Here is a 222,869-nt window from a genome sequence, read left to right as displayed (position 1 = left end):
GTGAGCAATGGTCTGATGTAGGAGGAGAACCTGGTGACAGTGGTGGCATGGGCTGGGATAGAGTTTCCGGGAAGAGGGAGTCGGCCTGAGGGTCAAGTGTGGCAGCTAAATCAAGACTGAAGACAGACCATCGGATTTGGCAACATGGAGGTTGTTGGTGACTTCTATGATATGTGAAGGAAGCCAGGTGGGCAGGGTATTACAGGAGTTCAGTACTGATGGGAGGGAGGGGTAAAAGGGTGGAAACTGAAGAGGAGGACAGGTCCAAGAGGTGTTTTTTTAAAAATCTTGGCTAAGGGGCTTCCCTGGTGGCGCAGTGGTTGAGAGTCCGCCTGCCGATGCAGGGGACGCGGGTTCATGCCCCGGTCTGAGAAGATCCCACATGCCACGGAGCGGCTGGGCCCGTGAGCCATGGCCACTGAGCCTGCGCGTCCAGAGCCTGTGCTCCGCAATGGGAGAGGCCACAGCGGTGAGAGGCCCGCGTACCGAAAAAAAAAAAAAAACTTGGCTAAGACTAAGCAGGTGTATAGGCAGGGAAAGGAGACAGAGGAAGAGAAACCAGGCTAAAGAGGAGTAATTGGTATATCCTGGCCCAGAGAGGAGTGGGGTCCAAGGTCCAGATGGAGGGCCTAGCCTTGGAAGGTGGCCATTCCTTCTGAGAGAGAGTGCAACTGATGAAACAGGGAAGAGGTCGAGGTTCCGGGAGAAGGGGTGGTCGGCTGAGCTAGTTCAAGTTGCTTCTGTTTCCAGAGTGAGCAGTGAGGAAAGGTAAGTGGCTTGGGAAGAACTCACCAGCCCGCTAGAGAGGAATGAAAAGACTGTTTAGTTTTAACTCACATATTTAGGATCTACTCTGTATCAAGTATTTTGATTGAAATTACTTTATTCTTCCAACAATATGTGAAATAGAAAGTATACCCATTTGCAGGTTCTAATGTTTTCCTTGCTTCATCTAAGCACGGAAAGAGCATGTCTGTGAGGAAAAGAGGGACGTGCTTGTTCCAAGTCCGTCCTGGAGCTCAGAGAATGGACCCTCGTCTTAAGCCTTTTATGGTCTCCTCTTTCCTTGATTTTCCTCCTTTTTTTTTTGCTCCTCACTCTTTACTCTCCAGGTTGCTTTCAGGAACTTCAAAGTCTTCCCTCAGTAGTTTGAAGACCAATGTACTTACTGAGAGCATCCTTGATAATAAAATAACTAACGACTGTAGAATACTTTATAGCTATTACTGTATATGTACATGTGGGGTGTGTGTGTATGTGTGTGTGTGTGTGTGTGTGTGTGTGTGTGTTGGGGGGAGATTTTGGTGGCCTCTCTTATATGATCCAGGAACACCAAGCTCAGGTGCAGCTCAGCTCTTCCTTGCCTTACTCAGGGCAAACAGCTGAAATAGGTTTGTGGGCCAATGAATATAAGCCTGTAGATTTCCCTGTGTGTAAGAAGGACCCAACCAACCCTAGGGCCAAGGGGATAGGGACATGAAATAGAGGACCACTTAGTGATTTCTGCTTTGCTTACCCCAATCAATGGGCCTCTGCTTTAGGAAGCAGGGTGCTAAGTGCTTAGTGGGACTGCCTGGGCCCTAGGTTGGCAGTGGCTGCCTCTCTCTACTGAAGGCCATGCTCTGTTGAATAGTTCTCTTTCATAGCTGTGGGTCTCTCTGGGTTACAGTGACCTTTCCCTACTTGTCCCCTCCAGGTCTAGAGATAGTAACAGCTCCCCAGATTGCTCGCCTGGGGCACAGTGCAGGATTGTTGATTTTCCTTAATCCTGTCCTCATTCACTGTAATTGATCTCTTTATCTCACTCTCCTCAATTAGCTGACTGCTAGGCATACCCTCTCTTTTCAACTCACACTTCCTTTGAGTCCTTTGTGTCCTGGTCCTTGTCTTGCCCAGCTTGAGGAGTCCCACTGGGCCTTTCAGGTGTTGCTTCCCCGAGGCCCTTCCTGGCCCTGGGGTTGTGAGGGTAGAATAAGGTTTTGTAAGCAATCGTGCAGCCCCTTCATTCCCCCCTCCCTCCCCTTCAGTTCCCCCAGAGGCCCTAAAATGCTCAAGAAGCCCAGGGGTATGCTCTGGAATGAAAAGGTGATAAATAGGTTTTCTAGACTGTTTGGAGGGCCCAAGTGCCTTTAGAACAAGAATCAGAATAGGACAATGCCTGGGACCTGTTATTTTGTTACCAAGGCTGTTGCCCCCGAATCATACCCCAGCCCCTCTCTCGAAAAAAACCCAGTTACTCTTGGGGACTTCCCTGGTGGTCCGGTGGGTAAGACTCCCCGCTCCCAATTCAGGGGGCCCGGCTTCGATCCCTGATCGGGGAACTAGATCCCACATGCATGCCGCAACTAAGAGTTCACATGCTGCAACTAAGAAGTCCGCATGCCACAACTAAGAAGTCTGCATACTGCCACTAAGAAGCCCACATGCTGCAACGAAGACCTAGCACAGCCAAAAAAACCCCCAAAACAAAACAAAACCAATTACTCTTATCTAGGTTTCAGGAGGAAGCTGCAAAGAGCAAAAACACCAAGAACTGGTTAGAACCAATTAGACCCAAGGTGGCAGAAAATTTGACTTCAGCTGGACCTTGAGCTTCATTATACGCTCATTGTAATACATTAGCATGCTAAATGACACACCCACCAGTGCCATGACAGTTGACGATTGCCATGACAACAACTGGAAAAGCCCATATAAGGACTGAAAAAGAGAGTTGCATTAGTTCCAGGATCAAACCACACCCCTGTTCTCGGATAACCCATAATTCATTCCTCTCAGTCTTTCCAAATCTCTCCCTTTTATCTTGACCCTTCTATATATTTGGTGTCTCCACCCGAATTGGGTTGAGAAGTTGATTTGTGAACTAGGTTCCCAATTCTCCATTCTTTGGCCATTGAATAAAGCTTGTGTTATTCCAGTCATTGGTTTCGTTATTGGCTGCGAATCCGACGGGGAAAAAGAACTTCCCTGACTGAGACAAGGGGTCTCAGCCCAGGCTCAGAACCCTGGTTGACCAATTTGGTGATACTTTTACCCACTGCCCACACCCCCCTGCTCTCTCCTCCAGAATTCTTATACCACAGGGTATAGGGGCAGTGATCTAGTTGGAAGAGGGTTGAGAAGATTTAGGAAACTTGTCTTGAAACTGCAATTGCAGGGTTTTGCTGGAGATGCAGTATTTTATGAGGAGGCTTGTGGGGAGTGGTAGTGAGGAGAAGGTGTTGATGAAGGTCTGAGCCTTGCCCACTCACTCCTTAGCATGGCCACTGGCTCCCCCTTTTGTTAGAAACTGGCCATGCCAGTTCCCAAATAAAAAAATTATAAACTAATGTAATTCAAGTTGTAGGGGAACCAAACTTGCCACCCCAAAATGTCTCTTTGGCATGCAGACTATTTCAAACTGGAAAACATCAAGGCCCAAAAGATTCAGGAAAAAGCTTTGACCTTCCTCCTAACTGCCTAAAAGAATGTAGATAGAGGATGTGTTCCAGGAAAGAAGTTATCACCGTAGATAACTGTAGAGTAGTGAATTAGATGTGTAGACAGGGAGGAGCCTAGCAAAGTCTCTTTGTTAAAATTCCGCTCTGTAACCCTCCTTTTCTTGGCGGGGATTGGTGTGCGGTCCTGGTCCGCGTAATGTACGGAGGGAAAGGGCTTCAGCCCCCTCGGTGTCATGTCTTTGGTCCCGGCGGCTTCCATTCCGCGGGTTCTATCCTCAAGCGCCAGGACACAGGAAAAAAAAAAAAAATTCCGCTCTGTGTCCCATTGTCTCTGCATGGCCCAGCAATATTTATTTACCAAATATTTGCTTTTCCATCTCCATGTCAACTGCCTTCCTCCCCTTTGAAGTCCCAAACCACTACCTTCAGTTCTCTTTTGTCTTTAACTGAAGATGGCACTTAAAGTGAGAGTTTCAGCCATTTTGGCTTGTTACTCAGTTTTTCTGGGTTTCTTCCATGTATACATGTTATTAAATTTTTATGTGATTTTCTCCTGTTAATCTGTCTCATGTCAATTTAATTCTTAGACCAGCCAGAATAACCTAGAAAGGTAGAGAAAAGTGTTTTCCTCCCTGACAAAGTCAAATTTTGAGAAGGATTTTCATGAAATTTGACAAAACTAATATTAAAGAGTAAAGGATAAAAGAAAATAAAGTGTAAAGGATCAAGAATTGCTAGACAACTTTGAAGAAGAATGTGGTGAAGATATTCTTCTTTAAGTTATTAAGACATCATAGGGAATTCCCTGGGAGTCCAGTGTTGAGATTCAGTGCTTTCACTGCCGAGGGCCTGGGCTTGATCCCTGGTTGGAGAGCTAAGATCCCACAGGCTGCATGGCATGGCCAAAAAAAAAAAAAAAAGACATCATAAAATGTGGAACTTAAAACTGAATTTTAAGGGATGAATTTCTGAGGTATCCAATGTATATGGGAACTTGAATTTAATGGCAGAGGAACTTGAATTTAATGGCAGAAGTGCTACGGAGTATAGGGAATAATGAACTATTCAATAAATGTTCTGGAACCAGTGGCTCTCTATGGAGAATATAAAAATAAATCCCTACCTCACATCACACACAAAATAAATATCACACGGATTAAAGCCCAAATGTGGAAGAAAAGCATAAAACTTTAAAAGGAAGAGTATTTTTATGGGGTAGAGATAGATTTCTCAAATAAAACAAAAAACTCCCATGAACTATAAAGGAAAATTTGACAACATTAAAATTAAAACACTGCAAATACTAAAACACATCATAACCAAAGGCACAACCTTTGAAAGAATGACATAACCCGAGGACATGACATAAACTGATTAGAACCAAATGGGTCCAAGATGGCAGACAAGTCAACTTCCACTAGACCTTGAGCCTCACTCACATCAGCAAGCTAAATGACACACTCACAGGCGCCATGACAGTTCCAAGACCAACCATAAGGATCAAAAAATGGGCGGTGGCCCAGTTCCTGGAAATCCCCGCCCCTTCCTAAAATATCTGGAATAGTCCTCCCACTCATTAGCCTATGAAATTACCCACTCCTATGAAAACTGACAACCCCATACCCTGGTGCCTTTCTCACCTTCTGAGATGGCCCACACTCTGCCTGTGGAGTGTGTTTCTCCCAAGGCCACTCTCGCCTTCTGAGGTGGCCCACACTCTGTGGAGTGTGTTTCTCTCTAAATAAATCCACTTCTTACCTATCACTTTGTCTCTCACTGAATTCTTTCTGTGATGAGACATCAAGAACCTGAGCTTCATTAAGTCCTGAAACCAGGTGTGTGATCTCAGTTGGAAGACTGCCGGTTTTGTCTGGGTTTGAGTTCCAGCTGCATGGGTTCAAGTCCCAATCTGGGTTTAGGTTGGGTTTGAGTCCCGGCACATGGATTCAAGTCCCAATCTGAGGTGCACAGTTTCAAAACGACAAGCTGTAGACTGAGTGAAGATATCTGCCATATATATAACTGACAAATAATTAGTACCCAGAATACACATCAAGAAATAAAAGACAAATAACCCAGTGAAAATTGTTGTTTGGGTAGGAATGGGTGATTAGTAGAGAAAGAACCTGAATATTCATAAACTAACGGACAGATGCTCAACTTCACTGGTCAGAGAAATGCCCACTAAAACAGCATTTTATAATAATCATGCTGAAAAAGAATCAAGTCTGCTATGTCAAGGGTTGGTGAGGAGCTGGTAAATGGGAATGCTGGTAGGAAGTAAATTATTTCAACTGTTTTGAAGAATAATTTGTCAATGTCTAGGGAAGTTGAATATATACGTTATGACCCAAGAATTCCACTCTAGCCTATCCCCTAGAGAAACTCTCACACTAGTGCACAATTCAGCGTGAGTAAGAATGGCCACTGTGGTTCCTTTGCTGAGGTGAAAAGTGGAAACAACCTAAATGTCCTTCAGTAGGTCCATGCTGTGTTTTTTTGTCTTGTTTTTAATCTCTCTCTCTCTGCCTGGAACTGGTGGGGCGAGTGTTGTCGGGGCCCCAGGACTGGGATCAACGTGAGCAAGAAGCACAAGTAGGGCAAATGTCTCTATGAGAAACGTGTACAGAAGCCTCTGAAGCTGGTGCTAAAAGGGGGAGGAAACAAGGCCACTGGCAGGGCAGGACACAATTTGTTTTTAACATCTTTATTGGAGTATAATTGCTTTACAATGGTGTATTAGTTTCTGCTTTATAACAAAGTGAATCAGCTATACATATACTTATATCCCCATATCTCCTCCCTCTTGTGTCTCCCTCCCACCCTTCCTATCCCACCCCTCTAGGTGGTCACAAAGCATGGAGCTGATCCCCCTGTGCTATGCGGCTGCTTCCTACTATCTATTTTACATTTGGTAGTATATATAAGTCCATACCACTCTCTCACTTCATCCCAGCTTACCCTTCCCCCTCCCCATGTCCTCAGGTCCATTCTCTATAGGACACAATTAAAAAAAAATAACAGCTTTCGAGTTCCCTGGTGATCCAATGGTTAAGACTCTGTGCTTCCAATGCAGGTGGCATGGGTTCAATCCCTGGTTGGGGAAGTTCCGCATGCTGTGTGGTGAGGACAAAACAACAACAACAAAACAAACAAACAAAAACCCCAGCATTATTGAGATATAATTCACATACCATACAATTCACCCAATCTGAAGTATACAATTCGATATTTTTTAGTATGTTTGAATAATTGTACAACCATCACCATCATCAATCACTGTTGACTCTATTTTATTTTTTGGCTTAACACAAAGAAATTAATTCTCTTATGGAGAGGCTAGAAGTCAAAAAACATCATGACAGGGTTGGTTCCCTCTGGAACCCCTGAGGAAGAATCTGTTCCATGCCTCTCTCCTAGCTTCTGCTAGCTGCTGGCAATCCTTAGCATTCCTTGGCTTATGGCTGCAACATGCCAACCCTTGCCTCCATCTTCACATGGTCTCCTCCTCTGTATGTCTTTGTGTGTCTTCTCTTCTTATAAGGACACTAGTCATTGGATTTAGGGTCCTCTCTAATTCAGTATGCAGGTCAAGGCACAATGTAAATCTCTTTGAGGATGGAAATGATCATTGCAAACAAGAACAGAAAAAGAAAAAAGAGAAAGAAAGTAGAAAAGCAGGTTCTGGGTGAGGAAAGAGGGGTGGGGAGTGGGGAAATGAAAAGAGTACAGGAGGATAAAAAGAAGCAAGATGAAGACCCATGAAGAATGAAACAGAACACCTCTGGAGTCAGGCTCCCAGAAGTTTGGAATTTCTACCTGTGAGCAGCCTCCTGAAAGAAAGTTCTATAGCTAAGCAAGAAGGACAATAGGGTTTGTCCCTTCCAGGTTTTTTAAATTTCTTTTTTAAGACTATTTTTTAAAGAGTATTTTTAGGTTTACAATAACATTGAGAGGAAGGGAGTCTTCTGAGGAGATTGGTTCAAGATGGTGGAGTAGAAGGACGTGTGCTCACTCCCTCTTGTGAGAACACTGGAATCATAACTGACTGCTGAGCAATCATGGACAGGAAGACACTGGAACTCACCAAAAAAGATACCCCACATCCAAAGACAAAGGAGAAGCCTCAGTGAGACGGTAGGAGGGGCGCAATCACAATAAAATCAAATCCCATAACCGCTGGGTGGGTGACTCACAAAGTGGAGAACACTTATACCACAGAAGTCCACCCACTGGAGTGAAGGTTCTGAGCTCCGTGTCAGGGTTCACAATCTGGGGGTCTGGCAACAGGAGGAGGAATTCCCAGAGAATCAGACTTTAAAGGCTAGCGTGATTTGATTGCATGACTTTGACAGGACTGGGGGAAACAGAGACTCCACTCTTGGAGGGCACACACAAAGTAGTGTGTGCATCAGGACCCAGGGGGAAGAAGCAGTGACCCCACAGGAGACTGAACCAGACCTACCTGCTAGCGTTGGAGGGTCTCCTGCAGAGGCAGGAGGTGGCTGTGGCTCACGTGAGGACAAGGACGTTGGCAGCAGAAGTTCTGGGAAGTACTCCTTGGTGTGAGCCTTCCCAGAGTTGTCATTAGCGCCACCAAAGGGCCTGTAGCCTCCAGTGCTGGGTCACCTCAGGTCAAACAACCAACAGGGAGGGAACTCAGCCCCACCCATCAGCAGACAAGCGGATTAAAGTTTTACTGAGCTCTGCCCACCAGAGCAACACCCAGCTCTACCCACCACTAGTCCTTCCCATCAGGAAGCTTGCACAAGCCTCTTAGATAGCCTCATCCACCAGAGGGCAGACAGCAGAAGCAAGAAGAACTACAGTCCTACAGCCTGTGGGACGAAAACCACATTCACAGAAAGATAAACAAGATGAAAAGGCAGAGGACTATGTACCAGATGAAGGAACAAGATAAAACCCTAGAAAAACAACTAAATGAAGTGGAGATAGGCAACCTTCCAGAAAAAGAATTCAGAATAATGTTAGTAAAGATGATCCAGGACCTCGGAAAAAGAATGGAGGCAAAGGTTGAGAAGATGCAAGAAATGTTTAACAAAGACCTAGAAGAATTAAAGAACAAACAAACAGAGATGAACAATACAATAACTGAAATGAAGAATACACTAGAAGGAATCAACAGCAGAATAACTGAGGCAGAAGAATGGATAAGTGACCTGGAAGACAGAATGGTGGAATTCACTGCCGTGGAACAGAATAAAGAAAAAAGAATGACATATATACACTAATATGCATAAAATGGATAACTAATAAGAACCTGCTGTATAAAAAATAAATAAAATAAAACTCAAAAATTCAAAAAAAAAAGAAAAAAGAATAAAAAGAAATGAAGACAGCTTAAGAGACCTCTGGGGCAACATTAAACACACCAACATTCACATTATAGGGGTCCCAGAAGGAGAAGAGAGAGAGAAAGGACCCAAGAAAATACTTGAAGAGATTATAGTTGAAAACTTCCCTAACATGGGAAAGGAAATGGCCACCCAAGTCCAGGAAGCGCAGAGAGTTCCAGGCAGGATAAACCCAAGGACAAACATGGTGAGACACATAGTAATCAAATTGACAAAAATTAAAGATGAAGAAAAATTATTAAAAGCAACAAGGCAAAAACGACAAATAACATAAAAGGGAACCCCCATTAGGTTAACAGCTGATTTCTCAGCAGAAACTCTACAAGCCAGAAGGGAGGGGCACGATATATTTAAAGTGATGAAAGGGAAGAACCTACAACCAAGATTACCCTACCTGGCAAGGAACTCATTCAGATTCGACGGAGAAATCAAAAGCTTTACAGACAAGCAAAAGCTAAGAGAATTCAGCACCACCAGACCAGCTCTACAGCAAATGCTAAAGGAACTTCTCTAAGTGGGAAACACAAGAGTAGAAAAGGACCTACAAATAAAATTGAGAGGAAGGTAGAGATTTTCCATACACCCCCTATCCTCACTCATGCATAGCCTCCCTCATTATCCATATCACTCACCAGGGAATTCCCTGGCTGTTCAGTGGTTAGGACTGCCTGCTCTCACTGCTGAGGGACTGGGTTCAGTCCCTGGTTGGGAAACTAAGATCCCACAAGCTGCACGGTGTGGCAAAAAAAAAAAAAAAAAGAAAAAATCACTTACCAAAATGGTACATTTTTTACTAAGGATGAGCCTACTTTGACACATCATAATCATTCAAAGTCCATAGTTTACTTTAGGGTCTTCTATTGATGTCCATTCTGTGGGTTTGGACAAATGTACAATGACACATACCCATCATCATCATATCATACATGGTATTGTCACTGCCCTAAAAATCCTCTGTGCTCTGCCTATTCCTCTCTCCCCCTTCCTCTGCTCTAGCAACCATGGATCTTTTCATTGTTTCCATAATTTTGCCTTTCCTTCCAGAAGTTTTGAATCAATGATGAGGCAATCACAGAGAAAGGACCCCAAAGCTTACTTTTCATTTCCTGGGACTCCTGACTACTCTAAAAATTTTCAACATTAGTGATTTTAGTACCACAAAAGAGGAGATCTAGAATAACCACCAGCCCATAAAAGCACTACAGGATAGTTTAGAACTAATGTGTAACAATGCCATGCTTTACAATAACAGAGACCATTTATCACAAAGCTGCGAAGAGGCTGTTGCACTCAGGTGTGCAAACTCTAAGGCTGGACCAAACTCAGATTCTGAATCAGTGCCTAATCTTCACAGCAGACTCATGAGAGGCCGGAGAGTAAAAAGTGCATCAGATATCCTGCAGAGAGGGGAGGACCATGGCTGCTGGCCAAGGGAGAAAGAAGATCTTGTAGACACTGATGCTGAAGTCTTCAAAATTCCCACCAAGGAAAGTAAAAAGAAAGAGATATGCTTAAAGATAAATGTAAAGCAGTAGTTCAGAAACAGAACAAGGGCGGACTGGCCCCAAAGTTAGGAGATGTGGAGGAAAGCTGACTGGCAAGTCAACTGAGTTTGAAAGACCAGATGGCTAACGACACAGAGACCTCTCTGTTCTGCGGAGCCTGTGGTAGTAGAACCAGGCCATTATCTTGTAAGGCTGGGGATGACAAGTCAATGGCTTTGGTCTGGAGTGAATATGGATGAGGGGGAAAATCAAATTCCACAGCATCACTGTTTTGAGATGGTGAATAATGCCCAGGTGCATATTGCCCAAGGATCACAATGCAAAAAGATAGGAATTAGTGTTTCCAGTTTGCAGGTTGAGAAATTGAAACTAAGGTTAAGTGACTTGCTCCTGGTAAAACTGTCCCAAGTGTTGAAGTTGGGAGGGGCTCCCAGACATGTGTGACTTCAGCCACAGGAAGCCTGAAAAAAAAGTCGTGACCTTGGAAGGTATATAGAAATCAAAGGAATCGAGTGGCTGGTGTGAAGGGTTTGTTTCACTAAAAAATGTCTGTCTTCGTTGAATTAGTTAACTCATTCTAGGGAGGAGGCCTCAGTCTAACCCTCCTCTTTATAGAAAGGTCAGCTGGGTGGGTCAGGCAGCCGGGGAATGTGTGCTTTTCATGAGTTCAGGCTTCCTGATTCATGGGGTGAAATTTAGCTTTCTTATTGCCTCTCTGAGAAGGATGAGCTCATTGGTGGTGACAAGAGCAGCCCTCTGTCCTTCCTTCTTTTCTAAATGCTGGAAGAAGTGGGTTGTGAGCTCTCAAATGTCACAGAAGCCTACACATCGCTGACTCCCGGATGCCAGGCATAGCTGGGGTTGGCTCAGAACTCGGAGACAGGGCAATACCATCATCTGCTAAGAATTCATTGTTCTGCAGCTCGCCTGGGACACAATGGCAAGACTGAAACAGGAGGCACAGATATGGGGCGGCGGGGCCGGGGGCAGGCAACCTGGGTGTGTCTCTGCAAACACAGCCTTCTGGGGGTGGGGAGAGGAGCAGTGCAGGAATAGTCAACAGGCAGATTGCATGTGGGTTTAGGGCACTAAGAAGCAGGGACGCAAAAAACCCTGATGGAACAAAGCAAAACAAAACATATACCCAAACAAAGAAAGGGAGGGAGGAACATTTGTTTGAAAAGATTTTGATATTCACTGCTTAAAAAAGGCATTGAGGGCTTCCCTGGTGGCGCAGTGGTTGAGAGTCCGCCTGCCGATGCAGGGGACGCGGGTTTGTGCCCCGGTCCGGGAAGATCCCACATGCCTCGGAGCGGCTGGGCCCGTGAGCCATGGCCGCTGATCCTGCGCGTCTGGAGCCTGTGCTCCGCAACGGGAGAGGCCACAACAGTGAGAGGCCCGCGTACCGCAAAAAACAAAACAAAAAAGGCATTGAAGTAGTAATGGGAAAATTTAGAACTTTGTTTAGTGTTATGTATTTTGAATCACAAATGGTGGGTGGGCACTATGACGTTTGCAGAGTCTAGGGTACTATTTATATTAGGAGGTCTCCTGGGTTGAATGGTGTCAGACTCCCTTGTAGGCAGAAGGGCAGCTGATAGCCTGAGGGACATGCTTTGAGCCCCTGAGTAGACCCCTGACTCTTTCTCAAAGGGCTCTAGAGGGTTAGCTGTTGAGATGGGATTAGAGATTATTTTAATGTTCTTTGTGTATTCTCCAAATTTTCTTTTGTGTATATGTATATGCATATATATATAATATATTTAAAACAATTTTATTAAAATAAAGTCAAAATAAATCAAAATAAATCAAATCAAAATAAATCAAATCAAATAAAATTAAATTAAAATAAAATGTTATTGAGTTCTTCCTGAGCAAAATCACGATTTATGATAAGAGTAAACTAAGTCCTTTTTGGTCATCACTGCTTTTTGGGGTTTTTTTCTCTGCATTCACACACATATATAGAAACACACAGATGATAATCAGATTATTTTGTGTGGCTTTTTAAAAACTTAAATGACATTGGACTGTACATTTCTTTCTTCACCTTGCATGTTTCACTCAACAACACACGTCGATCTTTTTCACTCTTCTAACGGTAGCATGAAAGTCCAAATTTAGTTCGAGGTGTACCTTTCTACCAGTTCTCAAGAGAGATGGCTTCACCAACTGAGAGCTGATATCCAGCAGCTGCTATGAGAAAGAGATTTCCTTGTTGTTAGAGCTCGTTGCTAGGAATGAAGGCACCGGTGCTGTCAGGCAAGGTGAAATCCTGCCCAGGCACGGCGGGGTATTCACCACTGCCACTGCCCAGCAGAGTCACCTTGCCCAGGCAGGAGCTAGTGCCTGGAGGTCTTCGGAGAGCTATTTACATCAACCAGGAGTCACTTTGTCCAGACTGTACGTTCTGGGATAGTCCTCCCAAACTCTGGGTGTTTAAAGTCTAAATGTCCCCAGGCCATAGATGCTTCTTCATATGTTCTTTCTGATAAGCCCCCAGCAGCGCCCCTCGGCAGCTGAGCTACTGAGTGCCTAGGGCAACCACAGATGTGGATGATGACCTCCTGACAGAATTTCATTTTCATATCAAAATAATTTTACTTATAAACAACTTTATTTTTGTCAAAAACAAGTGGATTTGAAATCATATCAAACCACCGAACAACAGCTGGTGTAGGAACTGGAATGCTGGCAGCAACAAAGGCCACTCTCTTCCTTTCTGCTTTCTAGGCACACCTCCCCCTTTTCTCCCTTTTCATCCTGACCAGGTGTTTCTGCTACATATCTTGTGTGTAGCCTAGGCTGTCCATCTCAACTTATTTAATGTCTTTTCTCCCTAAGTGCCCACCATCTATTTCCTATGATCTCTGGGTTTCTTAGTTTATTTATTTATTTATTTTTTTGGCCACGCTGCAAGGCTTGCAAGATCTTAGTTCCTCGGACCAGGGATGGAACCCTGCCCTGGCGGTGAAAGCACAGAGTCCTAACTACTGGACCTCCAGAGAATTCCCCTAGTTCAATTTTTAAGAAGATAAAAATATGATTGGTTTCTAGCGAGCCAACTGACTGGCGATTTGGGGTCATGTGTACGGACCTAATCCAATGAACTTGTCTGCCTGAGGTGGAGGCTGGCCTGCCCCTCCCAAGTGTCTGTGGGTGTGGCAGTTCCTCCAGGAACTCCAGCGCAAGTCAGGCAGCGGAATGTGCCTCCTACACAGGTGTGGTCTTCCAAAATCTGGGGAATTTTGCTTTGTTCTAGAGTATGTCAGCATGAATAAGAATAACATGTTTCCTTTCCCTTCCTCCTACTCTGAGCCCAAAACCTAAGTTCTGGAAATCTAAACTAAGTGTTTTTTTGCATAAAGATATTCTATAAGTCCTATATATATATATATAAAATAGTGATAACATGAAATAGACATAGTGCGTTGTACTCAAAGGATGGCTAAGTAAAATATGTCCATTCTATGACATATTGTGTGTCATTAAAGTGATGTTCATTAATATTAAAAAAAACAAGGGAAATGCATATTATAAAATATAATAATAGTAAGTGAAAAAATAGACTATTGGTTTGGCCAAAAAGTTCCTTTGGTTTATTTATTTATTTATTTTTTGCTGCATTGGGTCTTTGTTGCTGCCCACGGGCTTTCTCTAGTTGCGGCGAGCAGGGGCTCCTCTTCGTTGCGGTGCGCAGCTTCTCACTGCAGTGGCTTCTCTTGTTTCGGAGCACAGGCTCTAGGTGCACAGGTTTCAGTAGTCGTGGCTCGCGGGCTCTAGAGCGCAGGCTCAGTAGTTGTGGAGCACGGACTTAATTGCTCCGCGGCATGTGGGATCTTCCTGGACCAGGGCTCGAACCCATGTTGCCTGCATTGGTAGGCGGATTCTTAACCACTGCACCACCAGGGAAGTCCTCCTTTGGTTTTTAAGTAAAAATAAAAGACACATTTCTCATTTTCACCAAGAACTTTATTGAACAACGTTTTCACCCTTTTGTTCCACTACCTTCTGCCATTTTTCAGGCAACTTCCTAATTCCATCTTCCCAAAACTTTTTATCTTTTTGAGCAGAGAACTGTTCTACGTGCCTTTTACAGGGTTCTAGGAAATTGAAATTTTTTTCCATTAAGAGAATTTTGTAAAGACCGAAATAAATGGAAATCCAAAGGTGCAATGTCTGGTGAATACGGTGGATGAATCAGAATTTCCCAGCCAAGCTGTAACAGTTTTTGCTTGGTCATCAAAGAAACATGCGGTCTTGGGTTATTCTGATGGAAGGTTAAACGTTTTCTGTTGACTAATTCCAGACACTTTTCATTGAGTGCTGCTTTCAGTTGGTCTAACTGGAAGCAGTACTTGTTGGAAATAATTGTTTGGTTTTCCAGAAGGAACTTATAGTCTTCCATCCGTGCTGAGAGCAGCTGCATGCCCCGTTCCAGTTCTTCACTATAGAGAACTGTCTTCCCTGTCTCAGGGCAGTGTGTTTCTGCAGTTGGACTGAGGTTTTGCTAAAGTCAGAACTTTTTCTTCTGAGAGAGATGAGGACCCTGGACTCAGTGTGGGAGGATGTGTGTGTGTGTGTGTGTTTGTGTGTGTGTGTGTGTGTGAGAGAGAGAGAGAGAGAGAGAGAGAATAAAATTCTGAGATTAATAAATCCACCGAGGGCTTCCCTCGTGGCGCAGTGGTTGGGAATCCGCTTGCCGATGCAGGGGACGCGGGTTCGTGCCCCGGTCCGGGAAGATCCCACATACCGCGGAGCAGCTGGGCCCGTGAGCCATGGCCGCCGAACCTGCGCGTCCGGAGCCTGTGCTCCGCAATGGGAGAGGCCACAACAGTGAGAGGCCTACATACCGCAAAAAAAAAAAAAAAAAAAAAAAAAAAAATCTACCGAGAAGGGCAGTCCAACATGCTTAACATCTCCTGGTACCTGTCTGTGTTGCGACCTCTTTTGATCGTTGAACACCCCTGAACCTTCACCATTCTAGATTTCATCTCTTTTCTCCTTTACCCAGTTCTATCCTGCCCTCATCTAAATGGTACATTATATCCCTTATGGCGCGCGCATTTTTCATGCTCTGGCACCAACCTGTTTATCACTGAGATCTTCAATCTCCAGGGGCTGCCAAGCAGCTTCTCACATTCCCAGAACACCTCTACACAGCAAGTAAGCTTTCCCCCGGTTACCTCTTCACCTCCTTCTTCAGTGCCATAGATGTCCACATAGCGGGCAGTACTTGGGAGAGCTCTGGGCCACCCAGAAGTCACTTCAAGATTTAACAAATATTGGGAATTCCCTGATGGTCCAGTGGTTGGGACTCCGCACTTCCATTGCAAGGGGCACGGGTTTGATCCCTGGTTGGGGAATTAAGATCCAGCAAGCCGTGTGGCATGGCAAAAAAAAAAAAAAAAATTTAACAAATATTTACTAACGATCTACTATGTGTCAGGCATGTTTCTCAGTGCTGGGGCACAATAATAGACAAGGCAGAACTGATTCCTGCCTTTTTTTGTTTGTTTGTTTTTGGTTGCACTGGGGCTTCATTACTGCGCGCTGGCTTTCTCTAGTTGCGGCTAGCGGGGGCTACTGTTTGTTGTGGTGCGCGGGCTTCTCACTGAGGTGGCTTCTCTTGTGGCGGAGCACGGGCTCTAGGCATGCGGGCTTCAGTAGTTGCAGTGCGTGGGCTCAGTAGTTGTGGTGCTCAGGCTCTAGAGCACAGGCTCAGTAGTTGTGGCGCATGGGCTTAGTTGCTCTGTGGCATGTGGGTACTTCCTGGACCAGGCATCGAGCCCATGTCCTCTGCATTGGCAGGTGGATTCTTAACCACTGTGCCACCAGGGAAGCTCTCCTGCCTTTTGTTTAAAAAAATTATTTTATATTGGACTGTAGTTGGTTTACAATGTTGTGTTAGTTTCAGGTGTACAGCAAAGTGATTCAATTATACATATACATATATCTATTCTTTTTCAAATTCTTTTCCTATTTAGGTTATTACGGAGTATTGAGCAGAGCTCCCTGTACTATACAGTAGGTCCTTGTTGGTTATCTATTTTATGATTCCTGCCTTAATGGAACTCATCTTTTACCAGGGGACTCAGACATCAGCAGATTCAATACTTAATGATTGAAGCTCAGTGGTGATAAAAGCCAGGAAGAAGTACAGGGTGCCATGAAAGCATTCTGGGACTTGATGAGTCAGGGTGGGTCTGTTAAGGAAGGTTTCAGTGAGAAAGTAAGAGTGATGAGTATGAGTTGGGTAGCTGACATGAGGTGGGTGCAGCGGTCAGGGCTCTGGGCCAGCACTTTAATGTGTGTTCTAATCTCTTGGACATCTTGCTTTGGAGTGGGGTCCAAGATTTCACATTTCTAACAAGCTTCCACATGATACCAGAGTTGCTGGTCTCAGAACCTCATTTTGAGTAGCAAGGTTCTATGCCAGTGGTTCTCAACCTTGGCTGCATATTGAAATCGTCTGGGAGGTTTGAAAAATACTGATGCCTGGTGCCAGCTCCAGAGATTCAGATTTGCTTGGTCTTGGTTGTGGCCTGGGCATCGAGATTAAACAAAGCAAAACAAAACAAAACAAAGAAACAACTCCCTTGGGAGATTCTAATGTACAGCCAGGGTTGAAAACCCTTGATCTAGGCAGGCTAATAGCATGAATATTGCTATTACCACCAAGGAATGGCTCACACTGACTTATAAGAGCCTAAATTTTCAGGAATTTTGTGAACTGGTTGTTAAACATAGCCATTATTAAAAATTAATTTATATAAATTTACAATTAAATTATATTTTATAAGGATAATAAGTACAAAAATATTACTTAATTATTTTCTTACATTTTTACAACTATCTATGTTTTTACTTTTGCTCTCTGTATGGTGGAAATACTACATGAAGGTATACTATTGAAAACCTATCCAACTCGACTTTATGTTGGTAACTTGAAAACTGGCCATGGTGTTAGTATTTATATCACAGAAATAAGCAAGGTCTACAGATCAGGGCTTGCTTTATTTTTTGTTGACTATCTAGACTATTAATAATGAAGATAAAACTTACGTGTGTATCATATCTATGGCTGTTACATTGTGAATAGCACAAAAATAAGGAAATATTCTTCTAGTAGTATAATGAGCAAGTCAACTGTAAATGAAATATCAACCAACACTCATGTCAGAACTATACTCATTTGGCAATTGCAACCTTAGGTTGGCTATCTGTGCAACAGGTTGCCAAAAATCAGTGAAAGCCTTCTTTGACTTACTGATTAATTGGCTATATGGAATTTACAATAAAGAGTATTGTATATTTTATTACTATTTGTAATGGTAAATTGTATTTGTAAATTGTATACTACACATCCTTTATATCAGTAAAATGTATATGCAAACAGGCCACCTCATTCAAGCTGGTTGTTAAACGTTTACCAGCACAACATTTAATTGGAGAAAGATGGGGAAGAGAGCCAGGTCTTGGTGGTACCTTTATGGATTCCTGGCCACAGGTAACATGAGGCCTCCAGCACCCAATAAAACAAAGCTGCAGCCTTCCTTTTGGATTCTTGAATTTCCTTAATCTCCTCCCACTTCCCATTTAGAACCTTTGAGTTCATCTGGTTCCCATGGTATCCATCTAGCTGCCTCAAACTCAGTCTCCCCTCTCTGCTCAGTGTCTTTGGGTTGCTGAATCTCTCTGCGAGGCTGCCTGGCAGTGGATTCCTCGGGGAACCCAAAGCTGCAAATTTGTTCAGCACCCCCAGCCCCCAGCTTGTCTGGGTGAAAGGATTAAGCATCTTATTTTCCTCAAGAGAGTTTAACTTCCTTGTGTGTAATAGACTGTGATTAGTAGTAGCTAATATTTATTATGTTTTTATTATTAATGGTAGCTGATGTTTTTGAGCAGTTACTCTGGGCCAGGTGCTCTGCTAGGAACTTCGCATGTGTTATCTCTGATGCTTACCACCTCTGTGAAGTCATTTTACAGATGAGGAAATTAAAGTTCATGGAAATTAAGTAGCTTAGGGTCCTAAGACTAGTTAAGGTAGAGCCTGGACTTGAACCCAAGGTCTGTGTGACTTCAAAGACAGTTACATAAAACTACTATTCTATACTGTGCATGGACTCTAGTCTTGTCTATAATGTAAAATAAAAATTATAGTTAACATTGTTTAAAAAATTTATTTATTTAATTTATTTATTTTTAGCTGCATTGGGTCTTCGTTGTTGTGCGCAGGCTTTCTCTAGTTGCGGCAAGCAGGGGCTACTCTTCGTTGCGGTGCATGGGCTTGTCATTGCAGTGGCTTCTCTTGTTGCAGAGCACGGGCTCTAGGCGCGCGGGCTTCAGTAATTGTAGCATGAGGGCTCAGTAGTTGTGGCTCCCGGGCTCTAGAGTGCAGGCTCAGTAGCTGTGGTGCACAGGTTTAGTTGCTCCGCAGCATGTGGGATCTTCCTGGACCAGGGCTTGAACCTGTGTCCCTTGCGTTGGCAGGCAGATTCTTAACCACGGCACCACCAGGGAAACCCAAATTAGCTAACCTTTTTATAGAGCATTACAATCGGACAAATCTTCCCCAAGACAGAAGGCAAATCAGGCTGCTGGAACAGGTCTTAGAAGGTTCACTGAAAATGTAATTAGACTGTTTTCTGTGAGATAGTCTCTTTTGACTGAACAGCTTGTTTGATGAAACAGCCAACTTCACTGATCTTTTCCTGTCAGCCTGATTCCCAGGTGCAAACTGACTGTGGTGAGGTCTGTCAGCTTCCTGAGGTCTCCCTCTGAATCTCCCGCTGTCAGTTCTCCTCCACCCCCCACCTTACCTTGTATTATTTCCAAATAGTTTGTACTTTAGCCAAGTTACTTTGCACCCAACTTTGCACGTATGTCCCAGGGCATTGTGAAACCAGGAATGGATAGAGGATGCCTAAACTCTTAATCTATTTTAATATAAAAGTCTTTGGGGAAGTGGATGGGGATGAAGATAATGGAAGGTCATTGCCCTACTATACCCTCCCTCCCTTCCTTCCTTCCTCCCTCCCTCCCCCCCTCCCTTCTTCTCTCCTTTCCTTTCATCCATCCATCCATCTTGCCTTCCTGCTTTCATACCTTCCTTCTCCCATACACAAGGAGGCATTGAAGATTCAAAGATAAGTAAGACCTGGTCCCTGCCCTTGAAAAACTCACAGCTTGGGAGAGGGACAATCTATAATTGCATTTTAAGTACTTTATCTTCAGGCTCCAGACCAAACCCATCTAGACAGGAAGGAATGACACTGAAAGAAGTTGGGGCTATGGCCTGACCAAGGCCTGCTTGGATGGGGCAGGCACTGGAGGCCTATCAGCGAGGCTGATGTGTAAATATAGACATCAGGTAAGGTTCCTTGACTGAAGTGGGTGGTGGGCTCCAAGGTGGTTCAGGCAGAAGCTAGCCACTCACAGCAGGGAATCTGGGATGGGTGATCTTGCCACTCCTGGTGATTAATGAATAACAGTGGGCATGTCAAGGGATAGTTTAGTGAGTCTGGTTTCAGGGCCCAAGGAAGGGTCCATGAGACCAAGGCAGGGTCAGTGGAATGGGGATAGCAAGCCAGGCTTGGGGAGTGGGGCTCACTGGGGCAACAAGAAGACTAGGGATGGGCAATTGGGCCTAGCATCTGGGCTCCAGGTGACAGACAGCAGAGGCTTGGGGTGATAAACCACCCTAAGACTGAGTATCTTAAGATAACAGTTTATTATTTCTGATGATTTTGTTGCCAGGCAGTTCTGTTGTGATCTTGCCTGGGCTCGCTAATGCTATGAACAGTCACAGGGCAGCTAGAACAGCAGCTAGAAGGGCCAAGCCAGTCTCATTCACACATCTGACAGTGGGTGCTGGCTGTCGGCTGGGGTGCCTCGGTTCTCCATGTAGCCTCTCATGCAGGAGTAAACTCCACTGACTGGAGGGCATCATTTCATGAGAGCAAAGGTGGAAGCTGCAAGGCCACTTAAGGCCTAGGCTCTAGAACTTACATAGCATCATGTCCTCCATATTCTGTTGACCAAAGCTTGTCACAAGGACTGCCCAGGTTCAAGGGATGGAGACATAGACTCCACCTCTTAATGGGGGGAGAGGTAACACCACCTTGCAGAGAAGGTTTGGGCCTTTAGTGAAAAGGTTGAACACAGAGATCAAAGCAGGTAATGTGGGAGCCCTGTGGTCAGAAAATGGAGTCTCTGGGCTGGTGACCTCATCTCTGTTTAATTCCTATAGACTTGGAACCTGACAGTGGTCTCAGATTGCCTGCTTGAAATCCAAATTCCCTGATTTCAGCTTTGTGCCTGGTGAGAAGTAGACCAGATGAAAGGACTGATTTTTCCCCAAGATGGTGGGGCTTCCTGCCGGCCTGTCCCGAAGGTGGCAGGCTTAACCTCACTGCGCTCCAGCCTCGAGGCCCTTCCTACACAGAGCTGCTCTCTGGCCAAGCTTAGAACCCAGAAGCAGTGCAAGCTCCACAGATGAGACGTGTCCCTTTAGCAGTAGGCAGCTGGAAGGAAAGAGGGGAGGCCCTCCTGTGCCCCAGTGCCCACTGGAAAGCCTACCATTGTTAGCGGGTGTCTGAGCTTTCCATCCTTCAGCGGGAATTCAGGTCTGCTGGAGTTAGAGGAAGGGAGAGTAGGATTGGGGACATGCTGGCCACAGAGCAGCCTGGAATTTCACAAGTGACCTTGGACTGCTCTCATACCACAGGGTGGGGAAACTGGGCAGAGCCTTCTCCAGTCAGGACTGTACTTTTGGCGACTGAGCAGTGACTGGGATGAGGGAAGAGTCTCTACCAGCTGCTGCTGATACAGGTCTGTAAACTCCCACTGTCACCAAGGCAAAGAGAGATGGATCCCTTCTGCCCCTCCCCGCTCGGAGCTTACTTCTCCCAGGCCGACAGCACTGGCCATGAGCCCATGGCCACTTTTTCAGTTTGTTTTGCAGAGGACATTAAATCTATTTTAAACTAGAGATGATAGAGACCAGGACCTGGTCTTTCCCCAGAAATCATGACCCAGTTCTCTCTGTTCTAGCTGCAGAGAAGCTTTAAGTAAACATTACTCCCCTGGCCCGACCCCCTGCTTCCTCGGGGTAATGCCAGATCCCACCCTACAGTCTCTTCAGCCCAAAGAGGGGACAGAGAGAGGCACCAGCGCCAATCCCGGGTGGCTCTCCTCCAGGGGACTAGAAGGACTACGCCTTTCAGGCTGGGCCAAATGGCACTTCCTGTTTCAAGAAGAGAGGCTTATTGTGGAGAGGTCTACAGCAGCTTGGCACCAGCCAGTGGAAGAGGTAAATATAAAGTCAGTCACGGAATGCAACTTCACTTTCTCTTGAAATGAAAACTAGGTTTAAAAATCCTAGGGGTGTGTTTCTGGGCACAGCTAGTTTCTTGAGATGGGCTGAACCAGAAGATGCTGGGTGGCTGAGAAGGGCGTGGGTTTGGTGTGGATGGGCCTGCGCGTGTGCAGGGGCACAGGGACGCAGGGAGAATGGATACGTAAGAAGCAAAAAGGTTTTCTACATCTTTGACGGCCACCCACTGCTCTTTCTTCTGTTTCTGTACTTCTCATCTTTCAAACCTGCCAGTGGAGGCTTACAGGGCTGCCCTGACCTTTTAGGAGCAGAATGATTAGGAATTGAATTCCAAACTTTTCTAAATCAACGTACGGTTTGGTAAGCTCTTGCTCCCCAGACTTTGGCTGGGCCAACCCAAGATTCAAGTGTTAGCCCCTACTTGCGAAGACTGGTCCTCCTGGCCCTCGTTCAAGGCTCGTCTTGGTTCCTTCTAGCGTATCTGCTCGTGTGATCTCCTGCTTTCAGCAACACTCATTTAAATTTGTCCCTTCAAGCAGGGGCAGCTGCAGTGCCTACAGCCTGGGTTTCCCTTTGCTGCGGGATGAAGGATGACTGGGTGAAAGAGAGAGGCTGACAATGCCGGTGAGGACTGGGGATTGAGATCAAGGGTCTGCTCAGGCTCAGAATGACTTGGCCTCTAGAAGGGACCTTGAGGGAGAAGGGTGGGCAAGGTAGTCGGAGATGGTGAAGAGCAGTCAAAGGAGCACAGGGCTGTCAGCCTCAAATCTCTCTGATGTGAGAATGAGGATATCCACGGGAGAGGAAGGCAGTGTGAGGCCGGGCTGGGGGGAGGTGGAGATGATTGGGGAAAACCTTCACTGAGACGCAAGATGGTGTCAAGCCCACAGCTGGGATGGAGCCCCTGAATCTTTGTTGGCAGCAGTCCCAGTGATTATGTGATTCTCCCCAGCAGTGCTTGGGAGCCCAGGTCAGGGGTACCACCTCCCAGAGCAGAAGAGTAGGGCAGCTGACTGGCCACTGTTTCTGAGAGGTTGCTGACCCTGTGAGAACCTCAGTCCAGAGTTTGCAGGGTCTAAAAAAATTTTTTGGCGTAAACAGACCAACTTGTAATACTACCTGGATGTAGCAGTCAGGCTTCTCCAGAGAAACAGAACCATTACACACACACACGTGCACACACACACACAGATTTATTATGAGCAATTGGCTCACTCAATTATAGAGACTGAGAAGTCCCATGATCTGCCATCTGCAAGTGGGAGACCCAGGGAAGCTGATGGTGTGAAGCCCAGTCCGAGGGCCACAGAAGATGAGATGAGGTACTTAAGCAAGAGGCAGGAAAAAGGGGGTAAATTCTTCTTTCCTCTGCATTTTGTTCTTTTGGGCTCTCAATGGATTGGATGATGCATACCCACTTTCGGGAGTGCGATCTCCTTCACTGAGATCACCAGTTAAATTGCTAATCACATCGAGACACCCTTACAGAAATAATGTTTAATCTGGGTACCCCATGGCCAATTTGACACATAAAATTAACCATCACACTGGAAATGCTGGTAAATTTTACAGGTTTATACATTAACAAATCAAAATGACACTTGCCAAATGGTTGAACAGTGCCGTCCCATGACTCTTGTTGACAAGATACTGTAGTTGGCAGTGTGATACAGGGCACTGGCGGGCCTGCTGTGCTTCTCCCTCCTAGACTTCACCCTGGCCGTGACCTGGTGATCTGGCTCCTGCCTTTCTTTCCAGCCACACTTCTGGTTATTTGGTCATTCACCTCTTACACTTCAGCCATATAGAGCTGCCGGGTCCACAGTGTTGGTCTTTTTCTCCCATGCAAGTGCTCAAGCTATATCCTTGTCCTGGAAAGTTCTTTTCCTTTTCTCTGAGTGGAAGAACTTTTCGTCTTGATTCAATTTAATTGTCTGCAATTCCAGAAAGGCTTTTGCCAGGTAAAGTCAGGAGTTTCTTCCTCTGCACGCCCCAGCCCCTCCAATAACTCTCAGTCAAGTCATGCCATTTATCGTTTTGTTGTGTAATTCTGTGCCTGTGCAGATTTCTCACTAGACTATAAGCTCCCTGAGTCAGATGAATTCATTTGATTACCCTGTTTGAGCATTAAACTTCATCTTTATGGGGCATGTCTTTTTGGGTCAGTGACTGACATCTGTTAAGCCCAAGGTTTTGGAATGTTGTTCTGATTTGTGTAATTCTGGAAAGTTCCGGAATGTGGTTCTGGCAGGTTTCTCAGTTAAAAAAAGGCCCTGGTACTATATCTGACAGGGACAGGTAATAAGCATTCACTAAACTACCTAATGAGCATCTTGGTGGAGATTAAGGGCTGGGTAGGTGTTTTTCTAGGCTATACATATAATTTAATTTCAAATCTTTATTTATTTTACACCGATTTGCCTAGAAGTTATTTTCTTAGGAGCAAACACTGAGCGATGCATATTTCCATTGTAAAAAGGAAAAATAAAATACCCAAGAAATGCAAGAGGCCCTTCAGCTTCCTGGCAAGCTGCCAGTCCCGTGTACCCTGAGGAGGTCTTTGGTCACTTATTGTCTTGCAGGTGCTGTTTGTTTCCAAATCCTTGCTCTACCTGTTTCTCCATGTCTTAGGTCTTGTTTTGAGGATAGAACATATTTTATTCTTTCCTCTTCAAAGATTTTTTTTTGGACTATAAAAGCAATTCATGTTCACTGTAAATACGTGCCAAGTGCAGAATGATATAAAGAAGCAGGAACCAAAAAACCCTGCTCATACTCAGTACCTGTCGGCAGTCACTATTTTGTCTTATTTCTTTCCATTTGATTTTCTTCATATTTTTGACATAGTTGAATCACACTGCATTTTTCAATATTGTATCTTTTCTCACCTGACACTATTTCTTAAGAAGTTTTATTGTCATTTAAGCAAACAACTCTGTAAACATAATTCTTTTTCTGTCTTTTGTTGAGGTATAGTTGATGTATATTATATAAATTACAGGTGTACAACATAATGATTTACAATTTTTAAAGGTTATATTCCATTTATAGTTATTATAAAGTATTGGCTATATTTCCTTGTAGTTTGTTAATTTTATACATAATAGTTTGTACTTCTTAATCCTCTACCTCATCTTGCCCCTCCCCTCTTCCCTCTCTCCACTGGTAACTACCAGTTTGTTCTCTGTATCTGTAAGTCTGCTTCTTTTTTGTTATATTCACTAGTTTGGTTTATTTTTTAGATTCCACATATAAGTGATATCATACAGTATTTTCTTTCTCTGTCTGACTTATTTCACTTAGAAAAATACCCTGAGAGTCCATCTATGTTGCTGCAAATGGCAAAATTTTATTCTTCTTTATGGCTGAGTAATATTCCATTGCGTGTGTGTATATCACATCTTCTTTTTTTTTTTTTTTTTTTTTTTTTTAAGTTTATTTATTCATTTTTTTAATTAGTTTCTGCTTTATAACAAAGTGAATCAGTCATACATATACATCTGTTCCCACATCCCTTCCCTCATGCATCTCCCTCCCTCCCACCCTCCCCATCCCACCCCTCCAGGCGGTCACAAAGCACCGAGCTGATCTCCCTGTGCTCTGCGGCTGCTTCCCACTATCTATCTACCTGACGTTTGGTAGTGTATACACGTCCATGCCTCTCTTTCGCCTTGTCACAGCCCACCCTTCCCCCTCCCCATATCCTCAAGTCCATTCTCAAGTAGGTCTGCGTCTTCATTCCCGTTTTGCCCCTAGGTTCTTCATGACATTTTTTTTTTAAATTCCGTATATATGTGTTAGCATACGGTATTTGTCTTTCTCTTTCTGACTAACTTCACTCTGTATGACAGACTCTAGGTCTATCCACCTCATTACAAATAGCTCAGTTTCGTTTCTTTTTATGGCTGAGTAATATTCCATTGTATATATGTGCCACATCTTCTTTATCCATTCATCCGATGATGGACACTTAGGTTGTTTCCAGCTCCGGGCTATTGTGAATAGAGCTGCAATGAACATTTTGGTACATGTCTCTTTTTGAATTATGGTTTTCTCAGGGTATATGCCCAGTAGTGGGATTGCTGGGTCATATGGTAGTTCTATTTGTAGTTTTTTAAGGAACCTCCATACCGTTCTCCATAGTGGCTGTACCAATTCACATTCCCACCAGCAGTGCAAGAGTATCACATCTTCTTTATCCATTCATCTGTTGATGGACACTTAGGTTGCTTCTATATCTTGGCAATTGTAAATAGGTTGCTTCTATATCTTGGCAATTGTAAATAATGCTGTTATGAATATTGGAGGGTGTGTATCTTTCCAAATTAGTGTTTTTGCTTTTCTTGAATATATACTCAGGAGTGGAATTGCTGGGTCATATAGTAGTTCTATATTTAGATCTTTGAGAATAAACCTGGTTTTTAATGACTGACTGACATTCTATTTTGCAGATAGTTAATGGATAATTTTTCAAAGGTAAACTTAAGACTTTACTACAAATATAAAATGAATATATGTCAAAGATTTTGTTTAAATCACTAATGAATGAGGGAACCAGTAAGAAGCTGCACTTGGTTCAAAGGGGAATTTGAAGAACTATATATATATGTAGATAATAGCGAATGCTGAAACAAATTTACAAATAGATGTAAAACTGGACTATCTAGAGGGGAATAATCAGTTGCATTCCACTGGATTCAATTTGTTTGCATTTCTGTGGATACAATGAATTTTCATTATTATCGGTTTCTACAATTTACATAGTTGTAGAATAGCTTAAAGACAATGAAAGGCTATTATAATCGAGTAGTCCTTTCTGGCCATTTGAAAGTCTTTTACGATTTCCCCTGGCAAGGTGTGATATGATTTTACTTAGCTGTTAGGACTATGTGTGTAGTGCACCTGCATGAACACGCGTGCCACAGGACTCCTGGATTTCTATTCAGTTGAGAGAGATGCAGCAAGTCGCTAAACATCTGGGGCCCACGGGTCCTCATCTGTAGGGCAAGGATAGCTTAGATGGTTTCTTAAAACCTTTCCTGAAGCTCTGATGTCCACAACTCCTCTAATTACCTAAAGGGAAAGGTCCACACAGGACACATAGCTGTTTCTTTGTCTATCTCTACTCATCATTCCTTTTAGCAAGATCATATACTCAACATTGTAAAGCAATTATACTCCAATAAAGATGTTAAAAAAAGATCATATAGGCAAAATATTTGATTCTAAGTTCTCATAGGTTTAAGATCACATTTCATTGATTCTAAGATTTAAAAAAATATTTTATCAACTCTGAAATTGGTGGGCAGAAAAGCACTGTCATAGTTGAATTGCTGTTGTTTTTGTTTTCTTAGTGGTACATAAAATAATAGTGCATTGACGGTGTTTTCAAATTGATGAAATGTAGTACTAGCTTTACAGAAAGGAAAAAGAAGCACCCCTGTAAAAGTAAACAGATCACAAGATGAATTCACGTTTCAGAAACATTAACATAAAAATCTAAACCAAGACAACAAACAAAACCCAGAGGCCTTAGAATTGAGAAAATAGGACATTTGCCTTTGGTCAGTGGGTGAAGAAAGAACTAGAACATGAACTTCCATCTGCCTTCTGGGTACCCCAAATAAAACAAAACAAACAACAATCCAAAACTTTATTATTTTTTTCCTGATTGCAAAAGTAATACTCATTGGAAACAACCTAAAATGTCCCTCAACTGATGAATGGATAAGCAAAATAGGGTACATTCATAAAATGAAATATTATTCAGCTGTAAAAAAGGATCAAGTATTGATATATGCCACAACGTGGATGAACCTAGAAAACATGCCAAGTGACAGAAGCCAGACAGAAAAGGTCACATATTGTATGATTCTGTTTATATATAATTTAAATCCAGAATAGGCAAAATCACAGAGACAGAAAACAGATGAGTGATTGCCAAGGGCTGGGAGGAATGGTGAATGAGAAGTGCCTGCTTAACAAATATGAGGTTCCCTTTAGGGATAATGAAAATGTTTTAGAACTAGATAGTGGTGATGCCCAACACTGTGAATATATTAAATGCCACTAAGTTGTATGATGTGAAATGGTTAAAATCATAAATTTTATGCTATGTGTATTTTACCACAATAAAAATTAAAAAATCACCGCCTTCAAAGTAGTACTTGTTGGGCTTCCCTGGTGGTGCAGTGGTTGAGAGTCCACCTGCCGATGCAGGGGACATGGGTTCGTGCCCCGGTTTCGGAAGATCCTACATGCCGCAGAGCGGCTAGGCCTGTGAGCCATGGCCGCTGAACCTGCGCGTCCGAAGCCTGTGCTCCGCAACGGGAGAGGCCACGACAGTGAGAGGCCCACGTACCACACACACAAAAAAAAACGTAATACTTGTTGAAAATTTTTAAAAAATCTGAATTGTAAAAAAGAGAAAATGGAAATAATATTAGCAAATTTTTTTTTTGAGTATTGAGTTCCTTAATGATTGGAGCCTGCCACTAACTGTCTATTGCTTTTTGTCTCACTGAATCCCAGGGCTTCATAGTGAGGCCCACAGTGAACCAGACACCCAAAGGTCCTTCCCCCTGCCTTTATGGGGCCACTCCCATCCTTGGAACTGCTTCTGTGGATCCATTCAATGAGATGGGCAATCGGTCTTGGGGCCTTTACCAGTGATTCTGATGCAGGCCCCAGAAGTCTCTGAGGTGGATGACTCTATCTGCCTGAGCCTGAGCCATCACTCCAAGTCCTTTTCCCATGCCTTATATCTCCTTACATGTATATTAGAGAACAGAGGTATTCACAATTCAGGGAGGAAGACAAGAGCCCATACAACTTCCCCATGAAGGGCTAAGGTGCAGTGAAAGGAGATCCTTTCCTTGCATGATGAGAAGTTGCCGGGAGATACCTCAGAGAAGGTGCTCTGAGGGGTGAGGGAAAGAAGACAGAGTTCCTCAGTGGCTGAGACCTGAAATGTGGTAGAAATTAGACACACAAAGTTCTATTTTCTGAGACCCACTGCTTAAACTGTCTCTGCAGAAGCCACAGTTCGTCTTTGTTTCTGGACCATTTTGAACAAGTAGGAAGTGGGGATGGAGAGAGAGTTCCAGAGACAGAGAAGAGTGGGCTGAAGGCCAGGAGCAGGAGGGAGCTTGGTGTGTGGGAAGAGCTGAAAGGATTTCAGCTTGGTCGGTGTTGGAGTCTGTGAGGGTCCTGGGGTGAGAGGTGGGCTGAAGGGTCAGAGCATGGAAGGGCTTTGAGGTTTGAGTACTTTATCCTGAGATCACAGTGAACCATTCTGATGCCACATTTTCCTTCCTGGACACAGGAATATTCAAGAAGGTGTTTTCTTCCCTAAAGGCCACTTGTGTCTATATTGACAGTTGTCCCAACAGATAAAATCTCTCCTCAATAAGTCTGTTGGAGGTTCCGTCTCCCAGCAACCTCTCGTCATGCAAGGAAAGGAGTTTGTCCTACCGCACCTAAGCCTTCGTGGGGAAAGTTGTACAGATGCTTGTCTTTCTCCTGAATTACTTTTCCAGCAAAGAGCATGTTCTCCTCACACTTCAGTGCCCCAAGTTAGACACTGTGCCAAGCAGTCAGTCCCTGCCTTGGGTTATAAATCAGGCTGTAGCCCTCTGGCAGTTGGGCAAGGGCAAGGGGCCAAGTTTCTCATTATGGTTCAATGTGCAGACTCTGGTTTAGCCCCTGGTTTGGGGTCTGCATTTCATCCACCACTTCCTGGGGGTTCCGGGGGTTTGTAGTTTATCTGGTTCCCTTTCTCTAGAGACTACACTTCCTGGAGGTGGGAAAGAGCTGTCTGTTTGCCTGCCCAAGGAAGGGGTCAGTTCAGGTTTAAAGGGTTCCATTTATGGACTTTCCATCAATCTCTCTGATTTAGCTCCCTAGTTTATTCCTCATTCTGTGGTACCAGGTGCCTCCAGTTTCTGAGCGTTTGAAGAGTTCTGCTTAGAAAATATCTTGCTTCTAATTGGAACTCTTTCTTCAGGTACTTACGTTTCTCCTCTGCCTCATCAGTTTTCTACTTCTACCTGCCCTATTATTGTTTAAGTTACAGATGGCTCTTAATTTCATCAGAAGTGGAGTTTATCTTTCATTCTCATTGTTTTCATGTGCTTTCTGAGAGGATCAGGAGGAAGGAATACCTTTAGTCCACTATCTTTTTTTTTTTTTTTTTTTTTTCGGTACACGGGCCTCTCACTGTTGTGGCCTCTCCCGTTGCAGAGCACAGGCTCCGGACGCGCAGGCTCAGCGGCCATGGCTCACGGGCCCAGCCGCTCCGTGGCATGTGGGATCTTCCCAGACCGGGGCATGAACCCGTGTCCCCTGCATCGGCAGGCGGACCCTCAACCACTGCGCCACCAGGGAAGCCCTAGTCCACTATCTTAAACCTCAAAGTCTTCTAAGCATTACGTTTGATGTAGTTAAAGATGTTCATCTTTTTCTTTACTGCAGTGATTCTCAACCTAGCTGTGTATGAGAATCACTGAGAAGCTTTAAAAAAATAACCAGTGCCTTAGCATTGTCATAGATTAATTCAGACCCCTGGGAGTGGGCCAGGGCCCCAGATAATTCTGAGGCACAGATTGGGGTGAGGTTTGAGATTTCTGCCATAAGGTTCCTCACAACATCATTTTTTAAGGCTGGAAAGTCTTTTCTAAACCTGAGGTTTATAAATCTCCTCTATCTTTTTTCCCTCAGGTGTATTCTTTTGTATCCAGGCTCTCCAGAGAAAAAGAGTGAATAGAATGACTAGAGTAGAATGAGAGAGAGAGAGAGAGAGAGAGAAGTGGGTTTATTATAAGGAATTGGCTCACATGATTATGGAGGCTGGTAAGTCCAAAATCTTCAGCCCTGGTGTTCCAGTTTGAGTCTGAAGGCCGCCAGACTTCTGTAAACGAGGGAGAGCCAAAGTTCCAGTTCAAAGATCTGTCAGGCAGGAGAATTCCTTCTTGTTTGGGGGAGGGTCAATCTTTCGTTTTATTCAGGCCTTCACCTGATTGGATGAGGCCCCTCCACATTAGGGAGGGCAATTAGCTTTACTCAGTCTACCAACTTAAATGTTAATCTTACTCCAAAACACCCTCACAGTAACATCAAGAATAATATTTGCCCAAATATCTGGTCAGCTCATGGCCTAGTCAAGTTGACACATAAAATTAACCATCACGCTAGGTATGATTTTATCTTTTTTCCATTGAGCTCTTTAGTCATTCTGAAATTGATTTTGATATATGGTATAAGGTCCTTACCAAAATCTAAATTGATTTATTTTACAAATAGGGAACCAATTATCCCGACACTTTATATTGATCATTCTTTTCCATTTCCATTGATTTGGGTTTCAGTTTGTGTATATTGATCATTCTTATCCATTTCCATTAATTTGGGTTTCAGTTTTGTTTAGTTTTTAGCTTGACAGATGCTCTTCCTTTATCTTAAAAATCTTATATGTTTCTTTTATATAAAATGTTTCTAGGCTATTTTACCTGACATCATGGCCCATACCTTGAAGAAGGAGATAAATTCTCCCTCTACAGAAAAGAAAAGAAAACAAAACAAATTTAATCTCTGGCAGGGCACCACTCTGCTAGGGCACTCCATCCACATAATACAATATCATTAGTAACTTGCCTTTGTGTGTTCCAGAGAAGCAAGTATCCGGATGGACTGGGTTTTGGTAGTCACATCATGGAAGAAGGGTGTTTGAGTGGTAGTAGGGTTTGGCTTGGAAAAGCAAGTAGTGGGAGTCTAGGAGGAATGTTCAAAAAATGTGGGACAGGGACTTCCCTGGTGGTCCAGTAGTAAAGAATCTGCCTTCCAATGCAGGGGATTCGGGTTCAATCCCTGGTTGGGGAACTAAGATCCCACATGCCGCAGGACAACTAAGCCCACGCACCACAACTATTGAGCTTGCGTGCCTCAACGGGAGAGCCGCGTGCTGCAAACTCCAGAGACCTTGTGCCCAAGAGCCCACGTACCAAAACTAGAGAGAGAAAACCCGCACACCGCAAGTAGAGAGAAGCCCACACACAGCAACTAGAGAGAAGCCGGTGCGCTGTAACAAAAGATCCCGCACGCCTCACTGAAGATCCTCTGTGCCAAAACTAAGACCCAGTGCAGCCAAAAAAATAAGGAAAATAAGTAGATAAAATAAATAAATATTTTAAAAAATACTTTATTTAAAAAAAGTAGGACATAAATTTGATGGTGAAAGGAGTAGCCTAAGAAGTTGTTTGGGGATCAAGAAAGTTATCAGGTTACTTGCTGCCTTTATTTCTGGATCTGTGAAATGGGTTTTACTTCTCCAACTCCTTCCTGGTGGCTTGTGGAAGATTGAGAGAGCATTTGCAATGTGTTCGGAATTCTTTAAAGAGGAGCCAAAGAGGACTACAAGGCATTTATTCATTAAATACAAAAGCTTTTCATGTCTCACTCTACCCCCAACCTGGAGACCTTGGTGATAAAGAAATAATGTAATAACTGTGTTGCAACATGTTTTTCCTCTGGTCTGTTTCTCATTCCTCTGGAGTAAGAGGCTTGGACATTTAGAACTCAACTGAAGGCATTGACTGGGAGGGTTTCTTCCAGAGTTGGCTCACTTGGAAACCAGGTAATCTGAGCTGGAGGAAAAAGGCAAACCCTCCCAGCTTGTTAGCAGACACAACACAAAACTTTTAACTCGGATCAGAGAGTTTGGTTGTTGGCCCTTATGTGTGAGCCGAGAGGCTGGAGGCAGTTGAATCCAGTTGGGAAGGGGATGGCGGGAACGTGCTCACTTTTCCTAGAGTGAAGAGTTTGTTGGGGGTGGGGTGTGGGGAGGGAAGGAAATTGGTGAAAATGGGAAAGGAGGAGCTAGGGCAGGGTGGAGTGAGCTGAGAATGTGCCTGAAAGTTATCAGAAGCTGAGGCCTCTTTCATGGAAACCTGGCTGTTGGGTTGGTTGATGCGTTTTTTTCCAAACTCTAAGCTCCCATGATTCAGGACTGTGGCTTTAGTAATTATCCAAGTACTACTTTGCCCTTGTGAGTAAATGGCCAGTTACCTCAAACTGTCAAAAGGGCCCAGAAGTCTCAAATAAAGATCAGTTCACCAAAGTCAGGGAATGAGCTGACCCAATTTTTAAAAGTTCCAGGCATAGAGCTGGAGAAAGCATGGCTTTGTGTGGGTATATGAAGTGTGTGGGGAGGAATGGAGTCTTTTATTTTATTAAAAGCAGATATATTGAGATATGATTCACACACCATATAATATACCTATTTACCGGTGTACCTTCACTCTGTACAGCTCTGTCTTTATGTGCACAGAGCTGTACAACCATCAACACAGTGAATTTTAGGAGATTTTATCACCTCAAAAAGAAACCCGTGGGGCTTCCCTGGTGGCGCAGTGGTTGAGAGTCCGCCTGCCGATGCAGGGGACATGGGTTCGTGCCCCGGTCCGGGAAGATCCCACATGCCGCGGAGCGGCTGGGCCCGTGAGCCATGGCCGCTGAGCCTGCGCGTCCGGAGCCTGTGCTCCGCAACGGGAGAGGCCACAACAGTGAGAGGCCCGCATACCGCAAAAACAAAAAAAAAAAAAAAAAAGAAACCCGTGTCCTTTAGCAACCACGTCTTCTCCCCACCCCACCCCAGCCCTAAACAACCACTAACGTACTTTCTGACTCTATAGATTTCCCTATTCTGGACTTTCATATTAATGGAATCTTGTAATACATGGTCTTTATGATGGGCTTCTTTATTGCGCTTAATGTTTTCAGGGTTCATCGGTGTTGTAGCATGTATCAATATTTAATTCTTTTTTATGGTTGAATAATATTCTATTGTATGTATATGCTACCTTTTGCTTATCCATTTATCAGTTTATGGACATTTGGGTTGTTTCTACCTTTTGACTATTATGAATAATGCTGTCATAAACATCTGTGTATAAATTTCTATCTGGACATACATTTTTAATTGTCTTGAGTATATATCCAGGAGTGGAATTGATAAATCATATGGTAATTCTACATTTATCTTTTTGAGGAGCTACCAAATTGTTTTCCACATAGGCTGCATCATTTTATATTCCCATGAGCAATGCACAAGAATTCCAATTTCTCTACAGCCCCACCAACACTTGTTATTTTCCATTTGTTTGGATTATAGTCGTCCTGTGTGTATTAAGTGGTATCTCATCGTGATTTTGATTTGCATTTCCTTAATGACAAATTGAGTTAATTTTCTCAGATGGTGTGGGGTAAGAGTCCCTCTTCATTCTTTTGCATGTAACTATCCAGCATCATTTGTTGAAAAGATTGTTCTTTCCCCATTGAATGGTCTTGGTACCTTTGTTGAAAATCAATTGATCATAAATGACCATATATGTATGAGTTTTTTTCTGAACTCTTAATTGTTATTCCATCAATCTGTATGTCTGTCTTTGTGCCAGTATCACATTGTCTTGGTTACACTGTTTCATAGTAAATTTTGAAATTGGGAAGTATGAATCCTTCTTTGTTCTTTTTCAGGATTGTTTTGGCTATTCTTGTCCTTTAAAAATCCGTAGGAGGGCTTCCCTGGTGGCGCAGCGGTTGAGAGTCTGCCTGCCGATGCAGGGGACACAGGTTCGTGCCCCGGTCCGGGAAGATCCCACATGCCGCAGAGCAGCTGGGTCCGTGAGCCATGGCCGCTGAGCCTGCACACCTGGAGCCTGTGCTCCACAATGGGAGAGGCCAAAACAGTGAGAGGTCCACATACCGCAAAAAAAAAAATCCATAAGAATTTTACAATTATCTGGTCAATTTCTTTATAGAAGCCAGTTGGGATTCTGATAGCTTTTTTGTTGAATCTGTAGATCAGTTTGGGGAGTTTTGCCATCTTACCAAAGTTAAGTCTTCTGATCCATAAACATGGGATTTTTCCCATTTATTTAGATTTTCTTTAATTTATTCCAACACCAAAATTTTGTAGTTTTCAGAGTAGAGTATAAGTTTTGCATTTCTTTTGTTAAATTTATTCTTAAGTTTTATTCTCTACATGCTTTTGTGAATGGGATTGTTTTCTTTAATTTTCAGAGTATTTATTGCAAGTGTGTAGAAATACAATTGATTTTTGTACATTTTGTATCTTGCAGCCTTGCTGAACTTGTTATTAGTTCTAACAGTTTTTAGTGAATTTCTTAGAATTTTCCATACAAGAGATCATGTCATCTGGGAATAGAGATAGTTTACTTCTTCCTGTCCAATCTGGATGCCTTTTATTTCTTTTTCTTACCCAATTGTCCTGAGGAATGAAGTCTTAAAAGTCTAGAAAGATCAAAATGTACTGGAACAACTCCTGGAAAAAAGCTCAAAAGTGAACCCACTGTGTGCTCAGATTCATACTGGGTGATCATGCGTGCATCCATTTATCTAAAAGAAATATAATAGTGAAGAAAGAAAGGAAAAATATGTAGAGAGAGCATTCACTATGTCCAAAGTCCAATGAAAATGCCCTTCTCCTTCTCTTGAACATTTCTTTTTCGATGGACACATATTGAGGACTTCCTTTTTTTTGCGGTACGCGGTCTTCTCCCTGTTGTGGCCTTTCCCGTTGAGGAGCACAGGCTCCAGACGTGCAGGCTCAGCGGCCATGGCTCATGGGCCCAGCTGCTCCGCAGCATGTGGGATCTTCCCGGACCGGGGCACGAACCCATGTCCCCTGCATCGGCAGGCAGACTCTCAACCACTGCGCCACCAGGGAAGCCCGAGGACTTCCTTTTAACATGTTCTTTTCTAGGTGCCCAGGACATGGTGCTGAACAGGAGTGGTCAGTACTGAGCTCAAGGTTTGTAGGGAGAAAGACAAGGCAAATCGATAACTATATGCTCATGAAAACAACATGGTCTATGGAAGCGATGTACAGAGAGATATGGGAGCATAGGAGAGGGGAAACTGGGGGAGGAAAAAGGGGAACAAATTCCAGTCCAGGAAGCAGACTGGATCGGGGTATCTTGAAAAGCAGACAGGGAGCCCAAATGTGTTTCAGGCACATGTCAAAGCCCCAACTGGCCCTCTACCACAGACCAATTCCCTAGTGGTTTCTCCTTCCCTATTTGGCTAGTGAGCAAATTAGAGTGTGTAGACCCCTCAGCAGGAGTCCTCAGAAGACCCTGGATAACTGATTCAAAGTCTGGAAACTGAAACTGGCAAAGCTAAAAGTCTATCTTAGGTCTTAAAACTTCACTCCAATGTCTTATCTAGTCAACTGTAGACCATAGTATCTCCCATATGTATTAAAACCTTTGGTTTTAGATGTTTAATGAGACCCCTTTGAAGAGTGCTCCTGTTTAGGGTATACTGGGCAGGTGATAAACCATTCCAGTTTGCTTGGGACTGAGGGTTTCTCCAGGAGGCAGAAATTTCCATGCTAAAATTGGGATAGTCTCAGACAAACCGGGATGGTTGGTCACCCAACAATCTGACATTTTGATGGTACATTTGGGGCCTGTTCAACTGAATGAAGTAAAGTAGGCTTTACCTATGGCTTCCTAAGGCAGCATTTGAACTGAGGTCCCTTGTCCTGAGTCGGGCAGAGCTCCAGAGACCAAAGTCACATGACAGATAGCCCCAGGGAAGAAGGCTGCTGGGAAGAGAAGGATGACAAGGATGAGTGATTTCTCTCAAGAGGCCAAGAGGAAGTCATATTTCTGCTTTCTGGTTGACCCCAGCTATTCTTTCTCTGTTTCTCCTCTCTTCAGTCTGATAGGCATTAGCTCTGTGACCTTGGGCAGATCACTCACCTCCTCAGGATTTATCCTCAGGTGCGGCCAATCTTCTGGGACCTACATTTTGAAACTATGAGACACTTAGGGAAAGAAGTTCTGTGGAAGGTGGGTGAAGGGTGCAGTGGATTCTGGCTTTGATGCCTCATCCTCAAATTCCCAGAGTTGATGAGGCACTCTGTTCCTGAGCTGCACCCTTTACAGTAAGTCCCAGCAGCCTTTAGGAGAGGGCGGGCTGAGAAAGCTCGTCAAACCCACCAGAAAGTCTTGGTCAATGGCTCTGGAGAAGTCAGGGACTGTGTCCTACCTGGCCAGGGAGCCTGGTTTCTGGTGTGAGGAAGAATGAATCATGATCCCCTCCTACCTGATCTACCTGCCTTTGAAGAGTTGTGGAGAGTCACCCTTATTGACTAATGATAATTTTTTTTTTTTTTTTTTTTTTTTTTTGCGGTATGCAGGCCTCTCACTGTTGTGGCCTCTCCCGTTGCAGAGCACAGGCTCCGGACACGCAGGCTCAGTGGCTATGGCTTACGGGCCCAGCCGCTCCGCAGCACATGGGATCTTCCAGGACCGGGGCACAAACCCGTGTCCCCTGCATCGGCAGGCGGACTCTCAACCACTGCGCCACCAGGGAAGCCCTAATGATCATTTTTAAATGACTCTGAGCCCCCTCAAAGGTCTGTCTCTATGCTCCTGAAAGTGCTGATTACAGAATGATGCCTTCTGGTTTCATAACTGGATAAAATCCACGTCAACACGAGAGAGAGAGAGAGAGAGAGAGAGGTAGAGAGAGAGAGAGCCAGGCCTGCATGAGATTTCTATAGTTAATAACCCATGGCATAGAAAACTCCCACCAACTCTTTAGAAGTGACTCCATTTTCTGAAAAAAATCTTTTTCTCCCCATTTTTTCCCCTTCCCCCATTCCAGATGCTCTTACTTGCTGCAGGAAGTCCTTATCTGATCCCTTAAGCATCAAGCTTAAGTCCTCCCCATCCTCTGGCTCCCTTGGGCCACCCCATTCCTCCCTTTTCTGCATTTCCGGCATGGGATACATGGGCCTCTACTCAGTACTTCCTTTTGCACAATCTGAATTGTTTTCTGATAGTTCCATGGATATTAGTCTCCTCTTCCCAGAAGGACTGTCATTTCCACAAGGGCAGGGCTGGGGCTGTGCTGTCTACCTCATCTGTATATCCTGGGAACCTGGGCTGGGTGCAGCAGGAAGTGCGGCCCTGGTAGAATGTTCTCCTCACCTGTCTCTGGCCAGTTCCTGTACAGGGCTGGGACTTCCCCTCCTCATCTAGGCTGTGGAGGTTACACTGAAACCTCTCCCACATCCTGATCTCTTCTTTGGTTTGTTATCCTGGCAGGTTGGGTTGATTCATCCTGCCCTGTTCATTCCTTAAGGCTACAGAGTGTCAAGGGTTGGACCTTTTCCCTAATTAGGATAATAAATCAGAGTTTGGCCGGTGAATGGCCTTTCCTTAAGGAATTAAAAAGGAGCCGTAAAGTCACACCAAAGATGTTTATCTGCCTTGTTCTCTTTCTGCAGAACAATTAGCATTCTGTTGCTAGGAAAGCTGCCAGTGGCATGGGGATGTCTAATTGCATTTATATATTAGAGCTCCTTTGATTCTCTATTCTGGCGCCAAATTTCATTTTGATTATGTGTTTGTGGGTGAACTAACCTTTTTTATTAAACCAATGTGTATATTAATTATTATCATTGACATTCCAGCAGAAAAAAACCTCACATTCAAGAAATAGGGAGTTCACTTCCTACCATGCACCTGAGCAGCCTGTGGAGTGGCCTCTGGTAACCCAGCTGCAAGGGGAGGAAGGCCCCATGGGCATCCCTCCTTCCCATGGAGGATGGGGACCAGTGTGGGACTAACTAGTCAGGAATATTCATTCACTCACTTTTTACTGTGCATCTGCTGAGTCCTTACAAATAAGAGCACAATATTTTTTATTTCTGTATTCCGTTTATGGTTTGTTTTCCACATATGAACTTTGGCTTTTCTAATTTATAAATTCCTATATACTGTGCACTGGTTAATCAGCCCTCTTTGGGGTTTATGTGTAGTTGGACATTGAGAGGAGAGTTTCACCTTCTACAAAGCAAAGCACACCTGAAGTGCCAGGCATGGGGAACCATTTGCTATTCCCTGAACATGTCATGATTTCCATGAAGGCAGTGCTTGGTTCCAGCCCCATAAAAAGTCCCAGAGAGGACTTCGCGCAGTGGTTAAGAATCTGCCTGCCAATGCAGGGGACACAGCTCCGAGCCCTGGCCTGGGAAGATCCTACGTGCTGTGGAGCAACTAAGCCTGTGCCCCACAAATTCTGAGCTCTAGAGCCCACGTGCCTCAATTACTGAAGCCCGTGTTACACAACTATTGAAGCCTGCTCGCCTAGAGCCCGTGCTCCACAACAAGAGAAGCCACCGCAATGAGAATCCCGCACACTGCAACGAAGAGTAGCCCCCGCTCACCGCAACTAAAGAAAGCCCGTGCGCAACAACGAAGACCCAACGAAGCCCCCCCCCCCAAAAAAAAACCCAAAAGTCCCGGGGACTGGCTACTGCTGACTCATCAATGGGAAGCAGGGGGGGCATCAGGCTCTGAAGAGACACCTTAACTAATGTGAGGGCATCTTGTGTGATTGGCCTGCCCTACCAACTTTGTTAAGGAAAGCCCTCTAATGGAAAGGTGGTGTGAATATGAAAGATGTGGGTGGGTTTTGGCATTTTGCTTTGTGTCCAATATTATCTAGTCCCTCTGACAAATGTGGGCCAAGGTACAACAAGTAACCAAAGTTCCATCTTAGTCATAGAGACTTGCACATTTATAGGTAGACAAGGCTCATTTGCAAATGGTCAGGTGTATCCAGGCAAGGTTAGAGGAGTGATTTTTTTTGTGTGTGTGTGTTACACGGGCCTCTCACTGTTGTGGCCTCTCCCATTGCAGAGCACAGGCTCCGGACGTGCAGGCTCAGTGGTCACGGCCCACGGGCCCAGCCGCTCCACCGCATGCGGGATCCTCCTGGACCGGGGCACGAACCCGTGCCCCCTGCATCGGCAGGCGGACTCCCAACCACCGCGCCACCAGGGAAGCCCTAGAGGAGTGTTTTTGATCTTACTTTGAACTTTGTAGTCCCTGTGCCCGACATATGGGGCAAGATTCATAGCATAGCCCCCGCGGCCTGCATTAAAAAAAAAATCACTACACACTTCTCTCTGAGTGATACAGTTTCTGTGCTATCTTTATGGCCAGTTTCTTATAGAATCCGAAGACCAACTATTTTCAAGACTTCAGACGGCATTCCCTACCAATCTGGATGCTGTTTTGATCTTTGCTTTAGTGGCTTTCCAACCATAGGCAACAGATTTGCCTGCAGGAAACGGCTGCAGATGTGGGGAGAATGTGAAGTCAGAGGAGGGAGATGTGGCCCCGCCCCTGGCATGCCCGCTTCTTGTAGGCTGGCTGGGCTGGCAGCAGCCTGACTAATCGCAGGGCACTGCTCGTTTGGGCCCAGGCCAGGGCCACAACAGAACATTCACCTCATTTGTATTTGCCTCTCACTCTTTAACCCCAAAGTTCTGTTCCACATGAATGGAGTGGAGGCAGGACCCCATTGTTTTTAGAATCTTCCATTTATTCTATATTTGTGTGTGGACATCTGTGGAGATGGGTGAGGAGTATCTGACAACAGTGTATGGAACGATTCAGAGGAGTAGCTCCTGAAGGGTTGGCTGACTCTTCAGGGAGTCCCTCCGTCCTCTGGTGGCTGGACTGAGGGGCCCCAGCCTCAGTGTAGCTTCTAGGTCAAGGTCCTACCACACTAGTTCAAATCTAGTCTGCAGGAGGAGGAGAATTTGGACAACTGTCCATGAGTATCTTCAGAATAAAATGTTAGTGGGCGTTATGGATTTGTGTCCATATTATGGAGTTGTGTCCCTCTCAAATTCACATGTTGAAGTCCTGACCCCCAGCACCTCAGAATGAGACTATATTTGGAGAAAGGACCTTTAAAGAGGAGATTACATTTAAATAAGATCATATGGGTGGGCTCTAATCCAATATGACTGGTGTCCTTATAAGAAGAGATTAGGACAGATGTGCAGAGGAAAGACCACGTGAAGACATAGGCGGAAGGCGGCTATCCACAAGCCAAGGAGAGAGGCCTCAGAAGAAACCAACCCTGCTGACAACTCAATATCAGACTTCTAGCCTCCAGAACTGGGAGGAAATACATTTCTATTGTTTCAGCCACCCAGTTGGTGGTATTTGTTACACGCCCTAGCAAATGAATACACTGGGTCTGGCGCTCCTTATTCTTCTGGCAACTATGAACTGCTCGACCAACTCTAGGTGTTCTGTGGACATTTTTTTCTTTTTCTTTTTTTTTGCAGTTCTTAATGAGCACTCAAAGGACATTGTCCCTCTCCCCCATCAAGTTTTACCACAAACTTTGTACCTCACTTTTTTATTCCTTGCAATCTTTTCTTCTTGGTATACTGAGGAAACCTGGACTGGGAGTTAGGAGACTGAAGCACCAGCTCCAGGAAAACGGTGATCAAGTTATGTGACCTTGGGGTGGTCATGCTGTCTCCTGGGGCCTTGCACTCCTGGCCCATGAAACTGAAGTTGCTCCCAGCTCTGACGGACACTACAGAGAGTCCACCGTTGACCTCACGCTGGCCATTCTGGTGAGTTCTACCTTTTCTCAGGTTGCTTATTTCTCCCATTTGTAAAGTGGCTAGAAAATTAATTCTTGCTAATATCTGTTGGGGAAGCCATCGGAAAAAAATGTCTTCACAGAGTTCACATGTGGTAGTGAGTGAACATGGAAGCATAGTTCCAATTCTAGGGATTAGACCTGAAATTAGAGAGCTATAAGTTAAATTCCCAGGGCTACCTCTGACTTACTTTGTTCAATTAGGCAAGTTGATGAATTACCTTTGTTTCAACATAAGTAGTGGTTGAGGTAAAAGCAGATGTTCCTTGAAAATGGGGTGACCACGGAGATGTACAATAGTACAAAATTGGACTAATGGGCTACAAGTCCCGTGAACCTGGCACCTATTCTAGGGAAGCTTTTACCATTTTGGTAGCCTGGCTTGGCTTATGGTTTGGTTTTGAGTCCTGGTCCAAATGAAGTATGGATCTTCCTCCTTTTTCCCCCTCCACGTGCAGGAGCTCAATCCAACCTTGGAACGCTTTGTCAACTTACCTGTTTTTACAGGTACTGGACCCTGTGTGTGTCATTCTGGCACACACCTTGGGCCCATCCTAGGCATTTCTCACCTGCAACTGGAGACCACTAGCCATTTTCCTCATGAGTGCCCAGTGGCTTCATGTTTTCCTGTGTGCCTTCCTTTAATTCTCTTTAGCTCATACAGCTTCATAAATTAAATACTCCTATGTATTCAGAACCATGAGAGTACACAGTGGAACATACAAAAGGATTACACGACCCAGTCTGAGACTCCAAGGTGCTTGCAGTTTTCCCGGGAAGATAAGATACTTACATGAAACAATCTGAGAATAGTCAAGGTGTGAGAGCTATAGTCTTTCTTGGGCTAAATAGAGGCTCAAATGCTCAAATGGATGATCCAGTCAGTAAGTTCCAAGACTGGTGAGGATGGAGGGAAACTAGAGGTGGCTGCAATGTTCAGGAAAGACTTCAAAGAGAAGATGTGGGACTTGACCTGTTCTTGACACTTTTAAATGGGACAGGTGATACTAGGTTTATGTGGGCCTTTCAAGCCCTGGAGGATCAGGAAGAATTCCCTAGACCCTGATAGAAGTGAGACATTGGGTTGAGGGAGAGAGCTCTCAGAAGAGGTAAGAATTAATAGAGAGATGGGGCAGAGATGGAAAGTGGACTTGAAAGAACAGCTTGTTTAATTTGGACCTTGTGAGATGGTTTCCAAGCATCCCTCCCCTTTCTCCATCTCATGCCTTTTTCCGTTTCCAGACCCTGATGTCATGCTTCAGTGCAGCTGCAGTTATGTATCTTTTCCTTTCTGTTTGACCTCCCTCAGCTAAAGTACCACTTTCTTGGCACCCAAAATGGAATGCTGTGCCAGTGGAGCAGATGAGAGATCGATTTTGGACTGTCAGCCCTGATGGAAAGCTGAGGGCTACTGCATGCCTCAGGGGACTGTGGCAGCCACTAGAAAATGGCGTGGGGAGGCTCTTCTGAGGGGGTGGAATTTGGGATGCGTATAAAACCCTTCACTAGAAAATGGACCCTGAAAGACCTTGTTCCTTTCTGAATCAGTTGGGACCATGGCCCTCCTAATATGGAGTCCCAGGCTCATTCCCCTCCAGTGGGACGAGGATGGTGTGGTCTTGGGAGTTTGTGTGATGGTTGACCTGGTGAGGTCTGAGGATCAAAGAGAGGGATGCTGGGTGGAGCAACACCCCCTGCAAGCTAATATAAGAAAGCAGAGGGCTTCCCTGGTGGTGCAGTGGTTAAGAGTCCACCTGCCAATGCAGGGGACACGGGTTTGTGCCCCGGTCCGGGAGGATCCTACATGCCACGGAGCGGCTGGGCCCGTGAGCCATGGCCACTGAGCCTGCGCGTCCAGAGCCTGTGCTCTGCAACGGGAGAGACCACAACAGTGAGAGGCCCGCGTACCGCAAAAAAAAAAAAAAAAAAAGAAAGCAGATATCTAACAGGAGAGAGCAGCTTTTCTTTTTCATCCTGACAGGAGAACCACTTCTTTGAAGGATGCCAGGAGCCACAGTACAGTTGTAATTTAAAATATCATCAGGAAGAAATCTGGGTGGGCCTTGGTCCTTCCTGGGTAGAGTAAGGGACACATAACCTAATAAGAGTTTCATTAAGATGATTAATGATTATCTCAGGGGACTTAGAAATGGCACCTTCCCAGAGCTCTGGAACACTCTTGTAAATTATTTCACCTATGCTCATGTCTTCCCAAGACAGGTGAGAGAAGGGAGGGCAGGCCCATAGAGGGAAGAGCACAAGTTGATGAAAAACAGTCTCCTTTCATTGTGCTGCTTCCACGTGTATTATTCTCGGGTGGTTAAGGGTTGCCGTGGCTGGTCACCACTTCAGTTGTTCTGATCTCATTCTGACAGTACACCAGGAAGAAATGACCTCAGCGACCCCGTCAACTCAGAAAGTCAATTTTGCTGTTTACTAACAAATCACTGAATAATTCAGGTCTGACAGGAGAATTTGGGTTGGATGTCTTTCCTGGCAGAGTTTTGACATAGAGAAAAAAAAACCAGTTCACTTATTTTGTGGCCTTGTGGAGGCAGGGTGGCGTGGAGGTCAAGAACAGGGGCTTTTGATTCACTTGATTCACATCTGCATCCTTTGCTTAACAGCTGTATGCCCTAGGCCATACAGCTTCTTCAAGCCTAAGTTTCTTCATCAAGAAAATAAGGATAACAATACAAATCTAATACTTGCTTTAAAAACTTGATGAGGCAATAAATGCATGGCATACGCATGGTGGTCAATCAATAAATGATATGGCCAATAGTAACAGTTATTACTTATAGCTAAGATTTGGATAAAAATATATTTGGTAGATTTAATGAGATGGGCCATTTGGCAAAGAAATTCATTATAATACTTGTTATTAAAAGCAAACAACTAAATATCAAAAACACTGGGTAGAGATATGAGTAGGGTAGATGCCCTTGACCACCCCCTCCCCATGCTGGCCATACCTGGCAATAACCTCTGACCACTGGGCAGCTGACTGAGGCTGGCCACCTGGCTTTCCCCACCCCATGAACAATAAGAGCACAGTGCCCTTTGTCTTGCTGGTAGCTAATACACAAGGTCCGAACTAGAGACTATAATCATAGGTACTCAAAGAATATTTACTGATTACCTGCCATATGCCAGACACTACTGTAGGAGCTGGGGATCCAGCAGTGAACAATCAATGTCCTTGACCCCATGGAACATACCTGGAAGTACCTACATGCAAACACTTAAATTAACAAGGTCATTTCTAGTGGTGATGAGGGCTAGGGGGACATCTCTTCCTCCAGACTCATGTGTTGGAGACTTTGTCATAGCAAAGACTCCTGACAATGTTGAAAGTGGCTTTTAAGGCCACTGGGGCTAATTCCATTGTGCCTACATATGCACATACGGGACTCCAGGGCAAAACTTCCGACTTCTGAGACACAAAGCCCCCCAGGTCCTCTGAAATACAGAGCACCACTGAGCTGGGAGCGCCTTGGTAAAGCCCTTTCCCCTCCTCTGGGGATCATGTTAACAGCACTTATATCCTAAAGGGCCCCTTTGCAATAAAATGTATATGTTTCCACCAAACTCAGTACTTCCCTGTCTCTCCCAGTTGCTCAGGTCTCTGTGCTATTTGAAGTCTGAAAAATGTGTGGAGTCCTTGGGATTACATGTTTCTTAGTCAAACAGAAACATGTTCCCTCTTTTTTTCCTCCAGGCAGAAAAATATCTCTGGAAACATACACCAACCAATGCCAAATGCCTGGGAGTCAGGAAGAGTGATGCCTGCCAAGACTTTAAAGTTGGGTTTTCATCCAAAGTGAAAATTAGGGAGCTGGCTCTCCTGAGATTTGGATCTGTGACACAGGAAGCTGAGCAGGCCCTGAGCTAGAGGTCAGGGGAGCTCAAGTTCTTTGCAAGTTATTAGTCACATGACATTGGGCAAATTTCTGAGTATCTCTGGGGCTCCTGATCTGTGAAATAAGACAATTCAAGAGTTGCTATGGGGGTAAAATGAGGTAATGGCTAGCCTCCAGTGCCTCAGCTGTGAATCAAGCAGCCTAGCAGCAGAGAAGGGGTCAGCTAGAGGGGTGGGCTAGGGCTAGAGGGTTGGACAGGTGGGTGGTATTTGGGATGTCAGAATCTTAGAGGGCACCTTAGAGTGACCTTCAGAGTGAGCCAGTCTGTGCCAGTATCCACGGGAGGTGACGGAGGTGAAGGCACTGGGGGGTTCTGAGCAGGGCTCTAGCTCCAGGGCCTAGTTCTAATGTGGGACGCAAAGCAGGGCGTTAGCCAGTGGGTGAGGGTGAAGGTAGAATGTGCCAGGCTCCCAAGGTAGGGGGTGTGGCTAGTGCATGATAGGCAATGAGTCAGGGCCCAAGTGATATGCGTTGGGGGTCCATTTTAGCCTCCCCAAGGGTATACTCAGAAACCCAAGGCAGAAGGTGGGTTGTTGGCCTGAGGGCTCCTGTTTGGACTTACAGGGGAGTTTACAGATTGCAACTTGTGGCTATGATATTTAAGGCAGTGAGAACAATTTGTCAGCCCACCCTCCTACCTCCTTCAGCTACTGCACAGGTGGGTTCCCAAATTGTTCTCACTGCCTTAAATTATTGGGCCACTAATATACTGCCAGGTCTGGTTAAATCAGCTCAGGACCTGGGGCTGTGCTTGCAGGCCCTTAGGAACGGTGGCCAAAGTGGGACCAATGCACATTGATAGGTATGATGTAGAGTACATGACACTAATATGATAATAATAGTTCACATTATTGAGTTCACTCAATGTGCTGAGCACCCTGTTCAGTGCCTTATATGCATCTTCTAATTTAATTGTATTTAATTTTAATCTTCCTCATAATCCTATGGGATATTCCCCATTTTACAGATGGAGAAATTGAGGCAGAGAAAAGTTAAATAACTTGCCCCAGGGTTATGGTGGTGGAGCTGGGATTTGAAACCAACTTTCTCTGACTCCAGAGCCTGTGCTATTCTTATGATTTTACTAAATAATAATAAGAAATAATAACAAAATCACCACAATAATAATAGCAGTGGTGGTTGTAGAGCTCTGCCATGTTCTGTGTAATCACTGATCCCATCTGGTCCTCACATGACCTGTGACATCGACGTGGTCTCTACTTTACAGATGAGAGGAATGGGACTCAGGGAGTTAACTTGCCAAACGTCACATGGCGGTAAGAGGTACAGCCCAAACTAAAACCCGGGGTAGTCCTACACCACAGGCTGTCTCCTTAACCCCTGGAGACTGGACCATGATCTCCTCCTTCCTTGAGAAGCGTTTTCTTGACTTAACAAGCTTGTTTCCAGCAAACTAACAGCACTGGAAGGAAACTAAAGGCCTGTGTGTCTAGTCCCGAGACAAGGGACCTTTTACTCACCCTTCCCTCAAGGACCACTGCCTTTGCAACTCTCGTTGCCCCCAACCCAATTAGGGCATTGAAAAACTTTTTGAAAACACACCTGCTCTCTCTCTCTCTCAGGCTGAAAGTTGGAATAAAAGCAGAGGAGCCTTCTGCTGAGAACAAGGAAACCCTTGTCTGTAAGGAGCATAAAATTCTCTGAGTGAGAACTAAGTAAGGATGTGAAGTGGCTTCCTTGAGGTGTTTGTGAAGAAAGCAGCCTGCAGCTGCTGTGCTTGCTTAGGCCAGGGTGACGACAAACCATCAGCGACATCAACCAAGACCTGAGTTCATTTTTCTTCTTAAATATCAAGTTCCTTGATATATTATTGAAAAGGATTAACAAATATCTGACAGATATCACCTATCCATTTATTCATTTCTGTGCAAAATCTAGTTTGTATGTGCATGAGTCAATTTGTCTCTCACATTATTGCTTTAATGGTGAGTTTATTACTTTGTATCTGTTTCAAAGTTTGCCCGCCCAGCCCTCAGGCCACAGTCACAAGGCTGGACAAACTCACCTTCCAAATCCCCATCTAGTCAATAGAATCTACTCATGTGGCACCTGTAGATGGGCTGGGTTACACAGAGAAGGACATTCTGTCTTTTTAAAAAATTAATTAATTAATTAAATTTTGGCCACATTGGGTCTTTGTTGCTGTGCGCGGGCTTTTTCTAGTCGCAGTGAGTGGGGGCTACTCTTCGTTGTGGAGCACGGGCTCTAGGCACACGGGCTTCAGTAGCTGTGGCGCACGGGCTTAGTTGCTCCATGGCATGTGGGATCTTCCCGGACCAGGGCTCGAGCTGGTGTCTCCTGCATTGGCAGGCGGATTCTTAACCACTGCGCTACCAGGGAAGTCCCCATTCCGTCTTTAAAAAGAATGTGGAACAACTTTAGATTGTAACCCAAAGTATAAAATAAATATCTATGAGGCCATCGTAACATAAATAATCAATTAAATAAATAAATGGGGGTAAACAGATAAAACTCCTGTGCAGAATTCCAAGTAATTTATGTAGATACTCTGCCCTCAGGGACATAGCTAACAAACATAACTCTTTGTATTAGTTTCCTGTGTCTGTGGTAAAAAAATTACCATAAACTCGATAACTTAAAAGAACAGAAATCTCTTCTCTTCCAGTTGTGGAAGCCAGAAGTCCAAAATCGGGATCACTGGACCAAAATCGAAGTGTCTGTAGTCTGTGCTTCTTCTGGAGGCTCTAGAGGATAATCCATTCTTTGCGTCTTGCAGCTGCTGGTAAACTGCTGGTCGAGTTACTCCAGGCTCTGCTTCTATGGTCACATTGCTTTCTCCGCTTCCGTGTCAATCGCCCTCTGCCCCCCTCTTATAAGGACACTTATGATGGCAATTAGGATCTATTCAGATAATCCAAGATCATTTCCCCATGTCAATATCTTTAATCACAATTGCAAAATCACTTTTGCAATATAAGGTAATAGTCACAAGTTCCGGGGATTAGGATGTGAATATCTTGGGTTGGCCAAAAAGTTCGTTCGGGTTTTTGTATTATGGAAAAACCCGAACGAACTTTTTGGCCACCCAAATATTTGAGGCAATTATTCAGTCTACCACACTCCCTACTCCTTAAGTGTGAGCCATGTATAGGGACTTTCATCCAAAGAGTACAGTATGAAAAGAGGGGAAAAGTATAACTTTACATTGGAGAAAACTGACAAACACTACCTCGGCCAGGTGATCCAGTTCAACATCAACAGTGATAGTTATGTTGATAGTTTGTACCCTTGATAAGATGTGATGAGAATGGCACTTTATCTCTGTGATCTTCCTTCGCAAATTACATAACCCCAGTCTAATCAAGAGAAAAACATCAGACAAATTCTAACTGAGGCATATTCTATGAGATACCTGGCCTGTATTCTTCAAAACTGTCTAGATCTCCAAACACCAGGGGAATCTGAGAAACCGTCACAGCTTGGAGCAGCCTAAGGAGACATGACTTATAAATGTAATGTGGTATCCTGGAGGGGGTCCTGGAGCAGAAAAATGACATTCAGTAAAAGCTAAGGACATTTAAATAGAATATGGACTTTAGTTAGTAATAAAATATCAATATTGGTTCTTTAATTGTAACAAATGAACCTTACTGATGTAAGATGTTAATTACAGGGAAAACTGGGCCGGGGGTGTAGGAGAGCTCTGAACCATCATTGCAATTTTTCTGTAAGCCTAAAACTATTCTAAGAAATAAGGTTTATCTAGGAAAAATTAGAATGTGGAAGCACAGTATCTGAAAACATGCACAGCCACTGCACAAAAGAGGAAATACACATATAACTAATAAATACATGAACGGAAGCTCGGCATCACCAGCATTGGGGGAAATGCAAAGCCACTACACCGTGGATTTGCACATCCACTGGATGGGCAAAAATTAGGAAATCTGACAATACCCAGTATTGGAAGACAATTATTTGGCATTCTCTTGTAAAGCTGAATATTTGCATTTCACACCACCAATTCTGCTCCCAGACATACATCTGAGAGAAACTCTCATACATGGTCACCAGGAGGTACAAGATTGTTCACAGCAGCACTAGGTGTAACAGCAAAAAACTGGAAACAACCTGGGCAACCATCATGGAGAAAACGGACAGATAAATTGTGCTGTGTTCACGCAATGGGCTGTCACACAGCAGTGAAAACAGATGGACCTGCATCTATCCCCATGGATACTTATTAGTAAAATATGTCAGGTTAAAAAGCAAGTCCTAGAAGACTTTATATACAATATGATACATTTTTCTAAAGGTGAAGAGTAAGCAAACTTAGACAATATATTGTTTTGGCCTAAATAGCTATATGATAAAGTATATATATGTAAATAAAGGGATGATAGAACAAATTGAGGCTTGTGCTCACTCTTGGGAGCGGGGTAGGGGAGGAAGGGCATTGGGATGAGAAAGAGCACGTAGGTATATGCAAGTTATTGGTAATGCTTCAGATCTTGGGGTTGGATGGTGTACTCTGGGTGTTCATTATATAATGTAGTAAATAAAAGAGGGACATCCACGAACCAATGATAAAAGTTATAAACCAATGCTGGACACCACAGATAAACCCCCTCCAAAAAAAAAGAATAGAAGATAAATTCTTAATTTTTTTTAATATAATAAAACATAATAAAAGGGGTAAATACAAATTAAATTTTACAAAGTGATAAAAATGAATCAGGGCATTACTGGTGGAAACACCAGTAAATCAGTAAATGGAGTAGAAAGCCCCTAAACCTACAAATGTATAATGTATTCACTTTTCATTGACGACAGACATGGAAAGTCAAATCAGTGGGGATCAGTTGCACTGACGATGCTAGTGTGGCTATGGTCCCCTGCGCTGTGAGAGGGCAAGGTGCCCGTCTCGCCGGATTAATGTCAGCCATGAGGGCGAGCTCTGCACGTCAGGGCCGCCAGTGTTCCTGCTCTTTAGTGGCATAGATGCCCAGACCATAAACACTCACTCAGACACAAAGCTGTCTTCCCAGTGCAAGCTCTCAGTACCAGGCTAGCTGCGGAAGGATGCTAATATCCGCCCGTGTTATTCTCAGCACTTGCCCTCTTCTCGGATCACTAGGAGCCTTGAGCCCAGGTAACCACTGCACACACCTCTCTCCCTTATGGGGTAGGTGACCATGTTGGTCTTTCTTAGCAGTTGGGACCCTCCAATCAATTAAACTGTTGTAATAGCTTTGAATGTTAAAGGAAAATGGTCAAGGTATTGATACCCCCTTTCCAGAAAGCTCCTTGAACTTTTGTCAAATTTGCCCGCTTAATCTCTCGTAACTTTTAAGTTCCTTTTATTAATGAATGTAGGGGATGGTCAGCCTAATTCTAACTGCTTATAAAACTGAGCCCAGGACTTTGCCAAGCAAAAAATAAAAGTAATCAGATGTACAAATAGATTAAAATCTTCGTCCTTTGTCTCTCCAGAACCATGTGTACCTTCTTGCTTTACAGCTACATAACGGAAAGGGGTCATTCAAGTGATTCTTTCCCAAGTGAAAGTCTGCTTAAAGATTTCTTTTTTTTTTTTTTTTTTTTTTTTTTTTTTTTTCGGTACGTGGGCCTCTCACTGTTGTGGCCTCTCCCCTTGCGGAGCACAGGCTCCGGACGCGCAGGCTCAGCGGCCGTGGCGGGCCCCAGCCGCTCCGCGGCATATGGGATCTTCCCGGACCGGGGCATGAACCCGTGTCCCCTGCATCGGCAGGCGGACTCTGAACCACTGCGCCACCAGGGAAGCCCCAAGATTTCTTGTTATTTCCATTGCTATAAACAGGGAAGATTTTAATAACTTTTAAGTGATCAAGCTTCTGGTTAAAAGCAGATACATTAAAGTTTGAAATCCCTGGGCACCATCTTACTACAAGGTGAAAGAAGAAAGAAAATAGTCACTATGATAGACTGTATTTTCCAAAGACAGCACCACTTTTTTCCACTTCACCTTGTAAGCTCCTATTATCATGTGAACTTGAGGGACTTCCCTGGTGGCGCAGTGGTTAAGAATCTGCCTGCCACACTGCAGGGATTGAACACGGGTTCGATCCCTGGTCTGGGAAGATCCCACAAGCCACGGAGCAACTAAGCCCGTGTGCCACAACTACTGAAGCCCACGCGCCTAGAGCCTGAGCTCCGCAACAAGAGAAGCCCCCGCTTGCAGCAACTAGAGAAAGCCCACGCACAGCAATGAAGACCCAACACAGCCATAAATAAATAAATAAATCCACTAATTAAAAAAAATATAATGTGAACTTGACACTTCTCCATTGAAAAGTGGGGTCTCTGCTCCATCCCCTTGAGTCTGGGTTGGCCTGTGACTAGGGTGAAAGTGAGACTGTGCGATGAGCAAGACTAAGTCATAAAAACGGACATAGCTTTGGCTGGCTTTCTTCGGGACACTTACCCTGGGAAGCCAGTCACCATGTTGTAAGGAAACTAAGCTGCCACAAGAAGAGGCCATGGTCATAAGGTGCTCTGGTCACAGTCCCAGCTAATGATCCAGCTGGCAACAATAGCCCGACACGTGAGTGAACAAGCCTTCAGATTATGCCAGCCTCCAGCCTTTGAACCATCCCAGCTGACACTGAGTGGAACAGAGAATTGTCCCTGCTGAACTCTGCCCAAATTGCAGACTTGTGAGCAAAATAAAAGTTTTCAAAAAAATTTTTTTATTGAAGTGTAGTTGATTTACAGTGTTGTATTTTCTGGTGTACAGCAAAGTGATTCAGATATATGTGTATATATATATTTTATATTCTTTTCCATTATGGTTTATTATAGCATACTGATTATAGTTCCCTGTGCTATAGAGTAGGACCTTGTTGTTTATCTATTTTAAAATAAATATTGTTTTAAGCCACTGAGTTTTAGGGTGGTTAGTTATGCATCAACAGATCATCAGAACATGTATCCTTACACAACCATGCTAACATTTTGGACCATTTCCTAGCAGTTTTCCAGGAAAACTTTTCAAGAGGATGGCTTATATTTTGATAAGCAAGGAGCTAGGGCAAGTGTCCTCCTTACACTAAGTTACTTCCCGCTCCTCCCTAAAATAAACAAAAATCAATCAGCCAACTAATAAACAACCAAAACAAATCACCTGCTTGACAGTTGGTGCCATCTTGCCACCCCACCTGTTGTCCCTCCTCATAGCTGAGATTCCCTTCCTTTACTGATGACCTCAGCAGCATTTTCCTCTCCATCTCTACCTTTGTCATCATTGGTGGCTTTAACATCTACTTGCATGATCCAACCAACACCCTGGCTTCTTTGTTCCTTGACCTCATCTCCAGAGACTTCTTCCTGCAACCCATCTCAGCCTTCCACTCTCTTGTTTACACCCTAGATCACACTGTCACTGGTCATTTCTCGCGTCTCTAAAGTTTGGTTTCGAGGATCCCCTCCTCTGAGAACACTCTACTCTTCCTGGCTCCCTTACTTTGGTACCCACACTGCAGAATTCCCTGATCTCTTTGGGACTGCACATCCATTGACCCTATGCCTCTGTCATTACTCCTATCTCTCCCTTTGGCCGCACTTACTTTCTTATCTAGTCCAGAACCCATAGTTTATCATAATCACTTCCTCTTTCCCCTGTTACATTTTTTTGGAACAATCACAGCTATAGTTGAACCCAATCATTCACATTGTTGCAGCTGAATGTAGCTGGGAAAAATCACACAACGGGGCTATTTTCTCCCATTTAAATGGCATGACCCCCTATCTTAAATGGGCATTCACCACAGCCTAGATGTTTCCCTAGTAAGTTTGCTTTTCAACTCACCAAAGTTGTTATTTCAGACTATCTTTTCTTAAAGCTACTATATGTCTTCCTCTGCCCCCCTCAGCTGATAAACCTTACCTCATAATTCAAAGAGAATTGAAGGATTTGTGCAGACATACCTACATATTCCCACCATCTGGTCTACAAGCCTCTCCACACCTGTACCACATTTTCCATCTTCCCTCTTAATAGAGAGGGAAATCTGTCCATTTTTGCCCAGATCCCTTCCCTTCTCAACAACTTCATTCCTGTGGTTAACTCATCTTCCTTCGAGCATCCATCTTCTCTCTCCTGATCCATTTCCTTACATACAAACATGCTGTAATAGCTCCGATCTTAAAACAAAACAGAATAAATTCATTTTTGACCCTTCCTCCTCCTGCCATCCCGATTCTTTGCTCCCTCTCACTGAAAACCTTCTGGAGAGTTGTCTTCGCCCTGTGCTGTCACTTGGTCACCTTGCATTTGCTCCTGAGCCTGCTCCTCTGTGGATTCTGCCTCTACTGCTCCACTGAAGTAGCTTTGCCCAGGTCACTGGTGACTTCCATGCTGCCAATGCAATGGCCACTTCCCTCTCCTTCTATAACTGGACTGCTTATCAGCATCCAACAGGTTTATTCTCCGTACTCCTGCTACAAACAGTCGCCCCTTTTAGCTTCCTCAGATCTGCCCTTTTCTGGTTTGCTTTCAGCCGTCCTGGCAACCCCTTCCCAGGCCCCTTGGTCTCATCCGCATATTTACCCAGTGTCACCAATAGGCTGATGACTCCCTAATTTATATCTTCAGCTTTGACCTCATCACTGAACTCCAGATTCAAATATACAAACACATACAAGATGTCTTCACCAAGATACCTATAAGCCATTGCAAACGTTAACTTTCCGAAACAGAACTAAGGACTTCTCCCCAAACTGATTCTTCTGCAGTGTTTCCTACTTTGGTAAATAGTATCACCATCCCACGGAGTTGCTCAGGTCGAAAATCTAGGTGTCATTCTGGATTCATCCCTTTCCCCTCATCCCTCTGTCTCTAAACAATCAGTAAACCCTGTCAGCGTTAACTTCATGGCACATTTCAGATATGGCGCTGAGCTCTACCTCTACTGTATCATCCTTGTCTAGCCATCATCTCTTATCTGGCCATCTGCTATGGATTTCTAGCAGGATCTTCCAATTTCACTCTTATTTTCCTTCAATCTTTTTTACAATCGTCAGAGTGTTTTAAAAAAAAGGTAAATCATCACGTCATTCCACTGCCTGAAATCCTTTAATGCTTTCCCATTGACTTAGAAAAAAGATACAAAGTCCAGTAGGGGCTGTAAGGCCTGATACCAACTGGTCCCCGCCTATGAAGCCACTCCCATCCTGTACTAACGCCCCTACCCATGCTGCTGCTACTTCCATCTTTTCTTCTCTTAGTTTCTTGAATATTTCATTCCATTGTCATCATGTCAGGGTCTCATCACATTGCTGATGTCTTCCCGTTTACTTATTTTCACCTTTCCCAAACTGTAATTATCACATTTATTGCTTTATTTACTTGTTTTTGGTTTATTTCTCTCCTCTGAATATAGATGCTCCAAGTGGGTAGGGATCTTTACGTTTTGCTCACTTCTGTATTCCCAACGTCCAGGACTATGACCAGAACATGGAGGTCTCTCAATAAATATTCATTAAGATTCATTTGAGGGCTTCCCTGGTGGCGCAGTGGTTCAGAGTCCGCCTGCCGATGCAGGGGACACGAGTTCGTGCCCCGGTCCGGGAAGATCCCACGTGCCGCGGAGCAGCTGGGCCCGTGAGCCATGGCCGCTGAGCCTTCGCGTCCGGAGCCTGTGCTCCGCAACGGGAGATGCCACAGCAGTGAGAGGCCCGCGTACCGCAAAAAAAAAAAAAAAAAAAAGAGATTCATTTGAATGAGTGAATAAACGAATGTGCACTGGGGTCTCAAATATAGCTAATAATAATATCAACTCAAATCTATCAATCCCTTTTGTATGCCAGGCTCTGTGCATTCTATCTTGCTGTCACATTTAATCCTCACTGCAACCCTATGAGGTGGGAACTGCTATCATATGCATTTGACAGGTGAGGAGATTGACTTAGAGAAGTTATGTGATGTGACCAAGCTTTGTAGCTGTTAAGTGGTAGGTCCTGGGTTCAAACTCAGACCCTTCTGACTCCAGAGCTCACAGGTACTGCCTCTCAGCAGCAACCCTGAGGTTCACACTCTGATCGTGGCTGGTACGGGAAGCACATTGGAGCCATTTTCAGAAAATCCACTTCAAAGAGTAGCCAGGGGAACTTCTGGGGGAGCTTAACAACAATGACGGGTATGAAAAAGAACACAAATAAACAAAAACAGACCCTCCACGGCAACAACAATTTTTATTTCCCTTTCTGGTGTTCTCTGCTGCTGGTCTGGCTGGGAATGGGAGCAGGGCCGCAGAGGCAGGAGAGATGGAAGCCTTGGGGAGTTGGTGAGGGCTGTGGGTGGGTGTGGCAGGCACTCTCTGGTCCCGCCCATTACATTGATCTCTAAGTTCTAGAGCCTGCATTTCTGAAGCGTTTCTAGGATTTGGCTGCTCTCTGTACTCAATCCACAGCAGTAGTTTAGAAGCTTATCACATCTCATTCTGAACAACTGGCAGGCTCCTGTTCCTGCTGCCTTCCAGAATTCAGCATCACACCCAGCCAGGGCTTTCTTCTGAAGCTCTCCTGAAAAGCTCTGCTGGTTTCCTCTGGTCCTGGTGACCCACCATCCCTAAGCAGCCCCAGCTCCCTTCTCAAGCCTCCACTCCTGCCCCCTCCTTGGCAGCCCTCTCCCCTGCTACATCACACCCGTCTTATTCTCTTTGCAGCCACCATATCTTTATTAATGCTCTATCCTCCTCACAAAATGCCTTCTTTCAACTGAGAAGGAATTCTCCAAGACCAGCTCAAGCATATCTTCCCCTTTGAGAGATGGTCATTTCCCCACTCAGAGTCCTGGAGGCCTCCTACAGAGCAGCCCTTCAGCATTGTAGGGCACTGGCTTAATTTGGCTGCCTCTTCCCTAGTCTCTGGGCTCCCTTGGGATGCTGACTCATCATTGTATTCTTTTTTTTTAATTTAATTTTTATTTGATATTGGAGTAGACTTGATTTACAATGTTGTGTTAGTTTCATGTGTACAGCTAAATGATTCAGTTATACATGTACGTATATCCATTCCTTTTCAGATTCTTTTCCCATACAGGTTATTACAGAATACTGAGTAGAGTTCCCTGTCCTATACAGTAGGTCCTTGTTGATTATCTGTTTTATATATAGTAGTGTGTTTATGTTAATCCCCATCTCCTAATTTATCCTCCTTCATCATGTATTCTTTTTTTTTTTTTTTTGCGGTATGCGGGCCTCTCACTGTTGTGGCCTCTCCCGTTGTGGAGCACAGGCTCCGGACGTGCAGGTTCAGTGGCCATGGCTCACGGGCCCAGCCGCTCCGCGGCATGTGGGATCTTCCCAGACCAGGGCACGAACCCGTGTCCCCTGCATCAGCAGGCAGACTCTCAACCACTGCGCCACCAGGGAAGCCCCATCATTTATTCTTAAAGTCTATAGTTTTGTGGTAGTGTTGGTGCTTAGTAAGTATATGCTGAATGAGTGATTGAAGGAAAGAAAGCATGTGGTTTGTTTTCTTCAACTGCCTGCCAAGGAGAAGGAACATCTCTGGTGCCGGGGAGGAAGATGCACATCTACACCGTCTCTGAGTGAGGCAGACACCAGGCTCCTATTTGCAACCTCTCAGGTAAAGGAAAGCAAGCCAGTGTGTGGCAGTCAGGGTGAGACACTGTGTTTTCTCTGTCAACAGTTGGCATGAGATACAGGAGAGCTCTGGTGATGAGGGTTCCTCAGCCTGGGAAACCTCAGGAGCTCACCTGTACACAGGTGAGGTCATTTGACTATACACCTGTGAAAATGAATGGTAGGGGTTAACCACAGCTGGTTTTTCCACCTCTTCTTGCCCTGCTCCACCCCAGCATGGTGCTCGTGTCCTGTTCCCAAAACACCTGCCTGAGGGTAGGTGATGGTGTTTGCTTAGAGGAAGCTCCAGAAACTAGGCCTGACTTTGGCAAACAAGCCTCTAGCAGGGGTTCTCAAACTTGACGGTGCTGGGCAATCACCTGGGAGCTTTTGAAGGACACCAATGCCTGGGCCCATCCCCAGAGGTTTTCGTTTAATTGGTCTGGGTGTGGCCCAAGACTGGTATTTTTAAAAAGCTCCTCAGGTGATTCTAATGTGCAACCTGTCTGAGAAACCTGTTCTAACTGGATTAGACAGAACATTCCTTTCTTGCTCAGTTGGGAGGAAGGCCTTGTCTGGAAGTGGGCTGAGGTCTGGCTGCTCGGAGGCTCCGGTTTGACCGCTGAATGCCTGGAGGCCCCAGTAGGACTTTTACTGCAAGACAGGGGTCGGCACACTTTAACTGCAAAGGGTCAGATAGTAAATATGTTAGGTTTCACGGGCCATTTGGTCTGTGTCATAGCTACTTTAACTCTGCTGTTGTAGTGTGAAAGCAGCCACAGACAATATGTAAATGAACGAGCACAGCTGTGTTCCAAAAAACTTCATTTATGGACACTGAAATGTGAATTTCATACGGTTTTCTCGTTTAAAATTTTTTCAGCCATTTAAAAATGTAAAGTCCATTCTTAACTTGTGTACCAGATACAGAAAGGTGGTCTGCTCCAGGAGATGAGCGGCAGCCACTCTTCACAGCTTGATAAATGGCAAAGGCCTCCCCACCCCCTGCCCCCCCGGGCCTTCCTATCTTTCCATTGACAATGGTTGGCAATCAGCTCTCACCACGAGGAGTGTCAGTTAAGATGGGAGTGCTACTTTAGTTACTGCCGCACTTCATCTAGAACAAAAGATAAAGTCAGCCTTAGGTTTTTAGCTCTTTGAGTCACGACTTTTCTCCAAGGAGCTGAGTGCTCTGTGGCAAGAACTGTGAACAGACACCATGCCTTATGGCATCCTCAGAATGAGGAAGGAGGAAGCAGCAAGAGAGAAACTTTAAATACTCTATGAGAGAGTAACTAGAGTTTCGTTGTCTCATTTAGTGAGTCCTACTTCCCTAACCAGATTTAGAGTTTGGAGCAGACACTGTTGGATGCTGCCCACGTCCTACTTTCTGCTGTTCACCTTCCATGTCCTCAGAGGGGCCCCGTGTCCAGCTCCACAGGGTAAACCATGAATAGTCTAAGTCAAGAAATAGATACAGAAAAAACGGTTCCTCTTCTCCTTCCGGTCATTATCCCGTGTGCCTGTTGATGCCTGGAACTGTGGGATCACGAGGAGAGTTAGTCTGGCCAGGACACACTGAGGATGGTAGAGCAGAAAGGGGGCAGTGACTCGGAGCCTTGATGCCATTGTTGAGCCATTGGATGAACCAACTCTGGAGCTGCCCTCCTCTGGACTCCTTGTTATGTGCACTAAATTTCCCTATTATTTAAAGTCATTTTAAATTGGGGTTTCTGTTTCTTATAGCTGAAAACATTAAAACTCATAGAGAGGTCTGGAAAGAAACATCCTCCACAGCATCCAATACTGGGCACATAATAGGTTCCTAGTTGATTGACTAAGGGAACAATTTAAAATACATGCATCCAATTATTATCTAGCAAAGAGACTTTTTTTTTTTTTTTTTTTTGCGGTACGCAGGCCTCTCACTGTTGTGGCCTCTCCTGTTGCGGAGCATAGGCTCCGGACGCGCAGGCTCAGCGGCCATGGCTCACGGGCCCAGACGCTCCGCAGCACGCGGTATCCCCCTGGACCGGGGCACGAACCGTGTCCCCTGCATCGGCAGGCGATCCTCAACCACTGCGCCACCAGGGAAGCCCAAAGAGACTTTTTATAAAGAAACCCCTTTGTAAAAGGGTTGCCTCTTCCAGTGTCTCTGGCAGGGTAGACTTCTCTAGTTTACTTGAAGTCTCATTGACCTGTCACAATAACCAGGAGGCTCAAGGCCCCTTTCAGCTGAAGAACATACAGCCCAGGAGCTGACTTTTCCCACCCAGGCTGGTAACCAAGGCTTTGATGACGAACCCAGCATCTTCTGTGAATCCCATAACTCTGAGAGAAGGACTAATAAAATCAACAGGTAATGAGTCAATCAGATATTTGCAAAGTCACCTTTGTAACAGTGGGCTCTATTTCATAGTTTGAGATGCAAATAATATCCTCTTTTCCTGTTCCAATTACTTTGGCTGCTTAACAAATTACTCCAAAACCTAGTGATGTAAAACAATTATTTATTATGCTCCCAAATGCTGTGAGTCAGGGATTCAGACGGAGCACACCAGGAAAGCCTCACCTCACTGGGGCAGCTTGAAGCCTGGGGCTAGAATTGTTCGAAACATCAGTCACTCTCAGGTCTGGTGGTTGATGCTGGGTAGATTGAAAGATCTGAGGGTTCTATAACCTCTCTATATCTCTATATGGTCTCTCTATCTGGTCTTTTCAGTAGGGCAGCTTCAGGGTAGCTGGACGTGTCGGCTTAGGATTCCCCAGGTGCAGGGGGAGAGAGAGCCAGAGGGAAATCACATTGACTTTTATGAACCAGCCTCAAAAGTTATGCAGCATCACATCCCCGCGCTCTCCATTCTGTTGCTTAAGGAGCACAAAGGTCTGCTCAAGTCCAAGGGGGAGGGAATGTAGACTCTACTTTTGTTGAAGGAGTGGCAACATTACATTACATTGTAAGAAGAATACGTGGGGTGGGGTATAACTGGTTCATGCTCCAGCCTAAATGTTTACCATCTCTCGAGGGCCTATAGGGATTCCAGGATGTGAAGGCAAACGGATTTGAAGTGACCTGTAGCTGAAACCCCTGCCAGTTGGGGCCCAGGGTGTGTAAAATATAGTGCCTGCCCTTAGGTTGGTTTCTTCCCAAAGGAGCTTGGATGGGTCCTTGATAATTTACTGAGAAAATTCCTTAGGGTTCCTGCCTCAGAGAAAGAGATTCAGATCTGTGTGGCTCAAGGGAGCTCAGCCTGGAATCAGATCCAGAGGAAGCCTTGATAACTGGTAACTGGAGTCTTCTACCTTTGAGTTGTTGCCACAGATTTGAGTGGTTGTTAAGAGACCATAAAAATGAATCAACAGGCTGATGCTGTCTGTGCATGGATTTTTACAGTGTATGAAGCACTTCAAGCTACATGTTTTATTGACATAATTTAAAAAAAGCATTTGAAGTTCATTTCAGCTCAGTAAGCAAACAATCAGTTACTAGAAGTACACAGAGATGAGAGGAAGAGACAACTGACAAGTGGAGGATGCTGAGTGGTGGTGGGGATGCTGGGGTGAGGCTGTGGCTGGAACAAGGATGGTAAGGCTGGTGGAGAAGGCAGGGAGCTGTCCCAGCATGCTCTTAGGAGGTGGGTGTGGAAACTGACCCTGCTTCCCCCAGGGAGCGGAGAGCAGAAATGCAAACAGATTACACCCAAGTCAAGACTACATGCTGGAGTGAAACAGCTGTGTGTCTTTCGAGGAGGAATATTCTTTCATCAGCATCCCTTAGTTGCAATGAACCCAAACCCTTTTCCTACAACTTAAGCATTGCTGCATGAAACCAGCATCACCAAAAATCAGGGACTGGTAACAAGAAAGTTTTCCACGTTGCTGGGAATTATAATATTGGAAAAAAGAAGCAAGCAGTATAAATGGAGTGTGAATTCCCAAAGGTAAAAAAGGTAAATAAATTAACTTGATGTGGAAGGCCTAATTAGTCTCAAGAGGGAGTGATGCTTGGGCTCAGTTAAATGGGAGAGTAAGCCATGTCTGGACGTTCTGGAAACCAGTGCCCAAAGGCATTGTTTACAATGTGTTAAATAGGAAGGGTCCCTAAATGAGGACCTGAACTGAATATGCTCAGAGAATTTGAAGGAATGTACCATTTCAAGACTGGCAGAGCTAGTCTCCTGTAAGAGTCAAGGACTAGGCCTCTGGAAATAAAGCCCTGAAACAGGAAGAGCCAGTGAGCCTAAGAGGGTTCCAGCCAGAGCAGCCATAGTCTGGGGTCCAAGGTCACCCAGAGACTCTGACCCAGAGGACAGGAGGGTGTTTCTCTGGATTTTGGTACCTCAGGTTGGGGTGCAGTCCCTCACGCACTTGAGTATCATCAAAATCTTCTTCAGTCAGGATGGCTGATCCCAAGGAACTCAAAAGAACAGGACTGATGCCCCCTCAGGACAGCGAGGGTCCCTGGGAGGTAAGTGATCACTGAGAGCTCTATAGGAGGAAAAAATGTTGCCTTGAACCAGAAAGGCAGCTGCGGAGGGTTAAGTGATTGTCTAGTTAGGGAGAGTTCATCTGCATTATTGTGATCTCAAGCTGGGATGGCTTGAAAAACATGGACCAAGTTATACATACATACTATTCATTGATTTGTGTAAATGCACATATAGTTACTGATATGTGTAATTCTAGGTAATTTCTTTCTGAATTCAGAGAAAGTCCCGGGTGACAGTGTGCTAAGTACACCCTGTGCTTTAGCGGCAGGAGTCAAGAAGGGAGTTAGACGTCTTGTGTGTGCCCTGCCTTCCGTCCTGAACATCCTATTAGAAAGTTTCAGGTTTTTAATCTTTAAGGTTTTGCCTGATGAAACTCAGTGTCAGTGTGAGAAATCCAAAGTTTCCAAGTGTCTCCCTGCCATCTTCAACTTTGAAGACCTCCACTATAAAAATCTTCTCTCTTAAATATTCTAATTTGGTTTATTTCATTTGAGTGTTTGTAATTGCCTTTCTATTTAAATGATCCATATTTGATTTTTAAATGTGAAAGAGACTTTTGATACCTGAGAAAACTTCTAAGATCCTATTCCCATAGAATACTCCAGAGAAGGCATCAGCAAGTGTAAAGAACCACCAGTGTATGGGTTTTCATTTAGCTTGGATCCAGTGGGAAATGCCAACTGTCCCTAGAAAGCAGCCCTGGGCTCTGGGCCACACTCCAGGTACAGGAGGAGAAGATGCTCTGTCCATTGGAGTTGGCCAGTACCTAGTTCTGGGCCCTTAAAGATGATTCTATGAGGTTCTGTGTTGAAGGCTGTGAAAAATAAAGGTCACCTTGACACTGAGGAGAGCTTAGAGAGAGGACACAGGGCTGAGGAATAAGCAAAGGAGGTATCAGTAGGTTTCTCAGTGGTGAAGTGTAGGGAAGCTCTTTTTTTAAAAGAAGATTTTTATAAATTCCCATGAAAAGGTAATACCCAGTTACATCTGTGTATGTGTATATATGTATATTGTACAGAATTCCAGCAATATAAAATAATGGAGTGCTTAATATGTCTCAGCTGTTTTTCTCGGTGCATCACATGTTAACTCTCCACCACGTAAAAGCTGTGTGATCTTGAGCAAGTTACTTCATCTTCTGGTGCCTGTTTCCATACCTGTAAAATGGGAGTAGTAATAGTAGGTCCCTTATAGGGTGGATGTGAGGATTAAAAAGTAATGGCTGGGCTTCTCTGGTGGCGCAGTGGTTGAGAGTCCACCTGCCAATGCAGAGGACATGGGTTCATGCCCCGGTCCGGGAAGATCCCACATGCCGCGGAGCGGCTGGGCCCCGTGAGCCATGGCCGCTGAGCCTGCACGTCCGGAGCCTGTGCTCCGCAACGGGAGAGGCCACAACAGTGAGAGGCCCGTGTACCGCAAAAAAAAAAAAAAAAAAAAAGTATTGGCTACCATTTATTGACTTTATTGACTTCTTACCACATGGCAGTTATGATTCTAAGTGCTTCATATGGATAAGCTCATTTAAAAATTTTGTGTGTGTGTAAATAAATATTTATTTTATGAACGTAGAATTGTACAGTATGTACTATTTTGTAATCTGCTTGAATTACATTGAATAAAACAACTGCATTCAATAAAACAGTTGAGATATTTTGGCTGTGTCCTTAAATATTCTTATCGCTTATCATTTTAATGACTTCACAGAACACCATAATACTGATATTACAGTTTACTCAACCAGTTCTCTTTTGATGGACATACATGTAGTTTCCAGCTTGCATCTATTAAAAACATTTTGATGAACAACGCTATAGTTAAAATTTCTCCCATATTCATGATGATTTCTTCAGAATAACTTTCTCGAAGTGGAATAGCTGAATATGCATTTAAACAATGTCTATGCCTTTCAGGCAAGCTGTGTCCATTCGCATTTCTAACAGCAGTTCGGGGGAGATCCTGGTGCTCCCCACTCTCCACTCTCACACCATGGGTGGCCTTCTGCCTAAAATCCTCAATTTGATGGTGGAACATGAGTGTCTCCCTGTCATGTCGATACACACTTCTTCAGTTTTTGGAGACGTTGCTCTTCACTTGAGTTGCTCTTCACTTTGCAGTTATATTTTTATGTGCCTCCTATACCATTTTCTCAGGATAAATTCCTAGAAGTGAAATTGCTGAGTCACAGGAAATAGCTATTTTTTATGGCTTTTATTATGGTGCCAAATTTCTCCTCCAACAAGATTGTACCAAATTACTTTCTCCTGTAGAGTAGGGAGCTACAAATTTCCCCACAGCCTAACCTACCTCCGCTATGATTGCTGTTGTTGTTGTTACTATTATATGTTTACAAATTCAGATATGCAGTATGTCATAACCAGAGGTAGGAGAACCAGGGAACAGGTGTGGGCCGTAAGAGGATGCAGGGCCCTGGAGGTCCTCTGCGGGTTATACATTAACCCTTTAGTTACTGGATCATGGGGGTGTGAAGCAGGTGCCAGGGCAGCTGGTGGAGTGGGGTACATAAAGGCTCTGAGTGGTGGCTCTTTAATAGCCAGTCTGGAGGTATCACGCTGCTTGAACAGAGAGTATGGCTTTATCAGCAAGACCTGCTGCATCTCAGTCCTGGTCCCTGCTCTACAGTACATCTCTTTCATTGTCTATGAGGTTGAATGTCATTTATTGACCATTTGCATGTTTTTCCTTCATCAGTTGCATATTAATTTTCTTTGCTCCTTTCTATTTTTTTCTTTTTGATTGGTACATTTTATATATTGACTGACATCTATATTGAAAATATTTCCCCCAGTTTGTTATGTAATCTTCAACTTTAGTTAAGGTATTTGTTTTTTCCCCATGAACAGATTTAAAATATTTTAAATGTTAATGTAGTTAAAATGATCAGTCTTTCACCCTTTATGGTTTCTGCCTTTGGTATCATATTAATAAAGCTTTTCTCTTCACCAAGATTACATAAATGTGATTCTACTTTTTATTTCTCAGTTCACTTTATACATTTAAATCTTTATCTGGGGACTTCCCTGGTGGTGCAGTGGTTAAGAATCCGCCTGCCAACGCAGGGGACACAGGTTTGATCCCTGGTCCGGAAAGATCCCACATGCCGCGGAGCAACTAAGCCCGTGCGCCACAACTACTGAGCTTGCGCTCTACAGCCCGCGAGCCACAACTACTAAGCCCACGTGCCACAATTACTGAATGCTGCGCACCTAGAGCCCGTGCTCTACAACAAGAGAAACCACCGCAGTGAGAAGCCCGTGCACCGCAAGGAAGAGTAGCCCCCGCTCGCCACAACTAGAGAAAGCCCGTGCACAGCAATGAAGACCCAACAGCAGCCAAAAATAAATAAATAAATAGATAGATAAATAAAAAGTCTTTATCTGTGATTTATGTGATATATGGTGCAAGGTATGGGGCTGGTTCTTTCCCCTCCCCCAGTGGTTTATCCAGGTACCTCATACCATTTCCTTGAGATGATTTACTCTCACATCTAATTTTTGTATGTACCTGGGTCTGTTTCTGGACATTTCTACTCTGTTTTGCTGATTTGTTTCTCTACCATCCACATTGTTTTCAATCTTTTAGTTTTGTAGCCTATTTTAATACCTGATAGGTCATAAATGAATCTCATTTTCAAATATTTCTTTGTTATTTATCTCTGTTATTTTCCAGCTGAACTTCCCAATCATGACGTCAAGTTTCAAGAAAATTCCATTTGCATTTCAACTGGTATCAAAACAAACTTACAAATTATTTTGAAGGAATTGACGTCCTTCCAAAAATGCATCTTCTCGTTCTGAGCAGCACTTCTAGTATGCTGTATTTCCTTGATTCTAAGACATCACCATAGTAGGAGCCGCATCATTAATTTGATAACAGATTTTTGAAAACCAAAACATTATGTTCCATTCAGAATTTAATGATTCTTCTAAATCGCTCTTATCCAGGGACAGTAATCACAGTGACGGGCTCCCTCCCTCTCCCCACTCCCCAGCTTAAGCAATCAGGAAATTTATTATCTTACATATTTGGAAGTTCTGAGGTCAGACAAGCTTCAGGGCTGGTTGATTCAGCTAGTCAGAAACGTCATCAAGGTCGCAGCTTGTGTCCATTTTTGGGCTCTGCCTTTCTGACTGGACTGGCTCCCCCTTTGGGCTGCTGGATGGAGCAGTTCCAGCATTGCATCCAGGAATAGCAATGTCTAGAAAGAAAGGGGCTGTCCCAGTCTTTTTCTTAGGAAGGAGGAATCTTCCTAGAAGCCCCACAGCTTTTTTCCTTTCTCATTGCAAGAACAGGGTCACCAGCCCATTCTGAAACCAATCTTTGTCTAGGGATGGGGCACCATAACTGTTTAAGGCCAAACAGAATGTACCCTCGAGGTGCTGGTGGTGGTTGTTCTTCATGATTGGAGATCTTGGACCTTGAGGACTAAGAAAGTAAATGTGAGGGGCAACAAAGAATACCTGCCTGTGAGTTAACTTGCCTAATTGAGTTAAACTCTGTTTTGTTGAGTTAATATTTTTGGAAATTAAAAATGTCTTTTGAAAATCAGCTGGGAGCGTTTGACAGATAGATGTTCAGCACAGATAATTCTCCACAACAGGCGTGACTTGACCCCTCCAATATCTCCTAGCTTTGAAAATTCTAGAATCGATTCTGAGGGACTCTTTGACTGAGCTGCTCTGTATGTGACAGGAAAAGTTCTGTGTAACACAGCTTTCTGCTTCGGAGCTTCATCATAATGTAATCTTTTTTTTCAGAGGTATTTAAATTGGTGGGATAGGGAGGGTGGGAGGGAGGGAGATGCAAGAGGGAAGAGATATGGGAACATATGTATATGTATAACTGATTCACTCTGTTATAAAGCAGAAGCTAACACACCATTGTAAAGCAATTATACTCCAATAAAGATGTAAAAAAAATTAAATTGGTAATTAGGGATACCAATTTAAGTTAAAAGAGTGAATGGCACTAAAAATGTAAATATTCAACTGACCCAAGAATCAGATGAACAAATACTTCTGTGCATGGATTATTTCCCACATGGAAGGCTAATAATAACAGCATTTTAATTTATTTCTGTGCCTGGTGGCTGGTTAAGTTTCTTTTGACATTGATTGTAAGATATATCTTGATTTCCATAATATTAAAATGTGAAAAATTCTGCATCTTAGAAAACAGGCAGTAGAAGAGAATGGTGGTTTATATACTATAATATGTTGGGTCACAGAACTAAGCTTAAAGTCCATCTTAATAGTAATTGACTGAAAGTAATAGGATGCAATTTACTAGGGTAAAATGTTAAGCTATTCACTTCATTAAAAAAAAATCAGAATGATGTAGGGGATAACTCTTAGCAACAGTGCAGTGGGAAAAGATCTGAGGGATTTTGATAACATCAGGTTCAATATAAGCTATCTAATGTAGTGGATAGTAGTAGGATAACATTTTCAGATACTGATTTTTTTTTCACCCTGCACATTCCCCTTTCCCTTATCTACATTTAGGCAAGCAATTTTCCAGAGAACCTAATCCTTTAGGAGAGCTCAGTCTAAGGAGTTCAAAGGAAGAAGGAGGATTCAAGGCAGAGTCATGGGAAATTGCTCTCCTCTTCCAAGCTAGAGATTTTTCCTAACTGACAGGGGACAGAAGATGGAGAGAGAAGTTGGAGCTGGGTCTCTCTCTTCACCCCAGTCAACCAGGAAATGTCCAGATCCTAGAGAATGACTGTGTGGGGACTCCAGGCACACGGGCCTTTAGGTAGCCTCAAAAAAAGGATCTCTTGGGCTTCCCTGGTGGCGCAGTGGTTGAGAGTCTGCCTGCCGATGCAGGGGACGTGGGTTCGTGCCCCAGTCCGGGAAGATCCCACATGCCGTGGAGCGGCTGGGCCCGTGAGCCATGGCCGCTGAGCCTGCGCGTCCGGAGCCTGTGCTCCACAACGGGAGAGGCCACAACAGTGAGAGGCCCGCGTACTGCAAAAAAAAAAAAAAAAAAAAAAAAAGATCTCTTGTCTCGTGTGTGGCGCGGTCCCAGCAGGCAGTCCCTGGATGCAAAGGATCCTGGGAACAGGGGACAGTGAACCTTTCAGGGGAAACCTGTGGCGACAAAAGGCTGATTACCAATGGGACCCTCCACTTCTACCTCAGAGATACCATGGCACCGATTGCATAACATCCTGAAACTCTGACATAATCCTGGGGAAGAATGCACCAGGGAGAACCAAGCTAAATTTCCTGCCATCCTGTTGGGGAGGAGGCAAGGAATCAGTTACAGAGTGATAGCATGTGTGTAACTGAAGCTCTTACCATACGCCTGAAACTAACACGACATTGTAGATCAGCTCTGCTCCAATAATGCTAACAGGTAAATAAATAAATAACATAAAGAAAGGACTGTTTCTTGCACACTCGGGTTTGGCACCTGAGATACCTGCGGTTCCTGATCGTGGGCTGAACTCACAGCAGCAGCCATGACGTAACCCACTGTCCTCTGCGCCCGGACGTTGCAGTTTGCTCCAGGGGCCTGGGTTTTAAGCACGTGGGACAAGGGAATGCCTCCGTCCTCTAGGGCATGCTCAAGTTTCCCTCTCCCACTGCAGACGTTCCCCCTGGGATTTGGATCAAGGCTAAGGAACTTTCAGGGCCTTCCTGCTAGGGCCTTGGCCTCTCTGTGGATGAGCCTTGTTCTTCTCTTGTGCGGTCTGCACGCAAAGATGCTCCAGCAGCTGCTGCCAGCGTGGGAAGCTGGGAAGCCTGAGGTGGATCAGTTCTACTTTGACTTTAAGAGAGACCCCTCTGTTTTCCTCTCTTTCTCTCGGGAAGAGACTGAGTTTAAGATGCAGGTCTTGGGAGGCAGCTCCCTTTTGTTTTAAAACTGGGCCTTAGGCTCATAGCTGGAGCCTCACAGCTGTACACAGTCCTGTCCAGCTCACAAGGAGACCAGTTGGAGCTTGGGGGAAAGTCTTATTAAATAAGGTGATTTGAGGAAGGCTGACGGAATGGTGCATTCCTGGTAAGTGGGAAGGCCACCATTCCCCACCGCCTAACAAGCCTGCTTGGCTACTGCAAAGTCTGTGGGAAACCAGTCCCAAGATGGAGGCTCACCTTCCCTCAGAGCTATCAGGATCAGTCCCATCAACCTGCCTTCCTATTTATGGCAGTCCCCACAGAGGTCCAAGGCTCCCAGGGTATCCCCACCCAGAAAGCCTGCTTCCACAAGGCGGCTCCGTTTACTCCCAATCTGATCAAACTCCCACGCGTCTCCGCCCCCAGTGCTTCTACTGGGCCTTCTGGAACTCAGTCTGTCACCAGAAAAATTGCCTGGGTTTTCAAACTCTGCTTTGACTGATCTTGCTTAATGGAAACCTGGCTGTGTTTTCACAGTGTTCTTTTTGTTCTTTCTCAAGGTACAAAAGGCCGGGTAGTATGGTCTTTGCTCCTCGTGGCACTCCAGGCAGTTTCTCCCTCTTCCTTCCTCAAAACCCCCAGTTTCTGTGAAGCATGTGCCATCAGACTCTACCACAGGCTATCTCTCCTTCTTAAAGTCACCTTCACATCTTCTTCACTAGGATTTTAGCAGCTTGTTCACTGTCTTCCTCTCCAGCACTGCTCCCATCAGCATTCTGGGTGACTTCAACGTCTACATAGATGATTCATCTCACCCCTGGCCTCTCAGTTTCTTTCCATGGACCTACCTGAAACCTCATCACCAGTAACTGGACCATCTCCTAAAATCTAGACTTCAGCATCCTACTCTCTGGTTTCCATGGCCACCTATCTTTCCAGATCTTTTACCTGATTATCCCAGTGTCAATGATTCTTCAGTTCCATAGAAACCTCCAATCTGTTGACTTTTATGCTATCAATCTTCCTCTTCATAGTCTCATTTACTTCCTTATCCAAGATAACATTCCAATGTCCGTACTCTTGCAAACACAATTCCTTGGTTTTCACTCGCTCCCTAGTACTTTCCAGGCAAAACACAACCCTGGATAAACTCATCTCTCTGCCTACTCTACTTCCAAGCAGCAGATATGGCTGAAGAAAAGTCCCACTGCCATGCTGAATGTTCTTGCGTTACATGTATGACCAGAAATCTCAAGAGGTCTCTTAGTGCTCACTACCCAGACGTCCTACCACATTTTTCTTTTCAATTCATTCATTTGATCTCCAAGAGGACTTTTGCACACCTCACTGTCTCCATAAAGTATGACATCCCTCCCTCTCCCTTTCTTTTCCTCAGCTGGCAACCTCATCTCTATTTCCGTGATGAAAAATAACAGTAGTTCATCTTCCCATCGTCAAATCAACCAGTCTACCTGCATCTGACCCCACATACTCTGCTTTGCTTCTGGTGCAGTAGAGGAATTATCTCTTTCTCCTATCTAAGGCCAGCTTCACTCATGTTCTGGAGCCCATCCCCTCTGGCCTACTGTGATTGTCCCTTCTCTCTCCACTGTCATTAAAATGTTACCCTCTCTACTGGATTATTCTTACCAGCAAATAAACATACCAGAATATCTCCCAAATGAAACAAAAACTTCCATAGTCTTTAAATCCCCTCTTGCTGTTACCCCCTCTCCATCCTTTTTTTGGTTTATTTTTAAAAATTTATTTATTTATTTATTTATTTTTGGCTGCATTGGGTCTTCATTGCTGCACGTGGATTTTCTCTAGTTGCGGTGCATGGGCTTCTCATTGTGGTGGCTTCTCTTGTTGCAGATCATGGGCTCTAGGTGCATGGGCTTCAGTAGTTGTGGCACACGGGCTTAGTTGCTCTGTGGCATGTGGGATCTTCCTGGACCAGGGCTTGAACCCATGTCTCCTGCATTGGCAGGTGGATTCTTAACCACTGCACCACCAGGGAAGACCCCATCCTCCTTTTTGACACAATGTCTCAAAGCTGTTTATACTGTCTACTTTCTCACCTCCCTTTTTCACCCCAGTCCACTTTAATCCAACTTTTACCCTCATAACTTGACTGAAAAGACTCTTTTCAACATCACTTCCATTCTGCCAAAACCTAAGTTTAATTTTTTAGCCCACATTTGACAAGCCCCTTGGCATCTTTGGACGTAGTTAATCACTCTTTCCTTCCTGAAGCAGTTTTGTACTACCTTCTCCTGGCTTTCCTCCTTCCTTGCTGGAAGCTTCTGTTTAGTCTCCTTTGCTGTTTCACCATCTTTCAGACCTCTGGATGTTGGAGATCTTGGGATTCAGTTCTTGGCCTATTTATTTACTTCCAGGGTGATTTTACTAGTCTCATGGTGTTAAACACCATCTTTGTGTTGATGACTCACAAATTTATGTTTCCTGTCTGACCTTGCTCCTGAACAACAGACTCATATATACAATTATCTACTCAACAACTAAGGATGTCTCAAGCTTAACAAGTCTAAAACTGTTCCCCCAGCCCATCCTTCCCTGGTCCTCCCCATCTCAGGAAATGACTGTGCTGGTCATTATTCACTGTTCTACTATTCACTGGCTCAGGCAAGTTAACCACCCCTGAGTCCTCTCTTTTCCTCCTACTACACAATCCAAACTATTGGCAAGTGCTGCTGACCCTAAAATATTCATCCCCAATCTGACCACTTCCCACCGTTTCCACCAATCCCATCTTGGTCCCAGGCAACACGATTCTTGCTTAGACAATTGCAATAGCCTCTCTACATGTCTCTCTTCTTGCATTCTTGCTCCTCTGTGGTCCATGTATTAACTAAGAATTATCTTTTAAAATGTAAATTCTACTTTAAAATATACCACATTCCTCTGCTCAAAATTCTCCAGTGCCTTCCCATCACACTTGAAATAAAATCCAAACTCCTTATCTCATTTCACCGACCTTACTTAATCCGACCCCCAAGTCTCTCTGATCTTTTCTAATTAATTAATTTTGGGACTGCTTCAGGTCTTAGTTGCGGCACGAGGGACCTTTCGTTGCAGTGCACATGCTCTCTAGTTGTGGCTCATGGGCTCCAGAGTGCGTGGGCTCTGTAGTTGCGGCACACGGACTCTCTCGTTGTGGCACGTGGCCTTAGTTGCCCCGTGGCATGTGGGATCTTAGTTCCCCAACCAGGGATCGAACTGGCGTCCCCTGCATTGCAAAACAGATTCTTAACCACTGGACCACCAGGAATGTCCCAAGTCTCTCTGATCTTATCTCCTTCCCCTCTCCGCCCTCTGACCCACTGGCCTCATTGTTCTCTTCAAACTCAGGCCTTCCTTCTGTGGGGTCTTTGCATGGGCTGTGTTTTCTATCTGGAATACACTTGCCCCATATTGTCTCACGTCTGTTGCCCTCACTTCATTCAAGTCTTAAGAATTAACTTATCAGTGGAACCTTCCCTGACCTTACAATCTAAGGTAGTCACCCATCTCCATGGCTCACCGTCCCCTGATCCTGCATTATTTTTTCTCATAGCACTTACATTGTATAAAGATTATCTTGTATGTTTATGGCTTATTGCCTGTTTCCTCTACTAGAATGTAAGCTCATGAGAGCAAAGACTTTTTCTGTCTTCTCTTAATCATTGTATCTCCAGTGCTAAAACAGTGACTGTATATGGTAGGTACTCAGTAGACATGTTCTGAATGAATTCTTAAAGAGCATGATTGTTCCTGGCATGCTGCTCTGCAGAGTTTCTTTAAGAGCTTGTGATGGAGGTGAGTTGCCGTGAATCTTAGCCATATACTATCTAAGAAACACAGCCAAAGCTAGTGAAGGGTCTTGCAGATGGCCTGACTGAAATACCCGAGGGTGCTTCTCCTGAAGAAAAGATGACTTAGGAAGACCAGACTAGCTGCCTTGAAATGTTAAGAAGTACCACGTGAAAGAGGGATTAGTTTCATTTATTATTGCTCTAAAGCTCTACTTTCCAAATTTAAAAAGTTGTTCATGTGTATCAGTAAACTATTTCCAGCCTCCTTCCAAAAAACGCACACTTATTTATGAATTATATGCATATTAGTAATGGCTGATGATAAATTAACCCGTTTTCTCTTTTGGGAAGAACCAATGTCCGCATTTGCGGGTAGACAACCCATTGGATCTCTGGGAGTGCTTATTGGACCTGAAAGACAATTGGCCCTTATTTCCGTTCCCCATGATGGACCCCTGCAATCTGGGCCCCAAGTCCTGTCTCGGAAGCCCTGCCTCCTCTCTTCCGCACGTGGCCTCACACTACACCTTCATCACCTAGGCTCACCTGAGCACATGTCTTCTCAGGACCTGAATGCACTTCCCTGAAATACTGTTACATTAAGGAAGAACTTTCTAATGCTGAGAGCCATCCAGCATCGAAATTTGCTGGCCTCTCAGGAAGTGTGTATTGTCTTATCACTGGGCTTGCTTCAACTCAGGTGGCATGGCTCCCTGGAAATTTGACATTTACTGGACAGTTGGACTTGACCAATGACCGACGCCATTTGCATCAGAATCGGCTGTGTGTGTGTGGGGGGCGGTGGGTATGGTTGAGGAAGGTTGTTAAAAATGAAGGTCCCTGGGCCTTCCCTAGACCCCCTGCAGCAGCATATCTTAGGGAAGGAGCCAGGAATCAGCAAACTTAAGTTGCGGTCCAGCTGGATGAAACATACTAAGAGGCCCCTCCTCACATTGAGAGATTGGGTTTCAATTTCTAATGCTATTTATTAACTGGGACTTGCTGGAGGCCCCTGGGCATATTAGTAAACCTTTTGGTTCTACCAAAGAAAACCTGTTTTGTCATCTTTAAAACAGAAGTTAAGCTACAGTCTCTTCTGGCTCTGAAGTCCCAGGCTGTTCTTTTCTTAATTTTAAAAATTTTATTAAAATATAAAAATCTAAAACATTGAGATGTAATTGACATATAACATTGTATTAATATACAACATAATGATTTGTTATATGTGTCTATTGTGAGATGACCCTTATCTGCAGTTTTGCTTTCCACAGAAAGGTACCTGGTCTCAGTTACCCTTCGTCAATCATGGTCCGAAAGTATTAAATAGAAACTTCCAGAAATAAAGTTCATAACTTTTAAATTGTGCACTGTTCTGAATAGTGTGATGAAATCTTGTGCCATCCTGGGACGTGGGTTATCCCTTTGGCCAGCATATCCTGCCTGTTAGTCACTTAGTAGCCGTCTTGGTCACCAGATCAGATTGGTTGTCGCAGTATTTCAATGCTTGTGTTAAAGTAACCCTTATTTTATTTAATAATGGCCCCAAAGCGCAAGAGTAGTGATGCTGGCAATTTGGAAATGCCAAAGAGAAGGCGTAAAGTGCTTCATTTAAGTGAAAAGGTGAAAGTTCTCAACTTAATCAGGAAAAAAAAAATCATCCACTGAGGTTGCTAAGATCTATGGTAAGAATGGATCTTCTATCTGTGAAATTGTGAAGAAGGAAAAAGAAATTCATGCTGGTTTTTTTGTTGCACCTCAAACTGCAAATGTTACAGCCATAGTGCGCAAGTTCTTAGTTAAGATGGAAAAGGCATTAAATTTGTACAAGATATTTTAAGAGAGAGAGAGGGACCACATTCACATAATTTTTATTACAGCATATTGTTATAATTGTTCTATTTTATTATTAGTTATTATTGTTAATCTCTTACTGTGCCTAATTTGCAAAATAAACTTTATCACAGGTATGTATGTACAGGAAAAAAACATAAGTACATATTGGATTTGGTAGTATCTGTGGTTTCAGGCATCCACTGGGGTTTTGGAGTGTGTCTTCCATGGATAAAAGGGGCCTGCATAAGTTTAGTTAACATCAACACCACACATAGTTACAATTTTTTTTCTGTTGTGATGAGAACTTTCAAAATCTAGCTCTTAGCAACTTTCACATATCCAGTACTGTTAGCCATATTCACCATGCTGTACATTACATCCCCAGGACCAGGCCTCTATTTTCTACCTTGTCTCTCTTTATTTGAAGCTTTTCTTCTAGCTGGGTACAAGTGAGCATGTTAAAAAAAAGTGTTCGTTGCAGTGAAATGAAAAGTAGCAAGTGCTCAATGATTTTTTGTTGATTGATGGTTGGTTTAGGGTTAGTCAAAGGAGACCATTCAAAACAGGAGGAAAGCCACATCTTAAAAGCCAGGAGCTTCCCAACCTTGGCTCCCTTCAGACCTTAACATGAAAGCCGTTATTTAAGTTGTGCTTCTGAAGTGGGTTGGTGGGAGGGGCAGTGACTTACCATCACAGGACTGCTACAGGCCAGTAAATGCTCTGCCAGCCATGCTTGCTGCGCAAGAGGCTTTCCCTGTGTGGCTTTATCAAAGGCCATGGGCCTGGCAGCTGGACACACAGAGCTGCTCCTGTGTGGGCACAGAGACTCCTTGTCACGCTGCCCATCGGAGGAGCCACAGGGCTGGTTTCCAGCTCCTCTGTAGGGAGGAGGATGAAGTTTGAGAAGGAGGCCTATGGGGTTTGTCCAGATCCCAGAAGCAGCAGGCAAGACGAGCAGTATTCATGGTCACATCTAGGGATGCAGAAGCCTCAGACTGGTGACTGTGGCTGCAGTCTCCATCTACATTTTTTTTTTTTTTTTTTTTGCGGTACACGGGCCTCTCACTGTTGTGGCCTCTCCCGCCGCGGAGCACAGGCTCCGGACGTGCAGCAGCCATGGCTCACGCGCCCAGCCGCTCCGTGGCATGTGGGATCTTCCCGGACCGGGGCACGAACCCGTGTCCCCTGCATCGGCAGGTGGACTCTCAACCACTGCGCCACCAGGGAAGCCCCATCTACTTTGTTTTTAAGAGAACACTTAGAAAAGAGAAGAGCTGCATTTTAAAGCCAGGGACATTGTCTGTTGCTGGGAATCTGATAGAGGCGCCTGTCTGCAGGGACCTTTGTGGCTCCTGTCAGCTAAAAGCAGCTGTTCAGCGGGCCAGGTTGCCTGGGCGAGACCTGGGCTCTCTCGTCAGTGTCCCTCCATTTCTGGAGAGCCTGCCTTCAAGACATCTGGGTGAGCTCTTTCTGCTGAGGGCCACCCCCACGATTATGGCCTTGGTGACGACCCCCACGTGGTGACTCAGTGACTCTCATCCCTTAACCTCAGGCTCTGGTCTCATGCAAGCCGTGCCCGGGCTCAGGAGTGAGTCTCCAAGAGCCCCCTTCACTTGATCCCCTGCCTTGTTCTTCCCTGAGTCCTGCCTATAGAGATAAACCTCCAAGATTCACCAGAGACCTGAGGATGGGATGACATCCCAAGTGTCTCTTTCCAAGCATGTTCCCCCAGGGAAGAGAATTTGCATTAACTAGGCACCCACTATGTGTGAGGCACCCATTAGGTGTTTTACCCGAATGTTTTCCAAGGTAGTGTGTGAGATCCTCAAGGATGACCCACTGGGGAGCAGGAAGAACGTACTAAGACTTCTGTTTATATTTATTTTCTAATCCAAGGAATAAGAAAGGAATTAAGTATACTTGTATTTAATGGAAACTAGCACCTGCATGCATGGCACGGGAGGTATCTTAAGAGTGGAATGGGGGTTACAGTCACTCAGAGGCTGATGTGGCATCCCCAGGCTTTCATTTGCTCATTTTTAGCATATTGAAACAAACTGCAATGAACATGAATGGATTTACGGATTTTAAAATAATCCTAACAGGGCTTCCCTGGTGGCGCAGTGGTTGAGAGTCTGCCTACCGATGCAGGGGATGCGGGTTTGTGCCCCGGTCCAGGAAGATCCCACATGCCGCGGAGCAGCTGGGCCCGTGAGCCGTGGCCGCTGAGCCTGCGCGTCCGGAGCCTGTGCTCCGCAACAGGAGAGGCCACAACAGTGAGAGGCCCGCGTACCACAAAAAAAAAAAAAAAAACCTAACAAAGTGGACAAATGGCTTAAAAATGAGTCCACAGGTTGAAAATAATACTAAAATTTAAACATAAGGAAAGAACCAAAAAATAGTAGGGAAACACTTCTACTTCCAGAATGAACTATATCATGTTACAAAACAAAAACAATTGTAATCAAACCAGATCTGACAAGAAGTCAGTAACAAAGGTTGGTAAAGAAGACTATTTGAACTACGAATTTACATCCACAGTCTTTAAGGGGACCTTCCCTCTAAGTTTACGGCATGCTTTGAAGTAATAGCTAAGGGTGCTATAAAGCCGTCACATTTAGCAATGTATTTAAAACTAAGCACAGAAAACATGAAGGCAGGTCTCTACAGTTTTTCAGAAATGTTTAAAGTCAAGAAAAATCAGTCCTATTTGTAAGGAAATTTTATTAAATGTAATAATACAGTTTAAAGTCTCTTGAGGTTTCTTATGCAATAGCAAAAGACAAAAAGCCATACACTTTTGGAGAAACACATCCTGACTTCCTGGTTGAAACACACAGAAAATAATATGGCAAAAAACTAAGGTGCATTCATCTTTCACAAAAAGAATATTGAAAATTGTTGAATGATGCTTAGAAAACACTGCTTAAGATCTGAAGCAAGTAGTATTAGAACAAAGTACTAGATTTCTCAGCAAGAGATAGAAGTGGAACATTTGGATGGAAGCAGTGCTGTGTCTAACGTTTCACCTTATGGTAATTCCTAAATTCTATTTCAATGAAGACATTACATAAAAATTTCGCTTCTTTTTAGAACATAAAAAGCCATAAGAGCTTGTTGTGCCCACACTAGTAATGAGAAAAAGCTGGATAAAGATTTTAGAAAGTCATTAATTGTTTTTGCATCCATTAAAGAACTGAGGTCTTAAATAAACCAAGTTAACTAAATTCCAAGGTGGTGAGAAGCTGTTCTGAGGAGAGACAGGACAGATGAACTATTTCACCTTTGCCAGAGTATGGAGGAAAGAAGTCGCCACAAGAGCCGACAGGTAAGAAGAAAACAGCTGAACTTTTAATGAATTCTTAAGAGCCAGCTCTGGCTCTAGTATGACAATTTAGAATCCCTGGAAAGCCCCAGACGCAAGGGGAGCCCACACTTCCTTGCCAGCTGTTTTGCCCTAGCTTCTACCAAGTTCTCAGGGTTTTCACAGACGGGGAAACATTTTAGATGGCCCTAAAACAGCTTCCTAACTTTGGCTGCCCATCAGAAACAACCAGAGAAGTTAAAAAAAAGGCTGATTCCTGGACTCCTCCCCAGACCTGTCAATTCAGTATCTCAGTGGGGAAAACTGAGAATATACCTGTATTTGTCCCAACAGCTTCCTTGTGGCCAGATGGAGACCCTTGAAGGGCTGGGAGTTGGGGCCAGTCCCAGGGGCCTCCCATCTCATGCAGCTGTGGGCAGCCCCCTGCACCCCTCCTCCCTGGGGAGGGGGGAGGGGCTTCTGAATGGAAGACCAGGGTCCTGCCTGCTACTCTGGTACCTACCTGGGTCCAGAGACCAGGGTCCCATGGACAGGGCAGGAGCCTCCCAGTTACATGATCTGTGCCGCACAGACTAGTTTACCACCACCTACTGCGGACTGTGCTTACAGAAATGACTTCTTTGTCAAAACACATGACAGCGAGCCTGCTTTGGCCCCAGGCTTCTGTTTCATAACTCCTTCTACTGGAGCAGAAAGAAGCAGCCATTATTATTCTTCTGCTCCCTGTTTTCTCATGGCTCAAGAAAGCAACAAGCACTTTGTGCAAACAGAAAAGCTGGCTTTGTTGTCTGAGGACAGGGAAGTGAGAGAGACAAGAAGAAGGCCTTTCACAGACCATAAAAGAGACACACAACACAAAGCAGGCTTGGGGCCGGTGGGCGGGAGGGCTTGAGAATGGCAGAAAGAAAGCATTTGCACGCATTCACGGGCTTATCCAAGTTTCACAGGTTTCAGTAGTAAAAGTGATCTGGGCAGGTTTGTGTCAAGGCTGTCTGGCAGAACGCTTTCTACTAGGAGGACTGTTCTGGGATGATTTTATGCAACGATGATGTTTCTGTAAAACCAAGTGAGTGGATCAAGTTGCTGAGGGCATGTTGATGTTTAAGAAACCTTGGCACTAATATATGACAATAAGCAGCGGGCTTTCCATGTGTCACCTGCTCCTCCCTGTGACCTGTGAGGAGACAAGGTGGCCATTGTCATCCTCAGTCACAGAGGCGAAACCAAGGCTCAGAGACTGAGTTCCCTTTCCTCAGCTCACACAGCACAGCCAAGTTCAGTTCCTGATGCGTGTGTTCATTTTACTTTACTCTGGTGATGTCGGAAACCATTCAGTAATATAAGTATTTCCCTATGTTATTGGCGTCATGAATCTGAATTTAATAAAAAAATTTTATTGAAGTATAGTTGATTCACAAAGTTGTGTTTATTTCTGCTGTACAGACGAATCTGAATTTTTACACGTTTTATTTTTTTCAAGTGGAGCACAGAAGTCGATTCAACTGATAAGTTAGCACAGCCTAGTAAGATGTGTACATGACTTTGAGAAGCATTCCTCACTAACAAAATTAAATTTTCTCAACAGTACAGAAATGAATAAACAAGCAGAAATTCCCCCTAAGCTAGGTCTTTTCTCTTTCCACCTCCAGATAAATGCTCTTTCTAGAACAGTGATTCTCAAATTGTAGTGAGCATCAGAATCACCTAGAGGGCTTGTAAGCCAGATTGCTGGGCCTCACCCCTAGAGAGTCTGATTCAGCTGGTTTGGGGTTGGGCCTGAGAATTTGCATTTCTTGTAAATTCCCTAGTGATGCTGAGGCTGCTGTTATGTGGAACCCATTTTAAAAACCACTGTTTTATAGTGTTTTTTTCTATGTGTACACAAGTATATATCTCTATAGCTCTGCATATATACACACACAGATTATTAAAAATGGACCCCTGCTTTACTTATAATTTAAAATCTTGTTTGTTTTCATTTAACAAAATAAGACATCATTCCAACTCTGTAGGTTAGAACCTGCATCATTCCTTCTTTAAAAAAAGTATCTTATTGAAGTTGATTTACAGTGTTGTACTAATTTCTGCTGTACAGCAAAGTGATTCAGTTATACATATATATACACTTTTTTTCATATTCTTTTCCTTTATGGTTTATCACAGGATGCTGAAAATAGTTTCCTGTGCTACACAGTAGGACCTATTGTTTATGCATTCTATATACAATAGTTTGCATCTGCTAATCTCAAACTCCCAGTCCAACCCAGCATCATTCTTTTTAATGGCTACATAGGAATCCATTGTATGTCTGTACCGTTATTTATTTAACCAGTCTCTATTACTGGGTGTTTAGATTGTTTCTATTTTTTTCCTACTATGAACAATACTATTGCTCTTTTCATATATCTTTATACATTAGTGCTAACATTTCTGAAGGATAAATTTACAGAAGTAGAATTCAGATGGGGGACAGTGATTATGTCTTAAATTACATACAACTGTCAAGTTATGCCCTACCCTCATAAAGTTTATTCCAAATTATATTCCTAACAGTAGAATTTGAAAAATCCCTCAACACTGAAGGTTAAGAATCATTTTTATCTTTGCTTATCAGATAGGTGAAAAATGCTCTATTGTTATTTTGATTTGCATGTCTTTTATTAGTGAAGTTGGGCATATGTTACTGACCACTTATATTTCCTCTCTTGTGGTGTGCGTGCTTATATCCTTTACCTGTTTTCAGGGAAAAGAAATTCAGAATGGCGGAAAAATGCATGGCAGTTTCCTCCCTGTATTGGGCGTGGCTTGGGCTCCTGATACCCTGTTGAAGCAATTTGGAGGTGCCACAGAAGAGGAACAGGAAACAAGCCACAGAAATGAGCAAAAATTATTAAAGGAATGAGTTTAGGAAAGCAAAATGCATAAAGGTTGTTTAGGCCAGAGAACAGAAAAGGGACGGGGCAGTAGGAAGGACTCACCACTTCTGAATGGTCGGTGTTTCAAGAAGGGCGGCTGGGCTTCCCTGGTGGCGCAGTGGTTGAGAGTCCGCTTGCCGATGCAGGGGACACGGGTTCGTGCCCCGGTCCGGGAGGATCCCACATGTCGCAGAGCGGCTGGACCCGTGAGCCATGGCCACTGAGCCTGCGCGTCCGGAGCCTGTGCTCCGCAACGGGAGAGGCCACAACAGTGAGAGGCCCCAACAGTGAGAGGCCCGTGTACCACAAAAAAAAATTTAAAAAAAATTAAAAAAAGGAGGGTGGCTGATATGTACTCCCTCTACCAGGAACCAACTTCGGTTCCCATAGAGGGCTTTATTCAGTGTGAGGAAGGTCTTTCTGATTATACGTGCTGGTTCTAGTCTACGTTTCTACTCTTAGAGACATTTCAACTCAACTGGAGATAATTTTGGTGCAGTGCCTCCTACACTCCAAATCATGGCACATAATCTTCCAAATAGCTCTGTGTTCCTTTTTTTTTTAACGTAGAGAAATTTAAGGTACAGTGGTCAGGTCAATCTGACTTCATTTAATTAAACCTTTGGGGCTCTTTCCTACCCACCTTCTGCCGCAGTGTTTGGAACTGTCCCTTCCTCCTTCCCAGCAGCACATATGTGCCGTTAGCACTTACGGCAGCTCATTTACAAGTTATGTCCTCTGCCTGGATGCTGACTGGGGCACCAGGGTTAATATGGCAGCAACCCAGCTCAGCAGCTGAGAGGTCCCCTCTTTCCACAGGACCTGAGCAAGTGTTTTGCGTTCAGGGAGTTTTCAGTGATCGGGACAATCCAGATGGCAGCCCTCACCTGTGCTCTCTCTCTGCCTCTGCCCCTCTGCGATGATCTTGACTCCAATCTCATTACTGGGCTCTTTTCCCTGTTCTCCAGAAGGTACCCTCTTGTACCAAAAGCATTAGTGAGCACTACAGTAAGAGGAAGGTACAGTCAAGGACCCGGGACCCCCTGACTTCCCTCTCCTATGAATAGAATTAGAGAGTCCAAACTAGAAAACTGAGGCATCACCCATTCCTCCCAAACCCTCTGCTCCGCCATTCCACTAGTGACTGGATCTTATCAAATTTCTCTAAAATGTGATCTATTTTTGCATCCTTATTGTCCCTGGTTTAGTCTAAATCCTTTCTCCCTTTCCTGAATGAGTGCTTTGGCCTGCTGGCTTCCTCTAGTCACATCACCCTCCAGACCACTTAATCATATAACTTCATTCATTCATTCATCTGCCATTCTGTGAGAATTGACTTGTCTTTGTGCCAAACTTATCCAATAAATGCTGTAAGACTGAGTTATCAGTTACAAAGAAGACATCCAGGCAATCAGCCCTCTTGGTTCAAAGGAGCTGGGGGGTGGTTTCTTGGGTGGGGTTCCAGAGGCAGATGAACTTGAGGTGAGCATTGAAGTGTGCATAGGTAGAAAATACTATGAGTTGTCCATCCAGCAGTCATTCCCCATTCTTTCTTGCTGCAGTGGTTCACATTCTCATATGCTCAGGGAAGCTGCTTTTGACTCCAGCCACAGATGGGGGATCTTGATTGGTTCAAACAAATCACGGTGGTTCCCCTTTCAGTGATTAGCTTAGGCCAATAGGACCTTAGGGGAAGGCTTCTGGGAGGCTGAGGGGAATGCTTCTGGTAAAGGTTTTCTTCCCTCATGAAAACAAATGTATGGGAAGAAAAGCTCCTTTTCTTCACAGATGTTACCATATACGCATGTGATTCCTGAAATCACAGCCACCTACTTGCAATGAGGAGAGATATTGCCAACATGTTGAGGCTGGCAGAAAGGTGGAAAGCATTTGGGTTCTTTAAGGTCACAAGCCTGCGAATTAAGCAACTCTGGAAACTACCCACCCGCAAACTCCCATAACAAACTTATTATTTAAGTCTCTTTTAGTTGGGTCTTCAGTTGCTTGCAGCCCAAAGTATCATGCAGGTGAGATGCAGCCCAATGGGATGACTATTTCCTGGCTTGCTGTCCTGGGGTCACAGTGGCACTGTTCATTTTTCTGACTTTCCCAAGGTCAGGCTTGCATGCTACAGGGTGTGTTATTGAATACCAACTCTGAAGCTTGGCCTGATGGAGAAGCGGAGGATCAGGGGCTAGAACATGGGTCAGAGAGCCTGTCTTTTTTTTTTTTTTTTTTTTACTTAAGCATTGTTATTTATTCAGCAAATATCCTTAAGCATTTACTACGTGTCTGGCACTGTTCTAGGTGCTGTAGTGACCAAAGAAAAAGACACAATTTCTGGGTTCAAGGAGGTGCATCCACTACAGAGGTGACCATGTAGACTGATGTAATACAGGAACATTGTGATATGCTTTCCAAAAGCATAAAGAAATGGCCAGTGAGTGAACTGTGTACAAATTAGAAATTATAAGGCTTTAGTTTCTTCCCTTTTTTGTGTGTGTTTCTCTGTTCTTTTTTTAATTGAAGTATAGGTGATTTACAATGTTGTGTTAATTTCTGCTGTACAGCAAAGTGATTCAGTTATATATATGTATATATATATATATATATATATATATATATATGCATTCTTTTTTTTAAAAAATATTTATTTATTTATTTGGCTGTGCCGGGTCTTAGTTGCAGCACGTAGGATCTTTTATTTGTGGCCTGAGGGATCTAGTTCCCTGATCATGGATTGAACCCAGGTCCCCTGCATTGGGAGCATGGGCGGAGTCTTAACCACTGGACCACAGGGAAGTCCCTATACATTCTTTTTTAAAAAATATTCTTTTCCGTTATGGTTTATCATAGGATATTGAATATAGTTCCCTGTGCTATACAGTAGGACCTTGCTGTCTATCCATCCTATATATAAAAGCTTACATCTGCTAACCCCAGCCTCCCACTCCATCCCTCCCCCAACCCCCTCCCCCTTGGCAACCACCAGTCTGTTAGAGAGCCTCTCTTACAGTCTCATCTTATGCCAGAGAGTGCCCAGCACATCCAGAAACCATGAGCATCCCAGGCTGGAAAGGCATCTTGGCCACCATCTGGGTCAGAGGGCAAGCAAGTGATTTAAATGAATGAACAGGCCTGTGTTAGCTTAGTAAACATGTAGGAATATCCTTTATTCCATGAAGAAAGATGCTCTCTTTAATTTTTTCTTGATGCAGATGGACTTCTTGGTTTACCTTTCATTGTTCTAATGGGAATGGAAAAAGAAGAACTGTTCTATTGAAAAATAAACTCAGCCTCCAAGATGCGGAGACATAGGCTATATTGGGAAATGTGGTGGAATGCAAAGAGTGCCCATCTAAAGGATGGCTGTGGATGGCACCAAGTGATTGCTGCCATGTGGAAATCCCAGAGCAGTATGATAAGTCTTCTGATTTCTCAAGAGAAGCCCGAAATTTGATTTAAAAATTTTTGGAAGGCGGATATATCCCTTTGTGTGGTGAACATGTGCATTCTAGGCACAAACATCTGGAAGCAGAACCTAGGGACAGAGGCATTTGGAGTTAGGAGTGCAGAGTGTGTGGGTGAAGATTCAGAGAGAGGGAGACAGGAGCTTGGGCTTTTGAGGGACAGAAGTTGAATTTTTGTCTATGTGACAAACATGAAAATGAGGTTAAAAAGCACACTATAGAAAATATAGAAATGACTAAAGAAGAAAATGAAAACCACTCACAAGTCTGCTATATAAAGAAACACTAATTTTTAATCTTTTCCCATATAGTCTGTTTTTTCTCTTATAGTCTTCTTTCCTGACTTTGTTTTTTTTTATTTTTTAATTTTTGGCTGCATTGGGTCTTTGTTGCTGCGTGCGGGCTTTTCTCTAGTTGCGGGGAGGGGGGCTACTCTTTGCTGTGGTGCGCAGGCTTCTCCTTGCGGTGGCTTCTCTTGTTGCGGAGCACAGGCTCTAGGCACGCGGACTTCAGTAGTTGCGGCGTGCGGGCTCAGTAGTTGTGGAGCACAGGCTTAGTTGCTCTGCAGCGTGTGGGATCTTCCTGGACCAGGGATCGAACTCGTGTCCCCTGCGTTGGCTGATGGATTCTTAACACTGTGCCACCAGGGGAGTCCCCTTTCCTGACTTTAGATTGTGAGCATTTCCCCCTCATCATTAAAAGCTCTCTGCAGACTTACTTTGGAATGGCAATAATGTAAGTCTAATACCAAGGCCATGTCTCGTGTAGCCCCAAATATTTTTATTCTGTCAGAATAAAACTCCTTCCTGAATCTTGGCTGGTTGCTGTGTTCGCTACATATGACACTTGTTATGATACTGCAGTAGGTTGTCTGCATCCCATGCTTGGGGGCAAGATGGGGGGTAATAGGAAAGGATAAAATCTGGCAGACAGAGAAATCTAGGGAGAGGACCAAGGCTAACCAGTCACTGGAGATCTTTAAGTGAAACTTAAATGCCCAAGTGGGATTCCTTTTATGAAACTTTAATTAAATAAACTTCCTGGGTGTAAGCCACATCTGCTCCTGGGTTCTTTAGGGACTCTGGGAGTGGGTAGGAAGTGTTTACATTCGCCTCCTGCTAATGTTACTCTCAGATCGCCAGGCTAGGAGTGAAAGCAAATCCATGCCTGGTCAATTCAAAGTATTTGCTGACAGATGGCCAACAGGCAAATGAAAAGATGCTCAGTATTGCTAATTATTAGAGAAATGCAAATCAAAACTACAATGAGGTATCACCTCACACCAGTCAGAACGGCCATCACTAAAATGTCTACAAATAATAAATGCTGGAGAGGGTGTGGAGAAAAAGGAACCCTCCTACACTGTTGGTGGGAATGTAAATTGATACAGCCACTATGGACGTTCCTTAAAAAACTAAAAATAGAGCTACCATATGACCCAGCAATCCCACTCCTGGGCATATAGCTAATTCTAAGATACATGCACCCCAGTGTTCATAGCAGCACTATTTACAATAGCCAAGATGTGGAAGCAATCTAAATGTCCATCCACAGGTGAACGGATAAAGATGTGCCATATATACATATATATACACACACTATATATATATATATTTATGTGTACACACTGTATATATAATGGAATATTACTCAGCCATAAAAAAGAATGAAATAATGCCATTTGTAGCAACATGGATGGATTTAGAGATTATCATATTAAGTGAAGTAAGTAAAAGAGAGAAAGACAAATGATATCACTTATATGTGGCATATAAAAAATGATACAAATGAACTTATTTATAAGACAGAAATAGACACACAGACATAGAGGACAAATTTGTGGTTACCAAAGGGGATGGGGGTGCGGAGAGAGAGATAAATTAGGAGTTTGGGATTAACAGATACACACTACTATATATAAAACAGATGAACAACAAGGACCTACTGTATAGCACAGGGAACTATATTCAATATCTTGTATAACTGATTCACTTTGCTGTACACCTGAAACTAACACAACATTGTAAATCAACCAAGTTTCAATTTAAAAAAATTGTTTAAAAAAATACTTGCTGAGCAGCAATTTCCAACAGTTAAGTCAGTCAGCGAGCGAGGCCCTCTAGCTGTCCCCTCTGGAGTAGGTGGCCCTGGGGCCGGCTGGAAGGAGTGTGAGCGATGACGGCCTGCAGGAGTCCCTGGGGAATGAGGTTGTCACACGGCCTCTGAGTCTCACCTTTGTGTCTGTCACCTCTCACTGCCCTCTGGTTTAGGCGAGGGGTGCCCTGGCAGACACACTATACCTACTTTGTGACTGCGTGCATCTCCCCGAGGGTGTGTTCCTGTGCCTTGTGCAATGACGGCTGAGTCGCTGGGCACAGGTCTGAATGCATTTCCCAGGCAGCTGGCATGACGAAAACTGGCTGGCCCAGCTCCCAGCGAACACTTGGCTCCCTTCCTCTCTACTGTGTTCCCTTAACAGACACTTGACATGGTAGTGGGAACCGGCTTCAAAGATCATTCACAACACACTTGCGTGAGTGAGATCTTGCTTTGTGTGTATGTAACAGCATTCCCAGGGATCAATGAGGGTGAAACCAACAAAACAAACTGATGTGCAATGCAGATTGTTTGTAGTGCTAATAATAATTAATACAATAACTATTTATTGAGCAGTTGCTATGTGCCATTCTTTGGGTGAAGGGCTTTTATGCATGAACTCATTTAAGCTTCATGAAACCTCCCTGAGTTGGATATCATTAATATCTTAATTGTAATGATGAGGAAACTGAGGCCCATGAGAGCATATTACAAACAAACAAAACAAAACAGCTCCAGGTTGCCCAGGAAGGGTGAAGGAGAGCTTCCCAAGAAAATGACACACACTCAGAGCTGGAGTGTTACCAATTTTTGTAAAGGTTATATTTCATTTGGTCAACGAACTGAACTCTTCAAATTAATTGCAGTAGATTTTTCAGTTGCTTTGCTAGGGTTTTTTAAGTGTAAAATGAAATCAGTATAATATTTCCTCTTTTAAAAAATTTATATTTCTAATTTCTGTTTCATGTCTATTGTACTGGCCAGATCTTTCCAAATAATGCTAAGTAACCATGACAATGGTGAGAAGTTCATGATTTTAAAATGAATAATTTAGTGTTTTACAATTAAGAATGATGGGAGCTCTTGGTTTGAAAGAGATAATCAGTTAAGAAAGTGGTCTCTGTTCCTACTGATTTTATGTTTTGTGTTGAAAATGGAGATTGTATTTTATCAAATGTTTTTAGGAAAATATTGACCCAAATGTAAGGTTTTTCTCATTTGACTTACTACAGTGTGTTTTCTTAGCTGTCCCTTATATCCTTGTAGTCCTGGATATGCCGCGTCAGGGAGGAAGAAATTTTCCTCTACTCTTCTAGGTTCTTCTGGCTGGTCTAAGAATTAAATTGACATGAGACAGATGAACAAGAGAAAGTCACACAAAGTTTAATAACATGTATACATGGGAGAGACCAGGAAAACTGAATAACTCTCCAAAATGGCTGAAGCCCTCACCATACATACCATTCAGCTAAAGACGAAAGAGGATTTTGGGATAGCGGTTTGGGGCTTCAAAAGGGAAGAAGGCCAATTCACATGGAGATGAAAAAGTAAATGTTTGGTAAAGAAATGATTGGTGGGTCACGCAGAGAAACCGGGACACAGAATTTTAATAGATAGACTTTGCTAGATTCCTCCCTGTCTACACTTCTAGCTCAAACTATAGTTATCTATGGTGATGGCTCCCATCCTGGAACAGGTCCTCTATCTACATTTTTTAGGCAGTTAGTGGGAAGGTCAAAGTTTCTTCCTGAGTTTTTTGGGTCTTAAGTGTCTTCAGCTTGAAATAATCTGCATGCTAAAGAGACATTTTGGCGTGGCAAATTTTGTTCCCCACAGAACTATTGGTTGTGATACTTTTTTTAAAAATGGACTTCAGGGCTTCCCTGGTGGCGCAGTGGTTGAGAGTCCGCCTGCCGATGCAGGGGACACGGGTTCGTGCCCCGGTCTGGGAGGATCCCACGTGCCGCGGAGCGGTTGGGCCCGTGAGCCATGGCCTTTGGGCCTGCGCGTCCGGAGCCTGTGCTCCGCAACGGGAGGGGCCACAACAGTGAGAGGCCCGCATACAGCAAAAAAAAAAAAAAAAAAAAAAAAATGGACTTCAAATTAAAAAACCTAAAATTTTATTTAGAATTTTTCAATATTCATTTATAAATGAGACTGAGCTATAGTTCTCTGTCTCTGTCTCTCTTTCCCTAAGTTGTTTGGGCACCTAATCATTTTTGCTTTGAATCTGAAATGAATGCTTTCTAAGCTCTGGAATGATTCTAATTCATTGAAGGAGAAAGGGAAGACTTTCCTAAGCAATACAGGAAACCCAGAATCAATTAATAAACAAATAGACAAAATTCACTGTGTACAGAACAGTTTTTAACACGGCAAAATACACCATAAATAAAGTCAAAGATAAACACTTTGGGAATGCATTTGTAATACAAATGACAGAAAAATAGTTACTATCATCACACAAAAATATTCTAGTGGTTATTCCAGTGGTTAAGATGCTGCCCTTCCGCTCAGGGGTTGTGGGTTCGATCCCTGGTCAGGGAAGTTCCACGTGCGGTGTGTTGAGGCCCCCCCAAAAAAACCACACATGAAAAAGATTCTACAAGTTGTAAGTGTCAACTACAAATTGGCACTTGCCATTGGCACTTGCCGTCTACTTCTACAAGGATTAAATCATGTGCTGTTACAGCTGCTGGCTTTCCCTGAAAGGAGTTCATGGTGGAGAGGAGAAATGCAGCACTCTGTGCTCTGGGAAAAATGTCAGAACAGGTCTTCAGATAGATATTTTCAGGAGTCAATTTTATGAGCCCAATTCTTGTATCTCCTCATATCTAGAAAAGCACTAAAATCCTTCACGGTGATGACTGCTCCTTGTGACTAGCAGAAACCTCTGCAAAAAAATATGTGCTTGATTGCATGTACTCCCCCTTCACCAAAATCACATATGTACTGACCTTCCCCCCATCTCTTTGGAGCAGTATCTCAGAGCTATCTAAAATGCTGTCTCCCGGGCTATAGTCCTCATTTTTCCCCAAATAAAACTTAACTCACAGCTCACATTGTGCATTTTTTTAAGTCGACATAAGGAAAAGAAAAACAAGCCGATTAAAAATGAATAAAGAATTTGAATAGTAATTCAGAGAAGAGGAAATCTAAATGGCCAATTATCATATAACAAGATGTTTAATCTCGTTATTTGTCAGAAAATGTAAATTAAAACATCACTGATATACTTTTTCACATATTAGACCAGTAAAAATGAATAAGGCTTCTTTCTATATACAGAGGTGTTAAGGATGCAAAAAATAGACACTCTCCCTAGGATAGATAGGGGAATTATTACAGTTTATTAGGAACCTGTCCTAGCAATAACTATTAAAGTAAAATATGTGCTATGGTGGACACTGTTAGTTGCCTATTCAATATCCACACCTTTTTTCTTCCTGGCAATAGAATCCTAATTTTGTTTATGGAAGCAAGGCGATAAATTGTAATTGATTTAAACCATCATGAAAATCCTGTTCTTTTCTAGCTATTCAATTTCTCAGTTTCCCTTCCACCTGGCCGTGGTCATATAACCCAGTTTTTATCAACAGAATGTAAGAGAAAGACTGCTGAAAGATCTCTGAGAAGGCCTTTGTTTTGCTAATGTAAGGTACAAATGTAAGTGTTGCTACCATTTCCCTTTTACCTTGAATGTGAACATGATCGATGCCTGGAGTTGTGGCAGCCATCTTGTAATCATGAGGAGGCAAACATGAAAACAAAATGTCAAAATGCTAATGTCAACTGAAACAAAAACACACAACATAAGAGTTGTGAGTTTCAGTTTTATTCAGGGATCTTACTGAAGACTATGAGCCAGGAAACAGTCTCTTAGATAGCTCTGAGGAACTGCTCTGTAGAGGTAGGGGAGGAGTCAGTATACATACAAATTTTTTGCCTTGGAAATACCTGTAGTCAAGCATGTATCTTGGTGAAATACTACTGTCAATTACAAAGAACAGACGTCTCAAGTTAATGATTTTAGTGCTTTTCTATGTATGAGAAGATCCAAGAATCTAGGGTCATTGAAATTCTTCTTGAGATATGCATCTTAACTTTCTAGGGGTCTGTTTCTCCAAAGCACAGAATACTTTATCCTGTTTTCTCCATCCTGAATTCCCCTCAGGGCTCACTGTAGGTGGGTGACTGCAGTGGGTTGCAACTTAACCCATTGTATAACTGGATGATGAGAAACACTCTGTTCTTTTTGTTCACACTAAGGATAGAGCAGAAAACATATAAGAGCTTGCGTTTCTCAAGCAATACCTACTATTACTTACCTCCAGATGCTTGTTATGTGAGAAAAACAAATCCTTATTTGTTTAAGCCTTTGTTAGTAGGGTTTCTGTTACTGGTAGCCAAATATACCTCTAATAGGACACACACAAAACTTTTGACCTAGCCATTCCCATGTGTGACTCTATCCTAAAGAAATGAAAGTACCAGTATATAGAAAGTTATGTAGAATTTATGTATAACATTGATTTTTGGAAGCAAAGAACTGACAACAAATGGAATGTCTATCAATAGCCATATGGCTCAATAAAATGTAGTATATTCATACAACAGAATGCTGTATAACTATTAGAAAGAATGATTTAAACTGATGTTTATTGACCTTGAAGGATGTTCACAAATTGAATTATTAACATTTATAGTATAATCTATTATTTGTGAAAAAAACTGTATAAGTGTATAAAAGAGGGATAAAAATGTCTACAGGAGTGAGTGAAGTAACACAATTGAATGTAACAAGCCTAGCAGAAAAAATAAGCTGTTGGAAGTATTATCCAAATTTATTTTTTATTTTTTATTTTTGCAGTACGCGGGCCTCTCACTGTTGTGGCCTCTCCCGTTGCGGAGCACAGGCTCCGGACGCGCAGTCTCAGCGGCCATGGCTCACAGGCCCAGCCGCTCCGCGGCATGTGGGATCTTCCCGGACCGGGGCATGAACCAGTGTCCCCTGCATCGGCAGGCGGACTCTCAACCACTGCGCCACCAGGGAGGCCCCCAACTTTATTTTTATTGAACTATGAAGAGAAACATCTAATGTGATGTAAATATACATGATATTGGCAATTATGTTTTAAATATAGAGTTAGAAGAAAATTTTAAAGTGGTATGTTTTTGTTTTCTCATAGTTTCTTACTCTTCTTTTTGTAGAACATGAATTCCAATTTTATTTACCCCTGTCCCAGGAATTTCAAGAGAGGTCTTATTTTCCTTTTAATGATGAGAAGGCAGAATTCAGACTGGAATACTTTACCTAGTAGTGATACTTAATTTTCAGAATGAAAAATATCTGTTTAAAAGTGTGGTACTCCTAAACAGAGATATAGTGTTTGCACATTAAAACAAACAAAAAAAAACCCAAACCAAAACCAAAACCAAAAAACCTCACTGTAGTTCTTTACCACACAGGCAACATTAATTGAGAAAGACAACTGAATAATGTTAATTCATTTTCATAATTTTTATAGATTTTTGGAATTCAGTTTTCACCTCCTCAAATTAAGAACAAACTTCAGATCATCACTTTCATTACTAGAAAACTGATTTTTGTGTAGGAAAGTGAGCCAGGTTATTTCTTGTCGAATAAGTTTCCCAAAGACACAGTTTCTCTAGAGTGAATAAATCAAATCATACATTTGACGAACTACTTGTGAATGCCCCTCAAAGTCATTTTGGAGGTATCATCTTGACAAAGAAAAATACCAAGAATCAATCCAATTTAAATTAGTGAACTGAGGTAGAGACCTTTCCTCAGATAACCTGAGCAATGCATTTTTCCCCCCTTTACAGTTAAAAAAATTCCATTCACATTAAGACACTGGTTAGTCACATAACCTCTGTGTAGTGAAGCAGTCCGCCATATTGTACTGCCAATTTATTGTGCATCGAAATGTTTGGGTTAAGCCAGGGTGGGAATCTAGTATACAGAGTTAATTACTACTTTCAACTTGTGTTCTCTTTTTAATGTTTTCACAACAAAGAGATTCTTGGTGAATGACACAATAAGTTTAAATTCTGTTTCCATGCTGAATGAGGACACCACGGAATTATTTCATATGAAGTCTCAGCTTAATATCAACATCACAAAAGCACTGTTTGCAGTTATGCTGACTAATTTTGACCTGAGCACATTAAACTTTTCAAGAATGTTCTCAAAGCAAGATAATTTATTCCTCCGTGTTTTGTCTGATATGGGCATATGTCCAAAAATTCTTTGCACATGTTAACCCCACCCCTGCCAAAAAAACCCAAACCAACAATACCTATTGGATCTCATGAGTAAGTTTAGTTAGTTGTATGATATTATTTATATCTATGTTCTCACCAGTTACAAGAAAAAAATCACAAATTATCCAATTGTTTCTACCTAACTTGTCCTGAACCTTTTGAACCCTATCTTTATCATGCTGAGCAACAGTATTTCTGGTAAATGTGTATTTCTCTATAATTTAGACAAAAACAATGGAAAAGTCCATTTCTTCAGTTCAGTGATTTTTTTTTCATCTGATTGATTTTTTTCCCTTTTCTACACAATGGGATTTTTAGTTATCTTTTTTTTGTTTTAGTAATAGCTTTACTGAGATGTATTTCTATACCATAAATTACCCCCTTTTAAGTATACAATTAGCAGTTTTTGGTATAGTCACAAAATTGTGCAACCATCACCACTACTTAATTTTAGTACATTTCAACATTCCCCCCAAAGAAACCCCATACCCTTTAGCAGACACACTCCTCTCCTATCCCCAGACCCTGATAACCACTAATCTACAGATTACCTATTTTAAATTTTAGACATTTCATGTAAATAGAATCATACTGATATGTGACTGTCTATTGTGACTGGCTTCTTTCACTTGGTATTATGTTTTCAAGATTCATTTATGTCATAGTATGTATCGGTACTTTATTCCTTTTTTTTTTTTTTTTGGTGAAATAATATTCCATAGTGTGGATATACCACTTTAAAAAAAATCTGTTCATTGGTTGATGGACATTTGGGTTTTTCTACTTTTTAGCCATTATGTATAATGTTCCTAGGAACATTTATGCACAAGTTCTTATGCTGACATATATTTTCATTTCTCTTGTGTTTTATACTTAGGAGCAGAATTTCTGAGTCATCAGAAATGGTTAATCATGGTTAATCCATGGTTAATCATTTGAGGAACTGCTACACTGTTTCCAAAGTGGTTGCATCATTTTACATTCCCACCAGCTGTGTGTGCGGGTTTTAATTCCTCCACCTCCTCACCAACACTTGTTATTATCTGACTTTTTGACTCTAGGCATTCTCGTGGGCATAACATGGTATCTAATTGTGGTTTTGATTTGCGTTTCTCTGATGATTAACGATGTTGAGCCTCTTTTCACGTGCGTTGGTCATTTGTATATCTTTGGAGAGATGTCTATGCAAATCCTTTGCCCATTTTTATTTCTATTTTTAAATTTTTAAACTTTAAAAAATTTTTATTAAATTTTTTTTTTTTTTTTTTGGCCACAGAGCTTACAGGATCTTAGTTCCCCACCAGGGATCCAACCCATGCCCCCTGCAGTGGAAGCACAGATTCTTAACCAGTGGACCACCAGGGAAGTTCCTGCCCATTTTTAAATTGGGCTCTTTTTCTTTTTACTGTTGAGTTCTTCGTATATTCCAGATACTTGACTCTTACTGGATATATGATTTGAAAGTATTTTCTTTCATTCTGTGGATTGTCTTTTCACTCTCTTGATGGTATTCTTTTAAGCACAAAAGATTTTAATTATGATGAAATCCAATTTATCTAATTTTTCTTTTGTTGCTTGTGCTTTTGGTGTCTTACTTAAGAACTGTTGCCTAGCCCAAGGTCAAAGATTTACTCCTATGCTTTCTTCTAAGAGTTTTACAGTTTTAGTTCTTTAGGTCTATGATCTGTTTTGAATTAGTTGTTATATATGGTGTGAGATAGGGGTCCAACTTCATTCATTTGCTAGTGGACATCCATTTGTTGAAAAGACTGTTCTTTCTCAATTGCATTGTCTTGGCACCCTTGTCTAAGATCAGTTAGCCATAGATGTATGGCTTTATTTATGGACTTTCAATTCTATTCCCATTAATCTATTCTTAGGTCAATTCTCCCTTGTGCCAATGCCACACTGCCTTGATTACCATTGCTTTGTTGTAAGTTTTGAAATCAGGAACTATGAGTCCTCTTACTTTGTTCTCCTTTGTTTTAGCTACTCTACGTTGCTGGCAATTCCATATGAATTTTAGAATCAACTCATCAGTTTCTATAAAGAAGTCAGCTGAGATTCAGAGAGGGATTGCTTTGAGTCTGTAGATCGATTTGGGGTATACTGCCATCTTTTTTTTTTTTATGAAACACAAAGCATATTTACTCTTTTATTGGTGCAAGATGAGCATTATTGAAGGATCAAATAAGTCCAAGGAAAGTGAAGCAGAGACCATGGGACTGAACAGTCTGTCCCTAACCAACTTCTCTTATTTGTTGAAATTTTAATGTAGCAGATCAAAGAATAAAGAAAAATAAAGGCTATAACACAGAATTATGATCAACACCTTATGCAAATAATATTATTGTGCTTATACTCAATAGATAGTATTGTATAGACTATATATAGCCCCAAGGCACATGTCCTTTTCCTCCCTCCACATATATGCATATTGCCATCTTAACAATGTTAAGTCTTCCAATCCATAGACATGGGATGTTTTTCTTTTACTTAAGTCTTCTTTAATTTCTTTCAGCAGTGTTTTGTAGTTTTCCAAGTTTAAGTCTTGTAATTCTTTTGTTAAATTTAATCCTCAGTATTTTATTCTTTTTGATGCTGTTGTGAATGGAATTGTTTTCTTAATTTCATTTTTGGATTGTTAATTGCAAATGTATAGAAATACAATTAGTTTTTTAAGTATTAATCTTGTATCCTGCAACCTTGATGCAATTATTAGTTCTAATATATTTTTAGTAGATTCTAATATGTTTAGTAGATTCCTTAGGATTTTCTATATACAAGATCATGTAATCTGAAAATAGAAATCACTTCCTTTTTCTTGCCTAATTGCCCTGGCTAAAACCTGCAGTACAATGTTGAATAGAAGTTGTGAGAGTGGACGTCCTTCTCTTGTTTCTGATCTTAGTGGGGTAAGCACCCAGGCTTTCACCAATAAGTATGTATTAGTTAAATGTGGGCTGTTTGTAGATGTCCTTAATCAGGCTGAGAAAGATTCTTTCTAGTCCTAGTTTGTTGAGTGTTTTTTATAATGAAAGGTTGTTGGAGTTCTTCAAAAGCATTTCTGCATCTATTGAGAAGATCACGTGGCTTTTATTTTTTATTCTATTGATATAATGTATTACATTAATTTATTTACACATATTAAAATAACCTTGTATTCCTGGGATAAATCTCACTAGCTCATGGTTATAATTCTTTTTACATGTTTCTGGATGTTACTGGGTGTTACTGAATTCAGTTTGCTAGTATTTTATTGAAGATTTTTGCAGTCACATTTGTGAGATATTGGTCTTTAATTTTGTTTTTGTTTTTTGTTTATTGTGATGGGACATAACTTTTATATGAAGTCTGAGAAGTGGGGAAGTGAGGAGAGGGAAGGGGGAGGAGAGGAAAGGAAAGAAAAATAAACACTGAACTAAATTGGGTCTGAAGTCTTCTAAGCAAAGGAGGGTTATATTAGATATATTTCTCAGACTTTTCCCTAGATAAAGTGGCCTGCCTAGTTAAAATTTCTGCTTGTCATAGGGTCACTTTTGGTGACATATTTTCAGCAGGAAATTGGTCAGTTCATGGAGGTTTAAAAGTCATTAGCATAAATGATTAGCATTCTTTGAAAATAAATTTACTCACTATCTGTTATTATAATTCTTTATCATTTCGAATTTTGAGTTTTGGATTTCTTTACCGTTTTTTTTTTCTTGTTTGGATTTGTTTGTTCAAAGAAAGCACACTTGAATTTATTTACTGAATCGAATGTTTTTCTGTTTTTGATTTATTTATTCCTGGTTTTATCTTTATGGTTTTCTTTCTTCTACTTTCTTTAGGCATTTTGTTGGTTCTTTTGTAAATTATTGAATTGAACATTTAGTTATTTTGTTTGTTCTTTGGTTAATTTAATTAAATAATAAAGATGATTTTACTTCTGAATCAACTGGCTACAGATTATAAATTTTGATATGTAATCTGTTTTTGTTATTTTGTAGTCAGTTTTCAGTTTTATATTTATCTATCCGTCTCCTGGCCAAAATTATTTGAGTCTTTTCTTAATGAAAACATTAAGTTGTTGTTATTGTTGTAGCTGTTTAAATTCATATGATTTATTTATAGCTTTAGTATATTGTCTTTAGAGAGTGTGAATTGTACACTTTCTGGGTCAACCTTAAAGTTTGCTGTTTCAAGGTGGATGGCCTGGGCTTCCCTTGTGGTGCAGTGGTTAAGAATCCACCTGCCAATGCAGGGGACGTGGGTTCGATCCCTGGTTGGGGAAGATCCCACATGCTGTGGAATAACTAAGCCCCTGCGCAACAAATACTGAGCCTGCGCTCTAGAGCCTGCGAGCCACAACTACTGAAGCCCATGCGCCTAGAGCCCGTGCTCCGCAACAAGGGAAGCCACTGCAATGAGAAGGCAGTGCACTGTAACGAAGAGTAGCCCCCGCTCGCCGCAACTAGAGAAAGCACACGCGCAGCAACGAAGACCCAACGCAGCCAAAAATAAATAAGTAAGTAAGTAAGTAAGTAATAAATAAAAGAAAAAAGTGAATGGCTTTGTGAGAAAAAGATTGCTTCCAGTGTTTGATATATGCCCTTTATTCCATGTCAGTATTTCAAATATTCACTCAAGGAAACATCCCAGTCACAGGTTGAATGCTTTTGAGAGTGTTTATGACCGCTCAGAGTTCAACTCAAAGAGCATAGCATTGGAATTGGGTTCTCAATATGCCTTTACTAGAGTTACATCATCTGTACTTTCTTTTCCAGAATGGAAATAACCTAGTGTTCACCTGTATGTATATATTCAGAGAGTAAGGCTTGGATATGGCCATAATTAAACCCTATATGGATCAACCAATCATATTCAATTGAGAGATATTTATGTCCACAGTTCCTTAAGTGGGTAGAAGGTCACCGAATGTTTGGAATGTATTTCTGATCCAATTGAAGATTGCAGTCCATCAAAGTGTAGAGGATGAAGCAGATGAAAACGACAGCCTATACTGTGCGCCAGATACAGTTCTAAGCTTTACAAAATTTACATATTTAATCTCTGCAATCACTTCTGAGGGTATCCCCATTTTATGGTGAAGGAAACTGAGGTGAACAGATATTAAATAAATTACCCAAGTTCACACAGCTAATAAGCGACAGATCTGGGATTTGAACTTAGGCAAACTGACTTTCAAGTTGTGCTCATAACATTAAGCTACACTGTAGCAAAGATTAGCAGCAGAAGAGTGGTCAGAAGACTACTTGGCTTTGGGAGATTCACAGAGAGTTTTGGTGTCTTTTCCTGCATCCCTACTTTCTCCCCCACATAATCTAGAGGGAAATAGGAAGATTTTCAGATTGGGTATGGAAGGAGGGCAGGGGAGAATATCCGGGTTAGAGTGGTCATAGAGTCTTTAACTTTTCTTCTTTTGCTTCAAAGGTTGGGAAAAAAAAACATGGTAGCTCAGTCTGTATACATACTGTATACATTTTTTCTGAGTATAACACACTTTTGTTTACCTTCAGGGTGTGCTCATCTTCCTTCCAATTTTAAATTAAATAAATGTCCACGGGTATAAATGTTTTTTTTCTAGAAAGTGCCTTACCTGTTAGGAGCACTATATACTCTGTGTTCATTTTTGCCTTATGTGTTTTTGAAACAATGCCATTTGGCACACACATGGCACATTTTAAGTTTTTATATCTTCCTGGTAAATGTAACCTTTTAGCATTATGAAGTGCCTTGTGGTACACTTTATCTTATGTGAGTATAGCCACACCAGCTTTCTTTTACTTGGCTTTTTTTTTTTTTTTTTTGCGGTACGCGGGCCTCTCACCGCTGCGGCCTCTCCCGTTGTGGAGCACAGGCTCCGGACGCGCAGGCTCAGTGGCCATGGCTCACGGGCCCAGCCGCTTCGCGGCATGTGGGATCTTCCTGGACTGGGGCACGAACCCGTATCCCCTGCATCGGCAGGTGGACTCTCAACCACTGCGCCAGCAGGGAAGTCCCCAGCACTAGATTTTTTTTATTCCAAGAATCAGGCTGAGCAAGTGGGAGTTTATAAGTTTTACCTCAACAGCTCCCTGAGCTAAACGGGCAGGAGCTAAATAGGCAGGGACTGGAGGTTCAGAAAGAATTAGTACCACCCTAGGGTGACACAGCCAAAAGCAGGGCTGTAGCCAAGCCTAGGTCTTCACCTCCGGGCCTCCTTCCACCACGGGGACCCGGAGCCCCTGTGCTCTGTTTGGGGGCTTCTTTTACAAAGGCAGGTGGGAGCGCCATGCTGCAGGGGACGGTGCCGCTGCGTGCTCTGCCCTGGTGGGACAAGGTTTAAATGATGCCAGCTCTTTACAGCACAGTCCTTCTGGGATGTCACATTTCTACACCCGAGGAATCCTTCCCTCGAACAGGCAGGGCAGACCAGCCCAGGGAGTGGAGCTGTTCCCTTGCCCAGTTCTCAACTCCACTCCCCTGACCCCCCTGAGAGGGGCTCCTCTGCCAGACTTGGACTTGTCCTGGAGGACTTCATGGCAGCAGGGGCTCCTCCCGTCCTAGGGCACCTGTTCAGCTGCACATCAGGGCCTGAAGCTTCCATTGAGGTAAATATCCCTGGAGAAAGGATTTTTTCCCTCTCCTGTTTACTCTTCAGTATCAATGTCACCACATTTTCATTCCCAATTGCAAAATTTGGCTCCTGAAAAGCCATTGCCCAGTCGTGCATAACCTCAAGCATCAGACACATGGTACTCCTCAGGGGGCCCTGTTCCCACAGGTGTTATCTCACTTCTTTGCTTTAGATGATCCCACTTGAAAGGAGGTCCAAGCCTCCCTGTTTCCCCAGGGCTAACATCTGCTGGATATTAAGGGATACTTAACCATGGACTAGGGAGGGATGCCCTGGATGGGTATCTCAGCTCCAGGCATCAAACCTCTCCTGTGCCACGTGCTCCCTGGGGCTTGGCATATTCCAGAGGGCAGTAGGGATTGGATTATAATCACGGGGAGAGATTTTTAAAAGATGCTCAAGCTCCACTCCTACAGATTCTAGAATTCAATTGATCTGGGGTGAGAGACACTAGCTTGGTGGAAAAGGCATTGCTCGACCCAGGGGTGTGTGACCATGGGCATTTCCTGTTTCTGGAGGTGAAAGGCAGAGGCAGAAAGCTCAGGGCCTGCAGAGCAAGTCCTGTGGACGGCCAGTGTGGAAGAGGGAGTTTCAGGAGAGGGGGAAAGAGCGCTGGGGCTAGCATTCCAGGCTGCTGCTGGGCAAGGAGCTCCGAGCTAGAGGGGAGGCAAGGCTAGGTCACACCCCAAGGCCGGGCCAGGCAGGAGTCAGGGCATACAGCAGCCAGGCAAAACAGGGGTCTGGTGTGGGCCAACAGCATCCCCAAAGACTGGGCCCTAATGATCCAGACCATGGATTCAAGCTGGCAACTGCAAGTCACCTGGATAAATGAGGGAAGGTCTGGCTGATTCCAAGTTCATGGGGGCTTTTTCCTGGATGGGTCCTCCCCTACCACCGCAGACAGTCCAGTGCACCTGAACGGCTACTAGACACCGGTAATGGCAGAGGCAGTCTTGGCAGGAGGGCTTGGACATCAGGGAGGAAGAGAAGGAAGGGGGCAAGTAGAGAATCCAGTGGTTTAGAAATCGGGCCTGGAGATGTCCCTGAAGACTGACTAAGGTCACCAGGGGGGCCCTGAGTATGGGTAGAGGTCTCTCCCTCCCTCTCCCCAGAGGTGAGTAAAGGCTCTGCTGAGGGACAGATACCAGACCAGGGCACTCAGAATAAGGTGCTGCCTGGATCACTGTCTCCCTGTAGGTTAGGCCAACCCCAAGCCCTTTGAGGCCTGGACAACGGGCTCCACACACCCTCCCCTCACTACAAAGAGCTGAACTTTCCTTGGGACCAAGATCTCACTCTGTACAGCAGCTACTTTGCTCTCTGCTGCTTCTCTACGTGCCCCTCTTACTTTTCACGTGCGAGGTCCACACATGGGTTGGAAGGGAAGAGGGTTAACCATGGGAATTCAAGGGCAGTGAGGCTTGCAAGAATTGGGTTGGTAGTTTTAGAACAATTCCTTACAGTTAGAAGCTGAGCCGTGGGGACTCGGGGTGTGGTAGGAGATGGACAGGCCTGTTTTTCTCTTTAACTAGGCTGAGGAGAGAAGATCCAGATAAATGCAGGCCTTACTTCAACACCATACTGTCTGATGGCCATTAACTTTGAACACTAAGAGGTAAATTGTGTTAAGTTTCGTTTCCTCTGAAAAGCCTCTAGACAGCCTTTCCTAAAAACTGTAGCCACACATGAATTTGCGCTTCACTGAGTCCTATAGCACAGTGATTCTCGAACTTGAGCATGTATCAGAATCATCTGGAAGGTGGAGGGGGCATGGGGCATCTCGAGAGTTTTAATAGGTTTGGGGTGGGGCCTGAAAATCTGCATTCCTAAGAAGTTCCCAGGTGATGCTGATACTGCTGGTCTGGGGACCACACTTGGAGAATCATAGCTGTTAACACATACTCTCTACCTTAGAATTTCGGGCGTTATTTGTATTTTGGCTGGAATTAGTCTGGAATTATTTTCTGCATGTCAGTCAGTCTCAGCCAGATTTTGATTCCTTTGGGGCAGGGATTGCATGTTTCATCTTGTCTTTCACACTAGTTAGTGTATTGTTGGACACATAGTAAATGAAATACTCATATATTAAGAAGAACTTCAGGGAATTTGGTTTTTACAAGCAGACAGGGATCAACTAAAGTTAATTTTAGGATTCCCACATTTTGCAAAAGAGCATCTAGTTTTTTCTCATCGTTCACATTTGCAGAGAAAAATCTTAAATGTGCTTCAGCCATCTCCCAATCTCATGAAAGAAAAGCTCTAGTCTTGATTTAGGGAAAAAAAAGAGTTCATTCCTTCATCCTTCCAGACAAGGTACAGTACAACTGAACAACAATACACATTACTGAAAAACACAACTGCATTTTACATTGCTCACTACTCTTTAAATAAGTACAATTCAGACATTAAAGAACTGCTAATCCCATTAACGCATTACAGAAATCAAAATTAACTTACCACACAAAATAAATTAAAACATTAAATATTAACCTTTTCAGTGCAACATATACAGAAGTCAGAGTAACAAGTTCTAAAAAAAAAAGCATCAGGTTTGTTATAATAAGATAATGAGAAGTCGAACACTTCAGTAAATTATTACACTAGGAAGAGGGGCTGCGTTCAGTACTATGTGTGTGTTTGCCGTGAGATGTTTTAGAAAGCCTGGTAAAATCAGTGGCTCCAGAGAACAGGTCTTATGTTAGAACACTAAGAACAAACATGGTGTTCATCTTGTTTCTGTGATGCCCCCCTCGGTCCTGGGCTTTTGAATCATCCCCTGACCCCTCCTCAGCTGAGCAGGTTGGGAGGAATCAAAGCCCAGATCCTACTAAGGGGTTGAGGTCTCCTGAGCACTGTTCCTGCCAAAACTGCCTGGAAGAGTAGCCATAGCCAGCGGTTCTTGTGCATCGAGGCAGCCCAGACCTGGGAAACCTGAAGATGCCAGACACTTTGTCCACCTGCACAGACCAGGTTCCCAAGAAGCTCTGGAAGCACACCTCCTCCCTCATCAATATGGGTGGGGGAATGTCAATCCCGCCGTCTCCTTTCATGGCAGAGAGACTCTGGGGACATTCTGCCCCCCTTCTCCGCTGGCACACAACAGCCAACTCATATCGTGCTTGGTGGCATGTGTATCCAGATGCGTCTTCCAGATCAGGACTGGCTGCTGTCTCTCCTTTCATTAGCAGAAGACGTTTCCCGCCGGTATGCTTAAAGAAGTCGCAGCCTGTAGAGCAGTGGGAAAATCCAGGCCCCACAAAAGGTTTGGAAGCACCCCCTCCCCGCTTTTTTTTAAACGGGGGCTTTACATTTCTCCTGAGACAGACATTGGAAACGGCTGTGTTCCCTGCCCCCAGGTGTGTGGCTGCTTACCAGGTCAGATCTTGGGAATGATTCTCTGATCGTAATGAACTTGGCTTTCTAAAAAGCAAGGAAACATGGGGAACCTACGGAGATGGATTAGGAGATGATGTTTAACCTGAAAAGGGGGCGTTTTTACAGCTAACCAATGCCAAAGAAGTACCAATGCCATTAATGGCATAGGAATCCAATGCTTGTTGGTCATCTGATTTCTAAGAGAGAAATCACTAAAGCAGCAAGGTTCTCATATCCTGGAGCATGGAAAAAGGTCCAACCAGGCCTGCCTTGACCCCACCTCTGCTTCCAACTCTCTTCAGACCTGCTGGTTTACAGAGGACTGTTTTGAGAGGTACTTCTAGGATGGCACACATTTGAGCCCATTCACTGCATGGTTGTACAGGCACAAGGAAGGGGGCACTGGCAGCCATGACTTGCTGGACTGGAGCATTCACAGACCCTAAATATGAGGTCCCCACAGGGAACAAAGAGGGTTCCCTCTGCTTCCATCCTTATATTCTCACCCCTCTGCAAAGGCTCTTGGACACCTAAAGACTGGACACTGATCTTCCCACTCAGTAGGTGAACAAAGCCCCACAAGACATTCTCAAAATCAGTTCATACTCTTTAAAGGCAACCAGACCTCAAATAGTCTCTAAAAGACTGAGTCAAGATTGTCCTAAAGTAAAAATGTGATCAAGTTAAAAACAAGTGATGCTACTCCACTTTCATTAGTCTCTCTGAACCGGAGTCAGACTTTCAGTAGAGCCTGATAAGAAAAGTGAGTGCAAACTGGGGTCCACAAACCAGTGTCAACTGCATTGGTCTCCTATGGTCAAGCCTCAGCCCACAGATCTGCTGCTGTAGGACCAGCCTAAGGAATGCAAACTTAGGCGTATTTTCTTTTATGACTAAAGCCCGGGAGCTGTGGTCAGTTACACTGCTGGCGAACGGATCCCATTTCTGCTACGGGCGCTTTGGGTGCTGCATCATTCAATGAAAGTGCCAGAATTAAGAGACGTGTCCTATAATTGTCTCAACTGTAAGAAATACAGAGAAAATTCACTGAAGTAGACATACTGGGGCAGAAGAATTCGAGGAAGACAAAATGACCTGGTAGGAACTTCAAGCCAACTTGACATATTTTAAAGGTCCCTTTCACGATGTGAGGCGCTACAGGCACTGAAGGGTTAATAGGTAGAAATCTTCCATTTTTCAAATATTAGTGAATAAGAGTTCCCTCACATATGGAGTCTACATATTATTTCATTGTTTTCCCGTTTCCAAATTTGAGTGACAATTCCTAGGGATGAGCTCCCACCATGCAGTTGGAGGGAACTGAAATTTCCCACAGGCAGACCCACTGGGTTGGAAAGCACCCAGGAGGACAATTTCTCCTTCCCTGAGGGAAAAGTGAGACCCACACGGTGGAGATGGCTTGTTAGAGATTTTGTTAAAAAAAAAAAAAAAAAAGGTATCCTGGATGGAAAAGAAAAAAAAATGTCACTGGAATATTTCTCCTAATGCTTAAAAATAAATAGGAAAGTTCAATTTCTCCCTTTCAAAATAAAACAACAAATCAACTGAGGAGCAACATGGAAAATAAGTGACTGGTCCCCCCTCACGGATGCAGCCCCAAATGCCCGCGGCCCTCTGTTAATGCTCTATTTCTAAACAGATTCTCAGAGGGCCCACTAGACAGTTAGTATGTTGAATAACAGAGCGGGGTAGCCTGTGTTTCCCCCATGTAGAGGCACACACAGGCATTCTTCCTCTTCCTTGACAAGATGCCAGATCTCCACTGCTAGATTTGCTAACTTTTCAACAGGAATGTATCCTGGGGCATTTACTAGTTTTGCGTATTAAATGGCATGACCTCTGAACCCCAATCTTTGCTCCCATCAGCAACTCATCCTCTGCTTCCATCTCCACCTATCCTGGTGGTTTTTCCCAAGCTTCAGCTGTTCCAAAGAGACCAGACATTTCTAATCAGTCTAACTTTTTGGCCAGCAATACATACATCATTAATGTAGACGTCTGAAAGGGTTTTGTGCTTTTTACATTGACTTGAGATTAAAAATAACACCATCATCCATCTAATAAATAAGAAGTTATCTCTGAGGGTGGCAACAGCTCGGGAAGGTCTTCAACATCATGTGTCTGTGGAAGATATCGGGCTGGTTGAGGGTTTTGTGGACAGAGGACAGACATGGCTCCTCTTACACTGGTGTCTTCACGTAGCAAAAAGCAGTTATGCCTTTGTCCACCTTCTTCGCCCATAAGCGGTAAGAAAAAAACTGTAGCAACTATAGGAATCTCCAGTGTCAGGCAGGATGGAGACCGTTGTGGGGAGATGGGCCCATTAAAAAAAGCACAGCCTGGCATCCGTGACTGGCAGAACACACCTACACACACCTGGACGCAGATGCCAACGCACACACCTCATTAGGTAAACAGGAGGTCCACCCCATGCCGTTCATTTCTGACCAGTCTTTAGACTGTGGTCCACTTATTTCTTCTCCAGGTCACACTGGATAACCCCAAGCAGACAGAGTTGTGGACAGAGTTTTGAATGAAGGCCCACAAAAGACAAAAAGCCCACACAGGCGAGGGCGGGCAGAGTAGGAAAGGTCTGCTGGCCCGTCCCAGGCAGCCCTCGCCGTGCCATCCTCAAGAAGCCCTTTCTTTCTCAGGCTGCCACAGGCCATTTGGCAGAACTCCTCCTCTGGGCTCTTCAGACCACTGGAAAGAAGGAAAAACAGGTTAAGCTCTGCAGGCCAGACCCCAGCCAGGCTGGGAAAACTGGCTTCGGACAGAAACTTGGGGATGCACCAGCCAAAGTCACCAGGTTCTTTTGGGCGGACAAGTCCACCTTCTGCTGGTTCAACCTCAGGGGCAGAAGCTCCTGAAACTGCGCTTTTGGCGCCAAAGGAAACAAGAGAATGGGGATGTGCGCTGTCATGAGGGCCTTCATTCAACTGGAGGTGATTCAACCTCGTCTGCGGCCAGTTCCCTCATCAGGGGTGGCTTAGTGGGCAGCTCATGAGCTGGTCAGGGCTCTGGCAGCAGAATGGCTTCCCCCGAGGCTATATAAGAATGGACCCCCTTGTTGCTCAATGGGTGGGCCCTGAGGGTATCCTCTGTGCCTGTCATGGGGAGGCAGCGTGTACCCATTCCCCAGGAGCTCCTGAGTCCAGCCCAGCCTGGACATCTTCCTGCTCTGGCCCCTCCCATGGTTCCTCTGGAGGTGGGAAGGTACCTGTCAACTCAAGGAGAGGGGCGTCAGCCTTGGTGGCCATCTCTGGAAGGCCAGATCCATCCCCAGGTTCAAAGCTAACATTCTCTCAAATGTGGGTAGGGAAGAAGTGGCATTAACAAGAAATTTACTCTATCCTAAATGACTCTGCCGAGGTGCAGACCGATTGCACAAAATCTACTACAAATTTTCTTTAAAAGGCATACACAGTTTTCCTATTGGTGCTAAAAGACAAAACAAAAATATTTATCTTCATTAGCTCAATGGATGGTCCCCTGAGGTAGTGGAGATGTGAGTGGGGCCTTCAGAGGACTTGGGTCTCATCCTAGCTCCCCCAGGGACTCAGGGAGGCACCCATGCAGGCCTTTGGCAGACTCAGTTTACCCACACCCTCCCCCTTAAGGCTATCGTGAGGATTAATGTATCAGCACCTTCCTAAATCAAAAGAGCTGCTCATGCACAATTACCATGGCTCTTGAAATGAAGACCAAGTGAACGGCGCTCCAGGGCCTTCAGTTCCCTCCAGGTCAGATCACCAGGAGGCCTAATGAACATGGCAGCATTCCAGCTTCCCAGGCGCTTTTCTTCCTGTCTTCTCCATGCAACCGTGAGCTTCTGGAATGCTGACTGTGCTACAGCCATACCACTCTGAACGCGCCCGATCTCGTCTGGAATGCTGACTGTTTACTAGAGAAGGACACCCCCAGGTGGACGAGTCTGGGGTGATTGTCTCCTGATCCACTACTTCCTAAAAAGGAACTCTAAGTTTCTGACAGGCTTTGTGGGTCAGCCCAGCGTTCCAGAAACTTGTTCATGTGAGACTTTTCAGAGCCTGTCTGGATATATTTGCTATTTGACTCAAGGAGCCCTGAGCAAGGGATGCTCGGATGAGGGTTCCTGAGATGTGAGTTTGGCCTCATATCCAGATGTCCAATCTTTTTTGTGGATGTTGGAGAAAATATTCAAGCAACAATGGTAAACTGAATGAAGATCACAGGATTCTAAGAGTTTAGAGTCCTTCAAGACCTTCTACAGGCCAAATCTCTCATTTCACAGAGGGGAAAGGGGAGGTGATTTCTCAAGGGAAAGAGAATGAACATCTGTTGAATGTCTACAGTCTGTGACACACTAGGTACTTTATATCAGTACTTATTCAATTTGCACAACATCTTTTTAACAAGAAAACCAAGGCTCAGAGAGGTTAAGTTACTTGTTAAAGGTCACACCGTCACCAGTAAGGATAAAAGAGCTCCCTTCTGAGTAAAACACACATTAGAATAAACTAAACCTGACTCAGTAGGATGAATATCCTCTTCTTTTTCTCCCTTCTTTCTGCTTCATCCTCTAAGAACTTCTGCCCTGACCTGGAGAAGGTGGTCCTTTTCTCTACCCAGTAGTGTCTCCCGAGGGAAAAAGGCCTTTCCTTGAGGCAGCCCTCTTACCTGTTTCTGAGTGGCAGCAAGCAGTCCTTCCCTTCAGGAGGGCACTGGGCTTCTCGTGCCGGCAGATGAGGGCCCGGCACCATTCACAGTGTTTTCGGACCTGGCAGCAGCTGCAAAGGTGCAGAGAACACGGTCTTGGCAGAAGCCTGGCAGGGGTGCCCAGCTGGTGCAGCGTCTGCCCGAGGAGCCTGCTGGGCAGCTCTGGGCTCTAACCCAGCCTTCCCATGGGGCATCCGGAGGGAGAGACACAGCAGGGGGCTGAGGGCTTTGCAGGGTGGTGGCCTTTGGGGCAGGAGCTGGCCACCTGCGAGAGGACCTGTTGGTCACCCCAGAGGACCAGCCTCATTCGGCTGCTCTGCTCTGGGCTGGCAGGGTAACCTGGCAGGCAGGTACCTGGCTCCAGCTGATAGAGGGGACCGGTCCCCCACCGGCTGCTTGCTCCATAAAGCAGCAGTTGGGTAACTCCAGAAATGCTGGAGCAGCCTCAGAACCGCCGTCAGAACTGGGCCAAAGCCACCACTTCAGGCTAGCCGGGGCTGGGAGGGCTAGGGACGGGGTCATCCATCAGGAATTGCCAGCAGAAAAGCTGGGACTGTGGGTGGGCTGCAATGGACCCACGGAAGGAATGGAAGAATAAATCATGCATCTCCGTGGCTTCGAATCTTTTTCTGAGGACTAACATTCTCTAGTCGTGGCAAACTCATCCTCTCAGTGAACCCAAAACCCAGAGTCCTAAAGCATCAGGACCATGAATGCTCCGGCCTCCCTCTGTGGGCAGGAATGAACAGTCTGCAGAGTTAGCACAAAAAAGGAACCAGAGAACCCAAGAGAAGGGCAGAAAAGAAAGCACTAAGACGTTAATTACCTACAGACACTGATGGTTGTTTCCCTTGGGATAGCATGGAGGACTGTTTCCACTCATTCTAACCCTAAGGTATATGTAACCTATACATCCAGTGTCTGGGGCTGGGAGGGGTCTCCTGGCTGACATGAGCCTGGAAACAGATGAGGAAACAAGCCTGTTGCTGTGCTTCCCTGTTGGAGCCTGGTGACATTTCATGATCCCCACCCCAGCTCCTCTCTCTCGCACTGCCCCAGGAGGGTTACTAGAACCCCTGAGTCTTTGGGCAGCAGAGCTGAGAAGGGACCCTGGGACATTTCTGCCCAAGCTGATTCTGCCAGGGGTGGCCAGAGCAATCTCCCGGGCCCGGGTCCCTCCTGAGCCACAGAGTCCGGGTTGGGACCAGCTCACCCCATGCGAGAGGGACCTAGGCCTTGACTCCAGATCTATCAGTGACTGCTGTCTTGCTGTCACCTAGCCAGGAGGGCTTGCCTCAGTCACTACCCAGACAGGAATGGCCCAGGGCAGTGAGATCAAGGCCTCTAGGTCCCTCTGGCATGGGATGAGCTGGTCCCAACCAACTCTGCCACTCAGGAGGGACCCCGTGCCCCGGCAACCAGCAGTCTGGCGGGGGCTTGGTCTCTCAGGGATTCTGAACTTGATCTCTGGCAAGGATGGGCTTGGAAAGGACAGAGGAGAAATGGGATGGCCGCCTCCCTGGGAATTCCTCCCTGGGAATCAGAGAGGCTGCCCAGGTACCCTGGGTTGTTTCTGTCTTCAGATAATATGGCAAAATGAGCTTTTCCCTTCCCCTGGGGAGGCCCACGTGGGCACCGAGTCTTGTTCCTACGGCTCTGGGACACTCCTGGCCACAGAAACAGGACTGTGGGAGTGATGGGCGCCCCCACATAGCCAGCCGGCCATGAGAATCGAGGCTAGTGGTCATTAGGTTGCTCCTGCTTCCCCAGGGGGTCTTCACAAGTAGCAGAACCTGAGCTATGCCCCAACCTGCAAACATGTTTTCCCAAGACACATGGGAGTAGAACAGCCCAGCTGAGACTTCATTCCTCACCCTTAACACTGGCTTGATCCAGGAGGATGTGAGTGGGCTGCGGCTACTGTCAACAAGCTGGGGCTCTAGGGGCACCCCATTCATTCCCAGAACCAGGAGTGTGTGCTTTAGATGCTCCAACAGCAACAGCCAATAAACAAACGGGACGGAGACTCTTATTTATCTGTCCAAAACCCAGGCAACCCCAGAGGGCTCAAGCCTGGCTTCCTGCGGGAACACGCACTGCTTCCTCCAGGCCTGGCTAGAGGGGCCTGTCTACTTACTGTTTCCACCATGAGCTACTCTACGCTGAGCTAACCGCAGCCTTTGGCCAGTCTGTCGATTTCTTGTGTGTGTCCAATTAGGTAGCATACTCTGAGGGCTTGCTCTGTGACTTAAGAGGTCTCCAGATATTTCCAGGGAATAAATCTGGCCAGATGCTGGAAATACAGCCCTAGGGTCTCTCCCTTTGAAGAGCAGTCCAGTCGGGAGATATGGGCAAGCAAAGGAGGCTAAGAAACACCGGGAAAAGGGCTCGGTTGGTCTAGGGCTCAGGAAGGCTTCCTGGAAGATGCCAGGCAGAGACTGAGTTTCGGAGGAGGAGGAAGAGGGCAGAGAAGTAGAGAAAGGGGGAAGCCTGTCATAACAGCAACAGTAGCTTTACGATTCGCGAAGTGCCTTCTGTGGAGAGGAAGCGAGGCCGCTACTGCCCACGGGAGGCTGGGAGCCGTTTCTAGTTCCCTCTGGAACCCCCGCACATCCCCATCATGATGGTGAAGGCTCCAAGCCCACGGCAGAGAGACAGCACCTTTGGCTCTGCTTCCAATGGGGCACCTCCCAGGATGTGTGGTGCAGACCTGCCAGGATGTGTGCCTTTCACACAACTTGGCTGTCACCAAAGTTCCTCTTTGCTTTGCTAACACTAATCAGACATCACAGCAGTAAACTGTCATGGTGGCCCTGTTATGGCCCCGGGAGGGCCTGCAGGTGGGGGTCCTGGCCTCAGGGGTAGCAAAGACTCACTGTATCAGCACACACGTGATGATGAGGATGGTCAGGGCCACGATGGAGACCACCACCAAGGCGGTAATGGCCTGCTTCTTCTGGCTGGCGGCCACCACGGCCAGGAGGTCCGCGTGTTCACAGCGTGCACCGACGTACCCAGAGTGGCAGCTGAGGAAGACAGGAACATCAGCGTGCTCTCCAGGCAGAAGTCGCATTCTCCCCACTCCCCAGGAAGGCTGGGCCGGAGGGGAAAAGCCCAAAGGGGCCCCTCCAGCCTTTGCTATTGGAGGCAAAGGCATCAGCAGAATTTCTCCTACTCCCCTGCACAGGCTCCTCTTGTTTGGAGAACAAGGGATAACTCACCAGCTTATCATCTGAGGGGAAGGTGCTGCTGAGGCACTTCGTTATTACGGTAACCGTGCCAAATCCCGGGGGAGTGAGGAGGGCGGTAAGTGTGTCCAAGACATGAAGCTCATTTTGGCAGTTCATAAAAATCCAGGTTATTTTTAAACTAAATGTGTCTACTCAGAATTCCTAGTGATGAGAGAAAGACAACATGCTAAACCAGCAGGAGACAAAGACTGTGGTTTGCTTTTTTATCTTCTTCATCAAGTTTAATTAGTTCTGCAGACATCTACCAGGTGGGGCGTGTACTGGACTCGAGGCCAGCACCACTATCTGGTAATCACAGCTGGCCTCTCTCCGCTAGAGGATTAGTAAGGGCACAAAACGATGCATGTTTATGAACATGCATGTAGCCTGTAAGGGGCAATACCAACACGAGGGGATAGTATTACTTGTATTGCTACTATTCAGAGACTCTTTGGCATCAATCATTTCCGTAGCGGCCTCCTCCTAAGAGCTGATGGCTGAAGCTGCTTCTTCCACGTAGCCCTCACCTATGCTAAAACTCCCCCCACCCAGATTCTGGCTGGGGCCACAAGGGGTTCTTGCATGGTGATTTCTCAGGACATGTTCTAGGCATAAGGAAGCGATGGTCATTTTCTGATGCAGGCCCCCCTTTTTTTTTCCCGCCAAGCATATGATTCTTCTCAGTAGAAGACACTTAGCTTACACACAGGTCCCTTTGTCTGGGGTGACTTTTTTATTGTAATAAAAATGTTTGATCACCACTGCCTTCTCAGGTGGAATAGCTTCCTTCCCACAGGGGACTTCCTTGAGGGGCAGTCTTGCACCAAACATCACACTGGATTTAAAGGTTTTTGTCCCTCCCCACCACCCTTTGGACAGGACAATGATAGTTAAACATTTTTTTAAAGAGTCTACCTTTTGATGAAATAGCCAGACTGTCACCTTCACTTTTAGATTAAAAGGCTTTGGAAAGGCAAGGAAAATGAAGGGGGATTAAGGGTCCTGGTATGCCTGCTCTCGTGCAGGGCCAGCCCCAGGGGCGTTGCATTTGTGATTCCCTTAAACCTGGGCTCCCGGGCTGCCAGACCCCACATGCCAGAAGGAGTCACAGGACAAATATAGTGCATTTTCCTGGAGTACAGGTTTTGCTCAATGCTAGCACAAATTGAATCATTTTCAGGTACTGTATGGGTTTAAGGTTATGGCAAACAGGAGATACTGCAAAAATGGCTGCTTAATTAAGGCTACAACCTGGGATACCAGAACATATAGCTTCTGTCTTTAATGCTGCTTAATGGAAAAGTCTCTCATTGGTGTTCTTTATCCCAAAGCCCAACTGTTACGTACCTCCTTTAAAGATATTCTTTAGTTTGAATTCTTTTGTCTGAACTTGCTTTTCTGTTAGAGGTTAGTTGACATTTGACACATGTTTTCTCATTTAGTCTTTGCACAGAAAAGTCAAGTCACTTGCCTGTGCCCACCCTGCCAGGGAAGAGAGAGAAATCCATTCCCAGGTCTGCTGACCCCAGGGTCCGGGTTCTTGCTCACTCAGCAGGGCTGCTGCCCCTGCATACTATCTTGGGATTGTGATGAGAATGCCGCAGATTCAGCTCTTGATTAAATCTGGCTTTTGGTTTAGCCTCCAATCTTGAAAGTGTAAAGGAGATTTGAGGTTTTAGGTTCAACAAGGGTGCAAAGGGTTTGCAGTCTTCAGTTAGTAAGGAAGCTGGGGAGGGCCAACTGGGATGGAAAATGCCATGCAGAGTTCTCTACAGACCCGAGGAGGAGAGAGCAGGCTCCAGAGAGGAGGAAGATGCAGGAGCTCTGGCAAGAAGACGTTGTTTGAAAAAGGATCTGGACCACAGACGTGTGAATAAGAACACAGACTCTCACAGACTTTGGCTAGGAGGGCGATGACTGGGGGCTAGGAAACAGGGGCAAGTTTGCTTTTGTTTGGTCTTAATAACAAAATCATTTTGAGGGCAAATTCAGGGAACAGCTCAGCCTGTAGGCTGGGGAGAAAACAAGGCGCTGGCCCCTTCCCACTAGGGGGGAAGCTGACGGTGGACTGAACTTGAGACTGAGAGGCGATAAGCAATAGGCACAGGTGATACACAAACTGAAGCTGTGGGTGTCTACAGTGAATCCTGCACAGGGTCCCTCCTCCAACCCATCCTGAATATTCACCCTGCACCCGGATGGCTCCCACCTGGGTTGCGGGCTTACTCCATTTGGTATCCAACACTCCTTATCTGCAGGACCCTAATCCACCCCCTCTACTTTATCTCCAGTCACCTAAGTTTCAGCCAACCCAAGAAGTCCCCCCACCCCCAATGTCAACTAAACTAGTGCCTAGCACATAGGCACTCAGGAAATGTTGGCCTGTGAATGAATGAATGAATGAATGACTACCTTCCCCTTGCCCATCTCAGCTCCTGCCACCTTCTCTGCCTGGAATATTATTCCTCACTTTCTTCCTCAAACTCCATCTCAAAGACCACATTCTCCAAGAAGATATAATTTAAAGACTCACTCATTCATTTGCCCAGTCATCCATCCATCCATTTTCCATAGCTCTTTCTATGGATCTCCCTAGCCTCTCCTTCTCTGAAGGCCCTTAGGACTATGCCCACCTCTCTGACTGCCTCTCCCACCAGCCTCACTTTAGGCCAGCCTCCAGGCTCCTGCAGGCAAGACCTAGCTCTATAAAATCTCTGGTGAACCATAGAACAGAAGAGGGTTGGGGAGCCTGGGCTTTGGGATGGATTGTTAGATGTCTAACCAGGAGTTGCAGTCAAGCCAATGAGACTTCTCTGTAGCTGGGTGTTAGTCTGCTTCCTCCTAGGGAAGGGTAGTGTGATGAGGATTTACACAGCTATTCGTGAAAGGTCCAGGCTATAGGAAGAGCACCCTAGGAGGCAATTGCACCCAGCTAGAGATGTTCCTACTCTAACCTGCAGGCCCTGGGAGAGGAGGATTCTAACACCTCCTCAACTGCTTTGTTCTGGAAACCCCATGAATTAACAAATCAATGCTGGGGACTCTAAGAAATCCCATTTAAATAAAATAGTGGGAGCTTAGTGCTAATTACATTACCTTATCAACGAAGGCTATGTTAAACCTCTACATGAACTATCTCTGTTAATCCCAACAATGACTACTGCATGTGAGGTCTGGGCTGCTGTTTACCTTGTTTTACAGATGGGGGCGGGCAGATTCGGGAGTTAAAAACCTAAGGATCTCAACTGTGAAGGAGATCTTTCTCGGGTAATGCAAATTAATCCAGAAGATACTACTCTGGGATAGTGATTCAATGGCAAACTCACAAACTGCACAGCAAAAAGGAAGAGCGGTGGCTGATTGCCCCATAAAGAGGTCTTCCTGCTGTGGGTGTAGCAAGTTGCAAAGATGCCCCCAAACAGTGCCGTCTTAACTCACTAGGGAAGATAACCCTCTAGGCTGGGTCACATTTTGCTGACTTTCCATGTTCTTCCTGCCATGTGTGTTCTGGGCCCTTTACAACCAGCCTGGCCTCAGTACTGCCCCGGCAGAGGTCTTTCCCATTAGGAAAGTCTTCATGCCAAAAAGAATGCCTCTGTCCCCTTAGTGTCACAGCTGTAAACACTCAAACCCCAGTCTCATTGAGTTAGGGAGCTCAGCTTGCTTCTGAATGAAAACTTCCCCAGTGAGGCATGGGGAGCTCCTGGGTTGCTGCCTAATACACGAGACTCCAGGTCATGGCCTAGGTGAGCTCCAAGAAGAGCAAGTCTTAGCACCAAGCAGCCCAACTGCAGCTGGGAGGCAGAACAGCCTGTGGTCCAGATACTTGAGCTTCTCCCAGGACCTCCCAGATCAAAATCTCTCTGAAAATGGGGCCCGGGTGTCTTAAAGAAAAGGCCGAAGGTATTCTGATGAAGCCCGAGTTGAAAGCCACCGTGAAGGTTTAGCAGTGAAATCAACACTGGCTGCCCATTGGAATGGCCTGGGGAGCTTGAAAAAATCCTGATGTCCAGGCCACAGCCCAGGCCAACTAAATCAGAATCCCTGGGAGTAAGGCCTGGGCATCAGCATTTTTAAAGCTCCCAGATGATTCCAATGGGTAGTCAAAGTTGAGAACACAATTTAGACTTTCTGGCCTTGGGGTGGAGGGAGGTCCTTTCTTCTCCCCAGTCGACTGTAATACAGGGATGCTTCTCAGTTGCTCCTTACTAGGGGGGGAGCAAGAAAAGGTTTGGTGACATACATTTAAAAAAATTTCCCAAGCTTCTACTAATATTAGACTTAATTACACAATTAATTTAGCATAAGTCACACAACGAGGGGAAAAGTCACCTCACCTGGTCACAAATGAATCACGCTTGACTCAGCTGCTGTCCCTACCTCAGGTAGGCACTGCTTCCCACCTGGCTGTATCACCTGGGAAGCTTTGGAGACTGCCGGGGCCATGGTCATACCCTTGGAGATGCCCATCCAATTGGTCTGGGCACCCAAGTGACTCTAATGTGTGACCAGGCCTGAGAACCACTGAGGTAGAAGGTCATTTAAGGACACAGAATCAAGAACCAACAATTCAAAATCTGCCCCTCCCCCTTCTCCTTCCTCTCTTGCCCGTCTCTCTCTGGGCATTTCCCCAGGGTGGGAGCTGTACAGTGGGCCCTCTCATTCAGGTGCAGGAGAAATGGGAGATGCAGCACCTCTGTTTAAGAAAGGAGTCTGAGCAAAATAGGAATTTTTCTATCACGAAGGGGAATGGCACATGTGTAAGCCTGAACATTTTCTTATAACATTTGACCATTCAATTTTATCTGTCGAGAGTGGATATCGTCAAACACAGGACTCTGGAATGCTGATTTTGTCTTCATAATTCTGAAAATGAGGCTCTGGAATCACATGTAAGCTGTTTCCCCCAGATAAGAATAAAAAAGAAAGAAGTACTGAAGAAAGAAAGGAAAGAGTGTAGCACAGGATGGGCAAGGAGCTTGTCTGAGCTGCAGGAGCCACCGTGGCTGAAGATGAAAGGCAATGGGGCTCCAGCCAGGCGAGTCCCTGAGACCTTCTCATTTTTGTTACTGATTCAGTTTGGAGGTTGCTTTGGTGCTTTTCTTAGGAGCAAACTTTGTGGCTTAGGCCTCCTCATTTTAACAAGAATTAAATGATCAATGATATGCCTTTCTCTCTCCTCTGCTGAGGGTCTTCAGACCTTCTAGTCCTGTCCAGTTGCTCAGTTTTTCCCCTAAGTCCCTTTTGTACCTGGTTCACAGTGCCTTTTAAAATTTTAAAGAAATAGGATAATGCATGTAGAGCTGTGCTCTTATAAGTGTTTTTGTTTTTCCTTAAGGAAAATGTTCTCCAACTAGAGAAAGAATGTTTCTAAGCAAATTGGAAAGAACATACATCACAATCTAATAGAACAGAAAGACAAAGAAAAGTCCACATTGTTGCACACCCTACCACCTCAACTGGCAGTCTGATTGACAAGGAGTTCTTCTGGACTACTTCTATGTAGTTTTTAACATAGTTAAGGTTTTTAAAAAATACGATTTTGCATCCATTTCTCATTTAACATCTCTTCACCATTTTACTCTGTCATTAGAAAACTGCAGAAGTTGTTTAAAATGGTTGCAAAGTAATTTATACACGAGTTGCTTCACTGAACCCTTACCGTTTAGGCTGTATCCAATTTTGATATCATAAACAATGCCAGGGGATTATCTTCGTGCACACATTTTGTTTGCATTTGAGATTACTTCCTCAGGACAGGATCCCGCAAGTGGGCACAACATGGTACAGACTGTGGAGCCAAACTGTCATTCGTTTGAATCCCATTCCCCGCGTAATGCCTGTGTGATCTTGAGCAAGTTACTCAACCTCTCTGTGGAGCTCATTCTGCGTCCTTAAAACGTGATAGTAATAAAACTTACCTCAGAGAGTTATGAGCATTAAATGAGTTAACATCTTGTGACGTGCCTGACACAGAGGAAGGGCTGTACGAGTGCCAAAAATGTAAATAAAAGAATGGGAGCATTTTCAAGGCTCTTGAGAGACACTGTCTTCATAAACAATGGTGTTCTCTCTGGCAGGAGGCTAGTGCTCTGATTTTTAGCCACGCCTTTTGGCACAGGCCCCGAGATAAAATTTTTAACATGGGGGCCAAGAACCAAGGTGACCAAGGGCCAGGGACCATGGTTTTAGAAAAACGTTTATACCAACTTGCCTTTAACATGGAGAAAATCCATAGGGCTGGGGTGGGAGTGGGGACACTGAGTCGCAGGACACCTGTATTGGGTTTACCCATTTTTGGCTTCAAGAACTGGATTTACCAAGTCCTAGAACCTCTCTGCTTGGGGCGCTTGGGAGGAGTGGGCTGGAGGGAGTAGGGGCTTCCTCATCGTACAGCTCTGGGTTCCATGGTCTACCCAACTTTCACTGCTTCTTCAGCAGGACTTGGATCCTTCAGCTGTGGTGATGGCAACAATGTGCTGTTCACAATGGTGATCGTGCTGATGGTGGCTGTTCTTATGCTCTGCTAGGAACTGGGCTTCAATATTCTCTAATGTGCTGATAGAACTTTCCGTGATGATTCGACAGATGAATGGATAAAGATGTGGTACATATATACAATGGGATACTACTCAGCCATAAAAAAAGAACAAAAGAAGCCATTTGCAGCAACATGGATGCAACTAGAGATTATCACACCAAGTGAAGTAAGTTAGAAAGAGAAAGCAATATCATACGACATCACTTATATATGTAATCTAAAATATGGCACAAATGAACCTATCTATGAAACAGAAACAGACTCACAGACATAGAGAACAGACTTGTCTATTGCCAAGGGGGATGGGGAGTGGGGGACAGATGGATTGGGAGTTTGGGGTTAGTAGATGCAAACTATTACACATAGAATAAACAACAAGGTCCTACTGTATAGCATAGGGAACTGTAGTCAGTATCCGGGGATAAACCATAATGGAAAAGAATATAAAAAAGAATGTATATATATGTATATCTGAGTCACCTTGCTGTACAGCAGAAATTGACACAACACTGTAAACCAACTATACTTCAATAAAAAAATAAATTTAAGAAGAACTTTCTGCGATGATGGAAATAGTGTCTGTATGTGTGCTAATACAGTAGCCACTAGCTGCCTAGAGGTACTGAGTACTTGAAATGTGGCTAGTGAGACTGAAAAAAAAATTTTATTGGAGTATAGTTGATTTACAATGATGTGTTAGTTTCAGGTGTACAGCAAAGTGAATCAGTTATACATACACATATATCCAATCTTTTCCCATATAGGCCATTACAGACTATTGAGTAGAGTTCCCTGTGCTATACAGCAGGTTCTTATCTATTTTATATATCGAATAGTGAGTATATGTCAATCCCAATCTACCAATTTATCCCTCTCCCTCGTATCCCCTGGTAACCATAAGTTTCTTTCCTACCTCCGTGGCTCTACTTCTGTGAAAACTAAATTTTAATTAATTAAATAAATTAAATAGCCACACATGGCTAGTGGCTCCTGTCTTGGACAGCAAAAACCCTGCATGCATTATGGTCACTGGGTCCTCATTACAATCCTGAGAAGTACTAATCTTTCCATTTTATACACAAAGAAACTGAGGCTTAACGGTGCTAAGTCATTCAGATCTGTCTGACGTCCAAATCCATGCCTTTAACTGCTGCGTTATGCTGCCTGGTGTGTGACCCTCAGTACCTGCTTCCGCTGGGGGTAGAGAGAGGGCGTGCACTTTCTCCAGACTTGTGGGTGCGTGATGTCTTAACGTCTCACCCCTACACCCCACCACCTGCTGGTTACTGAGACGACAGTGGATCTACATGAAGTGGCTCAAGCACCAACAAGAAAACCACTCCCAATCCTGATCTCTCGGGAGGCGTGTTCTTGGTCACACAGGCAACCTGCTTGCGCACTAAAGGCGGTCACCCCTCTGCGTGTTTGACTCTGTTCAGATCCCACTGGCATGTACTGTGGCCAGAGCCAGGTGGAATGTTTTCCTTGGCTGACAGCAATGTGCTTTCACACTTCGCTGTGGGAAAGTCAGGGAGTTCAGTCACCGAGGGGCCTTTTTTGGATAGGTGAGACACTTCGATGAGTTGTCACTGGCTGCCAACACAGGAACCCTGAAAACCTGTCACCCGGGTGGCTTCCTTCAACTGTTTTCCTTTGTTTGAAGGTTTCTGCAGGCAGCAGACCAAAGGTTTGCAAAATCTGCCTCAGGGCAAAAAAACGGTGTTTGAGTCCTAACCTTGCATTTCTATGGTTTTACTTACTACCTTTGGAAATTCTTTCCCTATTTGTTTTCTGAAGTGGTTGGCTCCTAGCAGGGATTTATTAAAGGGAGACCAAAGATACAATCTAGGGTTCATCTGAAGCATAAATGTTTCAGGATAATGTTCACTACCCTTTGGTGATTTCTGACGAGTTATTTGTTTTAACTTTTTTTCCTTATCTCATATTTTAGTGTGAGATGTCATTTTAGTTCTCTGGAAACCTAAGGACTATTGTTCTTATGGAAAACAAAGCTTAAGAATGACAGTATTTTAGAAAGAGCTCCCTCTTTTCGGACTATAATCTTGGGCCCCTGTGGGTTTTCCTGTAAGGCCGTGACTGACACGGCCTTAACTTGGAGGTATGTCAGTTTTATTGACAAGGATGAGTGTGTCAGCTCCCTAAAGCTGGGGTAGTTCTAAGAGCGGGGACAGCATGTTTTGCTTTCTCTGCGTGGACTCACAGTTTTTGGTCTGGTGGGGATGAATGAATTAGAACATTCTTCTATGTACTGTAAATACAAAAAAGTATAAGGCGTGGTCCTGCCCTCACTGAGCTTACAAGCTCATGTGGCGGCAGAAGTGAGCAAAGCAGGCTGGCGTGAGCAGAACAGAGCAGGCAAAAGGAATGACTGGGGACCGACTCTGGCTTCAGTGTTGGGGACCAGCAGGAAGAGGTGGAAACTGGGGAACTGCGGGGTGGGGGGGCAGGCTGTGTTCCAGAGAAGCTGGGTGTCTGCCTGGAGATGTAAAACCTGACTTCCAAAATGTGGACAGCTAATTACAACAACCAAAGCACAAGGCAGACTCATCTACCATGGTATGAAACGTGCCTGTGGGCTGAATACCACCCCTGGGCCGCCAAGATCCAGCGGGGAAACTGGGGTAAAGAGGCGGTAAAGGCTCACGTGGCCACGCCTCCCCACAGATGGTCAGCTTTCCCACACTGCAGCAGGGTCTCCGCTGATTCTGCAGACCCTGCCCTCAGCCCACAGGAAGGATTCATTGAGAGTCTGTGCTGAGGGTAATGAGTGTAGGAATGACCCTGACCTTCCTCTGGAGGAAGGTTTACCTGCAGGGGGAAGGTGCCAACACCTTTCCTGGAAATAAGAGCTATTTGAGGGGAACTCTGTGAGGCTGAGACAGAATGCCCTCAGGATCAACAGCTGAGAACATGGGTTTCGGGGTTGGAATTGATGGGACTGAACCCCAGCTCCACCACTTATGGGCTCTGGGGCTCCGGGCAAGTCGCCTCACTTCTCTCAGCCTCAGTTTTCTCATTTACACAATAAGGGCAAGAATCTCTACTTGAGAGGGAAGCTGGGAGGATGGGAGGACTCCACGAGTCACTGTATGTGGAGTGCTGGGAGCCGGGCCCGGCACACAGTTACAGCTTTTACGGACAGCTTACTATTATTATTAACAGTAATAGTTAATAATTACTGGCTAGTTCTTTGTTTTATGGGGATGAGTGGGGAGAGAGACAGCCAGTCTTCCTGACCACCAGCACATAATGGTGTGTAAACGTGATGGACAGTGACCTCCCTGAGCCACGAGCGGGGCCTGGGACCTAGGCTGAGCAGAACAAGGGACCCACCACCCCCTGCTCTCAGAAGGCTTCCGCCAGCAGAAGGGGGCTCGGCCACAGGTAAGGTTACCTGCTGACCCAGGCTCAAGGCTGCCAGCTCTCAGAGTTTACAACAGTCCCTGATCTGGTGGAAAAACTGAACTTTGGACACACTTTTGATCAGAACTCCCCTCTCTCTCTCTCCAAAGAAGACCCCTCCCATCACACAGACCGGGGCAGCCTGAGGTCCCGGCACCGGGCACCGCTGGAGGGGAGAGGGCCTTCCGCCTGCTGCACTGCTAGGCTTCCTGAGATCTAGGCCAAGAAGCCACCCTTCCTTCAGGGCCAGTGTTTTTCCATAATGACCAGGCTGCGATCAAAAATAATCCCATCAGCCTCCCAGAGGCTCCTATGTGTATTTTAACAAGAATAATCATCATGAATGATGAGGACTATTGTCATCACTGTGCTTTGTATTTAGGGGTGGGGAGGGCTCTTGGCTCTGCAGACGTGGCCTGGGGGCCTCACCCAGGCCTCCCAGGAGGAAGGTGGCCAGTGTGCCTCTCCAGGCTTCAGAGGCACCCCGAGGGGCCTGCCCAGGCTCACACAGCTGCACCTCAGGAAGAGGAAAGCCCTACCCACCACCACGTACTGTGGCCGGTTTTCCCGGTCCCCAGTCTCTCCTGGGCTACTCATCCGATACCCTTAAGCGTCATGGTTAAGAATGCAGTTTTAGGAGCCAGACAGGCTGGGTCTGAATGTGAGCTCTGCTATGTGATCTGGGCACAACTTCTCTGTGCCCACCTCACGGGATCATCCTGAGGATTACAAGAATTAACACATGGATCATGCTTAGAATGATGCCTGGCACGAAGCAAAGCTCAATAAATGCTGGCTTTTATTAACATTTAGTATTATTGACTGGTATTATTAGTTTGGATCATATGAAATTGCTGACCTTTAACCGTTGTTGACCTATAAAAATGGCAACTTCATAGATATGGGTGGTTCTTAATGGCGGCAATTCTTCCTCTGCCCCCAAACCCACCCACCCCCATCCTGGGGGACATCTGGCAAGGTCTAGAGACATTTTTGATTGTCACGGCTGTTGGGGGGAGGTGGTGCTACTGGCACCTAGTGGGTAGAGGCCAGGGCTGCTAACACCCTTCAGTACACAGGTGAGCTCCCACAGCAAGGGGTTACCCAGCCCCAAAAGTCAACAGTGCCAAGGCTGGCTATAGGGCCACCTAACAGGACTCCACCACGCACAGATTTACTTCCCTAAAACACCCTTTCCCGTGACTGGCACAGCTCCCACTGCCTAGAGAATAAAGGCTCACTTCCAGCAGGCTCTGGCTTCCAATTCATCTCCAATCTTGTCTCCTCCCTACTGTGGCCTCACTGACTGTAATGGCAGGTCCCCCAACACTCCAGGCCTGGAGCAACCTCTCTGCTCTCCCCACCAGCCAAACCCCGACACCTGCTCCGGGAAGCTTTCCTTATGGGCCTTTCTTGCCCAGTCGGGCTGACCATGGCAATCACCGGTGGCTCTTAATTAATGTGACTCCTGGGTCCCATTCCTGGAGATTCTGATTCAGGGGATTGGGGTGGGGTTCAGCTATGTTTTCAGAAGCAGCCCCGGGGGCTCAGGCTCAGCCTGAGGTGGCAAATGCCACACCCTGGCCTGCATCTTTATTTCCAAGTTGCTTTGCTCTGTTACCACTCATGTACACCAACCCTCTGCTGTGCACTTCTGGCTTATTTTATTAGCTGGATGAGGGCAGAGACCTCATCTTAAGAGACTCCAGCTATTCAAAGGGTTCCAAACAAGTGCCTTGCCCTCCAGAAATTCTAAGTAGTGAATTAAACTTGAACCAAAATTAGGAGTTTGGGATTAACAGATATGCACTACTATATAAAAAATAAACAACAAGGTCCTACTGTGGAGCACGGGGAACTATATTCACTATCTGGTAATAACCTATAATGTAAAAGAATCTGAAAAAGAATATATTCTTTATATAAAAAAATATATAGAAATAACTGAATCGCTTTGCTGTACACCTGAAACTAGCACAACATTGTAAATCAGCTATACTTCAATTAAAAAAAAAAGAAAAAAAATGTGAATCCAGGAATTTTCAGACTTTGTTGAACCCAGGAGTCACCTGAGGTGCTTGTTAAAAATGCAGATCCCCAGGCTCTAAACTCTAGGAGTTCTGCCTTAGTGGCTCTGGGCCAGGGCTCTGGAACCTGGATTTTTAACCAACTGGGTTTGAAGCAGATGTCCCTTAGCCCACTGTTCTGATTCTCTAACACGTTGGCTCCAAGGCTCTCAGGGGCCTCTGGCATGGCTTCTGGAGGGAAGTGCTCTTTTAATGGGTTGCTGGCGCGTCTGCAGCCCCAGCACCCCAGAACCCCAGGGGACACTTACACACATGCTGGCTTGTCCTCCTGCACCAAAAACCTGCAGGTTCCATGGAAGCAGAACTGACTGTGGGAAGCTGGGCAGTCATTAAAATGGGACACCACAGCTGCGGCCACGGGCGGGTCTGCTGGGGAGAGAAAAGACATTCGGCTCAGATCCAAGGCATAGCGAGACATCCCATGGGTCCACCCCACAGAACAGGGAGCCTGGATGGCTGGGGTTTCTGGTCTCTACCAGTACCTCCTCTTCAGCTCTAACTTTCTAACAGCCAGTACAGGACCAGAGATGCCTGCATTGTGAGCTTTCCAGTGGGGCTTTACTTATTTACTTAACTTTGTAGAAAACAAACAATCTTTCCAAAAGACTGAGTGTAATTCAGAGACACCAGAGCAATTTTACTTTTAAAGCCTGTTCCCCAAGAATGACCTAATTTTACTTTTGCAAAGTGATAGTGATGATTTTTTAAAAGATAGCCTTCATAAAAATCTGTTTTAAAGGTAGGAAACCGGGCTTCCCTGGTGGTACAGTGGTTGAGAGTCCGCCTGCCGGTGCAGGGGACATGGGTTCGTGCCCCGGTCCGGGAAGATCCCACATGCCGCGGAGCGGCTGGGCCCGTGAGCCATGGCCGCTGAGCCTGCGCGTCCGGAGCCTGTGCTCTGCAACGGGAGAGGCCGCAACAAGTGAGAGGCCCGCGTACCACAAAAAAAATAAAATAAATAAATAAATAAAAATAAAAAAATAAAGGTAGGAAACTGAAGAAAGGCACAAAAGAGTACTCTAAAGCCATTAACTTGATGCTGAGGAAGAATAATGATGCAAAAAGATGTTCATGATATATGACTGTAAGTGAACTAGTGCATTTCCAATGTGGTCTGTATAGTATGATTCTATTTAAACAAACAAACAAACAGAAATGTAGATGTGAAGAAGTCTGGGAAGGATTTACATGAACATGGTGGTAGGGCCTCTCTGGCCTCTCTAAGTTGATTTAGGCGTGATCATGCTATGAAGATGACTTAATGCATAGAAGTCCACCCAGGAGCGGCACAGGCAGTACTGGGAAAGCCTTGATGGGGAGGGAGAGGTAGCAGAGTCGGGTCCACTCAGAGCCCTGGTACCTCTAACTCTCAAGGTTTTGGGGCATCACCAAACCTCTCAGGCCAGCTGGAAGCACAGTCAGGAACCACACATGACCTAATGGCCAGCCCAAAGGGTACCACTTTGGATTTATTTTATTAGACTCCAATAGCCTTGTTTTGTCCAAATAACCCTTGAGACATAGTAGATAGCAATTTCAAGATGGCGTGATAGATGTTTCTGTTGCATCTTTCAGGGGGCCCTCTTATATTTTGTGTTTTGGGCATTTGGGGAGTGGGTCTTTCTCAAGTATTTTTTGGGGGAAAAATATGTACTTGGAGTTCTTGCTCTTTGAGTGAATTAAGCCCCAATTTCATATTGTGGGATTTTTGACCACCACGAAATAGTAAACTCATGTTGCTCTCTGTTGCTTCCAGAAGAATCATAATTTTGGAAACCTCGTAATTCCAGTGGAAAAAGCAGAGGCTAAAAATATAGCAGAGTCCATGATGCAGAGGGTGAGAGGGCACTCAGAGGTTATGAGTGTGGGCGTAGGAGGCAGAGAGACATGGGTCTGGGTCCTGCCTCTGCCGCCTGGATGCGGTGCTGAGCTTCCGCCCCTGTGAGATGCGGAGTCCACTGCCTCATCGTGGCCCTGAGGCTGAGCGAGGCCAAGCGGGTTAAGTACTGTGCTCAGCAAATCATCTGGTACGTATCGCTCAGCTGTTAGCTCTTCTGTTATCATCACTGACAATCCCACTATGCTAATGAGTCCCCACACGTGACAAGACCACTCTAGTATATAATCTCCCCCTCCCTCCATAAGTTCAGTGCAGGATAACTGAAAGTCCAGGTGGGTCCTTCAGCTACTAAAGATGGTGACTTTCACATGTGAGGACAAGCAGAGGAGCCCAGAGCCAGGTGGAGATGGCGACCCAGGGCTGTTGGCCGGCCCTGCTCTTGACTGCAGCACATCCCTGTCCAGCAGGGGCCTCTAGGACATGGGTTCCGACTGCCTTGGCTGATAACAGCTACCTGTGAGTCCCAGGCCCAGGTGGCTGATGAGTGACTTGGCCACTTGCTGACAGCGGACACTGGGATGGTAAGTTGAAGCTGGAAGGGTCTGCTGTAGTTCACATAACCAGTGTCTCTGTGCTGACTAAACTCGTCAAGGGGCAAATATGGAGAGATGAAGTGGCTGGAGATTAGTGGATCTAATTTGATTCAGACATTAAAAAAGGCTTTTGATAAGCTCTACAAAAGGCCATTTAGACAACCACTTCCAAGGGGCTAGTGGGAGTCCCTTGTCAGGGCTTAGAGCCGGGCTTCTTAAAATGTGGTCTATGGACCAGCAGCTTCACACCCCCTAGAACCTGTCAGAAGGCCAAGTTCATGGACCCCACCCCACACTATGGAATTAGGGTCCTTGCGGTGGGGCCCAGTAATCTGTGTGACAAACTCTCCAGGTGATTTTTTAAAAGTTGGGTTTACTGAGATAGAATTGATATACAGTACCATTTGCCCTACAGGTAATTCTGAGGTGCACTAATGTTTGAGAGACAGGCTTGTATCAGAGGAAACAAAGGATAGAGACAAAAGCCCTCTCAGAGAGGTAAAATGACAGGGATCCTGAAAGGGGTCCTTGTTGGAACTGATCATCTTCCAGCTCTTCAAACTCCTGTGTAATACTAAAGCCTGGAATCTGCTGAGGTTCTCTGTGGTCAAGTGTCAGGTCAATAGAAATACATTAAAAGGAAAACTCAGGATCTGTCTTTGGGAACACTACTCTCCAGAGCTGACAGGGGAGGGGTAGACTCGATGCCACGATCTCGTTTAACCTGTATTTATGGATATTTTGCCTCATCTCATAAATGACTTGAGGAGGCTTTATAAAAATAGGTACCATAAAAAGGAGATGCAAGTGGGAAAGGTGTGTGTGTGTGTGTGTGTGTGTGTGTGTGAGAGAGAGAGAGAGAGAGAGAGAGAGAGAAACAGAGAGGGAGGGACGGAGAGAGAATTGGGTGGGGGGAGGAGGCAGAGGAGACACACAGACAGGAAGGGAAAGAGGGAAGGAGGGAGAGACAGAGATGGAGAGAAAGGGACAGAGAAGGGGCGTGGGGCAGAGAGGAAGAAACACAGAGAGGCAGTGAGAAAGGGAAGGACAGAGAAGAGCAAAGGAATATAAGGGCAGGGGTTGAAAAGAGCAAAGAACTCAGGTACCAGGTTACATATGAAGACACACATCAGACAGTCACGTGCATGTGCTGAAGCTCCATGTCTCCTAGCCATCTAAGCAAGGGTGTACACAGTCCATTAAGTAGAAATGCACCCATTTTGCATTTGCAGGACAGACTCAGCTTTGCCCAAGTCTAAGGTCAGAGAGCAACTTCTCTTCTGCAGCTGCTTTTGAAGGGGACTTCACGTGTTATGGTGGACGACATCCTCCACGAAGACAACAGAGGGGCATCTGCCAATGTAAACCGTCTGTCGTTCAACAGCTCGCTAAGAGCCAAAGAGCCCAGGCAATGAGGAAACTCCCTGCCCTGGTCACAGTGATGGCAGCAAATGCCTGCTGGATTTGCTCCCTGCGGTCAGAGACCAGGGTGAGGAGGGGAGTGTGATGCTTAGAGCTTGGGCTCCCCCTCCTCCACAATCCCACCGTTCCCACTCAAGCCCAGGTGCTGAGGGGACCAAGGGAGCTTGATGCTAGTCAATGATCAGGATTACTAAAAGGCTGTTTATTTTAAACACCTTTTTCCTGATTACAAAAGTGATACATCACTGTGGAAACTTTTTGTAAATGCCAATGTAGAATAAAAAAACATCTTAGGGAATAAAACCCATCTTTAATCCACCACTTAGGGAGAACTATGTAACTACACGCTGCCTGTGTGCCTGCACGTACGCACGCACGTACGCACGCACGTACGCACTCATGTAAACTTCCTGTTTCTATTCCGTTACACAAGCTTGTCCTCCTAATACAATCCCAAATGTCTTAAAAGTGAGCATTTAGTTCAAGACTCTGCATTGGGAGCCCTCGTAATCCGTAACCCCGTGCGGTTCACTGTGTATAGTGAGGGTGGGTCCTGTTTCCAACAGCACATTCAGCGGCTTTGGGGGGATGTGGTTTGCACTGGGGAAGTGGACGGGGAGGAGGGAACCAAATACAGTCCGCAGGTGGGCCACATCCTGGCCCTCTGTGCTTGCTTCAACCTCAGCGGGAGGTGTAGGCTCCTGTGCCCGGAGGCGCTGGGCAAGCCTCATGGGCTGAGGTGCCTAAAAGCCCTGCACAGAGTGTGAAGCTCCCCACAGGTCAAGGGAGGCACTGCTCTTGTTTTAGGTTTTTTTTGTGTGTGTGGTACGCGGGCCTCTCACTGTTGCGGCCTCTCCCGTTGCGGAGCACAGGCTCCGGACGCGCAGGCTCAGCGGCCATGGCTCACGGGCCCAGCCGCTCCGCGGCATGTGGGATCTTCCCGGACCGGGGCACGAACCCGTGTCCCCTGCATCGGTAGGCGGACTCTCAACCACTGCGCCACCAGGGAAGCCCTGTTTTAGGGCTTTTAAAGGTGTTTGCCTCAGACACCACTAGAATCAGCAATGAAAACCCCAACACTGCAGCATGCTGAGCTCACACAGACAAGCCCAGTCCTACTGATGTTCCCAGAAGCTTCAGGGGTGCTCTGGAGGAGAGGGACTCTGGGGGAGGCTGGGAGGGGAGAAGACAGTCACCACTTTCTGAGTGTGGGTTACGTGCCAGGTGCTGGCCTTACATCCAGGCAGCGCAGGCGGTCACAACAAGTGGAGGATTTGCTAATAACTTAAATAACAATGAGCTTTATAAGGAAATGCCCCAACTCCCAGCATCTTCCCAGAGAATGAGTCTCGAAGCCTCTCTGTCTCTCTCCTTTCCTCCTCCTCTCCCTCTCCCTATTCTTCCTTTACCCTCCTCTACTTTCTTCCCCTTCTAATTTTTCTTTCTCTTCTTTCTGAAAACTCAAGGAAATATCAAAGTGAAGGAAAGAGAGGCCTAGACACTTAAAATGGAAAAAACCCACCTCATTTAGAAAAGGAAGTCAATAAAGGCCAACAGGGAAACTCCAAGGCGGGGGACCCTGGAAGTCCAGGCAAGGGAGGATCGGGCTGCCCCTTGCCCCGGGCTCAGGACCCTGCCCTCTCCTCCAGGCACCAGGTCTGATTAGCCCGCAGGCTGACTGGAAAATCAAATGCTCTGGTTTGCGGAACAGACACACCAAGCCCATCTGCAGCTGGAGTCTCAAAGCCGCTCAGTTCCTGCTGCTCTGAAATTTATGAGAGGCCGCTCCGGCTTGTTAACCAAACGCGTGTCTTGCAGACACCACTGTTCTCCCGAGAAGCTGTGAAAGCTTTGCCCAGAGACCACAGACCCACTCATAGGGCCTGGAGCCCTCACCCCACTCACAGGAAGAGGGTCTGGAATAGCAATCGAGGGGCACAGAAGCCACAGATTCGATTCACAGCAGGAGTCTCTCCAGTTCAGAAGGGCTGGGAGGCAGCCATCTGGACAGTGCCTTCTGACAGCCCTGCTCCTCTGGGAGCGGTGCCCACACCACTGAGGTGATCACCCCCTTTACAAGCTGCCCTAATTGGACTTTCTGCTGGGCTGGTCGCTGGGAGCCGACACCTCACTCTGTTCTCCAGGTGTTAGAAGTTGCGAACACATTTGCCTGTTGCAAAGCTTACATCATTTATAGGCGTTTCATTACTTCCTCAAATATCATCGCTAACTTTCTGACAATTTAAGAGTGACACCTGGCTTTTTAGTAGGAACTTTCAGCCAGGTTTTTGACTTGGGATGAAGTATTTTCTCTTCAGATGCTATAGTGGGAAAGCCAACTAATGCTTCTGGAATGTCTAAGAGAAAAGGCAGTAGATGAATTTAACGAAGATGGGAACTCGTCAGCAGCCCCGGTGAAGCTAGGGGAGCATATGGACCTGAGTGCATCTGAGATCCACACGCTGATGCTCCCAGGGCCAGGCTAGAGTCACAAAGTCGTCTAGGCTCAGTTCTGGGATGGAGAAGGCTCGCTTTAAGCTGTCAGTGGGCCCATTTTACAGGGATGGAATTCTAGGCTTACATGAGGCAATGCATGAACCTGCAAAATTAGCCAGCGTGTGAAGGAAAGCCTAGTACAGCAGCTTAACACCTGGGTGGCGGAAGTGCTAAGCCAGGGCTTAGAGAAATGAATGGTACAGAGCACAGGCATCTCTCCAGACAGAGACTGGTGAGCAGGGACCCTGGTCTCCCTGGGCATTTGCGGAGTGAGAAAAAGAACTATTAGAAGTTTTATAAATGATCCCAAGGAGGAAGAGCATTGTCAGTATTAAGCATGGCAACACTGCTGACCTTTGCCACAGAGAGGAACGTCCCACAAAGGAAGACAATTAATAAGGGCATTTCCTGGGCTTCCCTGGTGGCGCAGTGGTTGAGAGTCCGCCTGCCGATGCAGAGGACACGGGTTCGTGCCCCGGTCTGGGAAGATCCCACATGCTGCGGAGCGGCTGGGCCCGTGAGCCATGGCCGCTGAGCCTGCGCGTCCGGAGCCTGTGCTCCGCAACGGGAGAGGCCACAACAGTGAGAGGCCCGCGTACCGCAAAAAAAAAAAAAAAAAAAAAGGGCATTTCCTGAGGCTGTGTGAGGGGGCTGATGAACAAGGGGGCAGTTTCAAGCGAGCAGTGGAAGTCAGCAGAGTACAGAAGAGTCAGCCCAGCAACATTCACAGGAGTAGGAAAACACATCTTATTCTTAAGGCCTACTGGCCAATCAAGGGGAATTCGATTTTGCTGTATTTGGGATGTGGGTGGCGGTGGTATGACATAAATATAAGCACTCAACTCATTCACTATTAAAACTAAGGACAGTGGATACTTTAAAAATAATAGATATAAAGCAATTTGAAAGCAGTTTGGCTTCACAGTACCATCATTTAAGAGGAAGCGGTCATTTGTTTTAGTTAAGTGATGAGAGAAAAATAAGTAGCCCTGCAATTCCTCTTGCCATTCCACGGATGGCAGGGGGTGGGGGGTAGCACTATTGTTTTCACTACCATCCCCCACCCCAAGATGCTCAATTTCCTGAGAGTAAATCTTTTTTTTTTTTTTTTTGCGGTACGCGGGCCTCTCACTGTTGTGGCCTCTCCCGTTGCAGAGCACAGGCTCCGGACGCGCAGGCTCAGAGGCCATGGCTCACGGGCCCAACCGCTCCGTGGCATGTGGGATCTTCCCAGACCAGGGCTCGAACCCGTGTCTCCTGCATCGGCAGGCGGACTCTCAACCACTGCGCCACCAGGGAAGCCCTGAGAGTAAATCTTATAGTTAAAAGATATATATTTTTCCTATTACATGATCTCTGAATACAGATTTACTACTTTTTAAGCAATCTTTTCCAACACCAGCTACTTTTGACCCTATTTGATCTTCACATTTCCCTGGTTTTAAACTGACTTTAGACCCTACCCATACCTTCATCTCCACTTGAGAACACGGCTACGATTTTATCTCCTAAAACCTCAAACCACCCTGTGGGGTAAGCATTACTCTTCTCTGTTTTTCAGATGAGAAAAGGAAACTAAAGATTAGATAAACTCGCCAGTGGACATGTAGCTAGAAAGTACTAGAGTTGGGATTTTATCTCAGGTCTCTCTGATTCTAAGAGAGTAAAGAGCTGTAGAAAATTAGGATACTATTCAAGTTCAAGAAGACAAATGCTGGGAAGGCACATAATCAAAATCCACAAATCACGTGGCAATGAGGAAGGGGAATTCTTAGCTTGTTAGGTAGTTAGGAAACTAGATTACTTTCTAGTAATCAGAAAGGGGCACTTTTAGGAGAAGCAAGAGGAAGTATTACTTTATCTGGGGGAGGAGTGGGGAACTATACATATGGGACTTATTATTCCCACAAGGGAGTAGTAGCTGAAAAACAAAGATGCAAAAGATATTTCTATCTGTCCACAGATGATGCTTAATTGAGGAGTAGCTGGAAGTAGGGTGGGGGGCTGGTCCATAGGATGGTACTAAGTGGTCTCACAAAGCATGCTCTCCCCAGAGCCCCAATCTCTGGGCTACATGGTGCTCATGCCCTAGAAATCGGGAGCTTCTGGCTTAGAGCATAGCTAAAATGGACTCTGAATTACTTTTACAGCTTTAAACATGATGCTGGGGGAACCTAAGGGAGCATCTGAGCTAATTTAATTCCCTCTGAGCATTTCTCTCTTTGGGTAAAACCCAAGGGGAATCAGATGTGATGGAACCAAATTCAAAGAAAGGTATCAGTGAAGAAGCAGACAACATATTTCCTATTTTCTTACAAAGGTACTGTTTTTAATAACACAACACCTGTGTGCGTGTGCATGCGTGCGTGTGTGTGTGGTGGGGTGGGCGGGGAGAGAGAGAGAGAGAGAGAGGAAAACAGACACACATTCAGAGAGAAAGTCACCACTGGTATTTGACCCCCATGGGGTTCATCCTACTTGTGCTTATTTCTAAGGCAAAGGCAGAATCTGCATCACTTTTGGTATCCTTTTCTAACCCAAGAGAAGAAGAGCATCACGTAACATGAACATAAAAACAATGTGCTAGGTTCATATCCCACCTAAAGCGGGCTTAGAGTTTTTAACTGGGCTTAGGGTTTTTAACCCAATGTGGATTTTCTGGGGTTGGACTATGATGATGCGAACGATGATGATGACGACCATTATTATGAATAGTAGCTACCATGAACACATTGTCTACTAAATGCAAACACTATGCCCAGCATTTTATACAGAGGATTCTGTTTAATCCTCACAAGAGTCCAGAGAGGTACTCATTACTACCCCAGACTATAGATGAGGAAAGTAAAGCCAGGGGAGATAAAGGATGTTCAATGTTGCTAAGTTTGCAAATGGCAGAGCTGAAACCAGAACTCATGGCTGGCAGTCTCTAAAGCTCCTGCTCTTCCTAATATGCCCCATTGTCGCTTCAGGGTGTGTGTGTGGGGTGGGGGTGGGGGGCGTGGAGAGAGAGAGAGAGTGGGGAGAGGACGAAAGAGAGAAAGAATGAGTTGAGGGTTAAATCCTTACGGGCACCTTCCACAGTTAAGACAACTCTTCCATTTGAAGAGTAAACAAATCAGGAATTACCATGAAATTCTCAGGGCTGTTTTTAGAATTAAAAGAGCTAAAAGTCCCAAGGCAAAATGGTTTTAATTAGCAAAGAGGCTTTAGGAATCAAAAATAAAATCTCAGTGACATGATGTGAAGTATGGGCTAAAACCAGACTCTGGGCGTACGTACTCATCTAAAGATGCTCAGCATACAGATTTCAACTTGGCCTCTTACCTGCGTCCAGCTTTCACCAGTAACACCACCTCCTCCCCCAAAGCGCATGAGGAAGGGAGAGGCGTGTGTGAGATGCCCCGAGTAGCCCCCAAACTGCGTTTTAAGTCCATGAAGGATTAAAATGAGATGGAAATAGAAGGGAAATGCACCACACGTGGAAGATTACCCCTCCCCACCCAGCTCTTCCTTCTCCTCCTCACGACCCTGTTCTCCAGCCCCCTGGCTGCCCCTTCCCTCTCTACCTTGGCCTTAGTGATTTAAAGCAAAAAACCAATTAAGAAAATTGCCAGTCATGATCTTGCTTTCAAGACGGAAAGTCAAACCTCCCCTCTCTCTTACAATTTAATAATTTGATTTCAAAGAGACAGATCATCTCTTTCTTTCACATCATCAAACCAGAAAGCCCCTTATTCTAATTACATCCTCTTGGGTGTCAACCAGCATTTTGAAAATGCTTCATTTCAAATTTCCATTTACAAAGTAAACAAGGATATCTTCGTTTGGCTCTCATCAGCCAGCTTTGAATCAAAATGTGAACGGCTCTGGGAACTAGAGCTGAGTCCTGCTGGACGGGGAATTCTGTTTTGGCTTTGTTGGAAGAACAGCCCCGTTGGAGCCTGGGGCCACCTAGGTTTGCAGTCTCTGTGTGTCTCTGTTCTCCTCTTTATTAATATCAAAATTGTTAGGTAAAGTGGTTGGCAGGAAACCCTCAATCCACCCTTAGGAAAAAATGCTTCCTCTTGTTGAGTCTTTGAACCATAATCCCTTCAAACCCTCCACACTGAGTACATGTAAATACTACTGGGACAACTGTTTTTCTAGAACACTCTATGCCCTCAGAACTTTTTGACAGATGCCTTGTTCATTTACAGTCTGCAGATGCAGTCTGGGTAGATGAAGGACACTCCTCATTTTAAAGTGAGGAAATGGAGGCATCCAGAGGTAAATTTTAGGCAAAGCTCAACAGCCTTAAAAACACAGATGTGATTTTTGCGTCTGGGACTTTGTCCCATGACAAATACGTGGCTCTTCCTTTTCAACCTGGCAGTTATACTGATGATTTTTGGTTGACCTTAGATAAAAGCCCTTTAATTAAGATTATATTCCAAAAGGAAAACACCGAGACGTTGAGAGGGTGGTGGGATTATGGGCAATCATTTTCTCTTTCACAATTTTCCAAATATTATAAAATGAACATTTAGAGTTTGAAAATAAAAATTATTTAAAATTAAAACTGTACAACGTTAAAAGATACTTTAAACCATTTTTATTTTTCATTGTTTTACTCACAGATAAAACTGTAGTTTTATAGAAAATGGCCTTTATGAATCTAGATTTGAATCTGCATAAGATAAATCATGTTAGTGACTTGTGTTTTATCATTAAAGGGGCCATAAGGAGGAGGGATACACAAAATAAATGTTTAGAGAAGACAGAGGATGCTAAGATGAAAGATGTTTAGTAAAAGCTGACCTCAGCCTTGGCCTCTAGGTGCAAAAACCTCACATGCTCCCACTATAAACAACAATGAACCCCAGAAAGAACATGGCCTGTGTGATCCACTCCACTTCCAACTCCTACACTCATGTCGTTTTTTTGTTTGTTTGTTTTGTTTTGTTTTTAATTGAAAGAGGACATTTGGGAAACCATTCTATGAAGGAGGCAGGGAATGAGAAGAAGGAAAAAGTCTGGGGCAGAAACTCCCATGAGTTCCTCTAAACCTCTGTTATTTTCCCTCCTGAACACACAGACTACATTTCCCAGACTCCCTTGCAGGTAAGTGTGACCATGTGACCAGGTTATGGCCAATGGATGTGAGCAGAAGTTATATGCACCAGTTTGGTCCATATAAACCTCTCCAGTGAGATCTCTCTTTTTCTTTCCCTAGCTGCTGGCGAAATGGAGAGAACTCCTCCAAAGGCATGGAGGATGGAGGAGCCACAAGATGGAAGGAGCCTGGGTCCTTGGATAACTGCAAGGAAAGAAGTCTGTAAGGCCAGGAACACCTGCACAGACTTTGAAATATGCAGGAAATAAACAGAGTTCAGGGCTTGTCTATTACAGCAGGGAGTGTTACTCAAGTGCTAAGTCTGAAGTATGAACAGTGTTTGGGGGTTAGTGAATTTCTGATGAGGGAGAAATCCTCTTAATAAATCATTTCCTTTTCTCCTCTTCTTCCATAGTCCCTTCTGGGAAACTCACCCAAAATACCAACATGTTTTACACTTAGAATCTCAAGTCCATTTGACCCTTACTGGAAGCCTCCAGTTTGAAGCCCTTGCTCCTCAGCTTATGGTATGTCCTGTCCTCTCTCTGGTCAGGTCAACCCTCACAAACCTCTACAGGGTTGGTAATAATCTTTTGGGGGCCAGGAGTGACTTGTCCTTGCTCAATGTTTATGCGACCAGCATTTGTAACTGAGCAAAGTATGGATGGAGCAAAGGCTACCTCTTCAAGTGTAAGTCTGAGAACACAACAAAATATAAAGCACTGTGGCCACAACTGAGAGCAGGCAGGGTCCAGCTGTCTTGTTTGAAATGACACAGCTGATGTGAGTTTACTAGATTATCAAAACTCTCTAGACAAAAAATTCACCAAGGCAGGAGAGCAATGTGTCTACCACATCTTCAGTCTTCCTGATACAGAAGGTGGTGCCCTATAATTTCTCCAAATTGCCACATCTTGTATCTCACCAGTTACAAAATCTTAAATCATCTGCCTCAGAGTGTCTTGATAATATCTCATCAATATCACTGAGGGCTTTCCATCCAGGCTTTAGTTTTACTGGTGGTGTGTTACATAAAAAACAACTTTTTATAACAGCCCCAGAAAGAGTTTTATAATTTGTTATTTAAAAGGTAATACCTATTCATTGTCGAAATTTTAGAAAATAGAAAAATCCTAAGAAAATTACTTGCCATTGCTGAGAAATAACCACTGCTTTCACAGAACATTTTATAGATGCTTATGATTTCTAGTTGTTTTCCCTTTTTTGTTGTTGTCCTTTGCATAAGGGACTATGTTTCTTTGACTTCTTTTCCCTTGTAATGATTTAGATATATCTATTTATGGTTATCTTTAAATTAAAAATACTTAACTTATTTTCTCTAATTATCAATATTAAGAATGAAATTGGATGTTCCATTCGATATGGAATTCAGTGTACTTTTACTTCCTCCTTCCTCTTGTCCCCGGTTACCAGTTACTACAGCCTGATTTCATATCCCTTTTACATTATTTCTATATGTAACTTTTATTTTACTAATTAATTTTGACACTTGCACTAAATATAACTAAATCAACAACAGTTACTTGGACACACATCATCACTGTTTTTTCTACACCATATCTTTACCATTTTGGGGGCTTTTAATCTTGATACAGCTGCTATCTAGCTGTGTAGGATCTTTGGCCATTCTTCCAGGAAGGGCATGCGAGGGGTATGTCTACATCATGAAATATTATGTGTCTGAGAATATCTTTCTATGTTCTCGTCCACATTCATGGCTTTGCACGTGAATGACAACTTGGGTCACAATCTGTAGACCCCGTAAGGCCTCCTACCACTGACTTGTGGCTTGTAGTTGATGAGAAGCCCAAAGTTAGCTTTACTGTATTCTTTTGTAAGAAACCTGTTTTTTGTTTTCACCTGGATGCTTATGAGATTTTTTTCTTTGTAATGAAAACCTGTCAAGTCACATTGAAAGTTAATGCTTTCAACCTTAAGGACACATCTTTTTCAGCTTCAGAAAGTTCTCCTTAATTACTTCATCGATGACTGCGTCAACCTTAGTTTGCTTTCTTCTTTTGCAATTATTATTATCTGTATATTGGATCGCTTAATTCTGTTTTTCAGATTTTTCTCCTCTGTATTTTTATCTTTGTGTCCTTCTGAGCTCTAAGAGATATTTCCCAGGTCATTAAAAAAAAAATCACTGGGCTTCCCTGGTGGCACAGTGGTTGAGAGTCCGCCTGCCGATGCAGGGGATACGGGTTCGTGCCCCGGTCCAGGAAGATCCCACATGCCGCGGAGCAGCTGGGCCCGTGAGCCATGGCCGCTGAGCCTGTGCGTCCGCAGCCTGTGCTCCCCCAATGGGAGAGGCCACAGCAGTGAGAGGCTTGCGTACCGCAAAAAAAAAAAAAAAAAAAAATCACTGATTTGATTTACTGTTACATCTAATCTGTTACTCATTAGTCCATTATGAATTCAAAATTAGGTGCCCTATTCTTCATCTCCTTGCAGTTGTTTTTTTACTAATAGCTCCCTGATGTGGTTTCATAGATGCAATGTCAGCTTCATTCTCAACGACACGAATTAGAGATAATTCAACATCTTCTTCCATTTCTTAGAAGTAGAGACAGTCATTGAAATTCCTCACAAATATTCTTCTCATATAATATTGGGTTGGCCAAAAAGTTCATTCCGGTTGTTCTGTAACATCTTACAGAAAACCCCGAAGTAACTTTTTGGCCAACCCAATAAATCTTTCATGTGGCAATTTCTTGCATCATCATCTTTACAGATGAAGATCTACTTTGTAGAGTATGATGGAGAGTTAAGATAGGTTCCATCAGAGACCGTGTGGCCCTGTTCAATATTTTTGGCCCAGATAAAGAGAGAAAGGGAAAAGTTTAAATATTGGCTTTAAATATCTGAGGAATCTGTTCGGTAGAAGCAGGAGACAGAGCAAGTACAGCAAAGGGTTTTATCTCTGGGACAGAAGTTTTTTCTTTTCTTCCCTTGTTTGCGAGGCACCCATGCCATGCCAGGAGTAAGAGCTGACGGAGTTCATCATTCAGTGTGGCCCTGACTGGTGTCCTTTCTTGAGGTGTAGACAGGATCCAGATGGACCTTCCCTAACCCCACTGCCACATGGCCAGCTCTCTCCTACATACCCTGGCCTTCCAAGGTGTGATTCTGCTGCTGACAATCCCCTCACCTCCTGGAGGGGTGGATGCTGTTCTGGGGGGGATGGGTCCCATCTGAACAGTCACTGGCAGAAATTCTTCAGAGCCTCTAGTACTGATACAAGTTTAGAAATAGTTTCATGTTCCACTGATCACTCATTTCAATGAGCATCCAAGGGCAGATGGGAGAAAGGAGGAGTGAAAGTGGTATGCTCACGTCTCCCTTCATTTTCCAATAGACATCTTCTACATTATGGGTGACCAGTGTAACACTCCCTCACCACCCGCCACCAACCCCCTTAAGTTTCTCCAGGAACTTCATTCTCAGTTCTCCCTATGGAATCCCCAGTGAAGTGTCAGCAAGTACTTTTGCATGCTCAGAGTGGACTGGTTTCCCCCTGGTAGATGTTTGAGCTTTACCTGGCCAGTATCTCCCAGAACTGCATACTCAACCCTCTCTCCAAGGTCTGCTGGGATTCCCAAAGAAAAAACTCAGTGCCAGTGTTCCTGCCTCTTCCATGATCTAAAGCCTTTGTCTCATAAAAAGTTGGGAATTCCTGGTTTTAACTCCACAGGCTAGGTGTAAATCAACCACATCAGAACTCTGTTCTTAAAAGGAGAAATGTAAGGGGATTCCAGAAACACCAAGGTCACTTTACCTCTTAATAGCTTCTCCAAGCCACACTGGTTCAGAAACAAAGATCTTATATTTTGAAGAAACATTTCTTTTCTATCGAAAGTAAAAGAAAAAAAAGAAAAAAGCCCTAAAGGGTCCCATCTCCCCAGATTCTTCCCTAACCAAGCAATGAAATATTACAGAGATGGAGGTGCTCAAATCTAACTTTCTAGCTAGCTCAGAGACCATCCCTCCATATGGTGTCCCTGAGGGGGGCACCCCACCTGTGCTTGACTTTTCTTATACACAGGGCTCACTACTCCCTAAGGCAACTCCTTCTCTTTGGAGCAGTTTATTGCAAGGAGGTTCCTCCTTAAACCAAGTTGACATATGCCTGCCTGAAACCTCTCTGTTTATTGGTTTGACTGTTGGAAGCCACACAGAATAAGTCTCCCTCTTCTAGAAAACAGTCCTTTCATGTATTTGCAGTCGGTTTCCAAATCTCTGAGACTTTGTGGTGATAAACCCAAAGATGGCTCCTAACGATCCCCAGCTCCTGGTATCCATGGCCTTGTGAATTCGCCTCCCACACTGTCTCAGGATTGGTCTGTGTGACTGATAGAATATGGGTGGTATGTGACTTCAGAGGCTAGGTCACAAAAGGCACTGTAACTTCTGCTTTCTTCTACTCTGATCATTTACCCTGGGGGGGAAGCTAGTTGCCAGATCATCAGGAGAGGTCCACGTGGCAAGAAACTGAGGTCTCCAGACAAGAATTATGTGAGTGAGCCCTTATCCAGCCCCCAGTCAAGCCTTCAGATGACAGTGCAGCCTTAGTTGATATCTTGACAGCAACCTGTATAAGAGACCCTGAACCAAAACCTCCCAGCTAAGCTGCTTTGGAATTCCTGACTCTCAGAACCTGTGTGAGACAAATGTTTACTGCTTTAAGCTGCTAAATTTTGGCATAATTTGTTACACAGCAATTGATAACTAATATACACTCCAATTCCTATAAATGTTCTTTAAGTGAGAAAGTCTGTCAACTTTTTGTCTGTCTGACATTTTTTTTTTAGTGCCATTCTTATAATAGTCCACTACAGGGTAACACTGATAACAACAACTATTACAAAAACATTTACCAAATGCTTTAGGTTTACATGTATCATCTAAGTTAATTCTTACAAAAGCCCTGTGACATAGTTCTATGACTCTAACCATTTTACAGATGAGGAATACAGGTTTAGAAAGGTTTAGGGCCTTGCCCAAAGGCACAGAACTAGGAATAGGCAGAGGGGAAATCCAAAAACAGGGGGTGTGACCCCAGAGCCCACACCCTAAAGCTCTGGGCTATGGGAACAGAGGACAGCAGGAATCAATCTCCTGTGATCTGATTTCTACAATAATATAACTCAATTCCCCATCAATTTGCTAGCAGTTCTAGAGCTTATATAAGCTTGTGGTCAACTAAAGCCTCTAGCTTTTCTCCACATATATGATTGTCAGACTTGGCCTCATATCCTTCCTAATTAAATAGTTATTCTTAACCTAGATACTGTTAAATGTGTCACTGTTCAATTTAACCTGATTGGTTGGCTTTGATCCATTGTTCTAGCTCGATACTTTTTTTTTTCCCCTTTTGAGTCTTTATTCTATCATCCAATGCTTCAGCTATCATTCTGGGTTTTCGTCACCTCTAAAGTTGATAAATTTGACTTATATGTCTTTTTTCAAGTTGCTCATAAAAATCTCAACAGAAAAGGAGGACAAATCTTGCTGGCAAACCCTTGAGGCCCCCTCCCAGGTCAATATGAATACATCAGTGACCACTTTTGGGGCATGTTCTGATTACAAACTTCCTGTCTTTCCCAAAAGTTCACCTGGTGAATCTGTGTAGGGTATGCCTGGGGATTCACTCATTTAAGGGGGTCTCTACCATTGTTCCATCTTATTGATCAGCCACCTTTTTAACTCACGTTTCTCCATTTCGTACTACTGAATACTTTGATTTGGTCCTGTGCCTTGCGGAAATCAAACTGAGTTACCTTGATAACATTGTCTTAGCTGCATTTTCCTCATCAATCTATAACACCAAAAAGGAAATAAAGTCGGTCTGTTGTAACTCATTTTTGATGGATTCATTCAGAGGCCCAAGAATTCATTCTCTATCCCCTGTAATAGTTAGATCTGGAGTTTTTCTGAGAGTATCATCAAGTTTTCTCATCTATAGTCTAAAGAATCTTAAGGTGTTTACTTATTTAAAGTCAGAAACATCTTTGTCTTTTTTCATTCACTGAGCAATTTTTTTTTTTTTTTTTTTTTTTTTTGCGGTACGCGGGCCTCTCACTGTTGTGGCCTCTCCCGTTGCGGAGCACAGGCTCCGGACGCGCAGGCTCAGCGGCCATGGCTCACGGGCCCAGCCGCTCCGCAGCATGTGGAATCTTTCCGGACCGGGGCACGAACCCGTGTCCCCTGCATCGGCAGGCAGACTCTCAACCACTGCACCACCAGGGAAGCCCCACTGAGCAAGTTTTACATTTCCTACTACTTCTTAAAAATTCCCGACAGGGATGGAAAGATTTTTGCTACAAGAGTCCTCAGTATACGGAGGTGTAATTCATCTGTACCCCTGAAAATAAATTCACTTATGGCCTTAGGTGGTCTTACTAGGTTTCTCATTTGCCTTTCTATTTCTAATTTGCTATGTTTTATCTTCTATAGTTAAAATTTTAGCCAGTACTAGTCTTTTCTTGGTTCTGCACTAACCTCATTCCAGCTGCCCCAAGGAATGGACATATTTCTTCCTTCTTTACCTGTCTGTTCCCAAGTATAGGGTTAAAAAGTCATTTTCTTGTGTGGCCAATAGCCATGTGGGCAAGCCTCTGTTTCTCATGTCCTTCAGTTTTCCTGACATTCTTGTAAACACCTGCCAGCGCCCAGAGTAACACCTGGCACCCAGGAGGCACCAACGTGCTTGTTCACTTAACAAAGTGCCATTCAGTACTGGTCTTTGTCATCTCTTGGGGCATGTTTTTCTTTTGATCTTCTCTGCACCACTTATTAAATGGTACCGCAGAGACCTCCCTCTGCAGATGCACTTGGGTCTTCTTCAAATGTTTACTCTTTGTCTTTATCATGCACCCTCTGACTATAAACTCGGAACCATTATGAGCCTTCCAAGCTCCCCAGGCCATATTCCTTTTTAGAATCCTACTCACGGGATCACATTTGGTTTTCCTCTGAATTTCTGGAGACTCTGCTTTTCTGAAGTTGAACTATGCCTAATGTTTCCTTCTTTCCTGTTAGAAACTTTAAAATGACACAGAGACACACCAGCCTGTTATCCTTTCTGGTCAAGGCTGCATTCAAAGGAGCAGGTGTCTCTGTCTTCTCTACTTTCTGAGTGATACGAGAGCTGACAGGTATGTAAAGAAATCTTCAGGTGTTTAATTTGTGGCACATTGAGACTTCCAGAAAATGTACCAATCTGACATTTGCTGTTAAACCACATTCTATCCTTATGACTACTTTGTAATCAGGATCCATGCAGTGTTAATTACTTGGGTAAACCATCTACCCATAGAATTGACCCATGATGATATTACTTTTGGTATTCCCTTTTTATAACCTTGAATTAAACATCCATGTCTCTGTTGAGCTCATGCTCAACAATTTAGGGCTGCGTGGCAAATATTTCTCCACTTCCAAACAGCATCCAGATTTTCCTTTGGGGAATTAATTGTTCCACCATGGGTTTATACTGGTTTATGGCCAGACACCTACCCTCCCTCACAGAATTTGAATCTTGAGAAGACACAGAGATACTGAGGGTGGAGGTCATGCATTACAATGGCAGTGTGTTGAACACAGTTCTGTCCTGAGATGCCTGGCTCCCTGGAGGTACCTTGGTTACTGTTCATTTCCAAGCATGATTCTCCAGCTTTCTTGCTGATTTTGTGGGCTGTCAACAGCCTTCCAACAAGGTTGCTTCTGTTTAAGGTAGCCAGAATTGATTGCTGCAACCAAAAAACCCTAGTTGCTATACTCCAGGTCAAGGTATATTCTCCAATCACTTATTCCAGTGATGTTCTTCCCACCAAGTCTCCAATGCCCACAGCATCATGGAATCACCCATTCAATTCACTAGACTCATCCATTTATTTGTTTTTCAGAAACAGTCCCCTAACAAGCCCACATGGCATAAACCGGATTAAAATTTCAAGTTGAATTTATTCGTTGCCCCCAAAGAGAGCTCTGAGACTACAGTTACCAGAAGTTTTAAGTATTGTTGATAGTAATGCTGTGTTCTGCATTATTCTTGTTCTTTGCTAAGCTCTCCCTTCCTAAATTGATAAATATAACTGTATGGCCTCCGTTAATGTTTTGAGAAATTTAAAAATAAATTCAATATTGTGACTGAGAATTAAGAATCAACTCAAAGGGGCTTAGTGCTGCTTAATTTTCAAACTACACTTGCCACCCTCTCCGCAGCATCTGGCTTTATATTTTTATTTGAATCTTTATCTTTCTCACCCCAAAATTTCTGTTTAAGGACATACTGATTAGCTGGGGGGCTCTTTTGCCAAACATGTGCTTACTTCCCTGCTTATACATGCTATAGTCCATCTCTTGATGAAATCTTTATAGACCATGGTCTCTCTCTCTCTCTCTCTCTCTCTCTCTCTCTCTCTCTCTCTCACACACACACACACACACACACACACACACACACACACACACACACACACACACACACACACACACACACACACGTATATATGAGAAAGACCAGACACCTACTAATTAGCTACACCGGGATCAACACTGTACCCTTCAACAGGATGTAACAGTTCACAACTGTACTGCTTCCTCCTGGAATTGAGGACTCTAAGGGTCTTCTACTCTTCAGGTGGTGTCAAGGTGATGGTATTTGAAAGGCAAAAGCTCACATAACTAGTCTCTTAATTAACCTGTCCTGAATATATTTTTCCTAGCCTTCCAAGTCAGAAGCCATTGCTTTCTACTACCCACTGGAGTGTAGCTGTCCTGCATGTACCCACTTGTGAGACGCTTTGTGTGAATGGGGAAGGTCTATATTTGCCTCTGGGCAACGCAGCTGAAATGTCCTCTGTAGACCTAGACAGTGAAACCACGAACACTCTGATCTATTGCTCCTTATGGGAAGGAGGGCCTGGGGAACAGGGCAGGGTATTTTACCTCCTTTGATCCTGGTTTGGGCACCTCTAGGGTGCACTCCTCCTAGTGGTACCAGGCCCCGACCACAAGCCACTTATATAGTCTCTCAAAGACAGCTGGGCAAATCCCACCCAGATTCTTACAACTACAACCCCTGCCTTTCTTTTGTCTTCCTTGTTTTAATAACTTTTGAAATTTCCAAAAGCAACATATGTTCAAGGCAGAAAACTTCAGAGAGTAGAAAAGCACAGAGAAAGAAAAAAAAAAAAACTAAGTCACTTGTAAGCCCACCACTTACAGATAACCACTGCTGGCCCATCACTCAGGGATTATCAGTATCAGCACTTGGGAGTATAACCTTTGTCTTTATTCTGTGCCCCCACTCTGTCCCCAACAGGAATAAAATGATGCTATCATGAACATTTCCCCAACTCAGTAACATTATAGTACAAGGTAATCTTCAATAGCTGAAGTTTTCCACTGATATACATTTTCTCTAACCAATCTCCTCTTGTTGGACACTGTGATAGCTTCCCAATAACTCACTCTTGTAAATGATACAGAACTGAATACCCTTCTACATAGACCTTTGTTCAAGCACACTTATGATTATTTTCCTGGGAGCAGAATTGGTGTGACAAAGGAATGCTCATTTCTAAGACTTCTGAGGCACATTGTCAATCTGCATTCCAGGACATTTGCAACAATTTATGCTCCAGTGAGGAGATGAATGCTCCTATCCTTCCCAACACTGGATATTACCTTCCCTTTCCCTCCTTGCCAATTTCATGGAGGCTTATGGAAACCTCTTATATAAATTTGCATTTTCTTGATTACTTATGATGTTGAATTTTTTTTCATATTATTATTAGCATTTGTGTTTCAACTTTGGTGAATTAGCTGCTTATATCTTTTGTCCATTTTTGTACTGATATGTTCTTTCCTGTTTATTTGTAAGAGCTCCTTAAAATGATAGGAATGGGGCTTCCCTGGTGGCACAGTGGTTGGGAGTCCGCCTGCCGATGCAGGGGACACGGGTTCGTGCCCTGGTCCGGGAGGATCCCACATGCCGTGGAGCGGCTGGGTCCGTGAGCCATGGCCGCTGGGCCTGCGCGTCCGGAGCCTGCGCTGCTCAACGGGATAGGCCAGAGCAGTGAGAGGCCAGTGTACTGCAAAAAAAAAAAAAAAGACAGGAATGATAACTTGGTATCCTGTTATATATATATATATATATATATATATATATATATATATATATATGTATAGCCAATAATCTGTGGTTTGCGTCTTCATTTTGCTGGTGCAGAAATCACCTCAGTGTTATGATTAGAGGCCTTCCCTTCCTTAAGATTATGCAAATATTTACCTACATTTCCTTCTACTATTTCATTGTCTACATTTAACTCCAAACAATCTATCATTTATTTTACATTTACTTATAGTGTGTACTTTGTTTTCTAAACAGCCAACCAATTTTCCCAACACCATTTATTGAATAGCTCATCATTTCCCTACTGATTTGAAATGTTATCTCTATCATAACTATACTTATTTTTGGTCTTTCTGTTTAGCTCCACTGAGATTCTATTTCTATATCAGTACCAAACCACTTTATTTACTGTAACCCCGTAATATGGTTTCATATCCGGCAGTACAAATTTACTGTTCTCCCTTGCCCCCATGACACATTGTTTTTTAAAAAAACTGTTAGATATTCTCATCTGTTTATTTTTTCCAGTTGAACTTTAGAATCATTGTCAAGTTCCCTCCCTGATATCCAAATATTTTGGAGACTGACATGAGAAATTAACTTAGGGGCTTCCCTGGTGGCACAGTGGTTGAGAGTCCGCCTGCCGATGCAGGGGACACGGGTTCGTGCTCCGGTCTGGGAAGATCCCACATGCCGCGGAGCGGCTGGGCCCGTGAGCCGTGGCCGCTGAGCCTGCGCGTCCGGAGCCTGTGCTCTGCAATGGGAGAGGCCACAACAGTGAGGCGCCCGCGTACCGCAAAAAAAAAAAAAAAAAAAAAAAAAAGAATAAAAAAAGAAATTAATGTAGCGATAACTGGATAATATGACGGTTTCCTAGTCACAAACATGCTATGCTTTTCCATTTATTCAAATCTCCTTTGTGTATCTTGCAGTCTAGTTCTGTGGAACTCTGCACACAACAACCATCGCTGCTGTGTAATGCCCTTGGCTTGGTGTGAACCATCCCTGATAGGATCTGCAAAGGCCTCCAGCCTCGCTGGCCTGCTGTAGCCCTGTGCACAGGAAGCTGCAAGGGTGCGCCAAGGCTGGAAGGATGGCATCATGAAACACTGAGGTGGCAGCCTGGGTCCTAGTGGTGGCTTGGACACCCACTCTTCATGACTTTGGCCAAGTCACTCCTTTCCCTGGCTCTCAGTTTATTCCTCTGTAAAATTGGTTCCCAAGGTTCCCTTCATATTAAAATTCTGATTCTATCAAAAGTGAGATGGTGGATGAGAGAGCCCTTGGAGGAGGATGGAGTCTCACAGAAATGAAAAGGTAACGTCGGTTAATAATGGTATGCTTAGATGCTGAAGGAGTAAGGAAGAAAAGGTGATTATTTAAATGCAGCTAGTTTAGTCTGAGGAAGCTTGCTGGAGAAAGTGAGCTTGAACGTGGGATCTTCAGAAGGGCAGAGCAAATATGTGCAGTCAGTCCCCCGATGTGGAACACGTGTGCAGAGGTGCAGAGGCAAGAGGTAGGCGAGCCGGTGGGGGAGGCACATTCGATCTGCTCGGATGGGTCTGGGGAGCGAAACCACAGTGGACAGAATTTGAGCAGGTTTTCCTACGTCTGTTTCTTTTGGCTCAGTCTTGGGCAGCCGTTCTACAGAATTCACCCACTCTCTACATAGAGGGGCCTAGTCCAGAAAGTCCAGCCCGGTCCTAAGACTTCCTTGGTCCAAAGATGGTCAAAGAATCCAGGTAAATTAATTTAGGGGTCTTGGCCTTGAATCAGACCTTTCCAGGCACTGAGAGGGCATGGGGAACACAGAGCGAGATGATCTTTCCCAGCTTGGGGGACAGGACAGGGCCTGGAGACCGTTTGTGGGGTCCCCAGGCAGGGAGGCGTGGGCAGGAGCTGCCCCTCCAGTCCACACCCAGGCCCCAGAGTGAGGCTCAGACAGCCGTGCCCCCAGAGCTCTGCCAGGGCACCCGCGTCCTGGTGCTCGGCACCGCCGGCCTCTCTGGGCAGGTGAGCTGCTGGAGAGGCGGGCGTTGGAATGCTGCTTCAAGGCACCCTGGCATCGCTCAACCTGGTGTTTCACACACCCATTCCTTAACCTCATTCTCAGCCCATTTCATTCCTTTTCCCACGCAGTGTTTACCGAGGTCTCTCATCCCCACCAGATGAAGCACGAGACCAGCGGTCCCGGGGCTGCCTGGGGAACGTTCCCTCAACCAGGGGAGCCGCCAGAGCACAGAACACAGGTCGCCACCCTATCGACTGTGACACCCAGCCACCCACTCAGGGGTGACAGACCCCAATCTCCACCTCGGGGGTGACTCATGTTCTCAAGGACAAACCGTCAAGGGAGGTCTGAGAAAGAGGGGTTTTTCCTTTGGGGTTTGCAAATAGTAATAATTTAAAAAACCTCATAGGAAAAGGAAGATGAAGTCTGGTGGCTTTGCTGTTTGTTTACACAGCAGGGGACAGCAGTCAGGGGACAAGCGGGAACCTGAGCAGCATATTATCATCACTGTGTCTGCCATCTGGCATCGAGCTGTAAGTCCTCTTCTGTAGTCTAGGACCTCGCTGCTCAGTGTGGTCGGTCCGCAGACCAGCAGCACTGGCACCACCCAGGGGCTTGTTAGAATGCAGTGTCAGGCCCCACCCCGGAGCTGCCGAATCAGAATCTGCATTTTAATCAGACCTCCCCAACCCCACAGAGGGTTGTGTACACACTGCAGTTTGCTAAGTGCTGCTTTGGTCCAGCACTTCTCAGTCTTGGCCACACATTGGAACCACCTTGCAAAAGTACCTATGCCTGGGTCCAGCCCCAGAGATGACAATTTAATTGTTCTTGGGTGCAGCTGGGACAATGGGATTTTTTAAGATTCCCCAGGTGATTCTAATATGCAGTAAAGTCTGGGAACCACTGGTCTAGTATACATAAATATATTAAAAGAAAAAAATTAAGAAATTCCTTCTGGAATTCCTGGACTATAAACAGAACCACAGAAAACTTTTCAAACAACCAAGCAAAATTCACTGAGAAGAAACTGGACACATAACCACTGATGTGCCTTTGCTATATGGTGTCAATAAATGATGTCCTTAAGAAAGAGAAAAATAAAAACAAGGTTGAATCATACTCTTTGGTGAAGTTAAAAGGTAACACTTCCTCTCTCCCATCTTCTGACTAATAAAAGAAAACCCTCCTCATACAACAATTTTCAAACCATGGCAAGTGGGAATATTTTTGTGCTCCTGTCTTAGTAGAACAATTTTACTTCTGCCTTGCAAATTTCGGGTCTGATAACACATTCTGCACTACGGTCCCATAAGCACAGTGGAAGTTCTTGTGTTCACTGGCAGAATACAGAGTATCCTTTTACTCACATACTCCTTTAATGTAGCTGGACATCAATCTTTCTAGCCTAGAAAGGAGGTTTTATTTCATTGCCAGGGAACAGAACTTCCAAGAAACACAAATGTCTTTCGGCATCATGTTGGGTAAATAATCAAGGGGGTATGAATTGGTCTCTCTCTGACTTCCTGCCTTATTTTGCTTTAAACTCATAGGTGAGCTATGAAAAGACATCTGCCCTCATGTTCCAGCCACCTAGGCAGGAAGGACATCAGCCCCAAAGCCAAGTCTCGGCTTACAGGGCTTCCTGCACTTTGCACATTTATCTGGCCCTGGAGCCAGCACAACAAGGTGTAGACATATCTGTGTACCAGTCAGCGTCTTTCCTTTCAATTCAAGCCATTCATAAAAGTGACTCAGGAAAATATAAAGGGGCTCCTGGCTCGGGTTTCCCAAATCATATCAGGTTTGACATATGACATGACCATATTCAGTGGGAACTGACGGTGGAAAAAACGGTCAGTATTCAGTATTTCAAGCCCAGGGGCAGCACAGAGTTCACCCACCTACCCACCCACTTTTAACTCCTAAGGAAGGCACTGTTAGCTCCCACGCCCCACCAGAAACCCAGCACGTTCTCTGAGAGCCGGGCTTTGGACAAGGACCTGAGCTGCTGGCTGGTGCTTCCCTCAGGCTATTCAGCCCCAGGTGTGCAGGGTCAGCAACGTGCCGGGATGGGGTCCCCCAGGACAAACCCACGTTGAGGAAGGTGACAACTAGGTGTCAGGAGGCTGGCCAGGACCAGCAGCTTACAGCGTTCAGGGGACCAACCACCTTCCAGACCAGACCAAACTTTCCAGTGTGGCACGGTCCCGAAGTCACTCCACCACACATGTGCAGAGGAGAACTGAAGCCCACCTGTGCTTCTGTGAGTTTCCTTGGCCTGTGAAATGGCCTTTATGAAAGTTGGTTTTTAAAGACATTCATTCCCTTCATCTTCTTGAGAATTTACAAGGAACACAAGTATATACTGTGAGAAGTCTCCCTCTCACCCTGCCCCAAGACAGCCAGGCCCCCTTCCTGAAGACAGTGGCCTAACAAGGTCTTATGCCCAGGACTGTTGGTATCACTTTCCTTCTCAGAAGCGCTCTGCTCTGATGAGTGAAAGGGTTTCTTTGCTCTCCTCTGACCCCCTAAGAAAAGGCTCATATACATCTTCTGCGCCATGTGGAAGATACCACGACTCTGTCAGTTTCCTACCCTCATCCCTTGGGAACTCCCAGGGCGCCAGTCCACACAGCATGGACTAAGAGTTCACACAGCCCAGGAAATGAGTTGCACAAAGGTACCTCTCCAGTGTCTCGGAGGTGAGATCTTCAATTCTACAAGTTTTTAAAACTAAATATTAACTGAGCTCTTTACCTGTACAGGAAAACTTAGTACGGAAGAGAAAAACTACAAGCAAGTCATGCCCTACCTTCAAGGATCTTATATTCGGGTGAGGTTACTACTCACACTCCAGTTTGGGCTGATACAAAGGAGAGAAAAACAAAGGTATCAAGAGGGATGAGAGGAAAGGAGGCAAGACTACAGACAAACCCTGCGTCTCAACACAATAAGGGATAGAGAAGGGGAAGACGAGCAACAGAGCTTGTCTCATACTGATGGGAGCCTTCCACAGCCACCACGGGCGGGGCCATGACAGGTGCTTGAGTGTAGCACCTCCTTCTCCACACCTGGCCAAGGTGGGGAGAGGGGAGAGGATTCTAGAGCAGTAATTAATGAGCTCCATCTTGGATCATGGTCAGTTGAGCACTGCGCTGGCATCTTCTCAGCTGGGCTGTACATCTGTTGAGGTCACTCATCATGGACAAGTTGAGTGGCTGCATGTGTCAGCCATCACCCCTATTTCTCACCACCACCAGACAAGAAGGTATTATTTTTTTCCCATTTAATAGACAAGGAAACAGACTCAAGAGGTTAAGTGATTTGCCCAAGGTCGCTCTGCTGGTTGGCAGCACAGCCATGACTGGTTAATCAAGCCAGGGATTTCTTTTTCCCTTTTTTTTTTTTTTTTTACTGTGCTAGGCTGTTTTGTTCACCTTGACGTTCCTTGATATCCCTTTTGATGACTGAAATGATATCCCACGTTTAACTTCAAAACCCCAGTTCCATTTCACGTTTCCACATGTTGGGATAACAAGTTATAACGACACCCCCCCGGCATGGTTCTCAATCACCAACTGTGCTTCCAATTGCTCTGAAAACAAAGATTCTATCAAGTTATTCCCTGATAAACACAGCTTTACTTCTGGTGTGCATGCTAAGTTCTACAGTAGTTCATTCCCAATGGTGATAAGACGAATTCATTCTCAGTTTAAAATGTAGCTTGGATCCCTCATAGGAACAAACTTCAATTTGAAAACTACGTGTATGTATTTATCTTTAATATAGTCATACTCAAACAGTAATGGATACTGATTGTGGTTCTTGTGTTTATATGCAGAGGAAAGAATGTACGTGATAAAATCCCGAAATGCCCATGTACCAAGTCATTAAACATGCACACACTCTAGTATCAAGTGACAACTCTCACTGCTAATGTTTTGAACAGTTTTCTTCAGCAATGTTTTCTATGCTCCTTCTGTGAGCCAGAGAGCAGACCACATGTGAGGAGAGAAGATGAATAAGGCCCACTCTCCCTCCTGGGCAGGTCCTGTGGGTCTGCTGGGCAAGCGACTATGGCCACGTGGGCTGCTCCACGGCAGGGCCGTGGTGTGACATGATAATCTCAAACTTCTCATTCTGGTTTTTGTTTTTTTTTTTTTTGCGGTACGCGGGCCTCTCACTGCTGTGGCCTCTCCCTTTGCGGAGCACAGGCTCTGGACGCGCAGGCTCAGCGGCCATGGCTCACGGGCTCAGCCGCTCCGCAGCACGTGGGATCTTCCCGGACCGGGGCACGAACCCGTGTCCCGTGCATCAGCAGGCAGACTCTCAACCGCTGCGCCACCAGGGAAGCCCTCAAACTTCTCATTCTGAATGTGCAAAACTCTGCAGTGATTTGGAGTAGGGGTCTGAGTAGGCGAGATCTAGAAAATCCTCCTAGAAAGATCTCGGATCACCATGGGAGAGTGTGTCAGGCTTGCATGCCCCATCTCAGGTCACTCTGTAATCCATTTGTTGTAGTGCTAACGGCTTCTGACCTCTGTGTGTGTCTTCACTTGACTCCACAGCACTCACTGTGATATTTCAAGATCCTCCATATGAGGACACACCACACACCCAGGCACACAGCCCCAAAAGGATAATGCTAACAGTAGTGTAGTCAACTTCCAAAACAAATCAACTAAAATTTATTCACCAGCCTCACACACTTATCAGTGTCATCATAATGATGTATTTAACGACGGTAAACAAATGCTGGGGAAGACCAGAACTTTATAGCAAGAAGTGAACCTTAAGGATGAAGAAAATGAGATCTAGAGAGGTGACTTCCCAAAGTCATGACCAGAATCTAGGTCTCTGAGCTTCTCATCTGGGACCAACTAATATATAACTACAGCTCAAGTATAAGTTTGATTTTTCCTCCTTTTCCAAATGTATTTGTTTTCTATTGCACTATGCCAAATTACCACAAACCTAGTGACTTTTGAAAAACACACAAATTTATCAGTTTATTGTTCTGGAGGTCAGAAGTCTGAAATGAGTCTTATGGGGCTAAAATCAAGGTGTCATCAGGGCTAGTTCCTTCTAAAGACTCTAGGGGGGAATCGCTTCCTTGCCTTTCCCAGCTTCCAGAATCAGCCAGAACTAGTCTTTGACTAGACGCAGCATCACTTCAATCTCTGCTTCCCGCATCTCCTCTCCTGTTCTGACTTTGGGCCTCATGCCTTTCTCTTATAAGGGCCCTTTTGATTACATTGGGTCTGCCCAGATAATCCAAGACAAGCTCCCCATTTCAAGGCCCTTAATTTAATCCATCTGCAAAGTTCCTTTTTCCATGCAAGGTCACATATGCACAAGTTCTGGGGCTCAGGATGTGGACATCCTTGGGGGACCATTATTTAGCTACCATACCTAACAAAAAGAATTCTATTTGTCCAGTAATCTGTTGTCTGCAGAAAAATCTTTGCAAGTTTGATGGCCCTTCTAAAATGCAAAAATTGGTAGAGCGGGAGGAAAAGGAAACCTATACATATATTTTTTTTTTCTTAATAAATTTTTATTTATTTATTTTTGGCTGCGTTGGGTCTTCGTTGCTGCACGCGGGCTTTCTCTAGTTGCAGAGAGCAGGGGCTACTCTTCATTGCCGTGTGCAGGCTTCTCATTGAGGTGGCTTCTCTTGTTGCAGAGCACGGGTTCTAGGCGCATGGGCTTCCGTAGTTGTGGCACGCGGGCTCAGTAGTTGTGGCTCGCGGGCTCCAGAGGGCAGGCTCAGTAGTTGTGGCGCACATGCTTAGCTGCTCCACGGCATGTGGGGTCTTCCCAGACCAGGGCTCGAACCCGTGTCCCAGGGTTCCCATTGGCAGGCGGATTCTTAACCACTGTGCCACCAGGGAAGTCCAAACCTACATTTTTTGCTTGTACGATTATAATCCGAGGGCCAACACAGTTATAAATTCAATCAAATGACTATGTCCACAGGTACTATACAAACCTAAGCAAGTGTTCAACAGTTCAAAACTATAAATGAGAAATGTGGACCCCAATTCATAGTAACCTGAAAGACACAAACCTGAAAAACTTCCATCAAAATGAAAAAACAAAACCCTAAAAACAGGTCATCAAATGCATCATTGCCATTTACTTGTACACTTCTTTGGCCCCTCAGATGGTGACCTGAGCGCTAAAGGTTCTGTGTGGTCCAGTAATATGGACACAGGCTCTGTCCACCATTTCAAAGCAATCCTAAACCTTCCCCAGCACCTTTTACCATCTCAATACTTGGAGCTTTCCTGAAAAATATCTTGCTGCCATGAACATCATCGTAGCTAAGTCATACAAATCTACCCACGCTTATTTCCTTAGGATAAATTCTTAGAAGTGTTATTTCCGGGTCATTGGGTAAGCAGGGCATTTTAAAGACTTACGATGAGTATTATGAAACTGCTCTCATACACGTGAGACTTACAACTTACACACCCAACAGTATGAGTCTCCAACCTTATCTATTTTGTACATCAATTTTTACCTTAGCTAATTTGATCAATAAAAATGATATCTTGAGTTAATCTGCATTTCTTTGATGACTAGCAAGGCTGGATATCTTTTCTATGTTTATTGCCCACAGGTATTTATTATTTTGTCACTTATCCAAATAATTTGCTTGTTCTCTTACTGGTATATTAAAATTTTTGTTATTGGTTTGTAAGAGTACTTTATGTTTTAACGATTGGCAAGTATTATCTATGACTTTTCTTTATAGTGTTCTTTCTGTGATGTTCAGAAAATTATGATTTATATATATCTATTTTCCTTTATGGTTTCTGTCTTCAGTGTTCTGATTAGTTCTCCTTTTGCGTAAGTCATATAAATATTCACCTATATTTTCTTAGATAAACTTTTTGCTTCCATTTAAACAATTACCCTAGTCAGCTAGAACTTACTTTAGAATGCCATTAGGTTTTCCTATCTAACTTTGTCTCTTTTTCAATGTTTAGCCTGTGACCCCAGAATCATTTGTGACATCATCCCCTCTTTCCCTAGGGATGTGAAATGCCACTTTGTATTACGTCAACCTGTTACATGTAATTGGCTCTCTTCTGGAAACTTCCACACTGGCTCATGAATATATCTATTCTTTTTTTTTTAAATCTAATGCTTTTAAAAAAATTATTTGTTTATTTTATTTTTGGTTGCGTCGGGTCTTAGTTGCGGTCCGTGGGATCTTCGTTGAGGCATGCAGGATCTTTTGTTGTGGTGCATGAGTTTCTCTCTAGTAGTGGCATGCGGGGTTTCTCTTCTCTAGCTGTGGTGCGCAGGCTCCAGGGCACGTGGGCTCTGCAGTTGTGGCATGCGGGTTCCAGAGCACATGGGCTCTGTAGTTTGAGGCACGCAGGCTCTCTCGTTGAGGCGCGGGACCTCAGCAGTCGTGGCGCATGGGCTTAGTTGCCCCATGGCATGTGGGATCTTAGTTCTCTGACAAGGGATTGAACCTGCATCCTCTGCATTGGAAGGTGGATTCTTTGCCACTGGACCACCAGGGAAGTCCCGCATGTATCTATTCTTGTGTCAGTGCCATAATGTTTTAATTAGTGCAGCTTCATATTAATTGTTAATACTTGATGGCACAAATCCCTCCACCTTTTAAATCAACATTTTCTTGTGCCTTATTCTTAAAGGTAAACTTCAGAATCATTTAGTCAAGTTGCCCCTTCCCCATTCTGATCCTGTGTAAAGACTATCTAGGACTGCCTTGGGTTTATAAGGTAATAATAGGCAGGTAACAGTTCATATCATTGTGCTTTGCTGTGGAGGCATGGCTCTCTTTATTTAGTCAAATCAGTTATCTCAAAAGGAAAACTTTACGGTATCCTTCAAACAGATTCTGAGCACATCTTTTAAAGTTTATCCCTACATAGTCTATAGTCTATGTTTCATAACTATTTTGAAGGTGACCTTCCCCAGCACACTTTTAATTGATTTTTAGGAAACCACTGATTATTTTCTTACTTGCACCCTACTAGATACTCTTAATATTTCTAACAGGCATTCTGGAGATTTGTGTGTTTTCCAGGTATATAACAATATAGTTTTTAAAGACAGCAATTTATCTCCTGTCCAACCAGTTTACTGGGCACCCTCTGTCAGTCTTCTAGTCTAAGAGGTCTGGCTGTGACAGATCTCAGTGCTGCTGTAAAGCTGCTGCTACACCACTCAGAGGAACCTCAGAAGCTCCTGCTGCTGGGGAAGTGTTGTTACCAAGCATCATCAATGTTGCCTGGAGCTTAGCCCTGCTTTCCATTTGCTGCCATAATTATTTTTATTTTCCAAAACCTAGACTTTAAGACATGCGTTACTTCTCGAATCATCCATAATCCTCAGGCTCAAGCAAACGTCTATAGCTCCCTCCAAAATATGCTTCTGCTGGAACATTTGTTTCCACCAGATTCTTTTACACAAAACTGTAGGAAATGACCTGTTTCAAGGGCCATGGACAAGAATTTTTGAGCCACAGGAATAACCAAAATACTTGCTATTAACAAATCCATGAAGGTACAGAATAAGGCAAAAATCTGAACCATAACCTCAGACCTGACTCTGGTACAAACTTTTGCAGGCAGGCAGACTGAGATCAAATCTCAGCTCTTTGTTACTAATTCTGAACTTGGGCAAGTCCCTGAAACCCTCTGGGCCTCAGTTTCCCCATGTATCCATAGTGAGTGTTGTAAAGATGCAGTGGTAACGTAAAGCACAAATTCATTCATTTCTCCATTCACTTACACAAATATCAAGTGCCTTCCATGTGGCCAGCATTGGGCTGGGCACAGGGAGCCGTTAATGAACTAGCCAGACAAGATCCCTGCACTCAAGGAACTTAGGGCGACTGGGGAAGGCAGGCAGATGATAAGTAAATAAACACATGCAATCATTACAGACAGCAGTGAGTGCTACGAAGGAAAGGAAGAGAGGTGTGATGGAGAGCTGCCGCCGGAGGTCACCATCCATGGAAGAGCTCTCTGAGAAGGGGAAGCAGATCTGAGACCCTCAGGACACAGACAAGTCAGTTATGGGAAAACTGCAGAGAGAGCATCCCAGGCAGAAGGGAGATCAAGTGCAAAAGCCTCGAGATGGAGAAGGGTCTGACACCTCTGAGGAAAACAAAGGAGGCCAGAGACGTGGAGCACGGAGAGGAAAGAGGAAAGAGGCATTTGCTGCAGCTGAAGAGGGAGGTTGGAGCTGCATGCAGTGGGGCCTTGTGGGGCAGGAGCGGCTTGGGTCTCTGGCTGCTGCTACTGCGGTGGCCAGTTCTTATAGCCGATGGTGACATGGGAGATGCTGCACTGGGTTGAGTTTCAAACCAGAGCTCAAATACTTGAATTCAACTATCTTCATTTGCAAGAAAGCATACCAAGGAGATCTGACCTAAGCAGGCTCATTTTCAGATTGCTAAGCATTTGTTTAATTCAACGAATCTCTCATGTCTGTATGAGACCTGACACCATGCACAAATCAAGGAAAAACATCAATTGCACCTACCATGTGGGAAGCACTGGAAATAAGGAAAAGCTGCACCTGCAGTCCCTGCAGACAAGGAGCTGAGCCCTGGAGCTCTTTTCCTTTGGGCACATGGCACTTCAGCCCTGCTGACTTCTGAGAAAGAACTCAGGTGGAGAGGACGCTCTGGTTGATGGGCAGGAAGGAAGTGGGCTCCAGCTTTTGGAAAGGTCAGTGTGGCCTGTAACCTGATGCTTGACATAAAACCTCCACTGACAAGTTCCTCAGCCGTATTAGCTGGACCGGTAAGAATCGTTTCAAAGGATCTGTATCACAGCTGTCTAGGCTGATGGATGCTTTTGATCCTTCTATAAAGTGAACAATTCACATCAAATGCACAAAATGGGTTATTTTCATAAGTGGTACTGCATTTATTTCCTGAGAGGTACTCTTGCATTGTTCTGCCTTGGAAATTGTTAGACATGAGAGGAAAAATAATTAAAAACAGCTTATTCCAGCATAAGCTCTCAGCTCTGTCAATGGAAGAAAGCCAATGTGGTATTGTTAAAACTAAAGAAAACTGACTTCGGAGGCCATTCCCAGGTTATAGAATGGCAACATTTCAAGAAGTTGTTGCAAATCAGTTGGTGAGATCTCAGGACCTAACCTGAAATAAAATATTAAACCACAGGAAACAAGATATTATAAAGAGTGGGTAAGAGTGCTAGACCAGCTGGTCTTACCTATTGCACACTTCATCTCTCAAGTTCTGCTGAGTCTGCCAGTCCTAATGATACTGCTATGCGACAATGCCTTGGAATCCAATTTTCTGAGAATATGGATTTCCTATGCTGCTCAAACCCATCAGAAAGCAGGAAGGGGCCTCCTCCAGGGCCAGGGTGCTTGCTGTCTGCCCTGGCATGGGACTGGGGTGTCAGTGGGAAATGAGCTTTAGGGAGAGGTTGGCAACATGGTTGTAGGGGCTTAGAGTTATAAGGCACAGGTCTCAGAGTGAAGGAACAGTGAAGGGAGGGGCCTGGGAAAGGAGACGGCACAATAAGCGCCCTAGGCTAAGGGTTCTGGAACAGATGAGGGAGAGGAAAATAGAAGTGGGGAAGCGTTTTTTTCCCCTCTTTCGCTTCCTTTTATCATGAAAATAAGCAGAGGGGAGGGGAAGGGAGGAGGGAGGAGGGACCCCGCCACCCCCAATTTACTGACTGTAAAAAGGAGGCAGATGCGGGCTTCCCTGGTGGCGCAGTGGTTGAGGGTCCTCCTGCCGATGCAGGGGACACAGGTTCGTGCCCCGGTCCGGGAAGATCCCACATGCCGCGGAGCGGCTGGGGCCGTGAGCCATGGCTGCTGAGCCTGCGCGTCCGGAGCCTGTGCTCCGCCACGGGAGAGGCCACAACAGTGAGAGGTCCGCGTACCGCAAAAAAAAAAAAAGGAGGCAGATGCAAAGGTGGGGAGGATGCTTTGCTTCCCCTCCTGGCTTTGTGTGGGGGAGGGAGAGGACTGGCATGTGTGCATATAAGAATGTACATGAATCCAGTTTATAAAAAGTCCACACCTGCCAGTGTATAATTGTAGCCAATATTTGTTCAATATTGTAGCTGACAAATACTTTCACATTTGTTTGATCTTCACTGCCACTGACAGGTATGCAAACCAAGGTTTAGTCTGTATTGGAGTCAGGATTCAAAGGCCCGTGCTCTTTTTCCTGCACCTGTGGTTTTCTACTCTGGCCTTATACTAGAATCTCCTGGGAAGACTGAACAAATACTAATGCTTGGACCTCACCCTCAGCCTCTGTGAATTAGGGTCTATGGGGGATAGGGCCAGGGCATCAGTGTCATTAAAACTCCCCAGGTAATTCTAATGTGCAGCCAAGGTTGAGAATTCCTGTCCTACCCAATGGGCCCCAAATGTTAGTGTGAATATGGACCAGCAAGGAGTTAAAAATGTGGATTCCCCTGCTCCACCTCAAAGATTCGCATTTGGCTTGTGTATCAATATATGCATCCCTCGACTTCTAGGCACACAGGCTTGGTCTCCCCAGGCCATTGTATAGGTACGGCCATATGCGTTACTTCAGGCAATGAAATGTGAGCACTGAAAAGTGACCCATAACTTGGTGAGAACATTCAACTGTGGACACTAGACCTTACATCCCACAGGAGGTTTAACCTGAACCATCGGTTTCCCTGCAGAGTCACCCAGGGCCCACGGTGAACTTTTTATTTATTTATTCAGCTGTGTCAGGTCTTAGTTGCAGCGCACGGGCTCTTTGTTTCGGTGCACAGGCTTCTCTCTAGCTGTGGCGCGCAGACTCCATAGCGCGTGGGCTCTGTAGTTGTGGCACGTGGGCTCTCTAGTTGTGGTGCACGGGATTAGTTGCCCCATGGCATGTGTGATCTTAGTTCCCCGACCAGGGATCGAACCACTGGACCACCAGGGAAGTCTCCCACAGGACTTTAAATGTGTGAGAAAATTTTGCTGTTAAGGCAATGAAATTTTGTTACTACAGCATAATTTAACTTCTCCTGACTGAACCTGTTAGTCTAGAGTGAAGCCTGGGAATATTAATTTTTATAAGCCTCTAGCTGACTGTTATGCTAGCAGCCTGTGGCCTCCACTTTTAGAAGTAAACCCAATGCTATGTGAACTTGCTGTATTTCGTGTGTTTATACAGAACTTGGTGTTACAGAGAGCTAGTGTTCATTTACTCATTCAACTTTTACTGTGCACCGGCTGTGTCAGGAGTGGATTAAGCATTCACCTTATATAGAGAAGAACAAGACAGTCCCTTGTCCTCAAGGATTACCACAGGAGAGAAGGCAGCAGGGGGAAAAAACCAAATATTTCCAATATTTCAAAACAAGAGGATGGGACAGAGGAGGGACGGATTAATCTTGCCCAAAGATGGTCAGAGAAGCTTTCTAAAGGAAGAGATGTATGACTTAGATCTTAAAGCCAAGTCCACATTCCCTAAGCAGAACATTGTTACAGGTACAGGTACATGAGAAAGCACTAGACACGTGGGTTGGAGCAAGATACTGGGATGAGGCTAATGAGAGATAAACCAAGGGGCTGGCTTTTAGGGGAAGACCCAGGATGGAGGGAAGTGATGTCAGTGGGAACAAATGTGCTGCAAGGCCCTGGGGTTTGTATTGTCTAGTAGCAATTAACGGGAGCCGCTTAGGTGATTTGGCATTTTCTGAAAGTCACCTTTCAGGAAAAAAAGTGAAATTGATTTGAATATTTTATTTAACCCAATATGGTCAATATAGTGTCATTTCAATAGATGACAGGTATTAACAGGTATTAATAAGATAGTACATAAAAAGAATAAGAAGTCTTCAAAATCTGGTGTTTATTGTATATTTTAACGTATCTCAACTTGGCTCCATAGCCACTGGCAGCTGCTGTATTGGACAGCGCAGTTCTAGACAGCTGCCAGAGGCTTCTAAAGACATCCTCTCTTCAAGGAGGATACACCAAGCATTGAGCGTTCATCCTCTTAAAGGCAAACCATGAACTGAGCATGCTCCATGCGCCAGATTTTTAATTATATAAGCCTTTGAAGACCAATACAAATATACTGATAGTTAAAAATACTGACATTGTCAAAGCCTCTCCCCAAACAACATCCTGGTCCAGGGAATTCTATTTACTCATAAAGTTATACTATTTAAGCCAAGTTAAAAAAAAAAAAAGTCAACCTGCAGCATTAATGGGCAAAAACATACCTCTGAAGAATTCCTTTGACTTAATTAGCCAACACGAGTTTTTACAAGAGTGACTATTTGCATAGCTCTGTAGTACCAACACTCATTACCAAGGTTGATCATTTTAACTTGAAACGTGACCAGTAGGAAGCAAGGCCTGCTCAGCGGACCTCCTTCCCTCAAGCACAGTGAAAACGGGCTGTCTGTGCCTCCCCCGCTGTGCCCTAATCACAGGTGCCCCCCGTCCTTCTAGAGGAGCCAACTGCGGGCATGACTGGCACGAGGCACACCAAGGTGTACAAGGGGAACGGGGGGCCTAGACTTCCCCTTGTTTCAGAATCCTCAACAAATATTACATTTCACTTGTTGAAAAATGGTCTGGAGGCCGTATCCTTTTCCATGGTTCACAGACCAGAGATCCTGGACTCTGAACCACTCAGGATCCTCCAAACACACATTTTCAAGCCTCCTATTGTTGCTGAAGCTGATTCCAAGCTGAGAAGGCTGTCCTTGGAGCAGAACACAGATTATACACAGAATTCACTCCTCTAAGGAGCCTTCTTCAGGCCCTCGGGCAGAGGACGGCCTGCACCTGGCCCTTCCTGACAAGGATTTATTTATAATTCTGGTGGGCAGGCATTTACAAATTTTTAAAAAATTTATATTGTAGTAGAGTTGATTAACAATGTTGTGTTAGTTTCAGTGATTTAGCTATACATATACATGTATCTATTCTTTTTCAAATTCTTTTCCCATTTAGGTTATTACAGAGTTTGGTGGGCAGTCATTTAACTCAAGTAAGGTTCGCAGTTTTACTCCTCACTTTTCCCAGTTAAAGGGCCCTGAGCGTGGGGACTGTCCCTTGCCCATCTCTGATGCCCAGCACAGCTGTCTGTAGTAAGCCCTCACAGTCAGTCATGTGAATATTTTTTCAAAAATTTTTAAAAAAGAAAATAAGTCAACTCAAATTCGGTCAAAGATCCCTTCAGTGTAATATCCTCTTTCTCAAGCTAAAAGCCATTTAATCCCAATAGCTCACAATCCTCAATTAGGTATGTTCTCAGTTTCACTAGCTAATTATTTCTCCATCTTTATACATTTCTAACCTGTGCTTCCACTTAGGTTCTGAAAGCATTAGAATCAAGAGGGGAATTAGGACTGAACTCTTCTCTTCTAATAGCTATAAATAGTCCCACACAGGACCACCAGCCTCTCCCTGAAGGCTTCACAGGAGGGAGAGCAACCCATTCGCACTTTATTTTAAACAACGGTGTCAAAGGCCTTCCACGTAGCGGGAATGTGAATCCCTCAAGCATGTGACTGTGCCGTGTCCACCTCTGTGCCTCTGCGGCCTGTGCCAGGTACCCCGTACAGGGAGCTGAGACCTTCGCCTTGCTCGTCTGCCCTCCGGTGCCTTGGCTTCTCATGGTGGTTCAGTTTCTCCAGCTTCTCTACGTCCCTCCTAAATCTCACTACTCAGAAGAGAGCACGACATCCCACGTCTCCCATCATGGTCACCGAAGGGCCAGGCTGTGTTTCCTCTACGTTGGGTACCACAGTTCTAAAAGGAGAGCTTAATTTTGGGATCTTCTAAGTGGCAGGTTCTATAACACCACTTCCCAACAGGCTGAGTGGGGCTTCCTCTGACCTGTCCTTTAAGTTTCGAGGGCAAGCCCTTGAGCGTGGAGTTATATGGCTTACCCTGGCTCCGTCCTTTACAACTTTAAACTCAACTCGTGTCCTGGCTACCAACTGCTTCAGGCCATCTCCGTATTTCGAATACCATTTCTCACATGTATATCACTGCTTTCACTATCTTTGAAAAGGTTTTTGTGACCAATACACAGACCTTACTCTGCACCTTGCCCTGTTTGAGCACTTTACAGGTCATCTCTTTAAACCTCACAATGACCCTATGAAGGACGCTCTGTTGTTACCTCTACTTTACAGATGGGGAAACTGAGGCACAGAAAAGTTAACTTGCCCAAGATCACAGTCCCCAAAGGGCACAGTTAAGACCTGAATCCAGGCTGACTCTAGATTCTACTGTAACTACTGTGCTATCGGCTTTATGATTTTTATTTTTAGGCACCTTTTCATCAAGCCACACTTAAGTAGGTGAAAAGGCATAATTCCCTCACCTGCTAATGAGAAGCTGAAATCAAGAAAAACTGAAGCTCCAAGAATAACTGAGAATTTCTAACCACTTCCACTGGATATACACCCAAGGCAGCTAGCAAATGGGGCCACCACACATGACAAAGCTAAAGAGTGGGAGGGCCGCGTTATTACCCACATGGACTTTGTGACCTTGGAGTTCTCTAGATTTAACCCCTTGTGTTTCAAAAGCTGAGTTACAACCACCTTAGGTAAATCTGTGAAAAGGTTCCCTTAGGAAGCACCTTTCTGTGACTAGATCTATGCAAACACTTACAATGATAATAATCTATACACCTCAGAACAAAGTCCACGCACAGTCTTCCTCAGCTGGCTACCGCTTTCTTCCAACCTCACCTCCACACACCTGCAAGCACGTCCTCTCCCCAGAAGTCTGCCTGCCTCACTCCATCTCAGCCTCCAAAACTCAGTTCAAAAGTCACTTCCTGTGAGAAGCCTTCCCGGATGCCTCCCAAAGAACAAGTTTAGGTTCCCTCTCTCCCTCGGCACCTTGTACGGCCACCCGACAGCACATGTGCCACCCGAGGGTGTGATTATCTGTTAGCCAGGCAGTTCTGCCCTGAGACGCTGAGATTCTCAAGGGCAGGAACGATGTCTTAGTTGTTCCCCTGGGACTCAGCAGATCCTAGGGTTGAGTCAGTCAGTCTTCACTGAATGGAAGAATAAGTGTATAAAGGAAGATTCCACAGTTTTGTGTTAAGAAGAATATAAAATTAAACAGAAGCTTATATATGTATACATATATGCTCACACATGAGCACTCACATGTGCACATGCATATACATACATATACATGCCCATGTTTTGTTTTAAGATATAGGTCTAATTTTTAGTGGAAAAGAGGATTAAAAACCCAAGAAAGTTGGTCCCCATTTGTCTTGTGGAAGGTAGAAAAAAAAGAGAATTAGAGAGTTATTTAATGCTAGGTGTTGGTAAATCTTCCCTCAAGTAATATCTGTGGTTTGAATGAGATACACGTGTATCTGTGTGTGTATTTTTCAAGCCTAGTGGTGAAGTGCTTACAACAGTGCTGTTACCTGGGTTCAAAGCCGAGTTCTGCCGCTTTCTATGCGATCTTGGGCAAGTTACTTAACTTCTCTGTGCCTCAGTTTTGCCAACTGTAAAATGGGGCTAATAATAGTACCTTCTTCCTAGAGTTCTAGGAATTAAATGCAGATATATAGAAAAGTATCCAGCATACAGTGAGAGTTCTATAAGTGTTAGGTCACATTACTATGTGAACTCTGTTGTGATCGATAAAATACAAATTTACTTCAAAGTGTTCCTGAGTTCTCATTGCAACTTTCATATATTAATTAATTTAATATTAAAGGCACAACTACTATCCATGAGGTGTCACATACTTTTGACGTTCAAATTGGGTTTTTTTGCGGTACGCGGGCCTCTCACTGTTGTGGCCTCTCCCGTTGCGGAGCACAGGCTCCAGATGCGCAGGCTCAGCGGCCATGGCCCACGGGCCCAGCTGCTCCGCGGCATGCGGGATCTTCCCGGACCGGGGCACGAACCCATGTCCCCTGCAACGGCAGGCGGACTCTCAACCACTGCGCCACCAGAGAAGCCCTCAAATTGGGTTTTTATTCTGAAAAATGTTGGGAGGCAGCGACCTAGGGTTAAATCCTTAGGAAACTGCCTACAATGACAACTATGATGTGGTTATCATCTGGTTAGATGTGCATCTAGGTTTCTAGAGCCTTTCGCTGTGCTGGGCTGTGGTTATTTAACAGGATATCAGGTGGAAAGCCTGCTAGACCCAGACTTTTATAGAGGCTCCTGTAGATGGTTGCGTGATTCATGATTATATTTCCATTTGTCACGCCCCAGAGCACCAGGAAGATTCATTAGTGCCAGATTTCCTAGTAAGAGCTAACATTTTTCACTTTCAAGATTCAAAACATGCCTTCTTAGACCTACTGTGTAAGGCAAGGAGAGATGTTTATTATATCCCAAGCCCCCAACAGTCAGGACAAAAAGCGCCAGAAAGAGAGCTTCCTAGGCAGGCTGCTAAATGACAAGTGAGAAGAAAAGCATCCTTATTCTGAACCGAGCTCCATGGCACGAGTAAAACTGAGCCCCCCATTCCATTTCATCTTATCCATTTCCCCCCTTGTTTAGTACTAGCATGTTGTGGTATTTAAGAAACATTTTAGTCAGGGCAACCTAGTGATTAAATGGTCAAACATGTGAAAATCACCTTCTGTTATACATTCTGATAAGAAAGTTGCACAATAACTTTCCAGACAGGAAACGAAGAAGAGAGACTCAGAATGAAACTGTAAATCAAAGTTACTGAGGCTGCTAGGAGGACATCTGAACCTGGCTCGATCAAAACAGTTAAAGGTCCCTTCATTAGTAAATAACCAGACACCCAGGCTGTTCCCCAAACTCAGAAGCAGGAGGTTTGGGTCAGGCTCTCAGAAAACAAAGCTGATGCCTTATCCCAAAACTTCCGTGTTCATCATTTCGTCACAGCAAGGTTAACAAGAAAGAGGATGTTTTGAGGTGATGGCCCAAGTTCTGAGGTTTTGGGTTGTCTTCACCAAGCTTCCAGGTGAATGCTAGAAAGTCAGTCCTGGAACACAAACATTTCACAGACTCCCAGAAACCGGCTCTGTCCAGTGAAGGAGCAAGAACTCCAGGGACGGGGAGGGGCTGTTGTCTTATGGAGAAAGCCCCTCAGCCTACAAGGGTGTGTACCACTCAGCTTCTTCCCATCGGGCCTTAGCAAAATGTGGTTGAGGACCAGAAGTGCTGATTTGGGCCACATGATGACGGGGGCCCAGAAATCTGCATTTTAACACAGTCAGCAGGATGACTATTCTGCACATTGAAACACGAGAACCACTGCCTTAGAACTTAACTGCAGGTGATAAAAGCACCCATAAAGATACAGGTCTGGCGTCACAACATGTGCATCACCAATAGTGTAGTAAGAGGGGTAGCAGCAGAGTACCTACGTGTGTGTGCACACAGCTCCAAGTGTTTTACATGTGATCTTTTAACTCTCACAGCAACCCTAAGAGCAGGTCCTATTGTTCCTATTTCGTAGATAAGGAAGCTGAGGTACAGAGAGGTTAGGTGATTTGCTTAAGGTCTCACAGCTAGTAAGTGGCAGAGGGAGAATCTGAACTCTGTCCAATTCCAGAGTTTTCACATTCTAGAGACTGACTCTATGGCTGAGGGCCTGGAAAAGCCCAGCCTCTCTGTTGAAACCCAGAGATAAAACTGGATCAGGGGCTTCCCTGGTGGCGCAGTGGTTAAGAATCTGCCTGCCAATGCAGGAGATCAGCAGCCCTGGTCCGGGAAGAACCCACATGCCGCGGAGCAGCTAAGCCCATGTGCCACAGCTACTGAGCCTGCACTCTAGAGCCCGTGAGCCACAACTACTGAGCCTGCGTGCTCTAGGGCTCGCATGGCTAGAGCCCATGCTCTGCAACAAGAGAAGCCACTGCGATGAGAAGCCTGTGCGCAGCTGCGAAGACCCAATGAAGCCAAAAAAAAGGTGGATCAGGATTTAGGAGCCAAAGTGTCACCCAAGAAGAATTTGGATGAGCATCCCCAGAACTTAGAGGTGAACTGGCAATTATCCTGTTGGGGTCAACATCTCCAGATAGCGAGGTCCCTGGGGGTGGGTGCCAAGCTGCAGGGACTGGGGCAGCCCTCATGCAGGCCAGTATGGCAGGTCCCTGTGCTCCAGAAACAGCGGCACTGCCCGAGCCTCAGTGACAGCTGCAGCCCTGGGACAGCAAGACCGAGGCAGCCTGCATTCAACCTGTGCTGGCCAATAGACCTGAAGGGCAGGATGTCAGCCACAGCCTTTTCTTTCTTTTTAAAAATGTAGCCCCTTTCCGGACTTCCCTGGTGGCGCAATGGTTAAGAATCCGCCTGCCAATGCAGGGGACACAGGTTCGATCCCTGCTCCGGGAAGATCCCACATGCCGTGGGGCAACTAAGCCAGTGAGCCACAACTACTGAGCCTGCACTCTAGAGGCCACGAGCCACAACTACTGAAGCCTGTGCACCTGGAGCCCATGCTCCGCAACAAGACAAGCCACCGCAATGAGAAGCCCACGCACCACATTGAAGAGTAGCCCCCGCTGCCGCAAATAGAGAAAGCCCGCGTGCAGCAACAAAGACCCAACACAACCAAATAAATAAATATACAAGTAAATTTATTTTTAAAAATGTAGCTCCTTTTATTTCTGACTATAGTATTAAAACATGCTTGCTGTAGACAAGGAAAGTACAAAGGAAATTAAAATCAGCTATATTCCCATTAGTCAGAGATAATTAATGTTAATACCATATGATGTTTGCCCCTTATTTTTGCATCTCTCTGTACAATTTTGAATATATTATATTCAATTTTATATACTACTTTTTCTGTTTATTTACATGTGCATTCTCCCATATCGTTAGATATCCTTCAGCATGATTTTAAAGGGCTTTCATTTAAAATCTATCCACCTGTCCCATAACTATTTCCCTCTTGCTGACATTTAAATTGGCTATATTTTACTATAATGGAGAATAACCTAACATCTCTGGTTATTTTTGTAAAATAGATGGCTAAAAGTGCAACTGTTGAGTCACAGGGCATGGACAATTTTAAGGTTCTTACTAATACTAAGGAATCAAGTTCCCCATTGATACTAAGCTCTTTCCTAGAAAGTCAATATGCACATCTGTAAGCAATATATGTAGCTGTCTCACCTCACACACACTAGCACTCAGTGTTGCCATTCTCAAAAATGCACCGATTTGATAAAAATTTAATAGTATGTCTATCTTTCCCAGCGGAGTATAAGGTTCTTAAAAACAAAGACTTTATTTTGATCAGGGCCTGGCACATAATAAGTGCTCAATAAATCCTTGTTGATCTTTGGCACCTTGTTACCTGCAGTTCCCCTTCCCAGTCCTGCCACAGCTGTTGGGTTACCACTTGACCAAAGGGGACAAACCGATCCAATTCTCTCTCTTGAGACTCTGAGCTAAGTGGCGCAGAGATGGAATGAACTGGTATTAGAATGATCTTCATGGTAGGTACGGAGTAAATGGCCACAATCTGTGGGGCCTCACTACTCAGCAATTCTGTGGATTTTGCCAGTTCCACAGATGCCAACCACAGCCCAGACGGGTGATCAATCAGATGGAAAACCAGCTCGGCACCACAGGCCAAACTGAGCACGAAGCAATTTATCAAAGAAAATAAAAAGTATACAGTTTGGCGCTTGGATTAAAAATGGGAAGTCTGAATATAGTAGAAGCAGGTGTTTTCTTCAAAGAAATCCATATGGTAGATCACATGGTCTATGTTTATGATTTACTTTGAGATGTAAAAATTATCATCATCATCTGCCTGACCCTATGCTCTCTGATGTCAGCGCTCATAGTTACTTCTCATGTGTATCTCCAGGGCCTAGCACAATGCCTGGTATAAGGTAGTACTTAATAAGTGTGTGCTAAATAAAAGTTGAAAACTAAAAAGTGGGAGAACAGTAGGCTTCTACAGGCCTTGATTTTTAGAAATCCAGGAGTTGTGTCACTTGCTTTGCTTTTTTCAAAGCTGGTAGATGCTCTCTTATCTGAGCTCAACTTAAACAGGGCCTTGATTTACCCAATCCATCCTCTCCATTCCTTTGTTAAAACAACTAGACCGGGCTTCCCTGGTGGCGCAGTAGTTGACAGTCCGCCTGCTGATGCAGGCGACACGGGTTCGTGCCCTGGTCTGGGAGGATCCCACATGCCGCGGAGCGGCTGGGCCCGTGGGCCATGGCCGCTGAGCCTGCGCATCCGGAGCCTGTGCTCCGCAACGGGAGAGGCCACAACAGTGAGAGGCCCGTGTACCGCAAAAACAAAAAAACAAAAAAACAGCTAGACCAATGTCCTCAGAGTGCAAAAGCTCAATTAATTGGCTACTCTAGCTTACCAGACCGTGTCTGTTCCTACCAGTGAAGCTATATATTTACCAAGAGGACACGTGTGTTTGTTCCCAAACCTGTTTATGTCAGTTGCACTCATTATTGTATTTACATAATTTAATTACATATTACATAAACTAATGACATATCTGTGCATAAGGAAAGAGCTGTTGTTTCTATTGTAAGTGGAGTGTTCTGGAAAGACTTGATAAAGGTGAGTAGATAAAAAGAACTGCTGTCATGTATACACACGACCAGACGTAAAACAGACAGCTAGTGGGAAGCAGCCGCATCGCACAGGGAGATCAGCTCGGTGCTTTGTGACCACCTAGAGGGGTGGGATAGGGAGGGTGGGAGGGAGACGCAAGAGGGAGGAGATATGGGGACATATGTATATGTATAACTGATTCACTTTGTTATACAGCAGGAACTAACACACCATTGTAAAGCAATTATACTCCAATAAAGATGTTAAAAAAAAAAAGAACTGTTGTCAAATTAGGGGTGAACAAGACAACTAAAAAAAACTAGGTGTATGGGGGGAAAAGTATAGGTAAATCTACAAAGATTTACAGCACTTACTTTGCAAGCGTCTAAGTTCTTACGCTGAAGAAATCAAATATGGAAATTACAGAGGATGCAGTATGGGTGCAGCTTACACAAGTAAACGAATGCAGAATGCCAATATATAAATCCGTGAATAACCAAAACAAGAGTATCATGAAACATTACCTGACTTTCCTTCATGTAATGCACTCTGAAATTCTCTAGTCTAAACTATTCGATCTCCTTTTAAAAAATGTTGGTTGTGACCCACTAAAGTGATTTTGTGACTCACAGTTTGAAAAGACTGCCTTAATCCAACTCCTTAATTTTATCGAGGGGGAGCTGGGGTTCAGGGAGATTTAGGAGCACGACAGATGTCACACAGCTAGTGAATCAGAATTACGACCCTGGATTCCACATCCTATGGCCTGTCTACTACCCCAAGCAAACTGCCCTCTGATCCAGCACAGTTTCCTCTGCAGAAAGTAAAAGGTAAAATGAGGAAAGGAGAAAGAGTCCCTCTTTCTCTCCTGAGGCTCCACGGTCCACTAAGTGTCCTCTGAAGTGAGCTAGTCCCAGCACCTATGGCTGTCTGTGCCTTTAGCCCCTAACAGAGTCATACCAAGTCTCTTGTGCTACAGACACATATTTGGAACAGTGAACCACGTACCTGGGTAGAACACGTGAGCTTTCTAATTTTAGAATGACTTCAGCTCCACGTGGGAAAACTCCAGACAATGGAACGGGGAAGTGGCTTGCAGCTCTGAAAAGCTTTTGTTAGGTGAGATGAGCAATAAACAGATCCCTTGCTTGCTGGCTGACCCATGTTCTACCTGTTTTCCAAACAAGTAACGCCTTCCAAGACTGCTCCCTATAATCGGATTTGCCCTCCCACTGCACCCTCAGCCCAAACTCGCCCTTCTCAACATAGTTAAGCCCAAAGTCCCCACCAAAATCTGACCGCCATCTCCCCAAGCAAGCCGATAAGAGTGACCTTCCCCAGGAATAACAGCACTGTGAATTTTCCATGGTCTTTTATCATCGCCTCTGAAGTCTCCCAGATGCTAAATTAAGTAAGGCTTCCAACACTGCCCGGTTCCCGGTGGGGGTCATTAGACACAGGCTAGAGGAAGGAGCCGAATTCAGAGGTTTAAAGAGCCACCCCGAGTACCCAGATCGTGCAAGGAAGATAGCACAGGGAGCCTGGCTCCCAGGTGCCTGAGCAAGGCCCTCACCACACCCCTCAGTCATTAGAGCAAGTCTCACGAAAACATGAGAACCTCGTGGGCAGCCTGGGAACTACGCAACATTTTGGAGGGTTAAGCAAGCAGCCACCCAACAACTTAACCAGGATGCATTCTGTCCCTTGTCAGGGGCATTAAAAGGTGCCTTTGAAGGTAGGTTGTAACTCTTTGTGAAGGATGCGAAACTCTAAGCTGTAGGTGCTGCCTGCCACCCTCACCTTGCCTGCAGCTAATGATTCTCTGCATGCTTTCCAAGTTGACAACCAACCAGATACAAATTTTCTGTCCTGACCCCCAGACTACTGACTTCCTCTTGTAGCAATTATTTTCTAAATCATGCACTAAGCAGTCAGCTGTGGTTGCCTTCTGTCACTATGAGGCTCTCATTATGGGTTCTCATTATGGGTTCACCTGTGTAGTGGGGACAAGGACACAGAAGTTGCCCAGTAACTATAATGTTAGAACCTGAATGTAAAATACCACTTGGCTCCAATAGAATGAGATACATGGCGGTCACACTACCACCAGCCTATCTGAGGCCTGTGGCAGGCATCGCCAGTTGATCACTGCCATATTTCCTAACAGTCTGAAGGCAGCCTTATAATCCTCAGCAAAGCTTTCCAAGTAGTCTCTATCTATCCATCAGAGTGCTCACGTGAAAAACTTCACAGGTTATTTCTGATTCAAGGCCAACAGATGAGGAAACTAAGATCCAAGCAGGAACCAGATGAATAAGTTGCCTAGGGACTCGACAAAACTCAGACCAGATGGGCCCAATGCCCAGGATTCCTAACCTTCAGCCTAAGGCATGTATCCCTCCAATGTCCCACCCAAAGCAGATGTCTGAAAAGCATTTACTGAGGACAATAATGCCCATTTCCCATGCCTCTGGCATCATCTACCCTCCACATATGGGGCTTTATAAAAAGGAAGATTGGAAGAAACCAATGAAACCTCAACAAGAAAGTCAGGAGCAACCATGAAGTCATGAGAACATTGAACTTTTTGGGGGGAAAAGCACAAGAAAGCCACATGGGATCAGCCCCTGTTCCTTCAAGCTCATATTCTACTCCTGATTGGCACATGGAGTTTGCAATTTTCTCTCTACGCTGCCCCATCAAAATGTTAGAGCTTAATTCTGAGTATGCCTGCAGTCCTTTGCTCCAGCACCATCAATCAGGAATGTACCAAAACCTTCTTATGTCCATTACTGTTTCTCATTCCAATCAACTCTTAGAGTGAAGAGACCTGCATATTTATGCCATGGGTGAAGCTCTCATAGCTTCTGTCCTAAAACAACCCGTCTTCACACCTAAATGGAGAGTTTCAGGATTTAGTAAATGAGCGCACCAACATCCAGAGCATAAGGGTTATAGGAGGGGCTCAGATGTGAAAGTCAGTCACCCAGTATATAAATGAGCACATTTTACAAAAGCAGTGTTGACCTGAAAGGAAATATAAGTAGAAAGCAAAATATGAAAACATCAAAGGGAATGAAAATTAGGGACTTCCCTGGCGGTCCAGTGGTTAAGATTCCTCAGTTCCACTTCAGGGGGGCATGGGTTCGATCCCTGATTGCGGAACTAAGATCCTGCATGCCACGTGAGGAAAAAAAAAAAAATCTAGAACAACAACAACAAAAATCTAAAACGTCTAATCTTGTGACAAAGGGAATGCAAATTAAATGAAGTGCCACAAATTTGAATTCAGCATCATCCGTCCTCCATATTTAAGGATCTAACAAAAAAAAAAAATTCTTGTTGCTTCTGTTGGTGTAACTGAACTATGGTTTTGTTTTTAAAGTTCTTACCTGTTAGATATAAGCAGTGTTCACAAGTGAAATGGACTTTGTTTTAAACTATCCCAACAAAGATAAAACTCAAAAAGGTGAGAGAACAGATGAAAGAAAAATTGCAGAGTGATCCTAATTGCTGAAGCTGGGTGATGGTTATATGGGGATTGATTTCACTATTATTTCTCCTTTTCTATGTATGAAGATTTCTATTATAAACAGTAACAAATAGTTCTACTTCCTGAATTAGTCAAGAATTAAATACACACATACCCCAGTGCTGGGGTAGTGAGTGTGGCTGGCAGGGGTTGTCCCCAGTTTGAGCTGCATCCACAGCAGGATTTTAGCCATGTCTGGAGAAGACAGAGTGGGGGTGGGATGGGACGGTCAAGGCCTACCAGGGCCTGGGGAGTCTTCTAGGAGACAGGAAGGCCACCCTAAAGAAGAGAAGTTGAGCAAACCAGCCTGATTTAGTCACAAAGCCCTAGCCCTTGGAGGGGTCGCTATGACATGGCCATCACCATTTGGACTTGTCTACTAACTAGCCCATCCCTCTCTGGACTCATGTCTCGGTCCAATGGAGTAGGGTAGAGAGTAAGCAAACATGGAAAGAACTATTCCATTAACCTCTCTGGGGCACAAGTCCCATAGCTAAGTAACCCATCAAACAGAGAGCAATGCAGAGGCCAGATTGGCAGCCCACTTCCCTTCTCCACATATCACCAACCAACTCCAAGATCTCAAGGCCCCCTGGACACTAGAAGGTGTGGCACTGCCTCTACCCTGACCCACCACACTGGGCTACAGAGTGGCACTCAGCCAGTTACAGGGTCATGTGCAAAAGGGCATGACACAACTACTGTTTTCTGAACATACATCATCATGAGGGAGAGTATGTCTCTGATATCAACAAGGACCTGAGACTATCTCACAGAAGCAAGTCCAGAAAGGAAAGATGGAAGAGAGGTTGGTCACTACTGCAGCAAGGACAGTCATTTTCTGGATAAGTGTCACAGGTTTTCCCATTTCTACCCAGAAGAGCCTGTGAAACCACAAAGGGCCTCAGCAGGAGCCACGCCAGGCCTCTGAGGGGACTGGCTGAGGTACGACATCCCCTAGGCCTTTCTTGTACAAATGGATGCAATGGGAGGAGGGGATAAAATAACCAGGAGTACCCATCCCCATGGAGGTGGCATCAACATCTGCCATCACCACAAACTGTCACCTACAAGTGACTTGGTGGAGACCCCGGCTCTTGGCCTGCCACGTCCTACAGTGAGGACCAGGAGGGGCTGGAGATGCATCTGGGGGGTAAATGCATCCCAGGAGGGGGGGTGGGGCAGTTCTGAAAACAGCATGGGGGAGTCACAAAGCTATCTCCCCCTCCCTAAATAGCATATCTGAGCCCTTTGTGATGGGGGAAGTAATTAAAACGTGAAAGAACTACTTCATGGAAACTCTGGCAGACCCTGGACTCTAAAAGCACCGCTTTGGGAGGGACAGATCCTTCTACCCTGAGTCCCAGAAAAGAATAACACAGAGGAAGAAAGGCATCTGTGGCAACATGGGCCACCAAGTGGCTTGGACACCTTAATGGTTCAAGTGCATCAAGGATAACAGCTCCTTGGGGCTTCCCTGGTGGCGCAGTGGTTGGGAGTCCGCCTGCCGATGCAAGGGACACGGGTTCGTGCCCCGGTCCGGGAAGATCCCACATGCAGCAGAGCGGCTGGGCCCGTGAGCCATGGCCACAGGGCCTGCGCGTCCGGAGCCTGTGCTCCGCAACGGGAGAGGCCTGAGTACCGCAAAAAAAAAAAAAAAAAAGAAAGAAAGAATAACAGCTCCAAGAGGAGACTGGTACTCAGTGGGAGTGGCAGCATCCCCTCCACTGTGTTTGGATGGAAAGGTCTGGAAGAAGAGAAGAGCCAAGTTCCAGGGACACTGTGTGGTTGGTTAGAGAATTTATGAATGCATAGGACCACCTCCTGCCCAGGCACCTCCGTGAGGTAACTAGGGAAACACAGCAGGGGCCACTGCAAAACAGATGGGAGCATACTCCATGTCAACGAGGGAACAGTGAAACTGGCAGACTCACGCATTGCTGGCGTAGAAATCAGCTCGATTCACTTGGAAAGCTATTTGGCAACTTGTTAAAAGGTTCATAAATATATTTATCCTTGCTCCTGGAGATACGTCCTAAGGAAAGAATCCAGAAGAAGGAAACACCTTCTAGGCATCAAGATGTAGCATTATAATTTAAACTGGAGGCGACACAAATATCCCACGGGAAATGCCTAATTAAACCACATATGCCCGTTTTAATGGAACATCATGACATTTTAAAAGGATAAATTTCAAGACTTTCTAGCAACATGGAAAAACGCACAACTCCAAACCTTGAATTTAAAAAGCAGGAATCCAAATAGTTTCCCCATCATGACTAACTGTATAAAAATATTAGCACGCGTGGACAAATGCTAAAAGCCGATGCCTTCTGTGATCCTCTGCCCGTGAATGGTTTGTCTCCCACGTTTCCCAACTTTCCAATCTGCTGATCGAGGATCTTGCAAATGAAACCAGGGAAATATGACTACAAATGTCAAAAGATAAACTGGAAAATAACTAAACAAAATCACCAGGCAGAAGGAGACAAGAGGGTTTAGGAATCTGGGTTCTTCTTTAGATGGACTATAACGTGACGGTTCCCAGCTTGTGGGTCGTGCAGGCTCTGCTTTCCAGCACCCCTGCTCACAGTGACTGTCTGATCAGAGAAGGGAGAGGGCGAGCCCTGAGGCCAGCAGTTAAGACCTCCCAGGAGCGCTCCCTGGGCCCCTGGGACAGAGGACAGAGAGGGTGCCGGGGACAGCTGTGCTTAGAGCTCAGGCTCCACAAGGCAGCCAGGGTCTGCCGCCGTGCAACGCTCCGCACACCACCCCACACCAAGGGGACGGGACTCACCACTCAGAGCGGACGTACTGTTCTCCAGGGCCTGGCACACAGCCAACAAAAGACCTGTGAGGAGAAGAAGAGAGGACAGGTGAGAGTCTGGCCAGCAGCCCACGTTCTCAGGCTTCAAGAGTGGGCCCTCGCAAGGGAGAGTTGGTAGTTTCACAAGGTGGCCAAAGGCAGGCTTGGTGACATACTTTGGGGAACTCAGTGCAAAGTGAAGATGTGGGACCCTCTGGACCCTCTGTCCAAAAAGCAGGGAAAAAGTGCCTATCTAATGGGCACTCGAAGTTACTAAAATATCAAGCTTTTCCCTTCCTTTCCTGGTCTCTCTGTCTCCACTTGTCATGATGTTTCTTGTTTCTGTCTTTTTAAAAACACCTTATAAATATTTTTATTGTGGTCAAACATACATAGAAGTTACTATCTTAACCGTCTTTCAGTGTACAGTTCGGGGGCTTTAAGTACTTACACACTGTTGAGCATGTCATGACGTTTCTTATTTGCTCTTTCTGGTCTTGCCCTCTTTGGGGTATGAGGAGACTTGCAGGGTGAGCACAGCTCCTCAGAGGCACCCTGGGCCCCTGTGACAGTGCACAAGTGCACACGTGACCCCGGCCTGCCGCGTTTCCCCTCCCCCAGCGGCGGGATGGATGTGTGCGACCCAGCTGGGGGCAGGGGAGCCTAGTCAGGGGTTTCTTCTTCCAGAAACCAGTCGCCCCAACCCAAGGTGGGCAGGTGACCCACGAGGCTGTTGCAATATCCACCCTGGCAACCTGGACGGGGGGAGGGGAGTCAGTCATCCACAGAAACGCAGTGGGGCTGCCAGCCCAGGATGGGGCAGCTACCACCATGCCCTGCTCGGGATGCCATGGGGTGTGCACACCTCACCCCAGCCTTTCTTGTGTCCAGGCCCCAGGTGGCAGGGGTGAGAACCCACCCAGGGGAGGCAGGGGGGTGACGGTAGGTGGGACCACAGGAGGCGAGGCCCAAGTCCTCCCCGGTGCACACCCCACAGCCCCATTGAACTTCATTTACAAGATACAAATGCAAAGAGAAAACTGTTAAGAATTTCAAGACTGCAGCTGTACAGCGGCAGCGGCGTTAGCCCCCAAGCCCAGGGCCCACCTGAGCAGGAGATCCTGTGACCACCTGTGAAACTGCCCCTGCCAGCAGATGACCTTATATGCCAGCATGTTACAGTACCAGACGTTTCAGGAAACAGAGCAGCAAAATTCTGATGAAAAAGGAACCTCTCTGAGTTGTGCAATCAGCATGAACTAAGTTAGAATGACTTCCTAAAACCAAACTGCAAAAAGACGCCGTGGTGGCCATGCTAACAGGCTGAGCCGCCTGCAGGTTAGCCCAGAGGCGGCAGAGAAAACAGGCAAACTTCTGCGCTGTGACCCCTACCCCAATGCTCAGGACCAGCTCGCCCCCGGCCCTGCAGGCTGTGAGGGCTCCTTTCTCCTGTCCCTCAGAGTGTAGATGCACCAGCCCTTGACTTTCAAGGGAGAAACACGCTTGGAACAGATGTGGCAATCTGCTCATGACTTTTCTTTAGGCCTCTGACATGAGAAACATCTCAAAAACTTCAGACCGCTTTTACTGCAGGCTTGGCATGGATTTCCCAAATACTCCTACAGAGTGTTGAACCAGACATTTGTGCTGGAGTTGGGCTGGGGGAGACCAGTTGACGGTGGGGGACAAGGAGAGAGAGTTAGTAAAATCACACATCTGCCTCGTGCAATTCTTTCTTGCTGCTCAATAGACACTAACTTTGGAAGCATGGTCTTCGGGTTCCCCTGGACATATCTAAAAGGCCCAGTTTGTAATCTGCACACCAAGCGTTAAAACGAGGCTTTCCTACCAAAGCCAGAAAAAGCCTTAGAAGTTTCTCACTGTCAGCTGGGGACCTGTCACAATCTGATTTTGCTGACACCACCACAAACCACTCTGGGCCAAAGGTGGCCCGTGACCTGTGGTCCCAAAAGGAACGACTCGGGGATGCTTTGCATACCTCTCGACAGAAAGTGCCAATGGCCTGTCACAAACTGTCCCTGAACGAATGAATTACCTTCCCATCTCCCTGCCCGGCCCTATATCCTGTCAGTCAGTATAGTTCCTGGGCTCCACAGTGACCTCTGCTTAAGCAAGACCAGAACAAGAAAGCGAATACTGTCCAACTCTAGCCAGGACAGAGATGCTCACCAGCCTGCAGGGTGTGTGGAGGGAGGGCTCCCGCAAACTCGGGGTGAGTCCCCTTGCCCGCTCTCCTCCTTACCTGGGAGCCCTCAGCTGCCAACTTGCAAAGATGTCTTGGGAACTAATTAGAGTTTACAAAACCACCATGTTCCACCGATGAAAGGCACTGGGTTTTTATTCATAATTTGAGCAACAGGAGAAGAATAGTTCCTTTCTATACCCTCACATTCCCATGGAAAAACGTTAATAGTGCCCTGGGCTCTCTCTGCAATCTCCATTCAGGCACAACTTCAGTTGAGGCCCTGTGATGCGAGGTGAGGTCTCTGCTTTCCCTTCACTATGTGGTGGGCTCCCTAAGAGGGTCCCAGACCAAAACGACAGGGTCAGGCCTCTTTCAGTTCTCACGTGGGTGGATACCCTTTATTGGACAGGTGCCACTCTCAGGCCCACCACTCGGCTTTTACATGGATTATCTTATTTAGTCCTCACGATAACCCATGATACAGGGCACCTCCTGGCCTCCCTGCCTTCTGGTTCAGCCCACGGAAACACCGAGTTTTACAGATGAGGAAACTGAAGCTTAGAGAGGTTGAGAAGTTTGCCCAAGCTCCTGCAGCCAAATTCAAATTCAAGTCTGTCCAACTCCTGTGCCCAAGGCAGTGTTTAATTACCACCCCAAACACCAGTCCTTCTGACCATAGCCTGTCATGACACACTGGAAGGTGTGTGTTTACCAGTTAAACCCCCAAATGAGTCCAGACAACAGATTCAGCAGGCTTAGCCTCCAGGTTGATCCGTCTTTTCCAGAGGCTACATCAGTTACCTCTTAGGATACTCCCACTGCCTCCAATTCCCCCACTACGAGCAAGGTCTGCCGAGAAGGGGCAAGCGTGTGACCGTCCAGACTCCCTACAGCCCAGTATTCGTAAGCCCAGCTGCCAGACTGCCAGCCCCCACCCCCGGGCTGTGCACAGGCCTTCCAGAAACATGTGGACTTGGCAGGCTCCGAGGCTCATCAGAAGCACAGGAAATCCTTCCCTGGAGCACCTGGATGGGGACAGTACAGGCCCGGGGACAATGCCACAGTCAGCAGCTCTGGGGAGACGACACACACTCCAGACGGAGGCTTGGCAGCCACAGGTGTCTCTCACCTGAGGTTCAAAGCCAGACCTCGCCTGCTGCAGGGCCACCCAGCCAGCCTCCCTCTGGGCCAGGAATCCCTTCTAGGCTGTTCCTGCCAGCAACCCATTTCTGTTTAAATAGCTCCAAAGAGGGGAATCCCTGCACTGTGAACTTTAAAAAGAAAAGGGGGTGGTGGTGAGGGGAAAACCACACGCAACGGAAGAAAGACCTTATGAAAGGCGGACCCCGTTCCTTAGGGTAGAGTGGGAACCCAGGCTGCCCTCCAGGAAGGATAAGGGCTGCAGTGCTTATAATTCAGCTGTTTGGAATGCAGACAGACATTTCCAACAGGAAGAACGTCAAGAGAAAGGCTAGCCTAGCTCACCTACTTATCGGTGAGCTCACAGGATGGGGCCATTGTGAAGCCCACCCACCTCTGGGCCAATGGGAACTGCTGCTGACGGATGCTGGGCACTCCCCACCCCCAGGCCACAGGGCAGAGTGCCCCCTCCATGCACGCCTTCACTCAGGCACGGGACTGGGACCCGGCTGCGCCTTCAGCACGGGACACCCTCCACCCATCACCTGTTGGCCTACTGACTGCCTCGCCTCCTCTGTGGACATTCAGCTCTAGTGCCCTGGCCTGGAAGAAGCATCCTCAGGCCCCCAGTCACCCCAGCAGAGTTGACCATGCCCTGCTCTGGCCTCTGCTACAGCCAGTATTTGCTCCTACCTACTCCACTGTGTAAATCAGCTGTTCTGGTGATGGCCATTCTGACTGGTGTGAGATGATACCTCATTGTAGTTTTGATTTGCATTTCTCTAATGATTAGTGATGTTGAACATTCTTTCATGTGTTTGTTGGCAATCTGTATATCTTCTTTGGAGAAATGTCTATTTAGGTCTTCTGCCCATTTCTGTATTGGGTTGTTTGTTTTTTTGATATTGAGCTGCATGAGCTGCTTGTAAATTTTGGAGATTAATCCTTTGTCAGTTGCTTCATTTGCAAATACTTCCTCACATTCTGAGGGTTGTCTTTTCATCTTGTTTATGGTTTCCTTTGCTGTGCAAAAGCTTTTAAGTTTCATTAGGTCCCATTTGTTTATTTTTGTTTTTATTTCCATTTCTCTAGGAGGTGGGTCAAAAAGGATCTTGCTGTGATTTATGTGTTAGAGTGTTCTGCCTATGTTTTCCTCTAAGAGTTTTATAGTGTCTGGCCTTACATTTACGTCTTTAATCCTAATCATCAGAGAAATGCAAATCAAAATTACAATGAGGTTATCACCTCATACCAGTCAGAATGGCCATCATCAAAAAGTCTACAAACAATAAATGCTGGAGAGGGTGTGGAGAAAAGGGAACCCTCTTGCACTGTTAGTGGGAATGTAAACTGATACAGCCACTATGGAGAACAGTCTGGAAATCCTTAAAAAACTAAAAATAGAACTACCATACGACACAGCAATCCCATTACTGGGCATATACCCTGAGAAAACCGTAATTCAAAAAGAGACATTTATCCCAATGTTCACTGCAGCTCTATTTACAATAGCCAGGACGTGGAAGCAACCTAAGGGTCCATCAACAGATGAATGGATAAAGAAGATGTGGCACTTATATACAACGGAATATTACTCAGCCATAAAAAGAAACGAAATTGAGTTATTTGTAGTGAGGTGGATGGACCTAGAGTCTGTCATACAGAGTGAAGTAAGTCAGAAAGAGAAAGACAAATACCATATGCTAACACATATATATGGAATCTTAGAAAAAAAAAAAAGGCCATGAAGAACCTAGGGGCAGAATGGGAATAAAGACGCAGACCTACTAGAGAATGGACTTGAGGACACGGGAAGTGGGAAGGGTAAGCTGGGACAAAGTGAGAGAGTGGCATGGACATATACACACTACCAAATGTAAAATAGACAGCTAGTGGGAAGCAGCTGCATAGCACAGGGAGATCAGCTCAGTGCTTTGTGACCACCTAGAGGGGTGGGATAGGGAGGGTGGGAGGGAGACGCAAGAGGGAAGAGATAAGGAGATATATGTGTATGTATAGCTGATTCACTTTGTTATAAAGCAGAAACTAACACACCATTGTGAAGCAATTATACTCCAATAAAGATGTTAAAAAAAAAAAAAAAAGGATGCCTTGGATTTAGAGATGGCGAGCAAAGGCCTATGGAGAAAGTGGTAATGCAGAGGGGCAGGAATCAGGTGAGAGAGGCAGAAGGGAGTGTGGATGTTTGGAGGGTAGCCAGGATCCCCCCTTCCTCTCCTGCCATGCTTGGGGTCTCGGGGTCATAAGGGACAGAACAGGAGCTCAGGAAGTGAGGGTGGTACCTAGAAGGTGAGAATCCTGCATCTCAGCATGAGGTCTTCAGGTGACACTCACGGACAGCCATATAGGGCACAAAAATATATGGAAATGGGTCACGGGGAACCCAGGGCCTGCTGGTATCTTGTGGTACCAGGTTCTAAGGTATCTTTTCTTATGAATTATATTCCAGCATCTGAATTTTATCTGCAAACATGGCAGGATTTTTAACTGCACAGCAAAAACTGCAATATTGTGTGACTTTATCAGTATTTTTAAATGCAAGAGGTTTGATAGCCAGGTGAAGATGCTGGCTTCAGGGTCAGAACTGACTTGGAAGAAAGAAAAAGGGAACACACTGCAGGCAGGGACAAGGAGGGAAGCTGGTAGGACCAGGAGACCTGGGCCTGCCCTGCCTTCGAGAACATCCATAAATGCCACGGTCGAAAGCAGCCACGGGGCATCCCCCTCGCCCCCAGTGCAGCATTTCTCTCCAAGGAAGAGGTGAGAGTTCACAAGTGCTCCTACTTACAGAGACACCAGTTACACTGGCTTCAGAGGATGGCAGGCAAAGCAGCAGAGGAATTTGTGGAGGAACTGGCCAGACGGGATTAGGACAGCTCAGGGGAAGGCAAGGAGGGTTCAGAAATATGTGACTCGGGAATGAATCACCTTAGGCCGACGGGCTCATGGCACAGAGGGCTCTTTCTTTCACCGTCCCAGCATCTGGAACTCTGCTTTCAAAACACAGATTGCATTCTGCTACCCAAGGAGAATCTTATCGAGGAATGATTTGAAACGGTTAGTGCTGTGTTTCAGGTGGCGAGTCCAGACACAAGGAGCAAAGAAACCAGCTCTGCAGGGAGAGGGCAGCTCTCAGTTACAAACCCACCCAAGTGAGGTTCTGACCCTGTGCCCAAACAGCCCCACATTGGACACATGAACTGAGAAGACACTTGTATGTTAGTGGCGGGTGGTAGAGGGAAGACCACCAGCGTCTGATTGGTCTTCTGAGCTCCCTCCTCACACCATTCAGCCATAATTATTATTGTGGCTGATGGCGTTATTAACAATAAGAGCAGCAATATTTGAGCACTTATGACATGCCCTGCATCATCTCATTCAATACTCAAAGCCAGTCCTAGGAAGTAGGTACTATTTGTTCTCCCATTTCAGAGGTGAGAAAGTGGAGGTACAGGAGATGAAGTCACCTGCCCAAGGTCACCCAGCTTGTAAGTGACAGACACTGCAGGCTCATGTTACAGGGCCCAGCTGGCCCCCCTATGCTTTCCCTAACCCTATGAAGTGCAGCCAAAGAACACAGACACGCTAGAAAAGTCCACCTCCTCCTCTTCTCCTGGATCTAAGCCAGATGTACTGGGATATGCAGGCTACCAAGGGGTCCAGAGACTACGGTCATTCGTGAATGGTGTCACCTTCAGCAAGTCCCTTCACCTCTCAATCTTGGGCTCCTTACGTTTAAATGACAGAGTTGGGCCAGAAGATCAGCTCAGTCCTTAACTTCTGAGACAATATGGGGCTGTGCATCTTCTTCAACCGTCTATCTGGGGAAAGGGGGTGGGGACATACTTGGCCTCATTCCAATGCTTTGTAGGTGGATCCTTCGCCTTGAACAAGGATCAGGCAAGATGCAGGCTGCGTGTGCTTATCTCAGTGAGTGTGCTCGGTTTACAGTAATTTTGTCTTTCAATTTAGCATGGCACTTCCATCAAATATCAGAAGATGGGAGAGATCCGAAAACCGCAACCTAAAAGGACATGCAGTCTTTTTTCAATGCAGTCTTTTTTTTTTTTTTTAAATTTATTTATTTATTTTTGGCTGCGTTGGGTCTTTGTTGTTGTGCGTGGGCTTTCTCTAGTTGCAGAGAGCGCAGGCTACTCCTCAGTGCGGTGTGCAGGCTTCTCATTGCGGTGGCTTCTCTTGTTGCGGAACACAGGCTCCAGGTATGCGGGCTTCAGTAGTTGTGGCTCATGGGCTCGAGAGCGCAGGCTCAGTAGTTGTGGTGCACGGGCTTAGTTGCTCCGCGGCATGTGGGATCCACCCGGACCAGGGCTCAAACCCGTGTCTCCTGCATTCAGGTGGATTCTTAAACACTGCGCCACCCAGGGAAGCCCTTCAGTGCAGTCTTGACACTGGCTTGATGATATATTCCAAGCTTATAGTCCATGAGGAATGCTCTTGGGTCAGTGAGCTTGGGACCCTTCCTAATGACCCCTGGGTGGCCATAAGCAGCAAAGCCCAACTTGATGCGTCTAAGGCAATACCTCATAACTATGACACTGTGGAAAATAAGCCAGGGTTACCTGAATGCTCATGGGTATTGTCCATATATCTGTGGATGGGAAAACCTCAAGTATTCAGAATGAACCTGCAGGATGGGGAGGTGAAAGAGACAGGCAGATGGGTGCCTGCACTGCAACCCTGTACCATTTTCTATTCCTGATTCAGGGTCTATTACGGCAGAGCAGAAAGGAGCCTTGCCGTCAGGCCTCTGTTCAAATCCTGGCTCTGCCACTAAGCTGTGGGACCTTGGCTAAGTTATCTAACCTCGCTGAGCCTCTGTGTCCTCATCCATAAATAAGGATAACACTTCCTCACGTGACTACTGCAAGGATTAAATCAAATAAAATGGTGTATGCAGAGTGGGAGGAAAGTGGACTCTTCCATACTATATCGAAGGCAGATGAGTATGGGCTGCTGAAGCCAACACACAAACCCCATGTTCCCATAGACACTTGCCCACTTCCAGGTCCCACACACCTCCAATCCTGACCCCTCTCCAGAGGCGTGTACCTCAGATGTCGTGTTCCAAAATAAACTCACCTGTCTCCTGACCGTTCCACTCTCCCTCCTTCGTTCTAGGTGGGGATGAAGACCCGACAGCTGCCATCGACCCCTGCCTCTCCTTTACCCGGTATCCAAGCCAAGGTCTCCTACACGTCCTGCCTCCACCTTATCCATCCCCCTGCATCCCCACTGCCCCAGTTCAGCCTCATCATCTCTCCTGGGCTATCACAATAGTTGCCTGACTGGTTTTCCTGACAACAGCTTTTTTTTTTTTTTTTTTTTAAGTTTATTTATTCATTTTTTTAATTAGTTTCTGCTTTATAACAAAGTGAATCAGTCATACATATACATCTGTTCCCACATCCCTTCCCTCATGCATCTCCCTCCCTCCCACCCTCCCTATCCCACCCCTCCAGGCGGTCACAAAGCACCGAGCTGATCTCCCTGTGCTCTGCGGCTGCTTCCCACTATCTATCTACCTGACGTTTGGTAGTGTATACACGTCCATGCCTCTCTTTCGCCTTGTCACAGCCCACCCTTCCCCCTCCCCATATCCTCAAGTCCATTCTCAAGTAGGTCTGCGTCTTCATTCCCGTTTTGCCCCTAGGTTCTTCATGACATTTTTTTTTTAAATTCCGTATATATGTGTTAGCATACGGTATTTGTCTTTCTCTTTCTGACTAACTTCACTCTGTATGACAGACTCTAGGTCTATCCACCTCATTACAAATAGCTCAGTTTCGTTTCTTTTTATGGCTGAGTAATATTCCATTGTATATATGTGCCACATCTTCTTTATCCATTCATCCGATGATGGACACTTAGGTTGTTTCCAGCTCCGGGCTATTGTGAATAGAGCTGCAATGAACATTTTGGTACATGTCTCTTTTTGAATTATGGTTTTCTCAGGGTATATGCCCAGTAGTGGGATTGCTGGGTCATATGGTAGTTCTATTTGTAGTTTTTTAAGGAACCTCCATACCGTTCTCCATAGTGGCTGTACCAATTCACATTCCCACCAGCAGTGCAAGAGTGTTCCCTTTTCTCCACACCCTCTCCAGCATTTATTGTTTCTAGATTTCTCTTTTTTTTTTTTTTAATTAGTTTCTGCTTTATAACAAAGTGAATCAGTCATACATATACATCTGTTCCCACATCCCTTCCCTCATGCATCTCCCTCCCTCCCACCCTTCCCGTGACCGCCTGGAGGGGTGGGACAACAGCTTTTTAACCTTTGCTCCTGCTGGCAGAAGTGAGCTTCCAGAGCACTTCTGGGCCATCAGACTCCTTCCCTCGAAACCCCGCTCACAGAGCCCCCTCCCCGAGCCACGAAGTCCCAAGCAGAGACTTCAGGTGCATAGCCTGGTCCCCAACCCCATTTCCATCTGGCTCCTCCCACCTGCTCCTGTTAGGCACCAGCCGCCTGGCCCTGTCCCGCTTCCCTGCACACGACCCGTCCTCACTCAGCTCGGTGCCTTGGGGCTCACGCCACTAGGGTCCCAACTCGAGTCCTCGCAGCTGTGTGACCTTTGCTTAGTTGCCTGAGTCTCGGATTCCTCCGCTATGAAAAAGAGATAACGACAGTGGTCTCCGGCACAGGGTTACTGTAAAGACTGAGTGAGGGGACTCAGGAGAAACGTGTAATACATGGAGTGGCCCATCACAACCATGCAACGTGTGGTCGCTGCTACGACTGCGAGTTCCCATTTCTATCATGCTGCTCTCTGAGCCGGCCAGCCCCTTCCTCCACCTGTAAACAAATTTGCCTCTGAAATCCTCGCTCAAATGTCAGAAACAATCATTTCTTCCTCAGTGCCGTCCTTATTAGATCCCACCTTGTAGTTCAGAAGTTTTCACGTCTCACCCCTCCCCGCCAGGAGGTCGGTGTCCTACTCATCTCTACCCTCACACCTGGTGCAATGCGTGGCACCTACTTAGCGTTTGGATACATCTTGTTGAACTGGATTTCTCTAAGAGGTCACCAGCTTGAAAACAGAGTTGGAGGGGGGTGAGTACTGAGAGTGTACAGGTGGGGAGTGGGAAAACCCACCGACCCCCCGGAACTCCCCCCTCACTTCTCCCCCAGCTACACCTCTCAGTGTCGGTTCTTTTTCTGATTTCAGTGGAGTTGGAGAACATGGAAACCTGTCATTCACTCATTCAACAAGTGTTTACTGAGCACCCACTACGTGGCAGAGACTGCTCTAGAGGTTGCAGAATTAGGGGAGGGACTCAAAGGCCCCTCTCTCACATCTGCAACGTACTCGTCTTGTGAGGAATAATTCTTCCAACCCTTAGAAACCATCACACTGAACTCCATTATAGAAGTCAGGCTGCACCATCATTCAGTCCGGTGCTGAGATAAAAATGCCTCTTCTCTTTCAATCCTGGTTAACGAGTCTCACTAGAATACAGAGAAGACCACGCAGGATTGGGAAGCATCACCCTTCTCCGGAGCCTGGAGTAAGTCTGCTGAACCAAGATCATGCCAAGATGACACTGAGTTGTTTGGTCACCTGATGAGATGACCCCCGAAATGTTTTACACCCTGAACTTATTTTGTCAGTTTTTCCTGAAATCTTTATGAGAAAGCAGGAAGATACGGTTGAAGCAAAGACACTCACCTGTGTCCTGGGAGCCTCTCCCACGCTCGCTATTCAGGTCCTTTGTTCCACCCAAATGTGTCCACCTGGCCCAGGCCTCTTAAATATTCTCACTCGCTCTCTCCTGCCTGGAAAACCCTCAGGCTGCCCTGACCTCACTTCTTTGCAGTCCCCGGGCCCAGACCTCTTTTCCCACCATCTCTGACTTAGGAGAACAGATTACTATCTTCCTTCCGTACTTCAAAGGCCAAATGAGAATATTTGCAAAATGCTTTGGACTCTTTAGAGTCAAGGTCCTAATAAATGCCCAAGACTTATACCACATGCACAGGCATCAGAGAAGCAATGCAGCTATAAAAGGAGGTGGCGTGCTCATCCTGACTTCTGGAAAACATGCAAAAAAAAAAAAAAAAAAGACTAAATAAAAAATCCGCAGAGACCCTTGCAGGAGGGGGTGGGTGCTGCCCTGTTGAGAAACCTTTGTTTCTAAGGCCTGGCAGGTGTGACGCAACCCCTCACACTGCTGCATACATATCTTCCTCTGTGCTCTCCCCAACCCCCACCCACGTCAAAGCCTTAAAGAACAGTGCTGCCTACTGATCCGGTGGTCTGAGAGGACCCCCTCCTACAAAGCAAACGCACACAGGACCAAAATATCTTTGCCAAACAGTAAGTTAACCAGGATGCACAAAGCATCTCCTCTGGGCGAGGCGGGCCCTGTGCTCGCTCCCATCTGTGCCCCACCCTTTCTCGTTAGGAGGAAGCAGAGCTGAGGGTTTATCAAAGACCTGGACCAGGGCTGGCAACTGAGTCAAACTTCCTCTCCCACAGGCTCCCATGCTGGCTGGGCGAGGGCCCCGGCCAGGGATTGCAGGGCAGCAGGGCGAGTATCGCCGAGCCCTCCCGGAGTTTCCCGGCCGTTGAATCACCAACAGGCTCTACCAGGGCTGAGCTCCGAGGCCACAGGTAGCTGTGCGGAGGTGCTTGCGACCCCGTTGCAGCCGACTGACACTGATTTGAGGAGTACAGGTGTCAGCGCCAAGGGCCACGCTCGCCTTTCCCAGAGTCCCGGAGGGAAGGAGGGGCGGGAGAGTGGACCTGAGACAGGGCCGGGATCAAGTGGTAGATGCAAGGACACCACCTGCAGGGCCCGGGCCCCTCAGCTGCCGGGAATTGCAGAAATCAAACACCAAGCCCCGTCCCGCTTCGTGGAGGCCCACCGGCCCCCTCCCAGCTTCCCCTGGCCTTGTGGTGTCCCCATAATTACCATCCTCCGGGCCCAGGGTCAGCAGTGGCTCTGCCTGGGTGGACCTCAGCCCAGCAGAGTTAGCCTCTTGGCAGCCCCAACAAAGCCAGGCCCATCCCTCAGCTCTGTCAAGGCCCTATGTACACATCACTCACCGCTAGTGGCTTGGAAGTAGGCTACGAGCGGGGAGGTAAAAAAAATAAGCAATCCTTGAACTCTGCCCCGTTTCCTCCATGTGAATAGCTGGGTGATGACAAACTCATCCCTTCCCACAGCTCCGCTCAGGACACCCCGGGACCCCTCTGTAGAAGGCACGACGAGGCGTGGGGTTTGAGCCAAGATAAATACCAGTGTGACTTGGCCGAATTTCAGATCAATGCAGCGTCAGCCTTGGGGGCTGGGGGAGGGTTGGACGGAGGGGACAGCGCTGCACCAATGCTAATCGCCACTGCCAGGCTTCCATCGTGTTCTGTGTTCTCGGGGCTGACCACAGAACACCCCTTAGGAGAACTCACTTGACTGCATGAGGACCACTGATTGAGAAGCAGGGTTCAAATGGAGAAAACAAATCCTCAGAAGCCTAGATTTTCAAGAGTTAAGGGAAAACACCCCGAAGTTCTTGAAACCCCACATCACACTACAGGCTGGAAAAATGTCTAAGTTCTTCTCCTTGGGTCCTGGAAGTGAGGGCAGGAGGAGGAAGAGGGGAGAGCAGACGAAAAAGAGTGTGGGTGAAGACAGCAGGTACCAGCTGCTGAGAAGGGCCCGGACGAGGAGTGGGCAAGAGGCACTCAGAGTGACCCCTTTTAACTAGGAGACCCTGACCAAACCACCCCTAGCCCAGGGGTTCTCATCGCTGGCAGGGCCTCCTGGGGGCATATGGTAACAGGTGGGGTTGTTGTTTTTTTTGGGGGGGGTAGTTTTGATTGTCACAATGATGTGAGGGGCTCTCTTGGTGTTTAATGGGTGAGAGCAGGGATGCTAAACTGCTGTGGTGCACAGGATTTTGTCCTGCCTAAGATGCTAATAGCGCATCTTGTTGAGAAATTCCGGACCCCAGCAGGGAAAGTCCCTTCAACCACAGGTCATTCAGCTCTCCAAAGGCACGCGGGCAGAAGCACCCTAAACTCAGGGGAGATGGAACAAGCCGGCAGTCACATGAATGGACAGGGTGGCTCAAGAGAGCCTTGCTAATGGTCTGGGGAAGCTGGCAGCAGGACTGTGGGGTCAGCCTGCCCTCAGGAAACTGGGATGCTCCCTTCCCCATTCAGTGATGCCCTCCATTCTCCGTTCATCTGTCTGCCTCTCTATAACAACCTGATGCATCTGGGTTGCACAATAGGAAGCCTACCTATAAAGTAACAAGACCGATGAGCCATCGACAAACCTGCTCCCAGGGATTTGTGGTCGTGGGGCTCCAAACAGACTCCTGGGAGCCCGGAGAGGGAGGGAACTGCAGGAGGGGTGAGGCAGGCAACTGTCTCTTGGTGCACTGATTTTAGGGTCCCTGACATATTTCCCTTTGGCCAATGTATGTTCTTCTGGCCACATATGGCAAAGCTGTTCAGCGAATGCCCCCAAAGCACTTAGTCATATGGGAAGAGTCTTATTTACTGACTGGAGACAAACCAGTGAGGAACAAGGTACACCTGACCCCACAGTTTTGGGTGAAGAGCATCACGTACCTTTTAGGAGTATCAACTTAAATCATTTTAAAGGAAGACAACAAAACCCTGGGGAAGCATGGTAATTCTCCCCTACCAACGCTGCTTCGGCCCTTCCCCTACTTACCTCATTGACTTTTGGCAGGGAGGGTAGAGGTGCGAAGCAAAAGAAAAGAGGGAGGGAAGAGGAGGTTTTCTGCTAGGATGGTTTAGCTCGAGCAAGAGGAAGATGACAGAAAGAAGAATGTGTGTGGCATCCCTGGAATATTCAGCATATTTCCGAAGCACTGCCCAGAAAAATCAGACTCCTCTAAATGAAAGTGGTGCTGGAACCAGAACAAGCTGATGAAAAGGTACAGCCACTTTGGAGGACAGTTTGGTGGTTTCTTACAAAACCAGACATAGTCTTACCATATGGTCCAGCAATCGAGCTCCTTGGTATTTACCCGAATGATTGAAAACTTATGTCCACACACACGCACAGAAAGCTGCACACAAATGTTTATAGCAGCTTTATTCACAATTACCCAAACTTGGAAGTAACCAAGATATCCTTCAGCAGGTGAATGGATAAGCTGTGGTACATTCAGACAATGGAATATTATGCAGCAATAAAAAATGAGCTCTCAAGCCACAAAAAGACACGAAGGATACTTAAATGCATACTCCTAAGTGAAATAAGCCAATTGGAAAAGGCTATGTACTGTGACTGTGTGATTCCAACGATATGACATTCTGGAAAAGGCTAAACTATGGAGACAGTGAAAAGATCACTGGTTGCCAGGGGTTTGGGACAAGGGAGAGAGAGATGAACAGGGGAAGCAGAGAGCATTTTTACACAGTGAAACTACTCTGTGTGATACTACAATGGTGGATACATGTCATCACACATTTGTCAAAATTCATAGAATGCACAAAGAATAAGCCTTAATGTAAACTAGGGACTTTTGTTTACATTTAACCTTAGTTAAAAAAACATTAACTTTCATTAATAATAATGTACCAATATTGGCTCATCAATTATAGTGAATGAATGCACCACACTAAAGCAAGCTGTTAATAACAGTCGAACCATATGGGAACTCTCTGTACTTTCTGCTCAATTTTTCTATAAGCCTGAAACTGCTCTAGAAAAGCTACAGTCTAGAAGGGGGCAGTGCTCAGCCCACCTGGACCCTCATGGCCAGAGGAGGCCCTGTTATGGAAGCAACCTAAATGCCCATCGACAGACGAATGGATAAAGAAGATGTGGTACCTATATACAATAGAATATTACTCAGCCATAAAAAAGGAACGAAATTGGGTCATTTGTAGAGACGTGGATGGACCCAGAGTCTGTCATACAGAGTGAAGTAAATCAGAATGAGAAAAACAAATACCGTATATTAACGCATATATGTGGAATCTAGAAAAATGGTACGGATGAACCTATGTGCAGGGCAGGAATAAAGACACAGACGTAGAGAACGGACGTGTGGACGCAGGGGTTGGGGGATGAATTGGGAGATTGAGATTGACGTATGTGCACTGCCATGTGTAGCTTGTGGGAACTTGCTGTATAGCACGGGGAGCTCAGCTCGGTGTTCTGTGGTGATCTAGATGGGTGGGATGGGAGTAAGGGGTGCCAGGGAGGTCCAAGAGGGAGGGGATATATGTATACATAGAGCTGATTCACTCTTTTGTACAGCAGAAACTAACACAACATTGTAAAGCAATTATAGCCCAATAAAAACAAACAAAAGACTACAGTGTATTACAGACAACTGTATATTGATGGTGGCTGCCAGGGAGAAGCTTTGATCAGTGGCTGATCTGACTGGACTGAGCCACCGTGGACCCTGAGCCTCACTCTCAAACTGGGAGTGTGTCAGGATGGGAGGAAGCAGAGGAGAACCCTCTGGAAATAGGCCACGGATAAGGCAGGTGGGAGCCTGGAGGGGAGGAAAGGGAGGAACAATGGGTGAGGGGTCTTCCAGAGAAGTCTTCCTATAGAGAGGTTGAGAGGCACCACCGGGAATCTGAGCAGCTTTTGCAACAACCAACGAAATGCAGTGCCCTGGTTTCAGGCAACTGGCCTTGCTTCTGTGGTTTCTGACGTAAAATAGATGATGTATCCTAGATGTTCCCTCAGCTGAGGACAAGTGATCAATACAATTTTCAACCTGTAGCCAGCCAGCTGTCACCTCTGAGACCGAGGGAGCAGAATTCAAGAGTTGCTAGAAGGATGGTTTAGTCCTGCTTCTGAACCCGCCTGCTATATCTAAGAGGGGGGCTCCTATGTGGGTATCAAGCACAGCCTTTGGCATAACAAGATGCAGCTACAGAGAACTCTTCCACCCTCCTCTTCCAGTCCTTTCTTACACTTCAGAGAACTGGATGGCTTTCAACTGCCCGAAAGCATCCTTCTGTGAAGACCGATTTGCGAGGTAATGAAGCTAGTGGCTCACCCCCATCCCCAGCACTGTCACAACCTGACATTTTAGTGTAGGTTTATTTGTTTATTTTCTGTCTCCTTGGCACCAAGTGGGGGACACCCTCTAGGGAACAGTGTATGACGCATCGACAGCTCTGAACAAATACCTCCTGAATGAATTCAGTTCCTTTTAAAGCCAAACCTGGGAGACAGTTCCACAGAGATGTCTAGGAAGTGTGAACTAAAGAAGGTGACACTTAAACTCCTATTTGAGCAGGAGCATTTTATATAGACTTTGTGGAATATAGGTTCTTTCGTTCTGGAATAAGAAGACACCATTAAAACTTTTCTGTGATGACAGTTCTCCAAGAAATAATGCAGACACTGGAGCATTTTCTTCATCATGGGTGTGTGCATAGATAAAGTCATCACAGATGTCCTTTCTGAGCAGGTGACATCTAACAAAGACCTGAATAAAATGAGGGAAGCAGTCCTGCAAAAATGTGGAAGAAGAGCAGTCAAAACTGAAGGAACAGCGGGTGCAAAGGTCCTGAGGTGGGAGTGAACTTAGCATGTTCAAGAAAGAGCAGGAAGGCTGGTGCAGCTGGACGACAGTGGTGGGAAACGAGGGTGGAAGGATGCCAGGCAGGCGTCTGTCACAGGGAGCACTAGGAATCTGAATTTTTCCAAGCTGGGCAGCCACTGGAAGGTTTTGAGAAGAGGAGCCACAGCATCTGATTAGATGGATCACTCAGGGTACTGAGAACAGAAGAGGCCTTACTTATAGAGGCAAGACTGGAAACCAGAGGAATGGATGAGGCTACGGCAGTCCAGGCGGAAGATGAGAGGGGCATCTGGGAGGGCATGAGGAGTGGTCGGGTGTAGAACAGAATCAGAGCCAGCAGGACTCGGGAACTCGGGAGGGCTGAGTGTGGGACCTCCTCTCCTCACCCCATCTCTACCTCTACTATTTCCTTGCCTTCTTAACCTTCAAGACCAGCTCAAACATCAATGTCTTCAAAAACCTTTCCTGACCACCTCAGATGGAGGACCCCCTCTCCCTCAAAAAATTAAAATAGCAAGCAAATGAGTCAACAGGAACACAGGTCTGAAGAAACCCATTCGCAAGTGCCAACAAGCACCAAAGCCACATAAGTCAATCTCATCTTGGTCCTGATGTTCTCACGTTTCTCTAAAGAGTGTTCATTAACAGGGCCCAGCCAGGGTCTGTCCACTACCCCCAAGATCCTCCAGGATGCTACAAATTGGAATGAAGGCTCTGGCCCTGCTCATCCCCAGACAGGTGCTAGGAATCTCAGTCCAAGGGAACCCCAGGCTTACCTGTGAGACTCACATTCAACATCCAGGATAAGTTAGGGTCCAGACAACAATGGCTATGCCCAAGGCTTTCTGGAGGCTCACACAGTATCTAATCCTGCTCACCGTACACCCCTCTGCTACCACCCCCGGGGTGGCCTAAAGCATCCCAGACTCAGAAGTGAAGGGCCCGCGAGGAGCACAGCAAACAGGCTCCGAGCCAATCTGTGACCAGAGCACAAGCAGCTGCAAACGTACAGACCCAGACACCATTCTCTGCTCCGGGTTTCTCTGCCCTACAAGTCCTGCCTCTGCCGCAACCTCTATGCCCCACGTGGACACAGCCCTCCTCTCTACTTTCTTTCTTATTCCCTCATGGTGCCTGTGCGGGACGATTAAACAGGGATGGTCACCCCCACTGATGCGGGTGTAAGGATGCTGATGACCGCTGGGGCGGGAGTGCCACGACATGCTACATACCCTCTAGGTAAAGGAGTCCCTCCCTCTAAGAAAGCGAGATATCAGTGTTCCCTTCTGACTAGCAGGCAAGCCAGGACACTCCTGCTAATAACCCAATGAGGGCCCAAGATCGGCAGACATGAACATCAACACAGAGCTTTGTCATCCAGCGTTACCTATGGTTTTCTGCTTCTTACTTTGAAGGTAGGCAAATACCCCCGTGTACTGAACGACAACAGGATGTACCAGTCCATACCCTCACAGGCTCTCTGCCTTGCTGGATGCTAATCCTGCCTAGCAGAACTCAGTAGCACTTCTACATGGTTATGGTATTAGGTTTATGGAACATATTTTAAAAATTAGAGTACTGTATTTTTTAAAAGGCAGGAAATGTAAGCAACACCAGTGGGAACATCTTCAACTAATTCCTTGGAGAAACATATGACTTTTTCTCATTCTTAAGAAAAACAGCCCACCATCTCAAGCAGAAATGCAAGTATATCTGACACCACCTCCACACTGGGTCCACAACAGACATTACTAATTGATCACAGCACTATTTCCCACTGAACTCAGATGCAGCCTCCAAATCCTTAGAAACAGCCATTTCCAAGGGATCACAGTTGGCCTAGAAAATGGAACTATTTCCCACTTCTGCTCAAAAAATACCTGCTGCTATGTTAGTGATGTTTTGAAAGTTAGAGGTGGGGAGGGGAAGGAAAGAAAAGAGAAGTGAAGAGAGACTCTGGGGGTAAATTATTTGTCATCAATAAAAACATAAGGATCAATCATTAAATGTTAGGTATTGTGTGAGGCACTGCAGAAGTTGAGGATGGGGGCAAGAGGAAATCTGAAATAAAAAGCCCATGAAGTAGGAAACGAAACCTCTAGATGAAACACATGCACACATTCTCACACCTTTGCACACAATTATTGTCAATGGAGCAAGATGCCATCTGTTGGTATGGCTACAAATGAAAGTGGATTCTTCTTTTCTCCACCAGGATAAGGGAAGCAGTACCAGAGAATACCAATAACTCTTCATACCAATTTGTCCACCTCCTCAAAGCAAAAGGTTTTTATATAAATCAAAGCCCTAGATTTTCAGAACATTTCTGCCTGTGTAGCCTCTGAAAATATCTCAGGTGATAAACAGCCCAGGTGAAAACAATGACTGAACCAATGATAAAAGAGGCTAAAGTGGAAGCAACCAAGAGCAGCACAGCGATAGGTAGTTAGAACAATGCAGATTTCTTTAATGCTTTCTAATTAACTTACTGGGAATCTAAACATGCTCATTCACAAAAGGTGATGACTTTATCTTCAAGGCCAAACAGTGAGGCCATTTGCCCACTTTTGCTCTGCTTACAGTAGAATCAGATGACATCACAGTCCCCAGAGAACATTCTTGGCTGAGCCAGGACAGCTTCTGGGGTCACAGCACGCTCAGGGATGAAGACCACACACCTACAAGGGGGTCTCACCTTGCAGGCTGACCCCCTCCCCCATTCACCAGAGCAGCTGGTACCTGCCTTGTTTAAGGAAGTATTTTTAAGGGAAGGTGCATATCATATCCTATTTCTTTAGGATAAAAAACATACCCCCCCCCATAGCCCTGTGGTTCATTTCTCAAGGCTGAGAGCTCAGATAAGCTGTCCATCCACAGGGCGGGCTTGTGAGGGCTCTCAGCAGTGGGGGCTGCCTCTCCATCCTTGGCCTGTGAACAGTCACCCACTGGAGCAGAACCCTCTCCCTGCTTCACATGGTTCTTCCCACAGGAGCACAGAAAATGGTCGGAAAGCGTTGTTCCCTGATTGGTAGGTGAAACACATGTGTGAATGATGAAGCACGTTTATTTTCTTCCTGCTGCAAAACAGCTAGGATTATTTCCCTAGTCTTTTCCTCGTTATCACACACCAGCCCCGTGCAATTTTGGTTCCTTGGGTTCTGAGGCACAAGCTGAAAAGATGAAGACATTTTGTCCCCAAAGGATTACCCTGCTCCAAAATGTTAAAGCTTTCTTTTTTTCTCTCCTGTTGAGTGTCACAACTAAAGAGCGTCAATCAGAGGAAGAAACGTTAGATAGCGGGTCACTAAGGGATCAGAAGATGCAAGCAAAGATCAAGGAAGCCTGCAGCCCAGTGTGGAGAAGACCGTGGAAAATTCAAGGAGGCCCTCTGCTCTGAGAATGTCAGGAGTTTTATAAGTAGCTACTATCTGTGTGGGTAACTCTCGGGGGACAGTTTAGTTTCTTGGCTCCCTTAAAACATCAACTTTTTCTCCCCCGTGGCCAACTGGATGGGCTTTAACACAATTCCCAGCTAGTTAACTTTTTCCTGAGAGGAGTCGCCACAGTAGAGGCAACCTACTTTAGGCAAACCAGAGATCTGAATGATTTAGATTTACAAACCAATTAAGGAGAGATTGTTCTAGAAAAGGATTATCAAATAAGGTCCTTTAAACAAGATACAGATTTTTTAAATCCCACATTTTTTTTCAGAAGCTCACTCACTGCAAAAGAGGTCTGTCCCATTGGCTGCTTTGTGTGTTAGTAACACACTGACTGCCAGTGCATCTGACCCCATTTCCTTTACCTACAGGGAAAAAAAAAATCACCTTGAATCAACCTTTGTCGACTGTCCATGCTGCGGCACTGTTCTAACACCTGGGCATCCGATACTCAACTGTCTATTCAGAGGTACAAAGGTCATCAAAAATGCTGCCAGCTGAATGAATGAAGTTCCTACACACAAGTGAAACAGTAAATGCTCTTTCTGTTCTGATCTGAGATTCTATCAAGTCTCGAATTTATTATTAGAGGCTCCCTGGTCACAACAAAATATATTTTAAGTCACACACACCTCATGTGATTATCTGTCTTCTGAACATCTGAACTTTTGATTGAAGAAGGGGGATAAAACCTCTACCACACTTGTTTCTTTACATTTCATGGCATTGCGAAGTAGTAATATTTCTTTTTAGCCAGCATGACAATTACCTTCATGGCAATTACTCTCAATATGTAAATATTATTTAGGGGAGCAGCTGTCTGAAAGCCTGATTACACTTAATGTCTACTACAAAATGGCACTCTCACACATGACTGATGCCAGGAACTTCAGTATCCACAGCATTCCATGGATGACCTGGAGAAGCAGAACAGCGGGAAGGCTAGGACAACAGGAAAGCGTCCTGGGTTCAAATCCTTGTCCTGCCACTTGCTGGCTGTAGGAACTTCAGCAAGTTACTTAACATTTTTGTGCGTCAGTTTCCTCATCTATAAAATGCGGATCATCACCGTATGTCACAGGATTGCTAGACGGGTTAAAGGAATGTGTGCGATATGTAAGGCACTTAAAGAAATTACCATGTGCCGGGCACTGTTCTAAGTACTGGCCATTATCTCCTCAAAGAGTGCCTTGCCCCATCATACCAAGAACGCTCATCTTTTCTTTTTTCATTTTAGCCGCACCACAAAGCTCGTGGGATTTTAGTTCCCCAGCCAGGGATTGAACCCGGGTCCTCAGCAGTGAGAGTGCAGAGTCCTAAACACTGGACCACCAGGGGAATTCCCTCAAGGACCCTCCTCTTGAGCCCAAGGTATTCACTGTGTATCTCATGTCATACTGTGAAAAACTGTGTGTTTGCTTCTGCTACAATCTACAAAGAATTCAGGGGCTGGGGGCAAGGGCAATGGCCCTCTTTGCTTTAATATCACCAAACCCAGCAGAAGGTCTGATACACAGTTAAGTGTTTGCTGAAGTGAACAATCCATGTATAAAATAACCTAAGCAAACAAACAAACAGCATCCCTCACCTTGAGCTGACAGATCTTAGTTTTGTTATTCATCCCTTGGGCTCTAGAAGTGAATAAAGTAGCTACCTTGAGTGAATTAAGAATAAAATGTTAGGCCCAGTTCACAAAAACCACAACTACTGTTTCATCACTTGGATCTATTCTACATGGGATGACAGCTGAGATACTCCAAATGCCTCTGGTATTACTGTTAAGAGAAAAATGTCCTGCCTTTTATCGGAAATCCAATCCAATTTAGTTGAAAGGACTTTTTATTTTTCCCTCTGTTCCACAGTAGGGGAAAGGGGCACTTCGCAAGAAAGTAAATCAATATTACATAGTGAGTTGATGTTTTTCTAATTGTAAATCTCTAACTCTCAAGTGATTCACTGGGGCATAAGCAATCCATTCACCGAAACCTTCTACAACCTACAGAGGGTTCAAAATAAGAACTGATTTGAAAGGATGGCTTCAGTCAATGAAGGTCCCACTACCTTGATCCTAACAGAGCACTAGTCCAGGAACCTGGACTAATGCCTTTTATATATTTTTCTCTCTCCACAAGGAAAGTTAAAACAGAGTTCTGCTTAATTAAGGAAGAAAGCTCTCCTCGTTCGCAGGTAGTAACGGAAGTTTTGCATTAACTACAGGTACCACATGTAGATAAAGGATTTACTAGTGATGATCTTCAGGCACTGGGAGACCCTGAATCATTAAAGAATCATTAAAGAATGATGAAATTACATAACAATTTTTAACCTGTATGCACCTAACAATAAAACATCACAATACGTGAGGCAAAAATGAATAGAGGGCCTCCCTGGTGGCGCAGTGGTTGAGAGTCCGCCTGCCGATGCAGGGGATACGGGTTCGTGCCCCGGTCTGGGAGGATCCCATATGCCGCGGAGCGGCTGGGCCCGTGAGCCATGGCCGCTGGGCCTGCGCGTCCGGAGCCTGTGCTCCGCAACGGGAGAGGCCACAACAGTGAGAGGCCCACATACTGCAAAAAGAAAAAAAAAAAAAAAAAAAAATGAATAGAACTACAAGGAGAAACAGATGAAACCACAATTACAGCTGAAGATTTCAATACCCCTCTTTCAGAAATGGACGAATCCAGCAGGCAGAAGACAAGAACACAGTTGAACTCAACGACACCATCAACCAACTGGATATAATGGACATCTATAGACTCCTTCACCCAGTGACAGCAGAATATGCATTCTTCTCAAGTTCACATGAACATTTACTGAGATAGACCACATTCTGGGCTATAAAACACACCTTGACACATTTAAAAGAAGAGAAATCATACAATGTCTGCTCTCAGACAATAAAGGAGTTAAACTAGAAATTGATAACAGAAATATAGCCAGAAAATCCCCACATACTGGAGATTAATCTAAATAACACATGGGTCAAAGAAGAAATCTCAAGAGAAGTCAAAAAGTATTTTGAAGTAAATAAAAATGGAAACACAACTCATCAGAATTTGTGGAATGTAGTGAAAGCAGTGTCTAGAGGGAAATTTATAGCACTGAATGAATATATTGGAAAAGAAGAAAAATTTAAAATCAGTAATTAAGTTTTTACCTTAGGAAAACTTAGAAAAAGGCAAATTATATCCAAAGGAAGCAGAAGAATGATGAAGATATTCATTTTAGTTACTATTCTGCTCTAAGTATCTGAAAATTAGTCATCCACGTGGGACAGTACTTCTCAAACTTTTCCATTAAAACCCCCAAAATGGCAAAGAGAAGGAACTCATACCCGCTCCTCTAGAGTCTGGGGGCACAGCCTGAAACAATCGAAGTGAAAAAAAAAATCACAATTTATTTGAAGTCTTGTATCCGAAAAATTAATTATGACATTTCAATCTTGCATTCTATTTGCTAATATATCTGAGTTTGTTTTAATATATAAAACAATGTTATGACTTTCCAGTGAGGTTCCTTTCTGATTAATTATTTCCTTTACTATATCATGGGAGATGTGCCAGGTTTGGTCTGTGGCTCCAGGTATGCCATGGCAGATTCCACCGTCCTCCCATTTGAGAAGGCGACATGAAAATATACAGTGTCAGTTAACCAGAATGTCACATGGAGTGAGGACTGCAGGCCTGCCTCATGTTCCCCAGCTCCTGCAAAGCACAAAGTTCCAGAAAAAATAGGAGGGCAGAGGCAGGTTCACCATGCCTTTCAGGACAGTGAGACTCAATGCCCACCCAATGCCTGCCTACTTCTCAAGATTTTTCTGCCCCAGGCTCCTGGGGCAATAACACATTACCAGCCCCAAAGAATGGTTCATTACAGGGTGAGCCTCAGATTAATGGAACAGAACAGGAACTCCAAAAAGACTCGAGTACACCTAAGAAAGTCTCAAGTGACAAAAGTGGGATTCGAAATCAGTGAGTAGAGAATAAATCCAACAAATGGTGTTTGAGGAACCGGATCATTTCGACAAAAAGGCAAGTTAGATTTTTATCTCACATCTTACACCAAAATGCATTCCCAAAGAAGTGAAATTTAAATCCAAAAAGTAACAACATAAAAGTACAAGGGGAAATGAGAGATCAGAGAGTCATAGTAAATCCCTTCCTACCACAAGACAAAAGTAGAAATCACAAAGAAATAATGAACAGATTTTAAGTCCTTAAAGGTTAAAAACAAAAACAAAACCATACTTCTGTAAACCCAAACATACACACACATGTAAATTTAAATGACAAAATAAAGAAAATATTTAATATATCTTTTACAAAACTGTTTACAAATCAATGAGAAGATAATTCACCCACCCAAAACGTGACCTGAGGACAGAAATGGGTAAGTCCCAAGAGAAGAAATTCAAATACTCAAACATGAAAAAGCATTCAATTGTAGCAGACTTTGGTTTTAGCCAAAGAAACACAAATTAAAACAAGGAGATACCATTTTGCCAACATGATTAGCAAAGTCTAGAAAATGATAATATTCATCCTAGGCAAGTTTGCTGCTGATAAACAGGCAGTCACACATAGGACAGAAGTATAAATTTGTCTACCTTTTCTGGAAGGCAGATTGTCAAAACATACTGAGAGGTGAAAAAGTGTGTACCTTTTGACCTAGTAATCCATTTCTGGGGATTTGACCATAGAAAATAATTCAAAGATGCTGGTAATGTTTAGCTGTAAACATTTTCATTTCAGGTTTGAATCTTTAAAGGTTTGAAACAACCTACCTCTCTATCAATAAGGGGTGGATAAATGAATAATGACAGAGCTGTGTAATGGAATGCGTTAGTCATTAAGACTAGATTGATAGATACATTTGTATCTTTGCCACAGAAATATTTTCTCCATACACCGTAAGTGAAAAGCAGATTTCAAAATACCAAATGCCATTTTTGAAGGAAAAAGAGTGAATATACAAATATATCTGTAACCACACACAGAAACGGATCTGGTAAGATTCCTGACAGTTCAACCTCGTAAGAGGATGTCTCTGATGAGCTGAATGTGCAGGTGTTTTCTAGATACTTTTGTTTGTAGATTCTGATTTCTATTTCGCTGTGGGAAAAGAATGATTAGTATTTAGCGAGGCTGGCAGACAAGGAGGGCACCGTGCGGCCCACATGGGAGGTGGCGACCAGAGGCTGTGTGTTCTGGTAACACTAAGTGGCCCGCACTGGGGCCAGCACATAAGATGTGTTTGTTTGGGTTTTTTTTTTTTTTGGTGGGGGCGGGGGGGGGACATGGGAGTCTTTGATGAGGTTTAGGGAGAGTCCAGATCCAGAAGGATTCCCCATCAATGTGATCTATGAGTTTACCTCACCTCCCTAAAAAAATGCTCAGGCCCCGGGCTTGCTTTCATTCTAGTTCAGGGACCTATGATTCATCCCCTGAAACTCTAATTATAACACCCAAGGTCTGCTATGTGCAAAAACATCTGTCATTGTTCAAATGTGCTAGCAGGGAGTGTGTACGGCACGCAAACCGGCCTGTTGATGTGTTCCTTCAATGCAAAAGTGGTAACCCAGAAACCAGTCCCAGGTGAGAAGTGCCCAAGCCCAGAGTTTCCAGCTGAGCTCAGTGACAAATAAAGTGACCAGGTTATGTCCCTCAGCAGCTCACATGTGAATTCCTCAAAGCCACCGCCACGGTGAAAGTTACAAGTCTTACGTGTTTTCTTTCAACCAAGAAAAGTATCCTAAGTTTGTGTTTTCCCTGTTGCCAAGGCCTGGCAGAGGGAGGGGAGCAGGGTGTGTAATTGCAAACCGCTCGTTTATCAGCTTTGGCTGCTTTTGTGTCACCACTTTACGTGTACCATTTAGCCAGTTAATCTCCCGTACCTCTTGGAAGTATAGTAGTTACACAGAGAGTGCCTCAGCCCTGGAAAGAGATGACGAAAGAGCCATCAAGGTATATCTATTCTCTAAGCACCCAGGAGAATTGTTTACTAACCTCATTCAAACTCAGATTAGAGGCCTAAAATCCAAGAGGAAGACATGGTCTCTTTGTCAGAACCCAACATTTTTTTACCTAGAAGTACTGATCTTAAAAACAAATGAAAAAAATAAACAAAAAGCAAATGAGCAAACAACAGAAATGTCCCATTTGCTCCAAACACTACAGTAACATCTAATGGACACAACAGTGTCTCTGGAGGTTTTTAAACTTTTGAAAGCTTAAGAAACCATCAGGAAGCTACTTAGCAGCCTCTGCTAGAAATCACAGTGCCATGTGTCATCCAAGTCAGAAATGGCATTATTATAACAACTTTGGCACATGCATTTATGCAAATAAACCATCAGATATGAAGCTTTGACTTGAATTTGGTTGATGATTAAAAAGAAGTTTTTCTTCAAAATATCATTATCAAGAAAAACAAATTAAAAATATATTTTATTTGGGGGGGCCTAAGTGTTTACTTTGCTTCATATTTGGTAAAGTCATATTAACTGAGGTTGCAGGTGCAAAAGAAAACTTTTTAATTAAAAGGAGATCATTTATAAATCTGTGCTAAAGCTTTAGAAATCTGAATTGAATAGACTGTGAGGAAAATAAATAATTACCAAAAACACCTAAAGAAGTAGAAAACTTGAACTGATCACTAAAAAGGAACCAAGCTCAAAAGTTTCATAAGCAATTTCTTTCAAGCTTACAAGAACCATTTGATTTCCATGATATTTCAGCTACTCCAGAGCGTAAAACAGATGGAACATTTTAATATTTATTTTAGAAAGCTGACATAACACTGATATCAAAACCTAAAAAAGAAAAAAGGCCCCAAATACTTCAGAACAGATCAAATCTAGCAGTAGATACAGAGAATAATACCACACAACCAAGAAGGTTCATTCCAGGAATTTAAGAGTGGCTTTAATTTAACTGAGTCAATAAATATCCTCAAAACATTTGGAAAAACAACAACAACAACACATTATCTCCCCTGCTTTAAAAAACAAAGCAAAATACCATAACTTTTAGTAAGTTATGAAGAGAAGTATACTTTACTAACATGTTAAAGTTTATATATATATACAAATACAAATACACAGTCACATATATATGTATATTATATATAAATAACTGAAAAGTCAGCCTCTTGTGTGACTTAGTTAAATGCTACAAACATTAGCAGTACATCAAGAAAAATACAAGGGTATCTACTGCCTTTAAAAAAATGTTGTTCTTAAAATTCTAGTCAGCATGATAAGAAAAAGTAATGAGATGAAAATATAAAAGGAAAGAGGCAAAGTTATCACTATTCAAAATTACATGATCATCTACATAAGAAACCTGAATCAACTGAAAGACTATTAAAATTAACAAAACCCATCACAAAATACAGTTGATCCTTGAACAACAGAGGTTTGAACTGTGTGGGTCCATTTATATGTGAGGGTTTTTTTTGATAGTAAATACTACACTACTACATGATCCAGGTAATTGAGTCTGCCCATGGGGAACCTTGGAAATGGAGAAACTGGTGATGTGAGGGCTGACCATAAATTAAAGGTGTATTTTTGGAGGGTTGGCCCCCTAATCCTTGTGTTGTTCAGGGGTCAACTGTAAATATAATTCTTAAAAAGCTTTTAGATAGAGAAATGCAAATCAAAACTACAATGAGGTATCACCTCACACCAGTCAGAATGGCCATCATCAAAAAATCTACAAACAATAAATGCTGGAGAGGGTGTGGAGAAAAGGGAACCCTCCTGCACTGTTGGCAGGAATGTAAACTGATACAGCCACTATGGAGAACAGTATGGAGGTTCCTTAAAAAACTACAAATAGAACTACCATATGACCCAGCAGTCCCACTGCTGGGCATATACCCTGAGAAAACCATAATTCAAAAAGAGTCACGTATCACAATGTTCATTGCAGCTCTATTTACAATAGCCAGGGCATGGAAGCAACCTAAGGGTCCATCGACAGATGAATGAATAAAGAAGATGTGGCACATATATACAATGGAATATTACTCAGCCATAAAAAGAAACGAAATTGAGTTATTTGTAGTGAGATGGATGGACCTAGAGTCTGTCATACAGAGTGAAGTAAGTCAGAAAGAGAAAAATACCATATGCTAACACATATATATGGAATCTAAAAAAAAAAAAAGGTTATGAAGAACCTAGGGGCAGAATGGGAATAAAGACGCAGACCTACTAGAGAGTGGACTTGAGGACACGGGGAGGGGGAAGGGTAAGCTGTGACAAAGTGAGAGAGTGGCATGGACATATATACACTACCAAACGTAAAATAGATAACTAGTGGGAAGCAGCCACATAGCAAAGGAAGATCAGCTCAGTGCTTCGCAACCACCTAGAGGGGTGGGATAGGGAGGGTGGCAGGGAGGGAAGCACAAGAGGGAAGAGATATGGGGATATATGTATATGTATAGTTGATTCACTTTGTTATAAAGCAGAAACTAACACACCATTGTAAAGCAATTATACTCCAATAAAGATGTTAAAAATAAATACATAAATAAATAATCTTTTTAAAAAGCTTTTAGATATCAATAACCAATTAGAATACAAAGCAGCGGAAAAGGTCTCCCCCACTAGAGTACAAGATCCATGAGAACAGGGATCAGTCTTGGCTGATTCCCTAGCACCTAGAAGCAGTTGCAGCACAGAATAGGTGCTCAATAAATATTTGTAGACTACCTGAATGAACAAGTTCACAACAAGGGCAAAAGTACAAAATAAAAGAACCAAACTGAACTCCCACAAACAGATTCAAGTACTTAGAAGAATTTAGCATATGATAAAAAATGGAATTTCAAACCACAGTAGGAAGGATAGATTATTTCACAAATGACAACTGAGAATATTAACTGGTTGGCTGTTTTAAAAAAAATGAAACATGAGTTGTACTGATACCTATACCTCACACCATACATTACAATAAATTACAGGTAGATTAGCTCAATATAATGAGACCACTAAAGAATTAGAGGAAAAAAATAAGTAAATGTTTGCCTCAACTTAGGATAGGGAAGGTTTTCCTAATTATACAAGCAAAGGTAGAAAGCTTAAGGGGAAAGATTTATAGTTTCTGTTACATAAAAACAAAAACCTGAGGCATGTCAAAAATAGTATAAACAAAACACTAAAAGACAAACAATAATGAACACTTGCCAAGTATTAACAACCTTTTAACATAAAGTGTGTTATAAAGTTCTAAGAAAAGGATGACCCATCAATAAGAAGACATTTTGAAAAGGTTAAGATGCAAATAACAGGATGACAAATGACGCACAAACTTACTCACCCTGACAATTATTAAATATGAAGTTGGGTTGGGATTTTTTTTCTCCAATCAACTTGGTAAATGTTAAAACTAACTTTTGGTTATAGAAGAATCTAGAAAGTGAGCATTCATATACTGCTAGTGGGAGAAAAAGCCAATTTCTAGAAACTTATCCTAAATAATCAAAGATGAGCCAAACATTTATGTACAAGAATGTCTGTTGTGTCATTTATGTTCCTTGACTTTAGCATTATAAATTCAATATATGCTTGTTATAAAAAATGAATCAATTCAAACCATGGCCCAACACTATATATCTGGTTCTAGAACCTGCCTTTTTGATTTTAATATTTCATAAAAACCTTTATTCTGTTAAATAGATACATAATAAATAATTGTATTCATACATAAAAATATCTTATGTAAGGAATCTCCTTAAAAAACTATAACAGTGTGGTACTGGCAACTTGTTTACTATTATAAACAAGTCAACAATCATCAGCCTTTACATTTTTCTTCATACTTTTAGGCAAGTATTTTTGTAGCATATATATCAAAAAGTGAAATTGATGACCCAAATTATACCCACGTAAAACTGACAGCTATTGTCACGTTGACTTCCAAGAGAAGCTGTATCAATTTATATTCCCAACAGCACTGTGTGGATTATTCATAACAGTGAGAAATAAGAAAAATCTATATGTCCAAAGGGCTTCAAAATTATAGTAAACATAATCAAGGGATTATTTCCCAGCCACTAAGAATGATGTTATGGATGAATGTTAAATGATATAAAAATGTTTATCATGAAAGATGGTTAAGTTACAAAAATAAGTTAAACAGTGTGAGCCTCTTGGAATTCATACAAGTTTTTAAAGAATATCTATTGACCTATACATTAATCCATCAGGCTGTGCAATGGAATGTTAATCATAGTTATCTTTGGGTGGTGGAATTACAGGCCATCAAAATAACTTTTCTCTTATGCTTTCCTGAATTTTCTATGTTCTAGAGAAAAAAATATGTTTTTGCAATCAAAAAGAAATCATAATCTATTTTAAAAAAATAAAACACTCTCTGAAAACTAGTTGTATAGAAGAATTTATATGCAACCATTCTTGATTATCATAATGAAGAGTTTTTCAGGATAAATGTTACCTACCCAGCCAAGTGTTTGCCAACTGAATCAACACTTGGAGTACCGGGCACCCCAAGGAGTCATCAGGTGCTCACTGGTCTCCCATGAAGGTCAGCCTGTGCTCAGGGTGCCAAAGGCAAAGATGAAGACCAAGGGGCTCTGCCCTCAAGGAGCCCTCAAACTAGAAGGGAAGAGGGGGCAAGTACCAGCCAATGTTAGTTGAAGGCAGGACTTGGAGGGGTCAGGACACGCTGTTGAGGTTCCCAGCCAGAAAAGTTAACACATTCAAAAACTAAAACCAAAAGAGGAAAGGCAATAGCAGGCTGTAGCTATACAAAGTTATACAAGCTTGTTATACAAGGGAGTTATGTGTCAAATCTCCTAGAGGAAGCCCTAACCATCTGCAAGTACTTGAGAAGTGTAAACCCTAAGGTGGGGAAAACTAAAAGCTTTTCAAGGTAAGAGGACAGCAGAATACAAAGGACAAAACTACTGGGCATATAATACACTAGAGTAGGGAAGTGAAAGAAAATTTTGTTTCCTCTGACTTAAAAGAGAAAGAAATAAAAATACTAGCAAATACATAAAATTCCATTTCAATAAACTTCCTACTTTTTCTAAGCCCAGGTAACAACTATTCAAGTCATATTTAATACAACTAATTCATAATGCTTCCAAAGAATTTACCCAAAGTTTTAGAGACGGTCTAAAGGGAATGTGCCTTGTGCTTAAAATGAAGAGCTCCTAAGACATGGTTCTTGTAGCCTAGATTTCTGGCTTTCCTGATTCTACGAAAGATTTTTATACTTGACATTTCACAGGAAAAAAGAAAAAAGCAAAACAAAAGTCACCATAAAAGTGCCCCAATCCTCTATCTACATGCAATCTAATACATACTAGCTTGAGCACAGAATTAAGTTGATACTTTAAAATGAGGGGATGAAAAATATTTGAAACGACAGCAAAACAACAGTCAATTTTTGGTGATCCACAAAAAAGAAAGCATGACATGATTAGCTTTGGTCAGCTTGAGTTGAATAACACGGGATCATTACATTTTCCACAGGTAAAGTACAAGAACATTTAGAACAGGTAAGAGTTCTCAGCACGACTTCTAACTCTGCTCTGGTAAACAAGACAGGCCGTAGAAGTGCCTTTAAAAATGCTCATAAACCCACGGCGGCATTTAAAACATCAAACGTGCTTTAGACAAAATGCAACTCGTTAAGCTAGAAGCTTCCCTAACAGCACCGACTGTAGAGCGGTGGGTCTCAAAGTGTCCCTTTACTCTCCTCCCCACCAGCAGCACAAGCCACACTGGGGAACTCTTTACACACGCAAACTCTCCCACCCCCTGCCCAGCCATCTGGTTTACCAAGCTCTCCAAGTGGTTGTAATTTGAGGGTACTGCTGTGGAACACACTACGGAGGTCGTGAGTGTGAAACCAGGCACAAGATGCCCAATTCAGTGTGTCAGGCCAGTTCCATTTTGTTTGACCCAACCTCCACTTCCCATCCCCTGTCACTTTTAGTGGGCAGCCCAAAGAGCAGGGCCTTGTTCAAAGCATACTTTCAAAAGGCCTTTAGAGATAGGTCTAATGGAAAAACCATCTATTTTTCATATGTTACCACAGGAACATGAAGCATCATTTACTCCTATAAGAAAGGTCTCCTTTGCAGGGGACACTGAGTATTTACAGAAAGATCCCTTTATCCTAGGAAACCACATTTTGGAAAAGTAAATACAGGAAACTCAGTCTCTAAGCCTTCCATATACACCTTTACAGCCCTTGTTCAAAGTGAACTTTCCCTAATTTCAGCTGCCCAATAATGAAAACATGTGTCCTGGGCAAACCTCCACTGTTCACTCTGAAAGACATCATTACCAAGTAATGGAGAAGAGAACCGTCTTACTTCATGCCCCCTGCTGGTCCCTCAGCCCCGAATCCACAGGGAAGCTGACCTGTTTCCTCTCTACCCATCCTTCGTGGCATTTCGTGTCCTAGGACATCCTTCTTTTTTTTTTTTTTTTTTGCGGTACGCGGGCCTCTCACTGTTGTGGCCTCTCCCGCTGCAGAGCACAGGCTCCGGACGCGCAGGCTCAGCGGTCATGGCTCACAGGCCTAGCCGCTCCGCGGCATGTGGGATCCTCCCGGACCGGGGCACGAACCCGTGTCCCCTGCATCGGCAGGTGGACTCTCAACAACTGCGCCACCAGGGAAGCCCGGACATCCTTCTTTAGCCTACATTTAGTCCTACTTCTGGGAGCTGCCATAAAAATAATAATGCTTTTTTCTGGATGATAAGACCCGTTATAAAATCAATGTGATTTTGTGTGTAGTGTTAAAATTTATTTTTATTTATTTTTAAAGTTTATAAATAGCTTCAATGTTTACCATCTCATTTTATTCTCATAACAACCTGTGAAGTGGGTAGTTTTATTATTCTCACTTTATAGATAAGAAAACTGGAACTTAGTGCTGACTTCAATAAACAACTGACCACTGAACAGTAAGGAGGAAATACAAATGTTCTGCATCAAAAGTTAAAGAATTCACAAGGTCCAAAAGAACTCCCAAACTTTCCTGAAGTTGTCATCTGCCAAACTATATTCGCTAAAATCTCTGAGTAGGTTTCTAGTTTAGGTGGTATTTTCTGTCTTAGGAAGGGTGGGGAGATGGAAAATGAGATAAGTAAGACAAACTCTCAGTTACAGAATGGACATAACCTGCAATGATACCTGGAATTCTATGAGGTTCAAAGTGACGATGACGATGATTGATTAGACTCTTACTATGTGCTAGGCACCATTCTAGGTTCATTAATTACATTCAATGATCCTATTAATATCACCATTCTACAGATGAGGAAAACAAGGCACAAGGAAGCTAAGTAACTTGCCCAAGATTACACATCTTGCTCCCTTGACACAGGGAGGACCTGGAACTGGAGAAGCCAAGCCCCTGTGAGGTTTGCTCCACCAATGACGGAAACCTAACATGGGAGTGCAGCCACCACAGGAACCTAGATTAAGTTCCCAGTGTTGCCATTTAAGCAACAGTCTCCACGTTCTCTTGGCCAAAACATCAATCAAGTAATCAGAAGAATCAGCTGAGACTCCTAACAGTTCCTTCTCAGACTGTTCCCATGGAGGTGGGGAAGGAGGGGAAAGACCGGGGTTTTCTAGATCTTGATTACTGATGGAACACTGGCTGATTTGCCTGGAACTGCCTTCAACTAATTTAAGAAAAATTAGCGAGGAAAGCAGCTCTGGAGGAAATGTGCAGAATAAAGATGCACATGGCACTGACGGGTATTTAGTAATCTAGCAGAAAGTGAGGCAGGAAGCAGAAGTGGTAGTCAATGCACAGAACAACATTGGCTTTTTCTGGCCAAGTTCAATGGCTTTTTTTTTTTTAAGCAATATAAATAAAAAGGAATCCTCACTGGTGTAAGTTCCTCCTGCCTTCTTTTCCTCTACTTTTTTCAACTGCTCATAGTTTGGAACTGTATGAGCCAGCTTTCACATATTGATCAACCTTTGCAAATTTATACATCTTTTTCTTAAGGAAGGAAACAAAGATCAAGTTGAACTCAGGCAAAAGAGAAAAATTCCATGATGAATGAATGCAGTCTTCATGGGCAAGTATAGTATGATGGGGGGGGAGGCAGGGGCAACTTTAAAAAGCTTCCTCAAATTTGCTTACCTTCATTGTTTCTTGCCTCTGATTTTCACTGAATAACCTAAGACCGCCTTGAGATCCTGAGAGTCCAAAAGAAAACCCAATTAAAGCAATCTCCAGGGTATTCCACCCATCTCGACTCGAGGAAAAGTCCCAAACCTGGGAGATGCGACTACAGTGACCACAGTCAGGTGACTTTTAATATCCACATTCCTTCCACACTCTCGTAATTCTGGCCCAACTACCTACTAACTGTGGGACCATGTGCTTCACTTTCCTCCTCCATAAAATGGGGACGATAATACTTTCTTCATCAGGTTGGTGTGAAAATTAAATGAGTTAATACATGCACAGCACTTAGAACAGTACCTGGTACAGAGTAAGTGCTCAAAGAGTGTTAGCTATTATTATTATTACTATTAGCATTTGCAAAAAAAAATTACATAGGGACCCAAATACAGGAGGCTTCTACTGTATTGGTAATGTTTTACTGCTTTAACAAAAAATCTAAAATTAGAACCATCAATACAAAAATATAAGAAGGTCGTGGGAAAAGAAAAAAAGCCATTCAGAGTCATGCCACCTGTTGGTGAGTTTCAGGTGTGGGTACACCTCAGAGCAGCCGTGGAATCCCATTCCACGGCTGCTCTGTATTTCCCTTCTATGATGCCTCCACTTCTGCTGCGGTTCTTAATCAGCGTTTCATGGGCAGGATTACGGGCGGGTCCGTGAACCCCCTGAAACTGTACACGGAACTGGGTGGGGCTGCGGCTCTGGGCATTTTGCAGGGAAGGGTTCTACAGCTTTTCTCACGCTCTAATAAATGATCTTGTAGGGAGCAACTTGCTTTACAGGGTTAAACGCAGGAGATAGCGACTGAGCAATTCATTTCACGGAGGCTACGGCAGTAACCAGGACTCCTGGGCTGTCAATCTGCTATCTCAACACGAGACCCGGTGCCGCGAGGGGCAAGAGCCGGCCGGGCAGTGACCTTCACCGTCGAAAATCTCACCGGCTCCCCAGACCCGACCCGGCTTTGCCGGGTTTAACTTCCCCTCCCTTCCCCCATCCCTCGTTCTCTTCCAAGAACAAACTCAAAGGAAATCAGCAGCGCTTCGTCTAGGGTTTCACTCCTGCCCTCGGCTGACACTTAAACCACTTCTCCAAGGAAGTTAATTAAAAGAACAATTAATCCGCACAAAAATCCACCCTCAAAGCTCGAGAACTCTCAAAGTTAGAAGACCGAGGCAGCCCTGCTGATGGTGAACATCTGCCGGTCGCTGGGGCTCACGGGTAGGCGGCGGGTACGAAAGGGAAGCAGCCAAGGTCCGGCCGGAGGGTCGGACGCTGGCCACCCTCTGCGAGTCTACGCGCTACCGACGCCGGTGAAGACGGGCTTGGAGGCAGCCAGGTAAGCAGGTAGGTGTGGGCAAGTGTACGAGCACACAGAGAAGGCGGATTAAAGTTCAAGCCCGTTCACCCACCGCTCCCCCTTCCCCGGCGGGTGTTCTCACGCACCGCCCGGCGGCCACTTACCGGGGAAAGCCTGAGCGCTCGACGGTCCCTCTCTTTGGAATAGGCTCCCCAGTTCCTAGTAAGCCCGACTGACTCCCCTTGCCTCCCAGCCTTCAAGCCTCGAAAAGCATTCGCTGCCCTCTCCTCTCCTAGGCGGGCGCAGAACACCCCCGGGAGAGAGAAGTGGAGGGGACAGGGGAAAGCGGGGTGTCGCGAAGGGCAGGTGCCACCGGGCGCGCAGCAGGCAGCGTACGTACCCAGCACGAAGAGGGCGAGCTGTCCAGCCGAGGTAACCATTTTACGAGCGGCGGGCGGCAGGCACTCCAGCCTTCTGCCCTACCTGAGGTGCCCAAGTGGCGAAGCGGCGCCGCGGTGCGGGGGAAAAAGGCGCCGGCGAGGCAGGGCCAGCCCCCGGCGCGGGCGGGCAGAGGGAGGACCGCGCGCCTCTGCTGGCACTCGCCCCGCCGCGCCGCCGGCCGGGCGGAAACGGGAAGACGGTTACCGTCACCTCCGCCACTCGGCTACTGGGCCCGGCGGACCACCTTCGCGCCCCGGTTGGGGGGGCCCCTCTAGGGGCAGGGGTGTGGGGGTGGAGCGGGGGTGTGGGTGGAGCACGGGCCGGGAGACTGCGCGCACCGTGCCGGGCCGGGCGGGGCGGGGCGGGGCGGCGCGGCGCGACCCGGGAATCTCCGAGTCCGCGGCGCGAGCCGGGCACCCAGGCCGAGGGAAAGGCAGGAAGCGCGTGATTTCAGACACCACCCTCAAGACTAGCAGCTCAGTGCGGAGCCCGAGCGGCCGGGCGCAGTGGCCGCTTCTAGGTTCCAGGCGGGGGAGCGGAGCGGCCCTGGCGTCTGTCACTTGCGCCAACGGCAGCTGCCGTGGGCTCTCCCGGCCAAGGCACTGGGGCTCGACCCGGAACGGGACCTGCGAGCTTCACCTGCCCCTGCCAAGACTTGCCCCAAGGAAAGTGCTCCCCAGAATCGAGCGAAGAATTTGTTCAACCAGATTTCCCACCTGCGCCCCCATCCGAGAGAACACTGGATTTTCGGGACGCCTGCCGCAGGAGCGCAGCCACCCCACGTTCTCAGGCGGCACGTTGTTAAGATCAGCGGGCTTTCGTGCATCTGGTCTAATGCTGACAATGAAGATAGGTCTTTGCTGTGGGGCACCTGGTTATCCATCACCACCAGTACCCCCAGACCACTCCACCCCATCCCGCCACAGGCAGTCGAGGCCAAGAACAAGGTAGCATGCAGACATATGTCCCTGAGAGAGGATGTGTATGGGCGGGAGCTACCTGAGTGGTTCTTTCAAGGATTTGTGGCCTTGAGCTGGCCCCTGGTGCTGGAATTTGGGGAAGTAGAGGGAACAGAGGGAAGACATTCTGGGCAGAGAATGGAAGGCTCATAGGTTCCCTGGGGACCATCCATAGGGGACAGTGTGCCCTTGAGAGGCTGTGACTGGTGTATTCTCCAGATGCCCCGAGCTCAAGGATTAAGGATTCTTCTGGTCCCTCTAGTCTACCTGCTCAGGGTAGACCCACTGTCCTTGAAGGGGCAGGGAGCAAAATCTCTTGCTGTTGCCTTGGCGCAATGCTCAGACTCTCAGAGTTGATGTTTGTTAAGTTTATTTCATAGGAGCTGAGTTTCAAAAAGGAAGCACTAGGCCGTTGGCCTCAACATTTGAGCAGGAAACACCGTGTAGAAAGGGATTTTGAAAACAGTGTAAATTACTCTGAGAAACCATTCTTTGCAATACATTTGTCAGAGGATATTTTGCTGCTCTTTCAACCGTTAATGATTGGTGGTGAGGGTTTCATGATAAGTCCTTGGGTACATCTTTTTCTAAGGCCACACGCATGCATGTACAGAGCACACACACACTCTCTTTAGTGAGTGGTCCCTGACTCCCTTCAGTATCTGTGTCTTCATCCTTCAGACTGGTCTTGACCTGTTCCGATGGCTCTTCTGTCTCCTTCCTAGACTAGCCTGCCTTGTCTATAGGAGGGAAGAAATCAGGAGTTCTCCACACCCTTCTCCTATTCTCCAGGACCCCCAACTAGGAGTGGAGAATTGACCTGTCAGCTTGTCTCCTGCTGGGACACACACATCAAGTTCACTGTGGCTGAGGGCTGACTGTCCAAACTGGCAAGAGTCAGGTTCAGCAGTTTCCCCTCCTCTGCCCCCTGCCTGCACACAAAGTAGTGGGTGGAGGGAAGTAGCAGCAGAATCAAGACAACGAGCTTGTCCCCTTCAGGGTTGTAAAATCTTTGTAATCAAGATATAATTTGGGGGCTTCCCTGGTGCCGCAGTGGATGAGAATCTGCCTGCCAATGCTGGGGACATGGGTTCGAGCCCTGGTCTGGGAAGATCCCACATGCCGCGGAGCAGCTAAGCCCGTGAGCCACAACTACTGAGCCTGCGCGTCCGGAGCCTGTGCTCCACAACAAGAGAGGCCGCGATAGTGAGAAGCCCGCGCACCGTGATGAAGAGTGGACCCCGCTTGCCGCAACTACAGAAGCCCTCACACAGAAGCAAAGACCCAACACAGCCAAAAATAAATAAATAAATAAATTTATAAAAGATCTGAAACAGATCTTCATGAAGTGAAGGTCCATATAAGGTCAACATGACTTTGTCTTTGAGATCTGTTTATAAAAAAAAAGATATAATTTGATATCTTGAAGGCTAAAGAGTACTCACATCAAAGAACATTCTGATGCTTGGAAATCATTAATTCTTCCCTCAAATTGTCAATAGCCAGTCCATATCTGTAGTTTTATCGACCTTCCAAATCATTCAAGTCAAATAGACAATCAGGTGTTGAAGTTTTTTTCTAAACATCTACAACATTTTTTTGTAAACTGAAAAATAATTTTTGGACATTTATAGAAAGAACTAGGAGGAAACCCAATATCCTAAAATGTTAACACTCTGACTTTGGCACCTTGTATATCTGATTTAATCCTCACAACAACCCTGTGAGATAGATTCCATCCTCCTTTTATATGAAAGCAATCGAGACCTAGAGAATCTAGTAACTTACCCAGAGAAACAAAGCCTGCAATTGGCAGAGCCCGATTTTGAAAGCAAAATGAGCCAGTTCCAAAGCCTCTGTATTGGCTTCTGGACCATGCTGCCTCAGTTCCCATGGTTTTAATAAGGATAATACTGAACTCACTGGGTTGACGTGAGGACTAAATGGAAGAATTTATTTGCATGCTTAGCACATTATTTAATATCAACAAATATAACTGTTGCTTAAAGAAAAACTCAGTGGACATAAATTTCCCACTCTCTCAATTTCCTACCAATGTCTTTTTTTTTTTATCATTTCCATATCAGTTCTTTGCTTGTGTGTGTGTACACCTTCCCACAGGGGATAGTTTCACAGGTAAGTCAGGAGCTGTGAATTTGTTTCTCAGCCTGTGGTGTAAGAAGAATGAGAAAAAAATTACAGAATGCGATTTAGAGGGAAGAAATAATTTTTCCTAGAGGATGCTATGATGTTTTTGTATTTTAGCAGTATGGAATAATGGCACCCCAAGCTGAGTGAAATTCCAGTGGTAGCTCCCGGATGCTGCATAGAGAACGCCGCTGTGTTCCTTTACCTACAGGCACGGTAGCTGACTCGCGTGGCCACTGAAAGTCCTGTTTCTGTGTGCGTGGAGACTGACCAACGTGTGGCCTTCCTCCTAAGTATATGCCTGGGCTACCTCTGCACATGCTTGATTCAGCTGGCCTTGAGCTCAAGGATAATACCTTCTGTAAAGGGCCAAGCACAGCCTTTTCTCCCCGTGCAAACAGGAGAACGACTCTATCTTCTGCTCAGAGACCAGCAAAGTCCCACTGTCAGTTTTCCCTTTCCTTTCTCCTACATGCTTATTACAGAGTGTATGTTTAAAGAGTCTCCTTCTTCACTGTAATCAGCCTCCCCCTCCTTCCTGATTCATTTGTGGAAGTGATTGTAGGACCACTAGCATCAGAGTCTTCCCTGAATGATTCAGGCCAGCAGAACTCACTGTTTAGATCGGCAATTAACCCAGATATTAGTGAGTAAACAGCCCAGACATTCTTAGGGAGGAAGCAGTGCCATGGGCCACTGCATTGAAGGAATTACAATTCCTGCAGACAAGCCTTGGAGGGCAGTGAGCAGAGAAGGCTTCTGATGGCTGCAGGACCTTCCTCAGTCACAGCAGTAGACAGGGGGACTCAGAGGAAAAACAGGAAAGGGTGCCTGACTCAGTAGGATGTCAAAGGTCAAATGTCATCTGTGTATGAGGGAGAGACAGAGAGAGAAACAGAGAGAGAGAGAGAGAGAGAGAGGCGGGTTTTATAAAGGACTCTGGAGAACTGTGTTCAGGCAGAGTGAGGTTTTAATGTGTTAAGGGATTTAGGAAAAGAAATCTAATCCAAAGTAAGGTATTGTTCGAGTATCAGCCCCCTGCAAAGCCTCAGCTATTAGTGTATTCCTTATCTCTTGTAGGAAACCTTATGCGGAGTCCACTTTTACAGTTTTCATCACCAGCATAATGGGTGAGGTAAGAAGCCATCAGAGGCGTTTGCTTTGTCCTCAGCTACCTTGGTGGTTTTCATGCCAGTATTGTCGGAAGACTGGTCTGACCTTCTGCTTAACATCTTCCATCTCCCAGCTCTCAGGTCTACCTTGGGAATACACATTCAAGTTGTGTGTTCAACTTGAATCCTTCCTTCGCAAGGGATACTGCAGGATGGCTCTAAAGCCCAGTATTGAAGTCTGGAGGTTGATGGTTCCACAGGTGGTCCAAGCGGCTCCAAGATGTCAAGGTATTAGAGTCTCTAAGACTCACAGTCACCAGACGGCTGCTACAACTAAAATCCTTATCTTCTCATATAGCTCGTGAACTGCCTAGTTGACCAGCATGCAGGAGAGGTAGCCAGAGGATTCAGCACAGCTGATGCCAAACCATTCCATTAAGCACACTTGGAGTCGGAAGAGCTATGCATTCAATTCTGTCCTTGCTGCTGTCCCCCCACCTCCTGCTCCTCAGCCAGAGCATTCTGAAGACTGGGAAGATTGCCCCCCAGATTCTCAGGAGTGCCGGGGGAAAGTCCTAAGTCAAATGCCTAGCTATCCTTACGCAGGTGAAACTAATGGTATTGATGGGAAAGGGTAGTGATGATCAAGAGAAGCAAAAGAGAGACAGGAAAAAATATATAAAGAATTGAGGAAGGAAAAATCAAAGAAAGATAGAGAGCTGCAAAACGGACTTAATTATTTTTTAGTGATGGGTCAATCTGCCTGATAAACTCAAAAAATTCTCCCCAAACTCAGAGGAAAAGGAAAAAAATTATGAGAGATAAGATATGAGACAGAGGGACTTCCCTGGTGGTCCAGTGGTTAAGAAGCCACCTTCCAATGCAGGGGACATGAGTTCTATCCCTGGTCGGGCAACTAAGATCCCACATACCACGGGGCAACTAAGCCTGCACACCACAACTACTGAGCTGGTGCACCCTAGAGCCATGCACCACAACTAGAGAGAAACCCACATGCTGCAACTAGAGAAGACCACGTGCCGCAGCTAAGACCGGACGCAGCCAAATAAATAAATAAATAAATATTTTAAAAAATATATGAGACAGAGAAGGACAAAGCCAGGATATCCAAAATATTTTTAACAGCCAAAAAGGGAGCATACTGCTGATAGAGGAGAAACTGTTCTTGTGTCCCAAGACAGGAGGGGTCAGCAATAAGGGGAGGGGAATATACATCCCACAGATCTATAAGGGGGAGGGGATTTTGAGATAATAAAAAGCGCAAGGACAGACTTCTATTCTGTGACATACATTTAAACCATCACATTGAACTTCTCCTCCTGCCTCTCTTTCAAACTCCCATTGCAACAGGCAAAGGAAAATAATGACGGGGGAAATCTGCCATTGTTCAAAACTGAAAAAGGATTCCACCCACATAACAGACATTTTAAGGAATTTCTCTAAGACAACGCAGATGAGACCAGCTTGAGAGAAGGCTTTGACAACCTTCAATTTACCTCACAGAAAAGAAAGGTATCTCTAGGGAGCCGCCCCCATCAGAACCCAGCAATGCTCCTGAGGTTGGTTGTAACAAAGGCTGTAGGGAGAAATGAACCACAGAAAAGTCAGGAGGGGCAAATCTCCATCCTCTTGAAGAATCCAGGGAGTGTCCAGGTACCGGGGTGCACACAGGGCAGGGATCCCTTGGCGGGGGCGCTCACATTTGATGCCTGGCACAGAGAGAACATTGCCAAGGGGGCCGTGGTGAGGGCAGCCGCACTGGCTCCGAGCTAGCGTTATGTGGTTACACGTGCAGGGGAAAGAAACTCTTCAACGTGCAGGTGAAATGCAGGGGCTCTTTCGGGAGTCTCCCACAGACAACTGGCTCTTTTTTCTTTCATCCGTTCATTCCACACATGTCCATGACAAGCCTGTTATGTTCCAGGCACTAGGGATTCAACAATGGACAAGTAAAGTGCTCTCTTCTTTGTGAAGCCAAACAGGCAGAAGAATCAGGTAACCTCTGAAGGAAACACAACATCTTCACGTTTGCTGCATAAATGCCAAAACCAACAAAGCGATATGTATGGAAAATGCATTTTGGGGGGAAATGATTGTAACACAAAATTCTGTTTCTTACCAAGCTACTTCAGACAAGCAGCTATAAAAAATGTAAATCATTCATGTACCACCCCAATGGAAAAATAAATAAATAAAAAGACTCCACAGAAAATATTCCAGCCAAGCAAATAAACTCAGTAATGTAAAAGAAATAGTGTAACGGAAATGGCAGTGAATGATAAAGCAGTAAAACTGTTGAGCCTTACTCCTGATTTTTAATATATTGTGGCACTCACTGTTGGATGCCAATAGAATGAACATTTTCCATTTCTTCCTGCTAACAGAATCCCAGTTTTGTGTGATTGACAGCATGCACTGACCCAGAGGATGAAGCAAGAGGATTCCTTGCCCATTGTTGATGATTGGCTTAGGGCTGGGCATGTGACTAAGTTCTGGCCAATAAAAAGTCAGGAAAGTCTCCTGTTAGGCTTCTTGGGTAGAAATGTGCTGCTGCTTCTTCTTTTGGCTTTCCTTCTTTTTAATTGAAGTATAGTTGATTTATAATATTATATTAGTTTCAGGTGTACAGCATAGTGATTCAGTATTTTTGCAGATTATACTCCATTATAGGTTATTACAAGATAAAGGCTATAATTCCCTGTGCTATACAGTATATCCTTGTTGCTTATCTATTTTATACATAGTAGTTTGTATATGTTAATCTCATACCCCTAATTTGTCCCTCCCCCTTCCCTCTCCCCTTTGGTAACCACGTTTGTTTCTGTATCTGTGAATCTGTTTCTGTTTTGCATATACATTCATTTGTATTTTTTCAAGATTCCACATATAAGTGATATCACACAGTATTTGTCTTTCTCTGTCTTTTTTCACTAAGTATAATATTCTCTAGGTCCATCCATGTTGCTGCAAACAGAATTTCGTTCTTTTTATAGATGAATAATATTACATATTGTGTGTGTGTGTGTGTGTGTGTGTATACCACATCTTGTATACACACACACACACCACATCTTCTTAACCCAATTTGAACATTGGGGTGCAGATTACCTTTTCAAATTAGTGTTTTAGTTTTTTTGCAGATGTATACCCAGGAGTGAAATTGCTGGATCATTTTAGTTTTTTGAGAACCTCCATACTGTTTTTCATAATGGCTGCACAAATTTACATTTCAACCAACAGAGTACAAGGATAGCCTTATGAGAGTTCCCTTGTATGTTATTTGTTGTAGCTTTCAGACTTAGTATAGTCTGAAGTCTGGGAGGTATAACCTCCAGACTTTGTTCTTTTTGTCAAGATTGCTTGGGCAATTTGGGGCCTTTTGTGGTTCCATATGAATTTTAAGATTATTTGTTCTAGTTCTGTGAAAAATGTCATGGATATTTTGATAGGGATTGCATTAAATCTGTAGATTGCTTTGGGTAGTATGGACATTTTAACAATATTAATTCTTCTAATCCGAGAGCATGGGATATCTTTCCATTTCCTTGTATCATCTTCAATTTCCTTCATCAGTGTTGTATAGTTTTCAGAGTATAGGTCCTTCACCTCCTTGGTTAAGTTTATTAGGAATTTTCTTTTTGAAGCCAGGCAATGAGGTAGCCTGACCTTTCTTCCTGTCTTGAAGATAGTTGTCTAAGGATGACGTATCTGGAGTGTGACATCCACCTTGTGACCATGAGGAGAAGGCCAAGAGAATCTGAGAGCACCTTGGCATTTTAGAGCTGCTGAACCAACCATAGACCTGCTTCCATTCACTCTCCTTTCTATATGGTGTAATTAAATGTTCTTAATGTCTGAGCCACTGTTAGGTGAAGCTGAAGGTATGGTTGGAAATTTAATAAAATTATTGAAGATAATTCTTAAAAGAAAACATATATACATGGATTAGTAGTCAGGATTAAATCATAGTAATAATCTAAATCTAAAGGCCCAGATTATTGTTATAGAAACTGGGAGGACAAGGTGTCATAGAAGGGAAAATAAAAATGTGCTTATTTTGTTATCACTGAAGAGAATTAATAACTATTATAAAATTATTTTCTTTGATAGATATATAAATTCATTCAAATATTTAAAGGTAACTAGTAATAGAATAAAAATACAACATTTAGGGCTTCCCTGGTGGCACAGTGGTTGAGAGTCCGCCTGCCAATGCAGGGGACACGGGTTTGTGCCCCGGTCCAGGAAGATCCCACATGCCATGGAGCGGCTGGGCCCGTGAGCCATGGCCACTGAGCCTGCGCGTCCGGAGCCTGTGCTCCGCAACGGGAGAGGCCACAATGGTGAGAGGTCCGCGTACAGCAAAAAAAAAAAAAAAAAAAAATTTAACATCCAAATTTCTAGAGGAAAAAGGGGAGCAGAGAGAGATATATTGAGTTAGCAGGAAAAGGGAATGAGGAAAAAGTCCAAAAAATGTAAAAAATGATACATATGATCAGATGGTAGAAGTAAGCACAAATGTATCTGTATGCCAATTAAACATGAATAGTTTTAATTCCCCTTTTAAAATACAAAATCCAACTAGAGGCTTTAAAAAAACTCACCTGTCAGTGATATAAAATCAAAAACTGTAAATACAAACCAAAGGAAATGTGGTAGGGTAACATAATTATGAGAAAACTAAAATTTGTAGCAAAAAAATGAATTCATATATAAACAAGATTATTTTGGTCAAAACTATTAGAAATGCAAGGAGAACTACAAGAACAAATTGTCATCCTTTTATGTGCTAGACTCTCACATCAATGGTCCCCAATGACACATACTTCCCGATACCCATGCTCTTGGATCGCCCCCTCCCACACTGAGTCTGGGTTTGACCATGTGTCTTTCTTAGTTCAATGGGACTTCAGTTAATGGGAGGATACAAGCAGAGACTTGAAAAACTCCTGTGCATTACAGCTTGCTGTCTTAGAATGGTTCCACCACCATGTGCAGAAGCTCACTCTGGTCTACTGGAGGATGACAGGCCATGTGGAGCAGAGACAAGCCACCAGTCCTGAACACAGCCCCAGTCTGATCCACCAGTTGAATTCAGCTGTAAGAGTGAACCCAGCCCACTCAGAATCCTGAGAAATAATAAAATGTCACTGTTTTAAGCCACTAAATTTTGGGGTGGGTTGTTATGCAACAATAGATAAGGGATACCCTTTTTGAAACTGGAGCATCACTGTGGCACCTGAAAAGGAAAAAAAAAACTTAGTAAATTTACAATGAATTTGGATAATTTATCTAACGTAATTAATTTAATATTTACAAATTAAGATTTTTATTCTACAAATATAAATACATTCCTTTCAAAAATCCTTAGAAGATTTTTAAGAAATGAACATATGCTGACCTTCAAATGAAACCTTAAATTCCAGGAAGAAAAAACTTCTTAGGCTACAGTCATTAACTATAATTCAATTAGATTAGAATTTAATAACAAAGGACAACTTAAACATACAATAAAAACATTTTTTCCTAAATTACTATTGGATCTAAGAGAAAATTAAAATTATACTTCAAAATAGTGATGAGAACAAAGTCAAAATATTTGGGATTCGGCTAAAGCTGAAATTTGTAGCCACAGATTTCCTTTTATTATTAAAAAATAATTAAACTAAATGAAGTAACAATTTTACTGAAATAGAAATTAAAAAATAAAATATATCTAAGGAAAGCAGAAATGTGGGGTCACAATTAAAGCAAAAATTAGTGAATTAGAAAAGGCAAAAATCAAGGAGTTCCCTGGTGGTCCAGTGGTTAGGACTTGATGCTTTCACTGCTGTTGCCCAGGTTCAATCCCTGGTTGGGGAACTATGATCCACCTGGCGCAGCCAAAAAAAAAAAAAAAAAAGGCAAAAATCAGAATAAATGAAAGAGCATCTTTGAAAAGAATAATAAAAGCATGGCAAGATTAATCATGAGTGAAGAGAAAATAAAAAATTTATAGTGTTGGGAATGAGGTGTGAAATAGAACATATGTAGAAAAGATTTTTTAATTATAAGAAAATGGTAGGGCTTCATTGGTGGCGCAGTGGTTAAGAATCCGCCTGCCAATGCAGGGTAAATGGGTTCGAGCCCTGGTCTGGGAAGATCCCACATGCCGCGGAGCAACTAAGCCCGTGCGCCACAACTACTGAGCCTGTGCTCTAGAGCCCGCGAGCCACAACTACTGAAGCCCGCGTGCCTACAGCCCGTGCTCCACAAGAAGAGAAGCCACAACAATGAGAAGCCCGCACACTGCAACAAAGAGTAGCACCACAACTAGAGAAAGCCCGCACACAGCAATGAAGACCCAACGCGGCCAAAAATAAATAAATAAATAAATAAAAAAGAAAATAGTAATGTATAACTCAATGTTAATGAATTTGAATAATTTCATTAAAATAAATAAATTTTTTAGGAAAAATATAATTGCCATATCAACTCAAGAAGAAGTAGCAACTAGAAACAACTAATAATCAGAAAAGAAATGGAAAGGTTGTTAAAAAAATTACTCCAAAAAAGATGCCATTTCCACAGAGTTATAAAGTATTTCTTTTAGCCTTCAAGGAATTTAATGTCTTTGCTGTTTAAGTGTTCCAGAACATAAAAGAGGCTGGAAAGTGTCACAATTCAGTTTTTCAAACTAAAGCAACCCTGATATCCCAAACTAACAGAAGTAGCAAAAACAAACAAAAAAGAAAAAAAAAGCTGTAACGACCAATCTGACTTAAGAGGAAAGATGTCAAAAAGTAAATAAAATGCTAGCAAATCAAATCCAAAATGTCATTAAAAACAATAGTAGAGTTTGTTCTGGTAATTCAGGTAATATTTTATCAATAAATAATTACATTAAAAAATTGACATATAATTGACATATATTAGTTGCTGGTGTACAACATAATGATCAGATATTTGCATATATTTTGAATTATCACCTCAATAAATCTAGTTAACATCCATTCTACACATAGTTACAAATTCTTTTTTTTACATTTTAACATCAAAGATAAAATGTAATTATCTCTATGGTTATAGGAAAAATATCTTAGATATAGGCTACCTCATTAACATTAGGAATACCTACATCAAATCAGCATGTGTAAAATTCTTCATATGAAAACATTAGAGGCAGGAACCAAACAAGGATGCTAATCTAACCACTATTCTATAAGATTCTCCATACAATTTGATTTGGTGAAGAATCTTAAGGTTTTTGATACCCATTAACTTTATCCATTTTTTCCCTACTGATCTGAAATAATACCTTTATCATACCACAGATCTGTTATAGTCTTGATCCTGCCCATCCCCCAAGCTTTGTATTCTGTATTAATAACTTGTCTATCTCTGCTCTCCAACTTACACTGCTTTGCACTATTTTAACTTCATAATATGTTCTTATGGATATTTTAAATCATACACACACACACACACACACACACACACATACACACAGGATTACCCAAATTGCCCTACAGAAATGTTTAACCAATTCACGTTCCTACCAGCTGTGTGGTAGGTTGTCTCCTACATTGGGAATTTTCCCCCAAGCCAAGTTAATATAAGTCATTGGTTTTTGGAGTCACATATATCTTGGAGAATCTGGTGAAAACTATGAACCATCTTCCCTGCTGCCCCCGTATAGCTAAGTCTTTATCTATGTCCTTATCTATATCTATATTTGTGTACCAAATTGTGCATATGATTACATGCATTTATAGACTCTCCGAAGCTTATGCATGGACCCCAGGTTAACAACTGAAATAAGTATTCATCTGTATTTATTCCACCACCTTTTACAATTAATTCTTTATTCCAACTGACATTTTTTGGGGTGATGATTTACAATACATCCCTAAGCAATGTATAGTATGATCCAAATGTTGCTCCTCCCCCCATAAATATGTTACTGTACATGCATCAGGAAACAGATAAAGGCTATAGATACACCAAAATGGTTAGCACTTATGTCTGGGTATTTAAGTTGAGTGATTCTTTGCCTATTCTTCTCTCTTCGTCTTCTGATTTAAATATTCCACAATGAATTTGTTTCACTTTTGCAATAAGAAACAAACTGCTTTCTCTCAGCAAGAAAAGCAGTGAGCACAGTTGCACAGGTTTCAGAGTCCCCGAGAGTGAGCGATGAGAGGGTTTCTCTTTTTTCGTTGAGGTAGAGATGATCACGGGGGTCGGGGAGAGCTGAAGCTTGAACACCAACCGTGTGCACTGCTGCACAGTGTGGAGGAATCAGGGCCTGTCCCACTGGCCAGACACAGGGCCTCAGTGTGCACTGGGGCCTGTGATGGGCAGATACTGTGCTCCTGGAACAATGGCCCTGTGTCTACCACCATCCAACACAAAGGACAGAGGTCCCCTGTTTACTTTGGATTCGAAACGTTCAAATGAGGGAGAGCAGAAACATTTGAGTTTTTCCTCTTTTCAGTTTCTTACAAAAAAACAAATTGTAGTGAGTCGGGGATTTTTTGGCATCTTCCCTGAATAAAAATCAAGCAGACTAGATTGCTGAGGGAGTCTTAAAGAGCTTCCCTTGTTTATTATTTGTTTTAGATTTATGGCTTAAAGGCTGAGAAGTAGCAGTGACTGACTAGGCCCCGAATTGTCCATTCACTTCCCAGGAAATGGGGCATACCCAGTGCCTTGGTCAGCTGGAACAAGTGACCTCTGACCTTTGGCAATAAGCTCATTCTAGGCTGGAAGCACCCATGTCTTCATGGCCGTGCCTCCTCCTCCCTCCCTTCCACCCAACCTCTCACACACTGGAAGACTCTTTTCCTTTCAGGTACTCATTCAAACCCCCACAAGTTAGAAAATCAGACCTATAAAAGGATAGAAGTTTTATCATACAAAGGAGTCTTTAAATCATAAAAGTCAAGGTGGTTCTACAGGGAAAGACCGTGCCTGGGACTATGTGGAATGGGCTCTCGAGTTTCTGAGTTCAAATCCTAGCTCTGGCACTAATGACTCAAGGACAACTTTCTGAACCTTTCCAATT

General features: G+C 44.6%; 1 protein-coding gene across 1 annotated transcript; it reads right to left on the bottom strand.

Moving 5' to 3' along the window:
- Positions 1-104,482: 104,482 nt before the first annotated feature.
- TGFA (transforming growth factor alpha) lies at positions 104,483-209,605 on the bottom strand. Its single transcript, XM_081254433.1, has 6 exons — positions 209,543-209,605; positions 173,271-173,324; positions 122,026-122,146; positions 109,373-109,522; positions 106,458-106,567; positions 104,483-104,501 (listed from the first exon to the last, which is right to left on the bottom strand). The coding sequence occupies exons 1-6, from the start codon at positions 209,580-209,582 to the stop codon at positions 104,494-104,496; spliced, it is 483 nt and encodes a 160-aa protein (XP_081110559.1). The 5' UTR covers positions 209,583-209,605; the 3' UTR covers positions 104,483-104,493.
- Positions 209,606-222,869: the final 13,264 nt, after the last annotated feature.

Source organism: Mesoplodon bidens (assembly GCF_964165515.1).
Source record: "Mesoplodon bidens genome assembly, chromosome: 14".
Classification (NCBI taxonomy): Eukaryota; Metazoa; Chordata; class Mammalia; order Artiodactyla; family Ziphiidae; genus Mesoplodon; species Mesoplodon bidens.
This window is presented reverse-complemented; position numbering and strand designations above follow the sequence as displayed.

Excerpts from the sequence above, each read along its gene's own strand:
- TGFA (XM_081254433.1), bottom strand. The coding sequence starts at position 209,582 with ATGGTTACCTCGGCTGGACAGCTCGCCCTCTTCGTGCTGG. Across the intron at positions 122,147-173,270 it reads CAGTACGTCCGCTCTGAGTG|CAGACCCGCCCGTGGCCGCA; the intron begins GTGAGTCCCGTC and ends TTCTCTCCCCAG. Across the intron at positions 109,523-122,025 it reads GAGGACAAGCCAGCATGTGT|CTGCCACTCTGGGTACGTCG; the intron begins GTAAGTGTCCCC and ends TGTCTTCCTCAG.